Below are 288,358 nucleotides of genomic sequence, written 5' to 3'. Positions count from 1 at the left end.
CTTCTCTCCTGTGGCTCCAACTCCCCTTGCCAAATCCGCAGCCCAGACAGTGGGAGGAAATGATGGGCTCTGAATCTCAGAGTCAGAAAATGGATGCTGGAGCATCCAAGGAAGAAGGAGGCGGCTCCCGGAATCCTAGGCATGGGATCGTGGCCTTCAGCAGCTGGGGACGGACGCTGACCTTGGGTGGGTGACAGCGCTAGAAGTCTCCTACTTCTGAGTTGCTCTGATTTTTAGAACGAATGCATTAGTGGAATCTACGTGCTTGTAAAATCTCTGCCTCTTTCCTGAGGGTTTTCATCATTTCAGTTGACTATAGCTGCCATCCATTCTCACTGCAGAAGTTTTGCCTTTAACAGTTAAGGATTGGTTCTCACTGGATGACCAAGAATCACATGCCAGACCGTGACACTAGGAGACAGGTTACCAGCTCTTGCCTGGATCCGTGGTCTCAGGAAACCGGGGCACAGCAGTGAGACCACAGGGGGCGGAGGGATCCTCCACAGATGGGGCTTATGTGGGAGGGGATCGTGGAGAGTCAAGGAAGGTCACCCCACCCCTGAAAGGTATGGAAGCTGACAGCTTCTGAGGCTGCCATGATGCTGGTGGGCCAGTTCTGCTTTACTGAACTGTTTTCCAAACCTCATGTGGTGAGATAACGTGGTGTGTTGTGATAAATGTTCTAGAAAACACCAGAGTGCATCACAGACGGTTAAGAGCAGTGCGTACTATTTAATTATGTATTTCTATATAGGTTTGTGTGCTCTGAGTCATGATGTGAATGTTTTTTCTTATCGTGGGTCATGGTAAAAAAAAAGTCGGAAAGTTATGTTTCTAGTATGAGATGTACCACGTTATCACTGCAGAGCTTTTTTCCTGTGGTTTGTTTAACTTTTTTCCCTGATCCAGATAATACTATGAAGATGGGAAGGTAGGCATTTCTGGGTTTTGTCATCTGTATCTGCCTCTTTCACCAGATGGGTGGATATCACCAAAAAGGCTGGATAGCAGCATCAGCTGCATTCCACAGATAACTGTTGAGCATGAACTGCATACAGACTTTGTGCTCAGGGGTGGGGGTTAAGGTGGGGTGGGGGGGGATGGGGGGTGTGTAAAAAAACCCTTTGCTGCCCTCCAGAGACTCCTAGACTAGGGATGGCGACAATAGAGAATTCAACCCCAAGACCGATCAAAGTAGAAAATATAATTAATGTTGATCTAATTGTCATGAATTCACTTTCACATTTTGTGGAGATAATTAGAACTTTAATGTAGGTAACTAAAATATTCTTATTGCCAAGATATCAATTATTTGTAGGAGATACTCTTTCAATTGGAAAAGTTCTGAAATTTGGTGTGGGCAGAGGTTTGGTAAAGTGGGGACTAATGCATTTCTGATGGGAATGTAAGCTGGTATCATTTTTTTTTTGGAAAGCAGTCGATGGACAATCGTCCATTCTTTGTAGTAATTCCACTTCCAGTTATCTATCCGTTAAAAAATCAGAGATTTGGACAAAAATTAATATGTAAAGATGTTTATTGCAGCTTTATTTTTTTAGAGTAAAAAATTAAAAACAACTAATGCTTCATAGGTGAGATGTATGTAAGGGGTTACCATATACATTCAAGTCACATTTTCAAGAAATGTATAAAGATACTGGTGTTTATAACATAAATGGAAATATAATATAAATGGAGAAGAGTAGGATCAAATACTAAATGGACAGTATGGTCACAGTTCTGAAAACAAAAACAAGAACAACTCTATTTGTGCATAGGAAAAAACTAGGAAGAAACCCAGCAATATACTATGTGTTTAACCTCCACAAATTGTCAGATTTGGTGATTTCTGTTCTCTTCCTTCAAAATTTAATATATTTCTACAATATGTGATTTTTAAAATAATCATAAATAACAAATCCTATTTTATAAAAACTATAAAATCACATTAGTGCCGACATGCTAAGTTGAGTGTATTAATTTTACAAGAGCCTTCCAAATACGATAACTCCATTTTTTTTTTATTTTGTGGATGGGCCTAGTGCTTGCCTCCTCCCTTCACTTTGCCACTGGTGGAAGATGTTTATTATGGCAAGAGAAATTATTAGGACAGTCACTTATAAATTCGGTTTTTAAGAAGAACAGAATGTGAAATGTTTGCTAAGTAGTTGGCACCATCTGTATCTACTTACATTTCTTGGAGTCCACTGGACTTAAATGGCAAGACCAGGACTAACCAGAGACCTTCATGCTCGGTCATGGACAAAAACGAGCACTTGGACTGAATTATGGATTATTTAATTCATCCATATTATATATACATAAAACTTGGCAGGGGCAGGGGCAAACTCTCCAAAGACAAAATGGCAGCCACTAACAATGATTAAGCACTTCTTTGGTGTTGATATCCTAATGGTTCAACTAAATTCACTTGCATTATTTCATTTAATTCTCACAATAACCCCATTATGTAGTTCCTATTGTCATCCCTGTTTTGTATACAGGGCGCCTTATATCTAAAGAGGTTAACTAACCTGTCCAGAGTCTTGTCGATAGTAGGTTCCGGAGCTGGGCCCAAGCCCAAAGGAGGCCAGAGACCAAGTTTTCAGACTCTTTGCTGTTCAGCATTCCTGGGCGATCCCTCTCATGCCCACTGAGACCCACGGCAACATTTGCGTGTGGGCTAGGTAATCATTTTTAAGAATTCCAATGTCAGAAGAGACTTTCTATCGTGAGACTATTGCCATTATGACTAAATTATTCTGAATTGATTAGGAATGCCAGATGCCTTCAGGTTCATTCTATTAAAATTAGCTTTGCATATTTCTGCCCTACACTCAGTGAAACTCATGTTTTAATCTCCTTGCAATTCCAGAAAGAAAAAAAAAAGGCAAAATCATTTTATTGCCAGCAAAAATCTTCTAGGTTTAGTCAAAGCAAGTTATAATTTCTGGTGCTCCTGGGCTCATTAGTTCTTCCAGATGGTGCATGAAAACATGGCAGGAGCTGCAAATTGTGTGGAGGCCGAAATGTAAATCAAGAAATAAGTATTCATTATAATTTGTATGACAAATGGAAAGGCTATAAAGCGAAACAGTGCGTTGCTCGATGAATTTCATCCCATTACTTTTGGGATCCCCCAGAGACTATTTTTGGAAATGGACTTCCCTGATTTTGTCAAGGTCAATTGTCATTACAATTTAGAGGAGTCCCCAGCACAGTTCAGATATATTTAAGATATTGTGGCTGCTTTTTTTCTGCTCTTCATGCTCTATGGGCTGATCGTAGTTCTCCGAGAAGAGGGAAAGGGAGAGAGGAAAGTGTTACCTTAACGTTTTGAGGGTTATTTGAAAAGGAATAAGAGGCTAGTGGCAAGTGTCCCCAAGCCCACTGTGGAGGACGCGATGGTGCCCTGTCCAGAATCCCACCCCCCATCCCCCACCTTCTAGGACAGAGGTGCTCATTCTGCTGTCCTGCTGGAAGTATTGAAGGCTGGTAACTCTCCATGGAGGCCCTGAAAATGTCTCCCTGGCCCAAGGTCAAATGTCCTCTGGGCAGTCCATGTCTCTTGATAGGTGGATGTGGGAAGATGAGCGCTTGGGTTACCCATCTCCGCCTCCGCTCCTGCCTCAAGTCAGGACAACGCTGAGTGGCCACTCTGGTTCCTAAGTTGCTCACAGGGTTGGCGAAGGCCTTTGTTGCAGCTGAATCACAGTTCCGCTTTCTGCCCAGTTTTTTTTTTTTCAAAAAGATTTTATCTGTTTACCATGTCAGAGAGAGAGAGAGAGAGAGAGAGCATAAGCAGGGGAACAGTGGGCACAGGGACTATGCGGGACTCCACCCCAGGGCCCTGGGATCATGACCTGAGCTAAAGGCAGACGCTTAACCAACTGAGCTACCCAGGCGTCCCTTTTCTAACCAAATTTTTAGTCACAGTTTAGCCTCCAACATAAGCAACACCACCACGAGGAGGTAAAAAGGGACCCAGACCAGGAATCAGGAGACCCAAGGCATAATGCAAGTTTTGCTGCTACTAAACATTAAGATCTTACGACATGTAATTTGTCTTTTATGTTCCTTATTTTTCTTCTCTCTCAAGTGTAAAGCTTGGCCTGGATCAGCATTCGTCCCCATGGGATTTCCTCCAGTGGTTATCTTTGGACTCTGAAATTTTAATGCACGGTCTATGCATTTTTTTCTGGCAAGAGGGACTGTAACTTTCTTCTGCTTCTTGAAGGGCCCCACAGAAGTTTAAGAACCAAAGCATTAGGTGATTATCAAATCATCCCTGACTCCACCTAAGAACAGATGCCTCTATGAATTTACCATGTGAATTAAGATGGAAATTATTCAGCGTCAGTGTTTCTGGGTAGAATCTGTAGCAAAGAGGAACCTTTACCGACTTGGGCTCTGAGATAAAAGGACTGAGTAAATGGACCAGCAATTTCAGTCTAGGGGCACCTGGGTGGCTCAGTGGGTTAAGCATCTGCCTTCGGTTCAGGTCATCATCCCGGGGTCCTGGGATCGAGTCCTGCATTGTTGTCGGTGGAGAGCCTTCTTCTCCTTCTCCCTCCGCCGCCCCCTCCCCACCTCCAGCTCATGCTCTCTCTCTCTCTCAAATAAATAAATAAAATGTTGAAAAAAAATTTCAGTTTAGAGGAAGTGGGAGTGGTAGAAATGGGCAGTTTTTCCCCTTCGTTGGGCTGGGGAACTTGTAGAGAAAGCTGCAGAGAACTCCGGTTCACTTGATCCTCGCGAAGTGGGCATTTTGAGGGATCTGCTCGGCAACCTGAGTATATCTGACCGAGTGTATCAGCAGTGACACCCGTGAGGGGAGCAAGCTGGCGCGTGTGCCAGGGGAGATTTGAAGAGCGCCTCTTTGCCTGGTAGCCTATTGGAGAGAATGAATATTCATCAGAAAGTTGCATCTAAAGCAATAGAAGTTGTACCAAAGGGAAAATGTGAAAGTAAGCGAAGAGTGGAGCACAGGTGGGCTGATTCCCATCTGCAGAAGTGTGGAGCGGAGGCAGAGAAATCGCTGGACCGGCGTGTGGCCGGGGGTGGGCGCAGGAATTCCTGCCCTGGCAGAGGCGCTGGGCTAGGCTGTCTTACAGTTGTCTGGGTCTGTGTTTCTCTGAACCTGGTGAAGGAGTCTGATCCCTGCTGATTGCGTGGGGAACCTACCATCAGTAGAAGGGCTACAACATTTAAAAGCCACGCAATGACAGAAAAGAGATAATGAAGCCAGTGAGGAAATCCTACCCAGTCTCCCCAGGTGGAAACATCTGTCCATGTCTGCAGGACACAAACCTGATGGGTCCAGCTGCCAGAGTTTTCCCGTGTTCGTTCGTTTTTTGTTATGTGTCCATACGTTGTGAAGAAAAGCTTCAGATTCTGAGGGATTGCTGTTCACACCCAGAAGGTGGCTGACGGTATCTTACTGAAATAACAGAGGATGCGTGGGGCAAAATAGATGAGAAAAATAACTTTTGGGGGATTTTTCTACATAAAGCGCCTCTACGCCCATGGTCAAGCCCCAAGATGGATGTGTCTGGGTTTATATTAAAGAAACATTTCCTGCCAGTATGGACCATGAGCTGTGTTTGTGATTCCTGTCAGCCTCCGGGTGACTTCTTCACTTACTTTGAACAATGCAGTGAGCCTGTAGGAACTTATTCTTTCAAATTGGAGATTTGGGTCTTAAGGGTCTCCATACTGATGTTATCCCCTTGGTGTGCACTCTTGGATCTCCTGTGGTCTCCCTGAGTCATTGTATTAGGCTTTCTAATTATATCAAACATGCATAATTAGCTTGTGTTCCACTGAAATCAAACTGTCTTTTTATTTGTATGAATTTCCAGTACTGCTGTCCATTAATTTTCTCTTAGCAAATTCATCTAGGAGCAGGCATGAATGGTTTTCCTTTTCATCTTTTTGAGATGAGAGCTATAAGACTCTCTAGAAGCCCATTATTTATTTTTACCAAACTTGATTCTTTTATCCCTGGGTATTACTTTACTGTAGCTTAAGTTAATGAAATTATCTTAAAAACAAATGCTCATCAGTAGGATGCTTTCCCTCTAAATTAGGAAGTCATTACTAATATCACATGACCGTATATAACGAGATGATCATGCTGGCGGATTTGGAAAGAAGTTTCTTCCTGAAATATTCATCAGATCAATTCCTATTTTAGTAGCTCTTTTTGCAGGATACCTCAAAATGCATCAGGCAATGCTGGAATAGAAAGTGACTGGACGACCGCTTGCAGAACCAAAGGCACCAAAATAGAGTGGTTACAGCTCAAGTTATCTTTTACATGGACCCTGCTTACCGGTGGCTCTGGAGGCATGCTTTTTATGTGTCTCTGCTCATTGGATTCTCACAACTCCCTCCTGGAGTGGTATTTTCCCGATTTTAGGTACAGTAGGCATTACATGAATGCCTGCTTTCACCATGAATCATCTCCCAAACCCCACGACGATGAGGCCCTTCTCTCTCTCCCTCTCTCTCTCTCTCTCTCTCTCTCTCTCTGTCTTTCATCACCCCCGCCTCCTCTCTGTCTCTCCTCCCCATCCCCACTGCCTCCGTCTGGCCGTCCTTATTTCTTACCAGCATGACTGACGTGGGCTCTGAGACTGTCCCATTCTCCGCCTCGCAGCCAGCTTGGTTTTTCTAACTTACAAGAAGGCTCCTCTCTTAGGCTGTTTTGTTTGCAGGTGTGTGAAACTTCCCTCAAACGATAAAAAGCAAATCAGGAAACTTACTAGCCCACATCAGTGGGAAATCCAAAGAGATGAGCTTGATTTAAGGCCCAGCTTGACCTGGAGTTTCAGACATGGTCACTGCTGGCTACATCAGTCACTGGCTGGCCAGGACACCCATTCTCCCAGCGGCACAACCCAGCAGAAACAGAACGTCTTCCCACAGGGTTTTGGCAGAATGGTCCCAGGGAAGATCACAGGCCTACCCACGAATCAGTCGCTCATGCTGCCATCATGGTGGCCTCTCTTTGGGTTGACCTGGGGATCCATCTGTCCCCGTCCCCCGTGGCTTGGAGGATGGAGTCAGCCCCACCCAAACCCCATGAATGGGTGCAGCTGTTAGCTAAAGAGGGGTACGGAGCCTTGGGAGGCAAATGCAACAAATGCACTTGACTTGCCACGTTTAAAGTCTTGCAGTAGCTCCCAAAGGTCTTTGGATAATCACCAGACTCCTTGGCAGGCTATATACATGCCTTGTCTACGTGGACAGGTTTTTTTTTTTTTTAAATGTTTTTATTTATTATTTATTTGAGAGAAAGCAAGAGTGCACAAGCAGGGGGAGGGGCAGAAGCAGAGGGAGAAGCAGACTCCTGGCTGAGCAGGGAGCCCGATGTGGGACTCGATCCTAGGATCCCCGGTTTGTGACCTGAGCCAAAGCAGATGCTGAACTGACTGAGCCACCCAGATGCCCTGGGCAGTTTTATTTCTGCTTCACTTTTCTCGGACAACCTGCCTATGGGCCAATCTAAGCAGCGAATCACAACTTCCTTCCAGCCTGTCAAACTGGGTTAGACATTCCTTGTCCCCGATTCTATGGTATCCTAAACATCTGGTATCCTAGCCCTGAGCACCCCTTTTTTGCATAATCACTGTTTCTCTACCCTGAATTTACTAGAGTACGCTCTTCCCTGAGCTTTGACTGTCCCTATGCCCTAGCTCTCTCCTAGTTCAAGTCCACCAGATGCTTGGGGTGGGGAATGGGGGGGGACTGTCAGTCGGTCTACCTATATACTCACTCTCCTTAATCTCTTCAAATAAGTCTGAGATGTGACTAGGCTTGAGAACCACTGAGTTATACCATTAATGTTCCATTTAGATCGAACACTCTGTGATTCTAGCCCAAGATTTGGTAGGATTGGCTCCTCCTCCTTCTTCTGTTCTCCTTCCCCCTCTCTCTCTGTGGCCTTTAGGGAAGGCAAAATCATAGTTCGATTAAAAAATCAATACAAAACAATTTTATTTCAATTTTAATTTACCTGAGGGGCTTTGAAACGGTCACCGACTGGGATGCTGCAATGATCTGAGTTATTCAAGAAGGGGTTACTTTGTTGCCTCTTTGTAGCGGCTCAGCCCAGCCTCTGCTCGTCTGGGGCCCGGCTCTGGAGCGGTGCCTGTGGGCCCTTTATAATTATGTCTCAGCAGCCCGGCCAGTCGGGCCTCCGGTGAACAGAGTCATGCAAGACGCTTCCTGTAATGTTTCAAACTGTTGTGTTGTTGACATTCAGTGCATGTGTTTGTCATTGACACATAGGCTCCCATTCCAGCTGGAAAGCCTTGCCTTTCATGTAGAAACTGTTTAAAGGAAATGTTCCTACTTATCTCAGAGCCAGAGAGAGTGGATGGGAGGGAGGAGTTTTGTTTGCCCACATCTTCAAACACCCGGCATTTGGGGGATGGCAACAGGACTGTTTTAATTTGCTCCCCACAAAGGCAGACTTCTGCTGCTTTTCCTGAGATCCTGACAGAAGAGTGTTTGTCTTTCATGTACCCCAACGAGATAGTGCAGCTGTATTTATGGTGGGAGTTACCTGTAATTTATGTTCTAACTTGAACGTTTAAGAAGATTAGCTGTTTCCTTTCATTTAAAGACCCGAAATGGATTTCTCTATTCTTTTCTTCTCTTTTCTTTCTAAAGCTCAACGCTCCTGCAAATTTTTAACCACCGGAAGGTGGTTAGAAAATCAGGACTTCTGTTCTCTGGTGCCCAATTGAAATTGTTACAATGGTAGCATTTCAGAATGTAAACATATACTTAGTTTCAATCCAGGAAAGCATAAGAAAATGAGGCAAAGCTAGCCAAATTGGCTATCGAAATGAGGGCAGGACCTTTCTTAGGAGGTTTATGAGAACCAAGCTGAGATCATAGCATGTGCCTTTCTTCTCACAGTTTTGTTACAGTTCAGATCATAGTAAATTCTATTATCCTGAAAACTTGACTTCCAAGGACCTTAGAGAAAGTGAACTGGGTCAGCACCACTCAGGTTTTGGGACTGAGAACAGAGGGGCAGTGTGTAGTGATTGTGGGCTGATTGACTATAATGGAACCCCAAGTGTTTGTTTTATAAGCACCAATAGATTCCTTCCCTCATCTGACCCAGTGAAATATGTTTTTTTCTTACCTAGGAACTAGAGAGGAAAACTCTATTTCCCTCTCCAATGCTAAAGGAATTCAGACCCCTTTGTTCACGTTGATCGTTTAGGAACTTTTCTTTAAAAATAAACTTCCATCAAGAAATGGGCAGAGGACATGAACAGACATTTCTGCAAAGAAGACATCCAGATGGCCAACAGACACATGAAAAAGTGCTCCACATCACTCAGCATCAGGGAAATACAAATCAAAACCACAATGAGATACCACCTCACAGCAGTCAGAATGGCTAAAATTAACAAGTCAGGAAATGACAGATGCTGGCGAGGATTTGGAGAAAGGGGAACTGTCCTACACTGTTGGTGGGAATGCAAGCTGGTATAGCCACTCTGGAAAACAGCATGGAGGTTCCTCAAAAAGTTGAAAATAGAGCTACCTTACAACCCAGCAATCACATCAGTGGGTATTTACCTGAAGATACAAATGTAGTGATCCGAAGGGGCACGTGCACCTGAATGTTTATAGCAGCAATGTCGATAATAGCCAAACTATGGAAAGAACCTAGATGTCCATCAACAGATGAATGGATAAGGAAGATGTGGTATATATATACAATGGAATACTATGCAGCCATCAAAAGAAATGAAATCTTGCCATTTGTGACGATGTAGAAGGAACTAGAGGGTATTATGCTGAGCAAAATAAGTTAATTGGAGAAAGACAACTATCATATGGTCTCCCTGACATGAGGAAGTAGAGATGCAACGTGGGGGCTTGGGGGTAGGAAAAGAATAAATGAAACAAGATGGGATTGGGAGGGAGAAAAACCATAAGAGACTCTTAATGTCACAAGACACACTGAGGGTGGCCGGGGGTAGGGGGGTAGGGAGAGGGTGGTGGGGTTATGGACATTGGGGAGGGCATGTCCTATGTTGAGTGCTGTGAAGTGTGTAAACCTGGTCATTCACAGACCTGTACCCCTGGGGCTAATATGCATTATATGCTTATAAAAAATTTTTTAAAAATTAAAAAAAACCTAACCTTCCATTGAAGAGTTTACTAGAATCTCCAACTAAAATGAAAATGTAGCATCATTTTTACTCATCAGCAGCAAGCATTTATTGAGTCCTTGTTCTATGTGGGTGCTGTGTAAGGAATAAAAGATAAGAGTGGGCTACATTGACACAACTGTGTTTAATAAACTGTGATAAATGCTTTAATAAGGCAACTAGCTGCTGGTTAAATAGTGCATTGCTGCTGGTTACAGATCTCAAAAAAGACAAAATACTTTGATGAGATCTAGATTTAGTGGGTCTATGATAGTTTCCTGTTCTATGAGTCTTGAGGCCCTTTGACAAAAGTCAGAGGTTAATCTGGCCTGACTCATTTTTGTGAACCTATTCACAATAGTGATTTTCTTTTCCATTTTAAGATTTTATTTATTTATCTATTTATTTGAAAGAGAGAGAAAAAGCAAGTGTGGGGTGGCGGGGAGAGGGAGAGAGAGAATCTCAAGCACTCTTTGCTGAGCATGAAGCCCCACCAAGGGTTGGCGGGGAGCGGGGGGTCTGGGTCTCACCACCCTGAGATGATGACCTGAGCCGAAATCAAATCAGATGTTTCACTGACTGAGCCACCCAGGGGCCCCATGATGCTATTTTCTTTAATAAAAATTTCCAAATTCTCAATAGTCAATTCTAGAATTTTCCTGGACATTGTCCATTTCATTAGTTTGTATTTTCAAAAATTTTTATCTGAATATTGTTTGATCATTTATATTTCTCCAACTTTCCTCTACAGGCAGCACCATTCCCAGGGAATGGAGAGTCAGTGTTACTATTTTATAACTAAGCCATCAGCAGTATGAGGCTCACAGCCCTACATTAGTCTGATTGAAGTCAATATGACTGTTGGGTTTCTGAGCAGGTACAGAAGTGTGCTTTGTCCACACTTTCCACACACAAAAAATACCAGAATTGGTAGACAAGTTCCCCTTGGACACTTAGAAATCTCCAACCACAACGCCTTCCTAGGTTCTGGAAGTTTAGTCCGAATTTGTTTCAAAGATATTATTATAAACCTCTCTTTGAGCTGTTACACAACTTTTTGATAAGTTTTAAATTATTTCAAAATAAAAAGTTCAGAATAATTCAGTAACTCACTGATTGTTGGACATTTAGATTTTTTCTAAATTTTCTTTAAAAAAAAAAGATTATTTATTTATTTATTTGACAGAGATCAGAAGTAGGCAGAGAGGCAGGCAACGGGGGGGGGGGGCGCGGGGGGAGCGGGGAAGCAGGCTCCTGCCGAGCAGAGAGCCTGTGTGGGGCTCGATCCTGGGCCCCTGGGATCATGACCCAAGCCGAAGGCAGAGGCTTTTAACCCACTGAGCCACCCAGATGCCCCCTAAATTTTCTTTTAAAAATAACTTTAGTGAATATCTTTATCATGAATTTTTGTGTATATCCTTATTAATTTCCTCATAATGCATTCCTAGAAGTGAAAATGTTGGGTCAAAATGTATACATATTTTGATGCCTATTATCAAATTATTTTGTGAGGTTTCCCTTAATACTACCATTGACTATTGTAATTTTTAAAGTATTTTTCAGTTTGACAGAAAACAATGGTACTTCACTGTTGTTTTAATTTACATTTCTTCTAGTACTGAGGTGCTTATTACACATTTGTACTTTTTTGTGAGTGTAAATGACCTATTCATGACTTCTACATGTTTTACTTTTGGGAGCATTCCCATTTATCATAGTGATTTGTATCAAGTCACTGGTGTAGTTCCAACTCTTGCCCTTATGTGGAGAATCTCTTTCAGTTGACAACCTTGGAGATTTTATATTTGACATGTTAAGAGAGTGTGAGAGTTTTGTTTGTCTTTAAAAAAAAAAAACAACAAACATCTTCTCTTCAAGAATTGAAAACATAACAACACATGAACAACAGCATCCAAGTACCATCCAAAATCGACTTTCTCCACTGGTCATGACACTTTATGCTCACGTTTAGCTCAAGGACTTCAGCTCTTTCTGATCGGAGGGGGAGTTTCTGGTCCATACTTTCTCTCAGGGACGGCCAGGGCGTGAGAATGAAACATACAATCTATGATCTAGTAGCTCGTGTCCCCCTTAGTGCAAAATCCAACACAGTATGCTTCTCTCTTGCTAAGCTCCCCTTGCTCTCCCCTATGGTTTTCCGGGAATTCAAATAAGACCTGCTGTCTTACTTCCCATCAGTCCTCCTCATGCTTAGACGCCCTTTGTGGGCTAGGCCTCTTTTTAATCCCTGAATCTGTTCTTTTTTTCTTTTTTTCTTTCTTTTTTTGAGAGAGAGGGAGAGAGAGAATGCATGAGTGTGTGTGTGTTGGGGGAGTGGGGGAGGGGAGGGACAGAGGGAGAGTGAGAGAGAGAATCTTAAGCAGGCTCTACGCCCAGCATGGAGCCCAACTTGGGGGTTCGATCTCACAAACCCAAGATCATGACCTCAGCCAAAATCAACAGTCAGATGCTTAACTGACTGAGCCGGCCAGATGCCGTTCTCTGAATCTTTTCTTCAAGAATTCTGTGTTGTTTTCCCTGCCTTTGGTTAGTTTGTCCTGAAAAGTCTTCTCTGCTCCTGGCCTGACTTATCCTCTTAGAAAGTTCCTACACAGTCTTAGGACTTAAACTAAAGGCTCAACCGGAGGTGTGATGAGAGCTGATTTGATTGCTGGGGACACATAGAAATGGTACTCATAAGTCTGAAGTCCCTTATAAATAGAAGTGTGACTTACAGCCCATGGTCTATGCAGCTACTTTTGTTACTTTTGACATTCTATCATAGTATAGTTGTAATCTATTTTTTCCCATGAGAAGTTGGAGGACAGGTTTCCTGACTACCAGCCCCTTCCAGTGTGAATTCTTCTCTTGCTAGAAACTGGGCAGGTCCCCAGTCTCTCCTGGGCTTCTAGAATATTGTGTACGTGTCTCTCTCAAAATATTCCCTTCTTGCCTTGATGGTTCTCCCTTTATACTTCTTTTTCCCACCGATTTTTTCCCCATTTTTAAAAAAAGGTTTTATTTATTTATTTGACAGAGAGAGATCACAAGTAGGCAGAGAGGCAGGCGGAGAGAGAGGGGGAATCAGGCTCCCCACTCAGTAGAGACCCCAATGTGGGGCTTGATCCCAGGACCCTGAGATCATGACCTGAGCTGAAGGCAGAGGCTTAACCCCCTGAGCCACCCAGGCGCCCCTTTCCCACCTATTATAACATAAGCTCTCTTAGAGCTTCTTGTATGTCTTATTCATTTTTATATTTTCCCCAACCCAAATGGTGCATGATAAATGGAATGTCTTTGGTGAAAGTTTAGCATTGTTAGCAGTATGTCCATCTTTGTAGAAATTATTATATTTGTAGCATGCAGCACTTGAGAAGTGTGGATTTTATTTTATATCCAATAGTTAACCACACAATACATGTATATTATGAAGTAGGAAATGCTCTTAAACAAGGAGAAGAAAAGGAAAGTCTTCTGTAATTATACTTTGTAGAGATTACCACTGTTAATACTTGGGCATCTATTCTCCCAGAATTTGAAGAAGGCGGAGAAAGAAGAGGAAGGAAGAGGGAGAAGGTGAAGGAAGGGGGGGAAGGAGGAGAAGGAGATTTTTCAGTACTTATTTCAGTACTTATTGATTATTCAGTACTTAGTGCGTCTTACATAGATTTTCTCTCTCAACCCACGTGTTAATAATCTGTAATAGGTCAACTACTGTTTTCTGCATTTCAGGATGGAAGGTGGGAAGGCTTAGGGAGGTTAAAGAACTTGCTCGAGATCACATGACCGACAAGTTGCTTAGCCTGGATTTGAACTCAAACAGTGTGACCTTAGCACATGTGAATCCAAATAGCATGTTGACCAAAGTGTGCATGTCCAGAGCTGAACTTCCTGGGTTTAAAGATTTTATTTTTATTTATTTATTTGACAGAAAGAGACACAGAGAGAGAGGGAACACAAGCAGGAGGAGTGGGAGGAGAACAGTGCGGGGCTTGATCCCAGGACCTTGGGATCATGACCCGAGCCAAAGGTAGACGCTTAACGACTGAGCCACCCAGGCTGAACTTCCTGTATTTAAACTGTATTTAAATCTCGGTTCCTTCGCTAGCAAGCTGTATGATTTTAGGCAAGCTAATCAGTCTCTCACCAATCCCCATTCTCTGATTTTAAACATGGAGTTAAGATGATATTAACCCTGGCACAAAGTTGGAATGAGGATAAGAGAAAATAATTTATGTGAGGTATTTGGAACAATGCTACCTATAGTGGAATTTGAATAATTTTTTTTGTAACCAAAACTTTAAGCCCAAATATTCTCACAAATAATTAATTCTTATGTTACTATATATATTAAATAAAAATGATCATACTGTAATCCTCTTTATTATCTGTCTACTTCACTTTACTACACTATGAATGTCATTTTAGTTAATAAATATACTTGTACGACATCATTCAAAGGACCATATAGTATTCTACTCTTTGAATACATTGTAATTTATGTAATCAATTTCCTCTTCCTCTATGATGGGAACTTCATGAGATGGGGACTGTTCCAAGTACTGTCCTGTGGTTTTCCTGTGCCTAGAAAGGAGCTAGCACAACGTAGGTGCTCAAAAAATATTTATTGAATGAATGAATGAATGTTATTGAAGTTGCTTTCAGTTTTTCACTATTAATAATATTTTAAAAACTATTTACTTCCAGGAGGGGTTTTGACATTTTAACATTTTCTTGTGTATTAATATACAACCTTCCAGTCATTGTTTAAGCACCGAAATGTAATTCCTATGCTGATGTAAAAACATGCTGTGTCTAAGGGTACCCGTTTGGGTTAAGAGAAAAAACACTGCAGCAAAAGTAAGGATGCATGGTTATGTTTAAAATAATAACTTTAGAAAGTCTCTTTCATGAGATGGTTTTCAAAGAGTGTTTTACCATGTGGGTAAATTTTAACAAAAATTGCTCCAATTAGCTCCAAGTACAATGACATGCATAATGCTTTGATTACACATGTGAAATTCATTTAGTGAAAAGAGACTTTGAGTAGGAAAAATGCAACTTCGTAAGGAAAAAAAAAAATCCCCATTACTATAATGATAGAGCAGCCCCCCCCAACCCAGATCTAATCACGTGCACATTTAGAAGAAAGTGTTTTACATCCTCTATAACAGTAACATCTGGTGACTCTTGGACTGTTCCAAGGCAGTCCTTTTCTGCTTTCACAATTCCTTTTTGTTTTATACAAATCCGTAAAGTTGCCTGCAGAGATGTAGGGAACTTGGAAAATTTTCAACCTCACTTAAAAAATGGGCTACTATTCCTCAGTACCTTGAGCTTGTGTGTGGAACGCGGTAATGAACCAGAAACCAAGATGAATGAGGCAAGGAGAGCCTCCTCGAGTATTGTTATGATGTAGTTAACACCTTGGAGAATTTCTTCAAGGAGGTGATGAGCCTGGCCAACAGAACTTCCTGAGTAGAAAGAACATTAATAGACTATGACTAGCTTGAGGAACAGTTGCAGCAAAGGGAGGAAATCTAGAATCCAGCCCAGAGTATACTTTTTGGTGGATAATGCTTTGTAATGATATTATGTTTCTCGATGGCTTGAATTTAGTTTTATTTCTTGGCATTGGAAACCACATGCTTCCTCAGATAGTATTCGGGTTGCTTCAGACTTGGTCAGTTTGTCTTTCGTTTTGATTTTGTTCAGTGCAAAAGGGATTGTCCCCAGCTCCTTGCAAGTGGTGGGAATGATAGTTTGTCCAAATGGCTACTGTCATCATATCAGTTGGAGCCAAGTCTCTGAAAACCTCATAAGAGACATTGGAGAGCTGTGAACAATGGTTAAACTGTTTACTAGCACTGAACTGGAGGCTCAACTGGCTGAGCCACCCAGACACCCCTCACTTTTTCTGATCTTTGTTTTATTACCTAATTTAAAGCACTTGAATAAAGTCAAGCACAGCACTATCAGCACATTCAGTCTTAGCAATTAGTATTCTCTTGATTCCCCTTTTCACGTTGAATCAGTTGACCTTGAAAGAAAAAAGATTTCCTGTGTTTTCTCTAAACAACTTCAGATGGACAGTGGCTGTTGCCCTTGAAAGTGCTCTTGAAGATGGGGCATCCACCCATTTCCCAGCTCCCTGTTTCACTGGATTATGATCAACTTGTTTACCCCCATTTTTTTTTTCAATGCAGTTTACACTCCTATTGTTTTGTTTGAGCCTTAGCGGAAAGAACAAATGGACGATGTCCTCCATGAAGTAGTGGTTCAAGTTCTAAAAAATGGCTCTTAGGCCACCTTTGAAGGTGGACCAAAGATCCAAAAGTCGACCTTTTATAGCATAGTCCGTGGACAGAGCATGGGCTTTGGGATATTTCACTTGGGTCCCTGGGCAAGACGTTTACAACCTCTCACCATCTGACTCCTCCATTATTTTTTTTTTTATCTTCTTTCAATCTTTTTTTAAATTTTTTATTTAAATTACAGTTAGATAACATATAGTGAAATAACACCCAGTGCTCATCACAGCAAATGCACTCCTTAATCCCCCATCAATTTTTTTTTTCAGCATAACAGTATTCATTGTTTTTTCACCACACCCAGTGCTCCATGCAATCTGTGCCCTCCCTAATACCCACCACCTGGTTCCCCCAACCTCCCACCCCCCGCCCCTTCAAAACCCTCAGGTTGTTTTTCAGAGTCCGTAGTCTCTCATGGTTCACCTCCCCTTCCAATTTCCCTCAACTCCCTTCTCCTCTCCATCTCCCCTTGTCCTCTATATTATTTGTTATGCTCCACAAATAAGTGAAACCATATGATACTTGACTCTCTCTGTTTGACTTATTTCACTCAGCATAATCTCTTCCAGTCCTGTCCATGTTGCTACAAAAGTTGGGTATTCGTCCTTTCTGATGGAGGCATAATACTCCATAGTGTATATGGACCACATCTTCCTTATCCATTTATCCGTTGAAGGGCATCTTGGTTCTTTCCACAGTTTGGCGACCGTGGCCATTGCTGCTATAAACATTGGGGTACAGATGGCCCTTCTTTTCACTACATCTGTATCTTTGGGGTAAATACCCAGTAGTGCAATTGCAGGGTCATAGGGAAGCTCTATTTTTAATTTCCTGAGGAATCTCCACACTGTTCTCCAAAGTGGCTGCACCAGTTTGCATTCCCACCAACAGTGTAAGAGGGTTCCCCTTTCTCCACATACTCTCCAACACACGTTGTTTCCTGTCTTGCTAATTTTGGCCATTCTAACTGGTGTAAGGTGGTATCTCAATGTGGTTTTGATTTGAATCTCCCTGATGGCTAGTGATGATGAACATTTTTTCATGTGTCTGGTAGCCATTTGTATGTCTTCATTGGAGAAGTGTCTGTTCATATCTTCTGCCCATTTTTTAATATGATTGTCTGTTTTGTGTGTGTTGAGTTTGAGGAGTTCTTTATAGATCCTGGATATCAACCTTTTGTCTGTACTGTCATTTGCAAATATCTTCTCCCGTTCCGTGGGTTGTAGGATTCATCCCTGGGTTACAAGGATGGTTCAACATTCGCAAATCAATCAATGTGATAGAACAAATCAATAAGAGAAGAGAGAAGAACCACATGATCCTCTCAATTGATGCAGAAAAAGCTTTTGACAAAATCCAGCATCCGTTCCTGATTAAAACGCTTCAAAGTATAGGGATAGAGGGAACATTCCTGAACCTCATCAAATCTATCTATGAAAGACCCACAGCAAATATCATCCTCAATGGGAAAAAGCTTGCAGCCTTCCCGTTGAGATCAGGAACATGACAAGGATGCCCACTCTCACCACTCTTGTTCAACATTGTATTAGAAGTCCTAGCAACAGCAATCAGACAACAAAGAGAAATAAAAGGTATCCAAATTGGCAAGGAAGAAGTCAAACTCTCTCTCTTCGCAGATGACATGATTCTTTATATGGAAAACCCGAAAGGCTCCACCCCCAAACTACTAGAACTCATACAGCAATTCCGTAATGTGGCAGGATACAAAGTCAGTGTCCAGAAATCAGTGGCTTTCTTATACACTAATAATGAAAATACAGAAAGGCAAATTAGAGAATCGATTCCATTTAGTATAGCACCAAGAACCATAAGATACCTCGGAATAAACCTAACCAAAGAGGTTAAAGATCTGTACTCGAGGAACTACAGAACACTCCTAAAAGAAATTGAAGAAGACACAAAAAGATGGAAGACCATTCCATGCTCTTGGATCGGAAGAATAAACATTGTCAAAATGTCTATACTGCCCAGAGCAATCTATACTTTTAATGCCATCCCAATCAAAATTCCACCAGTATTTTTCAAAGAGCTGGAGCAAATAATCCTAAAATTTGTATGGAATCAGAAGAGACCCCGAATTGCTAAGGAAATGTTGAAAAACAAAAATAAAACTGGCGGCATCACGTTACCTGATTTCAAGCTTTACTACAAAGCTGTGATCACCAAGACAGCATGGTACTGGCATAAAAACAGACACATGGACCAGTGGAACAGAGTAGAGAGCCCAGATATGGACCCTCAACTCTATGGTCAAATAATCTTCGACAAAACAGGAAAAAATATCCAGTGGAAAAAAGACAGTCTCTTCAATAAATGATGCTGGGAAAACTGGACAACCATATGTAAAAGAATGAAATTCGACCATTCTCTTACACCGTACACAAAGATAAACTCGAAATGGATAAAAGACCTCAACGTGAGACAGGAATCCATCAGAATCCTCGAGGAGAACATAGGCAGTAACCTCTTTGATATCAGCCACAGCAACTTCTTTCAAGATATGTCTCCAAAGGCGAAGGAAACAAAAGCGAAAATGAACTTTTGGGACTTCATCAAGATCAAAAGCTTCTGCACAGCAAAAGAAACAGTCAACAAAACAAAGTGACTCCTCCATTATTAGAAAACATTGGGAAGACTGTTGCGAGAATTAAAAGAATTTAAACAGACAAAACCCAGCATAGCGCCCCCATGTGGAGAGCTTCTGATAAATGGCAGCATAAACCCTTAGGAACCCCTAGTGTAAAAGAATCTTCCCGTAGGAATGCTACTAATTCCCCTTCCTACCTCTCTCTGACCCATAAATAATGAGTATGATCTGGGAATATTAAGATTGGGGAGATCAAAGAGCATTAGATATTAGAGAAAGGGAGAAACAGAGACAGCCAATTGGCTTACTTACCTTGTGCCTCTTTGTTCCGTTGTTGTGATTAAACTTGGAGCTTCCTATTGTACAGGTAAGAGAACTAGTAAACCTATCATTTGCTGAATTAACTTTTTTCAAGCACATTGTAGAAGAGAGCCTGCCTCTGGGGTTGCCCCTCCTTTGCACCCCCAGTAGGCATCCCACAGCTCATCCCACAGCTGAGCAAATGCTATAAATTCTCTCGTTCAAGTGTAAGAGTTACACAAGACAATGTCTTGTGTGTTGATGTGTTTGTGCATGTGGACATGTCTTTGTCAGAAGCTAATAGAATCAGATCCTTTTTTTAGCCGAGCTTGAAATGCTTCTAAGACTTAAAAAAACAAACAAACACAAAACTCAGTTACAGGTTCTTGGGTACGTTCTCCAAATTGACCTTAAAATGCAGAGACCAAAACCAATCCAGTCAGGAAATGTTTTTATGAAAGTTTTTACTGGCCGTGCTCTGAAGATTTCAATAGCTCTTAATTGCAGGTCAGTGTTCACCGTGAGCTGGGTTGCCAACAAGTTTCATAGTAACATCATTAGTAGTTAAAGTGGTCAGGCTTGCAAGCAATTTACTTTCTAACCAAATAAATGAGAATGAATTCAAAAATTTCTCTGCAATGACGTCACTTTTACTTGCTTTTATTATGCTTCCTTGGGTAAAGAAAGGAGAATGGCATTATAGCCGGCGGGTAGAAATTTTCCCTGACCCAAGGTGTGAACATTATTGGTCACAGCTCTTGGAATAGTTTATATGAAGATAAAACCGGCAGAAAATGGGATGTGTTGGGCCAACATTGATGCTGAAGTAGAACCTTAATGCTTTACTAATTCAATGTTTTGTTTATTGAAATTCATCCTTCCCAGAAATGCTTAGGGATACAGGGTCTCGATGAGTGATAGAGTAAGAAAAGGGATCTTTCAGGGGATCTGTATATGGTGTAGTGTAAGATAGTTCTAGTGCTGTCAAGATAATAAGGAGAGATGGGAGTTAGACACCAAAGGGGTTGTAGGTTAAAAATCTAGTCTTTAAGGAAACCAAGAGAACAAAGAATAGGTACCTTGCCTCTTGGGTGGTCATGGAAGAGGATGACACTTATTTCTCAGAATCTGAAACGGTATAAAAAACTCTGAGTTTGAGGACTTTTCTTCAGGCCACAGACCTTAAAGATGTGATGAGTTAGGCTGGGGGAAGAGTCTGAGCCCATTCATTGAAGTGTCCTTTTCTTCACAGTTTCAGTTTTGTAGCTAGGTTAAAATCAAACCTCAGACCTAAAGGAAGGGGATACAATTATTTACAGAAATGTTTAGAAAGAACATGAGTCTTCACCAACACATTTTCTTTTCCTCTGTCCCTCATGAAGTTGTTCAACCATCTTTAAAAACCATTCATAAACTCTGAGGTTCTTGGCAATGCTCTAGATAGAATTCTTGGACTCCTTAATTTTGACCTCTAAAAGCAGTGAACTTCCTGAATTCTTCTGAGGCACATGAAAGACTTGATGAGAGCGCTAATGTGTTTGATACCAGACTGATGGGGTCTTGGAGGTGGTCCAGCCATTCTTGCCTTTAGGCTACAGTTAAATCAGGCTGCTTTTCAAATATCTCCACAGAATGAGTTTAGCTTCATTCTCTCAGGAGCCTATTTAATTTTTTTTTTTCCCTTTTAGGACATTTCTCTCTGCCTTATGTTTAAATAGAATAAAAAAGAGAATGAAATCATATCATTTAAAATTTTTCCTTTTGTGGGTTAAAAAATGGATCATACCCTGAGAGGAAAAAAAAAATCTTGAAGTTCGCTGTCATGGTCTTTCATCAACTCTGAGTGGTCCAGTTTTCTTTAAAATATTTCACTGTGAATCTCATTCCTATAACTGTTTTCTGCTGGTGTCCTTGGAGAAAGTTGGGAAAGAGCTTTACTTGTATGTTCTCAAGATCTTTTGACCTTGCTATACCTTACAAGCATTTTCTTTCTGCCAGAGACTTCTATGAGTACCATTTTCTAGGGCTTATATTAGGCCAATTCCTCAATTGGGTCATTTGGATGACAGAGTTCTAAGACTACTTCCAACATAAGTTTTTTGATTTTATATTATTTGGGGATCATATATCCCCGGTGTGTGTACACCTCTGTAGAATATCATCACCCTCTATCCATTCTACCCCAAATTGCTCCAGATCACATGACCAATTTGCCTTGATTTGTCTAAAAAAACCACGGGCCTCAAAGGATGCGCTTTGACAAGAGACACCGCCATTTTCCACAAGCTTCCTTTACAGATATGCCTCGTCTGTGCTTCAGTGTTTAGTCAACTCATTACCATTGATATTGTTATCTTACAGTTAAGAAAAATAGTTCTTTATTTTGAAGGTCACAACAGAGCACATAGGTATAGTGGTCCATGTATTAACATTGTCTGATAGAGAAATACTGTAACTGGTTTTCCTTTTGACTTTCTCAGCCATTTACTTATTAGTCAACAAATGTTTATTTGAGACTTAGCTGGTGCAAGCAGCTGAGATTTAATTATCTGATTGAGTACAGTAACTGATCGTGTAGCTGTTTGTCATCACTTTGTTCTTTTTTCCCTTTAATTCCTTTGTGACATTTCTGTGATACAGGATTTCTTGGGTTAGGGTGGAGTTAATGTGAATAATTGGGCAAGTGTGTCCTTTGAAACAGTCTTGAAAGAAGATCATTAAAATTCTGCTCAATTAGGTACTTAGCAGTGAAGTTTCTTTTTTTTTTTCTATGAATTTTATTTCTGCTCTTTGAAGCCTCACTTTGACTGTCACCGTAATCAACAGTTTTAAGTGTCCTGGCTATCAATCTGCCAACCATTAAGACTTATATTTTGCCTGTGAATCATATTTAGCCAAACTTTAAGAATTTAAGCAGAATCAGAAAAACGATGTTGTAGAATGACTTTTGTTTATGTGCAAAGATATTTACCAGTGACGGTTTTCATTCTCTTCCTCTGGCTCCTGTTCATTTTCTGATTGTTCTGTTGTTAATACCTATAAAACCGATGCAGGATCTGTTGCTTAGAGTTGAAAGGGCCAATGCATCGCAATAGGGTTTACTGTGACCTTGTGGTATTGCGAAAAACCCAGTGTCGTGGATGTTAATATTGGTGTATGTGGGGAAAAAAAAAGACCAACCCAAGTTCTTGTTGATATTTTGGCCACCATTGGAAAAGATGGCCAGATGTGGGGTACTTTAGCCAGACCCATGCAGATACAATCTGACTGCCCCTCACCTAGGCCCTTGGCCATGGGCCTTTTACTCCCCGACCCAGAGATTCTCTGACACTGCAGGCTGGGACAACTGTGGAAACCCCCTTGATGTTCACGGATATGTAAGGCGTTAGGGTGAGGGAGTCCTTGCTCCTAGGAATGGGACTCATGGTTGATCCAGCTGGGCATGCCAACCTAGGACTTTAACTCTTTCTTTTTTTCCCCAGTATTCATTTATTTGATTTTGGTGAAGTACAGTTGACATACAATATTGCATTGTTTTCAGAAGTACAGCATAATGATTCTGTATGTCTATATGTTATGCTATGCTCGTCACAGCTCTAGCTACCATCTGTTACCACATGATATTATAATAACATTGACCATAACAGAGGATACCTCTGTTGTACCTTTTACCCCCATGACTCACTCATTCCACAACCGGAAGCCTGTATCTCCCACTCCCTTTCACTCATTTTTCCCATCCCCCCACCCCCTCGCCTCTAATAACCATCAGTTTGTTCTCTGTATTTATAGGTCTGTTTTTGCTTTTTTATTTGTTTGTTTTTTAAATTTCCTCATATAACTGAAATCATATGGTATCTGTCCTTCTCTGACTTATGTCACTTAGCATTATACCCTCTAGGTCCACCCATGTTTGTCACAAAGGGCAAGATCTCATTCTTTTTTTATGGCTGAGTAATAACCCGGTGTGTGTATGTGTATATATATATATATATATATATATATATATACACACATACACACACACACACTCACACACATGTATATACAAAGTATATATATATACTTTATATATATATACATGTATATACATATATATTTATACTTTGCCTTGGTGATCATATATATACACACATATATGTATAGCATATATACATGTATATATGCTATATATACATATATAGCACATATATGCTATATATACATGTATATATGCTATACATATATGTGTGTGTATATATATATGCACACACATACCATATCTTCTTTATCCATTCACCTGTGAAGGGACACTTGAGTTGCTTCCATATATTGGCTATTGTAAACATTGCTGCAGTAAACATAGCAGTTATATATCTTTTTAAATTAGTGTTTTTGTTGTCTTTGAGCAAATATCCAGTAGTTAAATTACTGGTTCATATGCTATTTCTATTTTTAATTTTTTGAGGAACCTCCATACCGGTTTCCATAGCGGTTGCACCAGTTTACGTTCCTACCAACAGTGCCTTCGGGTTGCTTTTCCTCCATACCTTATGTTTTCTCCCAGGAGTTTTATGGCTTTGTGTCTGATTTTAGATCTTTAATCTATTTTGAGTTTATTTTTGTGTATGATGTAAGAGTTTGGTCCAGTTTTGTTCTTTTACATGAAGCTGTCCAGTTTTCCCAGCTCCATTTTTTGAAGAGACTTGTCTTTTTGCTGTTGCATCATCTTGCTTCTTTCCTCAGAGATTAATTAGCCATAGGGCTTTGACCCTTGATGGTGTGGTACTGAGATGCCAAGACAGCCAGTGATTATTTAAGTGGTGGTGGATGTAGGAGTCCAGTGGCATAATGGTGTGTGTCCCTTTTTGGCTCCCCCAATGGCAGAGTCCAAAACCATTCCCATGGAATGATCTTGACTGTCTCTCATTTGGCTACTCGCTTGGTTTCTGACCATTTTTTGGTTCGTTTTTTTAACCTTCATGTTGATTCTATGAGCTATCCAATAGCTTTCCAGTTCGTCACTTTTCTGCTTAGGTTGTTCCTGCTGTTTGCAACCATGAAATCTAACTTTGTAAAATGAGAGTTAGGCTGAAAATGGCCTCTATCTCCTCTTCTTTACCACCAATTATTATGTAACTTCTGTTTTATCAGTGTGTGTGTGTTGTTGTGAAGTTTTTACCTTTCTTAAGAAATAAAAAGCAATGTGTGAGATTAAGCTCAAGCTGCTGGTTTTCCTCGGGGTTATCTTTTGAGAAGATGAGTGTAAAAAGCAGAGAACTAAATATCAGTATGATTCTTACTAGCCATGGGGCTATTTTATGAGTGTTTTAATTTTATGAACTAAAACTCAACTGGGTGATTTATTATAAAGTTACTGGAATGTCCTTCTGTCCCTCCCTGTTCTGGGTATTAGTGATCACCCAGGCAAAATATAAAAATTTCCCCATGTGAACAGGGGAAAAAGGAAGGCTTGCTGCTGTCATTGTTGTTATATACTATTAACTCAGCTCAACACGTGGTGACTGAAGGATCCGATGTTTGTTGGTCTTTCTCATCTTGAAAATAGCAAGAAGGATCTGGGATGGATCTAAAATTGGTCCAGTTAAAACAGGAGAGAGATACAGGGAGGTCCAGAGGAAAGACCCACAGTCATGTGCAACGGCCCAAGGAAGCTTCAAGTCTGTATGGGGAAGGGTGGAGAGGCAGAGAGGATGTAGCTCAGGAGGAATTTTGGGGAAATGGAGATGTCTAATGGGGAGTTTTGGAGAGAGATACTTTGTGTGAGACAGAAACCATCTCCATCTCATCCGAGACATCACAAAATCCATATCGCTGACTGACGCCTGTGGGGTAGATAGTCTCTTCATTATGGAGGAGGTGACGTGTAGGGTGAAAATAGAGACAGTGTGTAAAGGTAGTTGACACTTGGGTTATAGAAATCATTTTTGTAAAATCCCGTAAATGTCATTTCTTACTGTCCTTAACTGGGGGCTCAGTTGGAGACATAGCGAGATTCATGACCAGTGGCTTTTGTCTTCTGCTAGATCTATTTTCACACAGATTTGGCCTAGCATTTCCTGAGAACCTCCTTGGCACTGGTCACTAAGCCAGTTGAGTACCGGGGACACAGTGGGGGTCACCTGCCCCCAGCAGGAGAAGTATTCAATGACTGGGTTCCTTTACATTCGTCTGTGGATTATAATAACAAGAAACAAGTCAAGTGTAAGTGGGTTTTATTATTGTTTTTAAATTCTCCGTGGCAATATATTGACTTTTTACCTGTACCTGGGTGAACAGCTCCTTTCCATAGCCAGCCTGGTATGCCACCTCTTTGAGCTTTTCATATATTATACGTTTCACCGCTTTGAATAACTCTATAAGGATTCTAGAGGACTCTTGAAGGACACTCACGACTCACCCAAGGATATTGCTGGACAAGAGCAGAGAGTCGGTATTCCAACCCAGCCCATTAGGTGTGCAGACCTCTGCTGTCCCCACTACATGTCCTTCTTCCTCAAGGCAGCCTGGGAAATCCATCAGAATGTGGGTGGTTTTTTTGTTTGTTTGTTTTTGTTTTTTGTTTTGTTTCTATTCTAGGATTTGACCAAAGCTCTGTCTTCAGCTTCTCCCCTCAGGGAGGGTAGAGTCCCACTTTGGGCAACGGGTAGTACTTCTTCTGTCCCTAGTAACACAAATACTTGGGTTGTCTCCGGTCTCTGAAGTTCTTAGGATGTTAGCTTTGACTGTGAAGAGAACCATATACAAGTATCGACTAAACTTAGACCTACAGGACAGTACAGCTGTCTTACTTCCCTGACATGATTGGCTCAGCCTCAAGAAATAAACATAAATAGCCTTGTGCTTTGTGATGAAAGGCAAGTTTCTTGCATGAAGAAGCTTCTCTCTTAAAAAGTAGCTTACAGTAATCTAACTATCATGATGAGGTATCAAAACTAACTTACTCTTAATTAAAACGTGCCCTTTTTATATGCCCATAGTCAAAGGATGCACGCGCAAGAGCAGTAAATTACAAGTTCAAAACAGTTGAGAATGTTTGCTTTGGAGCGAATGAAAGATTAAGCAGCTACAGAAGAATCCTCCTTGACAGCTTTCGAGTTGCAACTTTCTTGTTCCCTGTCTCCCGTTTTTAGCCCCCTGTCTTCAGTTCTGAATATCTGTTGTTAAAATATATTTACCAGAGGTAGATTCCTCCTTGCAGTTTTCATGGGAAAAGGTTTTTCCTGCTTGTAAATTAAAAACATTAAACATTAAAAACATTTTTGACACAAGTCTAAACAAGACCAACGTGTGGATTCTATTTGTTTTGAAATAAACACGGCTTTAAGGCTTTCAAGTGGTAGCCCAGGGAGAGGGAGAGAAAAAGGCATTTTGGCCTTTTGCAAGATCCAAACACTTAGAAATATTCTTAGGTCTGTCACCCCCAGCAATACAGATGTCCTCGTTCTTTGAACAGTACCCCCATTCCATCCGAATCCTACCACTGTTGTGAGTTTGGGGTCGGGGGAGCTGGTGAAAACCTTCCTGTTTGTTTTCCATCTCCCTCACACTCCCTGGGCCTCTGTATTTTAGGATGTAGGTTGACTATGGGCTGTTAGCCTCTTAATCTAAATTTTTTGCCAGTTCAGTTCTGCTGCCCTTAGTTTCATTTTTGTCCAAGTTTGGGTTCCAGACCACCTGCATCAGAACCACCCAAAGTTCTTGTTAGAAATGCAGAGTCCCAGGGGTGCCTGGGTTGTGCAGTGGGTTAAGTGTCTGACTCTTGGTTTTGGCTCAGGTCATGATCTCTGGATAGTGAGATCAAGCCCCGCATCAGGCTCTGGGCTCAGCACGGAATCTTCTTGAGGGTCTCTCTCCCTTTCCTTCTGTCCTTCCCACTGTGCCCTCTTTCTCTCTAAAAGACATCTTAAAAATGCAGAGTTCCAGGTTCCACACAGGCCTTTATGAATGAGTATCTTCATGGATAGAGCTCAGGGATCTGTACTTTAATGAGATTCCAAAGCACACCAAGGTTTGAGGTCTTTTGTAATCAGTACTAGCTAAAGGTTTAGCCATGTTAAACTGTCACCAGGCTATGACACTCCAGAACTAGATTTAGGTAATGGTGATTTTAGCACTGCTGGAAGTCTCAGTTCCACTGGGATTTATTGATACCCTACAATGATGCCAGCCTTTTTCATGTTCATTCTTCCACATCCCAATAACGTATCTGGTGAAGGAAGTGTTTTATCCCACAGGGAAGGTGAAGGAACGGAGACTTCCAGACAGTATGTGTCTTGTCCACCCAAGCTTATACAACTAGTTAACGGTGAAACTAGGATTTGAATCAGGTTTCTGACTCCAGAACCCAACCTCTTCCATTCCTACCATAGCTCTTCTTTTGCTGAATTCCGGGCCTTTCTGGAGCTTCTGCTATGGGCCAGGCCCTGTTCCGAGTGAAAGGAGGCAAGAATGTTGCTTCCCCAGACCCAATTTGAATGGGGAGAGATAGACAATCAATGGCTCAAATGCACCTGAGTGCATCCACTCTAGAGAAAAATGGAATAAATGAAGATTTCTAAACCAGAAAAATGGCTTTCTTATCATCCTATTGTCACATGGAACTAAATAAGACAGTATTAATCTGAAGGGCTAACAGAACCCTCAGTTATATCTAGCAGAATGTGAGAATTGCCCATACAACATTGATTAATAAGAATTGTCACAGGGAAATGCATCATCTGGAAATTCACTTCTGTCTCCTAAATCATCGTAGCTGTGATCCACCGGTCAGATTGGAAAGAATTGTCTAGCTACTTAAGCGCTTCCCCATGTGACACATTAGGCAAACATTCTTCACCCATCATCTTGAGCATCTCAGCCTCCAGAGAAATGAATGGATTCAAAAGGAAACAGAAGTAACCATCTCCCTTCTCTGCTTAGGTCACAGGAGCCCCATGCCCATTAGATTTCAAAAGAAGCTTGGACAGGGGCGCCTGGGTGGCTCAGTGGGTTAAAGCCTCTGCCTTCGGCTCAGGTCATGATCCCAGGGTCCTGGGATCGAGCCCTGCATGGGGCTCTCTGCTCAGCGGGGAGCCTGCTTCCTCCTCTCTCTCTGCTTGCCTCTCTGCCTGCTTGTGATCTCTGTCTGTCAAATAAATAAAATAAGAGATCTTTAAAAAAAAAAAAAAAGAAGCTTGGACAAATGTCTTTCTGGCATTCACCAGAGAGCACTTTTTATTTATTTATTTTACTTTAATAGTGGTTCTGCCCCTTCCTGAAATCAGAATTAAAATGAGTGGCTGGTGTGAGAGAGAGCCTCAGGCTTCCATGTGCCCCATGTCTTTCCTCAAATCCACCGAGCTTACCTGAAAACCACACGCTTCAGTTTCCTTCACCTACCTCCCCGCACAAGTGCCTCCTCGACCTTCACTTCTCAGGGCTCTTGAGGGAGTTGATGAAAGAATTAATCCCGTGAGGACTACATGGACATCCCTCAGCATGGCTTTGGAGACACTGTTCCTGGTTTCCTCTGCTGATCTGAGAGATCTTTGAACCTGGGGCTCCGAGTGGTCTTGCTGTCCTGACCAATTCTGCCTGGAGTGTCTTTCTTGCTGGGGATGCCCGGCTGACCCTCCGTGCGTGTGGTTCAGATGTTACTACTTCCAGATCGCCCCCTCTTATTCCTGCCCCTCTTCTGAGGAGCTAATCGTTCTGCCTTCCCTACCCGACCTCTGCATCTTGGACGAACCTTCCACACTGCATTTTTCCCTCTTCCTAGTCTGCAGCTTTGGAGTTTTTATGAGGATAATATTCACGACTTAGCCATCTCTAGGTCCTTGGCAGTGGTCACAGTGGGAGTCACGTATAACGTTTTTTGCATCCAGTCGAAACTGGCGTAAGTTTGAGATTAGTAACAGGAGTGTGGTGACTACAACTAAGCCTTTAAAAAAAAAAGGTTTTATTTATTCATTCGTCAGAAAGGGAGTGAGTCACATAGACAAGCAGGGGGATCCACAGGCAGAGGCAGAGGGAGAAGCAGGCTCCCCGCTGAGCAGGGAGCCCGATGCGGGACTTGATCCCAGGACCCTGGGATCACATGACCTGAACCAAAAGCCAGACACTTAACTGACTGAGCTACCCAGGTGTCCTAGAACTAAGCCTTTATTTTTTTTTTAAAGATTGTATTTATTTATTTGACAGAGAGAGAGATCACAAATAGAGAGGCCCGAAGAGAGAGATGGGGAAGCAGGATCCCTGCTGAGCAGAGGCCCGAAGCGGAGCCCAATCCCAGGACCCTGAGACCAAGACCTGAGCTGGAGGCAGAGGCTCAACCCACTGAGCTCCCCAGGTGCCCCCCCGAACTAGGCCTTTAATACTGAAAAGGAGTTGTCCTAATAACTGAAAGTGGCCAGGAAGGTATGGAGTCTCTCTGGATGTCACTAAGGGACCTACTCTTCAGTGGAAAAGGGGCTCAGCAAAATCAGGGACCATCTGCTGAAAGACATTAATCTCTTTCCCGCTATGCTGCTAGGGCATTAAAACCCTAGAGAAACTGGTGGTAGCTGGGACGGGTATGAAGAGTGTCTTTGCCATTGCAGCCTCCATTCTCCTTTCTCCTGGTAACAGGTCCCTGGATTTGCTTTGGAGAGCTACCTCTCCCTTGTCCTACATTCCTGTGGGACCGTCAGTGAAGGAACCAGCTCTCTAGCCAGTTAGCCAGGAAGGGCGCATGCGGTGTGAGTAAGGCTAGAAGGCCTGTCTGTCATGGGAAATTCAATCTTGAGAAGATAGACCCCCAACTTAAAAGCATGGAACTCCTTCATGTGTGGGTCCCACCCTGAAGAGACTGTCCCTTAGCTTCTGTTCCAGATCGCGAGTGGCATTTGTTCCTGTCTCTCCTGAAGCCTGATGCATTTAGTCATTGATCATCTATTCAGTCACTATTATTATTAGTGTATATTAGTGTGTATTAGTATATATTATTTGAGGTCCTGGGGATTTGGGGTTAAACAAGACTGGTAAGTCCCCACTGTCATTGGTGGGACTGGCATCGTCTGCCCTTCTTCAGCTCTTCCCCACTCTTGGAGCTAGCCCGTATCCTTCCAAGAAATTCCTTTCCTGCTGATCTTAGCCAAGCTGGTTTCTGTTGCTTGCCACCCCAGCCCTGGCTGACCCAATGTTCATGTCGGTCCTCCTTACCTTCCGGATCTGATCCAGCCCATGCTCATCTCACCACTTTGCCAGGCACACCCAAAAATCCACTAATACCCAATGGCAGCAGACCCTTGGCATTTGCTGGTTGTTTTCAGATTTGACTATTTGAGAAGGACACAGTAGAATCCAAGTCACAGTTATTTTCGTGGCTACAGCCCCGGGTACTTTCTCCTGCCTTTGTGCTCTTTCGTGGTCAAATGCTCTTCCCTTTCTATGACTGTCTGGCCAACAAAATTCTGTCCTTTAAGATTTAGTTCAAACATCAGTGGCATCTCCACAAACCATAAGAGACTCTTGATCACAGGGAACAAACTGAGGGTTGCTGGGGGGGGTGGGGAGATGGGGTAACTGGGTGATGGGCATTATGGAGGGCATGTGATGTGATGAGCACTGCGCATTATATAAGACTGATGAATCATTGACCTCTACCTCTGAAACCAGCGATACATTTTATGTTAATTAATTGAATTTAAATAAAGACAAAAAAACCCCTAAACAACAACAACAACAAAACACAATTCAGTGGCATCTCCAACTTCTGCCTTGCAAATTATTCTGTAACAGAAGCAAGAGCATGGGCTTCAGAACCAGTCTAATTCATTCACTAGTTCTGCATCCTTGGGCAAGTTACTTACACTCTTTGAGCCTCAGTTTTCTCATATGTAAAATGGGAATAATAATAGCTGCTTCATTGGGCTCTTATGAAGATGCAATGAGATGACATATGTGACATGCTTAGCTCAGTGCTTGATACAGAGGCGCTGCTCAAAATAGTTTAGTTCCAAGGGCTCTTGGGTGGGTCAGTCTGTGGAGGGTCTGGCTCTTGGTTTTGGCTCAGGTCATGATCTTGTGGTTGTGGGACTGAGCCCTTCATTGAGATCTGTGCTTAGTGCAGAGTCTGCTTCAGATTCTCAATCTCTCTCTTTCTCTCTCAAATAAATAAAATCTTAAAAAATATTTCAGTTCTCTTTTATATCAGTTAGGTCCTGGCAGAAGCAGATGACCCACTGAAATTAGGATACTATACAAAACCGGGCAGCATATAAGAGAAGTACAAGGAGCAGGTGCAGTGGTCTGGGGCCAAGAACAGTGGAGAGATAGCTGATACCAGGCTGAAGGGATGAGGGGAGGGAGGGGATTCAAAGCAGAGAGTCTTGGAGAGAATGTAGGAGGACCAGTAACCTATGGTGGAGGGGCAGAGCTACGTGACCTTGCAGAGAGGGAAATGGGAATAGATACCATCATTCCATTCTCCTCACTTCCCCTGTGTTCCCAACGGGAGGCTAGAGGGCCAGGAGCCTGTTGATAAAGCCCACAGAGGTCAGCTTTCCAGGGTATAGACCAGGGAGAAGAAAGGAAGGAGGATTGGGAGAAGAGGACCAACAATCTCTTCTACACCTGCCCTTTATGTAGCAAGGTTAATCATTTACTCTCACTATACTCATGTGCAGAGAACTGAAATGTTCTTTAACCGATCTGATCTTCCTTATGAACCCCTGCTCCAGGCTTTCAGGTAGAACCATACAAAATTGCTCTCTTGTCGGTCAAAACATGTTGAATATTGGTATTTTCTTGTGGTCGACCCAGGAGTAAATTTATCCAGGTGTAATAATTTAAACAGGCTCCTTATGCGTGGGTCTGTTTATAAGCTCCCACTGACACCGCAGCCCAGCTCCCCTTTTCTCATACCCTAAATTGAATATTATGCGTAGCTGAAGGCTAAGGTTCACCTCTGGACCATGACTTCCCCAATGTGATGCTGCATGAGATGGGCCACCAGTTCCCATGTTCTGGATGTTTCTGAGCTCACCTCATCTTTGAGGTAGCTGGTGGAGAAAGAAAAGGTATCTGGAGCTTAATTGTCTTGCTTTACCTCAGTTTCCCCTTCTGTTCTAGCCCTTCATCAAGGAAGGGCAGGTGTTTTCTGTGCCTCTCCTCTCTGACTGGCTGGGACTTGGCCTCTGTCATTTCCTCCTCCTTCCCCGCCTCATGGTTTAGTTACCTTTTGTGATAAAAAGGAATTAGGAAGGGAAAAACTGGCTTCTCCCTTAACGAACAAAACCAGAGGCAATTAAAAGTATTTGTTATATTTGTCCCTGCTTAGGAGGCAGGAACCCCTAGAATAGGAAGCATATTGGGTCACATCATTAATTTTCACCTTAGTGGGAACAAATGAACAAAATCCTTTTTTGGAGAGTGGTTTTTGGTGGAAGGAGGGGAAAAGAAACATTGAAGTGAAGAGTATCTCTGACCAAGAAGAAGAGTGGTGGTGAGACATTAGGGAGATAAACTTCACCCCACTTCCTGTTGAAGGTACTGAATGGGCCTGAGGGACTGGTAGAAGTCTCGTTTTCCGCTTTAGATTGGTGACCGTGCTCCATCCTGGTACTGGAGCTAATTCAGCAGTTTTTATTCATCCCCCTAACATGTCATTGATAAGAACACTCTGTTTCCCTGACACTGGTTTTTACAGATATTTCCATTCTGTTCCTTGCCTGGTCTGGCTTTTGTCAAGAAAAGACAACCCATTCCAGCTCTCTCCAAATGTCAGATAATGGTGGCTGACCTTCCTTATGTTCCTGCAGGGTAGCACTTTGAGGAGACTCATGGGGGAGGCATGACATGTGTGTGTGTGAGCATGTGCATGCACGCACACACACACACACACACACACACACGTGTGTGTGTGGTCGTACACATGAAGCCTTTGGTTTCTCCATTCTTTAAATCTCATTTTAATACTTTGGTTGGGGAACGAGGGTGGGAATTTCCTGGTCATCCACAGGAAGGTAAGGAGGCTAGGAAAGTAGTCTTCATGTGTTTGGGAATAAATGAAATCCTGACAGCTCTTCATGCACTTAGCGGTGGCTTACTTTTTCTGATCAGGAACACCCCTACAGGTGGAAAAAGCTATCTTTCATCTCACCAGTGGGTAAAAACCCATCTTTCTCTGGGAGTGAAAGGGAATAATGCATCGCTTAAAAAAAATGTGGGGTCATGGCTATTACTTGTCACTTGAGAAGAGCAGCGTCTTTGGGGTCAGACCTGGATTTCAATCTAGGCTCCATTCCACACTAGCTGAATGATTTGGGGCAAGTAACTCACCGCCTCTGGGCTTCAGTTTCTTCGTGAGTACAAAGGGGGAGAATATACGTACCTCACAGAGTCGTAAAAGAGAGCTAGTTACAGAGCCTGGGACCCAGAAGGGGTTCGGCCAGCTCCTGTTCTATGATCAGTGTTGCTTTTCTTTGCAAAGAAGGAAAACTAACATCCAGAAAATTAGTAAAGACAAACTCACAAGAGTTGATTTTTCTCTTACTCATCACACATAGTACATGACAGGTGACCATTTTCTCAAAGGAGGGAGCTTCATTTTAAGAGCTCCTCTCCTAATAATCTTCAAGCGGTCACTCCAAGAAATTTAATGAGACACTTCATATCTCATTGAAGCTAGTTTTAGCAAAATGCAAGTTGCAGCTGATGTTAAAAAAGAAGAAAATGAGAAAGAGCGAGTATATACATAAAAATGGTGTCTTGGTTCAGACTCCCAAAACAAGGCACCATAGACTGGGTGCATTCTGGGCGCGGAAATTATTTTTCACAGTTTCGGAAGCTAGAAATCTGCGATTAGGGTGCCAGCATGGTTGGGTGTGGTGAGACCCCCTTTCCCGGCTGCAGACCTCCCTATTCTGGTTGTATCTTTACATGGTAGGAACAGGAAAAGAGCTCTCCGGAGCACCTCTTCTGTGATGAGCTGAATCTCATTCGTTGAGGGTTCTGCCTCATGACCTCATTACCTCCCAAAGGCTCTACCTCTTTGTACCACAGCACTGGGTGATGGTTGGTTTGGGATTTCAGTATCTGAATGTGGGGGCAGGGCACAAACATTCAGTCCATAGCAAATGGTGATTTCATAACAAACGTGTCCATATAGAGTAGTTCTTCTTGGAAAGGAAACCACCAATAGCAGAACATCTACTCCATGCTATGCATTTTCATATACATACCCTCTTTCTAATCTATATAAAATATGTACAAGAATTGTTTTTAAACTTTGCCTGTGATCCTTAGCAAGAAATACATTTTAATTATGTCTATATACACACATATATGTAGTATATATATATATAACATAATTATACAGAGATAAAATGGAAGAAAAATGTCATGAAACAATACTTAGCTTATGAAACTCACACTATGATATATTCTCTTCTATGCTCTTTCATTTTGTGAAAATGTTGAGTGTACCTCAACATAATATTATGACCTGCTAATGTATAGCAACTGGCATTTTGAAACGTTCTGCCCTACATTCTAGGTACTAGGATCTATATTTTGTGTTTTACCTCAGAACTGGACATTCAAAGAGCATGTGGCCACAAGCAGGAAGTGTCGGGTTAGGGATTTGGATGTAGAGTCTTGATTCTGAAATCTGCATTGCTTCCATCACACTACATGGCCTTTCCTCTTACTTTTGGTGTGTGTGTGTATATCTATGTCCCAAACATTAGCTGTTCAGAGCCCATGAAACCATTTGTTAAGTCAGTCCAGGGAGCAATTAAAAGATTGCACTAGACATGAAAGGCATAGCTTCTAGAACTCTCTTCTTTGCTGTGTTCTCACTGAGTGCACTCTACCTGTGGAAACCTGGTCTCTATAATCAGACATTTTAAAATTATAGTTTTGTTTTTCTTTTCCAAAGGGAGGCACAAGCTGCTGGCTGAAACGGAGAAGAAAAATATCTATTTAGTGTTTGCCTTTCCATTTTGCACCCATTTGGCCTAGAGAGTGAACGGAAGGCTACGTAAAGAAGGCAACGTTGGGTGCCAGGATTCATTCTGATGATTTTTTTACTCACACTAAAGCAGACCAGAGAATGCAACATGACCACATGTTATGGTCTATCGTGTTTTTCCAATGACATGTTGCTTTCTGGAATTCTTAAAAATAATAAACTTTGTGAATCCAATGTAAAGAATAGCTAGTGTGTTTATTTTAAAGAAACCTTTATTTGAAGAGCCTGGAAAGACTGCTATGTGGCCTTGCCCCCACTTGTAGTTAAATGGGGGGACTTACCTTATCTGGGATATTTTTCACTGACGAGCTCCAAAAGCCTGACAAGGCAAAGCTTCAAGGCCTCACAGAGAGCAACTCCTTCGAAGCTCCGTTATGTCCAGCCCAGAGGTAAGCCTGCCTAAGCCAGGCATCTGTTTTGATGTTCTAATACTAAGCCCTCTTATTCAAATTGCCAGAATGTGTAAGTGATTACTGCAAAATTCTGTTGTTTGTTTTTTTTTTAAAGGAAACAAAACAAAAAGATTGCAGGCTTTGATATAACTCAACAACCACTAAGGACTGGACACTTGCCCAGAACACCAGAAAAATCTCCGTTTTTACAGGTCATGCATTCGACCAATCAGTAAATATCAGGTATGTACTGTGCACTGGATACACAGGCAAGCCATTGACCCTGCTCTCTAGAAGTGTGTTCATTGCAAAATTAATTTCTTTATATGTCTTCTGTTCCAGAAAGCATTTGGGTGACTGGGAGCACCCTCTGAGCCAAGTTTCTGGTTCTGATACACTAGGCAATGGCATTTCGGGGAAGGTCACTGGAGGCAGAGTTGTAGGGATGGCAGACATGGAGGTGAGCAGTCTCATGGTCTTTTGTTTAAGGGGTAGTTCTGGTGCTATGGAGAAATAGACCTACTTCCTTTCTTCATACAGCTGACAACAGTGACTGTTGAAATTTACTTGGTTCTGTAGAGTAAGAGTCCTTTTCTTAGGTTTTTAGAGCCCAGAGAGGGTTTGGCATTATGGTTATAAACTAACAGGGATTCTAATTAATTACAGTCTTTGGTGTGTGTGTGTGTTCATGTATGTGTTCATTCATTCATTTTTTTAAAAAAAGAGATAAAAACCTAAAACCAACCATCCCTGCCTTTAAGGAGCATCCATTCACGTTTGACACAGTAGTGCCTAATCCAGGAGCTATATTCCTTGAGAAAACTATTTTGCAGGCTCCTTCACAGACTTTTTTTTCTTTTAAGATTTTATTTATTTATTTGACACAGAGAGATCACAAGTAGGCAGAGAGGCAGGCAGAGAGAGAGGAGGAAGCAGGCTCCCTGCAGAGCAGAGAGCCCAATGCGGAGTTCGATCCCAGAACCCTGGGCAGAGGCTTTAAACCAGTGAGCCACCCAGGTGCCCTCGCAGGCTTGTTTTTCCTGGAATAAAGGATTCCAGAAAGTGTGGGCTATGTACAAGAGCCCAACAGGTCTTATAAATGTCTGCTGGACTAGCCATTGTGTTGCAACCAAGTTTTAGGGCCAGGATCGAAAGCTCTTCTTTTATTTATTTATTTATTTTTAAAATTAATTAATTTATTTCACAGACAGAGATCACAAGTAGGCAGAGAGGCAGGCAGAGAGAGAGAGGGGGAGGCAGGCTCCCCGCTGAGCAGAGAGCCCGATGCGGGGCTCGATCCCAGGACCCTGGGATCATGACCCAAGCCGAAGGTAGAGGCTTCAACCCACGGAGCCACCCAGGTGCCCCGAAAGCTCTTCTTTTAAATAAAAAAAATTTTTTGAGCACCTGCCTTGTCTGAAATAAGCCACTACAAGGGCTAGTAGCTGGATTTCCGTAGATGCCCGATGAACATCTTTTGAGAAAAATGCAATGAAACTTGAAATCTAGTGTTGGAAGCAGACTGACTTTCAACGAATCGGTTATTCAACAAATGTTTATTAAGTGTCTGTTACTGACAGGCACTTTCCTGAATTCTAGAAAAGAAGTTTATGGTAATGGTGAGAAACATATCACCAAGCTGAAGCCTCGTGTCACAGTAGCAATAGTCATAGATGACTACTGTTTGGCGCTCATTACAGACCAGCTACCATGCTGCTGCATAATGTAATACGTGATTATCTTGCCGAATCCTCAAGACACTCCTGGGTGGTATTGTTATACTATTTTACTTATTACTTTATTTGAGAAAACCGAGTCTTGGAGAGGTGAAGTCACTTGCCCAGAGTCATAGAGCAAAGAAACCGTATAGCCAGGATTTCAGTCTTTGTGGGACTCTCTCATTTTTTTTTTAAATAATTAACTTATAATGTATTATTTGCTTCAGAAGTACAGGTCTGTGAACCATCAGTCTTACACAGTTCGCAGCACTCACCACAGCACATACCCTCCCCAATACCTATAACCCAGCTACCCTATTCTTCCCCTCCCACCCCGTAACCTCAGTGTGTTTCCTGGGATTAAGAGTCTCTTATGGTTTTTCTCCCTCCCTGGTCCCATCTTCTTTCATTTTTTCCTTCCCTAGCTCCCATGACCCCTTGCCCTGCCTCTCAAATTCCTTATATCAGAGAGATCATATGATATTTGTCTTTCTCTGACTTATTTCACTTAGCATAATACCCTCCAGTTCCATCCATGTCATTGCAAATGGCAAGATTTCAGGTTTTTTGATGGCTGCATAGTATTCCATTGTATATATATACCACATCTTCTTTATCCATTCATCTGTTGATGGACATCTAGGTTCTTTCCATAGTTTGGCTATTGTGGACATTGCTGCTATAAATATTGGGGTGCAGGTGCCCCTTCAGATCACTACATTTGTATCTTTAGGGTAAATACCCGGTAGTGTGATTGCTGGGTCATAGGGTAGCTCTATTTTCAACTTTTTGAGGAATCTCCATGCTTTTTTCCAGAGTGGCTACACCAGCTTGCATTCCCACCAACAGTGTAGGAGGGTTCCCCTTTCTCCACATCCTCGCCAGCATCTGTCATTTCCTGACTTTTTAATTTTAGCCATTCTGACTGGTGTGAGGTGGTATCTCATTGTGCTTTTGGTTTGTATTTCCCTGATGCCTAGTGATGTTGAGCACTTTTTCATGTGTCTGTTGGTCGTCTGGATGTCTTCTTTGCAGAAATGTCTGTTCATGTCCTCTGCCCATTTCTTGATTGGATTATTTGTTCTTTGGGTGTTGAGTTGGCTCTTTATAGATTTTGGATACTAGCCCTTTATCTGATATGTCATTTGCAAATATCTTCTCCCATTCTGTGGGTTGTGACTCTCTCATTCCTAATTGTTTTTAACCTAAAAGTTCACAATATCCCTTTGTCATTAAAACGTCATGCAATATTCTTTCACTGAAATGATTTTGTAGGAGAAGTGAACAACGCCTCGGTTGATGGTTGATCTTGCTCAGGCTTACTCGTATGGGATTCCTGGTCAGGCCGGTGCCTAGGTCCGGAGACCATGGTAATCTGTGTGTTTTACTAATGACCGCTCTTCAGTTAAATCTTAAGCATCTATGAATCTCATCCTAAATGAGACTGAGACCTGTTTTGAAATAGTCCTTGTTTTTTCAAGTTCTTAAAGGCTTTTCCTGCTAAATCTAGAGCTCTTAAGTAAAAGTGCAGCTCCCTGGAAAGGATGAATGCTCTCCTAGGCCCTGCTCGAACCCACTGTTTACCCTTGGGGTGGAAGAGAGTGTGACTAGGCAGCTGTGACAGGAGCCAGTGGTGGTCAGAGAGAAGTGGCTTTTGTTTCCTTCACTTTATACTCCTGTAGTCCTCAAGCACAGGGTCCCACCACCATGGTGGCTACAAAGAGCCACTGGGGTCAAATTTACTGGATGGTGAGAGGCTGACACGGGAGGCTGGTCTGGAGACTGGGGACAGTATTTGGGACTCTGCCGTGGTCTTGCTTCTTGAGAAACAGAGGGAGTGGGTTACCAGGATTTATCATCCTCTCTGCTGGGCTGATAATTCCTTCCTTGGGTTAAACTCTCTGAAGCCATTTACTCTACCTCAATGCTTCTTTCCCTACTGAAGGTCAAAGAAAGAAAGTTCCAGCTGTGTTTTCATTTGGGATGGGTCAGCTGGGCTCAGCCACCTCTGCTTCTTGTCCCCATCTCCTGGCTTGCATCCTGTGCTGGTTATTCCGTTAACCCCTTTCCCCCATTCATTGAGAGCAAAGCCTTTCTTTGTTCACTGCTCAGATATCTCGTCTGTAGAAGTGTCTACCTCAGGCAGCTGCCATGAAAATGAAGTGAAATAAATGAAATGATCAAAGAACTTCGTAAGAGTTCTGCAGGTGTCAGTTGCGGGACTGAAGGGTGGGTGCACAACCCACACCTTTGAGCAGGGACCTGTGCTTAGAAGAGCTGACACATGACTGAATGCCCTGCTGTCACTCTCAGGAAATTCCTTATTTCTATTTTTATTTTTTCAAAAATTTCATTTATTTATTTATTTATTTATGAGAGAGAGAGAGAGAGAGAAAGAATGAGATAGGAAGGTCAGAGGGAGAAGCAGACTCCCTGCTGAGTGGGGAGCCCGATGAATGACTCAATCCCAGGACTCTGAGATCATGATCTGAGCCGAAGGCAGTCACTTAACCAACTGAGCCATCCAGGCAGCTTTATTTTTATTAAAAAAAAAAAAATGTATACATTTGATGACAGAGCGAGTGCACAAGCAGGGCGGAATGGCAGGCAGAGGGAGAAGTGGGGTCCTCGTGGGACCTGATCCCAGAACCCCGGGATCATGACATGAGGTGAAGGCAGATGCTTAACACACTGAGCCTCCCGGGTGTCCCACTCTCAGGAAATTCTTAATAATTCCTGAGCAGGGGGACCCTCACTTTCATTTTGCACTGGGTCCCGCATATCCTGCATTGGTTCCTGCTTAGCGGCGAGGAGGCCGGACCGTGCTCTTCCCTAGTACTGTCCTTCAGCGAGATCTTTGTTGCTGACAATAACACGACACTTAATATCCTGAACATTGACTTTGCGAATGTATGTTAGGACACCAGCCTTTCTTTCCAAAACTCTGTTGCTACTTTAAGAAGGCTAAAAATTAGTTGCCAGTTGGTGGGCTTAAGACCTGGTTGGGCTTTCACATACCACGAAGAAATTTGAGCTCCTTTAAAATCAAAGGATCAACGTTATTAGGGGATTTACCACATTTCCAGAAAGCACACCACCTGCTTTCATCTGCTTTTCTGATTCCTAGGACAAAGGAAATTCTGGAGAGAAGCAGGGAGACCCTGTTCTCATGTTACAAAAAGAACCGTTGTGGAGTGTCATCTTATTCATGAACCCATAAATTCTGTGAATATGTCCATGGTGTCTACGGGTATGAGATACTCCTTACTCACCATGCCCATGACAGGCATCCCACTCTGAGCTCCCAGCCTAGTGGGAGCTTTACACAAAGGCTTGTGTATCGAGTAAATGAGGAACCTCCAGCAAGCTGGGAATCGGGGAGTTCTGGAGGAGGGGACTGCTTAGCTGATACCTGAAGGATAAAAGGGCAAGAGGAATATGGTCCCTTTAGAGCTGACTTTAGTGACACATAGCCCAGGGACGTGAGAGACCTTGGGTAGAGCTACATGAGGGATGGCTTTCAGGTCAAGCTGACCAGAGTTTGAGTATTCTTTCTGTGACTAATTAGTTATGTCACCTCAGAAAAGTTACTTGGCTTCTCTGAGCCTCCATTTCTCATCTGTGAAATGGGGATAATTATGGTACCTACTTCACAGGCTGTGATGAAGACTAAGGAGTTGATTTGTCCCAAATCTAGCACAGGGCTTGGCAAGGCGAAGTCTCGATGAGAGGGTCGGTCAAGCCATGACATTTGCTGCGTTGGGGAAGAAATCCCAGAGAGAAAGCCCAGCCATTGTGTTCAGCGGAGCTACAAACAGGAAATGATGCGGTCAGTCTCGTAGGATTAAAAGCAGGGATCCTTATTAAGCTGAATATTCAGGAGGCTGAAGTCACAGCCCCGGGGAAGGAACTGGGAACCCTTGTCACCGGGGAGACGCGCTGTATTTGTGGTTACAGCAGATAGCATCAAGAGGACGCTGAACACGTCAACCTCCGCTCTCACCCCCCTTGCTCTGATTATTGCCATCTGTTCTCACCACTGAGATCCCCGTGACAGAGTCGCTCCCACTCCACGGTGGCCTGACCGGGTCAGCCTGAACAACAGCAAAAACCATGACTGTCGTTTGCAGCGCTCGGCCTAACAGTCCGCTCGTCAGAGAGTCGATTTCCTCTCAGAAACAGGACGCGGGACTGTTTGGTTTTTCTGGCATTTGGTTTAAAGACATCCCGAGCATGGGGCCAGAGGCCCTTGGCTCTGATTTGGATCATCTCCCTTGCAGCATTCATTCTGAGATAAAACCTGGTTTCCTAAAGCCCTTTGGATTTCCTGTCCACAGCTTTTTTTTTTTCTTTCTCTTATGCTTCTCATTTATACATTGATACATAATCAAAACCTCTGTCCAAAACACTCTAGAAAGAGGTGGCTCTAGTCTCTGCGATCGAAGAGTTACAGTCTGATGGTAGAGAAGGAGCAAGCTCTTAGGAAAGCTGAACGTGTGCATCTGGGCCTGGTAAGTGGGACATTAAACCTCTCCATTAATAAAATGGAGGATGGGGCATGCCTGGGTGGCAAATGGTGGCCAATGACTGTTGCCACCAATATATAATGGAAAATTTTGATGCGTGCTCTAGGAGGGAAAAACGTTATTATGAGAGAAAGCTAAGAGGGTAGGCATAATTAAAATGGGCCAGGAAGTAACTTTTTTTTTTTTTTTTTTTAAAGATTTTATTTATTTATTTGACAGACAGAGATCACAAGTAGGCAGAGAGGCAGGCAGAGAGAGAGGAGAAAGCAGGCTCTCCACGGAGCAGAGAGCCCGATGCGGGGCTCGATCCCAGGACCCTGGGATCATGACCCGAGCCGAAGGCAGAGGCTTTAACCCACTGAGCCACCCGGGCGCCCCCAGGAAGTAACTTTTGAGGAAATGATTTGTAGACTGGAGATGAGTGGTGGTGGAGGGGGGGTGGTTAATGGGGTGCAGAGCAGACAGAATGTTCCAGGCATAAGAAAGAGCAAATTTTAAGGCCCAGGGTAAGGAAATAATAATAATAATAATTACAGTACTTATAAAAGCTAATATTTAGTGAACTCGTATTATATGCCAACAACTATACCAAGTGTTTTATTGGTATTCTCCTATTTTATCCTCAGATGCCCTCTGGGGTGTAGACGCCATTTTTATTCCTAATCTATAAATGAGAACATCGAGGCTAGGGAGATTAAGTAACAGGTCATGTAGCATGGAAGGGCCAGAATGGGGGTTCACGTTCGGCCAGGATGATTAAACACTCACATTCTAAACTGCAAACTTTATTTAAAAATTTTTTTCTATTAACATATAATGTATTATTTGTTTCAGGGGTACAGGTCTATGATTCCTCAGTCTTACACAATTCACAGCACTTGGTTCAGCTAAATAACTAAACATTGGTCAGTTCATCTGATAGAGTTCAGTTGCTAACAACAAAAACCTCCTTAGCTAGTTTGAGGAAAAAGGGATTTATCAGGTATGCAGTGGTGTACAGAGCGCTGAAGGGACCAGAAGACAGGGTCCTGGGCATACAGTCCAGGCAGAGTTTCCAGAGACAATGTCTTGCTCCCAGAACCACTTGTTTTTTCTAGGGAGTGATAGGGAGGGGAGAGATGTAGTCAGGACCACAGCAGGAAGACCATGTTAAGGGATTTATATTCTATCTAGAAAACGATGGGAAGCAGGGGACTAGCATAGTCTGATGTTTTTAAAAGAAGGTCAGCCTGGCTGGTGTGTGGGAAGCAGGTTGGAGAAGACCATTTTTTTTTTTTAAAGATTTTTATTTATTTATTTGACAGAGAGAGATCACAAGTAGGCAGAGAGGCAGGCAGAGAGAGAGGAGGAAGCAGGCTCCCTGCTGAGCAGAGAGCCCGATGCGGGTCTCGATCCCAGGACCCTGGGATCATGACCCGAGCTGAAGGCAGAGGCTTTAACCCACTGAGCCACCCAGGCGCCCCTGGAGAAGACCATTTACAGCCTGTAAGATGTAAAGAATTTGACATTTTTTTCCCCTGAAAGACTTATTTATTTATTTGAGAGTGAGAGAGAGAGAGAGAGAGAGAAAGAACTAGTGGGGAGAGGGGCAGAGGGAGAGAATCCCCAAGCAGATTCCCTGCTCAGTGCTGAGCCGGCGGCGGGGCTAGATCTCACGACCCATGAGATCATGACCTGAGCTGAAACCAAGAGTCAGACACTTGACCCCCCGAGCCACCCAGGCGCCCCAAGAATCTGACAGAGTTTAAATATGTTTTGGGTCTTGTGTCGATATGATACGGTGCTGAGTTATGAGAATTTATGAAAGAAGGATGTCAAGGATGACTCTGGTTTCAGGCTTGAGAAACTGGGAAGATGGAGAAGCATTTACAGAGGCAAAAAAGACTGGGGAATGATTTGGTTACCTGGATATTGGGGGGAAAAATGGGAAATCAAGAGTTCTGTCTTGTGGATCTCAAGTTAGAGATGTGTCATGGATGTGCTAGTGGGCATGTTAGTGGGCCGCTGTAGATGACTCTGGAGCACGGAGAATCAGGACCAGAGACGGGAATGTAGGAATCACCAGCAGATATCTCTGAAGTCGAGAGATGGGTGGGATCACCTCTGCCCTTGGTGCAGTGGATGAAGAGAAGGCAGCATAGACTGAGCCCAGAGCCACTCCTACAAGTAGAGGTTGGGTAGAGCAGGTGGGACCAGCAAAGGAGACTGAGCAAGAACCAGAAAGGCAGGAGAGAAACACAAGGGAGTTCGAGGAAGCGAAAGAGAGTATTTTGTGAAGGAGAGTGTGGTCTTTTTAACGTAAAGGTTTACTGGACACGACAGGATGGATGCTTTGGTGACAGTGTTCTGGAGAGGGCTGAAGAGCAGAAAAGCTGTGTAAGGCAGCATTTCTGAGTCTTGGCTGAGAAGGAGCACAGCTGACGGCCACAGGGGACTGTGACGTCAAGGGGATTTGTTTTGTATGTTTTCAGCTGGATGATAGGAAAGCTTCTAGAATGCTCCTGGGCACGGTCCTGTGGAAAGGAGAGTGGAGGATTCTGCCAGATGAGGAGCGGCATTGTGAAGGACTGAAGTTCCTGAAAGGGGCAGAGGGGACGGGGCCCTGGCCCAGCATGCGAGCTCTCTTACCAAGGAGTTAACAAAAGGGATCTGCAGCCACAGGCAGCCTGGGGATCTGGTGGCAAAAGCACGTTGGAAGTCTTGTCTGTTGGTTTCTGTTTTCCCGCTGAAGCGTGGGGCAAGGCTGCGGTATCAGTGACTGGAGGAAAATATCACGGTCTGTTTGTCTAAAGAGTCATAGCCTGGGGCTGCTTCCATCCTTCCCGCCAGAAGAGTGGGTATCCTTTGGTTTAATGTTTAGGTAACTAATGGACCATTCTGGTGCCCAACTCCGATAAAAGGCTTTCTATATTGCCATGAGTTATCCTTTCCATCTCTCGAAACCAGAACCGCCCAGCAAAACCCAGACAGTTGTTTCCTTGCCATAATAAAAGAATAGAGGTTCTCTTCACCGGGCACACCAGTACACGCGTAACATGTATTTACAACACTCATCTAGGGCTCCCTTTGGGGTGGGGAGAAAGAGGAATTCACAGAACAGCACAATACAGTGAGATGGGAAGTCCTGGGGCGGGAGTGGGTGAATGTCGAGGCATCTAGAGAACAAGGGGGAAGCCCAGCGGGTTTATCCACGAGCATATTTTGGCTTCCCCCCCATTTCCGCGTTCTTTCTAAAATCTCCAGCTGCATTATTCACGGCGTCCTTCTCCTTTCTTGCTGGGTAGAGGTACTCGCTAATGAGAAATACTAGAATATTCAGAGCAGAAGGCACGTAACACAGAATCTCCCGGCAGTGGGTCCTAATACGATGGCGTGCCGTGTCTCCCATCACTGGAGGCATTGGAAAGGAGCATGTAACTAGACGATCTAGGGTGGGGGCATCCTATCCCGGCCCCAGACAAGAGGTCCAAATGACTGTTTCCAATTGGAGTTTTCCAAGAGACTGCGATTTAAGCGCTCGTTAAAAGGCCCCCGTCAGTTGTGATTGAATGTGAAACGGGACACATGGTTTGCCTTATCATCCATCTGAAGCCCTGACAAAGGCCGAATGTTTTGGAGGATGTTTAACGTTCTGGCGAAGGTCACAAAGCTCTAATGGGCAGGAAGCTCAGGCAAACTTTTTTTTTTTTTTTTTTAAGATTTTATTTATTTATTTGACAGACAGAGATCACAAGCAGGCAGAGAGTGCGGGGGTGGGGGGAGGAGAGGGAGGAGCAGGCTCCCCGCTGATCCGAGAGCCCTATGTGGAGCTCAATCCCAGGACCCTGGGATCATGACCTGAGCCAAAGGCAGAGGCTTTAACCCACTGAGCCACCCAGGCACCCCTCAAACTTTATTAAAATATCCCTTCTTATTTCGTTCCCTGATCTAAAAGAAACAATGGGAGCAAGAATGGGAGGAGCCCGGGTAACTGCTTTTCCTTGCTTTTACCGTTCTCTTTCTCTGACTGAGTGGTCAGTCCTCTGCAGAAACTGCTCCTGCTAGTGCAGTTGGCTTGTACACTTAGCAATTGGTGCTGGGCAGACATCGAATGCTGTCTCACTCTGGGTGGTTTCACGGGGTTTTTTCCTCCCTCCGTTCCCCACCTCCTCCCCACACACTGTGACATTTGGCATCAACTTCTTTGCCACTTTTCAGATTTGTCATTGTTTGGTATGTGAATTTGAAAAAAAATCCCTTTTTTTCTTCTTTTTTTCCTTTTTCTAGTGTTTCCTTCCTTTGGTGTCTGTAATTCTTGTTGTTGAACATCTCTCTGGGATTCCTATTTTTTGTATTTTCGCCCGTTGTAATGTACCTTGAGTAGGTTTCTGTTGAACAGAAATCCCCAGAAACTGGAGTAGAGGAAAATTACTTTTTTACTTCTTTTCAAGGCTACGACTTAGTCCTTCTTTCAACTTGTTCTAAAAGGTCCAACTTTATTTCAGATACTCTGAACATTTCTCTGAGGGTGTATCGGCCATCTTTTGCCATTGAATGAATTTGTTTTAGCAACAAGAACAAGGGACTTTGATTATCAAGGTTTTATCCATTGGTATAGATATTACCTTTCATGAGCCAAAGAGTTTTCTAGAATCTTCCTAGAAGGTTGATCAGGACTTTAACTTTGGATAATTCATCTTGTAGAGTCTCCATGGGGAGAAGATTCCCCTTTCCAAGGTACCTGCCTCAGCGGGGAGAATTCATGGTTGAGTTCAGAGTTGGCTTCATGACCTTGTTCCCAGACCTTGCCATGTCCATCACAGGGTCCGTCTCAACAATATCCCTCAAACCCCTTTCCCGCAAAAGCTCACCCAACTCTGTCCATTGGGAAATGGCTAGGTTTTGTAACTCCCAGAAAGGTTCTGTGGTGGGCAATGTTCTCTCCCGTAAGCCTTTCAGATAGGGGCCATCTTCTGGCAGATGGGAGGAAGGGCAAGGTGACTCAGGCCATGAGACACATTTCTGTCCCTATCTCTGTACCCAGTTCCCTTGTAGTGTCAGGAGAGTGGCCTGAGTGCTACTTGAAGGTCTGTGGAGACTTCCTTGCCAAGCTGTAAACAGCACGTGCCCCTTCTACTCCGGACTTGTTCTGCCTTACCTTGGGCTTCCTCCTCTCCCTGGTGTGAAACACAGAGGCAGGCATTTTTCATTCCCTGTTGCTCCAGAGCCTGTCACATGGAGAGAGGACAGTGAAGTGACAGTCAGCTCTACCTTTTCATTAAGGCCAAATGAGGAACTGGGGAGCCGTGCTCATTTCCCCAGCCATTCCCCAACTGGGAAGGGAAGGGGGTCTTGGGGCAGGTGGAAGCTTTCCCCCAACAGGCTCGGGGCCACTGGAGTTTCTTCTTACTCTTTGGAACTCAAGGCCTCATCATCTCCAAGCTTCCAGTTTCGTTTGTAGGGTATGTGAGGTTTTCTGGGGGCTAAGGGGGTCCTTCTTGGCCCTTTGATGTCTGTGCAACCCACCCACACTCAACCCACCCCACAGCTGTGTGGTGTTCCAGAAAAGGAGGAGTGGAGGAACGACTGAGTGACCTAGGTCCTGGGGCCTGGTCCTCATCGATTTTTTCCATTGCTTAAAACTGTGCATGTGTGTATGTTTTATCATAGGGGCATTATAATGACTTGTTTTGAAAATGAGATATCCTCACAGGTACGCATGAAGGAACGGGGCATGCACTGCTACCGTCAGACTTCCTCCCGGGCCCCGGTGGCCTTTGAGAAGCCAGAGCTGCCTCTCCGGAGGGGATGAAGCAGAACCCTTGGTTTCTCTTGGTCTGAGCTCCTGGAATTCCCTCAACCTCCCCCACAAACACACCACAGGCAGAAGAAACAAGAAGATAATCATAGAATGAGAGTCAGCATTGCTGGTTGGGGGAAACAGACCATCCTCTACAGAGGATGAGAAAGAATTTATTTTCTCTAATTGCATTTCTTGGAGAGAAATTTTGCTGGAGGTGGAGGGTAGAGGAGAATTTTCTGGCTGACCAGAGGCAACACCCCCACCCCCACCAGGGTCTGGGGCTCTGATGCACATGGCCTAATGGCTGGGGTCTCCTTGGCCTTGGGCTTTCAAGGTCTAGTTGGGGGCATGAGCTTCTGGGGAGCACAGAGGAGGTTGCCTCAAACGCGGTTGCTTATTTGGAATTGTGCCATTGTTTTGGGTTTTCTGACTTTCTCTGTGACCTGCACATCAAGGCTTAGAGCCTTCAGAGCCTTGGAATTTGTCTATTTGGCTTCGCAGGTTCCTGAGTTCCTCCCCAAGCGATGGACTCCCTGTCTTTACAGGTCCTCCACGCACGAACCCATTTCTTTTTGAGGATCTGGCCAGTGATGGACTTGTTCTTTGTGAGCTTCAGTATTTCCTCATATCTTGAGGTCTTGGGCTCTGCACAGAGATGGACACTCTTTAGGGTTTGCGCTGTAAATCTTTTCGTCCCTTCGCTCTTTTCCAAGGATGACGTCTCTGCTGCAGATGTCACTGCTCTTTTAAAATTTGCTCTTTGATGGAACATCTGGCGGGACCTGGGCCTCATGTTGGGCTTTCCTTGTTACGTGCCTCTCCCTGAGGACCTCTGCTTTCTGAGGACCAGCTCTAGGAACTGATGTCCTAGGGGACCTGGGACCTCATGGAGAGAGGAAAGATGAAAGTTAACCCTTTTGGAACTGGCAATTGAATAGCAGAACCTCCTTTTCCAGCTCCCCTTTGTTCTTCCTGCCTTTACACTGATGCTGAGAGACGAGAAGAATGAGAGTCTGGGACCCATTTTTCGCTTTCCTCTTTCTAAGCAAGTTGAAGGTCTTCATTATCGAATGAATTACATGACTGTCTACACTGATTTGATTGTGCTCTGTATTCTGTCTGTGTTACTCATTGTTAAGGTGGATACGTGTATTGTAAGGTGGATACGTGGACCTTTCTGGGAAACTCAGAGGAGCGTTTTCCGTATGTCGTCCTCAGAGAGTAGTCTTCTGCTGAAGAAGGATCCAGGATCTCAGATCTCCAGGAACATCTGTGCTCCATTCCACAGGCTTCTGCTTTCTTAGGAAAGATGGGCAGTATCTGATCAGAGGCTTTCAGGAGCTCAGCATGGCTCATAGATCCTTCCTAACAAAATGGGGACGCTGGGTCTCGTGAGCCCTGACATGGGAAGACAGCTGTTGAGCCGCGCTGAGGACCTGTTTGTCTCATGTGTTCTGAATTGTCCTAATGAACCACACTGAAGCGTGGTGTTTGGGGTTACTCTGGAGCCCTCTACCAGGTAGCCCTCTTCCAGGTGGATGGTCTGTGAGCTTTGGAAAGAAGCCCAGGTCTCCTTTTGCCTTACCCAAGCTGTTCTCTTAACCTAGATGTCCTCATCATTCGCTGGAGTTCCCATTCCTCGTGTATATCTGTTTCAATGATCAATTTAGAGAATCGGGAAGGCAAAGGAGAAACAAAAAAACAAGCGTCAATCTCTTCTGTGAGCAGCACCTAGAGCTCCCCTACCTGAGTAGTATCATGGCCTTTTCAAGTATTGGATTCCACCTGAGGCAGTAACAAGACAGAAGAGCCCAACCCCACTCACATTTCAGAAGATCGAACCAAAGCCCGAGGACCCACTAACAGGCGGAAGAAATCAGCCAATGTGCTCCATCATCTGCAGAACACCCTGTCTTGGGCAACGGGGCCACAGCGAGTGTACGCTCCACTCTAAGACGCCAGGCTCCCATCCGAGGGTTAGGGGACAGCCACTAAGGGCCCTCGAGTCCAGATGAGGGACAAAAAGAGGACGGTGAACCCATAACCTCTCTCCCACCATCCAGCCAAGCAGGATCCTCTCCCAGCTCATGGCCACCAGATCTCTCCCCTCCCCTGGTCTTTCATCCTTTCCTCAGTATATCATATATATGCATATAACTTAGTGTAATTCCCCCCTAATAACCCAATAACCCAGATATTAGCTGGTTCCCCTTTACTTCTTAGAGATACAGATGTGGACACCATCACTGCCACAGCCTTTGATGGTCTGAAGATCTTTCAGGCATTTTTTTTTTTTTTTTTTTTTTTTTTACCAATTCCCAGGGACTATTTAAAAAAAATTTTTTTTTCAAGTACGATATAGTTGCGATGTAATCATGTGTAGAAGCTGCAGTGTATTTACTTGGAAATTGATCCCTACCCATTAAATTTTAAAGGGTCTTGTATCCATCTTAATAATGGCCCTTTTCAATTTCCCCATTTCTTTGTAATGTTTTTCTTCTCCCATAGCCAGCCTCTCCAACGTCCCCCACCTCTCCAGACTTTTCCATTATAGGCATTTCTTTAATTAGAAAGACAAAAACATTTTCTTCCAAAACAGAGTAAATTTCCAGAAGATTTGGATATTATCGTTACATTTCCCTGGGTTGGGGAATAGAAGTAAATATTTGCAGGTTGTGGAAAAGAACTAGGAACGAATCGCTTTGTACAGATGGAGAAATGTCAAGGATGCATTCAGTTCTTTCTGGAAGAAGGTGGACGTGCATATGCACATACATAAATACATATTGAGTGAAGTGGGGATATCTGGCAAGTCGACGTTTTCCTTCCCATGTTTCCTAACTCTGTTATTTCACAGACTCTGTTTTGTAATGACAAGTATCCACCCAGATCCCATCAGAAATGAGCAGTTCCGAGTCGCTCCCCAAACTCCAGTTACTACATGAAATTATATGGGAGGGGCAAGACTGGCTAGAGAGCTCTCATTCAGGTGTTCAGCTGGTGGACGCTGGTTGAGTCTTTCTTCTTTTTTTAAGATGGTATCCTTTATCACTGAGTGACAAGACAATTAGGAGACTATAAGCCCCTAGAGGCAGTGAAACCTTGTATGTCATGAAGAAGACAGTGAGCCAAGATCACATCCGTCATCGTGGGTAGAAGGTCTTTGATACTGCCTGCGTACTCATGTATGTGACTCGAGTTTATGCTTTACAGCGATCGAATTACAGTCCTTGGCTACACGCTTAATAGAGTTTTTGTTGTTGTCTGCATCAGAAAGAAATGTTAAAGTTTGTGACTTGAATACTAGATTTTTTTTTTCCAATTTATTTGTGTGCAGAACCAGCTCTAGCGACCGAACAGCTTGTTTCTGCTTCTATTTCTTTGTATTTGCTGGAACAGGCAATTGTCCCTTGCTTAAATCCAAGAAGAAGAATTTTGTTTGTATTGCAGGAAAACTCTAGACCATTGTCTGGATTTATTATGGTGTGTTTTCTGGTGAAAATTATTAAGGCACGTAGCTAATGTTGGCCAATGGTAATCTGGAAAGTGAAGAGTCACTGTTAACAATTATGGTTGAGTGACGGATCTCTTGGTTTATTGAGTGCTTTTGGAGGCTGCAGCACTATTCCAGAAGCTCTCTAGCCAGTCGTGGCAGTCGTAATGGGCTGGAGATGTGGAAGAGAGTTTGTGCAAAATTGTGTGCAAGAATAACGTCAAGGGCAAGAGAAGCTCAGGAAGTCAGTAGGACGCAGGTGAGCGCACAGAAATCGGGCTGACTTTTTCAGGGATTCTTCTATTGATGACATTTAAAAAAAGAAAAAAAGAAACATGCAAACAAGATAGACAAACCACCAAAAATCCCCCCAAGGAAAAACAGAAGTAAGCAAAATAGGAACCTTCCCGGGCATCCTCACCGCCACGGGAGATGAGGCGCCCCTTGGCTTGGGGTCCCGTAATTCCAGCGTCCATCTAGTTACACTGCCTGCTCCTCTTCTCATCTAATCTCCCTTTGCCTGCTTTTTAGAAGAGCATTTGTGAGTGAATTTAGGACCCACCCGGACGATCCAGATAATCTCTCGATTTTCAGAATTTTTTTAAAAATTTTATTTATTTATTTGATAGACGGAGATCGCAAGTAGGCAGAGAAGCAGGCAGAGAGAGAGGAGGAAGCAGGCTCCCTGCTGAGCAGAGAGCCCGATGCGGGCCTTGAACCCAGGACCCTGAGATCATGACCTGAGCGGAAGGCAGAGACTTTAACCCACTGAGCCACCCAGGCGCCCCTCGATTTTCAGAATTCTTAACAACACTCGCAAAGTTCCTGTTCCCATATCAGGCCATGTTCACGGGTTCCAGGAATTAGGACCCGAATATATTTGTGTGTCAGTCCATCCCTCTATCTTTCTTTCTCAAATATAAGTTGGATCAACTCTCTATTTTCTTTTCTTTTTTAATTAAAAAAAAATTATTTGAGAGAGAGAGAGAGTGAGAGAGGGAGAAAGGGAGCATGAGCAGGGGGAGGGGTAGTAGGAGGGGGAAAAGGACAAGCAGACTGATGACTGAGGAGCTTGATGTGGGCTCCATCCCAGGACCCTGAGATCATGACCTGAGCTGAAGTCAGACACTTAATCGACTGAGCCACCCAGGAATCCCTCTACTTTTCTTCTCTCTCCTCTTTTCCTCATCTGTCTTTGTCTATTTTTTCTTCTCAATTATGTTTTCTTAAACTTCTTTTGAAAAAAATTTTTTAAAGATTTATTTACTAGAGAGAGAGAGAGAGAGGGAAAGAGAGCAAGCATGGGGCGAAGGGGCTGTTTTCCATTCTGGTGAGTCATTGTGGTGCTTGAATGGGAGTAGTTAAAACACATTTGGGGGGAACGACCCTATTTATAGAGCATAGGTTTTGTCTCTGACAAGCCTCAGATCTGTTGTGTTGGTTCAGCCACAAACTTGGTGGCCTTTAGTGATCTTCCTTTTATTTATTTATTTAATTATAATACTCGATTGCGGTCTCTTTTACATGTAATAAGATGTACTTTACATATCTCGGGCACCTGGGAGGCTCAGTCAGTTAAGCGTCTATCTTTACCTCAGGTCATGATCCCAGAGCTCCAGAACTGAGCCCCGCATTGGGCTCCCCACTGAGCGAGGAGTCTGTTTCTCCCTCTGCCCCTCCCACTGCTCATGCTAGCTTGCTGTCTCTCTCAAATAAATAAATACAAAATCTTAACGAAATAAATAAAATAACATGCCCAGATCTCAAATGCGTGATGCTGGATTTTACATATGTATACATCTGTGTGACAGTATATCTGCCCCTTCCCCTCAGGTAGAACCGCTATTCTGATTTCTAGTGTGACAGACTCATTTTGTCTTCCAAATTCATATAAATGGAATCATACAGTAGGGGCTCTTTTGTGTCTGTCTTATTTTGTTCAATGGAATGTCCTTGAAATTCATCCACACTGTTGTGAATATCAGTTGGGGAGTTTGTCCTCTTTAATAACTGAGTAGTATTGCATGGTGTGGCTATCTCACAATTTTTTATCCCTTGTGTTGTTTCTACTTCAGGGCTATTATGAATAGAATTGCTACAGTTGCTGTAAATATTTGTGTACGTATCTTTTCTTAGACACTGGCAATCAGTTCTCTTGGGAGTGTATCTAGGAGTAGAATTGCTGTGTTACGAAGTAGGGGTAATTGGTGAGGTTGATAAGTGTGAGCAATGTGGTGTATTCACAGTACTGACTGAGAGGGAAAGTATGTTAAGACCTGACTTGAGGGGCACCTGGGTGGCTCATTGGGTTAAGCCTCTGCCTTCCACTCAGGTCATGATCTCAGGGTCCTAAGTTCAAGGCCCACATCAGGCTCTCTGCTCAGTAGGGAGCCTGCTTCCCCTCTCTCTCTGCCTGCCTCTCTGCCTATTCATGATCTCTCTCTCTGTGTCAAATAAATAAATAAAATCTTTAAAAAAAAAAAAAAGTCCTGACTTGAGTAAATCTTTTGATTTTTCTGAACCTAGTTTAATGAATCTAAAGTAAATATAATAATAATACCAGATGCTTGGGTGGTTTGATTGGCTAAGCCTTCGGCTCAGGTCATGATCTCAGGGTCCTGGGATCAAGTTCCGCATTGGGCTCCTTGTGCAGTGGGGAGTCTGCTTCTCCCTCTCCCTCTCCCTCTCCCCCCTGCTTGTGCACTCTATTTCTTTCTCTGTCTTAAATAAGTAAAATCTTTTTTAAAAAGTAAAGTAAACAATAATACCCGCCCTGAAGAGTTGCTGTAAAGATTAGAATATGTAAAAAGCACACAGTGCCTGGCATAGATCTGGGGTCTTGTAGGGTATTCACCAAATCAGAACGATGGTGGTGGTGGGGTGATGAAGACAATGATGATGGTCATGTAATCTCTTTATACCCAACTGATGGGTTGACTTGTTGAGTTAAAGTATCAACCTAACCCCTTTCTTTTATCCTTGAAAGAATATTCGGAAACTTCCAACAAGGTCCCTCTTGTACAGTGAGTAGACCTCTGCTTCCCAACAGGATTCCAGCATCCCGTCCCTGAAATCCTGATTTAATTTCAGGTAGGGTGATGAAATGGGCATCGGGTGATGTTAACCTGTCAGGGCTGAGAGCCACTGCGTCCCAGAGGAATCCATTCACCTTTCCAAGTCTCTCCTGAGACTTGGCCGTTCTTCAGTTACCCGAAGTAGCAGATTGGTTGCATTCCTTCTACATCCTTCTCCGTGCTGAGAACTTCACCTTAGACCCTGAAACCCTCTCCAAGACTTCTGTCTTCCTGGGACGCGTCCTCTCTTCCCTTCCTCTTGTTTCTCCAACAAATTGCAAGCCACTGACCATGGAGGGCGTGCGTCCGCTCCCCCTTCGCTGCTGGATTTCTGTATGCAGTCTCAGCCTTCTCGAATGTCACCTTATCAATATTTTCTTCTTGTGTCTCCCTCTGTTGTTACTTTCTTATTTAAAATAAACACAAATATGGCAAACTCCTACAGCCTCTGACAGCTGGCAGCTGACACGCTTGGCTGCCTCCACCTTCGAGGTGCCGATCGCTCCGGCAGACTGTTGAAAGTTGTTGTGACTTAGGGAGCAGCTGGTTTTTCTTCTCGTTCTTTCTTCCTTTTTTTTTTTTTTTTAAACTTTAGAGCATTTTCTCTCAATTATCAAGGTAATCTATGTTTACAGTGGCAGAAGATTTGAAGAGCTAAATCTAAAGATCCAGACACAACAGCAAATATTTTTCATGCAATTTTCTCCTTATATGGTCGGTATCCAGATTCAGCTCCAGCACTTGCTACATTTGTAACCTTGGGGACACTCCTTTTCTCTGAGTCTGTTGCCTCATATGTTAAAGAGGGATGATAACAAAAACTTGAGAGGACAATGGGCAAAAGATGTGAAAGATAACTCACCAGGAAGAGATTTAAAATGTCCATGAAACATATAAAAAACGTTCAAGTTCCCTTGTAAGAGAAATGCAAATGAATGGCAAAAATTTTAAGGCTGGATAACACTCTTTGTTGGTGAGGCAGGAGAAACACTGGGCATTCTCACACACTGCTAGGGAAAGTGCAGAATGGCACTCCCTTCTAGAGGGGAACTTGGCAATTTCTAGACTACTTACAGGTTTGCATTTTGATCGGTAATCCCACTCCAAGGAATTCACTGTGAAGCTGTATCTCAACAATATGAAAATACATATGTATAAGATTACTTATTGAAAAATTTTTCATAATTGCAAAATACTGGAAATAACCTAAATCTCTAAATATAGGAAGGGTTTATTGAAGAAACTATGGAATAGTCATATCAAAGAGAATTACATAATTGTAAGACAAAAGGAAAAATAGCTCCATAAACCAAAATGGAGTAATTTTCTGTGAAAAAAGCAAAAGGCAGAGGAGTATATATAGTCCACTATCTTTTGTGTAAGAGGTAAAGTCAGTAAGAAAGTATTTATTGCAAACACATACACACAAAACAACAACAAAAAAAACAACCCAGAATTTTGGTTTTTAAATATCATACCACATTAAAAATAGTGCTGCTTGAATTTATGACAATGGCCGATTCCAGGGCCAGGCAGAGAAAAACCAAGATGAGCCTGGAACACCTAGGTTAAAAGGAAGAATGTACTTTAAAAATAATGGGAAGGGCAACTGGGTGGCTCATTTGGTTGGGTGTCCCACTCTTGATTTTGGCTCAGGTCATGATCTTGGGGTCATGGTATCAAGCCCCTCAGAATCTGCTTGAGGTTCCCTTTCTTCCTCTGCCCCTCCCCTACTCAGACACTCACTCTCTCTCTCGCTCTCTCTCTTTAAATAAATAAAATCCTAAAAAAAAAAAGGGGGGGGGAACTGTATTAGTCAGTGTTCTGTAGAGAAACAGAAACAATAGGGGAGAGAGAGAGAGACAGATATATAGGACAAAACATCACATATATAGTGTTCTTGCCAAAAATGAAAACAAACACAAATTGAGAAATCAAATATTTATATATTTGTACATAATATAAAAATTATGTATTGTAAGGAACTTAAGAATATACTTATTATACAGGGTTGATTCATGTGCTTATGATGAGTCCCAAGATTTGATTATGATAGTATTATTATGATAGTAAGTTCTAAGATTTGCAAGGTGAGTCAGGGAGCTGGATATCCAGAGAACCAGTGCTGTAGTTCTAGTCTGAGTCTGAAAGCTTAAGTGATTGTGTTCCAGTCCAAAGGCTGGCAGGCTTGAAACTCAAGATGTACCAATGTTTCAGTTCAAATCTAAACTCAGAAAAAAGCTGCTATCCTAGTTCGAAAACTATCATGCAAAAATAATTCTTACTGGGAAAGGGTCAGCATTTTTGTTCTATTCAGGTCTTCAACTGATTGGATATGACCCACCTATATGGAGAGCAATCTGCTTTACTCAATCTGCTGATTTAAATATTAACTTCATCCAAAACACTCTCACAGAAATATCCAGAATAATGTTTAACCAAATATGTGGGCATCCCATGGCCCAGTCAAGATGATATGTAAAGTTGACCATCATAGGGCCTATGAATAAAACAGGAATTGTGTGTCCATAGAAATAATAAATAAATGATAAATAAGGAAAAGAAAATCTCTTCCTTAAAGGTAAAAGTCAGGAATGATAGAGGTAGTTCACCATTTTATGACCTTTATTGTAATAGCTGATTCAGACAGCTATTTATAAATGGTACAAAAGTTGATGAAAGTTTGAGGAAGTGATGCATATGTACACACTTTTAAGGAATCCAAAAAATAAGTAAATAAGAAAGGTAACTTCACAGTAGAGAAACTTGACACTACCTAATGGCTTGGGCCACATTTAACCACCAATAATATGATAAACTGACATCATGTTCCTACTGATGTGTTGGGCTGAGAAGGATACACTATCACCCACACAGTGTTTTTGCCAAAAATGAAAACAAACACTAATTGAGGGTAAATCTGCAAAATGCATGGCTAATTCACTTAAAAATGTCAATGTCATGAGAAACAAAAGCTGAGGAACTGTTTCAGATTAAAGGAAACTAAAGAGACTAACATCTGAATGTAATGAATAATCCTGGATTGGATCCTGGATCTGAAAAAAAGTTGCTATGTAGGACATTATTGGGACAATATAGTCTATAAAATGTTAGCACAGAAGCATGAAATTTCCTGATTTGATCATTATATTGTGGTTACATAACAGAATGCCCTTGTTCTAAGGAAACACACAGTGAAGTACTTAGGAGTAAAGGGTCATGAGGTATGCAGTTTATTCAAATTATTGAGAAAATGTATGTGCATGTTTGAGAGAGAGAGACAAAATAGTAGAGAAAGAGAGAAAGATAAAGTAAATGTGGCAAAATGTTCATTGGTAAGTCCAAGTGATGGTAGAGAAGAATTCTTTGCAGTGTTCTTACAAGTTTTCCATAAGTGAAAAGTTACACCAAAATAGTTTTAAAAATTAAAATAAAAAGGGGCACCTGGGTGGCTCAGTTGATTAAGCATCTGTCTTTGGCTCAGGTCGTGATTCCAGGGTCCTGGGATTAAGCCTCACATCAGGCTCCCACTCAGGGGAGTGTCTGCTTCTCCCTCTGCCTCTTTCTCTGTCTCTCCTTTGGCTTGTGTGTGTGCTCTCTCTCTCTCTCTCAGCCTCTCTCTCAAATATTTAAAATCTTTAAAAAATTATAATTTTTGTCCCATTTCCTGTTTGCATAGGATAGGGTCCTCGAAGTAATATTGCAAAGTCAAAAGGACAGACTTCTAGGGGCGCCTGGGTGGCTCAGTGGGTTAAAGCCTCTGCCTTCGGCTCAGGTCATGATCTCAGGGTCCTGGGATCGAGCCCCACATCGGGCTCTCTGCTCAGCGGGGAGCCTGCTTCCCTTCCTCTCTCTCTGCCTGCCTTTCTGCCTACTTGTGATCGCTGTCTTTCAAATAAATAAATAAAATCTTTAAAAAAATGTTTTATTAAAAAAAAAAAAAAGGACAGACTTCTAAAAAACTCTTAGTTGCCTTTCCAGACTTTCCCCATTTTATTTTGCACTAGCAGGATATGAGTGTGTCTGCCTCATCTCTCCTCACCAAAACTGCATATTATCAATTATTTAACTGTTTGGAAGGAGCTGATTTTCAGGAACTAAACTGGGTGGTAGAATTTTGTTATATTTAAAACTTTCAACTTTACACTTTAATTGTTTGATGTTTTTCAAAGACGAGTTATAAAGAAAAACAATGAAGTACTTTTCTAAAAAAAGATGATTTAGTTGGCTAAAGTAATAAAGGAACCAACGTGGGTTGTATGGTTTCCATATATACAAAGAGAATCATGGTGTCACCCAGGAAAATTAGTTTCTTTGGATGACTAGACCTAAGATAGGTTTCCCATGAGGACAACTGGTTTTTGACATCAGACAGACGTGGGTTCAAGTCTTGATTCTTTCATCTCTTAGCTTCTGACCTTGGACAAGTTAAGTTATTGGACCTTTCTAAACCTTTCTTTTCTACTGGCAAAATGAGAACAAACGTACTCTCCTCTTGATGTTCTTGGGAGGCTTAAGTGAGGTAATTTTGGAAAGGTGCTTGGAAACTTATTAGGCACTTTATAAATATTTTAAAAATTCATTATGCAATTAACAATGCTGTGAACAATCTGATTATAAATAGAATAAAGGGTATTGTATACGGATACAGTGTCCTTTTATCTAAATCAAGAGGAAAATATGGCCAAAGAGCAACCCATAGAAAGTAAATTATCTGAGAGGTTCAAAGTTGTCCTGGGATTTGGATCTATGACTACTGTGACTGTAGCATAAGAATGAGCCGAACTAAGGGTCTGCAAGTTAAATGACCACATCCTAAATGCTTGATTATGTTCCCCCACTTGCCCAGAAGGCCACCACAGAACACAAAGTTTCCTGCTGATGAGATGGTAAGCTAAGCCTTTTTAGATAGGAGAGCCTGGTTTGATTCCGAAGGTTATGAAACCAAGTTTTGTTTGTATATAAAAATGCTATACAATGGAATTTAGGTTACTGAGGAATTAGACATGTTTGAAAAACTGTGGCCATTTTACATTTCTTTAAATGGAGGTAGATTAAAAAAAATATGCACTATATCCCATCACCAAAAGACCTCCTAATAGGGCGATCCTCTGCTTGGAAGTGGCTGTAAAGGAAATACATCTTGCCCAGCACTAGGTCATCATTGTAAAACTGGATTGTTAGTTGTAAAAGTTCTGTTAATTTAAGGTCTAATGGAATGGATATTGAAAAATTAAGTTTTTTGCCCCTATTTATCTGAAATAGCCATTGTAAAACACATCCCCGCGCCTCCTGATAGATAGCAGATGCTACGACATCCCCACAGAACAGAGCCCAGGATGTCTAAGCCTGTGGGACAGAATCTGCCATAAATCTCTGAAGTTATTTACTGGGCCAAGATTTATGTTACACATTGAAATTAAGCCTGATCTTAAAAGAAATAATCCATGTAATGAATACTTAAAGGCATACCAGTGGCTAATTTGAAAACATATGCTACAAATTTCTAATGTAGAGTGGTAAGTCGATGTGCTAAAATTATGCGTTGATGCATAGAGATAGAGCTCAGATGGAGGAAAGAAGAAATCCCAACCCTCTTTGGAGGGTGCCTTTTTTTCTAAATTCCATTTCAATCTGTGGAGTGGGGGCCATTAATTTACGTGGATGATGACTTTTTAATTCCGAGAGAAACTTGGGAATGCCCGAAAATAACCAGCATTGCAGGGCTCTGTGGAAAGGGATGGGGAATTTCCTCAGGTCCTCTGGTGACATTGCTTTCCCTCACTCCCCAGCTGTCCAGGACTGCTTTATCGTCGTGGCAGGAGCTTGGGGAGTGTGCGAAAACACTGTATGTCGCATTTTCAAAGCTTGCTTTCTCTTTGAATTCTTTGACGATCAGATGGCCCAATCTGTTCACTGTGATGGTTAGGGCCTTTTGAGAAAGGGGATGTCTGATTAGTTGTGCTAAAGCTGAATGGCTGCGGACATGTCCAGACTTGCTTAGGAGGAAGTCCAACGTGGTGTTGATTTGCCATTCCCTTGCCATCCAAGGACACTTCATTGAGAGACTGAAGGATTTCCCCCTTTCCATTCTCTTGTTTTGTTCCATCATTTGCTGATAAAAACAGCTCCAAAGCATCCACATTTGGCCAATTTGTGATCTTCTATTTTAATCATGATGGAGTGGCTTAGGATTCCCTAGTCAGATTTAAGAAAGTCATTTCAAAAGAAAAATTCTTCTTCTTCTTTTTTAATATTTTGTTTCTTTATTGGAGAGAGAGTGAGCGAGCACAAGCCGGGGAAGCAGCAGGCAGGGGGAGAGGGAGAAGCAGGCTCCCCACTGAGCATAGAGCCTGACATGGGGCTCAATCCCAGGACTCTGGGATCATGACCTGAGCCAAAGGCAGACGCTTAACCGACCGAACCATCCAGGGGCCCCCCAAAAGAAAAATTCTTACCTCACTCTCTATTCCAGCTCTCAAACCCTGTCTCTTCTCCCTAATGCCACATAGTTTTAATGATAATAACAAAATAACTAATGACCATCTGAATTTTTTCAAATGTAAAAGTTGAAAACTCATACTTCAAATGTCTGATACTTATTTGGAGAAATCAGAAAAGCTCCTTGTTAGTCCAAGGCATTGATGTATTTTAAAAGTGGTTGATTATTCATGAATAAATATTAAAATTCTTTCATATTTGTGAATACTTGCAGTCTTCCTAACAACCATGCTGTTTATCTATGTTAAAGATGCTTTTAATTACCTGTTTCAATCATTGCAATTCATTGGCACTCCTGTGAATATAGAAATAACGGAACTTGTCTTCATGATTTAAATTTCTCATTTAACTACCCACAAATTAAAACTAAGATCCTTCTCTGCTTAAAACCAGATCACTCTATTTGGCAAAGAGAATTAAAGTTTTACATTTAAATGCCATTTTTGATCTATTCCTTAAATTAAGAGTTAGCATGCCATTAGTCTATAGCAGAAATGGAGATGTCAGGCATCACTTAATCAATTTAAGAAATTAATCAACTCATGGGGAAAACCCATCATACTGTGGAGAGCTTTAAAGAAAAACATGAAATTATCAGTAAATCACAAAATAACCAGTCAGCGTTTGATCTTAGGAAACAATGACAAAATCTGTTTCTCTCTCTTTTTTTTAAGGAATTTATTTGCCAGAGAGAGAGAGAGATATGGAGAGAGCACAAGCTAGGGGAGTGGTAGAGGGAGAAGCAGGCTCTCCGCTGAGCAAGGAGCCCAATGTGGGGCTTGATCCCAGGACCCTGGGATCATGATCTGAGCTGAAAGCAGATACTTAACTGACTAAGCCACCCAGGCGCCCCTCTTTTTTTAGTTTAAAAACTCACTTGTTCCTTATAAGGCATTTAACTATGATCAGTTTGTTGTTTTAAAGCAGCTGCTAGTGCTTTCATGGGTTCCATAAACTTACCTCTTATTTCTGTCCCAGCAGATATATTTACTTCTAACCTGGATTAGAACATGCTTACTTTTAATAAATACAAGGACAAATGGATATCTGACATTTTTGTCCTTGAAAGATAAAGGTATTTCCAGAAAATTAGCCTCTCAAGTTACTCTCAGGTTTGGTAAAAGTAGGTTTTAGAGAAAAGATGATCTTGAATTTTTTGAAGGAAAAAATGTCAGGGAAATAATAAAAATCATGGGTTTAGGGGTGCCTGGGTTACTCAGTTGGTTACGCATCCAACTTGTGATTTCGGCTTAGGTCTTGATCTCTTGGGTTGTGAGATCAAGCCCTAAGTCGGGCTCTGCACTTAGTGGGGGGTCTGATTGAGAGTCTCTTCCTCTCCCTCTGCCCCCCTCCAATTCTGTCTCACTCTCAAATAAACAAATAAATCTTAAAAAAAAAAAAAAAAAGAATCATGGTGTTAGGGGCTCCTGGGTGGCTCAGTCAGTTGGATGTTGGATTCTTGGTGTCAGCTCGGGTCATCATCTCAGGGTCATGAGATCCAGCCCCAGATCTGCTTCAGATTCTTTCCCTCCCTTACCCCTGCTCTGTTCCTCCCCTGCTCCCACACCCTTTCACTCTCAAATAAATAAATACTAAAGAAAAAAAAGAAGAAGAATCATGGGGTTATAAAATATTCAGATTCGAAGTTTCTTTGGAGGATACTTAGATACAATGCTTTTATTCTGCTACATGGAAAGCATTCTAGATAGGAAGTTACAAACATCTGTTTCAATCCCAGTCCAGCCATTCGGACTTGTGGTCATGGATTGATCATGTAACTTCTTTAGGTCAGTTTCTTCATCTGTTAAATCTAAAGAATACTTCCTTTGGTATTTAAGGATTAAATAAAACCATGAATGTAAATATGGAATCATGAACTATGACACTGTTTGTGGGGACATAAAAAATATATGCCCAGTTATTCTTTGAGGAGAAAGTATTAGCCTTACATTCTTTAATTCAGTTTTTGGCTTTCATAAACCCTATTTTCTTTGATTCAGTCTTGGACTAATATTATTACGGCTAACACCAGACTGTTGATCTGGGATTTGTTACATAAGGAGATTGAGAATGTTTGCAAGATATTTGCTTAGATCAGTAGTTCTCAGGGTTTTTGGTTTCAGAGTTGTTTTACACTCTCAAAAAATTATTGAAGATCCTAAAAAGCTTTTGTGTATTTGAGTTACATTTATCTATATTTAGAGTACTAGAAGTTAAAATGGAGAAATACGAAAATATTTATTTTATTTCAACAATAAATTTATACATGTTAATGTAAATATGTTGGTGAAAAATACCATGATTTTGAAAACAAAAAAATAATTTTAAAAGTGGTGTTGTTTTCCATTTTTGTAAATCTCTTTAACGTCTGACTAAATGGAAAACAGCTGGATTTTCACATCTGCTTCTCCCTTCACTCTCTTGCAATACCACATGTCATGTAGTCTCTGAAAAACCATGTTCTATACTCAGGAGAGGATGTGAATGAATAAGAGAAAAAAATTTTCCTATTATTACAAAAATAATTTGACCTCCTGGAGCCCCTGAAATGGGCTTGGGGCCCCCAGGTATTCCTGGCCACTTTGAGGACTGTTGGCTTAGAAGATACTAAAGACATACATTACATCCTGTGTTGTAATGAGGGTACCTCCCATCAGAATGATACCTGAATCTCATTTAGGAATCGTAAAAATGTTTCTAGGTTGTTGTTAAAAGACCTGATGAGTTAATGATAATCTCCCATGAGCTCAACAATTATTCTGTTTAAAAAGTTGAGGTATAATTGGGATATAACATCGTGTAAGTTTAAGGTGTACAATGTGTTGCTCTATGTCGTGACATGATTGCCACCGTAGCGTTAGCTAACAATTATTCTTCTAACTAAACATGCTGATTTGTTTTCCGGGGAGCTGAGTTTTCTCTACTTCCCTTTTATAGGGAGGGATTAAAAATATCTTTTTATAGTCAATATCTTTTTATATAGACTCCTCTGATTTATTTCTCTATTGGCTTATTTGTATAATTGGTGACTAGATTACCAACTTCTTCAGACAACTTAAGAGGAATAATTTAGTTTGACACAAGTGAAAGATGTTACTAACCTGTAAGTGGGGGAGGGGCAGAGGAAGAGGGAGAGAATCTCAAGCAGACTCCCCACTGAGCACAGAGCCAGACTCAGGGCTCGATCTCATGACCCTGAGATCAAGACCGAGCCAAATCAAGAATCAGACACTTAACCAACTGAGCCAGGTGCCCCTCAGAATATGTTTTTAAAATAACCTAAAGCTAGTACTTTTTCTGGAAAACATTTTGTATCTGCATTGTGGAAGAAAATTTACCACACTCGATTTTTCCAAAGTGTCCTGTTTTCTACATAAATTGATAGTTTACATCCATGGGGGAATTTCTTAGGCTGGACTTACCATGTGAGTGCTTTGCACACATTAGCTAATCTAATGGCATTGGCTTGTCACTCCAGAGGTTATGAGAGGACTCTCTGAGCATATTGTTCCAAAAATGCATGTCAACTCCTGGAGGTGTCTAAAGGGTTAATCCTTGTTGTATACACTGGGTAATTATCTGAAAGATGAGGACACTTCTCCAAGGTCACACTTCTTGTAAATGCCAAAGCTTTCCTGTTGTCCCTGATTCCATGCATGCCTAAGCCACTCTGTTGTTCTTTTATAGATTTATTATATAACACTAACCCGGTGAATTCAAAATCTCTGCCTTCTTGGAGGTGCTTCAGTTGTGAACAAGTGATGTTTTATGCTGAAGATAGAGCTTTGAATGTGAGCGTCCACAGCAGGAGTAGTTAGAGCTGGGCTGTGCAGTGTACAGACCACTTTTCAGCAGGTTGGAGCAGCAGGGACCCTGACACACTGAGGACTACTCGAAACCACTCCACATGGAAATGCTGAGATCGATGAGCCACTCCTGCCTGTCTTACCATATGGGAATTAAAAGTCACGGAATATATTGCAGAAGCACAAGCTACATAATGTGGGACCCTGGCTTGGAGTCAAAGGACCTGGATTCGTGCTTCATTTCCATCATGAGTTCTGGGAACTTGGGCATATCTCTGGGTTTTGAGTTTCTCTTCTGTAAAATGAAGACCCCCCCACCAGTTCATCTCTGTCATCCCTTGAAACTCTGTGAGTAACATTCTGTGATTAGAAGCCACAGAGACAGCCTCTTGGTACAGAAGCAGAGCTAAAAGTCATTGATTTTTCTACCTGTGAGCTGGACAGAAGAATAGTGTCAAAATTACAGAGTTTATAATGATCAAATGTCTATGAATTAGCTTTGGAACTCGAAGAAACCTCCAAAACCTTGTATTATGGGTATTATGTGCAATGTTCAGTTAGAGTAATGGACACTTATCTGAAGTCAGCCACACTGGAGTAAGTTAGAACATTCACATCTTTTTTTCTCTTCATGTTTTAAAAGTGATGGACATTGGATGCTGCAGTTTATGCATTTAAAACCTTCAGTAATGGTCACTCTAAGAATTCAGGGTTATACACACTTGATAGAATACACTTTTTTTTTTTAAGGTTTTATATTTATTTGAGAGAGTGAACAAGCAGTGAAAATGAGCGGGGAAGGAACAGAGGGAGAAGCAGATTCCCTGCTGAGCAGGGATCCCAACCTGGGGCTCGATCCCAGGACTCTGGGATCATGACCTGAGCCAAAGGCAGACGCCCAACTGACTGAGCCATCCAGGTGCCCCTACAATATACTTTCTATTAAAGATGGTGAAGAATCAATTCTACAGATGTCACTATTTAAGAAGATGAAAACATTTAGCAAAATATCCCCTTGGTTCTATAGTGCCTTTGTAGAAATTGAGCAAGGTAACCCATCAATGGAAAAACATGGATCAGATAGGTAATAAATTCCCCCTCCACTCGCTGTGGCCACGAGCATTGGTTTTGCTGACGTATGGCTGGTCAGATATTTCATGAAAAGAGTGCGTTGAAGAATAAATTTAGGTTTTGAGTTTTTTTTTTCTGGGATGGAGTTTCTGGGATCCATTCAGGTCTTTTTGATCCCTGGTAATCGTATCTGTGACAGATTTAGGCATCGTTTGTAGCATTTGGAGATGATAAAGTATCTAGAGTATGTTTTAGGTTCAAATGATTGCTGGTGATGGGTAGCTAAATGTCCTACTAGATTAAAGTTCAACAATTCCAGAAAGACTTATATTCCCATTCCTCAGAAATAAACGATTAAAAATTTGAGCATGAAAATAAAGGATAAAAAGTTATTTTTCACCCATGATTAGAAGCTAGTGTTCGTACTTGTCCCAGGCATCCAGGGCCTCTGTCAACAATACTTACCCTAAAATACTCTGGAGGGACCACAGTAAGAGAAACAGAAGATGTCAGGAAATTCTCTGTTATTTTTCAGTGATAGCCTTCTTCCGAGGAGGAAATCAGATAATAGGAAGATAATGAACTGGATGCCTTTATCATTGAGTGTTACACCCCCAGGGAATAAGATAAAATTACTCTGAAGACAATGACATTGATAAGTACACTGCAGAAAACACCCAGGGTGCCTGCCGAAAGACTGGGGCTGAATGTGCGAGTGATTGCAATTGACCAGGGCCGAGAAGAGCAAGGAGCCATGTTGGATCACCCAGGACACATTGGTGAGGGCGGCTGATGGCGACCACACATGCTCAGTGTTGGCAGTATGTCGCCAGGAATTGGAGGGGACCACTGAGGACCTGCCATAGCCTACCCAAATCACAACAATAAGCCAGAGATGTGGGCCCCTTCCCATTTAGAGTGATCCAGCAAATGCAAATCCAAGATTTGTTTAAACCCTCCAGCAACTCTCCAGTGCCTGCAGCCCAAAGCCCACGCTCCTTGGCAAGGCATAAAAGGCTCTCCCAACTCTAGGTCTTGCCTGCCTATCTCACTTCAGCTCCCATTACCCTTGGCCTCATGCTTAAGCTGCCCTGATGTCCAACGTTTTTTACTTTTCTCTCTTTACTTTTTTTACTTTTCAGCGCACTGCTCTCATCTCCATGCCTTTGGTCTTGCAGAGAGTTCTTGTAGAAATGATCTCTACCTCTTTCTATATCTGCCCTGTCCTTTTCCTCATTTGAGAGTCAGCCCCGGCATTTATGTCCTCTCAGAAGGCTTCTCTGAATGTTCTTCTGCCACATCTTGGTTCAGAGCACGTCCTTGATTCTCCTGTAGTAGCTTCTATACATACTATCATTTTACCTGCCTTCTTCAATTATTATTATTATTATAATTTTAAGTTGTCCCTCTTTTAGATTCGAAGCTTCTTGAGAGCAGGGACTGTACTTTGGGGAGGTAATCCTCCATGAGTGTCTTGTGTTTCTGCATGTCTCATGAACAAAGGTACTGACTGCCTTTATTTTTGTACTCCCCTTTCAAGGTTGTTGGAGCAAATGGCCTTTCAAGGTAGACATAGTGTCTCCCTCTAGAGCAGAGTGCAGATTTGTTTATTGTCCAGTAAAATAAAGATACTGTCTTCTTCCAGAACAAATGGCAGGTAGGCTTGCAGCCCATAAGAAAATATTCAGGTTCCCTAAACTTGAGATTCCTCTTTTGTAGTGTACATCGCTGCAGATGCAAGTATCATATGACCCTCTTTACACTGTCTTGCGGGTGCAAATGTTCATACATGGGCGATAGCTATTGTTGTAAGTAATAGACTGTCCTTTGCCACAGACCCATGAGTCTTCTGTCTTCCACCAGCATCCATGAAATTGTAGTCGGCTAACTTGTTAGCTTTCAAGGAGGATAAAATCCCAGACTCTTCATAATTCTTAACATATATTCAGTGTTACACTTCCAACACTGGGATGGTGCCCAGCATATGGTGAGTACTTAGTGTTAGATGAATGCATGAACTGACCTCATGCTAGAGAGAAAAAGTAAGAAGGAGTAGCACAAAGTGATCCTCCCCCTCAGATCCTATCTCGTAACTACATCTCTGCTTTCTGCTTATCTGTCTCATCTCCATTATGTCTGCAGTGGACTCCAAGATGGCCCCCAGAATCTGTTGGTTTCCTACCTACATTTTTATTAATGCCAGGAGAGAGGGTGCAGACCCTTCTGTGACACTGTCTTGGAGCACATACCTAAGTTTATCATTGTCATCAATGCCATTTCTTTTTTTTCTTTAAAGATTTTATTTATTTATTTTTTGACAAAGAAAGACACAGCGAGAGAGGGAACACAGCAGGGAGAGTGGGAGAGGGAGAAGCAGGCTTCCCGCAGAGCAGGGAGCTCAATGCAGGGCTCCATCCCAGGACCCTGGGATTATGACCTGAGCTGAAGGCAGATGCTTAACCCACTGAGCCACCCAGGTGCCCCCATCAATGCCATTTCTTACATGCTTACCAGGGCAAGATACAGTGATAAGTTTTGTATAACTGAAGTTAAATAATTTATATAATTCCTTTGAATTATTGGTCCTAAAAATAGACAATATCAAAAATATTATCTATTAAGCATGCTCTGCAAACCACAGAATTGTATGGCGCGGGGATTCAACTGAGGAGAGGCCATAACCAAAAACTTGTAGCTTCTTGTGAACAGGGCTTGACATATGTCATTTGTGTTGGAGATGCTGGAATGGCTTTTTGAAATTGCGTCTTCTTACCTCATTCCCACGTAGTATGGCAAATTTTGTTATGAGTTTAGAAGGTGAAAGGACATGGGTAGGGGCAAGTGCTCATAGCTAAGGAATCAGAGAAAGCATCAGTAGTTTCCAGAAAGGCTAACTTGTAATTTTTTATCTCTTATTTGAAGCCAAGTTTATTCTGTGCACTTGAATATCATAATTGCTCTTAAATAGTACAGGCTATCAAGTTACCACCTTACGTACAGACATTTTGAGGAGTGTGTTTGTCTTACTTTAGGGAAGACCCCCAACGTGTTCTTAGACATGGGGAAATGTTTCCAATTTTTTAAAAAATTGATTTTTGAAGAACTTTAAATAAGTGCTATTAGTCCTAAGATTCAGAAGAGATAGTCTGAAATTCTGAACAAGGAAACTTTAGGAAAAACAACATTTCATTATATCCTTTCCCCCATCTCAAACAGATTTGGTTTGGTGGGTTGATTGTAAGCAGGTTGGGAACCTGTAATTGTACTTGTCAGTAAAGACATGAGGTTTTTTTCCCTAAACAATAACAAAGAATGCTCATTGCATGATTAACCAGTCTTCAAATTTTGCTAAATCCTTAGTGATTTTAGGCTTGTGGGTAAGAATTAAAAAAAACAAAAAACAAAAAACAGTGGATTAAAAAAAAAACAACCCACAAATACTGTTATTCTTTTTTTTTTTTTAAGATTTTATTTATTTATTTGACAGAGAGAGATCAGAAGTAGGCAGAGAGGCAGGCAGAGAGACAGGGGGAAGCAGGCTCCCCGCTGAGCAGAGAGCCCGATGCGGGGCTCGATCCCAGGACTTGGGATCATGACCCGAGCCGAAGGCAGAGGCTTTAACCCACTGAGCCACCCAGGTGCCCCTTGTTACTCTTTTTTAAAAAAACCAACTTGACCATTGTTGAGTAATACAGTTCAACAGTGTTAAGTATATTCACATTGTTGTGAAACAGATCTCCAGAACTTTTTCATCTTACGTGTGTGAATTTCTTTACCCGTTAAATAGCAACTCTTCTTTTTCCCCCTTCCCCCAGTTCCTGGCAACCACCATACTACTTTCTCCTTTTATGAATCTATTTTAGATAACCTCATACAAGTAGAATCATATAGTATTTGTCTTTTTGTGTCTGGCTTATTTCACTTAGCATCATGTCCTCAATTTCTATTTATATTTTCATATGTGGCAGGATTCCCTTCCTTTTTAAGGCTGAATAATATTATTCCATTGTATGTATATACCACATTTTATTTATCCATTTATCTGTTGATGAGCAGTTTGTTTCTACCTTCTGGCAACTGTGATATGAAATATATGTGTGCAGGTATATTTTTAAGACCCTGCTTTCAATTCTTTTGGTTATATACCTTGAGGTGGGATTCCTGGAGCATATGGTTTTTTTAATTAATTATTTTCATTAACATATAATGTAATATTTGCCCCAGGGGTACAGGTCTGTGAATCATCAGGCTTACACAATTCACAGCACTCACCATATCACTTACCCTACCTTCCCCAGTGTCCATAACCCAATCACCCTCTCCATAAATCCCATCTCACCAGCAACCCTCAGTTTGTTTTGTGAGATTAAGAGTCTCTTATGGTTTGTCTCTCTCCCGATCCCATCTTGTTTCATTTTTTCTTTTCCTAGCCCCCAAGGCCCCCACTCTGCCTCTCAAATTCCTCATATTAGGGAGATCATATGATATTTGTCTTCCTCTGATTGACTTATTTCACTCAGCATAATACCCTCTAGTTCCATCCACGTTGTTGCAAAAGGCAAGATTTCATTTCTTTTGATGGTTGCATAGGGTTCTATTGTATATATACACCACATCTTCTTTATCCATTCATCTGTTGATGGACATCTAGGTTCTTTCCATAGTTTGGCTATTGTCGACATTGCTGGTATAAACATTCAGGTACCTGTGCCCCTTCAGATCCCTACATTTCTATCTTTAGGGTAAATACCCAGTAGTGCAATTGCTGGGTCATAGGGTAGCTCTATTTTCAACTTTTTGAGGAACCTCCATGCTTTTTTCCAGAGTAGCCGCACCAGCTTGCATTCCCACCAACAGTGTAGGAGGGTTCCCCTTTCTCCACAGCCTCTCCGACATCTGTTGCTTCCTGACTTGTTAATTTTAGCCCTTCTGACTGGTGTGAGGTGGTATCTCATTGTGGTTTTGATTTGTATTTCCCTGATGCTGAGTGATGTGGAGCACTTTTTCATGTGTCTGTTGGCCATCTAGATGTCTTCTTTGCAGAAATGTCTGTTCATGTCCTCTGCCCATTTCTTGATTGGATTACTTCTTCTTTGGGTGTTGAGTTGGATAAGTTCTTTATAGATTTTGGATACTAGCCCTTTATCTGATATGTCGTTTGCAAATATCTTCTCCCATTCTGTCAGTTCTCTTTTGGTTTTGTTAACTGTTTCCTTTGCTGTGCAAAAGCTTTTGATCTTGATGAAGTCCTAATAGTTCATTTTTGCCCTTGCTTCTCTTGCCTTTGGCGATGTTTCTAGGAAGAAGTTGCTGCGGCTGAGGTAGAAGAGGTTGCTGCCTGTGTTCTCCTCGAGGATTTTGATAGATTCCTTTCTCACATTGAGATCTTTCATCCATTTTGAGTCTATTTTAGAGTATGGTATAACAAAATGGTCTGGTTTCAGTCTTCTGCATGTGGCTGTCCAATTTTCCCAACACCATTTGTTGAAGAGACTGTCTTTTTTCCATTGGACATTCTTTCCTGCTTTGTTGAAGATTAGTTGACCATAGAGTTGAGGGTCTATTTCTGGGCTCTCTATTCTGTTCCATTGATCTATGTGTCTGTTTTTATGCCAGTACCATACTGTCTTGATGATGACAGCTTTGTAATAGAGCTTGAAGTCTGGAATTGTGATGTCACCATCTTTGGCTTTCTTTTTCAACATTCCTCTGGCTATTTGGGGTCTTTTCTGGTTTCATATAAATTTTAGGATTATTTGTTCCATCTCTTAAAAAAATTGATGGTATTTTGATAGGAATTGCATTAAATGAGTAGATTGCTCTAGATAGCACAGACATTTTCACAATGTTTGTTCTTCCAATCCATGAGCATGGAACATTTTTCCACTTTTTTGTGTCTTCCTCAATTTCTTTCATGAGTACTTTTGGATCATATGTTAATTCTATATTTAAAAAAAATTTTTTTTAAGGAAACTTCAGGTTGTTTTCTACAGTGGTTGCACCATTTTCTGATCCCACCAACAGTACATAAGGGTCTCAGTTTCTCCATGTGGAATTCTTTTTTTTTTTTTTTAAGATTTTATTTATTTATTAGACAGAGAGAGAGAGAGATCACAAGTAGGCAGAGCAGCAGGCAAAGAGAGGGGGAAGCAGGCTCCCTGCTGAGCAGAGAGCCCGATGTGGGGCTCGATCTCAGGACCCTGAGATCATGACCTGAGTTGAAGGCAGAGGCTTAACCCACTGAGCCACCCAGGCAGCCCTCCATGTGAAATTCTTAAAGACTATCTTTCCTCCTTGAAAGATTCTCTGGGGATCATGACCAGAGTTACCATTGTTTTTTTGTTTTGTTTTTAGCTTTTGAATTTTAAAAAAAATATGTTCAACTTTATTTTTTAGAGGAGTTTTAGGTCCACAGCAAAACTGAGTAGGATGCTAAGTTTTCCCTTATACCCCCCCCCCCCACCTCCACACAACCGCAACTTCCCCATTATCAATATCCCCCATCGGAGTGGTACATTTATTAAAATTAATGAACCTATATTGACACATCATATGACCCAGAGTCTATAGCATACATTATTTTTAAAATATTTAATTTATTTATTAGAGAGAGAAAGTGAGTAGGGGGAGGAGCAGGGAGGAAGAGAGACAAGCAGACTCTGTGCTGAGCTTGGAGCCTGATGTGGGGTTCAGTCCCACCACCCTGAGATCATGACCTGAGCTGAAATCAAGAGTCAGATGCTTAACCGACTGAGCAACCCAGGCACCCCATCTACAGACCATTTCAAAGGTCATTGGGGTTGTACGTTCTGGGTATTTGAACAAACTTATAAAGACATGTATCTACCATTGAAGTATCACATAGAGTAATTTTATTGCTCTAAAAATTCTCTGTGCTCTGTCTATTTATCTCTCACTACCCCAGCTTCTGATATTTCATTGTCTCCATAGTTTTGCCTTTCCAGAATGTCTTACAGTTGTATTAGTATAGTATGTATCCTTTTCAGAATAGTTTCTGTAACTTATTAATATGTGCTTAAATTTCCTCCAGGTCTTTTCATTTCTTGATTGCTCTCTTCTTTTTTAAGCCCTAGAAGTCTAATGCACGATATAGGGAGTATAGACAATATTGCATTATAATCATTGAACCTGCTAAGACACTAGAACTTATTATTATTCTAAACACTAAAGAGAAAGGATAATTATGAAACATGATAGAGGTGCTAATTAACACTACAATGACAATCATACTGTAGTATATAAATGTATCGAATCAACAGGTCGTACACGTTAAATGTACGCAAAATCTTATGTCAAATATATTTCAGTTAAAACACAATCTCAGTGGCTCCTACTGCTTCAGAGACTGAACTAGACCTCTCTCCCGATGTCTGACTCTCCTGTTCAGCTGCTCTCCCATCTCTCATTTGGAAATGAGAGATGTTCTCCCATGTTCTCATTTGGAAAACGTTTCCCCATACCACATTGTCCTGATTTGTCAACCATCTAAAACTCCTACTTCTTCCTCAGTCATCCTCAGGTTTTTCTGCTAAAACCGATATGGAAGATTACATTCTTCCTTTGGATTGCAAGCCATAGAAATGTAGGTCTGGGCTGCTGGCTGTCTTCTCTCCCTTGAAAAAGCCTATACAAGAACACTGATCATGGTGAGCATTTCATAATATATCTATACACATTGAATTGCGTTTCACACACCTGAAGCTAATATAATATTATATGCCAACTCTACTTCAGTTAAAAAAACCCAAATAAATAAAAATTTAAAAAAGAAGAAGGAAAAGCTTGTACTTACCAGGAGAAAATAAGGGTAATAGACCGAGTGAAACAAAGCAGAGCTTGTCAGTGGAAAGAGAGACAACTGATGGTATGGTTTGAGCCCTTAGATCCACTCAAGGTGTTAGAGTTGTCAGGACTGGGGCGCCTGGGTGGCTCAGTGGGTTAAGCGGCTGCCTTCGGCTCAGGTCACGATTCCAGGGTCCTGGGATAGGGCCCTGCATCGGGATCCCAGCTCACTGGGGAGCCTGCTTCTCTCTCTCCCTCTGCCTGCCGCTCTGCTTACTTGTGCTCTCTATTTCTCTGTCAAATAAATAAAGTCTTAAAAAAAAAAAAGAGTTATCAGCACTACATGAGTTAATAAATACAGGTATGGTGAACATGTTCATAAAGGGGCATATATTCAATAGATATTAGCTATCCTTAATCACATCTCAATATACGGTATTTCTCCATATGTTCTTATCTCCCCCGATGGTATTGTAAGATTTCTGAGTGCAGGCACTTGGTCTTATTCATCTCTGTCCCTCCCAGGGTCTGTGCAGAGCCTACCTTATACTTGGTTCAGTACCCTTGTTGCAGAGAATTGAACAGATCAGCACATTCCGATTCCTGCAAGACATGTACAAGTGCGTGACTTCAGCCTCATATTTCTAAACAAGTCTGGGGTTTTGTTAATAGATTTGTGCCATTTACTTCTAAGATGTGTAAAGTATCTTTTGCCTGTGGGTTGGTTGTTACTTTCAGAGTACAGTATTCTGACTTGGCCTAAGTTGCCATGATCTCTTTTTAAAAATGTAACAGCTATTTTTATTTTGATTCTTTATGATATAAAATTCATCATCTTTTGAGGGAGCTGGAGTTAAGATATTTTTCCAGAGTCAATAAGTGAAAACTCCTTACTCCTTATGTTATGCTTGGAAAGATAAAATTGGTCCTGGTGATAAGCTTTGAAAGACAAAATCACTCCCAAATCTCAGACAGTTGAAATGCAAAACATCATAAAATTGTTTATGTTGCCTTTGGTGCATTTTGCCTTGTCCTATAAAAGATGGACATAAAAAGGATTCCTGATGATTTTTTCATGTTTTTAATGTGTGTACGGAAATCCTAATGTCTGATTACTTTAATACTAACATTTGAAGCTGTGTTCAAGTTAATTATAGAAAAATGCATTGCCTGTTTAATTTTCAATTGTGAGGGCACAGTGGAATGGAATGAGTCAGTTTATTCTGATTTCCTGCTGGAATTTAGTGGACAAATGTGGACATGATAATGTGATAAGTAGAATTTTTAGTTTGACGTTTCCATTTCCATAAGCAATAGCCTTGAGATGGAGGGTGGGAAACATTTACTCTAATAGAGTAATAGATTCAATGAAGGGCACTTGGGTGGCTCAGTAGTTTCAGCATCTGTGTTTGGCTCAGGTCATGATCCCAGGGTCCCCAGATTGAGTTCTTTGTTGGGCTCCGTGCTCTACAGGGAGTCTGCTTCTCCCTCTGCACCTCCTCCCACTCGTTCTCTCTCCCTCTCTCTCAAATAAATAAATAAAATCTTAAAAAAAAGTTAACAGACTCAGTGAAGCACATGATTTGAGTATCAGCCATCGTAAAATGAAAGGTCCCAAATCTTCTTTCAGATCTCTAGCTGGACCATTGGCTCCTAACATAAAGTGCTGGGAGGATCCCTTTGTTAACAGGTGTATTACTTAGTGTGTGTTTGGGAAAGTCTGTTCCTTCCCGCTGAGATTTTTAAAAGATATTTTATAGAGAGACTCATATCTTTTACAAATAATAGGGTTATTTTCTTCCTTTCCAATCCTCATGTCTTATTTTTTATTCTTGCCTTATTGTATTGGCTAGGATCTCCTATCCACTGTTGAACTGTGGGAAATGTAGCAGGCATTTTTGTCCTGTTCCTTCTTTAGTGGTTGCTAAAATTTTACCATTAAACATAAGATTTCTGATTGATGTCTCTGATCATGTAAAAAAGACTTCCGTTCTATTCCTAGTTGGCTAATAATGGTTTTTGTTGTGGTTCTTAGTGAATGAGTGTTGAATTTTATTGAGTAGTGCTCTTCTGCATTTATTAAGACAATCGTTTGGCTTCTTTCTCCTTTAAAATAAAAAACTGAAAAAAAAAACAACAAAAAACCTACGGGGCACTTGGGTGGCTCAGCTGGTTAAAGGGCTGCCTTCCGCTCAGGTCAGGTCATGATCTCAGGGTCTTGGGTTTGAGTTCCGCATCAGGCTCCCTGATCAACAGAGAGCCTGCTTCTCCCCTCGCTCTGTCTGCCGCACTGCCTACTGGTGCTCTTTCTCTATCTCTCTGTCAAGTAAATAAATAAAATCTTTAATTAAAAAAATACGAAACTGCTAGATGTGTTCAGTTTGAACCATCCTTGCCATCCTGAAATAAACCATATTGTCACAGCATCTTTCCAAATAGATTAGATTTGTAAATATGTTAGTTAGGATTTTGCACTTATGTTTAAAAGCGGTATCTGTCTACACTCTTCTGATTTTGAGCAGAGCACACCACTCTTCTTCCTGCCTTGCTATGGAGGTGGGGGTGGGGGAGGAGAGATGATAGGGGGAGTTGGAAGGGGGGTGGAGTGGGAGCTGGGGAGTTGTTTCATTCCCTATCCCCCCTGTGAATTCCAGACCCTGAGCTCAGCAAGCCTCTGCCTCCAGCATTCTTGCTAGGTTGTGTTTCTGTTCTTTTCTGTTGCACAGGGTATTTTATTTTGCTTTTATTTTACTTAATTTTTGTTTTGTTTTAAGTTGATCTATTTAGAGTATGACCCTCCTACTCTTTGTTGCAGCATTGCTCCCTGTAGTCCTCAGGTTTTATAGACTCAGGGGAAAACAATTTTCACAGGGCAATGTGCTGGTGCCCTCAGCAATGTTTAATAGGCACACTCCTAACCCGCTCATGGGAGTTGTTGGTGAGGATGGTGGCTGTGCTTCTCAGACTGCTACATTCTCTAACAGGTCAGCAAAAATTATACATGTTACAGTCCAAAAGAGAATGATAATCTCCAAAACATTTTATGTTTTTCACATCACTCCAACCCTGAGGTTAGAAATAGAATGATTTCTTTGAAATGCATTTTGTTCTGGCACAATAGCAGAGGCTTTTCCAGGAGGTATTCTTTGTTGTTCCTTTGCTTGTTCTTTTAAAACATTTGGCTTTGCATTTCAGCTTTTCAAGGAGTATTTTATTGAAGTTGATAATTGTGTAATTTTAATGGCCCCTATCCATTTGTGGGAGATTTAAGAGAGAGGGGGACTTCTTTGTATAAGCAGGTATTTCTGATTTCAAGATGTTTTGGCGAGCCTGACTCTATCTCTGTCTATTCTAGAATATGTTCAGCAAAACATTAGGCCAAGCATCATATGTACGCTAATTACCTTAAAGAAAATTACATCTCCTGCAGACATTCTGAAATATGTCTCAATCTAAGTTGTTTGTTTGTTTTTAAAGATTTTATTTATTTATTTGACAGGCGGAGATCACAAGTAGGCAGAGAAGCAGGCAGAGAGAGGAGGAAGAAGGCTCCCTGCTGAGCAGAGAGCCCAATGTGGGGCTCGATCCCAGGACCCTGGGATCATGACCTGAGCCGAAGGCAGAGGCTTTAACCCACTGAGCCACCCAGGTGCCCCTGTTTGTTATTTTTTGCTTAGAATGCTGAAGGTATTTTTTTTTCCCCACAGAAGTGATGTAAAACGTTTATTTCTGTTTCTCCAATAATCCATAAACTTTATTTAGCCCAGATGTTGGGAGAAGCATATTGATGCAACTGCCTATTGTCATTCCTTTATCAAATGGATTTCGGGTCTCAACTAATAAAATCATTTCTTTGCAGTTAAGATATTCACAAGCTGGTAAATTTTTAAGTTCAGTCTGAGAGCAAAATCATCTATCACACTGTGTTTCCTAACTGTTATTATTAAGGCTTTATTTCTTGCCCTTTCGAGATTAGTGCTCGAATCATACATTGTCACTATATTTTGTTTCCTAATGATTGTTTAGTGAACAAAGTTTGTTTATTTATGGAGAGCCTTGTGTTTCATCAAGAAGTTTCATCCATTTATTATCAGAGCAAATGGAGTGAAACAAGATATGCTTTTTTTTTTTTTTAAGATTTTATTTACTCATTTGTCAGAGAGAAAGAGAACACAAGTAGGGGGAGCTTTTTGTTATTGTTTTTGTTTTTTTAAAAGATTTATTTATTCATTTGTCAGAGAGAGAACACAAGCGGGGGAGCAGCAGGCAGAGGGAGAAGCAGGCTCCCTGCTGAACACAGAGCCCAACGTGGGACTCGATCCCAGGACACGGGGATCATAACTTGAGCTGAAGGCAGATGCTTAACTGACTAAGCCAACCAGGCATCCTGAGTTGAGAGATTCTTGAAGACTTTAAAGTTCTGGTGACTTTGAGTAAGTGTACATATACCCCTCCTTCCTAAAGTATCCATAAAGCATGTTGTAAAATAAAATAATTGTTCTTCTCTTTCCTCCCTTCCTCCCTCCCTCATACAATTTTCTTTCCTTTATTTTCACTTTCCTTCTTTCTTCTCATTGTTTCCAAGGAAGGGGATATGGCTTGTCACCTTGTGACAGGGAACCACAGCCTAGGGGGAACTGGGTTTACAGCGCCTTGTTCTTTTCGCTAAAGTTTAGAACAACCAGACATGTCTCAACAGAAACATTTCCCCCAAAGTGAGATAATACTTCGACTTCTCTATTTATGGTCAATTTGGAAGTTGGGACAGATGGCATGCTATTACTTTTTTTTTTTTTTTTTTTCCTGGTGGAGATGAAACGCAGGAAGATATTTAATTATGCAGTTGTTAGGGAGCAAGACTTTTACCTGCCCACTGAACCCTGGCAAGTTTAATGAAATGAATTTCTGCGGGGCTGTTTCTTGACCTGTGATGTGTCTCCGTCAACGAGGTCACGCACCCTATGTAAATGAGATGAGATGACTGGAACGTTTGTGACTTTTTTTTTTTTTTTAAAGGAGTCCAACACGTGGAAAGCCCTGTAGGCTGAACCCCGAAGGTGGGACTTACAAACAGAAGCTCCTCTTTTTCTTTAAAAGCTGTGACAAGAGTTAAAAGGGGCCAGTTCCTCTGCCTCCCCCTTTCGGGAGTGCCTGCCTGAGCATCTTGCCTGAATTTGAATAAAAACCTTTCCGGGGAGGGGAGGAATGTGTTTGAAGAAAAGAGGTTCAGGGGGGAAAAAAAGTGTTTGAGGAGTTTGAAGGTCCGTGAAAAAAAGCTTGTGCGTGTGCTTACGGCGGGTGTGTCTGTGAGAGGATGACTGTGGGTGGGTGTTAGTGCACGGGTGTGTACTATGTGTGTGGCATGTGTGAGTGTGCACACACACGCGTGGGGGGGCTGCGTGAATGTGTGCACGCCTGTGAGCGTGGGTCTGTGTGTGGGTAGCCTGCGGGCGCCGGTGCGGGGCGTGTTTGGGGGACTGTGTATATGCCGTGTGCGTCCGTGTGTCCGCGTGTGTGCGAGCGCGTGTGCGCGTGTGCCCGTGCGCCGCGGGCGGGAGAGGCAGCTTCGGCTCAGCCGGTGGCAGAGCAGTTAGTACAGAACTAATAGTGGAAGGGGGGGCTGGGGAGCAGCCAGGAAGACGAGCAAGGGACCTTTTTAACAAAAGCTCAGTTTGGTCCCTGCGGGGCCAGCCAGCAGAAGGGACTGGGGAACCCTGGCTCTGTGCCAGGGAGGTCGGGCTCCCGCCAGCTCTGCACGCACCCTTTATCATGCCCTCCGCAGGGGGAGTCCTGAGGCTTGGCCGCCGGGAAGTTTCCGCAGCCGCAGCTGCTGCCGCTGCCGCCGCCGCCTTGGAGAGGACCAGCAAGGACGGCGGAGTGAGTATGTGAACTTCGGGTCTGTCTTTCCCTGTTGGGTGGGTTAAGGGATTTCTAGTACAAAGAAAGCGAACACTCCGCTGACCTGAAAGACTGGAATTTCAGCTCTCTTTCCTTTCCTGGGATCTGGTTCCTCCCCCCTTCCTCTCCCAGCCCTTTAAACCAGAGATGACTGGGTCAGTGACTCTCCCCCGCCTTCGCGCCTGCCCTGGGCCCCGGGTTTCTAGCTTTTTAGCTTGGAAAGGAAAACCACTACCTGTAAGAATCTGCTTTACGTCCTTCCTCTCATCTTGCCCGCGAATGTTCTGTTAGCAGAAAGCTCCAGAGGTGGTTTGCGTGGTAGCGTTCACTTGCAGTCTCCTCGCAAGAAGTGTGCAGAGTCCGCTTGCCAAAGTTTAATTCTCATGTCAACTCAGGAAGGTGGCAGTTTGCCCTGTTAAAAACCCATATGCCCACCACGGGAGTCTCTTTATTATGGGCCACAGTTTATAAGGTTTCTGGACCCGTCCCCATGGCACTCACCAGTGAAATCACCATTTTAAATTTTGTAACCCACCCTCGCCACCCCGGATCAGAATGTTTCTTAGCTACATGAAATGGCAAAGGGAAATGATGAAAAAACTAACCCGACGGGTACTATCCTCACGATATACAGAGAGAGGGAAGTTTGCCTGAGATTGAGTTTTGGATACCTGACTTTGGTTTAGTTCTATTTGGAGATATATATTTTTTAAAAGCATGGTTTCTATTTTTATGGGGATGAGAGGGAGTGTTGGAGAGGCAAAGAAATCATTTTGTTCTGAAGTTTAAACTTCAGTTTAAACTGATGTTTAAGTTCTTTCTTATTACCCAGATTTGGTGCTGCAGTGAAGAGTTTCTTTTAGTTTTCATCTGGATCACAGAAGTAATTTTCAAGGCATTTAATTTTCCTTTCTGCCTTTTTTTTTTTTTTTTTTTTTTGGACTCTTGTGCTCAGTCTTGTTGCCTGGTGTGAATTACAAAGCTTAAAAAGAGCATTTCCGGGGGCTGGTTGGAGTTTATGGCCTGGGAATCTTGCTGGAGAGATTAACCTCTTCACGGCTGCTTTGCAGCCCAGACCTAGTGATCCAAACGGTCCTCAGGTTTCTGCTCTGGAAAACTGACAATAACCAACCCTGGCTCTCATTAAAGCTTGAAGAATTGCTCCCCACCCCCTGCTTATACTTGATAAAGTGCCTTTAGTATGATTCTAGGAAAATGTCGACAACTTTGCTCTTTCTCTCTGTCGCGGATTCTCAGAACTTGGTGTGTGTAGGAACCCCTTGGGTGCTTGCTGAAAGGCAGGTGCCTAGGCCACACCCTCGACGTTAGGCCTGCGGAGGGCCTGTGAGTTTATCCAGGTGATTCCGAAGCAGGCGAGATCCCATTTGGATAAGCACAGCTCCAGGTTGTTCTGGGCAATTACATGCTTGTCCTGTGGTTGGTTAATATTAAACTTCATATCTAAATGATCAACTTGAATTTCAGGTGATGTTGGACATAAGTTACATGCAACATGACTTTGCATGCTTGGCTGATAAACCAGGGCTTTCGACCAGCTTTCCCACCAACCTCATCACTGTTTCCTCGCTCTTCTTTCCATCCACGCCTTTCCATTCCCACAAGTAAGGAAGGGACTTGGGCAGAACCAAAGGTGCTCACACGCCATGCTCCCTCCTCCATGTGATGGCTTGTGTGGTCTGACCTGACCTAGCACACGACCAAGCAATGTTTGTCTTAGGATCTTTCAACCCAGGGCTGTTCTCAATTCTTTATCAGCCTCCTAGGGATACTCTGCTTCTGGGGATGGGCTAGGCTGAGTGGGGCTGAACTGAGCTGGATTATTTCTTGGGACACTTTGGGAGCAGTCTAATTCCTAGAAACTGAGTTTAGATTAGGCCATCCTGCAGAGATTGGGAAAACCAGGAGGGGATTCCTCCAGTATGCTGAGGTCCTTGTTTGACAGCATATGACGGTAAGAACTCAGCCTCCATCCCCATCCCCAGTGACATTTTATGCCGTTGTATATTTATAGGAAAAAGAAAATAAGATGTGGTCATCAGTGTCCCTTGCTTTTCCCCCCCTCTCCTCACTCCAAATGTTTGCAGGTGCCTGCTACAGGCCCGGTCTGGTGCTACTTTCCAAGGACTGTGGAAAGATCAGCATGTATAGTGTGGACAGAGCCCTTGTCCTCATGGTGTTTCAAGTCTTGAAACAATCTTGGATCCAATCTTGGATGAGCCAGCTAATCTCCCTAAACTTCACCTCCTCCATCGATAAAACAAAAGGGTTGACTTAAGTGAATTTGAGTATCTTTCCGGCTGTGATATTCTGACATTGGCGGACACGGTTCAGTCTTCTAAACACAGACAAGGGGGAATAGGAGCTTTTTAGCATTTGCTTTGAAAACAGGTCCAAAGATTTGGCTTCCTGCTTTTCTTAGGATTTTTCAAAAATATCTTTTAACTCTTCTTTCTCTCATCAGAAACCAAGACTGCCGGTAGAGTGAGTTAGACAAATTCTGCCTTTGCAGAGCACACAGTCATCCCCCACAATGGGATCCTGTAACTCTCTGGAAAGGCTGTTTCCCTGGGCCAGGTTACCTAGGACAGCAGCCTCTTATCTTGTCTGAATCTGGTGTTGCTCCCCCTGTGGAGTGCTGGGTGGTCTGAACCGGGCTGGCCAGCTCTGGCCCCTGACCCTTTCATTCAAGTGCTTTAATAGCTTTTGTGATACTAGGTGAGAGGCTCCAACAGAGACCTTTGAGGGTCTGGGAAAGAGAAAAAAACCAACTCCCTAATGAAATCCGCATTTTGTCTGTACTATAGTTTCTCTTACTGCTGTGTCTGCCGACTGCCACATTTCAAAGTGTTTTAAAACTTGGCCATCAAGATAAGAAAATATAGCTGTGATCTGGGTGCTTTTCTGACAAACTGCCTGCAGATACTATGTTTGGTGGGGGGAACTACTCACTGGAGGACAGTGTACAGGGATACTGCAAAGTTAGGGTATTTTTGACCAAAAGTTCTTGGCCTCTTGTTGGTAGGGTTAAAGGAGGTAACAAAATAGTCTTTGGTTTCACTCTTATCCCTCCCTATTTATGGGGTTGCTGGTATGATGTCAAAAATACTTCTTTTATGCATTATGCAAAGGCTTCTTAGATTATATGTTACTCTTCACTCTCAATTTTATCGTCGAAACTTTCATATCTGGCTTCTCTAGAGACTGGGACAGATAACACTCCAGGACCCACTGAGCTCCACCTCCTTCCGGTGGTTTTCCATGTCCCTAGGATCCTACCTCTGCCTTCTGTCAAGCGTTATCAGCTGCTCAGGACTTACAAATGCTCCCTAAATTCTTCTCACAAAAAATGACTTTATCTTGTGAAGTCGCTCTCAACGCCATGCCATTTTCATCCCAGGGTCTCCATTTCCTATTAGCACACAAATTCTTCATTTTGTCAATTATCAGCCAAAACCACTGTGAAGTTAGGAGAATTTCGAAAGGACTGACATTCCCAGATGAGAATTCATCCACATGTTTCAAAGTTGCTGGGTTGTTTCCTGTCCAATCCCTTTTGTAGCCCAGATTTGTTTTTCCCGTTAAAGTGATTCCCCTCCTGGGAAAGGCCAACACAGCAACACACAATAGCAGTATACTAATACTGTTTTATGTAAATCTTCCTCTTTGTTATAACATGGTGGGAAAATTCGGTTTCATCCAATAAGCATTAGTGATTGTTTTGAAACCAAAAGGAAGTATTAATAGGAGAGCTCAAATATTAAATTGAAGTGGTGTAATAGGAAAAAAAAAAAAAGATCTTTGAATAAATTTCAGCTGAGTTCCAGTCCTCGGCTACAATATTCTTTGGTTCTGTAGTGCTGGCCCAGTTACTTAGTTTCCTCTGCGTCAAGTGAGGGTACAGACACCAGATGTTCATGGGGCTAAAGGACATTTGGAAAGCACCTAGCATGATCCATGATGAATGACAAGGATCAATGAGTATTTCTTCTCCAGAAGAGAGCTAGCACAGGTGTGAAGGCTGGAAAGAACCGGGCCTGTGGCTAGCTGCTCAGTCCGTAGGTGAAAACAGAAATGGGAAATCAAGCTTTCTTCCAGATTTCATGGACGAGGAAGAATAGAGGTTATCCCACCACATCCCTGGCTTTGGTCCCACTTGATTCCTTCTCCCAGCTGGAACAGACCATGAGCTCCAGGACCATCTGAGCAATTAGTACAGAGAAAGCAAGGGCAGTGTGAAAATCAGCCTGCCCTCACTTCTTCCTGACCCTCCAGAATGGAAGACTTTTATAGCTGTTTCAGATATAAATACGTCAGGAAAGACATCATTTTAGGTTTTTGGCGGGGAGGATTTTGCTCCATTGTGGCCAGGGGTCCCACTTCTGGGGCAAATGTTTAAGAATTTGAAACTCAGGGATTGTATCATGGGCAGCTTGCGAACTATTCACAGAAAAGAAAATGCCAAGACATAGCCATTCAGACATGCACTGCTCACCCCGCACTCCCCCCTACCCCCAGCATCGGTATTTCTCTTCCACCAGTGTTTTTTTATAGGTCTGGTGTTTGCACTGTGATAAGCCAGTCACTCAGCTAATATTTACTAAGTTTCTCTGGGCCAGAGAAGATGACCAGGAGAGGAGAGACTTGAGTGAGCAGAACAATCATGGCTGTTATCTTCGAGAAGCTTACACACTAGGGTAAAAAGGTTGACTTTTTTTTTTTTTAAAGATTTTATTTATTTATTTGACAGGCATAGATCGCAAGTGGGCAGAGAGGCAGGCAGAGAGAGAGAGAGAGAGAGAGGAGGAAGCAGGCTTCCTGCTGAGCAGAGAGCCCAATGAGGGGCTCAATGCCAGGACCCTGAAATCATGACCTGAGCTGAAGGCAGAGGCTTTAACCCACTGAGCCACCGAGGCGCCCCAAAAAGTCGACTTTTAATCAAATGACTGCAAAGAAACAATGAAATGCCACATGCGTGAGGGTGTCCCAGGATTTTATGCAAGTGAATAAAACTGGTCTGGGAGGCCGAGACCTGAAGGATGGACAGAATTTAGCCAGGCAAGTGGGAGTTTCGTAGAAGTTGGGGAAGGGCATTCACGGCAGATGCAACAGCACGGATAAAGCATATTAAGACTCGGAGTGGACAGTGCAGTGAGTTTAAGAAGGGAAGAACTGTGTGACTAGCTTGCCAGGGGATGGAGGAGAGTTCTGTGAGAAGAGGCTGGAGAGATAGGTAGAGGACAATCATGCAGGGAAATTAAATTCTGTCTCACAGTTAAAAGGGACCCCAGAAAGCACCGAATCCACACTCCCTCTCTGGGACAAGAATCCCTTCCTCTGTCTTTATGTAAGCCCTTGCCACTATTGGAACTCGGAAGGAGAGTTCTGTCTGAAAATAGGGTGCAGGGAACCTGGGTGGCACAGTCGGTAGAAGTTCTGACTCCTGGTTTCGGCTCGGGTCGTGATCTCAGGGCCATGAGACAGGACCCTGTGTTGGGCTCTGTGCTCAGGGCAGAGTCTGCTGGAGATTCTCTCTCTCTTCCCCTGCCCCTCCTGCTCATGCTCTCTCTCTCTCAAATAAATAAATCTTTAAGAAAGATTTATCTATCTGTCTGTCTATCTGAACCCTGGACCCAGAGAGTAAAGTCACTCTTCTTTCGAATCATTCGAAGACAGACTGTTTTTTCATAAATTACTGTCCAAGCAGGTCTGCACTTTCCTGTTCACATGCAGTCGGTTTTTGGGAAAGCAGTTTTACATTTGTGCTGTGGAAAGTGAGCTTACTGGCTTCGGTCCATTATTCTAGCCTCTGATTGTTGAGACCGTGGATCTTGATTGTGTCCTCACTGATAAGAGTTAACTTTTTTGGATTTGTGCTGTTTGTGAATTGGATGAGCTTGTCTTCTGTAACTTTGCAGAGGAATTTGGGAAGTTATTTAAGCAGAGGAAGCCGAACATGGAGCAATGGTGCCCCTGAAGATGTTTCTCTTAAGAGAAAGGGTGCCCCTAACCTCTTTTTATTTTGTTTTTAGAGAGGAAACTAGACACAACATCTCTATAACCCAGACTCACAGATATGTTCAAGTTTAAATGAAAAGAATTCAAAGACGTCAGTGTGTGAAGGCACAGTTTGACTGTATTTGCTGATTTCATTTACCACTATGTTCTCAAGACTCACTGGTGTGGCCACTTTTCTGTTTTGGGCTTGGATTCGGGGAGAGCCACTGGCCTGCCCATTAAAACCCATTTATCAAATGGGTGTTGAATGCCTATCACATGCAGTAATAGTTCATCCTCCTGCCTTCAAAACACATAGATAAATACCTACACCATCAGGTAGGAGGTGATAAATGCCCCATGATAGGTTTACATAAAATGTGATTCTTCTGCCACAGCAGAAAGGAAATTTTGCAAAATGGAATGATCATGTCTTTGGACATCTTGAAGGAAGCATTTCCTGAGGCCTTAATACATAAAGGTTTTAATCAGGATGGAAGCAAAGACATTCCAGGCAGGGGGCATAGGTGGACAGGGATGTAGAGATGGGGAGATGTAGAGATGGGGAGGATCCAGCAGGTCCTTGTGACCGTGTCACTGGAGGCTACAGGACGGGGTTGGGCTATGGTCTGGGAACAGATAAGCCTAGAGGTGTTAGCCAGAGTGGATGCATAGTGAGAAGCTAGCTGAGGTGAAAATTTTAAGAGAACCAGCAATGTACAGAGGTATAGAACCCAGTAGAGAAGCAGTTATGCAGAAAGTGGGTGGAGGGCACCATTGGGTACTGTCAAGATCAGAGAGGATTGTTGGAGAAAAGTTCAAGTTGACGTATCCAACAGTGGGTCCCTGGCAGCCTTTGGGACAGCCATTTCCCTGGACTGGAGGCTATCAAAATCAAGTGGTCCTCTTGGGGAACACAAGGTGGTAAGAAGAGACCCATTTCAGAGGATGTAGGCTAGTTGGTCAAGGGGAGGCATATGGTGGGAAAGGAGAAAAGGAGATGTTTGACGAGTAGTAGGAGTAAGAGTCATAGTGGCGGCAGTGGAAGTAGCAGTGGTCAGAGCCAACATTTGCTGAGCTCTCACTGTGTTCTAGATGTCTACACACGTATCTCTGCATCCGATTCTCACAGCATGACTCCAGGCTGGTGTTTCAGCCCCTTTTCCCTGTTAAGACAACTGAGACTAAGAGAATTGTTCTTGGCCAAGATGATGTCACTGGTAGGCAGCAGGAACAGCATTCAAATCTAAGGTCTCTGTGTCCTCAGGACTCACCGGTGTGACCACTTTTCTGTTTTGGGCTTGGATTTGGGGAGGGCCACTGGCATGGCCATTAAAATCCATTTATCAAAGTAATAAAAATTTTAAAAATCACACAAGGATGGAAAGGCACTTGAAGAACTAATTTCTACCAAGTACGGGATAAATCTCTGCCTAATTTCTGAAAATGCAGTATAACCTTTTGTAGCACAAAGTCATTGCTGTGTAACGAGCAGAACGTGGTTGTGGTGTGGTGAACCCATCCTGCCGAGGTCCAGGTACCCGCAGCTCTTTGCAAATTCCAGATGCAAGGGCATTTTCTCTTCCTTTCCTCTCCTGTCACTCTCCTTACTTCCTTCTCCTTTTCTTTCAATAATTGCCTCATCTTAAGAAAACCAGACTCTAGGACACCTGGGTGGCTCAGTCGGTTCAGGGTCTGCCTTCGGCTCAGGTCATGATCCTGAGGTCCTGGGATCGAGCCCCGCATCAGGCTCCCTGCTCCACAGGAAGTCTGCATCTCCGTCTTTCCTCTGCCCCTTTAACTGCTCATGCTCTCTCTCTCTCTCTTAAATAAAATCTTTAAGAATAAAAAAAAATCAGGCTCCTCCTACCCATCTGCCACAGCTCGGTAACTTTGATCTCCTCCCTGACTGCAGCCTCCACTAAGATCCACTGCTTTCACACAGTAGGTCGGCGTGAAGCGCCATAGCATTTTATTTAAACAACTTTGCTCCAGTATTGGAGAACGGTTGGTGCCTTAAGTCCTTAGAATTCTGTAACAATTAAAAATAGCCACTGCTGGAGGTATTGATTGGTGATTAAGAGGTCACTGGAGGTAACTTTTCAGTATAGAAAAGGAGCAGGAGTTGAGTGGCCATTGGACTCTATTAAGTAGCTACCCAAGACTTTCACTCTCTTCATACCTTGTGTACCATATGTATGAATTTGCTATGGCTGCCATAACAATGTACTATAGGCTTGGTGGTTTAAACAATACAAATTTACTTTTCCACAATTCTCAAGTCTAGGAGTCCAAGATCAAGGTTTTAATAGGGCTGTTTCCTCATGAGGCCTCTCTCCTTGGCTTGTGGAACTGATTTCTTCTCCCTGTGTCCTTACATGGTCTTTCCTCAGTTACCCACCTGTGTCCTCATTTTTTCTTTTTATAAGGACACTAATGATATTGGATTAAGGGCCACCCTAATGACCTTATTTTGATTTAATTACCTCTTTAAAGACTCTGTCTCTACATATAGTCACATTCTGAGGTACTGGGGGTTAAGACTTCAATATATGTATTTGGGGGGAACAAAATTCAACCCATAAAGACCATGCTACCATATCAAGCCTCTGCTTGTTGTTACTTAACTGATCTTCTAAATTCTGAGGACATTACTGCAGCAGAAGGAAATAAAATAAAACCCGTGGACCTATAAATTCATGTTTAGAAATCCATTTGTAATACACTCTGGATTTAGAGCTTGACTTCAGGGTAGGGGGATGAGGAAACTTCCTTGGTCAGGACTAGCTTTGAACTTTTAAAAATTCTAGGTGAAACCCATTTTGCTTTTCTTATTTGGCTAAGAAGCCCGCACAATGCCAGTTTAACTGTTCAGGTTAGGAGGGAACAATGTGTTGTGTCCTAGTTTGCCTTGCAGATGCTGTGAAGCCTCCTATGTTGGTTGTTGCTGGATTGCTTTATTGGAAACCAGTGGCCTTTATATACCCCCGATACAGAGACATTTCCTTTTTTTTTTTTTTTTAAGATTTTATTTATTTATTTGAGAGAGAAAGAGAAAGAGGGAGCATGAGAGGGGGAAGATCAGAGGGAGAAGCAGACCCCTTACTGAGCAGGGAGCCCGATGCAGGACTCGATCCTGGGACTCCAGGATCATGAACTGAGCCAAAGGCAGTCGCTCAACCAGCTGAGCCACCTGGGCACCCGACATTTCCTGGTCTGTAACTTTGTAAGTTGCTCTGTTATGAAACTCCTTGTAGTGTGTGGAAATCACAGGCTATGAGATTCGATGTAGGAAAGCTCAAGTCTTCGTACATCCCTTCCCCCATGGAAGTGTTTGTCTGCATCAAGAATGGCAAACGATGGGATGCCTCTATGGCTCAGTCAGTTAAGTGTCCAACTCTTAATTTTGGCTCAGGTCGTGAGCCCTGCATTGGGTGTTGTGCTGAGTGTGGGGCCTGCTTTAGGCTTCTCTCTCTCTCCCCACCCCTCCCCTTCTCTCCTGCTCTCTTAAAAAAAAAAAAAAAAAAAATATATATATATATATATATATACACACACACACACACACATATAGATAGATATAGATATAGATATATATATGGCAAATGATGACCATCACTTGAGCTAAAAGAGACATAGTCAGAGATGATCTGTGGTGTTGCACAGCAGGCTTGCTATCACGGACAGCCCAGGGCTTGTAGGCATCACCTCTGAATCATTAGCTCTGTGGCCAGAGAGATCTGACATCAGAACTTCAAAATCTAAGACCTAGACTTTTCAGACTTCTTAAGACCAAGACTGAGGACTTCAAGGTGATGACTTGGTAAGGAGCACAGATGCCCAGGAAGTGAGAGCATTTGAATTTGTTAATTAAGAACAACAACAAACACAGTCTTTACAACAACCTTGTGAAATTAGTGTTACAGATCCTCACTGTACAGATAATGAAAGGAAGTCTGAGAAGGTTTAAGTAACATTTATTTTGTAGGTTGAGGCTCTTTTGAACCTCTAAAGTGTTCAGAAAGTGAATGGCTTAGTCAGAGTGCTTATCCTTAGTTCAAAGGCTTAATTGAGGTCTGGCTATGAAGAGACGTGTGAGCTAGAGGACATGACATAAACCTCGTGAGTTATTACCTGGCTTTCTACTAATATAAAAAGAAAAAAAAAGTTTTATTTCCTTCAAAGGATTGATTTTTTTTTTTTAATTGAGTAGAAAAAGCCAAATTGTGAATCCTAAGCAGAAGCCTGGAGGTAGTGAGATGGGCTCCAGCAGACAGGATTGAGATTCATGACCTTGGTAGCATGGTCATGACCTTGGAGGCATGAAATGGTGGCTCCTGTTTCATTGAAGAACTGATGAGAGGAAACTGGTACACTAGGAACACAAAAAGGAATTAGACTTTGGTCTACGGCCATACCACCCTGAACGCACCCGATCTCATCTGATCTTGGAAGCTAAGCGGGTTGGGCCTGGTTAGCACCTGAATGGGAGGAATTAGACTTTGTAGTCACGTGAGGGATTTTTAATTTATAGACCAGAAGGTCTGAATGTTTATGCTTTGCAGCAGATGATTAAGGAGAGAGCCTCAAATCCCCGTTTAACCTGATCAATAGTGACCACAACTAATGATCTCGGGGAGACTTCTGACTTCCTGCCTAAACCCAAATGATTATTTCTATCATAATACGAACTATCATACCATGGGAAAAAAAAAGCATGGAGAGATATTAGCCTTATGGGTAATAAAATTTGTTGTGGCAATACACGTATTTAACTGTGTCTTTAAAGATTCACAGCGAGGGAAAAGTTGGAATGCAATGGAAAGTAGTCCTCGCCCAAAATTTTGCTGGCTCAACTTGATGTTAATTTCTTTTATTTTAGACTGTTTCCTTTCTAACGAGTTTGCTACTTTGGGAAACCGCTGCCTCATGTCTGTACTTGTCACGCATGTGACTAGCTTCCTAGGAATGGCCTCCCAGCTAGGCTGTCTGGAAAGTTTCCCTCATTTCCTCTCTGTCTGGGGCCGTCCTGTCTCCCTCTCCTTTTCCCCATTGCTCCCCAAACTGGATCTTGGTTTTTGCCTCTTCCTGGTGCTGGTCTTCTGGGTGGGACCCCAGCCCCAGCCCCACCACTTCACTCCACCCTGATGGTTTTCAGATACGCCAAAAAACCTACTTTCTGTCTTTGGGCACTAAAGCCCCCTTTACCTCTTTTACTCCGAGGAGAAGAAAATAAAGTGCTGTTGTTTACAGCAGTGATTCTCAAACCTGGTGGCTCATTAGAATCACCAGAGAACTTCTGATTTCAGATGGCTGGACCCCACCCAGGCCAATTACATCTGAAAAAATTTGAGATGATGCATGAGTTGTCTTGAGATGAAGCCAGAGGTGGGACCCTGCTGGCTTAGGAGTGTCATTAGGGCAACACTTTCACCTTAGAGTGTTTCTAGAATGTTGTCAATGACAAAAACTGTCTTCAGCCCTCATGAAGGCTGTTTAATTACTTCCAGCAATCAAGTGGGGCTGAAGCCATGAGAGCGAAGTCTCGTTTGTAACCACTACTTTCCCTCAGGCCTCAGGAGACATTGGGGTCAACCATCACACTGCAGGAACTCTGCGGGCCCTGTTTACTATTTGGTATGTGAGAGCAGCACCCCAAGCACCGCACCCCCCCCCACCCCGAGCATGGTTATAAAACGAACAGTGCCCCTGGAATTTGATGTATCGAACTGAGAAGAACCCAATAACGGAGTCTCACCTCCTTTGGCTCTGAAGGACAGGTATGTTAGTTGGCTTCCCCAGAAATCCCTTCCACTGTGTTGAGTTTATGTTGTGCTCAGTGACATCACGGTGTGAACCGCCTTCCTCTGCTAGTTAGGTCGCTATGCCTATGGCTAAAATGTTCTGACTTCTAGAGGAATGATGTGCAAACCCACTTTTAAAAAATAGTCTATTCGTGTTTTGGAGACTTAAGAAAATGCTTATGCCAAGACCACTTGTGTGCACCCTATTTGTCTCTCTTTTTAAAGATTTTATTTCTTTCTTAGAGAGAGAGAGAGCAGAGGGAGAGAGAGAAGGAGAGAAAGGAACTCCGGGCTGACTGCGGAGCTGATTGCCTGGTTCGATCTCAGGAACCTGAGATCATGCCCTGAGCAGAAACCAAGAGTCGGCTGCTTAATTGACCGAGCCACCCAGGTGCCCCCTCTCTCTTTTAAAACACTTCTCTGACTTGGTTGTGCTTGTAATTGTCAAAGGAGGCCACTCTTACACGTTGCCATTGCCATATTCTTGTGCACACATGTATTCAACAAATAAGTCATCTCATCAGACATTCAGATACTTTTAATTTGCAGCCTGTGATGTTTACTGAGATTTTGTTTTTGAGCTAGGACTGAAGCATTTTTAATCTCATCGCCTGAGAGCGCTCTCCCACTCACTGCAGCCCACCCCCAATTCTGCCAAAGTAAGCAGATTATGTTTCCACTCTTCTCAATGCAATTAAGCTCAGCGGAGCACAGAGGGGTCGGGGACTCATGCATCTGCAGGAGACCTAATGGTGGCCGCTGGGTTCACCTGGGGGGGCCTCAGTGTGGGAGGGTCCTGTGGCCAGCAAGCCCTGCTGGTGCCTGAGTAGCTGGATGTCTGCAGATGGTGAGGAAGGACACAGCTCTACAGTGCGGATATAATCATGCTCGGTTCTGAATGCCAGAAGTCCCTGTGGCTTGCCTGGCTTCTTTTTTGTTGCCAGTAGCCCTGCACCGCTCTATAGAAAATTTTCTAGTTCTGTTGGGTGTTACTGGAGAGTCAGTTCAATCTAAATCACAGAACATGTCAAAGGATGGCTCAACTAATGATTTTTTTTTTTCTTGATAAACGTCAGTTTCTGAGCAGATTTCGGTTTATGGAAGAATTGAGCAGCATTCTCACATACACCCCATCTGCCCAGTTTCCCCGGTTACTAACACCTTGTATGAGTATCACGTACTACAGGGGATAAGCCAGTGATGATTACCTAAAGCCTGTAGTTTCATTAGGAGTCACTTGTGATGTACGTTCTGTGGGTTTTGATGAATGTTTAGTGACAAGTATCCATTACAGTGGTATATTTTCCAATAAGTTTTAGAAAAAACTCCGATTGGCCTGGGCCAGAAAGGGGACTGAGTTACCCGGAGCCTTGCTCTCCCCGTGGGTGCGCATGCGCCTGCGCGCTGGGGACTCCGAGCAGCAATACATTTACGCACATCATCACGTTTAACTATTTTAATGGCCCTGAAAGGTATCAATTTTTGTATGGTTGAGGAAACAGAGGCCAAGGAAAAATAAGGACCTTGTTCCAGGAAATAGTGGAACTGGGAGAAATCGGATTTAAATCCAGCCTCTGTTCTTATTACTGTGGCATTTCCTTTCACTTCAGCTGTAATCCTAGAGCAGAGCATTAAGCCCTCTCCACCCCCTCCCTCCTGTACTATATTTACAAAATTATTTCTAATGAACAAACATTCGTAAAACAACTATCATGGCTGAACCTAGAATTGTGCTAAGATCCTCAGCAGAGAAGGAAGGAAAGACTCTCATTAGAGTTCTGTTAAATTTAATAATTTGTTGGTGTTAAGAATTGTCATTTTTTTAAGGATTCAGTGTTTGTTTCCTTGTCTTGACCCCCATCTCCCTGAAGGGCAGTTAGGCGAAGGCAAGGGACATTCACTTGGCAGATCTTGCCCTGACTGGGGCTTTGCCCAGGTGCTGGAAGGCTGGCTTCCAGGAAAGGTACTCTCACACCAGTGTCTGCATCTCTATGTATAGGACTTGCAGTTTTTTTTTTTTACTTTACTATATCCCAGGATTTGTTACTGTGGTGTGCTTTCCATTCTCTGCCTGTATTAGTGAATAAGACAGCAGGCAAATCAGTTCTTTAATCTTTGGCAAATCACTTTGCCCCTTAGGGCAGTTGCTTCCTCACCTTGACTTCTGTGTGCATGCTGGAGTGTGCAGAGTATGGGCTTCAGGAACGTGGGCTTTGGAACCTGTCCGCTGGGCTTGGAATGTCAGCTCAGTCGTTCATTAGCATATGCCTTGGACAAATTACTTACCTTAGAATCAGAATCCTTAGAACAGAATCTGCTCCATAGGTGGTTGTGAAACAGGACCAGATGCAAAGTAAGTGCATAACACCCAAGAACGTTGGTTTAAGTAAAATTTGGAGGAGAAGCTCCTTCCAACCCTAGAATTCTGTGACTTTTGATGTACCGTGACTTAGTCTCAAACAACATTACATTTTTTATCATTATCACTTGGCTTCTTAGGTCATCAAAAGCATTGCAAATCAAAACTGCAATAAGATACCATCTCACACTAGTTAGAACGGTTAGAATTAATAAGTCAGGAAGTGACAGATGTTGGCAAGGCTGCAGAGAAAGGGGAACACTCTTACACTGTTGCTGGGAATGCAGGCTGGTGCAGCCACTCTGGAAAAGTACTCTCAAGAAGTTTCCTCAAAAGGTTAAAAATAGAGCTATCCTATGACCCAACAATTGCACTACTGGGTATTTACCTCAAAGATACAGATGTAGTGATCTGAAGGGGCACCTGGACCCCAGTATTTATAGCAGCAATGTCCACAATAGCCAAACTATGGAAAGAGCCTAGATGTCCATCAACAGATGAATGGATAAAGATGTGGTATATATATATATATATATATATATATATATACACACACACACACACATACACACACACACATACACACACACAATAGAATACTATGCAGCCATAAAAATGAAATCTTGCCATTTGCAATCATATGGATAGAATTAGAGGGTGCTATGCTAAGTGAAATAAGTCAAGCAGAGAAAGACAGTTATTGTATGATCTCACTCATATGTGATTTAAAAAATTTAAAATTTAAAAAATAAAATTTTTTTAAAAATTTAAAAAATAAAAATTTAAAAAATAAATTTTTAAAATTTAAAAAATTTAAAAAATAAATTTAAAAATTTAAAAAATAAAACGGAGGTGCACAGGGCAAAGAAGGAAAAAATAAAACAAGATGAGACCAGAGAGGGACACAAACCATTAGAGACTCTTAATCATAGGAAACAAACTAAGGGTTGCTGGAGGGAAGGAGGCAGTGGAGGGGATGGGGTGGCTGGTGATGGACATTGGGGAGGTGCTGTGGTGAGTGCTATGAATTGTGTAAGACTGATGAATCATAAGCATGTACCCCTGAGACAAATAATACATTATAGTGGAAGGAAGGAAGGAGAAAGAAAGGTTAAAGGGGGGTGTTTGAAGATGAAGAGAAAGAATATGGCAGAGTCAGACAATCAATGAGTAGATGTTACATCGGAATCACAGTTTCTGTGTAAATGAGTGGAGAGGCAGCTGACTTGTAACACTCCACTAAGGTAAAACCCCCGCCTTTGAGAAATTGAGGTCTGTGGGACAGATTTATAATCAAGTACTTCACAATACAAAATGGTATTGCTACGATAGCGTATGAGCATATGAACTCTAAGGAGTTCATCAAACTCAGCAATTTACCCTTAACTTGTACTGTTCGAAATGGAGTACTTCATGGTGGAAAGGACTGCTCAACATTCAGCAAACTACCCAGGGTGGTGCCTGGGTGGTGTAGTCGGTTAAGGATCTGACTCTTGATTTCTGTTTAGGTTGTGATCTCAGGGTTGGGGGATTGAGCCCTGTGTCAGACTCCACACTCAGTGGGGAGTCTATTTGAGATTCTCTCTCCCTCTCCCCCTGCGCCCTCACACTGCTCCCTCTCTCTCTCTAAATAAATAAATCTTAAAACAAAACAACTACCCATCATTGCTCCTTGAGCTATACTACAATAACCTTGACCATCTTACTTGCATGCCATAGCTAATGATAAAATCCAAACTCACAGAGGTCTGGTGCAGAAAAGAGGCCAACCATCACAAATAGTCCTGTTAAAAGATCTGCTGATATGGAAATCCTTTTTTTTTTTTTTAAAGAAATAAGTATGAATTTTGAAAATACTTTATGAACAAAGATTTTCATTGCCCCATACTGGAAAACCCAAATGTCTAACAATAAGGAAGTGACTAAATAAACCGATAGTACATCTGAAGTTTTTAAAAAATAACATTTTCCCAATTTTTATAATAGTATAAATAGTGTAAATAATAGTATAATAGTATAATAGTATAAATTCATTGTAGAAAATTAAAAAAAAACTAGAAGAAGAAAATAAAAACTATCCAAAATTCTAGCATGTGAAGATAATTATTGTTAATGTATGGTCTGCTTTCTTCTAGGAATAGTTACAGATTTCTTTTTTATTTAAATTTAGTTAATTTACATATTGTTTATTATTAGTTCCAGAGGTAGAGTTCGGTGATTCATCAGTTGTCTATAACACCCAGGGCTCATTACATCACATGCCCTTCTTAATGTCCATCACCCAATCACACCATCCCTTCCACCCCCCTCCCCTCCAGCAACCTTCAGTTTGTTTCCTATGATTAAGAGTCTCTTATGGTTTGTCTCCCTCTCTGGTTTCATCTTGTTTCATTTTTCCCTCCCTTCCCCTATGATCCTCTGTCTTGTTTCTCAAATTCCTCATATCAGTGAGATCATATGATAATTGTCTTTCTCCAATTGACTTACTTCACCTAGTAAAATACCCTCTAATTCCACCCACATCATTGCAAATGGCAAGTTTTTGATGGCTGCATAGTATTCCATTGTATATATATATCACATCTTCTTTATCCATTCATCTGTTGATGGTCATCTAGGTTCTTTCCATAGTTTGGCTATTGTGGACATTGTGCTATAAACATTCGGGTGCACGTGCCCATTCGGATCCCTACATTTGTATCTTTGGGTAAATACCCAGTAGTGCGATTGCTGGGTTGTAGGGTAGCTCTATTTTCAACTTTCTGAGGAACCTCCATGCTGTTTTCCAAAGTGGCTGCACCAGCTTGCATTCCCACCAACAATGTAGGAGGGTTCCCTTTTCTTTGTATTCTTGCCAATATCTGTAATCCTAACTGGTTAATTTTAGCCATTCCAACTCCCTTTCACCTTTCTAAATAAATCCTATTTGTCCTAATTTAGCTCTCTCCCCTTGTAGGAAAGCCCTCTCCCCTATGCCCAGTATGAGTCAAATGCTGCCCTCCTATTTATCCCTGTAGCATGCAATGCATTCCACCATTAGAACGCTTACCACTCTTTTTGAAGTCAGAGTTTATATGATGTCCTTCTCCATTACACTATAAATGCTGTATGAGCAAGAATTTTTTTTTTGTCTTTTTTTTTTTTTTTTTTTTTGTCTAGCACCTATTAGAGCCCTTGTCACAAAGTGGGTATTCTGTAATTTCTTGTATCTTAAGTGAACTAATGAATTTGTCCTATTCAAACAGAGAACCAGAATCTAATGTAGAAAGGGAATTGTTTCCAGATGATGAACTTCTGAACATGACCTCATGTGACTTTAAACAGAATCTCACTTCTGGACAACTTGGTGTTTGGTGAATTTAAAAGATACAGAATTCACTCAAGAAAAGAAAAGCCAATTTCAATAGTGTGACTGTGGTTGGGAAGGTCCTGAGTTGAAGTCTGGGTGTGTACACATGGTTCAGTCCCAGGTATAGTCAACCATAGTGAATGAGAATGTTTTTCATTCTGTTTAAGTTATTCAATTAAAACAAGCTGTTGTGAAAATTTGTTTGATACAACCCTCTGGCTAAAAGCAAAGTGAATGTAAATTATGGTCACTTCCTAATCTTCAAGGAAATGCCTTTGATGGTTTAAGAAACTTCAAAAGTCATTAAAAACAATTGTAAATCGAGGGGACAAAACCTTTTTCCACCCTGCCATCCATTTTCTCTACCTTTGAAGGTAGCTTTAGTGGAAGGTCTTTGTAGAGAAAGCCAGATGTCTGGTTTCCAAAGAGTGGCCTGGAATTTGGATTTCTGATGTAGATTCATTAAGTATGGATTTATCAGGGGTGGCCAGAAATTTGTGGCTATTTTATATTTCAGTCATTTTTAACTCTCTAACCTAGTGTTTCTTGAGTGATTTATCAAAGAACCTGGATTTTGTATTGGGACGGAGAGGGTTTTCTGTAAGTTTGCAAACTTCCGGCTGAAAGTTTTTCTTTCCTCAGAGCTTCTTAGAGCCTCTGATATGCTCATATTGCATTGTGAATCTTAAAAACAAAAACAAAAAACCCTTAGCATTCTGTGCTTCAGATATATTTGGATATAGAAGACTTTTTTGTGTGTGAAAAACTTATAACATCCCCAAAATGTGTATTTTAAGAAACATAGTTTGCAAAATGTGACCTTTATCAGTGGGATAAACACTGAACTATTGAAAAATCCGAGAATGGAAACCTTCTAATGAGTTTGTGTGGTGGTCAAAGATCCATGTTTGCAACTTGGGTCTTGACAGCATAGCCCGAGGGAAGGCTTTCTTCTCATAGTTCTGGGAGTCTGTCAGGACTTGCTGAATTGGGGTAAGAAAGTACTGTAACGACAGTCTCTGGACCAAGCATCAGTGATTTGAGTGAGCTGCAGGGATAGCGGACATTGCCATGGTCAGGAGGACGAAGTTTCCAAACCACGCTTCGTCTCCAGATACCTGTGTAATCTTGGTGCGGAGACACTGATTAAAGGACACAATTTGCGGGTGCCTGAGTGGCTCAGTGGGTTAAGCCTCTGCCTTCGGCTCAGGTCATGATCCGAGGGTCCTGGGATCGAGTCCCGCATTGGGCTCTGTGCTCAGCAGGGAGCCTGCTTCCTCCTCTTTCTCTCTGCCTGCCTCTCTGCCTACTTGTGATCTGTCTGTCAAGTAAATAAATAAAATCTTAAAAAAAAATAAAAAGAACATAAAGGAGACAATTTGGGTGAAGCAAACAAACTTTACTTAACACTTTATGAGATGGACAGTCTCAGGGAACTGCAAAATGGGGCAGAAGGCCAGAAACTTTTATAGGATAAAGAATAAAAAACAAGGGGCACCTGGGTGGCTCAGTGGGTTAAGCCTCTGCCTTCGACTCAGGTCATGATCTCAGGGTCCTGGGATCGAGCCCCACATCAGGCTCTCTGCTCAGCAGGGAGCCTGCTTCCCCCTCTCTCTCTGCCTGCCTCTCTGCCTACTTGTGATCTCTCTCTCTGTGTCAAATAAATAAATAAAATATTTTAAAAAGAAAAGAATAGAAAACAAGGAAGAACCAGCTAGAGAATATCTGACTGGTTGGGGCCACATGGTCAACCTTGTTGAGGGTGAGAAGGCGCAGAGCTGGCTTGGCGTTTGGGATTGGCTGATTGAATAGATGGCATTTCTGGTCAAGCAGAGCATTGACTGGGACATGAAAATTATCTAAGTTTCATTTTGTGATTGTGGTGTCCTGGGCAGAAGTGGCTCCATCTTGTGCCTGGAAAGTTCTTTCAACATTAGTAAGGTCACTAATTGCCATGGGACTTTCTTCTGTAAAATGAAGGGCTTTCTAAAGAGAAAGTACACATGATTAATGGACATTAAACATAAATAAAAAGCTATATCGCAAGTAAACAAAGGATGCAAGTTAAAATAGGGGCAGGATACAACATTTCACTTTGGAAGTGAGTAAAGGGTAAAGGGGTGATATGGAATGTGAGCAAGATTGGGAACGGTGTCAAATTAGCACCATCTTTCTAGAAAGCGTGCATATCAGGAGCCGCAAAATAAATTCATACCCTTTGATCTTATAATTCCACTGCTAGAAAACTATCAAAAGGAAAGACCTAGAACAATAAACTAATGTATAATTAAGGAGTTTTCATCACAGTCTGCTGGCATGGTAAGTACTTCAGCGTAACAAGACATGATGGTGGAAATCATAGTACATCCATATCTTGGATAGAGGGCATAACTGAAAAGTAAGATCACAAGGAATGTTTAATGATATGGAAAATGCTTAAACTAGAATGTTGCGTTAATAGGAAAAGATGGTCCATGCTCTTTTTATAGTATGATTTTAATTAAGTTTAAAAGTTGTAGGAGGCGCCTGGGTGGCTCAGTGGGTTAAAGCCACTGCCTTTGGCTCAGGTCATGATCCCAGGGTCCCGGGATCGAGCCCCACATCGGGCTCTCTGCTCAGCAGGGAGCCTGCTTCCCTTCCTTTCTCTCTGCCTGCTTCTCCACCTACTTGTGATCTCTCTCTGTCAAATAAATAAATAAAATCTTAAAAAAAAATTGTATATACATACACATACATTTGAAAAACCTAAGGATGTTTTCTTTGGGTGTTGGGAAAGGGTATTTATTCCTTTTCTTTGTGTTTTTGTATTTTTATCCATTAGTTAATGAGCATGTATTTTTTAATACACATAAAAGGGGCTTATTTTCAAAAGAGGCAAATACGCTGATGAAAAAATAATGAAGGATACGGACTACTTGATTTCTAAAGTCTCTCCTAAAGCATATATTCTGTGATTCAGATTGCATTGTAGAAAAAATTTGCAGAGTGGGGGAAGCACAATGCTGTAAACAGAATCAAGACATATTTTATTGATTTAATAGACTGGAATTTCGAGGAGGCCTGTTTGCCTTGAGGTCTTTAAATTGTGCTGCTAGTGTGAGGAGTTGGAACAGTAAGATGCAATGAGACAGGGCATCTGCCTTGATTATCTGCTCTTAAAGTAACAGCTACTTCTCTGAGAGAACATTGCCTGCAGTGAAACTAACTCAGGCAACAGTCATCAATTGCTGTCTGCAGTTGTCCCCTAAAATTGTTAGGGGTTCACGTGCTGTAAGAAAACAACCCCAAGGGGGTAGTGAAGTAATTGCAAGGATTATAAGATTTTGCTGTCATGTGGTGATGCCTGGGTGGCTCCTTTAAGCATCTGCCAGGGTCCTAGGATCGAGCCCCACATTGGGCTCCCTGCTCAGGGGGAAGCCTGCTTCTCCCTCTCCCACTCCCCCTGCCTGTGTTCCTTCTCTCACTGTGTCTCTCTCCGTCAAATAAATAAATAAATAAAATCTTAAAAAAAAAAAAAAAAGATTTTGCTGTGATGTGAAGCAGTGTAATGTCTTGTGGTTAAGTGTGTGGGTCCCGGAGTCAGGCAAAACTAGGACACAGACTCGAGTCAAGCTGATGACCTTGGGCAAGTTACTTAATCTCTTTGCACCTCATTTTCCAAACCTGTAAAATCGTTCTCTACGTCCTAAAACCATTGCAGGAATTAAACAAAGATAACATGTGTAAAGTACTTTGAACATCTCCTAGCCCTTAGTAAGCACTTAGTAAATGTTAGTTCTTGTTTATGTTTCTTCTGTCACTTCTTTAAGGCACTATTTACCTGTGAAATCAGAACAATAGTAGAAAATGCATTGTAAGGCTTGTTGTGAGAAAGAAATGAAAACATATAAAGAACAGAGCTCATTGCCTGTATATAGTAGGTAATCAAAATGTGGGGACAGGAAGACACGAACAATTCTTTGATAAAGAAAAAACAGTCTTCGAAGTCACAAGCTTTTTCTTCTGCAAGATTCTGTTCTCCCTATTTGAGAGAAATCTCTCTGGAAATCCTGTATTGGGCAAGACTGCCAAAGATTCTTCACTCTCATGGGGTCATTGAGCAATTAAAACTCCATAAAAGGTTATGTACTTCTCAAAAAGAAAAACTGTCTTTTATGACTGTGTCTTCCCAGCTCTTCTTTTGTGGTCTATATGGTTCAACTACTCTTTGTTGGAGAGGAAAGAGTGAGATCGGTAGCATACAGGAGGAAAAATCCCTACACCGAGACTCAAGACCTGCTTCCCCCAGGCTCTGCTGCATCAGGCTATGACCTCTTACAATGCTGACTCCCTGTTGCCTATAACAAGGAGCAATTAGACTTGTCTGTCTCCCCCAGGGGGTGCTGAAGTCAGAGGAGGCAGTGCATCTGAAGTCCTTGGTAAACTCTGCCTGAGTCTTAATTTCCTCAACCAAAACCCAGAGAAGAGAACCATTTTGCCTGAGTTTGGACAGCTAGCTGGTCTCTGGATACAGTTCCCCCTGATTGCCCGTTCCTTTGGAGCAGTTCATGTCATCTATGATTTGGTTTCAATTCAGTTGTCCTGTGGACAATTTTATTCAGCAACAAGTTTACGCTTTAAATTTTTACCTTTTTTTTTTTTTTTTTTAAATTTTTTTATTTTAATAAACATATAATGTATTTTTATCCCCAGGGGTACAGGTCTGTGAATCGTCTGGTTTACACATTTCACAGCACTCATCATAGCACATACCCTCCCCAATGTCCATTTCCCCACCACCCTCTCCCATCCCCCTTCCCCCCCGCAACCCTCAGTCTGTTTCTTGAGATTGAGTCTTTTATGGTTTGTCTCCCTCCCAATCCCATCTTTTCATTTTTTCTTTTCCTACCTCCCCCCAAACCCCCCCACCTTGCATCTCCACTTCCTCATATCAAAGAGATCATATGATAGTTATATTTCTCCGATTGACTTATTTCGCTAAGCATGATACCCTCTAGTTCCATCCACGTCGTCGCAAATGGCAAGATTTCATGTCTTTTGATGGCTGCATAGTATTCCATTGTGTATATATACCACATCTTCTTTATCCATTCATCTGTTGATGGACATCTAGGCGCTTTCCACAGTTTGGCTATTGTGGACATTGCTGCTATAAACATTCGGGTGCACGTGCCCCTTCGGAGCACCACGTTTGTATCTTTAGGATATATACCCAGGAGTGCAATTGCTGGGTCGTAGGGTAGCTCTATTTTCAGTTTTTTGAGGAACCTCCACACTGTTTTCCAGAGTGGTTGCACCAGCTTGCATTCCCACCAACAGTGTAGGAGGGTTCCCCTCTCTCCGCATCCTCGCCAGCATCTGTCATTTCTTGACTTGTTAATTTTAGCCATTCTGACTGGTGTGAGGTGGTATCTCATTGTGGTTTTGATTTGTATTTCCCTGATGCCGAGTGATGTGGAGCATTTTTTCATGTGTCTGTTGGCCATCTGGATGTCTTCCTTGCAGAAATGTCTGTTCATGTCCTCTGCCCATTTCTTGACTGGATTATTTGTTCTTTGGGTATTGAGTTTGATAAGCTCTTTATAGATTTTGGATACGAGCCCTTTATCTGATATGTCGTTTGCAAATATCTTCTCCCATTCTGTCAGTTGTCTTTTGGTTTTGTTAACTGTTTCCTTTGCTGTGCAAAAGCTTTTGATCTTGATGAAATCCCAATAGTTCATTTTTGCCCTTGCTTCTGTTGCCTTTGGCGATGTTCCTAGGAAGAAGTTGCTGCGGTGGAGGTCAAAGAGGTTGCTGCCTGCATTCTCCTCAAGGATTTTGATAGATTCCTTTCGCACATTGAGGTCCTTCATCCACTTTGAGTCTATTTTCGTGTGTGGTGTAAGGAAATAGTCCAATTTCATTTTTCTGCATGTGGCTGTCCAATTTTCCCAGCACCATTTGTTGAAGAGGCTGTCTTTTTTCCATTGGATATTCTTTCCTGCTTTGTCGAAGATTAGTTGACCATAGAGTTGAGGGTCTATTTCTGGGCTCTCTATTCTGTTCCATTGGTCTATATGTCTGTTTTTGTGCCAGTACCATACTGTCTTGATGATGACAGCTTTGTAATAGAGCTTGAAGTCTGGAATTGTGATACCACCGACTTTGGCTTTCTTTTTCAATATTCCTTTGGCTATTCGAGGTCTTTTCTGGTTCCATATAAATTTTAGGATTATTTGTTCTATTTCTTTAAAAAAAATGGATGGGATTTTGATAGGGATTGCATTAAATGTGTAGATTGCTTTAGGTAAAATAGACATTTTCACAATATTTGTTCTTCCAATCCATGAGCATGGAATATTTTTCCATTTCTTTGTGTCTTCCTCAATTTCTTTCATGAGTACTTTATAGTTTTCTGAGTATAGATTCTTTACCTCTTTGGTTAGATTTATTCCTAGGTATCTTATGGTTTTGGGTACGATTGTAAATGGGACTGACTCCTCAATTTCTCTTTCTTCTGTCTTGTTGTTAGTGTAAAGAAATGCGACTGCTTTCTGTGCATTGACTTTATATCCTGACACTTTACTGAATTCCTGTATAAGTTCTAGCAGTTTTGGAGTGGAGCCTTTTGGGTTTTCCACATATAGTATCATATCATCTGCAAAGAGTGATAGTTTGACTTCTTCTTTGCCGATTTGGATGCCTTTAATTTCTTTTTGTTGTCTGATTGCTGAGGCTAGGACTTCTAGTACTATGTTGAACAGCAGTGGTGATAACGGACATCCCTGCCGTGTTCCTGACCTTAGCGGAAAAGCTTTCAGTTTTTCTCCATTGAGAATGATATTTGCGGTGGGTTTTTCATAGATGGCTTTGATAATATTGAGGTATGTGCCTTCTATCCCTACACTTTGAAGAGTTTTAATCAGGAAGGGATGCTGCACTTTGTCAAATGCTTTTTCAGCATCTATTGAGAGTATCATATGGTTCTTACTCTTTCTTTTATTAATGTATTGTATCACATTGATGGATTTGCGGATGTTGAACCAACCTTGCAGCCCTGGAATAAATCCCACTTGGTCGTGGTGAATAATCCTTTTAATGTACTGTTGGATCCTATTGGCCAGTATTTTGGTGAGAATTTTCGCATCTGTGTTCATCAAGGATATTGGTCTGTAATTCTCTTTTTTGGTGGGATCCTTGTCTGGTTTTGGGATCAAGGTGATGCTGGCCTCATAGAATGAGTTTGGAAGTTTTCCTTCCATTTCTATTTTTTGGAACAGTTTCAGGAGAATAGGAATTAATTCTTCTTTAAATGTTTGGTAGAATTCCCCTGGGAAGCCGTCTGGTCCTGGACTTTTGTTTGTTTGGAGATTTTTGATGACTGTTTCAATCTCCTTACTGGTTATGGGTCTGTTCAGGTTATCTATTTCTTCCTGGTTCAGTTGTGGTAGTTTATACATCTCTAGAAATGTATCCATTTCTTCCAGGTTGTCAAATTTGTTGCCATAGAGTTGCTCGTAGTATGTTCTTATAATTGTTTGTATTTCTTTGGTGTTGGTTGTGATCTCTCCTCTTTCATTCATGATTTTATTTATTTGCGTCCTTTCTCTTTTCTTTTTGATAAGTCTGGCCAGGGGCTTATCAATCTTATTAATTCTTTCAAAGAACCAGCTCCTAGTTTTGTTGATTTGTTCTATTGTTTTTTTTAGTTTCTATTTCATTGATTTCTGCTCTGATCTTTATGATTTCTCTTCTCCTGCTGGGTTTAGGCTTTCTTTGTTGTTCTCTCTCCAGCTCCTTTAGGTGTAGGGTTAGGTTGTGTATTTGAGACCTTTCTTGTTTCTTGAGAAAGGCTTGCACTGCTATATATTTTCCTCTCAGGACTGCCTTTGTTGTGTCCCACAGATTTTGAACTGTTGTGTTTTCATTATCATTTGTTTCCATGAATTTTTTCAATTCTTCTTTAATTTCCTGGTTGACCCATTCATTTTTTAGAAGGATGCTGTTTAGTCTCCATGTATTTGCGTTCTTTCCAAATTTCCTCTTGGGATTGAGTTCGAGCTTCAGAGCATTGTGGTCTGAAAATATGCAGGGAATGATCTCGATCTTTTGGTACCGATTGAGACCTGATTTATGACCCAGGATGTGGTCTATTCTGGAGAATGTTCCATGTGCACTAGAGAAGAATGTATATTCTGTTGCTTTGGGATGGAATGTTCTGAATATATCTGTGATGTCCATCTGGTCCAGTGTGTCATTTAAGGCCTTTATTTCCTTGTTGATCTTTTGCTTAGATGATCTGTCCATTTCAGTGAGGGGAGTGTTAAAGTCCCATGCTATTATTGTATTACTGTTGATGTATTTCTTTGATTTTGTTATTAATTGGTTTATATAGTTGGCTGCTCCCATGTTAGGGGCATAGATATTTAAGATTGTTAGATCTTCTTGTTGGACAGACCCTTTGAGTATGATATAGTGTCCTTCCTCATCTCTTATTATAGTCTTTGGCTTAAAATCTAATTGATCTGATATAAGGATTGCCACCCCAGCTTTCTTCTGATGTCCATTAGCATGGTACATTGTTTTCCACCCCCTCACTTTAAATCTGGAGGTGTCTTCGGGTCTAAAATGAGTTTCTTGTAGGCAGCATATGGATGGGTTTTGTTTTTTTATCCATTCTGATACCCTGTGTCTTTTGATTGGGGCATTTAGCCCATTAACATTCAGGGTAACTATTGAGAGATATGAATTTAGTGCCATTGTATTGCCTGTAAGATGATTGTTACTGTATATTGTTTCTGTTTCTTTCTGATCTACTACTTTTAGGGTCTCTCTTTGCTTAGAGGACCCCTTTCAATATTTCCTGTAGAGCTGGTTTGGTGTTTGCAAATTCTTTCAGCTTTTGTTTGTCCTGGAAGCTCTTTATCTCTCCTTCTATTTTCAATGATAGCCTAGCCGGATATAGTATTCTTGGCTGCATGTTTTTCTCGTTTAGTGCTCTGAATATATCATGCCAGTTTTTTCTGGCCTGCCAGGTCTCTGTGGATAGGTCCGCTGCCAATCTAATGTTTTTACCCTTGTATGTTACAGACTTCTTTTCCCGGGCTGCTTTCAGGATTTTCTCTTTGTCGCTAAGACTTGTAAATTTTACTATCAGGTGACGAGGTGTGGACCTATTTTTATTGATTTTGAGGGGCGTTCTTAGCATCTCCTGGATTTTGATGTTTGTTCCCTTTGCCATATTAGGGAAATTCTCTCCAATAATTGTCTCCAATATACCTTCTGCTCCCCTCTCTCTTTCTTCTTCTTCTGGAATCCCAATTATTCTAATGTTGTGTCGTCTTATGGTGTCACTTATCTCTCGAATCCTCTCCTCGTGTTCCAGTAGTTGTTTGTCTCTCTTTTGCTCAGCTTCTTTATTCTCTGTCATTTGGTCTTCTATGTCACTAATTCTTTCTTCTGCCTCATTTATCCTGGCAGTGAGAGCTTCCATTTTTGATTGCACCTCATGAATAGCTTTTTTGATTTCAACTTGGTTAGATTTTAGTTCTTTTATTTCTCCAGAAAGGGCTTTTATCTCTCCAGAGAGGGTTTCTCTAATATCTTCTATGCCTTTTTCGAGCCCGGCTAGAACCTTGAGAATTGTCATTCTGAACTCTAGATCTGTCATGCTACCTATGTCTGTATTGATTAGGTCTCCAGCCTTCGGTACGGCCTCTTGTTCTTTTTTTTGAGGTGAGTTTTTCCGCCTTGTCATTTTGTCCAGGTAGGATTTGCTTTCTCCTGCTGTGGAATTCCGCTGTTCTTGGTGACTGAAGTTGGTTTTGGATGGTTTCTTGTTGATCTTCTGGGGGAGGGGCCTGTTGTAGTGATTCTCAAGTGTCTTTGCCGCTGGCGGAATTGCACCGCCCTTGCCAGGGGCAGGCTAAGTAATCCGCTCGGGTTCGCTTTCGGGAGCTTTTGTTCCCTGAGCGCTTTCCGTAGAGTTCCAGAGGACGGGAATGAAGATGGCGGCCTCCCAATCTCTCGGCCCGGAGGAGCCGAGAGCTTGGGGTTCCGCTCCTCAGTGCACTCTCAGAGCAAAGCGCCCAATAGCCCCGCCTCCCTGGCTTGCGGTCGCGCCTCGAGGAAAGCAGTCAATTGTTGGAGCTGGAGAAAAGCGCCGGGTCGCTTTTGTCTCCGTGGCCTCCGGCCGCGCTCCGAGCCCACCCAGCCTGCGACCGGCACAAGGTAACCCCGGGCTTAGAGCTCACTCCTCGGCTTTGTCGCTATAGCCGGCTTCCCCGCTCTAATACCTGCGAGCTCTGCGGCACTCAGACATCCCCAGTCCTTCTGTGACCCCGCGGGTCCTGGGGTTATGCTGACCCCGCCTGGGTTTCCCCCCAGTTTAGCCTCTGGAGCGATGTCTCCCAGTGGAGCCGACTTTTAAAAGTCCCGATTTTGTGCTCCGTCGCTCTGCCGCTTGCCGGGTGCCGGCCCCTCCCCCCGGGGTCTATCTTCCCGTCGCTTTGGATTCACTTCTCCGCAGGTCCTACCTTTCAGAAAGTGATCGATTTTCTGTTTCTGGGATTGTTGCTCTTCTTCTCTTCGATTTCCCGTTGGATTTATAGGTGTTCACAATGGTTAGATAAGCTATCTAGCTGATCTCCTGCTACCCGATGTCGTCTCAGCCTGCTACTTCTCCGCCATCTTGACTCCTCCTCCAAATTTTTACCTTTGATTTATGTGAGTTATTTTGGAAATTCGTTTGGGTGAAAATAATGATGATTTTAAAAATCCATCAGAAAAATTCCACGGTGGCTTCTCAGGTCATTCTGATTGGTATCTTAAAGATTTAACTGTGAAGTAGAGTTAGAAAAATCTCACTGGCTTTCTTCATCGTTCTAGGCAAGGATATCAAAATCTCTCTATGTTGGGGTGGGTGGGAATGGGTTGATCCTGAGTTGGCTATTTTTAACTTAAACCCACTTTATTAATTTTCATCCCCTTGTTTTGTTATTTATTTATTTAAAATTTAAATTGAAGTATAATTAATGTACAACATGATATTAGTTTTGGAGGTACAATATAGTGATTCAACATTTCTATACATTACTCAGTGCTCATCACAATGAGTATCCTCTTAACCCCCTTTCCCTCTTTTACCCATTCCTCCACTGATCTCCCCTCTGGTAACCACCAGTTTGTTCTCTGGATTTAAGAGTCTGTTTTATTGCTTATCTTTTTTTTTCTTTGTTCATTCGTTTTATTTCTTAAATTCCTCATATGAGCAATATCATATGGTATTTATCTTTCCCTGACTGACTGATTTCACTTAGCATGACACTCTCTAGCTCCATCCATGTTGTCACAAATGGCAAAATCTCATTCTTTTTTGTAGCTGAGTAATATTCCAACGTAGATATATACCACATCCTCATCCATTCACCTATCAATGACCCCTTGGGTTGCTTCCATATCTTGGCTATTGTAAATAATGCTGCAGTAAACATAGGGGTGCACGTATCTTTCTGAATTACTGTTTTCATTTTCTTTGGGCTTATTAGGTTCTGTTCTTTCAAGTTTATTTTCATTTTTATAAACTTGAGGGTACTTGTAAAACAGGGAAAACAAACAGTTCCATTGTTTAGGTCATCTTCCCTTGACTGGTAACAATTAACCTGGATCACTGAGAAGAGTATCAGGCTATCTATGAGAGTCCTGCACACAGCAAAGCAAACCAACAAGAAGATATAATGGATTATTGTGCTGGGCACAAGATGGGAAAGGGTATATCTTTGCATTGCATAGCTACCATTGCAAAATTTTAAAGAAGAATAGTAGTAAATATGATTCTTATCAGGGCACACATCATTTTCATTGACCACTGAAAATTTCCATTGCAGAAAGAGCCCGGGAGTACGGCTAGGATCCATTCTTTTCTTGATGTGTGCAGAATATTCTAGCTAAGTAATAAGAGTTTCATGTTTTTATTAACATAAAGATACATGCTCCTAAGGTTAAATCAAATGTATAATTATGAAGTAAATACTAGCTCACATTCCTTAACCCCCAACCACTAGGAAATGTTACTAAATTACTTTCTTCTGTTCAGTAAATTTACCAAGAAAGAAACGTTGATTGCAGAAACATTTTTTGAATATTTATGAGGAAGAACTCAAAGCAGAGTGGTCTACCACTTTTCAGAATATGTTTTCACTCATTTTTATTGGCGTATACAGATATTCCTTAGAATACCTGATTCCCATAAGAAGGAAGAAGGCCACGGTGAGAACATGGTCGATAGGAACAGAGCTGCTTTGGAGCTGCGACCTGAGGATTTTGAAATGCCGAGAAGCAGCCGAATCACCACATGGGCAAAGAGAGACAGGGTTTGTTTCTGTTGTAGAGTCAAATTAAGTCTGGAGTGGCTAAGAGTCAGGTGACAAGGTCCCTTGAAGAATTCAGCCGCCTTTTTGCCTCTGCATCTGAGTGCTCCCGCTGATTCTGCTCGCTTCGTGGGCGCCTCCACTGGCGTCCTGAGAGAGCCGTGGACGGATGGACTCTAAGCATCTGATGAGGCCCTGTGTTGGGACCAGAAAATGGGCTTCTCGCGATAGGCTTTATCAGGGTATTGTCAGGTAAATGTTGGTTCCCTCTGGACGTCATAATTTTGTATCAGAGTCAAGACAATTACTACCATTTAATTTGGGGGGCGGAGGTAAAAGGCCCATCATCGATTCGATCGTCTACAAAACTTTGTGCGATGCAGAGCCCAGATTTCCTTATCTGTTGTTCTGTTCATTTGTTTGCTCTTTTCTTCTCCCTTTGTTCATCCAAATCCTCTCTCTCCCCTCCCCTGCTGCCTTCTTCAAGTGAAAAATCAGAGCCATATTTTCCATGGAATGCCTACATTCTTTTTTTTTTTTTTTAAGATTTTATTTATTTATTTGACAGAGAGAGAGATCACAAGTAGGCGGAGAGGCAGGCAGAGAGAGGAGGAAGCAGGCTCCCCGCTGAGCAGAGAGCCCCATGCGGGGCTCGATCCCAGGACCCTGGGATCATGACCTGAGCCGAAGGCAGAGGCTTACCCCACTGAGCCACCCAGGTGCCCCGAATGCCCACATTCTTGGTGTTCCTCAACACCAAGAGAAAAATACCAGTGCAAAATCTGAATGTAAATAGAACATAAGTACAACATACTCTTTTTGATCTTCATGGAGCTTAATTTGGCACACTTCACTCAAGCCCACTGATTAAAGGATATTTGGTTTTGAGTTTGGAAATTGTTACTCTTGTACCCTTCTTTTCTCTCAGTTGTGTTGCTTCAGATTGTTTCCGTAATACTGGAATTCCGTTTTTATTGTTACAGCTTGTCTTATGATCATGAGGAAGAAAAGAGTAAATGAAAATGTAAAGAACGTACTCGGTTTGACTTGTCCGGAACCCGATTCTGCCACCTTCACCAAGGGCCAAGTCCTGCCATTCTACTTGTCTCAAGACAAGCTTTTCTCTTATTCCTTTGATGTATTTTATAATAGTAATGCTTCATTGGCATGGCACTTTATCATTAGAATATTTCCACATGGATTATTTCATTTGGTCTCACAGGGAAACTGGAAGTGGGAGGATGGATGGCTCTTCTTTTAGAAGAGGAAACCAGTGTTCAGAAGAATCAAGCCAAATCTGGATTTTCAGAATTCAGGTCCACTCTTTCCATATCGTTGCAGCTCAGGGAGCCACAGGAATAGATTTTCTCCTCTTTCTCTCTTATATCTTCCTTGTGGAAAAGCATTAGGATCTTGGTCTGTGTACTTCTAGGCTAATTAAGAACTTATTATGATATGGTTAGAGGATGACCTATTGCCCTGTATACTATTAGGCAAGAAGGTACACTATTTAGCTGATTAGTGACTAAATTAAATTAATAGAAAAACTTGAAGAATAAGGTGATGATTAAACCTATAGTTACAGTTCAGTCATGAGTACCAAAATAAACTCCAAATATCAGTGGGTTAAACAAGAAAAAAGTTTACATTCTCTGTCATGTAAAATTCTGGAAGAGTGGGCTGGTATGGTGACTTCACTTTGCAAATGTCCCTTCTAGGCTCCTTCTAGTTCACAGCTCTGCCAGCCTATGGTGTGGTCCTGGAAAACAAAATGGAGGGAATCATAGAGATAAATCCATGAATAAAAAAGATAAAAATTCTCACCTCTATGAGGGAGATGGTTACACACAATGTAAACAAGCAAATGTATTATTAGATGGTTATAAGGACTAAGGTTGAAAACAAAGCAGAAAAGAATGCTGGAGATGGAGAGATGTTTTAAGGGAGTTTTAAGGGAGTGGTTAGGTGTGGTACACAGCAGGTGTGACGTTTGATGGAAAACTAGGAGCCAGTGAGATAAGAAGAAGGATATCTGAGGGAAGAATGTGCCAGAGGCTAACAGCAAGTGGGAAGGTTCTGGATGGGAGCAAGAGAAGGCTAATCTTGACATGTTTGAGGAAAAGCAGAGATGCTAGTGGGCCTAGAGCAGGGGAAGTGAAGGAAAGACAAGAAGAAGAGGAGATGAGAGAAGTAAGAGAGAAACACGTTACATACATGGTTGCCTTATGGCTTTTAAACTAAGATGAAAGGCCATTGGGGGTTTGGGGCATGAAAGTGACCTAAGTAATATTTAATAGGACCTGTGGCTGCCATGCTGAAGCTTGGCTATCGGGGAGGCAAGAGGCGAAGCGGGGAAGTCAAATTGGATGCTATTTGTAGTCATCCAGCAAAGAGTTGATGATACGGCTTGGCTCCCATAACAGCAATGAAAGTGAGAAGTGGTTGGAGTCTAGATATGTTTTGAAGAAGAGTGCTTTCAATTTATATTGCCGAGTAAGCAAATTACTACAAACTTAGTGACCTAACACACAAATTTCTTATCTCACAGCTGACATTGGTTGGGAGTCTGGTCACAGCTTACCTGGGTTACTTGCTTCAGGCGGCAGTCAAGGCATCTTCTCTGGAGGCTGGATGCCAGTCTTATCTGGAGGCTTGACTGAGGCTGAATCTTCTTCTGAGCTCATTCAGGCTGTTGGCAGACTGGAACCCAGGGACGCTTGCTTCTTCAAGTTCAGCAGGAGAGCCTGGAGCCCCAGTCTGCTAAGACAGATTCTTTTCTTATATAGTGTGACCATGGGAATGACATCCCATCACCTGTGCCTTATTCTTTTGGTTGGAAGCCTCACAGATTCTGCTGTCACTCGAGGGGAGGGAACTCCGGGATGCTACAGGCCAAAATTCTTGGAGGTCACCCTAAGTTGTGTCCATTGCAACAAACAAACAGGATTTTGTTGCTGTTGTTTAGCGGTAGACTAAACATTGAGACAAAGGAGAGAACAACTGAAAAGTTGGTTGCCATTAACTGAGATCAGAGAGAGGGAGAGAGGGAGGACCAAGAGCACAAATTTGGCGACATGAAGAATGAGATGTCCATTAAACGCCCCTAGGAAGATGTCACATAGACAGTGCCATATGGAATCCTGAGTTAAGGGAGAAGGGATATAAAGATATATATCTATATCTTTATATAGATATATATCTATATATAGATATAGATAGATACAGATATATATAGATAGATATAGATATATATAGATAGATATAGATATATATATAGAGAGAGATATAAATTTGGCACTCATTAGCATATAAGTGGTATTTAAAACCAAGAAATGAGATCATTAGGGAGTAAGGGTAGACAAAAACCAGGTCCAAGGACCCTAGGCTCCCCATGTTAAAAAGTCAGGGGATCTTGGAAAAAGCAGGAAAGGAGAAGGGAGGTGATAGTGAGATAAGAGGGGTGCATGAGAGCCTGCTGTCCTTACGGCCTTTACAGGTTGATTTAATTCTTTAAAAATCTCAGAAAGCAAAGTTTTTCCCCTTACCTCTCCATTTTGAGAAACTCTTAGCCACCCTCTTCTTTCTGAATGTGCTGCCTTTTTTTTCCCCCTCAAGTGGTCTTAGATGTCAAACGTGAATGGAAACCAGGTTTGACTTTGTTGTGAAGGTTCAACAGCCAAGTTTACATTTCTGCCCAAATAAGCTAACCTCATTCAGCCGGATTGTGGACAACACTGTCAGTGGGAGTGTGGGAACTGTTTTAGTTTGAGATTGACACCATAAAAAAAAAAAAGACTGTTCTGTAAAATGTACACGCCCCTTAGATACCAGGTGACGTATGTCACGTACTACCTCAAAAGTGAATGGTTTCAAACAATAACAAGAGAATGAGTCCTCCCTTGTTGTATTGAACATGGGTGATTTTTTGATACTCAAACATTTACTTGAGTATCCTTTGGTTATGTACAGAAATTTGTTGAAATCATTAAAACATTAAGACTTCCGGGGCGCCTGGGTGGCTCAGTGGTTTAAAGCTTCTGCCTTCAGCTCAGGTCATGATCCCAGGGTCCTGGGATCAAGCCCCACATCGGGCTCTCTGCTCCACGGGGAGCCTGCTTCCTCCTCTCGCTGCCTGTCTCTCCGCCTACTTGTAATCTCTGTCTGTCAAATAAATAAATAAAAATCTTTAAAAAAAAAAAAAACATTAAGACTTCCTATGGGCATAGTAAACCATCATTGGTTCACCCAACCTTAGCCTGAACCTAAGGATTTATTGCAATATGTTTTACTTGGCAGAGTCATTTCTGTTATGGAACACAGAGAAATAATCTTGAAATTCTAAGTGGTGAAAGTAGAAACAAAGATCCCATTTGTGCAGATTCAGTGCATTATGTTACAATTAGTGTCATAGACAATACGAACATGTATGCCTACGCCGAGTCAGCTGTGTCTAGTCAAGCTATGTGACTCGATTGCTAGTCCCTTTGACGTGAAAACAACCCCCCCAAATGTTCACTTAGAAAAATATCTGTTCTTATAAAAATACATTATATGTTTATAAAAAAAATTTAAAAATTAATAAAAAAAAAGAAAAATATGTGTTCTCCAGTTTCCACTCAAGAGTTTCTCAGGGGTCTTCATTGCCCAGCAATGTCAGAGTTGTGCTCATGGGACAAATTACGAAGCTCATTTCTTATTTGGGTCGTGATGATTAAGAATTAGTCAGCGTTTGAAACAGCGTGCAAATAATTCTGTCAGCTCTCTTCTACAGATTAGGCTACGGTCCTCATTTAACAGATGAGGAAACAGAAGCAGAGCTCACCTCCCAGGCAACCAAACACTGCACTTGGGGAGTGAGGCTGGTCGGCTCCTGTGGGACCACACAAGGGACATCCCCATGGGACGGGGTGGTGGGGGCAGCATTGATTCCGGAAGCGGGAGTTACAAGCAGGGTAATGAAATGGCTTCACTGCCTTTTTACATGAGCCTGGAGGTCAAGTTAGTTTATTTGTTTTTAATTTAGCTGAAATTATAGGCTGGTTGAAAGATTCCTTTGCCAGCAGGGATCTTTTGAATAGTCACACAAACCTTTTGGTCTGTCTCTCTCTGTCTCTCACTTTCCTCCAACCTCTCCTCTCATTTGCAGGATTAGAAAAGCACTTGGGAGGCACATTCATCTTGCCGGCGTTGTCAGGAGTGATCAGCGAGTTTTATTAAAAGCCCTGGGATTGCCTGAAAAGCCTCCTTGTCTGGGTTTGAAATGAAAGGGACATGTTAAGATCTTGGGGCACATCGTCAGGACCCCTTGCCCTGCCCGTTGGACTATGAGCTAACATCTTTGGAGGAAGAACAGAAGCCCTCTTGTGTTGAAGGGATTTCACCGGTGGACAAACCGAGTTGGCCCCTGACAGCATGAGCTCTCTGAACTGGGGTGGGCCCAGTGCTTTGCTGCTGCTGCTCCTAGGCTGGGCCAGTCCCACCTTCATCAGCCTTAACCGTGGGGTCAGGGTGATGAAGGGCAGCTCTGCCTTCCTGTCGGGAGATGACCTGAAGTTTGCCATCCCCAAAGAGAAAGATGCTTGCAAAGTGGAAGTTGTGATGAACGAGCCAATGACCCAAAGAGTTGGGAAACTCACTCCACAGGTAGGTCATTCCTGAGATTTTTCTATTCAGTCATGTGTGTGAATGTGAGTGTGTGTGTGTGTGTGTGTGTGTGTGTGTGAGAGAGAGAGAGAGAGAGAGAAAGAGAGAGGGAGAGAATGAAACCAAACAGGGATAGGACAGCCTTTCAAAGGTTGGAGTAGGCCCTGTGTGGTGTGATATGATCAGTCTTTATGGGATTATTCTTGTCCCAAATGAGCTCATCCATTGCTAGTCAGGGTGCCTTTGGGTAAGATATCAGGATTTCAAGATATGTTTTAGGCTACACTTGTGATCGCAGAATAGCACAAGTAAAATGTGAATAGCACAAGTAAAATAGATTTTTATCTGTTTCCATCACTAGAACATTCCGGGGAGTGGGAGGAGAGACATGGAAAGGAGAGGTGAAAATACTTCATTTTAAATATTCATTGTTTCTTCAAAAATGTCTGTAGAAAAATGTGTTCCTTTAGTCAAAATCTTGGAGACCTTATCATTTAAGAGTATTATAGGCACAATCCTTTTGTAGGATTATCTTCTAAGAGTAGAATAGACTTACCTTCTAAGTCATTGGGTTGAAAAAAGTCTGTATTATCATATATTGTACTTGCTTGAAGTAGGAGTTTACCTCTATATAAAATGGGAAATTGGTTCTGGTTTTATGGCTCGTCCCTACTGTGGTTTAACTTCCTCCCAATGCAGACAGTTTTGAGAATGTTCTGCACTGCTGCTACTGCTGCTTCTGGAAACATGTATCATTATTTGTGAACCGTGAACATTAAGTTTCTTCTCCATTTGGCTAAAGACTTTTATTCCAGGAAGTTACTCCATGGTGGTACTAGATGATGTAGAGACAAATGGAAGGGGACTTAGATACTAACTCAAGTGGTTATTACAAGCTGTTTGATTTACCGCTCTCAGAGGATGGGCCAATTCTGAAATACATCACAACTCTGTGGTGGGTTTCTACTTAGGGAGCATTCCTGATGTGACAGCAACAAAATGTCTCTCTCCAGTTTCCCACGAGATTTTCTTTTGTCAGTCAGAGCTTCTGATGGGCACCTCCAAACTGAATACAGTAATGGTCCCAGCTCCTAAGGGGTTGTAGTCCCAAATGTTTGGGACTTGCAGCATCTTTATAGTTTCTCCCAACACCATTGGCACTGCAAAAGTGTGTGTGTGTGTGTGTGTGTGTGTGTGTGTGTGTTTTAAGATTTTGTTTATAAGAGAGAGAGAGTATGAGCAGGGGGAAGGGCAAGCAGACTCCCTGCTGGACTTGGGGTCCATTCCAGGACCCCAAGATCATGACCTGAGCCTAAGTCAGATGCTTAAGGGACTAAGCCACCCACGTGCCCAGTGGAAGTTTGGTTGGTTGGAACTTAAAGTCAGGGAAAGAAGAGAGACCTGGGGTAGCTCATACCTAGATCCCACATGACTAAGGGCAGTGAGTAGGTGACATGAATAAGCTCAACTACAGAACATGGAGTCCTAACTACAAGGACTCAGTTTGTTAAAAGCAAATCCTTGGAGTTTTAGAGAGCAATAGAGGACCCTAATCCTAGAACACCGGGGTCCGTGGCTGCACGGATGTATATGGGTGCCTTATCGAGAAATGAACTCATAATTTGGTACCCCTTCCAATCAATATATTTTAAAAAATTGTTCAATATTTATTTAGAAGTGAGGTTAAATATTTTGTGAGGGAAGAGAAAAAAAAAATTCTTCCTGGTTTATTATCTCTGGCCCTAAGCTTACAAAGCAAAAGCCCTGTTCTTCACCAGATTCTCCCTCCTTAGAAAGTAATTTGGGGAGAATATACTGTTCCTTAAGTCAGCCTCTGAGGAGTATCCTCTCCCTGTCCCAAATAGCCTATGACTCATAAACGTGTATATAGTACTTTCTCTGCAAGTAGTGGAATTGTCTCCATTTTTTATTTTTGGTGATTTTTTTCTAAAGATTTTATTTATTTATTTGACAGACAGAGATCACAAGTAGGCAGAAAGGCAGGCAGAGAGAGAGGAAGGTAAGCAGGCTCCCTGCTGAGCAGAGAGCCCCGATGCGGGGCTTGATCCCAGGACCCTGAAATCGTGACCTGAGCCGAAGGCAGAGGCTTTAACCCACTGAGCCACCCAGGCGTCCCTATTTTTGGTGATGTTTAATGGTCTTTGCCATCTGGCCGTCTCTGAGATACTAGAGAGTGAAAGAGCATCTAAGTGACTACAATCAGGTAAAACACTTATTTGGGGTCAAGGATTGTAAGAGATCTCCTAGTCATCTCCATTCCAAAATTTCACTGATTTTAAGACAAAAATCCAGTTGCTAGAAAGACTATGGAGCAGAAACAGCGTGCCTGTCTGATTTAGGGACGTCTGAACAGGCAGGCCAGGGATGGGGCTCCAAAAAAGTCCCAACTTGTCCCCTCAAGTGCTATGGCTTTAAAATGAGAAAATGTTCAGTGAGCGCATTTCCGGAGGTAAATGTGGTATCTCAACTGGATTTGTGTGGTCTAAAGTAAATATGTGACTTTTATCTTCTAAAATTTATTGTGTGGAAAAGGAACCCATTGAGCTGTGGAGTTCCATTACCTTTTTGTCAGATATTTGTACCAGAAGGAAATCTATGTATCCAGAAAACTTTGTTTCTCAAACTCCCGGATGATCTTCCTACTTTAGTATGATAATTTCAACAGAAACCGATTCCTACATAAAGTCTGTTGTTTTTTTCTTTTCTTTTTTGGGAGGGGTTGAGGGGGATTATGTGCCTATTTTTAATGCAACCCTCCCAAGGCTTGATTTCTTATGGTGTTTTTGAAATTAAGCATAGCCGAACGCGCGCACATACACACAAAGCCTAAGCATTATTCTTTAATAGCACTTACCAGTTAAGTTGAAAGCAAGGCTTATGTGAACCCGTTTCTAGTGAGATGACTGTATTAACAACACCCTGCTGTGTAATGAACAGTTTTATTTGATTTGCACAGAAAATGTTTTGTTTAACATCTGTTCAATTAGTGTTTTCATTTCATTACTGAAGTTTGTCTTAGGACCAACAGGTTCATTTTCCTATTGGATATTTGGAAAGGGATTTCCATTGGCGCACACCAGTACCTTCTGTTTAGATAACCCTCCTGATGTAGTCAATTAGACAAGGTCTGTGGCAATATGTTTTCCCCATGTTTTAGGACAAGATTTCCTCACACAGAGCACTTCTCACACCTGTTTCAAAGCAAGACATTTCCTGGGTGGAAAATCACCTCAGTTTAGAGCTGAGCTTGCTTTTTTGAATCAGAAGTACGGCCGTAAGAAAACATCTCTAGGTTGAACCAGTATACTGTCATTAAAGTGAGTAATGAATTAGGAATGTGTGACAATTTAATTATAAATTGTAATTGAAAAGCAGTTGAAGTGGAAAAAACCAAGGCTAGACAGTAATTAGAAAAGGATTTAGCTCTCCTTTGTTTTAGTTAGTAAATTTATGGACAATTATGGTTGTCGCCTTTTATAAAAGGAAAACATATTATGAAACATAAAACAGATGTTTCTTTTAGCAAACCAGATTGTCTCTTTATCACCAGGACTATTTGTCAATGATATGGGGAAGGTCTTTCCTTTATCTCCTTCTTTGTTGTCAATTAAAAAGAGGAACCAATGATGTCTGTGGGAAAAGAAGAGCATTTGTATTAGTGGTAAAGTCTTAGAGAGGATGATGTTGTCTGTAAATGTTTGAAACTGTTACAAAATGTAGGCTAAACACCATGAACTCAACAGTTATGGTATGCGAATACTTCAAGGGTATTTCTTAACACTCTGCCAAGTCAGGTTGGGCAGAATGAGAGTCATGGTGTGGTTGGGAGAGAAAATTCTTTTAAGAATTAGAGTCCCCTCACACCCCCCCCAAAAAGAGAGTTCCCGAAATACAATGGTATAATTTCCTTAATAGTTCTGAGTGAGGTGATTCAGTTAATTATAATTTTATTTGGGTGGAAGAAATTACCTTTAGCTTGCTATTGGTCTCATCAACCACTTTTTAAAAAGATTTTGTTTATTTATTTGAGAGAGGGAAAGTGCATGAGCAGAGAGGGGTCAGGGAGGGAGAGAGGTAGAGGGAGAATCAGGCTCCCCGCTGAGCAGGGAACCCCAGGTGGGACTTGATCCCAGGACCTGGGGATCACAACCCAGGCTGAAGGCAGGTGCTTAACCACCCACACCCCCTCATCAAACATTTCTGCTGTTAGTAACCAGTAAAGCAGTCTTTTGAAATTATATGAGAAGCAATTTCGGGGCCACGTTTGGCTCTGATCAACCACAACAGTGTCCATAGCCTGTGGCTTCATTTTTGAATATAAAAATGCTATTTGGAAAAGAAAGAAAGAAGGGAAAAGAAAAAGATATATAATTAATACAGTGTGTTTGTGTGTGGGGTAATGTGTACCTTTTCATGCATATGCACAGGTAGGTCTCTAACTCCATTGCTATGAACCCCTGAAGGGTGTGGGTGTATTATATTTTGATAAATGGAACCATAGTTTAAATATACTAGAGACTGTAAACAGAATCATTTTAAGAGATAATTACTCCTTAATATATCTGCTTGATCTGTTTGGATTATCATGGTTTAGATATTCTTTTTTTTTAAGATTTTATTTATTTATTTGACAGAGAGAGAGAGAGATCACAAGTAGGCAGAGAGGCAGGCAGAGAGAGAGAGCGGGAAGCAGGCTCCCCGCTGAGCAGAGAGCTCGATGTGGGGCTCGATCCCAGGACCCTGAGATCATGACCTGAGCTGAAGGCAGAGGCTTAACCCGCTGAGCCACCCAGGCACCCCATGGTTTAGATATTCTTAAAATAAGACACACCTATGGAAGCAGGCTGGGAGCAGGCACAGGGGTGGGCAGAGATGGTGGTGGTTACAACATGGACACGTGTACGTACACACATACACACACAGACACACCCCTCTAACAGACCATGGTTTCCCCAGGCAGTACTCTACTGCCAGAAACATCTAATCTTGTACCAATTTTTTTCACAAATGTTTATCCATTTCTTCATGTGAACTAGGTCTTTGACTGCCATTTCCTTCCCAATGAAGTAAAGTATATGCATAATGGTTGCCCGATTCTTGATGAAGACACAGTGAAGCTTAGACTTTACAGGTAAGCAGCACACATAACCATTCTGTGTACTTATTCAGGATTTTTCTATAGATTGATGTTATCATGAGGCTAGTTGCTAGATCCCAAACAAGCAAGTAATCAATAGAAATTGGGGACCTAAGTAGGTGAGCCAAGAATTGTTGTCGACTGTCAATCATCTTTATTTGTATCATCTTCCTGGGAGCTTTTCATCGAAAACTTCTGTCCTGTTCCCCTGCAGAGTTCTTGTACAGGTCACTCTGGTGCTCTACCTTCCTGCTTATGATGGGAAATTAAAATTACGAAATATAAATTCTTAAAAAGAACTCAGAAAATATATTCCAAAATTGATTATTTTGATTATCATCTGCTCAGTTAATAAGAAGTCAAGTATGTCTTCTAATCGTAAGCATATTAAATGATAAAAATGTTTAAATAATCAGCTATAAAGTTAAGTACAGAGTGACTGTGTGAGCCAGCAATTCTACTCTTAAATATATGTGTAAGAGAAATAAAAACCTTTATTTCCCCCAAAACTTGCACACAGATCTTCATTGCAGCATCATTCATAAGAGCTAAAGAGCTGAAATAACCCAACTGATGAATGTGTGAACAAAATGTGGTGCATCCATACAATGGAATATTACTCAGCGGATGAAGTACTGATGTAGGCTGTAACATGGGCAAACCTTGAGACCATCATGTGAAATGAAACACACCAGACACAAAAGGTCACATACCTTTTCTAGAAAAGGCAAATCCATAAAATGCAGAAAGCAGATTAGTGGTTGCCAGGGGCCAGGGGAAGGGCAAATGGGGAGTGATCACTAACGGGTATGGATTTATTTCTGTGGAAATAAAAACGTTCTGGAATTAGGTGGTTGTGATGGTTGCACCACCTTGTGAATATACTAAAAACCACTGAGTTGTATACTTTAAAAAGGTGAATTTCATCTCAGTAAAAATTAGCTTAAAAATTAAGTTCATGGTTATGGTATTTCTCACTTCATAGAGGTAACTGACAATGCAGTAGGTGGAGTAGGTTTTTTTTTTTTTTAAGATTTTATTTATTTATTTGATAGGGAGAGAGCACAACAGGAGGAGTGGCAGGCAGAGGGCGAGGGAGAAGCAGGCTCCCTGCTGAGGGGAGAGCCTGACTCGGGGCTTGATGCCAGGACCCTGGGAACATGATCTGAGCCAAAGGCAGATGCTTAACTGACTGAGCCACCCAGGCACCCTTGGAGTGGAGGCTTTTAGATAGATTTTTACTTGGTTTTATGGCTGTTATGAATATCTGGCTAAAATATCTTAGTGTGAATTTCCCTTAAGTACCACAGTATTATTACAAAGAGTTTTGTAGAAGATGCTAGCATGTTGAATCGTTCTACAGACACTTATAATCACCTACTATAACTCAAGGCCCGATGCTGGGCATAGGAAACACAAGGACAAAGATTCATGCATTTTTGGTGTTCATAATCTGTCCCAAAATACGGTAGATAACTGTAATGTGAACAAGGGCTGAAAGAGAGGCTTGAACACAATGCTGTGCTCGAAAAATGAAATAGTACGCAGAGATTCTGTATCACCAGCACACAGGGCTGTTTGATCTTTCTAAGGCTTTTGAGTTAAAAAACTAACTTTGGACAGCTTGCCTGCAGGGCTGGAAAAGCTGGTGGTTCTGGCTTCTCCCACTTCTTCCTTGAGTTTCCAAGGGACAGGATAGGGGAGAAGGCAAGAAGGGCTCAGTCAAAGCAGCTGCTGGAGGACATTCGAAAGAAAATATTTAGAGGAGTTGGAGGCAGAAGATCAGAGAACATGCTTATTCCCCTCTCACCTCCCCCTCAGCTCCTTTGGCGAGCTACTTGGCCTTTCTATGCCTCAGATACTCCCTCTGTAAAGTGGAATTAACAATGTCTCTCATAGGTTTCTGAAGCGCAGAAAGGTGATGATACTTCAGAAACTCCTCATCCTTTGACGCCTGAATTAAAACCCAATCCGTAATTACACAAGCTTGCTACTCAAATGACAGATGTGCTAGAAGTGAGACTCTGAGCTCCCAGCCATCATTACATATCAACGTGGATGATGGGTTTGAGAGAAGGTGTGGAAAGAAAGCTCACTGGGGAGGGAGATGGCAGATAAAGGAGTTGACATCAAGATAAGGAGAAGAAAGGAAGAGAACAGAGATTGGGAGTAGAGTATATAACAAAATCCAAACTCTACCCCATATGCACATTTTATAAAGTCAGTCTTTAGATACCGGACGTGTACCTGAGCACTGGTAAACATCACCTTTGCTCTGTTCTCTCCACAGATTTACTGAGACAGACACCTTCACAGAAACCTTTATCCTGCGGGTCTATCTCCTCGAACCAGACTGTAACATCATCCGTAGGAGTAACAATGTCCTGGAGGTGTCTGAATTCTATGGCCTTTCCCCAGCCATTGATAAGAACCTCCTCAGATTTGATTACGAGAGGACGGCTGGCCTGGAGTGTACGGTCAGGCTGGATCCTGTGGGAAGCCGGCTGCCAGCCCACGGTCAGATGGTCCTGCTGGAGCCTCGGCCAGAAAAACCTCGTGGAGATCAGCCACATAGTTTTTTCCCTGAGTCTCGTATGTACCGTGTTCTTTTTTTGTTTTTTTTTTTGTTTTTTTTTTGAAGATTTATTTATTTATAAGCAAGAGAGGGAGGGAGAGCGAGAAAGTGAGAATGGTGGAGGGAGAGAAGGAAAGAGGGAGAGAGAATCTCAAGCAGACTCCCTGCTGAGCTTGGAGCCTGATGTGGGGCTCGATCTCACAACACTTGAGACCATTACCTGAGTCGATGCTTAACCGACTGAACTACCCAGGCTCCCCTCATATGTATGTTTTAATATGTACCCGAATGTTAATAGAACTGACAAAAACATGTTAATTGTCATCTTCTACTTTGACAAAAAATATCTTATATCTTTGATATAATAACTGGTTGAAAAATGTAGGCTAGTGGTTAAGAGTATGGACTTTGGAATCCGAGAGACCTGGGTTTGAAACAGCTTCTGCTCTTTATTTCCTAAGTGATTTTAGGTAACATATTTAACCTGGTTAAGTCTCTGTAAAATGGACAAAGATAGTAGTTGCCCCCTAAGTTTGTGGCAGGATGGAGTAAATGAGATCACGTGCATGAAGTGGGCTTCACATGGTGTCGGGCCCGTAGCAGGTGCTCAGTGATAGTCAGCTGTTATTCACAGTGACAGTGGTAGTGGTAGTAAGAGTAGCTGGTGTAAATATTAAGTATTATCTGATTACAAATAAGTTTGACGTAGAGCAGGTGGCCAGTATCTGTGGTTTAAATCAGAAGGAGTTGATGGATGATGTTACTTCGGTTATTCATCTAATCAATATATTTTGGGTACCTCCTCTGTGCATAATAATGTTCTAGGCACTGTGGGAAGACCAGTAATCACAGTCATAGTGATACCTTGAATTTGGGCAACAATTTACAGCTAAAGGTATGCTTGCACAGGAACCCTCCCATTTAGTGTTCATGACCACCTGGCTAAAAATTAGAATACTCATTTTATACATCAGAGAAAGGCCACTTGAAAAATAAGTGGCCTATGGGTATCACCCTACACGACTGTAAAAAGAAGTTGGGCAGAGAAAGAGACACACTCTTGGAGAGATGATGGTGGTTTTTAGTGGGAGAGAGCAGGTTGGTTCAGGCTGTCAAAGATTACTTAAAGGAGGGTTTAGTAAAAGGACTAAGGGGACCTGGAAAGGTGTCAGGACTTGGGGGTGTGATGAACACAGTGGGGAGTAAATTTCAGCAAGTAGAACAGCCTTGGAGAGAGTGCATGATGGAGCCGTGGACGTGCATACTGTGAAGGAAGACCAGCACTAGACTGTGGAAAGCCAGTCTTGACCCAGTGGCCTATTTGTCAGGGATGTTCAGTCATCAGAACATGTATTTTATTATTTTTCTCTCAGTGTAACATTCGGTGGGCAGGGATCTCAGGAGAAAACGGGTCAACCATTCTTTTCAGGAAAAGAAGTTATAGGGTTATCAAATAATGCCATCCCCCTCTGTGAATGATTAGAGGGTATGCGTGGGTATTCCTGAGGCAGTCAGGATCCACGGGAGAGAGGATTTAAAAAAATTTCACATGCATGCTCAAGTAGCTGTCTTAACTCAGTGCTGTACGTTCTAGGCTTGGGAACAGAGCTGAGGTGTCCAGGTGGAAACTGTGCCCTGGGACTGAAGAAAATGGGAAGTGCCAATGTGAGCTGTGAGGAGTTCCTGCTGATGGGGCTTCGCTATCAACACACAGCTCCCCCTTCTCCCAACATCGACTACATCTCCATCCAGCTGGACCTCACAGATGGCAGGAGCAAAATCGTATACAAGGTAGAGTGGGGGGTTATGTGTCTGTGTCCCCGGCTGATCTGCAGCAGGAGAGCCACTTTTGTGGGGGTGCTCGTGCTGGCTGCCACGCCAGGGACAGCTCCTGTGCTACCATGGGTGGGACTGCCCAGTGACTCATTAGAGCTGCAGAATATAAGTGTATAATTTCCCTTCTCTGCCTCCCTTCTAGCTTTGCCCTGCTAAGGCAATGGAGGAAGGACTGGGCTGGTCACATGCTACCCTTCTTCTGCCTCTCCCTTCGGTTTTCTTTAGCTTGACATTTGGTCCTTTGGAGCACCCTCTCTTCCAGGCTTCGTTTCCCCCCTTCTTGGTTAGAACCTCTTTTTGCCTGTTAGAGGAAATGAGGGGTCCACAAATCAACTAGGCAAGGCTGTGGGAGACAAAGAGCAAGGGGAAACTCAGTCCGACTATTATGGGTATAGCGGTTTATGTCCTATTTACTCTTTTATAGACTGTAAGATGGAAGACCAGGCCATCAAGGAGACGGCCCAAGGCCCCCTCCATCTTTCAGTCTCTTTCAAATCCCCCTGCCCTTTTCTCCTATTGATCTCTTCACATCGAAATGAAGGTAGAAGAAGAAATCAATTTCTATGAAATATTTAACACCCTACTGAATTGATTCAAGTACTCTATAATTTGTTTTATTTAGATTAACTGTGTACCAGCTGAAACAGCTTGGATTCTGTGCTGACATAAGATGATCCAAGATCACAGTCATGAGAGACCTCCATCTTTCAAAATTTGACTTCTCACAGGATTTCTCCCAAGAAAGTCAGATATTGAACATTGTTACTCCCAAGGAATGGATAAAATACAAAATGATAAGAAAATGACAAGACAGGATCAGAGAATTATAGAATTGAGATAAAAAAAAAAAAAACCAGCAACTTTGAGATGGTCTGGTCAAATCACATGGTGAATTTTCAAAGATTTTTAAAAAGATTTCTGAGCCTAACATTAATAGCTAAGAGCATGAACCCTGGGCCCACTTTGCCTGGGTTCAGATGTATGTTTAACTAGCTATTTGACTTGGATTTTATGCCTCATTTTAATAAATCTTAAAATGGAAATAATGGAACCGACTTCTTAGAGTAATTGAGAGAAATAAACAAGATAAAAAGCAGTTGGTGTAAAGCCTAGCACATAGTAAGCACGGGATGTATTTTGCTAGTTAAAAAAGCCACCCAGGAAAAAAAATGGATCATCAGCTAGGTTTGGAAACAACTGGTGTAGCCCAAACATCTTGTTGTATAATGGTAATCAGAGAAATCACATACCTTGCGCATACATACACAGCCATTTTATGACTGAGTCAGAACTAAATTCTAGGTCTCCTAACTAGTAGTAGATGTCTTCTTGTCTTTTTGACACAAAAATATTTTTACTTTTATTTTATTTTATTTTGTTTTATTTTATTTAAAGAGAGAGAGAGAGAGAGCATGAGTGGGGACAGGGGGAGCACAGGGAGAAAGAGAGAGAGAATCTCAAGCAGGTTCCATGCTCAGTGCAGAGCCTGACACAGGGCTTGATCTCAGGACCCTGAGATCATGACCCAAGCCGAAATCAAGAATTGGATGCTTATGGGACGCCTGAGTGGCTCAGTGGGTTAAAGCCTCTGCCTTCGGCTCAGGTCATGATCCCGGGGTCCTGGGATTGAGCCCTGCATTGGGCTCTCTGCTCAGTGGGGAGCCTGCTTCCCTTCCTCTCTCTCCACCTGCCTCTATTTGTGATCTCTGCCTGTCAAATAAATAAATAAAGTCTTAAAAAAAAAAAAAAGAATTGGACGCTTAATTGACTGAGCCACCCAGGCACCCCAAAACTTTCACTTTGATTGACTTATCTCCATTAAAAAAATATATACTATTTTTCTTCCTGACTGATTTTTAAATTTTACTTCTCTATATTGAATTAGGGCTTTATTGTTTATATTTTTAGATCAGTTGATTGGGATTTTACCTTGTAAAATGACCTTCTTGTTTTATTAATTAACCTACTCCATAGTCAATTTGGCATCATAAAACACATTCTTTTATGAATATCAAAGTAATATGTTCACTGCAGAGAATTTTTTTTGAAAAACACACAGAAAGCAAAATGAGAAGAAAAATAAATGAGCTATGTTTCTCCCACTTTTTACACACACACATATGCACACTCATGGTAAGGAGACATGCACACCAGTGTTGGTTTTGTTTTATGCAACTGAATTTATACTATATTTGAAGATTTTGAATCTTGTTATTGTATTATTTTTCTATTTGTACAGTCCATCCTCATCAAGTGACTAAATGACTATTTCATCCATAATTTCTTCTAGATTCTTAAGGTTTTCTTGTTTACAGTTGCCTTTTTAATCCATCTGAAATGAATTTTATCATATTGTGAAACACAGGAACAGTTTTTTTTTCTCCAAGTAGTCAACATTTTCAACACTAAATGTTGAATAATGAGCCTTTTTCTCATTGATTTTTGATGCTTCTTCTATTGAATAGAAAGAAAGTCTAGCTCTTTTGTTTCTTAGATATACCTCCTTATTTTTGTGCCAGCATCAGTTATTCTAAATATAAAAGGTCAATAAAACACTTTAATATTTTACAGGCAAGTTCTTCCTTATCACCTGTCTTCAAAGTTTTCTTATCCATTCTCACCTAATCTTAGTTCTCAATAAAGAATTAAATCATTTATGTCCATTAAAGTAAAGGCCCTATGTATTTTTATCAGGATGGGATTAAAACTATAAATTATTTTGGAAATAATTGGAATATTAGAACATTTACCACACTGAGCCCTCTCATCCAGAAATGAGGGACCTCACTTCATCTAGGCAAATGTTCTTTGATGTGTTTCTGTAAAATTTGCAATTTTCTTCATGTAAGTTGAGCACACTTATTAAGTCCAGTCCTAGGCAGTTTGCTTTTGAGAAATTACTGTGAATAGACACTTTTCCCTCCATTATATCTTCTCATTGGTTACTGATGATAAATAGGAAAGCTATTTTTGGTATAATTTTCTTTTATCTGGCTTCTTTCTTGAATTCAATTATTCTAAGAATTTTCCAGTTCTTTGGGCTTTTGAAGACCATAATTATGTCTTTCACTAATGATGATAATTTTGTCTTTTCTTTTTCAGTAATTATTCCTCTTTTTTTTTTTTCTCTATTCCCCACTAGTTTGGCCAGAATAATATTAAATATAATGATGCTTATAAGAATACTTGCTTGTATATTTTATCAATCTTAACTGCCCACCCACACTGTCCTTTTTTGCAGGGAGGGGTTTAAAATTTAAATTCAATTAATTAACATATAATGTATTATTAGTTTCAGAGGTAGAGGTCTTATCTACCTCTGTGATTCATCAGTCTTATATAATACCCAGTGCTCATTACCTCACATGCCCTCCTTAATGTCTAACACCAAGTTACCCCATCCCTCCCCTCCAGCAATCTTCAGTTTGTTCCCTATGATTAAGAGTCTCTTATGGGGGACGCCTGGGTGGCTCAGTCATTAGGTGTCTGCCTTCAGCTGAGGTCATGATCCCAGGGTCCTGGGATTGAGCCCCACATTGGGCTCCCTACTCCATGGGAGCCTGCTACTCCCTCTCCCACTCCCCCTGTTTGTGTTCTTCTCTCTGTGTCTCTCTCTGTCAAATAAATAAAATCTTAAAAAAAAAGGGGGGGTCTCTTATGGTGTGTCTCCCTCTTGATTTCATCTTGTTTTATTTTTCCCTCTCTTTCTATATAGTGCTCTGTTTTGTTTCTTAAATTCCACATATGAGGGAGATCATATGATAATTGTCTTTCTCCGATTGACTTACTTCACCTAGCATAATACCCCCTAATTCCATCCATGTTGTTGCAAATGGCAAGATTTCATTGTTTTTGATGGCTGAGTTGTACTCCATTATATATATATATACCACATCTTCATTATCCATTGATCTGTCAATGGACATCTGGGCTCTTTCCATAATTTGGCTATTGTTGACATTGCTGCTATAAACATTCAGGTGCACATGCCCCTTTGGATCCTATATTTATATCTTTGGGGTAAATACCCAGTAGTACAGTTGCTGGGTCGTAGGGTATCTCTACTTTCAACTTTTTGAGGAATCTCCATATTGTTTTCCAGAGTGGCTGCACCAGCTTGCATTCCCACCAACAGTGTAGGAGGGTTCCCCTTTCTCTGCATCCTTGCCAACACCTGTTGTTTCCTGACTTGTTGATGTTAGCCATTCTGACTGGTGTGTGGTGGTATCTCATTGTGGGTTTGATTTGTATTTCCCTGAGGCCGAGTGATGTTGAACACTTTTTCATGTGTTTGTTGGCCATCTGGATGTCTTCTTTGCAAAAATGTCTGTTCATATCCTCTGACCATTTCTCGATTGGATTATTTGTTCTTTAGGTGTTGAGTTTGATAAGTTCTTGATAGATTTTGGATACTAGCCCTTTATCTGGTAAGACATTTGCAAATATCTTCTCTCATTCTGTTGGTTGTCTTTTTGTTGTTGACTATTTCCTTTGCTGTGTAAAAGCTTTTTATCTTGATGAAGTTCCAATAGTTCACTTTTGCTGTCATTTCCCTTGCCTTTGGCGATGTGTCTGGGAAGAAGTTGCTGCGGCTGAGGTTGAAGAGGTTGCTGCCTGTGTTCTCCTTCCGGATTTTCATGGATTCTTGTCTCACATTTAGGTCTTTCATCCATTTTGAGTCTATTTTAGAGTATGGTCTAACAAAATGGTCTGACTTCAGTCTTCTGCATGTGGCTGTCCAATTTTCCCAACACCATTTGTTGAAGAGACTGTCCTTTTTCCATCGGACATTCTTTCCTGCTTTGTTGAAGATTAGTTGACCATAGAGTTGAGGCTCTATTTCTGGGCTCTCTACTCTGTTCCACTGATCTATGTTTCTGTTTTTGTGCCAGTACCCGACTTTCTTGATGACTACAGCTTTGTAATAGAGCTTTAAGTCCAGAATTGTGATTTCATGAGCTTTGTTTTTCTTTTTCATCATTCCTTTGTCTATTTGGGGTCTTTTCTGGTTCCATACAAATTTTAGGATTGTTCCAGCTCTGTGGGAAAAAAAAAAATTGACAGTATTTTGATAAGGATTGCATGGAATGTATAGATTGCTCTAGGCAGCGTAGACATTTTCACAATATTTGTTCTTCTAGTCCATGAGCATGGAATGTTTTTCCATTTCATTGTGTCTTCCTCAATTTCTTTCATGAGTGTTCTATAGTTTTCTGAGTACAGATCCTTTGCGTCTTTCTTTAAGTTCATTACTATGTATCTTATGGGTTTTGGTGCAAATTGTAAAGGGATCAATTCCTTAATTAAAAAGAAATTTTTTTAATTTTTTAATTTTTAATTTCTGTCTCATTGTTAGTGTATAGAAATGCAACTGATTTCTGTGCACTACTTTTGTATCCTCCTGCTTTGATGAATTCCTGTATGCATTCTAGCAACTTGGGGGTGGAGTCTTTTGGGTTTTCCACATAGTGTATCATGTCATTTGCAAAGAGTGAGAGTTTGACTTCTTCTTTGCAGATTTGGATATCTTTTATTTCTTTTTGTTGTCAGATTGATGAGGCTAGGACTCCTAGTACTATGTTGAACAACAGTGGTGATAGTGGATTTCTCTGCCCTGTTCCAGCCCTCAAGGAAAAGCTCTGTTTTTCCTTATTGAGGATGATATTTGCTATGGGCTTTTTGTAAATGGCTTTTATGTTATTGAGTGATATTCCCTCTATACACTGTGAGGAGTTTTAATCAAGAAAGGATGCTAAACTTTGTCAAATACTTTTCCTGCATCTATTGAGAAGATCATATGGTTCTTATCCTTTTATTTTATTAATATAGTAGATCATATTGATCGATTTGCTGATGTTGAACCAGCCTTGCAGCCCAGGCATAAATTCCACTTCATCATGGTAAATAATTCTTTTAATGTACTGTTGGATCCTATTGGCTAAGATCTTGGTGAAAATTTTTGCATCCATGTTCCTCAGGGATATTGTCTGTAATTCTTTTTGGTGGGGTCTTTGACTGGTTTTGGGATCATGGCAATGCTGGCCTCACAGAATGAATTTGGAAGTTTTCCTTCTATTTCTATTTTGAAACAGCTTCAGAAGAAAAGGTAATAGTTCTTCCTTAAATGTTTGGTAGAATTCCCTGGGAAGCCATCTAGCCCTGGACTCTTGTTTTGGGGAGATTTTTAATTATTGCTTCAATTTCCTTGCTGGTTTTGGGTCTGTTCAGGTTTTCTATTTCTTCCTATTTTCTATTTTAGTTTAGTTTGGTAGTTTATATATTGCTAGGAATGCATCCATTTCCTCCAGATAGCCTAATTTGTTGGCATATAGGTGCTCATAATATGTTCTTATACTTGTTTGTATTTCTTTGGTGTTGGCTGTGATCCCTGCTCTTTCATTCATGATTTCATTTATTTGGGTCCTTTCTTTTTTCTTTTTGATAAGTCTGGCCAGGGATTTATCAATCTTAATAATTCTTTCAAAGAACCAGCTCCTAGTTTTGTTGATCTGTTTTACTGTTTTTTCCTGTGGTTTCTATTTCATTGATTTCTGCTCTAATCTTTGTTAGTTCTCTTTTCTTGCTAGGTTTAGGCTTTATTTGCTGTTATTTCTCTTGCTCCTTTAGTGTAAGGTTAGGTTGTGTATTTGAGACTTTTTTCTTTCTTGAGAAAGGCTTGTATTGCTATATATTTCCCTCTCATGACCACCTTTGCTGCATCCCAAAGGTCTTGAACAGCTGTGTTTTCATTTTCATTTGTTTCCATGAATTTTTAAAAGTCTTCTTTAATTTTCTGGTTAGCCCATTCTTTTTTAGTGGGATGCTCTTTAACCTCCATGTATTTTAGTTCTTCCCAATTTTCCTCTTGTGATTGAATTCTAGTTTCAAAGCATTGTGGTCTGAAAATATGCAGGGACTAATCCCAATCTTTTGGTACCAGTTGAGATCTGATTTGTGATCCAGTGTGTGATCTCTTCTGGAGAATCTTCCATGTGCACTCGAAGAATGTGTGTTCAGTTGCTTTAGGATAGAATGTTCTGAATATCTGTGAAGTCCATCTGATCTAATGTGTCATTCAAAGCTCTTATTTCCTTATTGATTTAAATGATCTGTCCATTCGTGAGTGGGGTATTAAAGTCCCCTACTATTATTGTATTATTACCAATTAATTTCTTTATGCTGTTATTGATTTATGTATTTGGGTGCTTCCAAGTTGGGGGCATAAATATTTACAGTTGTTTAGCTCTTTGTGTTGGATAGACCCTTTATGTATGATAGAGTGTCCTTCCTCATCTCTTATTACAGTCTTTGGTTTATATAAAATCTAATTTGTCTGATATAAGGATTGCCTCTCCCCCAGCTTTTTTTCTGAAGTCCATCAGCGTGGTAAATGGTTTTCCACCCCCTCACTTTCAATTTGGAGGAGATTCATCTGAAATGAATCTCTTGTGGACAACATATCAATGGGTCTTGCTTTTTAATCCAATCCAATACCCTGTGTCTTTTGACTGGGGCATTTAGCCCATTTACATTTAGAGTAACTATTTAAAGATATGAATTTAGTGCCATTATAATAACTGTAAAGTTACTGTTTCTCTATATTGTCTCTGTTCCTTTCTGGTCTAGGTTACTTTTGGGTTCTCGTTTCACTTAAAGGATCTCTTTTAATATCTCTTGCAAGGCTGGTTTCATGATCACAAATTCTTTCAGTTTCTGTTTGTCCTAGAAACATTTTATCTCTCCCATTTTGAATGACATCATAGCTGGATAAGGTATTCTTGGCTGCATATTTTTCTCATTTAGCATCTTGAATATATCATACTTGTCCTTTCTGGCCTGTCAGGTCTCTGTGGTTAGTTTTGTTCCCAACCTAATATTTCTACCCGTATAGTTTATGGACCTCTTGTCCTGAGCTGCTTTCAGGTTTTTCTCTTTGTCTCTGAGATTTGCAAGTTTCACTGTTATATGGCAGGATGTTGACCTATTTTTATTGATTTTGAGGGAGGTCTCTGTGTCTCCTGGGCTGGAGTGCCTGTTTCCTTTCCCAGATCAGGGAAGTTCTCTGCTATAATTTGCCCCAATATATCTCCTGCTCCTCTCTCTTCCTCTTCTTCTTGGATCCCAATTATTCTAATATTGTTTTGCTTTATGGTATCATTTATCTCTCAAATTCTTCCCTTTATCTTTCTTTTTCAGTGGTTATTCCTCTCTCTTTTTCTCAGCTTCTTTATTCTCCATTATTTGGTCTTCTATATGATGAATTCTCTCTTCTGCCTCATTTATCCTAGCAGTTAGAGCCTCCATTTTTTATTACATCTCATTAATAGCCTTTTGATTTCAACTTTATTTGATTTTAGTTCTTTTATTTCTCCAGAAAGGGATTCTCTAGTGTCCCCTGTGCTTTTTCCATACACCAGGTTTTGGGTGTATTTTGGTCTGTTTGTTAGAAGAAACTGTATCCCACAATTGTAAAGAAAGGAAAACTTATGTATACATAAAATAAAATTAAATACAATGAAAGTATAAAATGTAACTATACAAATGAAGATTTAAAAATATTTTTTAAAAAGGAGTTAATAAAATAAGAAATTGGTTGAAAAAGGAAAGAGAAAAAAATTAAAATGGAAAGACTAAAGGCTAGGGGGGAAAAGCCATGAATTCTATATACTGTTTGCCCCTAGTGCTGGAGTTGTGCAGTTCTCTATGATGGGTAAACTTGGTCTTAGTTGGATGTTCTTGTTGATCATCTTGGCGGTGGTGGGGGGGGGGGGGCTGTTGCACTGATTCTCAGGTGTCTTTGGCTTAGGCAGAATTGCAGCACCCTTGCCAGGGGCCAGGCTAGATCAGTGGCTCCAGGTTGCTCCATGTGGCTTTTGTTCCCTGAAGGTTTTCTGTGCAGCTTTAGAGGATGAGAATGAAAATTGCGGTCTCCCCATCTCCAGCCCTGGAGCCAAATGCTCAGGCCCCATTCCTCAGTGTGTCCTTAGGGAAAAGCAGTCAGTCACTCATGTCTCTCTGATCTCCAGCCACTCTTGTGCTCACCCGGCCTGTGACAGAATTTCTGTCTCAGGCTCACAACCCTGTTTCGAGTCTCCAGACCCTGCAGACTCCTGAGGCACACTCCTGAGCCACTCCTCTTGGTGGAGAGGGGGTGTCTTGCAGGTTCTGCTGCTTGCTGGGCCCCTGCTTGGACAGTAGTCGCTGGACCACTATTTGTGGTTTATGGTTTATGGCAACCCTGAGCTGAGATCCCACTCCTGGGCTTGCTAATTGCAGCTGGCTTCCCTGCTCTGATACCTGGGACCTCTGCCACACTCAGGCATCCCTGGTCATCCTGTGATCCTGGGGATCCTGGGGATCCTGTTCCACCTAGGATTTTGCCCTGCTTTGCCATCAGAGCACCTCTCAGGCAGGGACATCCCTCACTGGAACAACTTTTAAAAGTTCTGATTTTGGACTCTGTTGCTCTCTCTGCCTGCAGTTTATCTTCCTATATATTGCCTCAGAGAACCATCTCTGCACCTCCTACCTTGCAGAAAGTGGTTGTTTTTCTATTGGTGGAGTTGCAGCTCTTCTTTTCTTAGGTCTCTGGTTGAGTTTGCAGGTGTTCAGAATGATTTGATAGCTATCCAGCTGAATTCCTGGGACCATACAAAACTAAGGTCTCCTACTCCACCATCTTGGACTATGCACACTGTCCTTTTTTAATGCTTTTTGCCTTGATTCATCTTTCTTTGAAAGTAATATGGTCACTTCTGCTTTTTCCTTTACATGATAACTTTCGATCATCCTTTTCATTTTAATATTTGTATGTAATTTCATTTTAAATGTCTCCCCTATAAGCCATATGTGATTAGATATTTAATTTCAGAATATTTGTCTTAAATAGGGGAATATAAGGTATGGTTTTGTAATGGATGTGGTTTTTTTCTACCATTTTGTTTTATGCTTTCTGGCTAATTAAAAAATTGTCTTGCAATAGAGATTTTATTTTCTATGCCTGTTTCTTCACTTATTTGAAAGTCCTTTATCTCATTTTATGTTTTACTGGAATTTAATTCCAAACTTTAAAACATTGTTTAATTTATATTTTTAACATTTAAGACAAAGAAATGAGTTTCATTAGGTCTTTCCTATATATGATAAGGATTGGTCCTGTTTATCCTTTCTCCTGGGGATTGCCCATCTTCCAGGCTTTGTTTATACAATCTGCAATTTCAGTTTTAGGATTCAGTTGTTATACCTGTTACTTCTTAAATCATTTATCTCTTATTTGAAGTAAGCTCTTTTGACATTTATATCTATTTTGTTAGCATGTTTAAAATAACATATTTCTTTAGGCTTAATCCTAGGTTTAAATAGTCTTACTGTTCAGTCCTTTTATACTATGATTTTCCCATACTTGAATTTCAACATTATGACTTTTTAAATATATATATTTTTAAAGTAGTTTCCATATCCAGCATGGAGCCCAATGCAGGGCTTGAACTCACAGCCTTGAGATCAAGACTTGAGCTGAGATCAAGAGTCAGATGCTTAACTGACTGAGCCACCCAGGCACCCCTTTAAAAAATTTTTTTTAATGGCACGTGAAGACTAAATACTCTAAACCCTGAGATAGCTCAGCATATCTTTAATTTGTCTCCATTAAGCATGCAGTGGGAGGAGAGGGGTTGATTGTCTTCTTTTCTCTTTCTCTGTTGCATTCCTCTCTTTTGAGTTTGCTGACTAGTCTTGGAACTTCTGGTCTTAGAGGGCTTGGTTTGTGGGGAGCATTGGCGAGAGAGGTCTTACTTGATCAGACACTGACGGAATATAACTTCATGCTCCATAACTCTGGCAAGTGTTTCTAGCTTATGCTTTGTCTCCAGGGCAATTCTGTGGTTTCTCTGGGGATCTCCCATCCTTGAGATCTTCTTCAGGCGGAACTCCAGTGGAGTCATTTCTAGCCTGAGTATTCATTTGCAATTCCTCCCACAGCTCCTAGGATGATTTCCACCCCCAGCTTCCTGCTTCTGCCATTCTTTGGCTTCTCACAGATGCACCCAAAAGGTCAAAGCCCAGTATGACCCCAGACCAACACTCTGTCCCCTTTAGCCCATATGTGGTAGCCCCCATATGTTTATCCCTGCCATAAACAAGAACTAGACAGATCCCAGAAGAGACACCAGTATTCTGGGTCTGGCCCCCTTGCTTCCTCCTGTATGAACCCAGCATTAGTCCTCACCATCTCACATGTAAAAGATACATTTAAGGCTGGCCTCTAGGAAACTTCTCTTCTGACACCCAAGACAAATGTAGCATTGTCCACCTTTCCTCTTCATGGGTTTGGGTGGGGTTGGGGATTGAGGGAGTGACTCAGCACAGAAAAGCACTCTTATCTACAAATAAATCTTTCTCTTACCCCTCTCAACCCTTTTCTATTCTTGTAGTGGTTGAAAGGTTTCTAGACCAGTTCCAGACGATTTACTTTGTAAATGTGCCTATAGTATCGGTGTCACATTCACTTTGAAATATGGTATCTTTCTCATTGGAACCTCAGTTGAGACTGAGCTAAAAAGAATTCCGTTCTTAACATTTTGTTCCATACAGATTACAACTTCTAGTCCAATATCCAGTGTTCTGCATACTGAATGTGACTCCTATCATTAAGGGTCATTCTTAACAATGCAAAACACCAAATCCCATGATGACCAGCATCTCCTGCTTTGAGGACTCTCCCTCATAAAGCCTGATCCCAAGATGCAATTTCCTGGTTTCTCTGGCAATCCCCGTTATGGGGGCTGCTTGCTCATAGCTCTCTCATTTGAGGGTGCATTTCTAGCCTGATTGGTAACTTTCAGTTTTAATTACCTTCTTGTCTCCTGGGGACTCAGGGTCTCAACTAGACAGCCGAGCCACCACCCTTCAGTTGCATGGGTACTAAGTTACAGAGACATTTTCCTTCATCTTGCCTTTGCCCTCTTTAAAACCACATGGCAGGAAGTGGGCAGGGTGACCAGAGGAGGTAGGTGGGGCACGCCAGACACAGCTAAGTGCTTTACTTTGGCTATCTCATTTAATCCTCACTTAATATTTGGGGTTCCACTATTTGCATTTTACAAAGGGGGGAAAAGGCTTAGGAGTTAAACAGTGTGTTTAAAATCACAGAAATCCTAAGTGCTGGAAATAGACTCAAAAGGACAGTTCCTTCTGATGCCAAAATGAATGTCTCCTTTCAATCCTGGCTGCCTACTAGAGTCCACCAGAGAGTTTTAAAAATACCAGTTTTCTGGTCCCTTTTTGGGAACAATTAAATCAGAACCCACGAGAGATGGAGCTTGAGCATCAGTATGTGTTTAAAACTCTCCAATGATTCGGGCGCTTGGGTGGCTCAGATGATAAGTGTCTGCCTTTAGCTTAGACCATGATCCCAGGGTCCTGGGATCGAGCCCCACATCAGGCTCTCTACTCAGTGGGGAACCCGCTTCTCCAACTCCTACTCCCCCTGCTTGTGTTCTCTCTCTCTGTCAAATAAGTAAATAAAATAAAAAACAAAACAAAACCCAGCTGTCAACTGATTCTAACGTGCAGCCAGGTTTCAGGCCCCTGCTGGACATCCTGTCTCCAGACGATTAGCCATGTGTGCGATCCCTTCATTCATATTATTTCCCCTTCGTATTTTTTTCCCCTTCAAAAGTCAGAGAGTGCGTGGTTGCCCGTCTATATCAGAGCTGGCTTTCCTAATCAGATTCCAAGGGCCGCATTCATGGCCATGTTTACTCTGGAAGTGGATCAGTTCATCCTGACCTCCCTGACTCCAACCGTTCTGGACTGTGAAGAGGACGAGACCCCTAAGCCCTTGCTGGTGTTTAACATCACCAAAGCTCCGCTGGACGGCTATGTGACGCATCTGTGGGATCACACCAGACGGGTCTCCTCATTCACCTGGAAGGATCTAAGTGACCTGCAGATAGCCTATCAGCCGCCGAACAGCAGCCATTCTGTGCGGAGACATTATGAGGTAAGAAGGAAGGGAGATGAAGCGTCTAACCTGTCTGGTATCCACAGTCCGTGAAGATACAGGCACTTCCCGTCGCCTTCAGGTGAGTTTGTACCCTCAGTGCCTCAGAAGAGTGTCAGTCACTGTAAATCTGGAGCCAGACTCAAATGCCTAGAGGAGCTGGGCATGTGATGCAAGTGAGGAGACTGAGCAGGGGGAGGCAGCTGCCCCCACGCCAGTGATTGCTGCCTTGTGTGAATACAGACAAATCAGGCCACACCCAGGGTAGCCTTAGCTCTTGTTCTTCAGAGGAGCTGGAGATCTGTAAATTTTTCTTTTATTTTGTAAATATGTTTCAATTTTTAAATACAGGATACATATTAAAAATTCTAAAACGTATTGTGGCCACTATGAAATATTTCTGAGGGCCATATTTGGCCCAGAGGTCACTGGTTTGAGAACTCTGGTGTCCTTGACGGCCTTTCTGCATGCCATAGACCATGGGAGTTAGAGATGACTTTGTCTACAATCATTTCATTAACAAATTCTTTTTATTTTAGAGATTTATTTATTCATTTGAGAGAGAGAGAGAGAGAATAAGCACAAGTGGGAGGGTCGGGGGAGGGAGAGAGAATCTCAAGTAGACCTCACGCTGAGTGTGGAGCCCCACATGGGGCGTAATCCCGTGACCCTGAGATTATCATTTGAGCTGAAACCAAGAGTCAGACTCTCAAGCCACTGTGCCACCCAGGCATCCCTCATTAATAAATTCTATTATTCCTTCTTGTTTGTAGAAGTATTTTACTGGGATCCTTACTTTAATTTTTATTTTTTTAAAAAGGTTATTATTTATTTATTTGACTGAGAGAGAGACAGTGAGAGAGGGAACATAAGCAGGGGGAGTGGGAGCAGGAGAAGCAGGCTTCCCGCTGAGGAGGGAGCCTGATGCAGGGGCTCAAACCCAGGACCCTGGGATCATGACCTGAGCCAAAGGCAGATGCTTAACTACTGAGCCACCCAGATGTCCCAGGATCCTTAATTTTAATGAATAACCCTGACTCAGGATAGGAGATTCCATAATCTCATTAGATGACTAATTTCTCTATCAAACACTATCCTATTAGAAAACTCCCCTTCCTGTCTAATCTCAGTACCTTCTGCTGCTCTTCTAGCCTCTTCCCTCTAATTTTGTTTTGGTTGGGAGTGGAGAACAGCTGGTGACAGTCTTGCACATAATAACCCTCCACAAACTTGCAGACCTACCAGCAAGTTGATTCACACAGGATGGAATGTTTACATGAGCAGATTGACACAGACGTGACTTCAGGTTTATTAAGGAAAATGAGTGTGCCTGCCGTTCCAAATTGCCCTCCATCTAATTTAGGCATTTTCAGCATTTAGCCTCCAGGGAAGACAAAAGACTTGACTGTAAGTGCCATGTTTTTGCCCTTTGCTTTGCTTTTCTTCACTTCATCATAGTAAGTGGCAGCCGTTTTTTTTTTTTTTTTTTTTTTTTTCCTCTCACCTCCCATTCCTTTCGTATTACCAGGTCATTACTTATTAGATGCCCAGTTTTACCTCGAACTCTTAAATAAAGCACAGCTCCTCTGGTTGCTTTCTGTGTGTCTTTTCTGGCGTGGTATAATGTGATCCTAAAGCAGAACCTGGCCAACGTGTGATTTTGTCATTGCTGTTAGAAGATGACTCTCAGTTTTCTCAGTGATTAGGCGCTTTGCAGATTCCATAGGCTGGAAGCCCTGGGCTCCTTCAGCCACCTGAGGTAGGACTCCCGAGGCCAGCGAAATGACCCATGCTCCTGAAGTTAGCCAAGCATTCCCTGGACTGTAATGTCAAGGCGGTCCATTCTTTCGGCCATGCAAATTCAAACTCGTACAAATTCAAACTCAACAGGTACCCTGTTGGTTTGAGAACAGTGTTTCTTAGTGAGCACGTGACATACAATTTCAGACGGCTCAACCTAACAGATATTGACATTTCACCTCCAAAAGACATCCCCACCTGGGTGTGGTTCCATTTTTAGTCTGTTACTTTGGCCCCCTTGAACCTGTTTCTTTGGTGGGGTAGTATCTACTGATATGCTGCCGTTTGAGAATTTATCATCTCTGGTGGACCAAATGGCGACTCAGTGTCAAATGGACATTCTTCAAAAGTAGGCATGTGCCTTGCATTTCTGTCTTATGTGCTATCCTTCCCTGTCAGCACCTGGTACAATATGTACATAATACATAAGAAGGTTCAAAACTTAATGGGGCACCTGGGCAGCTCAGTTGGTTAGGAAAGAGTCTACCTTTGGCTCAGGTCATGATCCCAGGGTCCAGGGATGGAGGCCTGTATCGGGAAATCCCTGCTCAGCAGGGGGTCTGATTCTCCCTCTCCCTCTCTCTGTCTCTCTGTCTCTCAAATAAAGAAATAAAATCTTTTACAAAAAGATTTTTTCAGAGAGAGAGATTGCAAGTAGACAGAGAGAGAGGGGGAAGCAGGCTCCCCGCTGAGCAGAGAGTCCGATGTGGGGCTCGATCCCAGGACCCTGAGATCATGACCTGAGCCGAAGGCAGAGGCTTAACCCACTGAGCCACCCAGACACCCCAAGAAATAAAATCTTTATGAAAAACCTTCTCATATAGCCCCATTTATTAGCTATGGATTTCATGGAAGCAAATAAAATCTGGATATTTAAAAATATGTTTGGAAATATAGATGCCTCTAGAGCAGGATCTCTTAAAAGCAGCACCAGTGGCATTTTACGCTGGCTGATTCTTTATTGTGCAGGCTGTCCTGTGCGTGGTAGCTTGTTGGAGCATCCCTGGCCTTTGTCTACTATTTAGTGGCCTGTAGGACCACCCACTGTGCATACCTATTTGTGAGACCAAAAATGTCTTCAGACATTCCCAAGTGTCCTGTGGGGGAATAAAGCCTCCCGCAGGTAAGATCCACTGCTCTGGTCCTTGTACCTTTGAGACAGGCTCCAGTGGCCTGAGGCTGGTTTTCTTGAGCAATTACAGGGTCCCTTCTTCAGTGTATTCACCTATTTGAGGCTAAAAGCTTCTTTTGAGAGGAAAATTTAACAATACTGCTAACTAATGAACAAAATCTAGAACATGAAAACATGAGATCGGGTTGCCGAAAATGACATCAGGTGGGGCGCCTGGGTGGTTCAGTTGGTTAAGCATCTGACTCTTGATTTCTGTGCAGGTCATGATCTCAGGGTCCTGAGTCTGAGCCCCATGTCAGGCTCCTCGCTCAGCGAGAAGTGTGCTTCTCTCCCTCTGCTCCTCTCCCTGTGCTCGCTCGCACACGCGCGCACACACACACTCTCTCTCTGTGTCTCTAAAATAAATAAACCAGTCTTTCTTTTTTTTTAAATAAATAAACCAATCTTTAAAAAAATGAGTTATGGCTTCAGCAGAAACCTAACCTTTTGCCTCCCACTGTGATGTCTGCCCCAGGAATAGTGGTATTTTATGCTCTAAACTGTCAGTGTGTGATCCATAGGCAACTGTTTTGTTTGCAGCTGGAGGTGGAGGTTTATGATTTCTTCTTCGAGAGGAGTGCGCCCATTACAGTCCACATCTCCATCAGAACAGCGGATACCAACGCCCCGCGGGTGTCCTGGAACACAGGTGAAGCTCCGTGGAGGGTGTCAAGCCACAGAGCCCTAAAGGGAAGATGGAAAAGTATATGGGTCAGGAAAGAAAGGTCGTTTTCTTCCCATTTTGCACAAGAGGCAGCTGAAACCCAGCCCGGTGAAGGCAATCAGATAGTTGGTTTTGTTTTGTTTTTCCTACTATCAGGGTGAGAAATTAAAATCCAGGATTCCTGTGTGGGGAAGCCAAGTTTCTCCTCTGGAAGAAATAAGCCAGAAGGGCACCTCTCAACTGAATGAGGCAAAAATTGACTACTTGGGAGATTGAGCTATAGTTGGACAGAGAGTGAAAAGGTGTCCAACCACACTGTTCAGAAGGAGGGAAGGAAGCTGTAGACTAATTCATTGTCCTGTTTTTAAGACAGGCAGGGAAGCCACAATACAGGAATAAAGAGCTTAAAGTGCTTCATTTTAAAAGAAGGTCACTTCTGAGTGGTCTTTAATGCAATGTATATATTTAGATCACATGTAAATGTGGAATGTAAATGAGGATTTTTCTCCTTTCCCACTGATCTCATTGACAGCATTTACAATATACTTGTAAGTAGTGGCCGTAGGTTCTGTTAAGGGAAAACATCTCTGTCTGATTTAAATCCCCACGTGGTGGCTTAAACTTGTTGCGGTGTGTGTGTGTGTGTGTGTGTGTGTGTGTATGCCCTTGCCTGTGGGTACACACACACACGTGTTTGCATGTATGTGAGTTTCAGTCATGAGAACATTGGTTGAGCAGTCTTGTGTTTCTATGTCCCACTCTACCTGTTAGAGGGTTAATGAAAGAAAAGAAGGAATTGATAACCCGAAGTTTAGTAATAATCATATATTAAGCGAATTATTGCTTCAGATAGAGACTTAATAGTCTGTGTGATCTGTGAAACCCAAGCTTGTTAAGAGCGCTCCAAATCTGGTTTTGACTACTTGGGACATGACAATTTTTTTTAAAATCAATTTTTAGTTATGATGAACTTAATGTATGTTCATCACTGAAAACTTGGCAAGTACATTAAGCAATAAATTGAATGAATGGATGGATAATAATAATGATACTAATAACGAATGAATAGTAATGAATAAATGATTGAAATGGTAATAAATGAATAAAATCATTTATTACTCCACCATGAAGACAGAACCACTTTTTTTTTTTTTAAGATTTTATTTATTTATTTGACAGACAGAGATCACAAGTAGGCAGAGAGGCAGGCAGAGAGAGAGAGGGAAGCAGGCTCCCCGCTGAGCAGAGGGCCCGATGTGGGGCTCGATCCCAGGACCCTGAGATCTTGACCCGAGCCGAAGGCAGTGCCTTAACCCACTGAGCCACCCAGGCGCCCTGACAGAACCACTCTTAATATTTTGTTGTCTATACTTCTAGTCTTGCTTATTCTTCTGCTGTGTCCCATGGTGCCTTGGATTATGCTGTACCATACACTCATGGCTTCAAAACCCTTATTACCAATCACAGAGATTCTTTTTTTTTTTTTTAAATAGGCTCCACACCCAGCATGGAGCCTAGCATGGGTCTTGAACTCACGACCCTGAGGTCAAGAACTGAGCAAAGACCAAGAGTTGGACACTTAACTGACTGGGCCCCTCAGGCACCCCTCATAGAGATTCTTTATATGTGCTTGTTCTCCCTCCCTTCTTTCTTTCCTTTCTTCCTCCCTCCCATCTTTCTCTCTCTCTCTCTCTTCAGACTGTATGGCTTACCCCAGGTTCCCCAGCCAACAGCCCTTGAGGCAGGTCATATACTAACCCTATACCCAAACAAGAATGAGGGGGAATGGAGGTTGTGAGGAACAAATAAAAAGTTGACATGACTAAGTTGGTGAGAAAGTGAAGTTGACTGCTCCCTCATGCTGGTGTCTCCAGGAGGAGCTGGAGCTGCTGTGTGTGGGAAGAGTCAGAGTTGGGCTGGGGAAAGGGTGAATAGTCTCTCTCTTAACTCCTTCCCATCTCCTGTCTCACTGTGGTCAGTTTGCCCCACTGGATGTCAGCTCCCCACAGGTCCATGATGAGCTACCTGGCCCCTCTTTGCTGCTGCAACAGAAACTCCCTGGGTCCCCTGGTGTAGGTAGGACCTGGCTGTGGTCACAAGGGTGGGTCATGCCACAACCTGGCCCTTGACCAAGAGGACAGCTGAGGTAACCAGCCACATCAGAAGATGAGGCAGTGGTAGCAGCCAGGACTTTACAATTGTGGGAACTGTGGGGTCCCCAATGGGGCTGTTGCTTTGAGAAAGCTCATGCATGGTCACAGCTCGCAAGGGGGGATGGGGAGAAGCTGGCCAGGTTTGAAAGGGAGTGTCATCAGGTCCACCAGTACACTACTTTTAAGTTTTATCAATTTGTTTCCTTAAAAAGCATTGCTCCCTTTTATTTTTTTAATTTTAATTTTTTAAAAAGATTTTATTTATTTATTTGAGAGACAGAGATCACAAGCAGGCAGAGAGAGAAGAAGAAGCAGGCTCCCCGCTGAGCAGAGAGCCTGATGCGGGGCTCAATCCCAGGACCCTGAGATCATGACCTGAGCCGAAGGCAGAGGCTTAAACCACTGAGCCACCCAGGCACCCCTAATTTTAATTTTTTAAAAATATTTTATTTATTTATTGTGAGAGAGAAAGAGAGCACATGTAAGCCATGGGGAGGGGCAGAGGGAGAGAGACAATATTTTTTTTAATGGTATTCATTTATTTATTTATTTAGAGAGAGCATGAGCAGAGGGGGGGGCAAAGGGAGAAGCAGACTCCCACTGAGCAGGGAGCTTGATGCGGGACTCGAGCCCAGGACCTTGGGATTGTGACCTGAGCCAAAGACAGAGACTTAACCGACTGAGCCACCCAGGTGCCTGCTTTGCTCCCTTTTTGTATTCTTTGCAATAGGTCAGTTCCTGGATCTCCTGGATAATGGCATTGGCAGTGATGCTCAGCTCCCCATTTTTCACTGGAGTGTTCCATCCAGGATCTGTATTCTGGCTGCTCTGAGCAGCACTTACCCTCTCCCCAGATTTCTTCCAGCATGCTGGTTCCAAGGAGAAGATTTTATTTCATTTCCTTTAGTAACAAAAGTCCCTTCTTTGTTCGAGTCCAGAATAAAATTCAGCCATCATTGCAGAGTGTCAGACTCTTCATGTCTAATATCGTTAAACGCTCCGCTAGTGTAGTAGCTCTGTATTCGCATGGTTACCCACTTTACATTCTCTGTCCTATGGGCTACTCTTGCACTCATAACTTATATGGAAAAGCTCTTCTGATTCTTTTGCCTGCTTAAAATATCTGGATTCATCTTTGAAAAATTCCTTGTAGACATTTTTGAACTAGAGACCACAGTGAACATAACATCTATTCTTTTCTTTAATATTTATTTTCTGGACCACCATGTCTCTAATGGATATATAAGGAACAAGTTGTGAGTTTGGGGTTAATAGTATTAAAAGAAGAAATATTATGGGGTACCTGGGGGGTTCAGTTGGTTAGCTCTCTGCCTTCATCTCAGGTCATGGTCCCAGGGCCTGGGGTCGAGCCCTGAGTCAGGCTTGCTGCTGGGTGGGGAACTTGTTTCTTCCTCTCCCACTCCCCTTGTTTGTGCTCTCTCTCTCTCTCTGTCAAATAAATACAATCTTTTAAAAAAGTAGAAATATTACTAAAAATATGGGATACCTGGGTGGTACAGTTGGTTAAGCATCTGGCTCCTGGTTTCAGCTCAGGTTATGATCTCAGGATCGTGAGATCAAGCCCCACATGGGACTCCACACTGAACATGGAGTCTGCTTGAGATTCCTGCTTCCTCTTCCTCTGCCCCTCCCCTCTGCACACTCGCTCTCTCTCTCTCAAATAAATAAATAAATCTTAAAAAAAGAAATATTACTAAAAATAAAAGCTAAATTCCAATTTCTTATAAAGCTTTCAAAGATACAATTTTCAGCTAGTTTCGTGACTGAAAATTCATTAATCTTGTCTTAAAGTAGACACGTTGGCATGCCATAGAACTTTCCAGGACTCTTGTCTGTTTTCTCTTATAGGTCTGAGTCTTCTAGAGGGCCAGTCTCGGGCCATCACTTGGGAACAGTTTCAGATTGTCGACAACGATGACATCCATGCTGTCCGGCTGGTCACCGTGGGCGGCTTGCAGCATGGACGGCTTACACTAAGAGGTGAAAGATCAGTCTTTTTGACCTAGAAGAGAATCTGAGAAGTATTTTCTCCAAAGGCAGATCATATTCGACAGGATGTACATAGCATCTCTCAGGCCACATTTCTTTCTCTCTTTTTTCCCCAAGTTTTTATTTAAATTCTAGTTGATTAACATATAATGTAATACTAGTTTCAGAAGTAGAATTTAATGATTCATCACTTACATATAACACCCAGTGCTCATCACAACAAGTGCCTTCCTTAATACCCATCAGCCATTTAGCCCATCCCCCACCCACCTCCCCTCTGTTAATCCTGTTTGTTCTCTATAGTTGAGTCTCTTATTGTTTGCTTCCCTCTCTCCTTTTTTCCCCTCTTCTCCTATGTTCATCTGTTTTGTTTCTTAAATTCCACACATCAGTGAAATCATATGATACTTGTCTTTCTCTGAATGACTTATTTTGCTTAGTGTAATACCCTCTAGCTCCATCCATGTCATTGCAAATGGCAAGATCTCATCCTTTTTTGATGGCTGAGTATTATTTTGTTATATATATGTATATACCACAATTTCTTTATCCATTCATCAGTTGATAGACATTTGTGCTCTTTCCACAACTTGGCTATTGTTGATAATGCTGCTGTAAACATTGGGGTGCATGTATCCTTTCAAATCAGTATTTTTGTATCCACTGGGTAAATACCTAGTAGTGCAATTGCCGGGTTATGGGGTAGTTCTATTTTTAACTTTTTGAGGAACCTCCATGTTGTTTTCCAATGGGGCTGCCCCAGTTTGCATTCCCACCAGTAGTGTAAGAGAGTACCCCTTCCTCTGTATCCTTGCCAACATCTCTTGTTCCCTGTGTTGTTAATTTTAGCCATTATGACAGATGTGAGGTGATATCTCACAGAGGTTTTGATTTGCATTTCCCTAGTGATGAGTGCTGTTGAGTATCTTTTCATGTCTGTTGGCCATCTGTATGTCTTTGGAAAAAATGTCTGCTCATGTCTTCTGCCTATTGGAATATTTGTTTCTTGGGTGTCAAGTTTGCTAAGTTCTTCGTAGATATTAGATACTAATCCCTTATCTGATATAACATTTGCAAATATTTCTCCCATTCTGTAGGTTGCCTTTTAGTTTTGTTGATTATTTCCTTCTCTATGCAGAAGCTTTTTATCTGAAGTCTCAGTAGTTCATTTTTCCTTTTGTTTCCCTTGCCTGTGGTGACATATCTACTAAGAAGTTGCTGTGGCTGAAGTTGAAGAGGTTGTTGCCGCTGTTCTCTTCTAGGATTTTGATTATTTCCTGTCTCACATTTAGGTTTTTCATCCATTTTGAATTCATTTTGGTGTATGGTGTAAGAAAGCGATCCAGTTTCATTCTTTCTCATGTTGCTGTCCAGCAACCATTTGTTGAAGACACTGTCTTTTTTTCCACTGGACATTCTTTCCTGCTTTGCTGAAGATTAGTTGACCATAGGGTTGAGAATCTATTTCTGGCTTCTCTATTCTGTTCTATTGATCTATATGTTTCTTTTTGTGCCAGTGCCATACTGTCTTGATAATTACAGCTTTGTAATAGAGCTTGAAGTCTGGAATTGTGATGCCTCCAGATTTGCTTCTCCTTTTCAAAATTGCTTTGGCTATTCGGGGTCTTTTGTGACTCCATACAAATTTTAGGTTTGTTTGTTCTAGTTCTGTGAAAAATGCTGGTGGTATTTTGATGAGGATTGCATTAAATCTGTTGATTGCTCTGGGTAGCATAAACATTTTAACAACATTTGTTCTTCCAATCCATGAGCATGGAATGCTTTTCCATTTCTTTGTGTTATCTTCAATTTCTTTCATCAGTGTTCTATAGTTTTCAGAGTACAGATCTCTTACCTCTTTCATTAGGTTTATTCTTTGGTATCTTATGGTTTTTGTTGCAATTGTAAATGGGATTGATTCCTTGATTTCTCTTTCTGGTACTTCATTATTGTCATATAGAAATGCAACAGATTTCTGTATATTGACTTTGTATCTTGCTACTTTGTTGAATTCATTTATCAGTACTAGCAATTTTTTGGTGGAATCTTTCAGGTTTTCTACATAGAGTATCATGTCATCTGCAAATGTTTGACTTCTTCCTTGCTGATTTGGAAGCATTTTATTTCCTTTTGTTGTCTGATGGCTGAGGCTAGGACTTCTAGTACTGTATTAAGTAACAGTGGTGAGAGCGGACATCCTTGTCCACTCTCAGTTTTTCCTCATTGAGGATGATATTAGCTCAGAGTTTTTCATATATGATCTTTATTATGTTGAGGTATGTTCCCTCTATCCCTACTTTGTTGAAGATTTTAATAAAAAATGGATGCTATATTTTGTCAAATGCTTTTTCTGCATCAAGTGAGGGGATCATATGGTTCTTACCTTTTCTTTTATTAATGTGGTGTATCACATTGATTGATTTGCAAATGTTGAACCACCATTGCAGCCCATGAATAAATCCCACTTAATCATGGTGAATAATTCTTTTAGTGTACTGTTGGATCCAATTAGCTAGTATCTTGTTGAGAGTTTTTACATCCATTTTTACTAGGGCTATTGGCCTGGAATTCTCTTTTTCAGTGGGGTCTTTGTCCGATTTTGGAATCAAGGTAATGCTAGCCTTGTAGAAGGAGTTTGGAAGTTTTCCTTCCATTTCTATTTTTTGAAACAGTTTGAGAAGAATAGGTATTAACTCTTCTTTAAAAAGCTGGTAGAATTCCCCTGGGAAGCCATCTGTCCCTAGACTTTTGTTTATTGGGAGATTTTTGATTACTTATTCATTTCTTTGCAGATTATGAGTCTGTTCAAATTTTCTATGTCTTTCTGTTTCTGTTTTGGCAGTTTGTAGGAATGTTTCTAGGAATTCATTTCTAGGAATTTGTCCATTTCTTCCAGATTGCTCAGTTTTTGGCATATAATTTTTCATAATATTCTCTTATGATTACTTGTGTTTCTATGGCATTGGTTGTGATATCTCCTCTTTAATTTGTGATTTTAAAAAAATCTTATTTATTTATTTGACAGAAAGAGAGAATGAGCTGGGAGAGGGGCAGAGGGAGAGGGAGAAGCAGACTCCTCACTGTGCAGGGAGTCTGACATGGGGCTCAATCCCAAGACTCCTGGATCCTGACTTGAGCCCAAGGCAGAGCTTAACTGACTGAGCCACCCAGGTACCCCTAATTTGTGATTTTATTTACTTGTGTCCTTTCTCTTTTCTTTTTTGATAATTCTGGCTAGGTTTTTATCAATTTTATTAATTCTTAAAAAGAACCATCTCCTAGTTTCATTGATCTGTTTTACTGTGTTTTTGTTGTTGTTGTAGCTGGTTTGTTTGTGTCTATATCATTTATTTCCCTTCTTCTTTTGGCTTTAGTTGCTGTTCCTTTTCTAGCTCCTTTAGGTTATGTATTTGAGACTTTCTTGCTTCTTGAGGTAAGCCTCAATTATTGCTATATACTTCCCTCTTTTGACTACTTTTGCTGCATCCCAAAAGTTTTGGACTGTCACATTTTCATTTTCATTTGCTTCCATATATTTCTTTATTTCTTCTTCAATTTCCTTGTTACCCATTAATTCTTTAGTAGTATGTTCTTTAGCCCCCATGTATTTGTGGTTTTTCCAAGTTTTTTCTTGTGGTTGACTTTAAATTTCATAACCTTGTCATCGGAAAATATACATGGTATGATCTCAGTATTTTTTGTAATTGTTGAGGGCTGATTTGTGACTCAATATGTGGTCTATTCTGGAGAATGTTCCTTGAGCACTTGAAAAGAATGTGTATTCTGTGTGCTTAAAAAGAATGTGTCATTCAAAGTCATTATTTTCTTGTTGATTTTCTGCTTAGATGATCTGTCCATTGCTGTTAGTAGGGTGTTAGAAGTCCCCTGCTATTATTGTATTATTATCAATGAGTTTCTTTATGTTTGTTATTAATTGATTTTATATTTGGGTGCTACCAAGTTGTGGGCATAAATATTTACAATTATTAGATCTTCTTGGATAGAGCCCTTACTCATGATATAGTGCCCTTCTTCATCACTTTTTAGAGTCTTTGGTTTAAACTATAGTTTGTCTGATTTAAGTGTGGCTACTCTGGCTTTCTTTTGACATCCATTAGCGTAATAGGTGGTTCTCCAAGCCCTCACTTTCAATCTGCAGATGTCTTTAGGTCTAAAATTAGTTTCTTGTAGGCAGTATATGTGGATCTTTTTTTTTTAGTCCATTCTGATATCCTATGTCTTTTGATTGGAGTACTTATTCTATTTACATTCAGAGATATGAATTTATTCATATTTGTATTGTATTACAAATCAATTGTATTACCTGTAAAGTTCGTGTTTCTGGAGATTTTCTCTATCCCTTTCTAGTCTTTGTTGCTTTTGGTCTTTCTTTCCTACTCAAAGCGTCTCCTTTGGTATTTCTTGCAGTTTAGTGGTCATGAATGCTTTAGTTTTTGTTTGGGAAATTCTTTATCTCTCCTTCTATTCTCAATGACAGCCTTGCTGGATAAAGTATTCTTGGTTGCATATTTTTCCCATTTCGCCTGTTCAGTATATCATGCCACTTTCTTCTGGCCTGCCAGGTTTCTGTGGAGATATCTGATGTGAACCTGATTTGTCTTTCTTTGTAGGTTAGGGATTTTTTTCCCCTTCCTGCTTCCAGAATTCTTTCCTTATCTCTGTATTTTGCAAATTTTACTGCAGTAAGTCTTGGTGTTGGCTTGCTTTTGTTGGTTTTGATGGGAGTTCTCTGTGCCTCCTGGATTTGGATGTCTGTTTCCTTCCCCAGATAAGGGAAGTTTTCAGCTATAATTTGTTCAAAGAAACCTTCTGTCTTAGACCTCATTTCTATTTTTCTATTTTTATTTTTTTTAAAGATTTTAATTATTTATTTAAGAGAGAGAGAGACAGAGAGAGTATGAGCTGGGGGAGAGGGACAGACTCCCTGCTGAGCAGGGAACCCGACTCTGGGCTCAATCCCAGGACCCTGAGATCATGACCTGAGCCGAAGTCAGATGATTAAGTGACTGAGCCACACAGGTGCCCCTTAGACCTCATTTTTAAATAAATTGTTATATCCAGAAAATCTGGAGATCTTGAAACCATTAGCTTTTGCATTAGGGTGCTCACATCAATGGATGGCCATTTATTTACTTATTTATTTATTGAAGAGGGAGGAGCAGAGAGAGAGGGAGAGAGAGAATCTTAAGCAGACTTCATGTCCAGCACATAGCCTGATGTGGAGCTTGATCAATATCACAACCCTGAGATCATGACCTGAGCCCAAATCAAGAGTTAGAATGGACTGAGCCACCCAGGTACCCCTGGATGACCATTTATGAATAGCCTCCTCTACTTAGCTCATATTTAAATCTCAGATGCCAGGTAGTACTCCTTCGAAATATATTCTTTAACTTATGATCTTACTCCCACTGAAAGACAAAATATTTCCCTCTCATTTCTCTGATTCAGAAAAGTGCATTGAAAAACAGAGAAGCTTAGTTTTTTTAATACTTGGTAATTATTATGTTATTATATTAATAGCATTATGTTATGTTAATTATGTTATAAAGATAGTAGTTAACAAGGCAGTAAGCCCTAATAAAAATAATATTCATATCATATGATAGTGTAGTCCATTCCTTATAATGAGCTCGGAGGATTTAATTTAGTTATCCTCTTGGCATATTCCCAACTATACAGCAGAAAGGGGGTTCTTATTTATTATCATTTGTGATTAGGATTTCTGAAATCAAAAATGAAATGATAAATTCTCTTGCCTAATCCCAGGAGAGTAGGAGATTGGTTTAAGCCTGGGTGTATTAATTAGGGTGGATGTTCAGCTACATGTAAAGGAAACCCGGTTCCAGTTATTTAAAAATTCAATATTTATTTTCCTCGTGTGATAAGTTGCCCAGAGGTAGGTATTCCAGATCCATGATGTCAGGAGCTCTTTCTGCTCTGTCAATGGTCACAAGCTAGTGCATACACCTCTAGACTTTGGGTCTGCATTCCAGGAAGGAAGAAAGAGAGGGACAATGAAACAGTTATGTCAATTAATTTTCTCTCTTTAATAGCTTTTCACAGAAATCTGATACAACAGGTTCCTCTTAAATCTACCAAGCACATATTACCTCCCAGATGCAGTGGAGTCTGGAAACCTGAGTATTTTTTAATGGTCATATTGCCATTCCAAATAAAAGTAGGATTCTGCTACTGGTGAAGAAGCAGAAAGAGGCTACTGGACAAGTAACCTGTAGTGTCTATTACACAAATGTTTAATCATTTATTCCAGTCAGGGTTTTAAAACAACCATACAGTGTGGGGAGAGCAACTGGGGCACTTGTCATCAAGAATTGTAATCACTTATACAGAGTGAATCAATGTTTATTAACACTGTAGAAATGAAGAGTAGAGTGGTAGCCCATGATGATGTGGCTCAGAGGAGGTAGAAAATAGTACTAATATTTATTAAGTATTTTCTTTGTGCCCGATACTATACAAAGCATTCTATATACTTATATCAGCTTTATGAAATGAAGTAGTTTCATTATTCCCACTTTACAAGTGGGGAACCTGAGATTTAGAGAAGTTGACTTGTCTAAGGTCATCTACCTAGAAAATGGCTGAACTGGGCTTTGAACTGAGGCCATTAGATACCAGAGCTCTAGCTTTTGGGCAATAAGTCAGTGATTCTCAAACTTTAGCATGTGTTAGACTCTCCTGGAAGTTTAGTGAAACACAGATTGTTGGGGCTTACCTCCAGAACTTGCATTTGTAACAACTTCCTAGCTGGTACCAATGCTCCTGGTTGAAGACTGCCCCTCTAAGAGGTACTGCCATGTAGGATGACGACAATGAGTTTAATAATCAACATATTTTGAAAGCTTACTGTTTTTTAAGTTCTCTCATCCTTAATAGGTAATATGAGGTAGGTAGTATTACCCTTGTTTCATAGATGAGTCTCAAATGAATTAAGTACCTTGCCCAAATCCACACAACTCATTAGTGTTACAGCCAGTATTCAAAACCAGGTTTTTGGAGGTCCAGAGCTGACTAAACAAGACTGTTTAAGTGAGGCACGAATTGGCTGGTCCACTTTCCTTAACACCCTTTGCTCTAGGGCTGCTTTCACTATAGCTGTTCCCTTGGCACCCCCCATTCAGTCAGCTCCATCTCTGCTGTCTCCATCAGGCGGGAAAGGATTTCTCTTCACCGTGGCTGACCTTCAGGCTGGAGTTGTTCGCTATCATCATGACGACAGTGATTCCACCAAAGACTTTGTGATCTTCAGGATATTCGATGGCCAACACAGCATCCACCATAAGTTTCCCATCAACATTTTGCCTAAAGATGACAGTCCCCCATTCCTTATAAGCAATGTTGTGATTGAACTGGAGGAGGGGCAGATCATACCGATCCAGGGTTCCATGCTGAAAGCATCAGACATGGACTCCAGTGATGACTACATCTTCTTTAATATCACGAAACCTCCTCAAGCTGGAGAAATCATGAAGAAACCAGGGCCAGGGCTGATAGGTAAGTTCTGAACAGTGAAGATTGTTGGCGCCAGTATTTGTACAAGGGTGGACATCAAGCTTATGAGGTATGATACGATGATCATTCTCATTTTATGGATGGGAAACTTCACACCTAGAAAAGTTAAATTGATCTATTCAAGTTTGTGCATCTGGAAAGTTCCGGCCCTCAAGCTGACTATTACACTATGAAAAATTATGTCTGCCAAGCAAGATGATAGAACGAATAAGTTTGAAGAGAAGTGTTTGGCCTAAATATTGATAAAGTAATTTTCTGAATAACATTTGTTTATGCTTTATCAGAATAATTTCATAAATACTTCTTAAAGTAGTCAAGAGTAACAAAATAATAGTGATCAAGTAGTTAGTGTTAGTTAAGACTGTGTTCCTAAAAAATATTTTTTGTAATGCTAATTTTCCTACATATTTTAAGATAGGTATAGCAACTTTAATTTTTCTGCTTATTATTTCTAAGCTTTGATAAAATATGTAATGAAAATTCCTTGGGTGCATACACCATACTAGGCAGAAAGTACTTTGAAGGTAAGTCCAAAGTTTATACTCCAACATCTGGAAGATTGTTACAAAAGTATGTGGTGTTTTGTGGACCCAATAGGCTATCCTGTCCCTGGCTTCCTTCAGAGGGATCTATTTAATGGCATCATTTACTATCGTCACTTTGGCGGAGAGATCTTTGAAGACTCTTTTGAATTTGTCCTGTGGGACAGCCATGAACCTCCAAATCTCTCAGTGCCACAGGTAAGAGGCTATCTCTGAATACTGTCCTCAAGTCTTGTCCACAGATATCCATTCTGGGAGGTGTCATTAGAAACTACATAAAAGCAGGTTTTAAGGTTCAAAGTTTGAGAAACAATGGATTCAGCAAGATTAAGTCAATTTCTTTGCATGTCTTCTCTACCTTTTACTTTCCTAATACGTTTTGTAAATTATTGTGTTTGTAAGTTATTGTATTTGTAAATATTGTATTTGTAAATTACTTGTAAAAACTCCGTGTTATGTTATGCTGTGTTTTCAAGATTATTTAACCATGGGGCCCTTACAGAACACCTACCAAATATATTGGCCTCATAACACTCAAGAAAACACTGGCATTTTATGTGTAAGTGGTGAAGTATAGTCTCTGAAGTTACACTCCCCGTGTTTCTCTCCTGTTCTTGACCCGACCTGTGCCTCAGTTTCCTCATCTGTAAAATAGATAAATACTACAACTTCCTTATAGGGCAATTGGGAGAGTAAGGGAGATAATTATGTATAAAGTACTGAGCTTTCTGGCACATGATAAGCACTCAATAGATAAATTAGTTATTATTTATTGTTGCTTTTGAAGAACTATGTGTTTCACCATCACTCAAGTATATCATTTAAGTATACAGGATACAGAAATAAGTTTAAGGAGGCATTCTCATATAGAAATTATGGAAAAGGAAGTTAGTGTAGGATCTGGACAGCTATAAACTATTAAAAGGTAGACTCCATATAAAGAGAGGATGGCTGGTGGTAGGGGTGGAAAAACAGCTGAAAATAGTGATCACTTACTATACATAGTTCTTTTTGCTAGGCATTTTATACCTATGATCTTGAAAGGTAGCATGTGCAGAAATCTAAGCAAATCTAGAACCAGCTCTAGAATGATTAAAAAAAAAAAAGAATTATTTTAGAGGGGGTAGGAACAGAGGGAGAAGGAGGAGGAAATAGACTCCCTGCTGAGCATGGAGCCCAGATGCAGAGCTTGGTCTCATGACCCTGAGATCATGACCTGAGCTGAAATCAAGAGTCAGGCACTTATCAGACAGAGCCACCAAGGTGCCCCTCTAGAATGATTTCTTAAAGCATGTGTCCCTATTGGCTATATAATGCTTCTCATAATGTCACTGTCATTTACATTAGCCACTGTATAGGGGACTGAGCTATTCATTTCTTTGCTAAGACAAAAGTAACAAAAAGGGATGATCAGGAAGAATGACGTCAGAGAGCCCAGAAACTGAAGGAACAAGGTGATCCCTGTTAAGAGGGAATAGAGAATGAATGAGAAAATTCTTAATTCATCTGCATATTGAATAACAAATCAATTCCTTTCCAAATAACAACTCCCGTTTTTGGTCAGTGTATTCTATGCCATTTCTAGGTTGCATTTTTGCTTGAGATCTTGGTTGACTTGATGATGCAAAATGGCGACGATGAATAGGATTTATTTTTAAATCTTCTATTGTAGCTATTCAAACCGACCTGCTTCTGACTAGAATATCATATCACTTTTAGCAGATTATGTATTTTTTTTAATTGAAAGATCAGGACTTCTTTTTCCTCTTCTGCTATTACATATTTTATGCATCATAGGTATAGAATTATTTATATTTATCTCATATTTATAGATCAAATGGGGATGTGAGATCTCCCTATAATAAGGAAAACTTCATTGAAACAGAATTATTTCTAAATCTTGGCAAATAGGTCAGACCAAACTCTGTAGATCCAGTTATAAGTTTATTCCCTATGGTGAATGGAAAACAAGAATCTCCTCAGGTTAGGCACAATGTGCATAAAGCAGGAAAGAACTTACGTAAGCAGGGATGCCCCTTCCCTCCTCTAGTCCTTCTCTATTGAATGCTCCTCTGAGAGGTTGGCTGACACACCGATCAACAGTATATCTACACATCAGCAAGAAACCCCCTCTCTCTTTCTATCTTTCTATCTTGGTTGTCATTACTGTCATCAAATTAAGCCTCACCTGCTCAGTTTGTTTTTGAAAAGTATTTCCTTTCTTATCCTTCTCAGTAGAGGGCTTTATGGGTCTTAAGCTGTAAGAGATCTTAAACCTAGGAGAAAGTGATATTAGAAGTAAAATGGGATGGGGGGGATGGGTGTAATAGGTGAGGGGGATTAAGGCATGCCCTTGTCGTGATGAGCACTAGGTGATTAAAGTAAGAACTTGAAGAAAAAAAAGAAGTAAAATGGAGAATGAAAAATAAGGATAGATGAGAGAAACAGGAAGAGGACTAAGAGATAGAGGAGGAAAGGAAGCAGGTGACACAAAGGCCTGTAGGTCAAGTGAAAGGAGGCAACTGGACATGACTGGATGAGAATGGGCACCCAGGGCATGGACATTTGTCAGAAGTCAGAATGGAAAGTGGGGTTGGCAAAGCTAACATGGGTATTAGTTTCTGGGGCTGAGAAATAGCACTGGATAATCTCACAAGAAAATGCAAGATAAAGAATCAGGCAAAAATCAGAGCTGAGGCAGAGAAAGGATCAAGAACCCAGGCTTGATGGCTTCTGGCTAAGAAAGTCAGATACTAACTGTCGGAGTATCATATGTGGACCCTGATCCTGAGGGTCAAGGTCAGGCTTTGTCATTTTGTGTACTGATTTATCACTTTATATTCAGATTTTCTTCAAGTGTGTGTGCAGGTGCCTATGGCTATAAGTAGACTGGAGGGGTGTAGGGAGAGCCAGCAGCGAGAGCCCAGTGATTGGGCACTAGTTTCTCACTGTCTGGGAATGGGTGTTCAATAATGTCTTTTTTACAACCAAATTTCAGTACAATGAGAATTCTTTATTTCTCTATGGAGTTTTTTTTAAATAGGATTTTTCCTACCCACAGACACACATACAATAATTGTTTAAACATACATAAATATGTAAAGATTCATCAATTTAAGTGAATATAAAGCATGTTGAAAAATGTGCCCACCAAGAATTACTACAGGGGTATAAAAAAGCATGCTTGTACATTCTTTTTACACAAAGAACACATTGGAGAATAAATTAGCATGGAAAATGGTCTCTTTGAAGGCACAATAACTATTGTTTCCATATTAAATCCAGTTTTTCAATTAAGTGGAGCCTCGCTGATGCACACTACGGCTGGGAGGTCCCGTAGAGAATTTCTGAACTTTGTAGATTAGCAAAAAACTATAATTGGAAAAAAAATTGTGACACAGACTCCAGGAGACTGGAGAAATGACTGTCGTTGTGTTCTTTTATTTTGATAACTGGCTTTAGTTTTTAGTTATTGAAATGCTTCATAACGGAGTAGTAAATATGTTGTATGCTTTTGTAAAAGTAATGAAGGATGGAGACAGGGGATTAATTAATTGAGCACCTACTACCAGATACTCGCTGTGCTACTAGAGAGAAAAACTGAGCCCCAGAGGGGTAAAATTATCTGCCCCAGGGAGCATAGCTTGTAGGTGACCGAGCCGGTGTCCCAGGCTTTATCACAGAAAAGCTTAACTATGCTTTAGTTTTTGCTCTGTGCATCAATTTTTTTTAAAGATTTTATTTATTTATTTGACAGACAGAGATCACAGGTAGTCAGAGAGGCAGACAGAGAGAGAAAGGGAAGCAGGCTCCCTGCTGAGCAGAGAGCCCGATGCAGGGCTCGATTCCAAGACCCTGGGATCATGACCTGAGCCGAAGGCAGAGGCTTTAACTCACTGAGCCACCCAGGTGCCCCTCTGTGCATCAATTTTAAAAGGAATTTTCTTCATTTTCAAATTAAATATTGTGAACACCATTATTGTAGACAAAATTGGCATTGCTGATCTGCTTTGGTAACAATATTAAAATAACTAGAACCAGGGTAAGAATACCTCATGCATCAAGCTGTGCAAAGATCCATGATGCCAAACAGATGTCCCATTTTGGGAGAGAGTTCGTAATTGCTTTCTCGCCAACAGTCATGGATTATTGGGGAAAAAAATAAATGTGATTATAAAAGTTGTTTGGCAAAGCTGCCTTGCCCTCTTACGTGATCCCAAACCCTGAGAGTATGATTTTAAGAGTGTTTAAAATCACAGATAGGACATATTGACTGAGTTAGCAAACACTGATGAAGTATCACCTACCTACAAAATACCATGCTAATTGCGGAGCAGCCAAAATGAACACAGTATTTATTGAGCACCTACTATGTGCCAGACACCCATCTACATGGTGATATTTGATCCTCATAGCAACTCTATGAGATATTTGTTGTTACACTTAACTAACCAATAAAACTGACACCCCAAGAAGTTGAGTGACTTGTTCAAGATTAATAGTTACTGAGTGGTATATTCTGCATTTTAACTGTCTGTCCACTGACAAATTTCACAGGGTTTGAAGTATGCCATGGTTCTCCCCTTGTGGACCTTTCAGTCTAGGAGAGACTGACATGTGAACTACTAATAGTATAAGGCAGTAAAATATTTGTTGAGGGATAAGCAAAATTCAGAAACAATTCCAACTGAGAGATTGGACAAAGTTGTTTTTTTTTTTTTTTTTTTTTACAGATTGATTTATTTCTTTTAGAGAGAGAGAGCATGTGTGTGAGGGGGAGGGGCAGAGGGAGCAAGGGAAGGGAAGAATCTCAAGCAGACTCCCCACTGAGCGGACAGTCCAATGCGGGGCTCAATTTCATGACTCTGATACCATGACCTGAGCCAAAGTCAAGAGTTGAACACTTAACTGACTGAGCCATCCAGGAGCCCCAAGAAACTGGGCAAAGTTTTAAGAAGAGTCCTCAAGGGTCAGAAAGCCTGAGGTTGCTGGAGAAAGCAGGAGAAAAGCACTGTAGATTGAAGGAGCAGCATGATCCAGAGCATAGAGGCCTGCTTGAGAACTACAACTGGGTATCTTATTGTGCTCATCAGGAGTCCTGGGTTAATGTTGAAAGGTGGCACAAGATAAAGTTGAAAGATAGAGTGTGTCTAAACTATGGAGGTCTTGGGTGCTATGCTGAGGAGCGTGAATAATTTAATCCCTCCTGAGTGGTTGTTTAGTTTTTTGGGGAGACGAATAACTGAGTTGGCCTGCATTTTTTTTTTTTTTTAAAGAGAGCACTAGAGATATGTAAAGTCAAGATTAGGTACAGGAATTAGGAATAGGAAGCTATTGCAATAATGTAGGGAAGAAAGGATGAGAGCGGGAGCTAGAGCAGTAAGAGTGGGAATGACAGTTGGGGTGGGGGCGGGATATGGTCATGGCATAGGAAATTTGGTAAGCAAAAACTCTGGGACCTGGAGATGTGTTACATGTCACAGGAGAAGGAGGAACCAAAGTGATAACAAGGTTTCTAGGATCAATGACTGAGTGGAGGGTGGTAGCAAAAGAAAGCATAGGTTGTTGGTGGAAGGGAGAAATAGAAATAAAATCAGGAACATATTTTGTGTATCATGTGCCTGTTCTGTAGCTTTCATGATGGCATTAACTATATTTGTGATAATTCTATTCTTAAAATATAACATTAAATGGGCATGAATGTTCCATTTTCGGCCCATGTTCTTAATAGCTCATGAATCATTTCAGTGGAAGGAAATTACAAATGGGAGTTTTGAATAGCGTCTTCGCCCTGACTGGGGGACTGTGGGGACATTTCCTTTGGTGTCCTTTGGTATTTCAAATTAATGGCACAGATAATTTCTTTCCAGGTGGTGACCATCCATATCACTCCAGTGGATGATCAGCTTCCAAAAGAGGCTCCTGGAGTTTCTCGGCATTTGGTTGTCAAGGAAACTGAGGTGGCCTACATAACTAAGAAACATCTACATTTTATAGATACAGAATATGACAGTGAGCTTCTCTACACGATAACGACACCTCCGTTTTTCTCTTTCGGCCACAGGTATCTCTTGAGAAGTCATCACCTGGGCTATTTGTTGAGGGTTGTGTCCAAGGACTGAGTCGCAAGTGTCCCTATACAATACTATGGTTCAGTTGTTCTGTTGGTCAGACATGAACTTGTACTCAAGTCCACATTTACTGTAATCTCAAACTTATACCTTCCTTCAAAAGCTGTATTAATTGGTAAGTGACTTGCTACTGGTAGTGTCTTCAGCTTAGGTAAGCTTCAAAGAGTCTTGAATCTTTTTTTCATACAACATTTCTTTTTTTCTAAAGAGAATGTTATTTTTGACTTTTTAATAAAAGGTATTGAATCTTCATAACACTATTTTCAGACATCGCAGGCCACAGAATGGTCATACTATATGATCCCAATCAGAAAAGCGACATGAATATACCTGAGGCTTGTGTCATGTACATGATAGCAAGGAAACATTTTTTAGGATGAAAGAATGATCCCCTTTCATGAGATCAAAGCAGAAAATTCTGTACATAGTTTCTGCAGTCATAAGAATGGCATTGATGACTCTGGACTGAAGGCTAGAACCCCCACAACAGCAGGAGAGAATATAAAGATGGAACATTTGATTTCTTCTTACAATGAACATTTGTAGCTTCAGAAAAGTTGGATGCAGGTTCTTTGACTAGATGTTTCTTGCCTGGAAAATTAGCTGATGTATTCTCCTGTGTTTCTCTTTAGACATCTGGATGCTGGGAAATTATTCATGGTGGATAGTGTCCCAAAGCTCACCAAAAATCCTGCAGCCCTGGGGCTGGGGTCATTCACTCAGGTATGATGCTATACTAAAATGTTGACAAACATGATGGAGATGTGTTCTGAGAGAAGGGATGACACTCCTAGTGTTGGACTCAAGAATGTTGGCCTTTGACATCTGTCAAAAGCACCAAATGCTTGATGTCTACATTCTTTCTGCTTGTACACTTTTAACTAGGATGTGCTATCTATTTGACAATGCTCTATTGAGCTGGATATGATTTCAAAATCTTGCTATGATTCAACACAGCCTTTTGTATTGTTTTACCAGTAGCAGGGCTCTGATTTACAGACTTGGTGTCTATGGTTTTATTCCAACGCATTCAAGTCACTCAAGATCCTACCATATTAGTTTCTTACAGCTGCTGTAGGTACCACAACTGGGTGGCTAAAAATAACAGAGACTCATTGTCTTGAAGTTCTGAAGGTTGGAAGTCTGAAATCAAAGTGTTGGCAGGGTCACGATTCTCTCAAACCCTGTAGGAGAAGCTTTTCTTGCTCTTCTTTGGACTCTCTGATGCTCTCTGGCTTGTGGATCATCACTCCATTCTGCCTCCGTCATCCTATGTGTCTTCTCTCTATGTGTCTCTCTCTTCTTATGAGGACACAAGTTACAGTCCACCCTTCCCTGTGACCACACCTTAACTTAACTGATAACAGCTGCAACAACCCAATCCCCAAATAAGGTCATATTCTGAGGTACTAGAAGTTAGAACTTCAGCATACCTTTTTTGGGGGACACATATTCAAACTATAATACTTACTGCCTTCCCAAATCTTTCACCAACCTTCTCCCCCTTCCTGTGGACTCTACCCTGAAAACTTCCCCGAGTCACAGTGATAATGATGAATACTTAGGCAGTAGCTACCCCTGTCTGTAGGGCTATTTCTGCCTAATCTCACAGTAGTTAGATGTTGCAAATGAGTATGTAAACCCCATGTGCTCAGTACTATTACTTTATTATTTCACTTATTATAGTGATGAAACAGAGGCCTTGAAAGTTTAGGTAACTTGACCAATATCACACAGCTAATTTATGGCAGAGCTGGGTCAAAATTCACATCTCCTGTCTTTTAGAGAGTTGGCTGACTTCAAGCACTTGGCATATTTATTTAATTTCTTTGTTCTTTTACCTCCTGGTTTTAGAAAAAGTGATCTATAAAACAGAGATTTTGGACTCTTCAAAGTGAGGTTGGCGTTTCTAGTGTTCGATGTCAACATAATGGTTCTTGGAGACCTAGTTCTCTGAAAATCTCTGATCCTTGCAGATGGGCACCCACGTGTCCATCTCGATTTGCTTTGCAGCATGCTGTGAACCACATGAAAGTGGCCTACATGCCACCCATGCAAGATATAGGCCTCCATCCGGGACGTGTCCAGTTTGCCTTTTCCATCAGTAACCAACACGGTGGCACTTTGCACGGGATCTGCTTTAACATCACAGTTCTTCCAGTGGACAATCAAGTTCCCGAGGTATGTATGACGTTTGATACGAAAGATGACAAGGCTGGAAAATCTCAGGAAAGGAAGGGAAGACTCGAAGACTTACTAAAAATGCTAACTTTCCTTTAGGCTATTTTCCAGAACTTTTTAATTTTTCAGCTACAGTGTAGGAAAAAAACCTTGGGGAAGGGAGTCTTTCACCTCCCATGGGACTTTCTGTCTGAAAGGTGAGATTTTCCAGTTGCTGAATTTGGCATTATTTTCAAAGCTTTATCATAACCTCTTTCATTTCCTTTCCTTTCTGCTCAGTCTCACATGCTGATCAGGGGAAGGGGATTAAGTTATGGGTCTCTTAGCAACCGGAAGGACTTATTTGATCTCATTGCAGGCCAACTCTAAGCTTGCTAATCTAAATAAGGTTTTTAATTTTTCAAATGAGTGAAGATGGATTCTTCTATCCTCTCCCACCCCAGCCCTAGTGTTGACATAAGCGGTCAAGCAGCTGGGCCTCATTAAAACTGAAATGCAAAGGCGATGCTACCTTGTTTATATCTTATCTGTGAGGCTGGACTTCATAGTGAAAGTTTGATCCAGACCCCATCAGGGGGTTAGACTTAACTCGTGTGGCTATTCCTGGGCTCATTTTCCCCTCAGAAGTAGAAAGACAAGGTAGGATTACCTATTCATCAGAACCCAGAGGGATGAGAACCCATACTTCTCTCACCTCCAAGGAAAGAGATCACCTTCCAGGCACCTGCTTGGAAGACAGTCAGGAGCCCTGAGTTTCCCTTTCCTGCTTCCTCCTCCACATTGCTACATCTGCCCGAAGTTGGAGGGCAGAGGTCTCACTGTGAGGGACCAAGGGGCTTACCCAACCCACAGAGCTATTCTGATAGAGCCAAACAAGACTTTTTTTATTTTTTTTTCCCAAACAAGACTTTTAATTAGTGAGTTGTCAACATTCACACATTTCGTATCAAGTCTGGCTTTCTGACTTCTCCTGAAAATTTGGGAGCTCTAAGAAGACTAAACTCACTTACTTACCCTGAGCAGCAGTTGCCTGGGCTTGCTCTCCAGTCTCCAGAGGCCCCACCACGCTCAGCACACTCATTTACATTGCTGGCCTGCCCCCTCAGGCCTCTGAACTTGTCATTTTCGGCAGAAGATGTGCCAAAGAGCTCACGAAAAAAACCAAAGAATCCAAACTATATTCTTTGATTCCTTCCCTGTCAGGGACCAGATCACATTCCCCGTGGAAGAAATAGTTTAGAATGTCTGTTAATTTGATTAGATCTTATTCATACCATCCTTTTCCGTGTAGGAGATACACGCCCTGAACTAGGCCAGCATCTTAAGAAGTCAAAGCATTTTCTAAAACAGTCACGGAGATAAGTACTGTTTTAAGCAAAGCAATCCAAACCTCTTGCTAGAGAAGAATGATCTGTGGAGAAAACTGGAAACAGTCAAGGGAATAGTTACCTCCCTCGTTTGAAGGTAGACCGAGCAGCTATGAGGACTCGGCTAACGTGGCATAGCGCCTTCTTTTTCCTATAGTGCATGGGACAAAAGAAATCATGCCTTAGAAAACTGAGACCATTAGAAATAAAATCAAATGAGTAGCTTCAGTGAAACCAGACACAAGAGTGGTTTCCTGGCATAAAATACCCACAGATGGCTGAGTTGAGTGATAACCACTAGGTGATTTTAATATCATGCTAACGGGAAGGCCCAAAACCTAAGCACTAGGTTTGGGCAGAGACTGAAAAGTTAGTGGTGAATGAGTTGGGGAAAATTAGCCTTATGCTTTTGTTTTTTGAAAGTTGCCCTAAAATACATATATATTTTGAAAACCGTAGAGTACAGCGGAGTATATCTCTTGAAACATTAGCATCTTGGGGTATTAATTGATGCAACTTTGGAATCAATGAGGTTGGCAGATGTGGACCTTGTATCAAAAATAATGCTCCTCTTTTAATAATAGGAGTATTCTTTCCTTCTCCTACAAACAGTGAAAGTGAAGGAGTAAGCCATGTGGGAAGGATGGGGGCGAGAGTCATTGTAGGGAGAGAAGTCCCTTGTATTGTGTTTTCCTTTCTAGTAGAGGTAACTTATTAAAGAATAGAAGGCAACTGGCTCAGGGTGGTTGGTCTCATAATTTCCATGACCCAGGAGGCTGCCTTGGGGCAGCTGTGCCCTTGTGGGCAGGAGGTTAGAGGAGGGCTCTGAGTGAAGGCTGTGACTTGTCCTTGCTCACTTCTTTTTCCTCTGCCCATCTCCACGCCCCCCAAACCCCCATCCCCACCCCCTCCAGCCACTCCCTTTACCAACTTTTTCCTCAGGAACGTTCTCCCTTCTGGGAGCGGCAGCAGGTCTGAAGAGAGCAGCTTCCTTCTTGAAGAATGCTGTATCCTCACATGGGTGGGGCACTCACCTCAGACCTTCAGGAGGGGACTTTCAGAGCCCATGAGTGGTACCCCAACTCTATCTGCTTGCTTTTACTTCTGTGTAGTAATATAAATTTAGGAGAATAGGCTAAACAAAGTTCACCAATGTTCCTACTGCAGGATCTCAGAATGTTGGATATGCTTACACGCCTTATAAATCTCCAAGGTGAAGATACTGTACATGACTCTTCTCAAGCCTTATTTGACCATATTACACTTCTTGCCAAGTCACAATGTAATAATAAAATATCCCAAGCCCTTCTGACTTGCTTTTTACTTTCACATGAATTGTTGGTTGAGTAGTGGATTTTTCTGTCATCAGAAGTTATCTTTATGGTTTAATTATTTGTCTGATGTTTGAATAAATGTATTTCTTATGGAATCTTCAATCTCCAATCTTCACTTTCCCAGGTCTACTTCTATCTCGAAAATACTCATTACAACTGACACTTAAAAGCTCCAACCAATTTCCCAAATCTTTAAGAATTTTTAGGGTAAAAGGAAAAGATGGATTCTGTCCTCTAAGGGAATTTGATAGAAGTGTTGTTTGTTGTCTAGATGAAGGTGTATATATATATATATATATATATATATATATATATCCAGCAATGGGGGGTGTGGACATGGTGATGGACATTACTATTTCCTCTATTTAGTACCACTGCTAGTAACCAGTTTGGTTGCCGCTTCCATTATAACGGGGTCTGAGGTAAATGAAATGTAGATACTTTCAAGGTTACAAATCCACCTTGCTTCTTTGTATACCTCAGTGCTTAGAATTGGAAATGTTTAGTAAAAATTTTTTTCAGCCAAGATGTTCAGCTATGAACTTGTCCCCTTTACCACATCCTTGAAAAATTAATTGACATGTGAAGGTGGTACCAGAAGTTTTCCATTTATTTAATGAGCTCAGTCTTCAGGGAAAGCTCATGGAATATTTTCTTCCTTCTTTTTAGGTGTTTACCAACCCCCTGAGAGTGACTGAGGGAGGTCAGTGTATCATCAGCCCAGAGAATGTTCTGGTTTCTGATGTGGACACCGAACTGGACAACATCTACCTCTCCCTGCAAAGACCGCCTCAGCATGGAAGTGTGGAGCTGGATGGCTTTCCTCTAAACACAGGAGGCACATTTTCTTGGGGAGATCTCCATGCCTTAAAAGTTAGGTTAGAACAATTCCTGGATCTCTTTTTTGATATGCTTTGGCCTTCATATGGATGAGTTGTGAGGCAGAGTAAAAGAAAGAAGTTTGTTCGATTTTTTTCAGGGTTACCAGCAAGCCAGTTAATACTTCAACAGTCAGTTGAAAATTAGAAATGATAAACTTTCAATTTCCCTCCAGACATTTTCTTTCCATCTGTCTAGCTTGTACCAGTGGAAATGACTTTTTGGATATTTGAACAACAGAAATTAATTACCATGAATGTTAAATTTGCTTCAACTGTACATATCACAAGAGGTAGTAGCCAAACTAGATGAATATAGACTGAAATAATCTATATGGCTAATCTATATAGTTGAACTTGGCTTTAAGGACAGTCAGTTTCACTACTGTGGAAACTGGGAATAAATTCTGTTGATCAGTATCTTTAGGGTTAATTTCTATTCCATTGTACTGGGAAGGGACTTGCAGGCAAACATGAAGTGTAGGCTGGGGAGGTAGAGGAACAGTACTTGGGTTTCTGACAGAGAGAGAGAGCAATTTATTTGTCAAGGTCCTACAGCAGTTCCCCTCACCTTGAGGTCTTTGACTTTTCTTGCTACTGTAGTTCTCTAAGAAACTTTCCTACAGAATTTAGTAACATGCCTTTTCTGTAAAACAATGCAAGATACTCAAAAGCAAGGATCAAGTAGACAGATATACTAGTTGACTTATCATTTATAGGTTCAAATTGTAGATGGGAATTTTGACCTCTCAGAAGGTATTAAGCATCAAATGCTTAATTCCACACTTGGAAGTTGACTAGGAGCTCAAATTTGTGCATAAGAACATCAATTTCATCTGAAATTTAGTTTGGTTACATTATTTATTCATGATCTCTAATATATTGACCTCTTTTCACTACTCATCCTATCCTCATTAAAATTTCCTTTTTTTAGAGATCTCAGCTCTTAGCTACATGTTAGAACAAGAGCTCTGTTTAGGTAATTCTTACTAGGGAGCAAGTGATGGATAGAAAAGTACTATTATCTGCCAGCACATATAATTCAAGGACTCTTCTATAGACTTGCAGTTGTGGGGTTTTTTTCCCCATTTGATCTTTACAGTAATCAAGGCTGACAAGGTTGATGGTTGTATTCTCATATTATGTGTTATATATTATATTATAGTTGAAGAAACTAGGAGGTTGAGGTCACTCAGTTAGTATATGGAAGAGTCTGGTTTTGGAAATTCTGTTTGATTCCTTAGCCATGCATTTGGATGTGTACTCCTAGATCCGCTTGGCTCTTTTAGGGGTATTAGTATGGTAAGATAGGATTAGTACATTATCACATATCTATTTTTGATGAAAATATCAAGGAGTATAAGAGGCAGTGTGTGGGAGGGATACTGGGGTGGGAGTGGACTTTCTTCACCATTGGAATGGAATCCCAAACCTGAGTCCCTACCCAGTGTATGGGTAAGACCAGTTCTGAGTAAAATATCTTTTAACCCTGGGATTTTTTCATATCTAAGTGTTTTATATGATTGATATATGATTTTTTAACAATTTATTTATTTGAAAGAGAGAGAGAGAGAGGGCATGTGCATGTGAAAGGGGGGAGGGATCGAGGGAGAGGGAGAGAGAGAATCTCAAGCAGACCCCCTGCTGAGTGGAGGGGAGCCCCAAATCAGGGCTCCAAATCAGGGAGCCCCAAATCAGGGCTCCATCCCAGGACCCTGAGATCATGACCAGAGCCAAAACCAAGAGTTAGTTGCTCAACCAACTGAGCCACCCAGGTACTCCTCAGTATTATTTTTATGTAACTTTTTAATTTTATTTCCTAGGGCTTATTTCCTATTTTGAACAAATCATTGATGAGCTAAAAATTTGGCTCAATTCAACCACTCTTTAGAACTTACCATGTATCACTACAGTGGTTGGAGAGTAGATGGAAAGTCTTGAATTAGACAATTCTGTTATAAAACTTGACTGGAAATTAAAGAAAAGTAGGGCCAAAGCTAACTCAAGGAAAAATATTTTTAAGTCTGGAGGGATTCAAAAATCTTTATAGGTCGAGTGGAAGAGAGCTAGTAAATAGAAAAGAGAAAATGGCAGAAGAGAGGCAATAAATAATTCATAGATCAGAGTTTTGTAGAAGAACTGAATAGATCGAAAGTACAGGCAGAAAAGTCAGGCTTAAAAATGGGGGAGGAGGGGCCTCATCAAGATTCAGTGTCCCTCTTTCACCTATTATCTGTCTCAGTAACTCCCCAGCCCCAGTCTTATTTTATATAAGTAAGCAAAACTACACCAACTTGTTCCCATTGCCATGGTAGCAAATTTTGGTTTGGGGGACATATCATGAATCCATATAACACATTTTTCCAGGGTGGAGCAAATTTTTACATTTAGGGACACTTGAGTAGTTCAGTATATGACTTCATGATTATGTTATGTTTTTTGTTATTCGTTTATTGGCCATGTGGCCAAAGCCATGGAAGAGCTTTTGTGTCAGACATCTCCTGCTGTCAACAGTGGCCTTGAGGGGCTAGTGGCAAATATCATCCCCACAGGTATCAGCATGATGGCTCTGAGAGACTTCAGGATGACATATTCTTGGAGGTCACAGATGGCACGAATTCAGCAGAATTTGTTCTACATGTTGAGGTGGGTAGAAAGTTTCCTTCCTCATTCATATAGAAATAAAGCATCTGGTTTGGAAGCCTTTTTTTTTTTTTTTTTTTTTTTTTTTAAGAATGAGAGAGAATGGGAGAGAGAGCATGTAAGATGTAAGTTGTGTGGGGACGGGCAGAGGGACAGAGAGAGATTCCACTCTCAGTCCAGAGCCTCATGCAGGCCTTGATCCCACGACCCTGAGATCATGACCAGAACCAAAATCAAGAGTCAGATGCCCAACCAACTGAGCCAGCCAAGCCCCTGCTTTGGAAGCCTCATTAGAATTCCTGATAGAACTTGAAAGTTGTGGACTCCAAACAAGAGCATACCTGCTTATGTCTGAACGTCTCAGGACAGGCAATAGACAGCAAAGTTATATTGGTGAAATGGGCATGCTGCCTTCTCCTTCTAATCCATTTAAAGATTAAGCCACTTGGACCTCAAACCCAGATACTTAACTTAAAAACCAGTTTGTTCTGTGTATAAATGGATTCTGATATTTTTGAGCTATAACGCTCCAAAATATTTATTTATCATAAGCTACCATCCGTGGGCTTTTCCCTCTTGTGCAGAAGAAGCCATGTCTTCATGTGTGTGGTGCCCCTTTATGAATTCCCGTTCTATATACTCCTTTCTGAGATCTATTCGAAATGATGATTTTCCCCCTTTGGACAAATGATGAAAAAATCTGCACATCAAGGTTGATGGGAACCCCCGAATTTCTCTGTTGTGTGAACACTTAAGTCCGTAAGCAAAACTCATAGGATTTGCAGGTATTTATACTTAGTGACAAAAGAAGGTCTTCAGAAAGAATTATCATGTCCCTCTTACTGTTATTTACCAAATTCTATTTCTGTTTGATTTTTGTCAGATCTCTGTGATGCGAAATTTTAATTAGTGGTGATAATGTGTTTGAATGGTATTTTTATGGTTAATAATTAATTAAGAATGATCATATCCATCAGGTATTTTTAAGAAGCAGAAGGAATTATTTCCAGCACAGGGCAGTAGAAGGGGAAGGAATTATTTCCATTTTATAGGCAAGAAAACTTAGGTTCAAGAAGTTTCCATGACTTGCCCCAAATCATTCATTTGTCTGTACACAGTCTGTTTATTGTTACTTTTTAGGCAAAAGGGCATTGGCTTTGGAAGCCAATCAGAAGTACAGATTATTTTTGGACAATTATGTGTGATTGTTTTCTCCCCTGGAAGAATGTTTTAAATATTGTTGCCTTTGAGCTTCATTAGCTATTTGAAACCTGAGGCTATTTTGTATTTTGTAAGGTGGTCATCATGGTTATATTGGTGCCATTCATCAGATAGAGTCAAGAACAGTAACAAAGAGTGTCTTTAATGAATCCACTCAGAGGACATGAACAAAGATATTGTTTCCTAATAAGCCAATAGAAAATAGAATAGAGTATTGCATATTTTTTCTTACCTTTGATTAAATAAGTAAATATGAGTTTCTACTACCCCATTCCACTACCCTTTAAAGGAAGATATGAAAATAATCTCATGTATATTTGTTGTAGAGTTGTTCGCCTGTTTAAATAGCAGGGTGTGCAGATCATACATACGTATTTACCTTTCTTCATTTACTTACTCCATAAATATTTAAAAAGTGACTTCTGTAGGCCAGCTCCTATGCTAGATGCTTGGGTACGATGATGAACATGACAAAGAAAGTCTCTGTTCTGTTAGAGATGATGGTCAGGGGATGATGGCAGACATTAAACAGATTATCGCTGAAATGATTGATTAGTTAAAATGCAGCTGTGTTCTACAAATAAATGGGGTGCTAAAAAAGAGTAAATGGTAGAAGTCCCTAAGTGAGTCTGAGTCGTCAAAGAAGTTTTCCCTGAAGAATCCACATGTAATCTGAAGGAGAGGGTAGCTGAGCCAAGAGCTGAGGCTGAGCCTACTGAGCCACGGGGCAGAGTGTGCAGAGATGGTGCAAAGACCGGAGATGGGGGGAGCTCAGGGTCTTCTGGTGAAAAGGCAGTGGGGTGGCAGAGGCACCCTATTGTGTGAAATGAGGCCTAAAACATCCTTGGAGTAGTGTTGGGTAGCCACTGAAGGTCCCCATAAGGCCGGGGCTTGAAGAAAGGCACATTTTCTTTATTTATTTAATTTTTATTTTTAAAGATTTTATTGATTTATTTGACAGAGAGAGACAGTGAGAGAGGGAACACAAGCAGGGGGAATGGGAGAGGGAGAAGCAGCAGTTTTCCCACAGAGCAGGGAGCCTGATGCAGGGCTTGATCCCAGAACCTTGGGATCATGACCTGAGCTGAAGGCAGCCACCCAACCGACTGAGCCACCCGGGCACCCTGAAAGCCACATTTTAAAAGGTGAAAAATGTACATGATCTGAAGAGAAACCAGAGTTATAAAAGCCGCATTTAAGAATGATCCCCGTGGTTGAAGCAAAGGGGGCAGGGAATGTGGGGTTGAGAGTATCCGCAGGCAGACTTGATAACAAAGTGAGCAGCACACGTGCCAAGTTGAGACTGTGAACTCAGAGGCAGGAAGGCCTTTATACTGATTTAAAAGACTTGCCTTTTTGAGGTGCCTGGGTGGCTCAATTGGTTCAGCCGCCCACTCTTGATTTCATCTCAGGTCATGATCTCAGGGTTGTGAGATCGAGCCCTGGGTGGGGCTGCGTGCTCAGTGCAGAGTCTGCTTGTGATTCCCTCTCCCTCTGTCCTATTCCCCTGCTTGCATACGCTTGCTCGCACTGTCTCTCTCTCTCTCTGTCTCTCTCTCTCTTAAATAAATAAATAAATAAATAAATGTATGTATGTTTTTTAAAAATTAAAAAACAGTAACAGACTTGCCTTTTCAAGTGTCTGCATCATCCTGTTGGATTCAGAGAGCCAGAGTGGACCCATATTGCTCTTCTTTTCCTTTCTACTTCAGAGCTTTATTTTCAGGACAATGAGAGAGAAACGTTTTGTTGAGTTGAAGCCTGGGATTGATTTAATGGTTATGGAGTTCCAGAGTTAACTCAAAATGTTTGAAATAAGCTGCTGCTTATTGTCAGTTTGGAGAAACTTCCTGGGTGGCAAGAAGTTGAGGGTAGACAAAAACTTTGTAATCACCAAATAATTTGAAATATAAATAACTCTGATGTGGTGAATGTAAATGCATCAGACCACAAGGACCAGATTTCCTCTGGAATACGTGTGAATTTAATGAAGGAGGATAGGGACGTTCGCAAAGATGCTTTGTATTACATTTATATTTTGTCTCTCTAGAAACGAACGAGAGCTCTGAGTCCCAAACCATAACCATACCCTTCCATTCCTACCTCAAATGTGTCTCACGTTGGCCATTTCTTACAAGATGGTTCATATGGGGAAAAGATATAGCCTGCTTGGCCAGATTCCATGACTATTGTTTCTTGTGTCTGGAAGATCGAAAAGGCCTGTCATTCCGGCTGAGCTATGGTTTACCAGCTGGGCAATTTGTCATTGTTCTCTTTTATCTCAAAAACATGCGTTTTTTCCCCTAGGTATTCCCTGTAAATGATGAGCCACCAATCCTAAAGGCTGACCTCAATCCCATGATGCATTGCTCAGAGGGTGAAGAGGTGGTCATCACCTCAGAATACATTTTTGCTACTGATGTGGACAGTGATGACTTGAAGCTGATGTTTGTGATTGCTCGAGAGCCTCAGCATGGGGTGGTGAGGAAAGCTGGAGTCACAGTGGATCAGTTCTCTCAGGAAGATGTCATCTCAGGGGCCGTGACATACAAACACACGGGTGAGTGACCACATGGCAACAGGTGTGGGTGAACGGACACAAGCCCCAGCACAGAGTCATAACTCATAACCCCACTTCTTGCTGTGGGTTCGATAATCTAACAGTCTTAATGCTTGCTTCCATTAAAAAAGAAGCAGTATAATCTTTTTGTAAGTATAATCACCGTATTTGTAAGTATAATCACCATATTTAGTATTTGTAAGTATAATCACCATATTTAGAAAGATTTCTGATCTCCATAATATGAATTTCAGAGTGGAGAAGGAGCACGTATTCTTGCTGCTTTGTTCCCGAAGATTCCACTTAGACCTTTAATTCACCTCGGGTTGTCTGCATTCCTTTTTTGGTCAATTTGAGGAAGACTTTATTTGACCATCACAGTTTGGGATCCCTAAGTCATAGCAGAAATGCCTGAGCTAAGCACCCTAAGATAATTATAATTATAATTTTAAGGGGTATCTGGCTGGCTCAGTGGGTAGAGCATGCAACTCTTGATCTTGGGGTCGTGAGTTGGAGCCCCATGTTGGGCACAGGGATGACTTAATAAAAATTTTAAAAAGAAGTCGACTCTAGATCACCAGCTAGTTCCTAAGAAGTAACTTGTCTGCCTTTTGAGTTCCTGAAAAGCAAAGGTGGTATCTTACGTTTTGTGTAATGCCCATGCCAATAGACGCCAGGGGACGACAGATAATGATACAGTAAAGGCTTATTAGCATCGTTCTTTCATTTCTGGCATCCTGTTATATTGTTACCCAGAAGGCATTTGCTCCCCATGTAAAATGTTCAAATAAAGAAAATATTAATTCAACATCTGTTATCTGCAAGAGAGAGTACTGGGCATTAATGGGCTGCAAAGGTGTATACTCCAGAGTCAGCTGTGAAGGACTTTTAGTTTAAATGGGTAGACGGACCCACTCATGTGCAAAGGAAACCGTGTCCCATAATCAGTACCTCATCAATCATTGCCCCTGCACTTTTTCTGATCTCTAGTTTGAGTGCCTTTCCTCGGTAATACTACTATATACTTCCCGTCACTCCCTTTTATTGCCGCTTGATTACAACCTCAGGTGTCCACCTGCTGCTCTCATGTGTAGATTCCACAGGGAGCGGGGTGGGCTCTAGAAGGTCAGATGAGGGGGAAGGGAGTAAGAGGTATCAGAATTCCAATCCCTTTCTTATTTGAAAACACGTGGAGAATACAAGCAGTGAGTGGGAGAGGAAACCCAGGATGGGCTGGGGGGTAGAGATAGAAAAGGAGGAATTTGGAAATGGGGGGGGGGAGATATTGTAAAATAGTATTTTTATAGGTACTTTGAAAAATAATTTATTAGGATGCCCATTGTTTAATGGTTAATTAGTTAGTAGGGCAGATTTTAATCATTCTGCCAGACATTTTTTTTTTTCTTTATGGTATCTCCTTATCTTCTTAAGTGTATTTAGTCTTAGGAAGGGTTTCACTGCTTATTTTCCTGGCTTGGGGAGCAGAGTCTACCTGCTCGATGTCTCTTGAGGGTCCACAGCAAATCGCTTCATTTTGATTTCCCCGGTAGATCTCAGATAGACTAGCAGAAAAGGGACCAAAGACCAACCACTGTTGGTCTGTGGGTTTTTACATAATTTTAACATCTGTGGCAGACTAAAGCAACATAGAAACATTAGGGGTGAGATGAATCTGTCTTCTCTGCCAGTGCCTTGTTCCAAGTGCTAACCAACAGGTGTATGTCTTTATCAATCCCTTTGGTGTGATGGCCATGTAAGGACGGATGAACTCTTTTTTTTTTTTTTTTTCCATAAGACCTAATAGGATGCGAGGCAAATCATTTCAGACAGATGGGTATTTTATTGTTGCTGTGTTACTAAATTAGCAGAAATACTGCCAATTTGAAAGGTGGTTTGTTATTTGAATGATATGTTTCCTTATAACATTCTCCCAATGACTCAATTGGTAGTACTTTAGTGTTATGCTGGAGAGAGTATGAAGAACCACAGATCTACGGGCCTGAAGTTTCAATGGCTCTGCTCTTGCCTCTGTATGTGGATTATGAAGGCCACCTGGGGGGTAATTTTTTCACCATTATTTTAGTTGCTTTCCATGATGATAAAAATAATACCACATGCCCATTTCAAAAAAGACTTGCAAAGTGTAGAAAAGCATAATGAAGTTTCGAAAAATCACTTATTTACCTCTCAAAATGGTCACTGTTAACATTTCAATATTACAGTACTTTTTCTTCCTTCTTTAAAAAAATATTTATTTATTTATTTATTTATTTATTTATTTGAGAGAGAGAGAGGGTGATGGGGAGAGAGAGGGAGAACACATGCAGGGTGGGGTTGGAGAGAAAAGGGAAAGGGACAAGCAGACTCCCTGCTGAGCAGGGAGCCCGACATGGGGCTCGATCCCAGCATGGGACTTGATCCTAGGACTCTGGGATCACGACCTGAGCCAAAGGCAGATGCTTAACTGACTGAGCCACCCAGGCATCACTGTCTTCTTTCTTCTAGTTGTAATTTTTTACATGGTTGCTGATCATGTTGTATGTGCAGTTTTGTTGGTTACTTTTTACATTGAGATTATCAGCTAAAACGTTGATTAAATAGTTATTCAATGTTACAAAGTTATCATAAATGTAAGTTTTAATAGTCAAATAATATTTTATGATGCAAAATGACATTACCCACGTACTCTTCTCCAAACATTAAGCACGAAGTCGTTCAAAAAAACTTTGTAAAATAACGCTGTGTTTACCAGTGTGAAGTGTAAATCGTGTCCTTAGACCATGCTCCATTCAAGGTAGAGAATTCTCCACCCATGGTGTAGCCTTTTTTGTGACTAGATGCTCAGCCTGGCTTGCCAGCTTTTCTGTAAATGTATCCTATGCTTTCATTATATTAAAATCACAGTTATGGAAGGTACTGTTTGCTTTTTTTTTTTTTCTTTAAAAATGCTCCTTACTCTTCCTAGAATGATTTTTCCACTTGTCTTCTTGGCTCTCTGTCCCTGCACGTCCTCCTTCCTCTATCCCAATTCTCTGCTTCATGTGCCTGGTAAACTACTCATCATTTAATGCTCACTATAAAGCCAGCAGAGCCTTCTGGGAAGACTTCTCTTTCTCTGTCATTTTCTCTGTCCCCATGCCCCTTTCTGCCAAAACTTTCATCTTTCTTCACCCTCAGCCCTTTGTACATATTCAGGCTGAGATATATGAGTTTTCCATTTAACTGGTTAAAAAAAGTGACTTAATGTTGGCAGTTTCATATGGTTCCTTTTAATACACACGCCTGTGATAATCTAACTAAACTGTGTTTCTTTCTCGACCATCAGATTGTGTCAGTGCCTGACATGTAATAGGTCTTTTGGCATTTGACATTCTTTTGAACTGTCTTTTGGTGCTTTCAAATGTCTGCCTGATTCTCTGCTGGAATACCCAGAAGACGAATTATCACATAGGAGGCTTTAAATAATATATATTTACCAAGTGAATGAGAAATAAGTTAGTTTTATGCCAATTTATTTTTTTTATAAATATGAATAAATGAGAGGCATCTTATTTGTTACTGCTTCTAACGTTAAAGGCTTGTTATTTAATTCTAATTCTCTCCATGCCAACTTTATTTTTTCTTATGAGCCCAGTTTTCTCGTTCTCCAATCCTGTGGTTGCTCAGTGATACCATCTCTTGATTTTCCTTGTCATTAAGTAGGGTAGAATAATGCCAAGCACAGTACTGTGTAGATTTGACCAATGCGTCTTGTGAAAAGACATGACATCCCTGATCTTTTGTGCTCTTATCTCATCAAAACTCAAACAAAATTGCTTCTCTCATGGCACTTTCAATGTGATGCATGAGAATTACCAAAAGCACATCTGCAGAATTTTTGTGTCCTGTGGGTAGTGAACACTTCTACCTCTGTGCTGTTAGTGACCCAAGAGCAGATCGGCCAGTTTGCTGATAAACTCTCTCTAATCCTGACGTTTGTTTTTTTTCCATCTTCCTCTCACTGCTTCATTTGGGGTCCTATGAAATCCCTACGCATAGCCCTAAAGAATAAGAGAAAAAATAAATAAATACTACTTTCCCCCCATGTCCTGTTGCTATTTTGCTAACATCTTGGCTGTTATATAACGAGGAAAATATTGAAACGAGTGACAAAAATGTGGCTCATCTTCCTAGTCTTTCTACTCTACCTTCCCAGCTTCTTCTGTTTCTCCTAACTGCAGCGGTGTAGTTGATGGGTGTCCATTTAAGGTAGTTAATGTAAATGGGAAGACAATGCAGTTTGGAAGGACAAGGGTGCCTCTGCTCTCCCTGAGGTTGGTCCTAACACTAAACAATTAGGAAGAATGAAACCATCACTAGTCGAGCTTTGTGCCTCTCCCTTGTTCATTTGTGAATGGTTAGACCCTTTTTAGCCCCTTTTGCCACTCCATATGCTGCGAGATGGCTGTCAAGGATTTCACCAGAGGAAAGAGATAGGCAAACATTTTTGTTTGTTATTTTCATGACGATTTCCTTTCCCAGTGATAAAACTGAGTTTTGTGTGTTAGCCGCCTAATGCTCTTTCTTCGCCACTCTTGCTTGTAGAAGAGGTGTGGGTAGATTTCATCTTAGTAGTCTATATTTTTAAAGAAAGGTTTCAGCTGTAGTTGTGTCTTGCAGGTGGTGAGATTGGCCTGGTGCCCTGTTTGGATACCATTACATTGGTGGTTTCGGATGGAGAAGCTGGCCCTTTTGTGAATGGCTGTTGCTACAATGGGCCTCATCCACCTGTTCCTCTTCATGCGTCCTTCCCGGTGTATGACCTCAATATCACGGTACAGCCAGTGGACAACCAATCGCCTTCAATTGCAATAGGTGACAATGTTTTTTTCTATCAAAGTTCCATCATCTCATCTCATATCATGCCTGTGGTTTAGTGAAATAGTGCACTTGACTTATAGTTAAAATGGAAAACTATCACGCAGAATTGCCTGCGAGAATTGCCTCCGCACAATTTCTAGAAAACTCCATATTTATAAAAGATAACAAGGCAAAAGAATTTATTTGTTTAAATATGTGTGTAATTCTGTGTGGAGAGAGAATGTGAGTGTGTTTGCATGTGAGTGAGTGTGTGTTGGGATGAGGACAACATTTGGAATCCTCAAATATTCTGGTTTTATTTCACGTGGGAAAATATCATTTGCCTGCTGGAGAGAGAGTAATTTATTTTAGCCATAATAATTTCTATTAGAGCAGAATGAAAATACCAGAGAGGACATTTATATACATTTAACCTTATTTGCTTTTTAGAAAGTCATCGCTTCTTAGGCATTATGTATATGTTCTGTCTCTTAGAAAAAAAAAATACAAGCATATGTATGGATGTTATTGTAATTTGCAAGCTATCTCCCAAACAATGTTCTGGAAAGGAAGCATTATCCCTGCAGAATAATTAAGCACCAAGGCATGAAAAAATGTTCGTTATGAGCAATTCATAATAGCTCGCAGGCAATTAACGCTCTGACAAACAGAGGTAGCAACTGATCTTGAAGAGTACATAAACTACATTTAGTGGCTTATCATTAAAATGGTTTGGCAATTCTTATTTTCATTTGTCACTTCTGTGGAGGCACAAGGGAAATCAGAGTTCCTTGAGAATGACTAAAGGGCTGTCCTAGAGCGCTTAGTATTTCTGCTGTCTTTCCATTATTGTCTGGCTTGCTTGTACAAGAAAAAAAAATATAATTCCACAAGTCAAATTAAATTCCACCCATTACCCCTGAATATTTTCACTGTAAGGAAAAATTATGCCAAAGGAAATGAACATCTCCCATGGAAGTATATTTGCATATGGGAGGCTTCTCTGAATTGGAATTGCAATCACTCCCTTTTGTTTTCACTGTTCTGATTAGAGGATTTCATGCTAAATTGTAATTGCGTTGTTATTTGCATGCAGGTACCATATTCGTGGTAGATGAGGGTTTCTCTGCAGCCCTTACCATTAACCATTTGTCCGCCACTGACCCTGACACTGCAGGAGATGACTTGGAATTTGTCTTGGTTTCTCCTCCCCAGTTTGGCTACCTTGAGAACACACTTCCCTCTGCAGGTTTTGAAAAAAGCAACATGGGTGTAAGCATAGGTAAGTCATGGCTTCGTGACCGGTAATAACTCGCCTATGTCTACGTTTCTGACTGGCTAGGTCATACTTAATGACTCTGTAGGAACTTCAAAAATGTTCAAAGCCCTACATACACTCAAGGAATTGTTATTATAGTGGGTACTTTTTTTTTTTTTTTTTTTTTTTTTTAAATTTATTTATTTGTTAGAGAGAGAGAGAGAGAGAGCAAGCACAGGCAGACAGAGTGGTAGGCACAGGCAGAGGGAGAAGCAGGCTCCCTGCCGAGCAAGGAGCCCGATGTGGGACTTGATCCCAGGACGCTGGGATCATGACCTGAGCTGAAGGCAGCTGCTTAACCAACTGAGCCACCCAGGCGTCCCTATAGTGGGTACTTTTGAGTCTTGTTGTTTTTCATTTTAATTTTCTATTTTGAAGTGCCCCACATATGGGAGTTTACTTCAAATAAAATGGAATTTCACTTATGAAAACTATAAGAATAAGTAGGGAAGAAAGAACATTTTAAAAGACCTTCAGAGCAACACAGAATACTGTGTAAGAATTAAACTGGTGGGAGCTTGTAGGTCTCCTCTCAATCTTTTAGCACTTTTACTAGACATTGGCAGAAAAGATTAGGATATGTATCATGGGTATAACAGAGAGCGAGCCTGAAATGTTGAAGGTGATGACTTTAATTTTGGAACCAAATTGTATCTCAGATGTTTAAATAGCTCTTGTATTTCAGGCAAAAACATCTAAAACAAAAACAGACACCAAAATAAAAATTATTCAAATACACTTTATTTATTTATTCAAAGATAACGCTTTAGAAATAAATGAACTAAATGATTCTTTAAGCACTTTTTGGGGCATATCTAGTTTAACTATGAGAAAGACTGGGTTTAAGATTAGTTGCATTAATAGAGTGACTGACTGGATATTAAAAAAAAATCAAGACTCAACTATATGGTGCCTACGAGAGACTAACTTCAGCTTCAGGGACACACATAGGCTCAAAAATGAAGGAATGGAAAAAAATATATTCCATATAAATTGAAATCAAAGGAGAGAAAGCATCCTTATAACAGATAAAATGGACTTTAAGTCAAAACTGTAACAAGAGACAAAGAGGATCACTGTAAAATGACAAGGGAGTCAATTCCTCAAAAGAATATGACAATTGTAAACTTACATGCATACAACATTGGAACGCCTTAAAATATTAAGCATATGCTAACAGATCTGAAGGAAGTAATGACAACAATGCAATAATAGTAGGGGACTTCAGTACTCCACTTTCAACAGTGGGTAGATCATCTGGCAGAAAATCAACAAGGAAACAGTGGACTTAAACTGTATATTAAACCAAAGGAACCCAGTAGACATATACATTACATTCCATCTAACAAAAGCAGAATCCAAACATATGTTTCTCAAACATATGTGGGACATTCTCCAGGATAGATCATATGATCTGTCACAAAACAAGTCTTAGCAAATTTTAAAAGAACAAAGTCATACCAAGTATTTTTTCTGACCACAATGGTATGAAATTAAAATCAATAATGGAGGAAAAGTAGAAAATTCACAAGTATGTGTAAATGAAGATACTCCTGAACAACCAATGAGTCAAAGATGAAATTAAAAAAAAATCCTGAGTTCTTGTCACAAGGGAAAAATTTGTTTCTTTTTTTCCTTTCTTTTTTAATCACATCTATAAGAGAAGATGGATATTAGCTAAACTTGTTGTAATCATTTCACCATAGATGTAAATCAGACCCTCATGCTCGACACTTTAAATTTACAGTGATGTATGTCAATTATGTCTTAATAAAACTGGAAAAAAGAAAGAAGATCTTGAAACATAAATGGAAACACAACATACCAAAATATCTCAGATGCAGCAAAAGCAGTGCTAAGAGGGAAGGTTATAGTAATAATTGCTTCCATTAAAAAACAAACAAACAAACAAACAAACAAAAAACAAACAAAAAAAAGCCCTCAAATAAACAGCCTAAATTTATAACTCAAGGAACTAGAAAAATAAGAACAAAATAAACCTAAAGTTAGCAGAAAGGAGACAAGATCACAGTAAAAATAAGTCAAGTAGAGATTAGAAGAACAATAAGAACACAGTAAAAATAAGTCAAGTAGAGATTAGAAGAACAATAGAAAAGATTAATGAAACTAGGACATGATCTTTCAAAAGGATAAACAAAATTGGCAAACCTTCACCTATCCTTACCATGTAAAAGAGAGGACTTAAATAAATAAAACTTGAAATGAAAGAAGAGATATTACAACTGATATCACAGATATACAGAGGATCATAAGAGACTATTATGAACAATTATGCATCAACAAATTAGACAATCTAAAAGAAATTGATAAATTCTTGGAAGCATACAATCTACAACTACCAAGTCTGAATTATGAACTAAAAACCCTGACTAGACCAATAACAAGAAAGGAGATTTAATCAGTAACCAAAAACCTCTAAGAGATCAAGTCCCAGGACTAGATGTCTTTACTGGTTCTATTGAATTTTTAAAGAAGAGTTAACACCATTTTTAAGCTCTTGCAAAAAAATACCGAATAGGAGGAAAAACTCCCAAACTCATTTTTAAGACCAGAATTACCCTGATACCAAAGCCAGGTAAGGATACTATGAAAAGAAACCACAGACCAATATCCCTGAAGACTATAGATACAAAAATTCCCCACAAAATATTAACAAACTGAATTCAGTAGCACGTTAAAAAAAATCATACACATGATTAAAAGGAAATTATACCTGGGATACTAGGGTGGTCAACATGAACAAATCAATAAATGTGATTCACTACATTGATAGAAAGGACAAAAATTCTATGATCATCTCTATCAATACTAAAAAAGCATTTGTAAAATTCAACAGTGTTTTATAATAAAAACTGTCAACAAATTTGGTATAGAAGGAATATACTGCAACATAATAAAAGGCATAAAGGACAAAATCACAGCTAGCATCATACTCAACAGTGAATGGTTAAAAACTTACTCTCCAAGATGAGGACCAAAACAAGTATGCCCACTCTTACCATTTCTATTCAACATAATACTGAAAGTCCCAGCCAGGGTAATTAGGCAAGAAAAAGAAATAAAAGGCGTCAAAATAAAAGGAAGAAGTAAAATTGGCTCTGTTTGTAGATGATATTATATGTAAAAATTTTTTAAAGAAGTAAAAAATTTTTAAAGATTTCACCAAAAATCTGTAGAACATGTCAGCAAATTAAGTAGTTTTAGGATACAAAATCAACATAAAAAGATCAGTTGTATTTCTATACACCAATGATGAACTATCTGAAAAAGAAATAAAACAATTTCAATTACAATAACATAAAAAACAATAGAATACTTAGGAGTAAGTTTAACCAAGGAAGTGAAAGATTTATACACCAAAAACTGTAAGACATAGAATTGATGTCTTGATGGAAAAAATTGAAAAAGACAGAAACAAATGGAAAGATATATCCATGAATTGAAAGTGTTAATGTTGTTAAAATGTACATACTACCCAAAGCCGTTTATTGATTCAAAGCAATCACTATCAAAATTCAAATGACATTTTTCACAGGAATAGAAATATCAATGCTAAAATTTCTATGGGGCCACAGAAGGCCCTGAATTGCCAAAGCAATCCTGAGAAAGAACAAAGCTGGAGTCATCATGTTATCTGATTTCAAACTATATTACAAAGCTATACTAATCAAAACAGTATGGTGTTGGCTTAAAAATAGGCATGTAGATCCATAGAACAGTACAGAGAGCTCAGAAGTAAATGCACTCATATATGGTCATTTAATTTATGACAGAAGAGCCAACAATATACAAATGGAAAAAAGACAATAAATGGTGTTGGGAAAACTGGACAGCAGTATGCAAAAGAATGAAAATGGACCACTGCCTTCCACCATGCTAAAAAAAAATGAACTCAAAGTAAAGAAAGACTTGAATGTAAAACCCGAGATCATGAAACTCCTAGAAGAAAATGTAGGTGGTAAGCTCCTTGACATTGGTCTTGGCAATGGTTTTTTGGATTTCACACCAAAAGCAACAAGTGCAAAAATCAACAAAGTAGGACTATATCAAGCTAAAAAAATTCTGCAGAGCAAAAGAAACAACAAAATGGAAAGGCAGTCTGCGGCATGGAAGAAAATATTTGTAAACCATATATCTGATAAGGGATTAATACCTAAGATATATAAGGTACTCTTACAGTTCAGTAGCAAAGGAATCTAAATAATCTGATTTAAAAATGGGCAGAAGACTTGGCTAGACATTTCTCCAAAGAAGATGAACAAATGGCAAACAGGTACAAGAAAAGGTGCTCAACATCACTCATCATCAGAGGAATGTCGATCTAAACCGTAAGAGGTATCAGCTCCCACCCGTTAGAATAGCTCTTATCAAAAAGACAAGAGATAACAAATGCTGGCGAGGATGTGAAGAAAATGCAACCCTTGTGAACTGTTGGTGAGAATGTGAATTGGCACAGCCACTATGGAGATTCCTCAAAAAATTAAAAATAGAACTACCACGTGCTCTAGCAATTCCACTTCTGGGTGTATAGGAAATGAAAACAGGCTGTCAAAGAAATATCTATACTCCCATGTTTATTGCAACATTATTCACAATAGCCAACACATGGAAACAACTTAAATGTCCACTGATAGATGAATGGATAAGGAAAATGTTATATGAATATATAATAGAATATTATGCAGCCATGACAAGAAGGAAATCCTGCCATTTGCAGAACATATATGGACCTTGAGGGCATTAAGCTAAGTGAAATTCATTAGGGAAGGACAAGTACTGTATGATCTCACTTACATGTGGAATCTAAGACCATTGAATTTGTAGAAACTCATAGGACAGTGGTTACCAGGGGCTGACGGGTGGGGGGAAACAGAGAGAGGTTGGTTGAAGGATACAAACTTTCAGTTGTAAAATGAATAATTTCCAGGAAGCTAAGGTACAGCATGGTGACTATAATTAATACTATATTGTATACTTTAAAGTTGATTTGAGAGTAGAATTTTAATGTTCCCACTCTAACAACAACAAAACGGTAATCACGTGAGGTGGATAATGTGTTAACTAAATCTTAAACTTACAAAGTAACATGGCAGTTATATCTCAATAAAGCTGGGGAGAAAAGATTTATTGCATTAAAGGTACGCAGTGTGGTCTGTGACTTAATGCTCAACGTAGAGCATTTTTCTCTTTTTGATTTAAGGCGATGTCAAAACAGCAAGTCAGCTAATTCCACTCAATCCAACCTGTCGCTCGATGTGTATGTCAAGCAGGCAGATGATTGACTGGCTCTTGTTTCGCCTTCATATGAAAGAGATGGTCTCTTTTTTATTCAAGTAGGACAAGAACTATTTATATGGGAGCAGTGATTTTAATCGAGGGAAGGTCTTGCTTACATTCATCGCAACTATATAAAGAACAGTCACGAAGTCCCTACATATCCCGGTTAGCGGTTACCACCTTTCTGTTCTCCATGCAAATTTTAATCCTTCCCTATGATTTATGGATATCTGTATTTATGCTGATGGCAGACAGACACTATAGCAGCCCCTGATAGCTGATTCTTAGATCAATTGCCCCGATCTCTTATTTGCTTTTCGGAGAAGTAAACTTGGGTTAAGGGTTAAGAACCAGTAGCTTGGGAAAAAAAATAATATATATGTATATTTTTTTCATATTGACCTGCTCCATGTTGGTGTGTTCTAGCTTCGTTCCGGTGGAAAGACATGAAGGCTTTGCACATTAACTATGTGCAGGCCAGGCATCTGAGGATGGAACCAACAGCCGACCAGTTCATGGTGTATGTCACAGATGGGAAGCGACGCTCCTTGGAGATACCATTTCACATTATCATCAACCCCACGAATGACGAAGCTCCTGACTTTGTAGTGCAGAATATTACTGTAAGAAACATAATGGGATTTTTAGTTTCTTCTTTTTTTAATCATTTTCTGATTTTATTTTTGCCTAGTTCATTTACATTGGTCCAGGTGCACTTAATACATTAAGTTGAAAAAGAATGGGGAGAACACTCACCTATATTCTAGAATACTGTTACTTGAAGAATATTATTCTAGTAGTAATGATGGTAATTGCAAGCATATAGAATTGCACGAACGCACTTACAGCTGCATAGATACAGGATGGAGTACTTACTAGGTTGTAGGTGGTATTTCGAGTCCTTTACATGTACTCATGGAAAGGCTTACAAGGTTTTTAGGGTGATGGTATTATTATGATTGCCTTTTAGTAACTGCGAAAATGAGGCACAGAGAGGTTAAATCTGTGGCCCAAGATCACAGAGCTTGGAAATAATTGTCATATAGAGAATAGTACATAGGATATTTGTCCCCGGGCAGTTTGATTCCATAGCATGCCCTCTAAACCAATGCTATCATGACAAGGGCTCTTAATTCACATATATTAAGGCATCTTTTCATATAGCTATTTTTATTTTTTTAATTTTTATTTATTTTTTAAAAGATTTTATTTATTTATTTGACAGAGAGAGACACAGCAAGAGAGGGAACACAAGCAGGGGGACTGGGAGAGGGAGAAGCAGGCTTCCTGCTGAGCAGGGAGCCCAGTGTGGGACTCGATCCCAGGACCCTGGAATCATGACCCAAGTTGAAGGCAGATGCTTAATGATTGAGCCACCCAGGTGTCCCATATAACTATTTTTAAAGATTTATTTATTTTGAGAGAGAAAGAGAACGAGAGAGAGAGAGAGATTGAGCAGGAGGGGCAGAGGGAGAGGCAGAGAGAGAATCCTCAAGTAGACTTCGAGATGAGTGCAGAGCCTGACAGGGGGCCTCGATCTCACTATCCCAAGATCATGACCCGAGGCAAAACCAAGAGCCAGACGCGTAATCAACTGAGGCACCCGGGCGCTCCTTTATGTAGCTATTTCTAAAGATAGATGAAATGAAAAAAATACAATTTGAATCATTCTTTTTCTGTAGTTTTATTTTTATTTATTTATTTTTTTAAAAGATTTTATTTATTTAATTGACAGACAGAGATCACAAGTAGGCAGAGAGTCAGGCAGAGAGAGAGAGAGGAAGGGAAGCAGGCTCCCTGCTGAGCAGAGAGCCCGATATGGGGCTCGATCCCAGGACCCCGGGATCATGACCTGAGCAGAAGGCAGAGGCTTTAACCCACTGAGCCACCCAGGTACCCTTTTCTGTAGTTTTAAAACTATTTCTACATGATAATGTTTTTTAGTTTTATTTAAAAATTCATATAGATAGTTAAAATGGCCATAATATCACTCCTCAGATAACATCTGTTGTCTTTAAAAACATAATAATAAAATATGCAGTTATACAAGTTAAAATATTGAGAAACATATGCAATGAAATATGACAGTCTCCCTCTTCCACAGCCTCTGCCCATATCCACTCTCCATTGACTTTTTAGTAATTCCTCAGAAATAGTTTGTGCAAATGCCAATAATATGTGTGTTTGTATGTATGTGTGTGTGTGTGTGTATATATATATATATGTTATATATATGAAATTTTTCTGTATTTACTTATAAATCAGGGGTCCTATTATACCTACTACTCTCCACTTTTTAGAAAAACCTAATTATGTATATTGGAAACCTTTCCATATCAGCATGTAGTCTTTTAAAACAATTCTATTTTTTACATATAATTATTTAATTCAGAAATATGTAGAGCAAATCTTGATTAAATGGAGGAACACAGGCTTTGGAATAAGAGGGATTTGGGTATTGCCGTTTACTGGCTGTAGGGCCCTGGATAAGCTATTTCTCTCTGTACTTCTGATTCCTTATCTGCAAAATGTGTATCAAATCCTTAAGGGGTAACCATGATGAACAAGATGGTCAGGCACATACTAGTCCCTTAGTAAATAGGTCTCATTTGTATTATTGTTAGGTTTACCATCTTTTTTCTGACATTTACCAAAGCAAAGATGATCTATTTTGAAGCCATTGTCTAGCCTTATTTGCCACTGAAAATTATCAAATTCTAAATGCAAAAGTCTTTATTTGATTTGAATTGTCTACTGACTCTTAATGGTATCTGAGAATCACCTCACCAAGAGACTTAAGACCCAGATCCTGCCCTTCCCTTTCTCTTGGCACGTGGGTTCCTCGGGAGAGCATTTCAGTAATTACGAGAGGAGAAACTCTACAAATGATTCCTTCTATACCTACCTCTGTTGTCTTGTATCTATGCAGAGCTAGAGTTTCTGAAATAATTAGGCCACTGGGAAATTGTCCCTTGCCCTTCGCTGAAAGTAATCATGCTTTTTACTTGGGCACTCCTTAGAGAAGCTGTTGAAGGGTATCAGATAGGGAGCCCTATGTGTTACTGCCAGAGCTGGCTTTAAGCTTTAAGTGTTTTTTTTTTTTTAAATAGCCCCATTTATTTTGCTTTCTTGTGGAAAGTCTGTTTATCTTGTAGACAGTCAGGCTTCCATCAAGTTGAGCTGCATCTTGCCAAAAAGTATGAGGTTTTAAGATATCCTAATTCGTTTCAAATGGCTCTACTAGTGAGTTTCTGCATTTTGTGCATATTGATCTAAACCTTTTATTTAGGATCTCAATAAATGAAATGTGCAAAAAAGAATCCCAATTTTTCCGTGAAATTTCCCGGTCATGTTGTGAAGTAATTTACCATCTGATAAATGAGAAAGGAACGAGCCATACAGTGAGTCCAGGAGTCCTAAGCTTTAGGAAGACGGGTAATGAGAACATATTTTCAGTGGCTTTATGAAGATTTTTGGAGAAAAAGGCAAGCTACCATCAAAGATGATTTCATAGTTATATCATTGCATGTTAAATTATGATGCCATCTTTGTCTTTAATAGGGAAGGCCAGCTACAAGAAAACCGACATCATTTTAGCCCAGGAGTCAGCATGGCAAGTGATTCTTCTTCACGCAAGCGCAGTAGACGCTAGTCATGGGAAGCCTGCCAGTAAGGGGGGCTCGAGAGAACCGGCATTTTCACAAACCTAAACTTTATGTATCCTTCAAGGCTAACATGCCCACTCTGCCATGAAGACACTCCTGGTCTCCTCCACCCTTTTGCACTTCCTGTTTATCCATAGTTAGTGTCGCTAGATAATTTTCTTGTTGTATTATAATCACTGATGGACAGGCCTTCATGGTCTCATCCGACTTTGACTCGTTAGAGTATTTCATTCCCCACAGCACGAGGCCCAGTGCCTTGCAGATTACCAGTCAGCATCTGTTCGAAGCGTACAGTCTGATTATTTAGGTCTTGCTTTGTTTCAAAAGACGAAACAGATATTTCTTTGTTCTCTTCATTCTTGCTATGAGAAAAAGATCAAGACAGCTAAGTACCATGTCAAGTTCTAAATGGCTGGAGGCTACCTGAGATGAAAAACAGTCCGTTCTCTTTGTATTTAAAGGATTATGAAACCTGGAGTGGGGGCTGGGGGTGGGAGGAGGTGGTTCAGGAAAGTTTGAGGCATGAGGGCTGGGGAGAGCTGAGGGACCCGGAATTAAAATAAGCTCTGTTAGGCATCCAGAAGGCTCCTTCTCGATTGTTGTTCATTGCAACTGAAATACAGAAGGTTTTCCTGCGATGACAAAGATGAGAAACATAAAATACCCCCAGTGCACATAGCAGACATCCACACCATTTCTGAAGCAGAAAAAAGAATTGTGAAAGCAGCAAGGTTCAGGAGGTTAAAATAACAGATTAGGATCTGAAGGTGAAAGGTCCACACTTAGTTTTACAGTTGAACTCTGTGACTTCCAGAAAGCAAGCATTCTTTTGATTGCTTTTCCCCCGAGCTTTGAATTATGGGGGGGAAAATTGTGTGTGTGTGTGTGTGTGTGTATCTTTTGTTCTTTAGGAAAATGAATAAACTGCTTTGAAATCTTCAGAGAAAACCTGAGAGAGATTAATAGATTTATTCTTTTCTTCTAAGCTCATGTTAAACCAGCCATTTCTTTTTAGGACTCGTTACACACACATTTCATAGAAAATTTGTAATAGGACATCTTAAAATCATTTCTTTGAAGCAACTTGCTAAAAGAAAGACAAATTTTGTTTTGACACAGCTGACATGCTGACTTGTTTTTGCTTAGGTGTGTGAGGGTCAGATGAAAGAACTGGACACCTCCGTCATCGATGCTGCTGATCTGGACGTTCCCAAGGACCCCTTGTTTTTCAGTGTCACTCGTAAACCACGCCATGGCCTCCTCATCAACAGGGTGCTTGGCAAAGACTTTCCGCAAAATAGGCAGCCTGTCAACCCCGGCCGGAAGCATGAACTCGTTCAGAACTTTTCCTTGGAACTTCTCAAGAATGGTAGATCATGTTCCACTTCAATTCACTTATTGTTGTTGATTTAGTAATTTAGCCCAGAAAAGCTAATAGTAAACCTCAGATACAGGAAGTGAGGAAATGGCATTCAACTACTTTATTCATTTATCTCTCAAGAGTTTTCCCTGGGCTCTGGATTCATGTAGGGCATGAAAGCCTCGGTTACAGATAGTGCACAGTTGAAAAGGAAATAATGTTTTCTTTCACTTTGGGAGCATCACTAAAAATGACATTTGTGGGGTGCCTGGGTGCCTCAGTCGGTTAAGTGTCTGACTCTTGATTTTGGCTCAGGTCATGATCTCATGGTTGTGGGATCAAGCCCTACATCAGGCTCTGCACTCAGCTGGAAGTCTGCTTGAGATTCTCTCTCTCTTCTCCCTCTACCTGTCCCCCTGCTCGTGCTCTCTCTCTCTCTTTCTCTCTCTCCAATAAATAAATAAATCTTTAAAGAAAATGATATTTGTGATTTGGGGTATTTGGGCTCCAACTTTTTCATATCATAATAAAAAATTCCTTTTAAAACTACTGAGATCATGGACCTAAATTTGAAGAGATTTGTCAGCCAAAACTTCTATGTTCGAAACAAATATAGAACCACATATAATAACTCATTATTCTCAGTGGATATAATTTGTTCTTTAAGGAAATGACACATGGGAATAGCAGCCTGAATTATTTTTTAATTACTCTTTTTTAAAAAATCATTTTTACGCTATTTTCCAAATATAAACATACTTTTAAATATCAGAGAAAAGGGTGGGTCTAGAATCACTGCGTACTCTCACTCTCCTTCCTGCCTTCACATGTTTCCCCAACCTGAATCCCCTTTGCTGGGTTAGCCAACACAGGGCCTTCAGAACAGGGTAACCTCTGACCTCCCCGTGGAGCCTCCCTAATCCCCACCCACCCACCCACCAGGCACTCCAGACCATCCCTTTCCTGGGCTGGCTCCTTTCAGCACTGGTTTAGCACTTTTTCTACTTTCTGCATTTCTCCATTCCCCAACAAGGTTAAGCTCTCTGTCCCCAAGTTTATTTTGCAATGGCTGTGCCACATCGTGTCATGTTTGAATTTGAAAAGTTAGTTCATATGTTACTCGGTTTTTGTCAGTTGCAAAGGAAGAAACTCTGGGGCTGAAGTGATGATATTACCAAATCAATAACTGTGTGTATCAAATAATACAATAGGTTGTTACAGTGTTTTTCTTTTCAAATTTAGGACAAAGGAAAAGCAATAATCATTCAAAGTCTGTTTTGTAATTCAGTTAAATATTATTACTTATTATATTACTAGGCTAAATACGCATGCGTATTGGATAAAGTTTGCACCATACGATGATTTTGAAGAAAAAAATTAATGGTTTACATAAATTAATGCTTTGGTCAATAACATAGTAACATTCTCAGAGATTAGATTTTTGTCTTTATTTTATTTTTGATTCATTTATGGCTACATTTAAAAAAATTTTCAGTATATTCTCACATATATCCTCCAACCCCAAATATACAGAATTTATAAAACTACCGCCACATTATGTAATGTGGATTTTTTTCTTAGCAACTATAAGAAACTTCTTAGTTTTTAAATGTTAATTGAAAACATGGTTTGTGATAACTCCAGCTTTTCATTGTATGGGGGTATTGCACTGTAATTTTTTTTACAACTATCTTCTATTTTTAAATATCCAGAGAGCTTTTCATTTCTTGATATTACAGGTTATATATAAATATGCTTTATGTATATTTTTGTAACATAAATCCTAGTCCACATCTCTTAAAATATTTTTGCCATAAATTTTTATAATGAAATTACTTGGCAAAACAGGAGAGCATTTATAATACTTTTGGGGAAAAAATTGCCATTGCTTGATATGCATGAACATGCTTAGTTTCCTAATCAAGAATGGATATTTTTTAAAAACTTTTGTGAATTTTGTAGTCAATAACAGTCCCTCGTTTTAGTCTTAATTTGAAATTCTTAGAGTATGAGTAAGATTTACCATACTTTCATATTTATTGACTATATATGTTTCATCTTTTTTGTAAATTACTTGATAATGTCCTTTGCTCATTTTTGTATTCATTTATACTAACTTATGAAAGATCATTAACTATTGATGTCTCATATTTTTGTTACATATGTTACAGGTAAGTTTTTCCTCTTATTATTTGCCTTTTAATTCATGTTCTTAAGTACAGAAATCACAAATTGTAAGTGGTGAAATTTATCATTATTTTTCTTTATGTGGTTTTCTTTTGTTTCTGTTTTAGGAAGATGCTCTACATTCAGACATAAGATATTTACTTGTATTTTCTTCCAAATAATTTAAAACAGCTTTAATGAGATATAATTCACATGCCATAATATCCACCCCTTTAAAGCCTACCATTCAGAGGTTTTTAGTATATTCATCATCACAATTAATGATTTTTTAGATCATAGAACACTTCCATTATCCCCCAAAAGAAATACCATACTCATTAGCAGACATTCTTATCCCTTTCTTCTTCAACCCTTGGCAACCAGTAACCTATTTTTTGTCTCCATAGGTTTGTTTATTCTGACGTTGCAGAATCATATAAATAGAATATATGACCTTTTATAACTTCTATTTAACATAATGTTTTTATTTAGCAATGTTTTCAAGATTCATCTATATTGTAACATGAGTCAGTACTATGCCATTCCTTGTTATCGCCAAATATTCTATTGTATACCACATTTATTTAATCTGTTCATCAGTTGATGGCTATTTGGGTCACTTCCACTATTTTTTTTTAAAGATTTATTTATTTATCTATTTGTCAGAGAAAGAGCACAAGCAGGGGGAGCAGCAGGCAGGGGGAGAAGCAGCCTCCCTACTGAGCAGGGAACCCCATGCAGGACTTGATCCCAGGACTCTGGGATCATGACCTGAGCTGAAGGCAGATGTTTAACTGACTGAGCCACCCAGGCATCCTGTCCTTTCACTTTTGACTGTGAACATTCATGTATATGTTTTTGTATGGATATGTACTTTCATTTGTCTCGGGTCTGTATCTAGGAGTAGAATTTCTGGGTCATATGATAACCCTATGTTTAACATTTTGAGGAACTGCTAAACTGTTTTCCAAAGTAGTAGCATCAGTTTACATTCCAACCAGTAACATATGAGAGTTCCAGTTTCTTTGCATCCTCACCAGAGTTTGTTACTGTCTATCTTTTTATGATAGCCATCCTAGTAGGTGTAAGATAGTATCTCATTGTGATTTTTGTTTCATTTCCCTAATAGCTAATAGTGTTGAGCATCTTTTCGTGAGTTCATTGACTATTTGTCTATATCCTGACATCCATCTTCTTTGGAAAAATGTCTACTCAAATCTTTTGCCAATTTTGTAATTGGGAGTTATTTTATCATTGAGTTGTAAGAGTTCTTAATGTGTTTGGGATACTAGACCCTCCCTTATCAGGTATCTGATTTGTAAATATTTGTATTTATTTGATATTTGAATCAAATATTTATAAATATTTGATTTGTAAATATAGATATTTGTAAATATTTTCTCCAGTTCTGTGGGCTGTTGTATACTTCCTCAATAGTATCATTTGCAGCCCCAAATTTTTAATTTTCATGAGATCTAAATTACCTACCTTTTGTTTTGTTTTGTTTTGGTCACTTGTGCTTTTGGTGTCTTGCCTAGAAACCATTGCCCAACTCAAAGTCGTAGAGATTTACTCGTGTTTTCTTCTAACAGTTTTTCTAGTTTAGCTCTCACATTTAGGTCTATTATCAATTCTGACTTAATTTTTGTATGTAGTGTGAGGTAGGGATTGAACTTCTTTTTATTGTCTGTGGCTTTTGAGTTGTCTCAGCACTATTTATTGAAAAGACCACTCTTTCCTCATTGAAAGGTTTCTGTGCTTTTGATGAGAATCAGTTGCTTCTAAATGGAAGAGTTCATTTCTGGACTCTTATATATTAGATTAATCTACGTGTCTGTTCTATGCCAGTTCCATACTGTCTTGATTACTATAGTTTTATAGTAAGTTTTGAAAATGGAAAATGTGAATCTCCAACTTTGTTCTTTTCAAGATTGTTTTGGCTATTCTGAGTCTCTTGCATTTTCACGTGAATGTTGTGTAGGTTTTTGAAAAGTAGTTTTATATATAAGTTTTGCTTCATCTAGAATTTATTTTGGTTCTTGTCTTGAGGTAGACATCTAACTATAATTTTCCCCAAGTAATGAACTGTGTTCTCATACAGTGTATTAAATAATATATGCTATCCTCACTGATGTCTAAATAAGATCCTTAATAAATCCTTAAGTATTTAAATATGAATTTTTACCAAATTAAGAGGGCAGTCTTCCTTCATAAAACAGTTTAATTTCACCCAATTGCACTGACTAATGAACTCTTGGTGATATCAATACCTTGGAAATTAAAAAAGATTATGTGTGTTTTGAAACGGCTTAATCATAAGAAAGATTTACTTTCTCTCTCTCTTTTTTTCCCTGCTTCTTCCAGGAATGAAGTTGGTATATGTGCATGATGACTCAGAGAGCCTTGCTGATGACTTTACAGTCCAGTTGTCAGATGGGAAACATAAGATATTAAAAACCATTTCAGTGGAGATCGCCCCAGTTAATGATGAGAAACCAACGCTGAACAAGTAAGCTCCCCGAAAAGAGTGCCTTTCAGATGTTCTAGAAAATTTTGTGGTCTGGAAGACTAGGTGGAAATGTCATGTGTGTCTTTCAGGGAGAAACAAGACCTTGACGGCTCCTGTCTCTCAGAACTCGTTCCATCTACTCCTAGAACTTTTAGTTCAAATGTTAATGTAACATCTCCCTAGTTATTTGATTTTCCTCTGAACGTTCTAGTTAGTGGTAAATAATTAAGAATGACTGAGCCTATTGTATGGAATGAAGAGTATCCTAGGTATTTAAAGACCTGTACACACACACACACACACACACCAAAGTGCAATAGATTATGTATAGACTTAACTAACATGTGATAATATTAACAGTAGACAGTCCTTCCCGTGGATTTGACCAAACTTTTAACTAGGAGCGGCTGAGTTTAACATATAAATGCCATCGCTTTCGTCATCTAGGTATTTCATGATCCACCGGTCCTCTGTGTTCCATCAGGGTCAATACTCTTTTCCCACCTGCTATCAAAATGATCACTTAAATGATCGTTTAAAAATTCTGAGCTGATTAATTGCAGACCCTCTCGGTAACTTCCTCTGTAATTGATCAGTGTGATCATAGGGTAAAGCGTCTTTGTCAGATACATTTCTGCAGCTCCAGCCATGGCTCGTATTACTGGCCACCATGCACAGCTGTACCAGGGCAAAACTTGAGGAGGCCCAGCTGTCTGGTGCTGGGTGCGGAGAAGTGTCTGCTTCTCCTGATGATCGTTTTTTGGAGGGTTGTGTCTCAGACATCAGTTCCACTAAAAGTCTGCAGCAGAACTTTCTGTTTTCTGGGATCTAGCTGGACTGTTGGACTGGGATGACCCTGATTTATAAAAATGAAAATAGGAAGAGTATTGTGATAATTAGGAAACCCCTTTCTTTTTTTTTTTTTTAATTTTAAAGATTTTGTTTATTTATTTGACAGAGAAAGACATCACAAGTAGGCAGAGAGGCAGGCAGAGAGAGAGGGAAGCAGGCTTCCTGCTGAGCAGAGAGCCTGATGCGGGTCTCAATCCCAGGACCCGGGGATCATGACCTGAGCCGAAGGCAGAAGTTTAACCCACTGAGCCACCCAGGCGCCCGGGAACCCCCTTTCTAATGACCTCACTGTATCTAAGAGAATGGGAGGGAGGGGCAAACGGGTGTTTATTAACAGACACTGTATTGGATCTTTTAATGGACATTTCCTTCAATCCTCACCACAGCTATGGGAAGTAGGTATTATTGTCCTTGCTCACAAAACTGAGACCAGACAGGTAAAATAGCAGGGCTGTCACTCAACTCTGATTTCCTGTTTCATGCTGCATTCTTTTTTTTTTTTTTTTTAATTAACATATACTGTATTACACGCTTCAGGAGTACACGTCTATGAATCATCAGTCTTACACAATTCACAGCACTCACCATAGCACATACCTTCCCTGATGTACATCACCCAGCCACCCCATCCCTCCCAACCCCCTCTACTCCAGCGACCCTCAGTTTGTTTCCTGAGATTAAGAGTGTCTTATGGTTTGTCTCCCTCTCTGGTTTCATCAGGTTTCATTTTTCCCTCCCTTCCCCTATGATCCTCTGTCTTGTTTCTCAACTTCCTCGTATCAGCGAGATTGTATGATAATTGTCTTTCTCTGATTGACTTATTTCGCTCAGCATAATATCTTTGAGTTCTATCCACGTCATCACAAACGGCAAGATAGCTTTTTTGATGGCTGCATAATATTCCATTGTATGTATTTACCACATCTTCTTTATCCATTCATTTATCGATGGACATCTAGGCTCTTTGTATAATTTGGCTCTTGTGGACATTTCTCCTATAAATATTGGGGTGCACATGTCCCTTTGGATCACTATATTTGTAACTTTAAGGTAAATACCCAGTGGTGCAATTGTTGGGTTGTAGGGTAGCTCTATTTTCAACTTTTTGAGGAATCTCCATTCTGTTTTCCAGAGTGGCCGCAGCAGCTTGCATTCCCACCAACAGTGTAGGAGGGTTCCCCTTTCTCCACGTCCTTACCAACACCTATCATTTCCTGAAAAACGTGGACCGGTTCATGAATTTGCATGTCCTCCTTGTGCAGGGGCCGTGCTAGTCTTCTCTGCATCATTTTAGCATAAGTGCTGCTGAAGTGAGCACTGTCAACCTCTTTGTAAGTGGGGATAGTAACAGTATCCTTTTCAAAGGGTGGTTGCAAGGATTAAATGAATTAAAATATGTAAAAGTATTTGAAAGATTGGCAAGTACAGAGGAAGTGCTCCTAGGTGGTAGTTATTATCATTATTAGAAGCTATTCTCACCCTAAAACCACAAAGATGACCCAGTTCCTCATTTATTTCAGTGCCAATCTATTTGGAAGAATAGTTTGTGCTTTGTCCATTTCTGCCCAACCTCTCCCACTTTATTAAAGCTGCTCACTTAAAAGTTACCCTTGGCCTTCCTACTGAATCGAATGGCTCGTCTTTCCTTGCTGGACCTTATTAGAGCATTTGCCTCCATTTCTTTGGAATGCCTTCTAGATGCTATAGTAGATGCTTCCAGAGTTCTGGGTCATGCTCCCTCAGCCCCCTGCTCCGTGATTGTAGTTGCTCTTGTGGTGGAACACACCAGGCTCACTGTCAGGGTCACATTACCAGTGCCTTGGTTCATCACTCCATTTGCCATGTAGCTCAGGGCTTTCTGTGAAGCAGCATTGGCTCATTTGGCCCATTTGGTCCAGACACAGCAGAAAACACTCTGACAGTAGCTCTCAACTTATGGGAGCTAGTGCATAAATAAATGTCCCACACTCCCATCCTTCAGAAGCACAATTTTTTAAAAAAGATTTTACTTATTTGAGAGAGAGAGAGAGAGAGAGAGAAATAGGGAGATAGAGAATGGGCAGAGAGGAGAGGGAGAAGCAGACTCCCCAGGAGCCTGATGCGGGGCTCGACCCTGGGATCATGACTGGAGCTGAAGGCAGATGCTTAACCAACTGAGCCACCCAGGTGCTCCAGAAGCACAATTTGAAGCATATTCTATATGGTTCTTCAAAGGATCCCCAGAAGCCCTGAGTCCATAGCCCTAAAAACACCTTTCGTTGCCTTACTCCTCCTGCTCTGTCTCGCTCCTCATTCCTCTCTCTTGCTTCCTGGAATCACTTCCCAAATAAATCACCTGCACCACGGTCCTTGTCTCATGGTCCCTTTTGGGGTAACTCAGACTGTGACATACTGCCCTCTCCTTTGGCCCCTCTGATATCTAATTCTGGTACCTTTCTCCAACGAGCTTGTTATCTTCTTCATCACATGGGCTTCCTTCCTGTTTTGATTAATCTGTTTCTATTAATGGCACCACTCACCTCCGGAATCAACCAGTCAGCTGATTCATTAGCCTTTGAGAGGAATGGGATTCATATCTTCTAGGAAAGAGGTGGGCAAAAATCACCTCCTTCTGCGAGGGAAGATGTCAGCTCTGGAGATGCAAAAGTGTCACCAAGTACAAGAGGTTAGAAGTGAGGTGTCTGGGCTCTGGCTTGTCAGCAGGGAGCCTGGAAGCTACTAGAATACCAGTTGATGCTACTGAAATGTCCTTTATCTGCATCCCAAGGAAACTTCATTGGTTTTTATGGGAAACCGAGCAGTCAGGTTGGACAGCTTTTGGCCTTATGTGGTGACCCAAACTGAAAGCTAGAAACAAAGGTGGAAAGAAATCCCTTCCTCACTTTGGTGAGACAAAGGAAAATGGCCGTATTAGCTTGGAGAGGAGTAGAGGACAGTAGCAGTATTTATAGCAAAAGCAGCAGCTGTTCATCCCAGCCCCGTCTTCAGGAAGCCAGGGGCTAACCTGGCAGGTGTACCACTTGGAAAAAACAATCGCTGTGAAGGGAATGCTGTCTACCCGGAATGTTATCAGGGAAAGGGAGCGTAATGTAGGGGGCCATGGATGGCCTAAGTGTCACCAGACTCATAAGAGGGCTCATAACAGTGCTTCAAAAAGGTACCAGAACCTGGGTGACTAAGCCAGTCAGTCTCTTTAAGTAAGTTTTTATCTGTAAAATTTGAATGATACTGTCTTGCTCACTTATGTCATGGAGCTGTTGTTGCAGCAAGTGAAATATTGGAAATAAAACCGTTCTATAAAATAAATTACAACAGAAAATGGTGAAGTTCAATGCATGGAAACAAGCAGAAGTCTTTAATTACTTCACACCATGTTCGCTGTGGCTGCCTAGTTGCCTTTTAGGGCTTTGACGTGTAAAGTGAAATGAGAGCCTGTTTCATGAGCCCGACTCATCATTTTCGGTACCTTGGATAGGGAACAGCCTTCCCTAGCTGTTGAACATTGCGAACTGTGATAGTCCTTGTGAATGAGCCCTGCAAAAGCGATGCCTTCTATTTTCCTATCAACCTAGACATCTTCGTTTCTACAGGAAGGCTGAAATTACCATGAAAATGGGTGAAACACGTATTATTTCTAGTGCCGTGCTTTCAGCCATAGATGAAGACTCACCCAGGGAGAAGATTTACTATTTGTTCGAAAGGCTTCCCCAAAATGGGCAGCTTCAACTTAAGGTTGGTGGTCTTTTTACTGTTCTTTTTCAAAACTGATGTAGCAGGTATACATTTTCTTAGTACACAGATTTCTATAACTGAAGTTATTCTCTAATAACCACATTTTGCCCAGAGGTAGAAAATTTAATTTTCATAGTTTGGGGTGAACTTACACCATGCTAAATTTTCTTACTCGACTCAGGGTAAATTCAAACACTGTCAAGGTTCTTCATTATTTCGCTTCCCCTGGGATCACACCTAGATTTTGGGAGAGGGGGGTGACTGGGGTAAAGAAAGTTGTCTAATTGCTGATGAGAACCATGCATCCTTTGAGATATCTTCATTCTTCCCAGATTTTAAAAAAAATGTTTAAATAGAGTTTATAGAGCACTTATTGTGGATATTAACCACCTGATTCTGAAGCTTGTATGGAGAGGCAAAATGCACAACATAGTGAACAAAAAGGAAAACAGAGTTAGAGGAATGGGACTCTCTGGCTTTAGGACTCACTATAAAGCTGCATTAATTCAGGTAGTCTGGATCTGATGAAGGAACAGATGAATAGATCAATGAGATAGAATAGAGAACCCAGAAGTAGACCCTCACGAAAATACAGTCCACAGATCTTTGGCAAAGGAGCAAAGGCAATACAATGGAGAAAAGATAGTCTTTTAACAAATGGTGCTCACCGGTCTGATTCAGACTGTGTGCTCGATGCCCAAGGAGGAGCCCAACTCACATGATAGATCAGTCGCTTGAAAAGGTCTCATGAGCAATCCATCAAAATGTTTGTTTGAATGATGGATGAAGTCTAGCAACAACCACTGCCAACCATCCCCAATGTGATTATTTGACTGAATGCTTAACTTTTAATATAATGTCAGCACAGTCCTAGAAGAGCAGTGAGGATTCATTCTGCGTGGAACAGCTTGATTATCTTAGATCGTAGGCACCATAGAGAATCAGAGTGAAGAGCAATCACTGATTTAAATTGAGGTACAGCTGTGTCCTTATTTCATTTCAAAGAGTAATGAAGCAGAAATGCAGCGAGAGCTCACACATTTGGGTAGCATGGGAAGTGAAGGGTTTGGGGTATGTGAAAATCCAGATGGGTCCCGCTTCCCGGTATGGCACCACATCATTCTTTCCCAGCTCCTCTGGGCTTTGCCAAGTCTCTCCGAGACCAGGGACTGGGACTGTAGGGCTCCTGGACTTTCCCAAGGGTTCTTGTGTTCTTGTTGATTTTCTGTAGTTTGAACCACCTTGAGTCTGACTCTTATTTTCTTCCTCTTTGGAGGTTGCAAATGATTTTGTCAAGCCAGAGCCGGCATTTGGGAGTGCAAATGGGGAATTGCATGGAGATGGGAGACAGGAAAAGCTATCTTCTGTGTTTACTTTCTCAGAAAGATGACAAACGAAGAAAGTTAAATAGAATGCAGGCCGTCCGGTTTGAAGCCTGAAAGAGTCTGTTTTAAAAACTAAATCTGGAAATAGGTTTAGGATGGAAACACATAATGACCTTAAATATTACAACATAACTAACTTTTAACCAGTGAGCCCTGGGGCAGAACATACCTCTGTATAAACATCAGATGAGCAGATATATTAAAGAAGAGGAAACTTTATCAAAGAGGGTGTAAAGAGAAGTGGTAACACAGTGGTGGGGGGGGCGGTGAGGCATTTTTGCCAGGAACTGGGGGTCTGTGGGATAATGTGTCAAAGGAAAGAAAAAAAAATCCAAGGATTTACATTTCTATTTTAGTCTCTTAAACCAGACAAGGAAAAGTACAGGATTATGTTATACAATAAGTTTGTAAGATGATATTTTTCTTGAATTATGTCAAATGACTTTCATGAGCTATTCTTGGGGAAAGTTATGTATCGTCAGAGAATAACAAGAAAATTATTATACATCAGATACAGATTTATTAATATTGTGTTTTGAATACTCTCAGTTGTCAGTTCCCCGTAATATAAGAACCTCTTTTAATTGAGAATACCACAATTTCTGCACTGAGTTTGGTACAGAATATATGCTTGACTGATGTTATCTTGTTTTTTAGAAGATACTGATAAAAAATAATATATGATTCTTGCAGTTATGTTTTTTTGCTGACTCAATATAAACGGAATGATCAGGAACTTGATAATTTTCTCTGGGCCTCAATAAAGCCGGGAAATGTACTGGGAGTAAATACATCCATTTTACTTTTGTTTTATCTAATTCAGATAAGTCCAGTGATAAACCAGTTTGAAAAAATAGGTTTGATTAATTGTATAATGATAGGAACTAAAAAAAAAAAAGGAACCCTCAAATGAAACATATTTAATTTTTAAAGAATCAATTTCAGGAGCTCGATTACCCACCTGCTCTCATTAATTGGAATATCTAATCAGCTATGATTGCTCATGATAAATACCTTGGAAGTAGCACCACTGTTGAATTGCCACAAGACTGTCAAAAATCCTTGGTTGAAGGTAGTTTTCTCCCAAGGTCTTACTTTGTTTTAATGTATTTCTTTGAAAGGAAAAAAAATAAGGTAAAATGGCGAAAAAATAAATTGCATCTGGAGTTTCCCTGAAATATCATTTCTATTGGAGGCTTCCGGGGAGCATGGAAAATATCCATTAACATAACTTGGAAAGAAAAAAACACGGGTGGCTGACTAACTCTGACACTTCTCAGATAGGGAGGGACTGGGTTCCTGTCTACCCCGGCATGAAGTGCACTCAGGAGGACGTGGACCTTAACTTGCTGAGGTACACGCACACCGGAGCGATGGATTCCCAGGACCGAGACAGCTTTACCTTCTACCTCTGGGATGGTGACAACAGATCACCAGCACTGGACTGTCTCATCACCATCAAGGATATAGGAAAAGGTAAAGACATCTCTCTCAACATGTATTGGGACCAAGTTTTAGAACCAGAAGTGAGCTGGTGTAAACACTCGAAGATTTTCAACTAAATCCTCCCTCCCTCCCTTCCTTCCTTCCTTCCTCCCTTCCTTCCCCCTCTCCTCTCTCTACCTCCCTCTCTTTTTGACTTACTTTCTTCTATCCCTTGTACCTGAAATTCCATCTCTTATGATTTGCTTCCCTGACTCCTCCCCTGCTCTGCCTGGGAGCTATGAGACTCATGATAGTAGCCCATCAATTTGTCATCTTTAGAATTTCGAGAGCCTACTGGAAATCCAGCCTTGCCCACGACATGGCAGCCCAGGCTGCGTTAAGAGTCAGGGTTTTCTCTTATAAGTAACATTTTACCAAATCAATATGGTAACTCTAATTTTCTCTTCAGGAAGAGAGTTGTTACTTGAAAAATGAAGTCTCAGAGGAAAAACATTTCCAGTATAATAAAAAAAAAAGGAATAAAAACATGTTTTGAAATTTAGAGCTCAAAAAAAGGAACTTTGTCATTGAAAAGGTTAGACTGTTGCTCGTTTTCACTGCGAAAGTGCTAATACCCACTCTCTTAAGGACAGGGGAGAACACGAGGAGATACTAAGCTGCTCTTGAATGAAGCAGACCCATTTGTGTAATAGGACTCAGCAGCATCTAAGCGGGAGAAGGAGGAGGGTGAAAAAATACTGGGAAGAAAACTCAACAAGGCAAAGTGTAAGCCCTAATGTTACACGACTCTCGCTACCCCAAAGCGTTGCTTAGAGTTTATGTGAGGAAGGCACAATTCATTTCTTGTTCATCTGCATCGTCCCAGAGTCTCTGTATTCTTAGGACCAAGCATATTCTTGCATCTTCAATACATTTTTGATTGACAGAATGCTTCCTTTTTTGCCTTGCTGCCAGGAAGCTCAGAGGGCGGCGATCTTACATCACCCTTATGACCGAGTTCCAATAGTCCTGACTCTTTCTCTATTCAGTTGCTGTCAGCTTGATTGATTTTGAGATGTTCATTTGGGGTTCTAAAATAACATATTTTATTAGCTTGTTTCCCGATTGTAAGATATGTTCTTTGAAGATGGCCAACAAGAGACCCTCAGAGAAGCTAGATACGACTGTATACATTTCTTTCTTTCCGCAAAGTAAAGGCTACTATGTTCATCATCAGTGTATGTCCAGGCGAAATGTAATGCAAGTCCTGTGTTGTGGAGATGGCTAATGTATTAGGACAGACTGCCCTTGGCTAAGCACAGTGCATTCACGGGGGGTGGGGGGAGAGTTCTGCTCTACACAACCATCTGGGGATTTTTTCCAACTAGAGGATCCTTCCTGTCTGAAGGCCTTGGAGACTCTCCGGAAGTGAAACATGGAGGAAAATGAGAGGATGTCTGGCTCGGGCTTGGAGGCACCTGTCTTCTGCACCTTCCAGTGGCCGAATCATAGTCCCATGCCACATTAGGGGAGTCTGAGCAGTGGAAACTCTAGTGGTGTGCCCAGGAAATGAGGGTGGTGAGCGCCTGGCTAGTCTCTGCTGGAACTGACCTGTGATCCTTCTCCGAAAGGATGCGTGAACACTTACATTAAACAGATACCTTAACCTACTAGCATTTTCAGAAGTTCCAGATTGCTTTTCTTTGCTCCTTTTTACATCATGGTGTGTTTTACCTCTCTAGAGTGTTGTAATTTTTTTTTTTAACTTAGTGTGAATTTTCTCAGGTTGTAGCATAACTTGAGAACTGTCATTATTCATCTCTGAATAAAACTACACTGAATATTTAGACTAAACCCTAACCCTAACATCGAGCATCTGGATTGCCTCCGTTTGAGAGTGATTATAAATCACATCAGGCTCTCCAGTCGTTCTGCGGCTTGTGACTCACACGTGGCAAAAATGATATGAGTTATCTTTGAGAGAAGCTTAAAGGGACTTCATCTACAGTTGACCTTGAACAGTACTCTGCTGTCACTGCGCTGAAAAACTGCGTTGAGGGAAAGCCCAGATGCTCTTCCTCCCCTCAGATCCATCTTCTGCTGCTGGTGAAACATTCTGTAGGTGATTTTTATGTCCTGGGCTTTGTTCATTCTTTTTACTCCCTTGATTCATCTTGACTCCCAGGAGGCAAGCCCCATCTGGGGCTCAGGTTTTGATTTAAAGTTAAGATGCTCTCTGATTCTCCATTGCACCTAAGTTGGATAGCATTTTGAGTTAAAAGCACCAATAATCTACCAAAAAGACCAATTTAATCATCTGAAACAGAGTTTCTCAGTCTTAAGATTACTGACATTTTGGGACAGATAATTCTTTGTTGTAATGGACTTTTTTTTTTTTTAAAGATTTTATTTATTTGACACAGAGAAACACAGCGAGAGAGGGAACACAGGTAGAGGGGATGGGAGAGGGAGAAGCAGGCTTCCCACCGAGCAGGGAGCCTGATGTGGGGCTCCATCCCAGGACCCTGGGATGATGACCCGAGCTGAAGGCAGATGCTTAACGACTGAGCCACCCAGGCATCCTGTAATGGACTTTCTTATGCATTATAGGACATTTGGAAGCATCTCTGGCCTCTACCTATTAGAAGACTGTAGGAACCCCCAGTTATGACCACCAAAAATGTCTACAGACATTACCAAATGTCCCCTGAGGGCCAAAGTTGCCACTCATTGAGAACCACTGGTCTTTTTGTACTTCCTTGATATTTTATTTTTTTTGTTCCTCATCAGACCTAACGTCTTTTTAAATTTTATTGACAATTTGTATTTTTAAATTTAGAAATGGCATTTACTTCACACATATTTCTAGTGTTCGAGTTTGTGCTCTGAAGTCAGATGGCTAGATTACAAATTCTAACTCCATCCTGTATTTTATTATTTTTTAAAGATTATTTGCTTGCTTATTTATTTATTTATTTATTTGACAGAGAGAGAGGGAGAGAGGGCAAGCGCAAGTAGGGGAAGGGGCAGGAGGAGAGGGAGAAGCAAACGCCCCTCTGAGCAGGGAGCCCGATGTGGGGCTCGATCCCAGGACTCCAGGACCATGACCTGAGCTGAAGACAGATGCTTAACCAACTGAGCCACCCCTAGCTCCACCTTTGATTAATTGAATCATCATTAGCAAGTTAGTTAGCATTTTCCTGTATCTTAGTTTCCTCATTTATAACCTGGGAGATTATATATAGCCTACCTCATAGTGTGAAGTTTAAAGAGCCTTACCCCTGTGCCTGACATAAATTAGAAGCTCAATATTGGAGTTATGATTTTTTAAGTGAATAATGTGAACACAATTGGATTATCATCCTTAGTTTGTAAAACTGCACCATTCATCCACATGTGGCCCACGTCTCCTCCTTTATGCATTTCATACACGCATTCATTTATTCTCTTTTAAAGATGTAATACACACCTGTGCAACCACCATACAATTCAAGGACTGGAATGCTGACAGTAATGCACATCTACCCATGGGCTTCTCCCATCCTGCCGTGAGAACCATCATCCTGAATTCAGTGTTCATATTCTTACTGTGGTTTATGGTCTTTGGGACTTGCTCATGCAAGGGACAAATGGTAACAAGCTACGTCTGTGTTCCATGTGCCTCTAGTTCACTCATTTCTCTACTGTTTACAATTCAGTTGTGCCATTAGATCAGAGTGTGCTTACGTATTTACTTTTTGAAAAGGCATTTGGGTTAGCATTTTCCAATGAGGACAGGGCTGCAGTGGCCATTCTGGTCCCATCTCCTGGGGGCCAGTGTGTGCTTCTCTCCAGCACACAGCTGGAGTGAAGTTGCTGGGTCACGACCAATGTGAATATCCTACTCCTTATAGCATGTCGCCAATTGTGTACCCATTTACATTCCTACCAGCGGTATCCTCTTCAACACTGGGTGTCATCAGAATTTTAAATTTTTGCAAATCAGAGAGTCACGACCTGGTTATAACTTCTTGTGATCTTGATTGGTATTTCCACGGTGATCGATGAGCTTGAGCATTTTTTTGTATCTCTGTTGGCCATATGTGTTTCTCCTGCTGTGTCTTATCTGCTCCAGTCTTTTGCCTGATTCTTTTATTGACCATAATTCTATCAACCTTTCTAAACCATAGTAGTTTTGATTTCTACAGTTTGGCCTTTGGCTTTTTACCTTTACCTTGGACATCTTTTTTTTTTTTTTTTTTTTTTTGGAATTTGGGTCTTGACTGCAAGCTTTTCTGCTGTGCAGGTGATATTGTCATGCTTGTGAAACCGCTGGTGGTGTCTAAAGGTGACCGGGGTTTCTTGACGACCACCAGTCTCCTTGCTGTGGACGGAACAGACAAACCTGAGGAACTGCTCTATGTCATCACCTCCCCTCCACGGTTTGGCCAGGTCGAGTATGTCCGCTATCCTGGAGTCCCCATCACAAGCTTCAGCCAGATGGACATAGCAGGACAGACAGTCTGCTATGTGCATAAGAGCAAGGCAGCTGTCTCCCGTGACACCTTCAGGTGAGCCCCAAAGAAACTTTTCAGAACCCCTTCCCTGGATTAATGCTTAGACAGACCAAAGGTGGCAGAAAATGAATTCTTTTCCAACTCCGATACAGTGTTGGTCTTCTGCTGCCTAGATATATGAAAGGTGAAGGGTACGATTAATTGGACAATAGCAAAGCAAGAAATTAGAGCCTGTTGTTTAAAAAAAAAAGCACATCTAAATGCCAGCTGTTCTAGGGAGAAGAACTAAACACCTTTGAGCCCCACCTAAGGAGAAACTAAGTGAATTTTCTGCTTTTATGGGGTATCTTTTTCTATCTGAGGAAAGGTATTTAGTGGAAAACATTAGGCAGAAGCAGACATGGCCTTTTGACATGATGTGTTCCAGGATCTACATCATAAATCATATTGTTATCAAGTTTCCCCATAGAAACAATGTTATAATTGGGGGCTGTATACCTATTTAAGAATTCTGTAAGAAATAAATCATTGGGATGAATAACAATCTGGTGAAAAGACAAAGACATGACACTAATGAAAGTCCACGTTCATTTAAAATATTGAAATCTATTTCTAGTCACAAGACTAGAAGGAAGACAAACTCTAGAGGAGCAATCACTTAGCAGTCCCCAGAGCTGCCTGCTCTCAAGGTCCTTGATAGAAATTCAGATCTCCAGGGCTGGGATGAGAATCTAGAAATCTTGAGGTGCCTGAGAGGCTAAATTGGTTGACCATCCAACTCTGATTTTGGCTCAGGTCATGATCTTAGCTTCCCAAGATCTAGCCTCGAATTGGGCTCCGCACTGGGCATGGAGCCTGCTTAAGATTCTCTCTCTCCTTCTGCCCCTCCCTGTCACCCACACCTGCCTCTCCTCCCAATACCCCACCCTGGCATTCTCTCTCTCTCTCTGTCTTTAAAAAAGGAACCTAGAAATCTTGGTTAGACTAGCCTTTGGGGGAATCATTGTACCTATGCAGTCCTGAGTTTTACCAATTAACATGGAGGCCCTGAGACCATTGGTTAATTTGCCATACTTGAAGAGCTTCTTACCCCCAGTACAGTTTTCACCATGTCAGAATACAGCTTCCAATATGGTGCCTGGCTTACTCAGTCAGTGGAACATGTAACTCTTGATCTCGGGGTTGTGAGTTTGAGCCCCACAATGGCTGTAGAGTTTCCTTAAAAATAAAATCTTAAAAAAATGTCAAAATCTTAAAAAAAATCTCAAAAGAGCACTATAAATTAATGTAAATGTAGCACTTATTACCATCATATATTTTCTCTCTCTAAATTCTATATGTTTGCTATGAGAGACATTGTTTAAATGTCAGTAAAGATGATTTTGCATGCCTTCTTGGAATTACGATTTGGAAAGATGATTAAGATAATTAATTGTTAAAAAATTTGGGGAAGTTTGAACTTATATTTTCTTTTTTTTTTCTCTTGACAAAATGTCCTTAATAAGTAGATAATCATTTGGTTGATCAATATCCAAATAACAATTTAATGTTTGAGTGTTGCTAAGCATTAACTAAAATGTCAGATGTGGGGATTCCTTTTCATGCTGGTTCTTTCACTCCAGAAGTGGTAGAGTTGTAGACACTACACTCTCTACCACTGTGTGTAGACTGTGTAGACATAGTCTTGGGGTCAGTTACCACCTTCATTACTTACCACTCTGTGGTCAAATCACACTTCCTCCTGTGCTCTTGTGTCCTCTTTGTGAAAGGAAATGATGCTCATAGTACTTGTTTTGCCGGGGTGATGGGAGGTATAAATGGGTTTATGCATGTAAAGTACTTAGAAAAATATGTGGCACATAAGAAGAACGAAATAAGTATTAGCTGCTCTTATTACTACTATTATTATTGATACTATTGTTCTTATCATTGTTTATTATGTTCTTTCCTTGGCCCCCTTTTTCTGCCAATGTTTATAGTACCAAGATTAATCCTGGAGGAAAGAAATTACACAGAAGAGTGACGACTGTTCTTTCTTCCCCAGTTACTTATGGAGGTTGGGTGCTTCTTGGCTTAATCAATGTATATCAGATTTAGGGCTTTTAATTTTACACCCATTTCTGGAACTGCTTACTCCTGTCCATTCCCACCTTCCCCGGTCAGTGCCCATGGGAGAGTCTGTGGAAGACGTTAATAACTGTTTGGAGAAAACAGTGACCCCGCCAATGAATACATATAGATGTTTGGAAATCAAGCTTAGATATTAATCAGATGGTGTTGAGGAGTAGAGAATGAAATACAAAATTTCTGTATTTGAGGATTGAAGATACTCTAAAAATTTCCTAATTCACACCCATAGAAAGTCATACAAGGTGACATTTTAGAAATCATTTATCCTAGGAATTTTTAATTTTATTTATTTATTATTTTTTTAGAGGGGGAGGGGCAGAGGGACAGGGAGAGAGAGAATCTTAACAAGGCTCCACGCCCAGTGTGGAGCCCGATGCTGGACTTGACCCCACGACCCTGAGATCATGACGCGAGCCGAAACCAACAGTTGGATGCTTAACTGACTGAGCCACCCAGGTGCCCCAAGAATTTTTTAAATATTTAGATCTTCAAGAGATTTACTGGGAAGATTGATAAAAATACATCCTTGACTCTCACTCCAGAGAGATGACTCTGCTAAATCCAGTCTTGGGCCAGAAATCTGTATTTTTCAAAGCTCTCCAGAAGATTCTGAGGGCAGTCATCAGGACTAGCAATCACTGGTCTGGTCCAGTCCATTGTTCCAAGCACATTCTATGGAGCTTTGAGGATTTACAAAAGCCCTCTTGGGGCCTCCCGGAGACGGAACATGAAGGAATTGAATTGGTGAGGCTCTGGGACCCTCACCCCAGTTTACTTATAAAGCTTTCGGGGTTTTTTTTATTGTTTAATTGTTGTTTTTATGTTTTGTTTTTTTTTTTTAATTGTTTTTAGTTTGTTTTGTACGCTGGGCTCCTGGGCAGGATTTTCTTTTAGCAAAAAGCCTGTGGCTCTGTTTCTCAGAGTGAGTAATTTGGGCTGATAGTTACACAAAGATGCAAAATGACCTGGGTTGGTATAGGGAGAAAGCGATAAATGACAGGGAATCCAGAGTAAGCAACTACTCCCTTGTAGTCCTGTCAATCCTCCTTATTGTTTCAAGAAAGAAATCTTAGGCTGGGGCTCATATGGTTTTAACAGCTCTTCAATATTAACTGCTTTCCTTTTTAGCAGACAATACTGGCCTTGGGTTCTAAGCCGTTGGACCACAATACCTAGCTAGAATTAAAAACATCGTTTTCTTGCATTTATTTTTGCAGTATTTATGGGATTAAGTTTTTAGTAGTAAACATTTTCAGCTTTTCCAGTTAAAAGATTTTCTTAAATACATGTTTTAAGTACAAGAGTGAGTTGATCTAAAGCAAAATAGTAATAAGAGTATAGGTGGTAGAAGAATATGGCAAAAATTATGAAGATGTTGTTTGAACCTAGGAAACAGGAGTCAAAAGACACTGATTTAGTCCAATCCCTTCATTTACACGGAGAAAAGCTAGTATTGCTTGAATACCTGTGATGCATCAGGCAGTGTACTAGACTTTTTTGTCGATCATTTTCCTTAAGCCCTATGCCACTACCTTGAGAGACATGATTTGGTCCCATTTTATGCATGAGAAAACCAAGATTCCAAGAGGCATAGAAAGTCATCTACATTGATGTCACTGAGTATCAGCCAAACTGTGGAGAAGATCTCATTTTTAAGAGACTTTTCTCTATTGTACCAAAAATTCATGGAGAAAATGCACCTGTGGGAAGAAACCTCCTCAATGTGTCATTCTGATGTTTGGCCAGCAGTCTGACATATTTATAATGGAGGAGCCTAACATCTGCCCCAGACCCATGTTTTAATCTTGTCATTTCAGTCCCCCAGTCGTGGGCTGCTGTGTTGTTTGTCAGGTGGAGCTAACCCAAAGCTGAGAGTCGGTCTTAATGAAAGTGTGTGATCGTGGTGCTTTTAAAAATTAAATAGATGCAACCAATCTAATCACCTAAATTTATGTCGCTTGCTGTTAAATCTGGCAAGGAATTTGGCTGGGTAGGAGAGATAAATTCTGTGGCACAGAATTTTTTCCCCCTTCTCTTTTTAATGTAAGATATGGCAGCATTAATTAAACGGGGGAGCTTAATGGTCAGATTTTACCTTCTGCAAAAATATTTTGTGAATCATAAATTTCTCCTGCATTGTTTGGTGCTGCTGGCCTGGAAGAAGGATTTGGCAGCACATTCGAGGACAGATGACACCAAGTGATTAGCAAGCTGACTTCAGCGGCTGGCAGCCGGGGACTAAAAGAACATGCTAATGTCCTCCATTTTGACATGCTGGCTGGACTTTTTTTTTTTTTTTTTTCCCGAGGAACTGGCTCTATTTATGATTCCATTTTTATCTTTTAAATGCCATGACAGATGGCAGATTCTTCAGCCAACTCTCTTGCCAGGAAATGCAGAAAGCCTGAATGCACCACCGTAATGGTGAAATCAGACCAGGCAGGCACCCCAGACGAATCTGAGAGCCATTCCCCAAATTTCATGAGGACAGTGGTCAATCCTATGGTGTCTCTTTTCAGGGAGGCTTAATGAGGGAAATGAAACAAAAATGGAGCCCCAGAAGAAGCTGCTCCCTTGATACCACCAGCTTCTTAACCTTGGAATGGACACCATCGTCGCAATGGCACTGTTGTTTCCAAACTTGAAAATAGATCTGGAAGGTTTCTTCAGGGGCGGTGGGGGAGAGCATTTGGAGGATCATCTGGTCAACCTTGGCGGACGCGAACAGCACTGACCTTGGTACCCTTGTTCTGCTAGGCTTGTTTTGACTGGGAAGCCAACCATGACCGTTCACCCTGTCTCCCTCTGATAATATGCCTATGAGTAGTTTGCATTGTTACTCATGAAAGTAGAAGGAAGTGTTTGATCTGGTCACGTTTAGAAATTTCATCCTTTTCGCCACTGGCTTATTAGCTCTCGGTCAGCACAGACAGCTGCCTCGGTGTCCCAGCTGGGAACACTGGCCTCAGTAAACATATTTCTTACTCTTATATGGTCCCTGGCTTCCCTTGCCCTCAGTCCCATCTGTCTGATGGCAGGCTGCCGATTTCCGACGTGGTCAGATCCCCATCATCAGGCAGGGAGGAGTCTGAGACGGACAGCCTGAATCCGAAGACAGCTTCAGTGTCCTCACGCAGGTCATGCATTGGTAGATAATTACGGCCGTCCTGAGGCTGAGCTTCGAGGTGTTTTCAGAACTCAGTCTCCATTGGGGAAAGTCAGAATGCACCCCCGTGACTCACTCAAGCACCCTCGACGCTCCTTACTCCTGAACCCCATCTCGCCCCTCCTTTCCCCTTTCTTCTCTACCCATATTTGACATGCTTTTAATGGAGTACACATTCTTTAATTTCTCTGATTAATACTAATGCTAAAAATGCAGTCCTTTGGCTTAAATTTGTGCTAAACTATAAACAGCTGATTTAAAACTTTCCACAATAGCACTTTGTGAGATAGGGATCTGATGGGGAGTAGAGAGCCACTTTATTTGAAATGGGAGGCGTGAAGCATGTTTCTGGAGGGGTGAAGTGGAAGAAAGAGAAATTGGAGACACTGAGGGAATGCCTCGTCTCCTTTTTTCTTTTTTCTTTTTTTTTTTTTTTTACTTCGGGTTAGATGATAGGCTCCAGCAAAGGAGACCTGAAAAAGTAACAGGAAAATGACGGAATAAAAGCATAATTCCACGAAAAGCTCTCCCTAAGAAATCATTATTTTCTTTTTTCTTTTTTTTTTTTTTTAGATCATGATTTTCATCTTAAAAATACATACCACTTGACATTTGAAACTGCCAAAGGGACTAATAAGTACAAAGATGAAGAGCACACAGATATTTTTCTGGGTGTGTTTCCTTTTGCTTTTTCAAAAATAACTAATTTTGTAAACCCTCATGATCCAGCAGTGAATTTGTCCTATTTGCTTAGAACAGACTTAGTAAACGTTTAGTTTTACAAAAGAACAACTGATTGTTTTGTTTTAAGGAAACTGTGATTTTGCTCAGTGTACAATTCTAAAGCTAGAATCTTTATCCAGACTGTAAAAATAATGCTGTGGAGAGAAAAAAGGAAAAACAGGTTAAATTCCTTACAAGTCAAGGTGTGTGAAATGTCGAAAATTTGCTTTATTTGTAAAATTTCACTTAGTTCACTTAGCAAAAAGGGATAGATTGGTTTTTCTTTGCATCACATTGTATTTTCCTTGTAGGCAGTCTTATCAACTAGATAATTAGAAAGCTCAAAAATTTTAGCTTAGCCTTCAAAGTAAAATCTGTGCTCGGCCAAACTCCTGTTCCTTTCCTGTCTGTCCAGCTGCTCTTTTCTCTGAGCCCTCTGCCTCAGGCAGGCTGGTCGACTGTTTGTGCTCCTACAACCTGGTTTCAGGTTGTCTCCTGTTCAAAAGCAAAGCAATCAACCCTTTAACCCTGAAGGACAAGACACATTTTACAAAGAATAAAGAACTTGTTAGTCAAATTTGTCAGATTAGCAAAATAAATATAAACCTCATACCTTCTCTAGTTAAAAAAAAAAAAAAAAAAAAAAAAAAGAACATCCAAAGAAAATTCTTAAGTAATTCCAGGTTATATTCTACTAAAACTTTTTTTTTTTTTTTTTTTTTTACATCTGTGGAATATAAGAGTATCTTCTCCATGAGTATTTCTAGCAACCATAGTACATGGAGAAAACTAACAGATAGAACTCCAGGATTATTTCGAAGTACACCTCTTTGGTCTACGGTGAATTCGTCAACTCCACTGAGAGCAGGGATTGGCTAACTTCTTGGAGTTTCCATACTCTCAGTTGCCCTTCAAGTCAAATATACACATGGACACGTTCTAAAGATAATTTCAATTGGTTTTCGTGTTGACCTTGGCAGTGGTGGGTGGCCTCTGATTTAGTGATCAATGAAATAAAAAACACATTATGGTATCATAAATCCAGGGGCGTGTGAGAGATTTTGTGTACCTTGAGTTGAAATCATTTGAGCTTTCTCTCTAGCATTCTGCGGTGGTGCTCAGGTACCACAAGTCTGTCTTTGTGGTTTGTTAAACTGGCCTGTATTAAAAACCCTTTAAGAGCAGGAGGTGTGGGATCCGGAATCCTGGTTCCATTCCCAGCTTTGTCTCCTACCTGCCTTATGATCTCCCACTACATCTGTACCTTTCTTTTCTTTCTTTCTTTCTTTTTTTTTTTTTAAGATTTTATTTATTTATTTGACAGACAGAGATCACAAGTAGGCAGAGAGGCAGGCAGAGATAGAGGAGGAAGCAGGCTCCCCGCTGAGCAGAGAGTCCCATGCGGGGCTTGATCCCCGGACCCCGGGATCATGACCTGAGAAATACCACTGGCAGAATGAGGCTGTTCTATCACATGAGTATGCTGCGTTGTTGAGAAAACACTTTCGGGTGCAGAATGTCGTAGGTAATTTGTGTGTTACCTCATGACTGGTTTAAAGGATAGAACGATGTCCTTCTGCAGGATCTGCCCTTGGGCTCTCATTGGAGCCCCAGCACAACATGTCTTTTAGTAAAAGGTGTGTATTATTATCATTTCATTCCAGTAGATTCCACAAGATTCCATGCTGAAGGCTGCCCTTGCCTCTCTTTGCCAGATTCATCATCAGCAACGGCCTGCAGACCAAGCACGAGGTGTTTGAGATCATACTGGAGACTGTGGATAGAGCCTTACCTGTGGTGACCAGGAACAGGGGGCTGAGACTGGCTCAAGGGGCCACGGGCCTGCTCTCCCCTGACCTCCTCCAGCTGACCGACCCTGACACTCCAGCAGAGAACCTCACCTTCGTGTTGGCCCGGCTCCCGCAACATGGCCAACTTTACCTGCGGGGGACAGTGCTGCTTCAACATAACTTCACTCAGCGGGATGTGGACAGCAGGGATGTGGCCTACAGGCACCTGGGAGGGGACTCCCGGGCAGACTGCTTTACCTTTGTGGCCACAGATAGGACGAACCAAGGCTTTGTGGTGGAGGGAAGAGTGGGCCAAGAACCTGTTTCATTCACCATCCAGGCAAGTATGATGAGCCCATTGATCATTGCCACAGATGTAGAGAAAACAACTTTCCTCCATTCCTTCCTTCTTCCTTTTTTTTTTTTTTTAAAGATTTTATTATTTATTTGTCAGAGAGAGAGAGCACAAGCAGGAGTGGCAGGCAGAGAGAGAAGCAGACTCCCCGCTGAGCAGAGAGCCCAATGCGGGACTCAATCCGAGGACTTTGAGATCATGACCTGAGCCGAAGGCAGTCGCTTAACCAACTGAGCCACCCAGGCACCCCAACCTTCCTTCTCTTGTTCAAATATGTGCTGCGGGGTGGGTCTGCAGCATGCCAGGCATATTAATATGGACATATGAATGCAAAGCTTATTCATATGGACAAGACAGTTGCAAGAGTCCATGACAGGACGGAAAAAAACAGAAAACATGGGCTTTGGACTCAGACTTGACTAGGCTGGACTTTATTGACTAGGTTTGTCATTTATTAGCTGTATGACCTTAAGGGAGTCCTTTAACTCTTCTGATTCAACCTTTCCTCCTTTGAAAACCATGCCTTACAGCATTGTGGTGAGAATAAAATCAAATTAGATATGGCAGGCACTAGTATATTGCCCGAAATATAGTAGATATTCGATATCTTGTAACTACTGTTGTAATATCTAAGTGTTCTATTATGACGATACCTATTGGTTCACATCATCTGGTGGCTTTTTAATGGTTTTTGATTGAATATGTGAAAACGTACAAGGCAGCATCAATATTACACATGAAATAATGATGGTAAAACAATTGTAGCAGCTACAAGTGTTGGAGCGTTAGCTGTGGATCAGACCCACTTCACGTAAAGCTCATTTCCTTCTCAGGAAGAGGGGAGTTTTATTATCTGCATTTAATAGGTGTTCAGGAGTTCACAAGCTCAATAATGTGATCAAAACCATATAAAGACCCATGGTCTTTCTGATCCCCAGTTCTGTGCCCTTCCTCTGGCACTGCTCTGCCACAGTTATGTTGACTATTAGGATGATTTGGGGAGGGCATAATGTGTTTTTCCTTTTTTAATCAAAACCCGTCACCCTTGACTCCACTTTCCTTGGATGTAGTCTATCCTGTTCTACACACTTCTACCAACTGTAGAAGAGATAAATCTACATGTTACAGTACCTTCTGATTATGTGAAATAATCATAATTTTCCCTTGCTCTTTAGTCTCTGTATTGGTCAGCGGTTTTCAGGGGGACAGCACAAATGGGATGTATATATGGAATGAGAAAGGAAAAAAAAAAGAGAGAGATTTATTTTCAGGAATCGGCTCACCATTGTAGATTCTGACATGTCCAAAATCTGCAAGGCAGGCCAGCAGGGTGGAAATTCCAGCAGGAATTGATGTTGCAAGTCTCGATCTCAGGCAGTTGGGAGACAAAATTTTTTCCTATCTAGGGGACCTCAGTCTTTGCTCTTAATCAGTGTTCAACTGATTGGACTGATACCCACACTATGGAGGGTAATCTACATTACTCAAAGTCAACTGACTGAAATGTTAAGCCCAACTGAAAAATATCTTCACAGCAACATCTATCCTGCTGTTTGACTAAACAATGAGCATTCTAGCCAGCAAAGTTGACACATAAAGTGAACTATCACAGTCTCTGTCTAAAGTGGGATCTGAGTAGAAAGGTGGAGAGTCATGGTAGCATAGAGTGGATGCAGGATGAGTCTTTGGCTCTAGGAAGGTCCAGAAAAATGTCATAAGATTATGATGCACTGGGAGAAGAGACAAGGTACTGATGTCATCAGTATGAAAGAAGTACTTTGTATGTTGTAAAAAAATTTTTTTAATTATATGTCTTAATTGTTATTTGCCTCATCCCACTCTTCAACCTATTAATATATTTTTTCCTGACTCCTGACTGCCCACTCTTGGTAGAGAAATGTAACTGTACTGTCCAACCAATAATACTTTTCTTGGTCTACTATGCTGCAAATTTGTAGGAGTTACACATTCTAAGTACAGGCAGGAAAGTTCCTTCCTACCCTGCAGAGTAGAGAAGGAAAAGGGAGTAGAATTTAGAAGAAGTATCAGAACTTAAATCAGGCCTGTTCCAACACCAACACTCATCTTACAGAGCATAGTTATTGTAAGAGAATGATCTCTTGGTAGTTGCAGAATTTACTGATTGGAGAAGGTTGAATATATGTTATGAAAGTTCTTTTTAATCCAAAGCACAAGGTATTTTTTGTCATAAAATAAAATTATTTTTTTAAAGATTTTATTTATTTATTTGACAGAGAGAGAGAGAGAGATCACAAGTAGGCAGAGAGGCCGGCAGAGAAGGTGGGGGAAGCAGGCTCCCCGCTGAGCAGAGAGCCCGATGTGGGGCTCGATCCCAGGACCCCGAGACCATGACCTGAGCCAAAGGCAGAGGCTTAACTCACTGAGCCACCCAGGTGCCCCATAAAATAAAATTATTGTAGACAGGGACAGCCTCAAACTTTCTTCCATAATTCCCCTGAATTTTCTGGTCTTTCAGAGCAGAGAGGTCAGGCAGTTTAGGAATTAAGTGACGGATGCCCCTCAATACCTTGCTTTCAAGAGCTTCTTTGGTGAGACAATATAATGTCCACCACTGAGTCACGAGTTGGTCCAAATAAATCTCTCAAGTGTGGGGGTACTACTCTTTTGGTCCCATCCTGAGTGGAATCAAAGACAAAGCCACCGGACTTCACAAGTGTAAAACACAGCTGCATTTCGCTGAAACATGCCCAACCGGACATCCATGTTGTAGGAAATCCTGGCTGTGTGACCAGGACACCGAAGTCTTGCTTCAGTGAGTCCTGTACTCCTCTAAATGGGGATGGGGCTGGGGGTAAGGGAGGAAGGACCAGTGTCGCTGCCCTCTATGGTTTACCTGTGTCTGAGATCATTGTCGGTGAATCCAGCACAAGTTCTCAAAGGATGTAGCCTTCTTTTCTTAAAAAAAAAAATGGCTTGGACTCTGATATTTTGAAATGCTTCTGACTTACTAAGCCAGAAGAGCTGTTTTTGAAGAAGTTTAATGGGATTAGGGGCAAGTGTGACCGAAGACACAACAGGAGACCATGTAACCAGAGTTTTTATTTTTTTAAATATTTTTAAAAATATATTTTACATATGTTAAGTATTTTAATATATAATATATTAAATATATAATAAAACTTAAATATAAAATACATTTATATAGCATTTATGTATTTATATAAAAATTTAAATATAAAGAAATTTAAATATATATAATAATATATATTTTAAAAATATTTTTAAAACAAATCACAACAGGCATTTATTCCTTTCTCTCTCTTTTTTTTTTTTTTAAGATTTTATTTGGGGCGCCAGTTTGGCTTAGTCGTTTAAGTGTCTGCCTTCGGCTCAGGTCATGATCCCAGCGTCCTGTAATTGAGCCCCTCGTCAGGCTCCCTGCTCAGCGGGAAGCCTGCTTCTCCCTCTCCAGCTCTCGGGCTGTGTTGCCTCTCTCGCTGTCTCTCTCTGTCATAAATAAAATCTTTTAAAAAAGATTTTAAAAAATAAATAAATAAAATCTTTTAAAAAAAGATTTTATTTATTTGAAAGAGAATGAGAGAGAGAGCAAGAGAGGGGCAAGGGGCAGAGGGAGAAGCAGATTCCCAGCAGAGCAGGGAGCTGGATGCTGAGCTCGATCCTGGGACTCCGGCATCATGACCTGAGCTCAGTTGCTCAACCAACTGAGCCATCCAGGGGCTCCACATTTATTCCTTTTGTAACACTTTTATTTTTAAGGAAAATACAACATAAACCCACTCCTGCACTCAGCTGGTTATAACATTGAGGCTTTCTTTCCTGGCTCCGAGTATTTTTATTTTTCTCACCTGCCATCCACCATCCCTCCTACTGGCCTCCTGGCCATCATGAGTAAAGCGGCTTCTCCCCCAAAAGGCCATGATAACTACGTGACTCCCCGCCTCCCAGCCAACTGCGCAGCTCTGAGGTTGTCATGCACAATTTTTAGGAGGGGAGAATGACTGTAACTTTCGAAAATTGTTGTTGCTTTCTTTGTAAAATAATTGTTTATTGTAAACAATTCATAAGCTACAGAAAGGGACAAGAAAAACATCCTTCTCAGTCATACCACTCAAAGATAACTACTTTTGGGGCACCTGGGTGGCTCAGTCGGTTAAACATGTGCTTTTGGCTCAGGTCACGATCCCCAGGGACCTGGGATGGAGCCCCGAGTCAGGCTCCCTGCTCAGCAGAGTCTGCTTCTCTCTCTCCCTCTGCCCCTCCCCCTGCTCACGCTCTCTCTCCCTGTCTCTCTCTCAAATAAACAAAATTTGAAAAAGCAAAAAACAAAACAAAAATAACTACTTTGGGTGGCTTCCTTTCATTCTTTTATTCTGTGCAATTAAAAAAGTAGGAGGATATGATATGTACTATCAAGCATATTGCCTGTTTCTCCCCTTCATTGTGTTAATGAAAATTTCCTAATGTCATTAGATCTTTTTTGAAAACATAATTTTTAAAAGCTGAATAAGACTCAGTGTCAGGTAGAGATGGTTTGTAAATCCTCCGTTGGACTTGTAGTTTTATGGATTTGTTTTGTTAATTGCTATTATAAATTATATTTAGTGAACATATATATGTATCGATGTGTATGTGTGCGTATGTGTGGAGATTTTATATATATATATGTGCATATATATATATGCACATATATATATATAAATGCACATATATATATATAAAATCTCCACACACAGTTTGTGTACACATCTAATTATTTCTGCAGGACATACTCAAAAAGTGAAAGTTTTGATCAGAGTATATATACTTTTGTTATATATATATATATACACACACATATATATATGTATATATACATATGTACATATATATATATATGCCAAATTTCTCTCCAGAAAATTTTCACTTATTTGCACCCCTACCAGCAAAAGATAAAAATGCCTGCTCTTCCAAACAGTTACCAACACGATGTATGATTATTCTTGTGAGTGAAAAAAGAACCTTGCCAACCTGAGAGGGAAAAAAATATTTGATTGTTAGAAAATTCCATATGGAAATACATAATGAAACCTCATATTTCCCCCACCCAATGCCACTGAACAGAACAGGTTTATGTCAGTGCTCCCAGAATTTTATCTATGTCTGTATGAACATACAGATGAACAAAAACGGTACTGTAGTCATCTCCTCTGCCACAGCTTATTGTTTTGTTTTGTTTTTATTTTCATTTTTTTACCAGTTCACATTCAGTTGTGGAAATTATTTATTTTCAGTTCCTCCTACCTCGGTTTTTAAAATAGCTGAATAATAGTTTATTATATCATCCTCTACCAGACTGTATGAGTCTTATCATGGCACTTACTCTTTACTTAGCTAGGGTGAACCAAGATTTGCAACAGTATCATTTGGGGATAAATGGAGTCAAGACCTGAATGGTTGGGAGTAAGAGGAATAGGGACCATGGTCCTGTACCAGTTGTCCAGTATGAGTGGCCAACTGTGCTTATCATTCAAACCTCCTCCTTCCCTAACTTCCGACAGTCATTTGCAAGATGGACCGAGATTCCTACCACTCCCGAATGAGCCCCTTTGCGGGGTCTGAGCCTTTGTGCCTCTCGCGCTCATGAGTGATTGCCATCCACTCAGTATCTTCGCAAACTGAGCCTACTCGCTTAGTTACGTGGTTCTCATCCTCAGTGAAATAAATACACAAATGCCTGTAAATAATCCCCTTTCATTATTTTTCTTACCAAAGCATTTCTGGGTATTTTTTGTTTGTTTTGTTTTTAAGAGAGAGAGAGAGAGTGCTTGCGTGGGAAGGGAGGGACAGAGAGGGGAGAGGAAGAATCTTAAGCAGGCTCCATGCTCGGCATGGAGCCAATCCAGACCTCGATCTCACAACTCTGAGATCAAGAGTTGGACGCTTAACTGACTGAGCCACCCAGGTGGCCCAGTGTTTCTGTTTTTTATTCAATATTTATGACATTTGAGCAAAGTTGTGCCCCCCAAATATTCAATTCATTCGTGATGCATATCCTTATGTAAATGTTCATAATCTTATTTCTTATCACCAAATACCGGGAAAATGGAAGAATCCTCCTCGGGAGCTAACGTTAAGTTTTCAATACAGTTCTTGGGTCCATTTTAATGTACTCATTCAACAAATACTCCCTGAGCTGTTCTTATGGTTCAGGTTCTGTGCCAGGTACAGGGAATAAAGGGAGGGGTAGGGGTGAAGATGTGATGTGTGCCATCAGAGAGCTTGTGTCCCAATAGGAGAGTTAGACAACGGACAATTAACAAGCTGGGTCAAAGTTTACAATGGAAAGTTATGATTATGATATGGCATTATGATATTTACTGAGGATACTATGAATGAGCCAGCCTGTAACAGAAATGAATAAGTGAGGAAGATAAGGAATCCGAAATTTGGGCTAGATTATCACTGTTAACCATTTAGACCCTATGTTGCTTGGAGATGAGAAACCTTTGTATAAGACTGTACATCATTATTGACTATCCAGGTTGACCAGCTGGACAAAACAGCCCCCTACATCACACACTTGCATTCCCCTTCTCAAGTGGGGCTCCTGAAAAGTGGATGTTATGGGATTTACCTCACTTCCCATGTGTTGAAGGCATCAGACCCTGACACCGATGACGATCTGATCATCTTTAAGATTTTACGAGGCCCCCAACATGGACATCTGGAGAACACAACAACAGGTACTTGCCTTCCTTAATCCTTGTAATTGCTCATCTTAAAATACCCCATAGCTGGCAAGGCTAGAGAGTAATTTAATTAAGTGTAGGCCCATTTGGTAAACACTCCCCAGGGCTTACTGATAGAGGCAGTTTATAAATCAATATTGGTGCTAAAGAGAGTTTGAGGCTGAGCAATCCCAAATTCATCTCGAGTGGGAGAATCAAGTACTGATGCGCAGCTGTTTATTATTTTTTTTAAGATTTTATTTATTTATTTGACAGAGGGAGAAATTGCAAGTAGGCAGAGGGGCAGACAGAGAGAGTGGGGGGAAGCAGACTCCCTGCTGAGCAGAGAGCCCAATGCCGGGTTCTATCCCAGGACCCTGAGATCATGACCTGAGCTGAAGGCAGAGGCTTAACTCAGAGACACCCAGCCACCCCTGGTAGTCTTTTTTTTTAAGATTTTATATATTTGTCGGAGAGCACAAGCATGGGGAGCAGCAGGCACAGAGAGAAGCAGGCTCCCTGCTGAGCAAGGAGCCAGATGTGGGACTTGATCCCAGGACCCCAGGATCATGACCTGAGCTGAAGGCAGACACTTAACTGCTTGAGCCACCCAGGCATCACGCAGCTGTTTATTATTTACAATTCTTTTTAACAGCCAGACTGTAATATAGTCAGAGGAACACACAGTGTCAGGACCAATTTCATATTTGTGACTAATTTTTTTTTTCTAGCAGGAATTCTAAATGATGTCAGTTCATTAAACAAACAAAAAAAATTGGGAGGGGTATAGTGGTTTCTCTGGATTGCATTTTATTTCTGCTTTATGAAGACAATGATCAAAATATGTCACTAAAAAGGATGGCACAGAATTAGATTTTATTACTGGATCTTCCTACTCTCCCTCTATTTTTATATTTTCTTTAAGGCACAATATTTCTGAGCCAAAGTAAATTTTAAAGCCTAATTTAAGCTTATTGCATATGACTTTTGAGATACTTGCAATAATGTTAATTTCTTTAAAAATATCTACTTTGGCTGTTTTTAAAGCTCTGCTTAAAATAAAATTGCCATATAATTTATCAGCTTTTATTTAATATTTTGCTTGATTTCCCGTGAAATTCATTCATTTCTTTCTTATAGGTGAATTTATCCATGAGAAATTTATCCAAAAGGACTTAAACAGTAAGACCATTCTTTACATCATAAGCCCATCTTTGGAAGTGCATTCAGATATCATGGAATTTCAAATCATGGACCCCACAGGGAATTCTGCCACTCCTCAAATGTAAATTATTTCACTTCTTCAGTGGTCCTATACATAGTAATGTCCAGAATATACCTGATTATAAATGTGAAATATTCATTTTAAAACAAAATCCAAGGATAAATTGGTAGGCCATTTTAGAAGCTCGTCGAATTCATTTTGGAGAAAGAATTTTCTTTCTACTGGGAGATAATGGGAAAGCCAGTAGCCTTGTATGCTATGGGAATATTAAAAAGTTAAGGTATAGAGTGTTGGATCATTCATATTACTCATGTAAATACATGCACTTTGGCACAGAGAACAGTTTCTGTCTTGATAGTTCACTCACACCCACGACTGAGCTTTTAGGCTCATGGACAAATCATGCAGCAAGAGGTCACTCTAGGACTGCGTTAGTAACCCGTCTTTGAAAATACCTACAGCAGGAAGAATGGGGTAATCAGGAGAGGCCCGCAATACATCTCTTGCCTCCAAAGAAACCAAAAAACCTTCCCAAATGATGACTTGTGACTGCTTCTGTAAGTTAAACTGATCACAGAAGATGAAGGCAGCGTAAAGGGAAATACTGGGTAACAGAAATTGTATGAAATGTGCAAGGGTATTAAATCCTCACAATGAACAAGATGAACAGACCATCCTAATGTTTTGGACTGGGCCCCTGTTCTAAATTCTCTTGAATGCAGGGCTTGAATAATTTACCAGTTATCAGATAATCACAGAAAGTTTCATCAGAGTCCAATTCTCCTTATGCTGTGTTTTTCTTTCGAAATTTGACACACTTTCCAGTGCCCTCATAGAAAAGTTGCTCATTTCTCCTAAATTCAGTGTTTGCCGTAACCTCGTCAATCTACACATTGTAAGAAAGCACAGCCTCTTTATGGGCCTTTTATGACAGAATATGGACGAAGGAAGACAACAAATTCACCGCTGGTCCCCCCATTTTTACTTTTTCTGACTGAATTGTAGTTCCAACAATTGCCAGCAGAGGTCTCTATAGTCATTGTTAGAAAAATGTATCCTCTGCAAAATTCATTCCCAGAGTCCCACCTCCACTTGCCCTGATAAAGAGTAGCGCCTGGCCCAGATTCATAACCTTCACAGATTTTTATTGAGTGGCTGTTATATGCCACGTTTGCAGTACTAGATGCTGGGGAAATAGGCATGAATAGGGAAGACCTGGGCTTTGACATTAAAATATAATCATGAGGTTATAAAACTAAAATGGAGGACCACCACCCATTAAACTGATCTTATGCAAGAGAAATGATTCCTTGGCATTAAAATCTTTATTGAAAATATATTACCTAATTGCACCTTCAGATGGGTGTCCTCCAGTTCTCAAGAAAATGAAAAAAAAAATCCCGCTCCAAAATCATTAATAAATTGATTATATTTGTTTTTTTAATAATTCAACTAAAGAATGGGACTATTGACCAGACTTGTCCGTGACCTAATGCTGACCGCTGCTCCTTCACGTGGTGAACATAGCATGGCTAACAGGATTTTTTTCTCCAGCAGTGATGCTAGATTGATATTGCTTCAACTGCAAACCCTTTTCGTTCCTCATGGTTACAAAGGACATTGCTTTTGAAGACAATTTGTGTTGTTAAATAATTCTCAGATTCACAGGAGAATCCCAGAGGAATTTATAACCTTAACTGAGGCAATTTTAAATAAACTCCTGCTTCTGTGATATCAATTTTCACGTACGTCGCTAAAGAGATTTCTAAATCAGCTGGAAAGGATTGGAACGAGCAAAACAAGAGGATGAAAAATATGCCTACCAGGGGTTAACCCAGAAGCCATTTTGATTTGATTCTGACATACATTGTTTTCTTTAGGGTGGAAGGGGGAGATAGAAATTACTCAGCACTTATCTTCATGATTTGTGAACGGTATAGCTGTCCCTAACCTCATTTGTAAATAGATTTTTTTGGAACAAGAAGCCCGTTATTCGAGTAAGAAACAATGTTGTGAATAGTTGTCTTTCCAAAACAGCCCACAAGGACCGAGTTACGTGTATAATATATGTTACAGGTATTTACAGGACAATTGTGTTCTATTCCTTTTTCTTTTATTTAAGATCTTGTTTTTTTGAGTGAGCAAGAGAGAGAGCGAGTGCACAAGCAGGGGGAGGGGCAAGAGAGAGGCAGAAGCAGGCCCCCCACTGAGCAGGGAGCCTGGTGCAGGACTTGATCCCAGGACCCTGGGATCATGACCTGAGCTGAAGGAAAACGATTAAGCAAGGGAGCCACCCAGGCACCCTCTACTCTGCTTCACTGATCTTCTTTAATCATCCAATTGGGTCGATCTTCAATCAACCCAACCAGCAATCAGCTACCATCATAATCTAGAGTTTATACATGAGAAAACTGAAACACGGAGATAGGAGGTGACTCTTCTTGGCTCACGCAGCTAATTAGTGAAGGAGCTGGGATTCAGGTCCAGGAAGGGCGGCTCTCGAGTCCACGGTTCTCCTTATCACACGGAAGAACTTCTTGGCCACTCTTAACAAGTCAGCTAGACTGGCCTACCAGGAAAGGAGCAGCAGACTTACCTCCCTGCTTTTTCTCCAGTCATTGGCCACACAGGCTGCAGAAAGGAGGGATACATACTCTTCAAGGACTTATGTTTTAGGGTTTTTTTAAAAGTATATTTCAGCTATTAATATTAATGTGCGCTCCATGTCCGACACACTGGTATAGAATTATGGTATAGATAACAAAGGAAAAGCCACTGGGCTTAGAGTCAAGGAACAGGGCTCGCGCTTTGGGTCTGCCATTGACGTAGGTGATTGCGTAAACCTTAGTTAACTCTTCGGTCGGATGAGGGTGGTACCACGATTTGCTTAGAGAAACAGAGGAGATAAAACATGTGAGAGCATCTTGCAGTGTAAGTCCTTGACGAACGTGGCTTGCCGCAGTGATTGCTGGTGCTCATTCACATGAGTACAAGACTGACTGTTTGAAGAAGTATCCCGGAGACGTCTGGGGGCCCATCTCTAATTAGAAATCAATTCTGGGATGATTCACGAAGTAAAGAGTCAATAGGCTTATTAATCAACAAGCTAAATCTTGTGTAATTTTATGTTCTTGGTTGGGTTCGACAGGATTAATAGATTAATAGTCCATTTATTTGGAGGGGTGGAAACTTCCTGTAATAAAGCTAAAGGGACCGTTGGGTACAATCTGGGGCAGAAGGAAGCTCTTTTAAAAACCAAGAGGGACCCATGTTCAGAATTTTGATTGCTAGTAAGTTTTTGCTATGGCAGCATTTCTACAGAATATCAGTTCTGAAGGGTAAATAGATACTCCATTAGGCAAGGTGTTAGGAAAATATAGATTTAGTCAAGTTGTTGCAGGTGCCTGGGTGGCTAAGTCCTTAAGCATCTCCCTTCAGCTCAGGTCACGATCCCAGGGTCCTAGGATCCAGCCCTGCATCAGGCTCCCTGCTCAGTAGAGATTCCTCCTTTCAATTTCCCTCTGTGTGCACACGAGCTCTCTGTCTCTCTTTCTCTCTCTCAAATAAATAAATAAATCTTTTTTTTAAGATTTTATTTATTTATTTGACAGACAGAAATCACAAGTAGGCAGAGAGGCAGGCAGAGAGAGAGGAAGGGAAGCAGGCTCCCTGCTGAGCAGAGAGCCCCATGCGGGGCTCGATCCCAGGACCCTGAGATCATGACCTGAGCCGAAGGCAGAGGCTTTAACCCACTGAGCCACCCAGGCGCCCCTAAATAAATAAATCTTAAAAAAAATAATCAGGTTGTTGCTAGCTAGCTAGCTTCCATGCTATTTAACCGCATCTCTTCCCAGAGTCACGGAGATGCTTGTAGGGAGTGGGAATCTACAACAGGGATATGGTATGCAGCGTATCTCAACTCGATTTGACATTAGAACCCCCACCACCCCGCCCCAGACTAGCTCATGGAACAAATTTTTCATGGAATACATTTGGGAGACGTTTTATCGTAAATAGAAATTATTCTAGAACACTGAGATGCATGGAAATTTGCATAAAGACTTAGATTTGGCCGAGTGCCTAAATTTCAGGCACTGTGCTAGGTACTTTCACATATGTTGTCTAATTTAATCTGCAAAATGCAATCCTCTGAGGGTGATAAGGAATTCGGGCTTAAAGCATTTAAGTAATTGGCCAGAAGTCACGAAATGAAAGAAAGGCAGAGCCGAGCGTGAACCCTGAGCTCGCCACCTCCAAGTGAGCACTCATCTGGGTGGCTCGGGCCTTGGCGTGACTCAGTCCCCGCCGTACCAGTCCTCTAGCCCCGCTCCCATCTCAAGACCATCCTCAGAGCTCCCAAGCCCAGCTACGCAGGACTCACGCTTTTCAACAACGCCTCTGCAGACCACAGATGCAGACAACTTCTGACCAAGGCAGTTTCTTCTCACGTCTCCTGCATTGACCTCTTTCACGTGGCCACCGGGGGAAAAAGTAAACTTCAAAAAGAAAAGTTGACCCATGCTGAAGTTCATCATCTCCCTGGGTCGCTTTTCCAGCTGCTGCCCCATTCCAAGGACTGATTCTTCTCCTCCCTCTGGCTACCCTTATTCATTCCTGGCTCTGAAAGGGAAGGGACAAAAAGACATCAAACCGTGAAGGAATTCCTAACAGGCGCACCCTGCGACGTTTGATTGACTTTTATGAAACACCTTGCAGGGAAAGAGGTTGAAACTCTGGGCTAGCTGAAGTTTTCACGTTACCTGCAAGCCAGAAGTTGGAGCATTTGCCTCCGGATAGATTGAAGAAAGCGCAGAGGAAGGGAAGGGAAATGACACTTATTAAGCGCCCACTGTGTACAGGTGCTCTATACATATTAATGAATTTTAATTTTCATCTGAGTATAATTCTCATTTTAAAGCTAATGAAAACTGAGACCTCGAGAGACTGGGTAACTGACCAGAATCACACACTAATAAGTGGTTGCAAGATGTGTCTGACTCCAAAGCACTTGGGTACTCAGTGTTTTGGGTACTCAGTGTGCTGCCTCTTGGCTAAACACTGTTTTCCCATTACCACCAGAGAAAGACAAAAACGGAAAACACAGGTGTTCATAGCATGAGATTATGGAGATTAATAACATCCTTTTTGAATTGATAAGTTGTAGAATACTCAGAAAAATATTTTTTAGCCTTTCAATTTTTCTTAAGTCATATGCTACTCGATTATACATGAAGATCTAGTTGGAAGAATAATTTAATCACCATTTTAGCTTCTATAAAACCTTTCACTGAGAAACTCAAAATACTTAATGAGTATTCATTAAGGCTCATTTAAGCCCTTTGAAGTACAGACTCATCATTATTTATACTTTGGGAAGTGAGGAAACTGAGGCACAGAGCAGCTAAGTGCCTTTTTCACACACTCTTACTAACCTAGATTAGTGTCCCAAATCCCAAACTGGGGTTTTATTCCCAAGTCTTTCAGTTAATTGTTTTTTCGTAGAAATGACTCAAGTAGCCACAAAATGAAATTGCAGAAAGTATCTATCTATCTGTATGTGTGTATTTTGTTGTTGTTTTGGTGTTTGTTTGTCTGTTTGTTTGTTTTTACAGCAACACTATTGACAGTTTGGGCCAGGTGACTCTTTGTCATGGGCTGGGGGTGAGCTGGGGGCAGGCTGGGTGACCTGTGCTTTGCACAATGTTTACAGCCTTCCTGGTCTCTACCCACAAAATGCCACTATCACCCTCCTCCCCGCTGTGACAATCAGGGCTGTCCCTAGACATTGCCAAGTGTTGAGAATCATGCACATACCTTAGAAAATATAATAGTGTGTGCTAAGACATCATGCTTTATGGTCCACTGCTCTCTTGTCAACGCCATCCTTTCTCGATAGTCTAATAAAGTGCAGTCATAGCTAAAGAATCCAGAGTAAGGGCTGGAAAGAACATGTGAGGGTCATCTATTCCAGCATTTTTCAATTTTGTGAAATATGATGTTAACAGGGCCAGGGAGATGAAAGGTTTCAGTGGTCAGCTTCGCTTGGGAAACAGTGGGTAAACAAGATCCCTTCATTCATTAAACAAGTATCAATTGAGCACCTACTGTTTTCTAACCACTCTCAGGGGACTCAGGAGTGTATCAGTGAACCAAAGATCCCTGTTTTCTTGGGAGCATACTCCATATCTAAATAAATTGAATAGTATGTTCTACATGATACTACCTTGGAAAATGAAAAAGTTGGTCAGGATAAGGGTATCACAGATGCTGGGCTTTAGGGATGGATTGCAATTTTATTTTTTACTTTTTGTTTTAAAGCTCTTATTTATTTATTGGACAGAGAGAGAGCACGAGCTCTCAGAGAGAAAGGGAGGAGAGGGAGAGGCAGACTTGCTGAGCGGAGAGCCCGATGTGGGGCTCAATGCCAGGACCCTGGGATCATGACCTGAGCTGAAGGCAGATGCATAACTGACTGAGCCACTCAGGGGCACCTGGATTGCAATTTTAAATTGGGTATTTAGATGACTTTCCTTATATTTGTAGCAAAAGTTAGAGAAATGTCAACAAAAATGTTATCCTGAGAATCAACTGACTGTGAAATCTACAGTAAAAGTGTAGTATATCTTATATTATTACTTGTAAATTATATCCTATACATCCTTAAATCAGTATTGAACACACACACCTATACACACACACACACGCATCTCTTCCCTCTAGAGAGTACATTGTTAAAATATTTATAATCATAACACTGCTTATATGAATATATAAAATAGAACAAGGCAATATGTAAATTTAAAGTATGTGCTAAAGTTAAACAAAAGATGAGACATTCCATGGAGACTGGAAACAAACAAAGCAAGACAGTTTCCTTGTGCTGCACTTTGAGATCTTTTTTTGTGCGGCAGGGGGACCAGAAACCGCATGACTTCTAATCCAATTTAATCTCCACTGATCCGTCCTATGTCTTCCGTTCACAGTAGTGGATGTTGGGAGTTCAAATTCAGTTTCCTCATTAAATCAAATTTCCTGTTGTGATAAGTACCCCACAGTCACTGAGGGAAGTGTTTCTCAACTGAGGATGACCTACCCCTCAGGGACATTTGGAAATTTCTGGAAGCAGTTTTGATTGGAGGAGCTGATGTGACTGCGTCTAGTGGGCAGAGGCCAGGGATGACGCTAACCATCTTACAGTGCACAGGACAGCTCAGCAACAAAGAACCATCTGGTCCCAATGTCGACAGTGTCCGGGTTGAGAAACCATTCCTAAATGACTTGAAATGATCACCATATGTGTGTCACATAAAGTATGTCCATAAACTTCATTTCTGACCCGAGACTGAGCTTTGCCCAACGGCAATAGGACAAGGGAGGGATGATTAAAATGTGAAGATTCGACCCGAGCCCTGTCTGCATGACCTGTACATATCCACAGCTTTCCAGATTTCTTTCGTGGGCTCCTGCACCTGGTTGTCTACGTGACACCCAGCACACAGCTGTGTGACTTCTTGCAAGTGGAATTTCTTCTTTCTTTTAGGTGTTTGCGTAGAATGTAAGCAACAAGCATCAGCAATAGATCTCAAATTCAGTACTGCAGAAACCAAACACACTCAAAACATGTGTTGCACCTATCCTAGGGGTGTGCCTGTGCTTTGGGATTGAAATATTTTTCCAGAAAGTATACAGGATGGCTTAATCTTGTGGCTTTGCAGTAGATCTTTATTATTTATAGTGTGGATTTTTAAGAAAAGAAACTAGAACATTGTGTGATGACAACCTTATCCTGTAGTCACTTTGCAGCCTTCTAATCATGCATCAGGGAAATGCACGCATTTCTCCCAACACCAAAGCCCTTTATCCTTTGAGGCTGAACCCCACCCTGCGTGGTCCCTTTATGGATCTAGATCAGCAATCAAACTGCATTTAGCTTTTAGGCCTTGAGGACGCCTGGATCTTCAGAGTGACATTGATGAATTTTTGCTTGTCATGGTTTCCATTAACAGCTGAGAATGAATTCTCAGAAGATTGGACATTGAAACCCATTTCAACCTTATGGAGACTTAGCTGAAATCCACCCATTTTTGTCTATTTCACTCATTCCCACTGCTCTTCTGTCCTGTTTCATCTTTCTGTCCTTTGCCCCAGTCCATCTTGTTGATTTTTTCCCCGTTCTCACTGAACGGGGTCCTTTAAGAATTCTTTGCCACACATTATTTTTATTGGCATTTATAATAGCCTCATTGCCTGTTATCTTGTGATTCTTGAAGCATAGTCATGTATTTCTTTATTTCTTAACTGTTCCATGCCAGATTTAAACTTGGTCGCATCAAAGACCAATGAGGATCCCAATATTTCTGATGAGAGGAATTCTGCTTTCATGTCAAAATTTTACAAACGCCCAGAATGCCAGTAATAATAAATTTCATATGTATCAGTTGAATTAAACATGTATGTTTATATAGATTCATGAACCTCTGCCATAATTCTGGGCTCCCACATTACCTTGCCACCCTGGTCTGTGGTCCTTGGAGAAACAGACAGTGTTATTGAGTTTATCTTGCTGGTGAACTTAGAGTATGTGACTGCAACATGTGACTGGTGCAAAGACATGAAGTGGATATTACAGGATAAACTACTATTTAATTTGAGTGGTCCCCAGGAAAGCCTGGAGAACCCCGTGAAACCCATACTCTACATGGCGGCATGCAGAATTTCTAGTTGTGGGAGAAAAAAATTATAAAAATATATGCATTAAGAAATACAGAAGAAAAGCCTACATCCAATTGGAAGATGGGGAATACAATAAGGCAACCACTGAACGTTTTGCAAATGTTGAATGAAAGGAAAATGAGAGAAACAAAAGTGACGGAAGTGTGTTAAATGATCATTGTGAAGATTGCTTGTGTCCCATATACTTGTGTCTCTGATTTTCTCCAGTTTTCTGGCTGGGGGTGGGTACTTCCTTTTCTGGGGAGGGTTGGTGTGGAAAACTTCCCTCTATATTATGAGGAGTAAAATAGAGAGTTTCCATCCAATGTTGGGCTCACTAAATCTACTGTGGGAAAAAGACCACCCCCTATATTTCAGGTTTATTCAGTTGCATTGCTGTATCCAAACCACGTGTCAGTTGGCCTGTTTCATATGCACAGAAGGAGGAAGAGATAATGGTTATAAAACCCATGCACATTGTAATTCCAAGACACAGCCTGGAAGAAACTAGTTATTTAACTGAACTCGGGTTCAGAGAAGGTCTGTGTCTAGAACACTTCTTGATGTACCAGTGAAGGCCAAAGATAAGAAAGAAGATTCCCTATCAATGTCCTTTTCATAAGTAAATGTCTCCTTGAACTTCACCACTCCTGGTTCCTTCCCCTTCAAAAGACTCATGGTTGAATCCCCCTGACAGCCTTTTAACCTTAGTTTCTGCTTTTGTAAAACAAAACTCTACTACTTACACTTCCTAACTCAAGGCATTGTAGGCATTGGATGAAATTGTTGGTAAAAGTTCTTTTTGAGCTAAAACGGACCAAATAAGCATGAGAAATTTTTAGCACTGGTGCAGGTAGATGAACCACATCTGTCACAAGCAGAGGATCTCTACAGGCATTTACTGTGCATTTTTTAAAAATTGATTTTCCCTTTTCTTTTCCTTTCATGCCCAGTTTGGAACTGAAGTGGTCTCACATCGAATGGTCACAGACTGAATACGAGGTCTGTGAGAATGTGGGCATGTTGTCTTTGGAAATTACCAGAAGGGGATATTCTATGGACTCCGCCTTCGTGAGTGTGAAGGTAACAACTCTAAAATGTGAAGTATCGGGCTAAAACTTGGGCTGCTGGTTGGTGCCTTTCAATTATTTTCTTAAGAAGAAACCAGAATAACCACGGAAATTTCAAATTGCGGGATTACCCCATTATTTTAGAGATTCTACACCTAACATTTTCTTGTCCATCCACCCTTTATTTAGCTTCATTAGCTCCTGGGATAAGGTATTTCAAACCCATTTTTCGTTTTTAAATCTGGTCATTAAGTCTTGAAGTTTGACTTTACAGCAAGATATATTCAACCTAGTGAACTCAGGCCAAAGTCTGCTTTGGAAAAGAAAGTTTGTATGCAAGACCTTCTATGAGGTCTCCAGAGCAAATTTCAGCCCCCAGATGGCTTTCTCTTAGTATGCCACCAGGATCACTTTTTGTGGTGTTAGTGGATGAGGAAAATCAAGGACAAACTTATCTCAAGAGTCACCCAAGTTAAAATTAAGAGCGCACATATCAATCTAGGCCTCCGAGGGGCGCCTGGGTGGCTCAGTGGGTTAAGCCTCTGCCTTCAGCTCAGGTCATGATCTCAGGGTACTGGGTTCGAGCCCCACATCGGGCTCTCTGCTCAGCGGGGAGCCTGCTTCCCCCATCTCACTGCCTATTTGTGATCTCTGTCTGTCAAATAGATAGATAAAATCTTAAAAAAAAAAAAAAATCCAGGGCTCCGAAATATAAAGAATATACAGTAATCACTTTTAGATTAGTTGGATTTTTTTTCCTTGCCATTGGCTTGGATCACGGAGCACAACTTAATGGCTTCTAGAACTGAAGGATCTTTTTAGGAGTCGCTATCACAGTAACACTTCAAGAGAATGACAGCTTGAAAAGCTTTCCACCAACTAACAATGGTGAATGAGCCTTGGAGACTCCACTCCTCAATCTCATGAAAGAGGCAGTGATACCAGCTTCTGGAAAAAATGGCCATCTAGGTTCAGTCTCACTGAGTGTGCAGGCCTTCGTCAAACACGGCCCTGAGCCTTCAGAAACAGCTCTGCCCAGAGCACAGATGCCACTGGATACCAGAGCATATTGGCTGCTTGACCAGAAGCAGGGGAAGCACTTTCCCCCGCATTGTTAGCCCTGGGGCTAACTTCACGGGGCTGATTGCTCCCACCAGCCTGCCTCAGACCATTCCTTTTCCTGCATCGGATTCTGTCAGCTCAGTGGTGGTAAAATGCTAAGTAATTGCACGTGCAAGAGCCCTGCAGGGAATGTAACTTTCGGCATATGGTGGCTACAGGTGTACAATGGGCTGCCTTTTCACAATGCAAGGTTGTGCAGGAGGAGCCTTGGCATTGTGGGCAAAGCGTAAACGGAAGCTTAGCAGGAAGTTCCCTCTCCGGCACGTTTCCACGGCAGACCCATTCGCAGGTCTTAGGGCCTTTGATGAGCAACGGAGGGAATGTCTAAAGCCATAAAAATGGGAACTTTGAAGTTTTCCATGGTGTGCTTCATTTCTTTGCATGAAGGTGAAGAAACACAGCAACCCACGTTCTTGGCCATCTTAAATGTCTAAGAAAGGGCAAAGTAACAGCTGTCTCTTATGCTTACACCGGGTTCTCAACTGATGACTTCTTTTTCACACTAGCCAAGGACACTTTTCTTAACACGGATTTAGGCTCCCTCTGGGGAAGATAAGGCCGGGACTTGAGAGCCCTAAATCGCCTCTGGTTTTCAGCCCTGGGAGTGGGGAACAAGAGATCAGCAAACAGTCTCCACAGACGAGCACCGCTTTTGTTGTTGTTGTTAATGACTTATTTCATGGAGACTCGAAATCCTCCACTGTGTGTGTGGATTGATTTTGTGTGGCCGTTCATCAGGTCGGCCATCCCCATGGGGCGCTCATCTATTTCTGTGCAGAGCGGTGGTTTCATCCTCACGGGAAAATTGACCAGAGTTGTTTCAGGTCAACTTGTCTAAGGCATCCGGTGCCCTGAAACTCGTAAGACACCCCAAAGCTGCTTGTGGGGAGCCCCTGCTGTTGCTTCTCCTCCTCCTCCCTTCCCCTCTGAGGCACCATTCAAAGCCAGTTTGGGGTAGATGGAAGTGGGTGAAAGAAATGGATCTTCATAAGGAAGAGAAAAGTGGTGCTTAAAACTGATGCTACTTTCTCCAATGACTGAATCATTTATAAAGAAGCGAAAAGAAGAAGAGAAAAAAAAAAGCTTTACTTTGACTTCCATTGATATTCGTCTAAGAAAAAGTTAAATTTAAAGAAGATCCATGTAGCTTAGATCTAAAATGGTTTATTATAATTGAAAAAAAACCCTTTATGTTAAAAACAGACTAAAGAGCATGAATTTGGGGTGTCTAGCTGGCTCAGCCAGTAGAGCATGCAACTCTTGATCTTGGGGTCATGAGTTCAAGCCCCATGTTAGGTTGTTGGGTGTAGAGCCTTCTTAAACAAACAAACAAACAAATCAAGAATTTAATGTATTATGACACTAGACTAGATGTTTCTGTCTTAAAAATAATTATTTTTGTTTAAAAAGGACATTTTGTTCTTCTTAAGGTCAACCAAGTGTCAGCTACAGTTGGAAAAGACTTCACTCTGACTCCGTCTAAACTGATTCAGTTTGACCCAGGTACGATTCATGTCTACAGTTTGTTTCCTGTTTGTGGAAGAATGTGTGGCGATCATGGGGACTTACTTCAGCTACTCTACGAGAGATCAGTTTGGACTTGAGTTTTTGTCCCTCATGTTTCACTTCATCACAAGTGAATATTTATTTAAAATGAGAAGAAAGCTCATAACAAATAAATATAAAATATCAAAGCAAACATCCAAAACATCCAGAAAAGGGTGTCATCTAAAAAAACTATTTGGGGACACCTAAGTAGCTCAGTTGATTAAGTGTTTGACTTTCATTTTTGGCTCACGTCATGGTCTCAGGGTTGTGAGATTGATCCCCACGTTGGGCTCCACACTGGGATTGGAGCCGGTTTAAGATTCTCTCTCTCCCTTTCCCTCCTCCTTTCTTCTAACTCCCCCCCCCCCAAAATAAAATAAAAAATTACTTGGAGTCCTAACATAAAGCTGAGCTAATTTAATTGCCTCATACTTTGATGGAAATTTTCGGAAAGTCATATTCACATGAGACTCTTTCTAAATGATTTCTCTTGGAATAGGTTGAAATGAGGGGATTCCAGGGCAGATTAATTAGATAGCACATATTCTGTTTTAAATCTGTAGAAAATATTTTGCCAGGTGCAAAAGGGAATATAAAAGTATGGTGCCTACTCTCAAAGGTGTTCTATCATGTGGGAAATAGAGACATGAAAACAACTCACTAAGAGTACAGTGGACCCAAAAGATGAGCCATTGTTCTAAGTGGAATCCTGGAAGACTTCCCAGAGGAGAGGTATTCTGAGCAAGTAGAAGGAGGAGGAGGAGGGGACATCGGGTAAAGGACCAACAAACTTTTGGGAGACTGTGCCTGATGAACCGTTCCTGGAGCCACACCTTCCTTCCCTGGCTTCTGTTGAAGGTGCAGGTCGCTCTCCTTCATGGCACACATGGTTCTCTCTTTCCCTGTGGTCTGGGATGGACCTGGATCCCTTGTCTGTGGACAAATAGAAAAGGACTTACAAAGCAGCCGGGGCCTGTGGCTTTGTGCTTTCCCATAGGGGAGGTGTTCTGCACTCTGGGAACATTCCACCAAGTCACAACTCTTGCCGTTATCGGTCACTGACACATGATGATTCAAAACAAAGTGGCCCAAGTATTATCACCATTCCAAAACTGACAACCTTCATAGCAAACATAGAAAGGAAATGCCTTTCTGCCCTTCACCACAAGTAGCATGATGCTTTGTGACTAGTTTAGTTTGTGAAGGCTGCCCTCACAAAATATCACAAACCCGGTAGCTTACAAAGAGAACTGTATTTTCTCACAGTTCTGGAGGCCACAAGCTCAAGATCCAGGGGTCAGCAGCACGATTCCTTCCCGGGGGAGGTGAGAGAGAATCTGTTCCATGCCCGTCTTCCAGGCTTTGGTGATTTGCAGGAATCTCTGGCATTCCTTGGCTTCTGCTGTATCTACAGCAGTCTTGCCCTTGTCCCCACATGGCTTTCTTGTGTGTGGGTTTGTGTCCAAATTTCCCCCTTTTATAAGGACACCAATCATAATGGATTAGAGGCCCACTCTATTATGACTTCATCTTAACCAGTTACTTCTGTAGTGACCTTGTTTATAAGGTCACGTTCTGAAGTATGAAGAAACAGGATTTCGATGTAAAGATTTTGAGTACCCAACTCAACCTGTAACAATGAACCTTAAATTTGACACGAAACCACCCAAATATTATGACTGGCCTCCTTCCTGTGATATTTCCATTTTTGACTCGTGTTAAGTTTCTTCCTCAAGTGACCTGCTTTGTAGGAGAGCTGTTCCCATGATGTATTCAATGTTTACCCACAGACTGCTGCAGGCAACACAAGAGTGTTCAGGTCAACCTGAAGATGAAAGATGTTGGTGCTTTTGCATTGTGTGAGCCCCCTTTGTACTTCATGTTAAGGCAGTTCAAACCTTTCCACTTTGGAGAGAGCCAAGAGTCTTTGCAATATGTCCTCTATTATTGGAGGACTGTCTGTCCCAAGGTCTGGAGTGATTTGGGCTTTCAGTAGATTTCAAGCAGCCTGCCAGGTGCTCCATTTGGATTGATAGCAACTAGAAAGTATCACAGTCAGAGGAGGCTCTGAAATTCACTTCCAGGAGGTCCCACTGGATAAGATAAAGACCGATCTGTCTACAAGAGTTTACATGCTGTTTTGAGTAGATCCTGATGATTTCTGGAGGCTCTCACCGGTCATCTTAAGACATCTTAAGAAAAAAAATCTTATAAGTTAAAAAGAAACGATACCTCCTTGCTCATTGTTTTGGAATGAACTAGCCAGAATGGTTTCATAAACTGAAGTCTTAATTTCGGGTATTTTAAAGTTCCCTATGTTCACAGGTTCTGTCAATGTTTATTTACTCCCATGTTGTTAAGCCTCACCTCTTCTGGGTCTGGTGTCCCCACCCCCACTGCTTTTGCCCAAAGCAATCTATTTCTTCAAAAGCATAACCTCCGCAATGGGCGAAGAAACAGAGTGAGAAATTAAAGATGGCGGGATATTGTAAGATTTAGAACTTTGAGGAGGGTACTGGAGAGAAACACATGACTTCTCAGTCTAGTGAGTTATGCGTTGCTGCCATTGTACCAAACCCCAAACTGAATCTGCCTACTTTGCATTCAGCTATTGTGACTGATTGATTCGAAATGTAAATATTCTTAAGAAAATGATTGTTTTCCTTTTCAATATGTGTTCTTGAAAGGTTGCTGCTTTCTTAATTGAGACTAAATCATTCCTAAGAGTCAAAATGTTTTCCAAAGGAACAGATCTCTGACACGGCATTTACTTAAAAGCACTGAGGAAACAGCTTTCAGTAGTGAAGTCTGCTTTGCAGGAAAATATCCAGGAATTGACCTACTCTAAAGTGGGCTGTGTCTGCATAAGGTGACACCTTTTCTTCAGCACCTTTTGTTTTATGGGAACAGGAGGCCAGTTCAAGGCTTCTGAAATTGTTTATAATCTCAGTGATTTAACAACTACTTTGCACCTTGAAAATGGGAGAGGAAGGAGAAAGAAAAACCCAGAAAGTTCTTACTGTCAATCTCATTAACCTAGAAAAGTGGGTTTTCTATGCTCACCTGGTAAGCATGGAAACAAAAGTGGAATGCAAGCAAACCAATCAGAAAGTACTTAAATGAAATTTGGAAGAGATTTGCTCTAACCATCTGGTTCTACTCCATAAGATCTTAGAAAAACTTTATTTTGGGGGGGGTGGTTGGGAAGGAGAAGGTTTACTGTAATTTTTTTTTTTTAAATGACCCTTAATAATAAAAGGGCAATTGGTTGGGACTTGGATTTTTTTTTTTTTTTTTTTTTTTTGTATTGGAGTTTTATTTGAATAATGCTTAACTTTTGGGGGCTTTGAGAGTCAAAACAGTTCTCTGAACATTAAACTTCTTCAGTCTGGTCTCTTATGCCTTCCTGCCTGGTTTATTACAACAGCTGTTTATGTGGTCTCCCCACTTCTAGCCTCTTTGCCCATCTTCCTGGGCCCCTAAGTCTTCCTGCGTAGCACTGAGATTGATTTTTCTAAAACTGTCATTTTCAAGAGTCTTCCTTGTTGCCTATGGTTTAAGGTCTGCATCCAGCCACCTGGTGCCCAGGGCTCTCTGCAGCCTGGCCACAAACTGCCTTTGCTTTTTTCCATCTCCTGTTCCCTGGTGTGAGCTCTGTTCCAGCCTGTGCACCAGCTCAGCCTTCCCTGTTCAAGGCCTTTGCTCCTCTACCTTCCTGCCTTTATATGTGCTGTCTTCCCAGTCCCTCCCTCCAAACTCTGAGGCTCACATATTCACCGTCTAGTCTGCACCTTTTGGCAGCTGATCATGCACAGCCTTGCATAGTGGCCTTTTCTGGTATTTACATCTTGTCTCTTCAAAGAGGTTTTAAATTCCTTTATGTCAGGGCATGGCATTCTCCATAGCATCTAAAGCAAAGGTAAGTATGAAATAGATACAAAATGTATGTTTTGATGGGTGGATCCATCCACCCAGGAGGTAGGAATTATATGGCATTTTATGTTAGGTGTTTCAACTTCTGTTTTTGCAAAGACTAGGAAGGTAATTGATTTATGGATTCAGTTGATACTGAAAGCTTAACAAACCAGTTGTCAGCCTGTTGTTGCTGTTTTTTTTTTTTTTTTTAAATAAAATTATTTCAGCTACACTTTATTTTTTTTTCCCCTCTAACTGCAGCCAGGAGTAGGGTAAGGGAACAGTTTCATCCTTCCAATGGATTCTGCAGGGGATTGAGGAAATGTTGATTAGATCATGAAATCTGTATGTGACACATCTTCAAAAAGGAGACTGTCATATAGATGGCGTGATCGAGAGTCATAAATCTGCAGCAAACAATGTGCAGAGAGAAAGGAATCCAGATTTTCAGAAGAGAGGGCTAGGAAAAAAAAAATGTATGACCGCTTCTATAGATGGGCTTCTGGGAATAAAAGCCCTCTAAGAGCCAGTGAGTAAATGCCAGGGAGTAAATTTTTCAAAAACAGTCCTAGAAAGCTAAACCATACATTTGTTATCTTTTTCCACCCCCTTGAACTTGAACCTTCTCTACTAAATTGTACTTTTTTTTTCTTCCATCAGTTCCCTTCTAAATACACTAAGGGAGATATCCTGTAATCCACGTCACAGAAACGGGTCAGGATCAGACAATCTCACAAGTTTCTTCCGGTTTTAATATTTTGTGTTTCTGGGGTTGCTTTGTGCCCCATCTTTGCGGTGACGGAAAGGCTGGGGCTATGTTTGTAACATCAAAACCAAGCTTGACTATAACTCCATGAGCAGAGGCAGACAAAAAGAGGGGGAAAAAATGGGCCCAGTCTATTTCTAAAAGCCCCCAACCCATAAATTCTCTTGAGAAAGGTATCAAATACTGAGTATGACATCATTAGAAAAAGCATTTGTGGGCTAGAAGGATCTCAGGAAGTGGAGCCGCCGATGGAGGCAGCTGTCTTTGGAAATCAATCACTTCAAGGGTTCCATGAATAGCATGAAGTACCCTCCGATAATCAGTTTTAACTGTCGGTACTAACCTCTTAAGATTTTTGGAACTATTAAGATTTTAAGATTGTGGTACTTGTTTATTCTTAAGGAGAGAAGGGGACAGGTTGGGGGGTGGGTAGGGCAGGGGGGCAGGATAAGTCTTGGATCTCATCTCCTAACCTTTTTCTTTTCTTTCTTTCTTTCTTTCTTTTTTCTTTTTTTTTTTTGTTCATCCCTTGCATAATGCAGCTTACTTTTTTGTTACAGTGTTTGCATTGAAACGGAATCATCATTGTCCAGGAACAAATGTGGTCTTTTAATATTATTTGGGAGAACAGCGGGACCCGAGCGAGTTTCTAACAGTACAATGGCTCGCTCGGGCTCCTGCCGCCTAGCTGTAGACATGTTAATTAATATATTTCTCTGACACCTAGGTGATTGAAATAGCAATTAAAGAGTAATTAAAATGTTTACTTCTTGTAGGAATGTCAACGAAGATGTGGAATATAGCAATTACCTATGACGGATTAGAGGAAGACGATGAGGCCTTTGAAGTGATTCTGAACTCCCCCGTGAATGCGGTTCTTGGCACAAAGACAAAAGCTGCAGTGAAAATTTTGGACTCAAAAGGAGGTATTCTTTGATCCTCATCTTGAAATCAGGAGCTGTCCTGGCGCTCTAGCTGCTTGCTTTCAACAGCCAATGTGCTTGATAACGCCTTCAAATCAAAATGCTTAATTTCTTGTCAAGAAAGCAACCTCGGTCATGCTGGAGGCCCTTTATTCTGCTTTCTGCTTCATGTGGTTTTTCTCCTGCTAAGAACTAGCGTTTGAGAAAAGCAACAAGTCAGTGGCATGGTTGTTTTTTTTTTTTTCCCCCTACCCATTTGTTGTTCTCACCGAGGGGGAGACAATGTTGGTGAGAATCTATCGACAATTATATTCCCCCAGAATTTGTAGGGCTGTAATTATCTTCCTCTGTTAAAGAGAGCTCTTAATGCCTCAAATCTGAATCCCCACTGTAGTATAACCAGGAAAATTCTAAGAGAGGAAGGAGTTGGAGAGAAATTGATGTGAAAGATACAGCTGGCCGGGGGATTCAGGAGCAGCTGGGGAATATTAATGAATAACCTTGGGTTGCAGAGCCAAGTAGGTCCTGGACAGTGTAAGTAAAAGAACAACCTGTGAACTAAACAAAATAAAAACCGAGCACAGGCCTTGGTGCTCTGATTTTTTTTTTTTTTTTCTCTGCTAAATACTTTCTACTTAGGTGTCTGGTTAGTATTTGACAAGCGTCCAGTTACCACGCATGGACTCAGACCTCTGCTTTTACACCTGTCATGCCCCGCGGTATGTTTCCCTGCCTGAAATCCACTCTCCCCTCTTCTTTTTCCTATAATGAAAATAAACGCCTTTATGAAGCTCCTATTTCCACAACATCTTTCCCCATCTCCTTTATGGCCAAATTGATTTCTTTTTCAGTAAAACTTTCTGGTCACAGTAAGTACATAAAATACGTGAAATACTTACATTACACATGAAGTACACAAGAGCCATGTGAGGGTGAGGGTCGTGGGTTTAGATTTTTGTCCTACGAATTGGAAATGTTTCCAATAGAAGTAGTTGCATTAAGATTTTCTGGCTCTTTGTTCTGTAACTGTCGAATTCTAATTTTTTGAAACTGTTACTTGATTTCGCTTCTTCAGACAATCCCGGTGCCTACCTCTAGGAGACCCGGGAAAGGCTGAGCCTTTGCAGTGTTTACGAACTGACTGACAATTGATCAGTGAATAAGCCTGAGGAATGCTATAACATGAAGGGACGTGAGCAGTACATGGTCTGATTATAAAACTATGACAGCAGTTTCCATTTGTCGTTTGTGAAATCAATTTCATGACTTTATAACCACCCGGCAGCGGTGCAGAAGGGCGCAGCTCTCCTGCATGACAGCGAAGGAAGAGCAAAGGAGTTTCTGGCAAATGGCAAAGAGGCAACACCTGGGGAGAAACCATCCATCTCAGTTTAAGGCCCTAGCTGCTGCAGGGGCTGTGTTGAAGCGATCACTTGCCTGTTGGTGTACAATGAACTGACCTGCCATCATTCATGCCCCCAGGACAGTGCCAGCCTTCATATTCCTTCAGCCCCAACAAGCACAGCGCTCGGGAGCAGAGCATTTGGCACCCGCTGTCCCCAGGGTCTTCCTCACCCACCACTTCTGGTTCCTTTCGTCTGGAAAGAAGACCCCTTCCAACCTCCAAGCGGCCGGCAGTCACTAGGGGAGACATCCGACGGGGTTTTCAGTCTCCAGATCTTTCTCGTATGAAGCTTAGGACCCGGGGGAATGGCAAAACGGTAAGGATGGGGAATTTCTGGGATCGGGGGTATGAAGGACATTGTAAAAGAATAAAAAAATATATTAATAAGTGTTCTAAGACACTGATGAAGCTGATTCACATAGTGAATGGGAACCATGGTTCTTTGCACAAGCACGCGATATCCGCCCCCCCCCCTTTTATTAAAGATTTCATTTTTGAGTAATCTCTACATCCATCATGGGGCTCGAACTCAGGACCCCGAGATCAAGAGTCTGAGGCTCCACCGACTCAGCCAGCCAGGTGCCCCCATGCAGTGCCTTTTTGGATACAGATATCATAATGCTGCCCACTTCCTTAACTTATACTAATTGAAGTGATGAATGTACTGACTCATCCATCTGATTTCTGCTTTAGTGCCTTTGTGGTCAAAACAGACAGGGGATAACCAGTGACCCTGGAACAGAATGAGATTAAGTGCTCTGCTTGGGTGTGGAAACCATGGCTTTGACCTTATTGGCACAGGATTCTAATTAGGCACATTCTCATGAGTGGATGTTTGTGTGAGTGTTTGTGTGTGTGTGTGTGTGTGTGTAGGTTTTCTTGGACCTCTGTGTACTATAGATATGCCAAGAAAATAAGGATGTCTTTTCTTCATAACAAACTATGAGTGTATGAATTAACACTGGTAAGTTGTGATTAAGTCTAATGATTTTAAAAATTCTAATGATTTTGGCATGGAAAGTCTTAAGCAACACATGTTCTAACATTTTTTTCGACACTAACAAGGTCTCGCTGAAAGGGTTTCACCCTGTTGCTGGTTATTATCTCAGCCAATTTTGTTCCTGTTTTGTACTTTCTTGATTTCAGGTCCTTCCATCCTCTGTTTATAGAAATGGAACCGACATCATCTATAATGTAAGCAGAGTCTGAAAGAATTGCTAAATTTCTTGTATTTATGAATGCAAAATATTTAGTGAAACTATTTTTAAAAAATTTCTTCTGTATTTATGCGTTTCTCTTAAGAGCCTGTTTTGACATTTGTTTTCAAGGCTTGGGTGGTGAGGAAAAACAAAACAAAACAAAACAAAACAAAACCTTTTATCTTTCCCCATTAACCCAATTTTTTAAATGCTTATTTTTCCAACAGACATTTTTATTTGTTCTCTGGGTGTTTGCTTTCTCTTTATTGTTGTTTTCTGGTTTCCTCCAGTATCACGGAATGGTTTCCCTGTTGCTGGAGGAAGACGGTTCCCCATCCCACAAAAGGAAGGCCAAAGTCTCCATTATGAGCCAGACACAAAAGACGAGCAAATTGGCAGATAAGGTGGAATCCACAACCGACTCACACTTCCCCAGACAGGTAGGAAAATCTTCTTACTTCCTATTCATCCTACAACAGTCTGTTTGCTGGGCCATGAACCAGGCTTCAGCCTTGGGGATCACTCACTGAACACAAATGCTACCTAACAAATGAAGACCTGAATGGGGTGAGTGTACGATCAGCTCACGTGAAGTCCAACCTACATTACCTTGCCTTCCTATAGGACCTGCTGCCCTCATTTCCAAAGAACTGCACGCTGGAATTAAGGGGACTTTTTCACTTTCAAGAAAACCTCCAAGAGCTGTACAAGTGCGATGGAGTTGCCTGGAAAGCTTGGAGCCCCCAAACCGAGGTGGGACACGGGACGAGCCACGAAGGCAGTCTGCTTGCATTATGCTCTGTGATAAGCTGGTAGACAGGAAAGGATCTCAGAGGTCAGGCTACATCTTCCTGCCCTTGTTCTGCTTTGAAGGTGAAGAGGAAAATACGGCCCAAGGGGTGTTTCACAAATCACAAAACACGTTCATTAATTGATACAATTAAAGCAGGTGTTTACTCATTTTCTTTAATCATCAGAATGTCAAAAGTGTAAAATCAAAACAGTGCTGACTTCAGTAGTGTTTTCTGTAAAACGCTATGGCATCCCTCAAGGTGGAGAATTGGGATACAGGCTGACATCCTTTCTGGTGATAGAACTACTCTAGTCAAGTTAGGGGACTGTGGGACTCTTTGTGCACGGAGCAGACTCTAGAGGATAAAGACCATGATGTGAACACGGACAATGTTTTTCAGATGGTGGAAGGTAAATCCTGCCCAGCTGGGTGGTACCGTCACTCGGGGTACTGCCACTCCCTGGTCACAGAGCGGAAAGGCACCTGGGACTCAGCTGCCCGAGCTTGCAAGGAACAGTAAGAAACCCTCTTTCACATTAAGTAATGTTTTCTTTCATACTCTTTCTATTTTCTCATGCAGTTGCAGGGTTGCTGCTTCTTTGCAGCGTTGAGTGTCCAATAACTAACTATTTGGTTTTGTTTTAGGAACCCCAGGAGAGCTCTGTAGTTCAGAATGGATTCGAGATAGACCTTGATAATGTGTAGTGATGTATCTCTCTACGTGAAAACCGTGATTGCGGAAATTCTATGTTTTAGCCTCTTTTGGTCTTTTGGAGAAAGTCAGAGGAACTTTTCTGGGTCAGCAGCCTTGCAAGTTCTATCTTTTTTTAAAAAAACTAAGTATGGATTTCTGTCCACTGATTTGGAAAATACACAGCAATGAAAGGTCTTATAGTATCAGACTTACGACAATGCCAGAGACAGTGATGATTATGAAACCAGACAAGTCGGACAAAGTGTCGGTGGGTAATGGAACACTTAGTGAAGGATGACTTGTGGTCAGATCATGACAACAAAATTTATCTAACCCAGTAGGACTTTAAAAATGCATACATACCTACCCCCCCCTTTTTTGCCCACCTGGATATTATCCAGAACAGTGCAATTAGACTAATACTCCCCATGGCTAGAAATGGAGACCAGAGAGAAGTCCCTGGTGAAGGGCAGTCAGACCTTGCATTTCATCAAATTCCAGCAGTTCTGCTTATCTAAAAACACTGTTAAGAAATCGAAAGGGTGAATCACATTTGGCAAAGCTCATCTCCAATCGTCCAGCTGATCTTGGTCTCAAACGCAGAAAATACCAACAATTCCTATCAACCAGTAACAAAAAGACAACCTGATGAAAAAAAAATAACAAATGACTTGGAGACTTCATAAGGAAAGATATATAATTGATTTTAAGTGCGTGAAAAGATGCATCCGCATTAGACATCAGGGAAGTGCAAATGAAAACCACAGTGAAATACCTCTTCCCACCCAGGATAAAATCACAAAGACTGACAATACCTAAAGAGTTCTCATATATGCTGGTGGCAGTATAAAATGGTACAACCGCCTTGTAGAGCTGTCTGGGAGTTTTTAAAAGAAGGTTACGTACATTTATCCTGCGACTTAACATCCCTACTCCTAGGTATTTACCTGCAAGAGATAAATATTTGTGCTAAAGGGGTAGCTCAGTTGGAGGAGCATGTGACTCTCGATCTTGGGGCCATGAGTTCAAGCCCCCAGATGGGTGTAGAGATTACTTAAATAAATAAAAGTTAAAAAAATATGCTAGAAAAAGACATTCACAAGAATTTAATAACAATGTTTTAAAAAAAAAAGAATAATAATAGTTTGGGTATGGGGTACCAGAGTGGCTCAGTCGATTAAGCATCTCCCTTCAGCTCAGGTGCATCCCAGGGTCCTGGGATGGCACCCTGCATCGGGCTCCCTGTTCAGCGAGGAGTCTACTTCTCTCTCTGCCTCCCCTTGCTCATCTCATGCTCTCTCTCTCTCACTCACTGTCACATAAATAAATAAAATCTCAAAAAAATAATAATAGTTTAGGTCGTTTGTCTTTTTGTTGTTGATTTATAAGGGTTCTTTATATTTTCTCTATCAACAAGGAAATAGACAAATATTCTTCTGATAAATAATTTTATGAATGATAAAATGGAATGAACTACTAAAACCTCCAACAATGTGAATAAATCTCAAAAACCTGTAGAGAAGAAGCAACCCAACATAAAAAAAAATGCATATTGTATGATTTTGTTTACATGAATAGGAATAACTAATTTACTAGTTGGTGGTAGAAATAAAAACAAAAACAAAAACAGTTATCCCTGGTAAGGATTGTAGGGTGACTAAAAAGTAGCATCAGGTAATATTCTAGAGTGATGGAGAGGTTCCATGTCTTGCTCTGGGTGGTTGTTACATAGAAATATACAACTATAAAAATTCATTGAATTGAATACTTAAAATGGATGCATTTTACTGTATCTAAATTATAACTAGATTTTTATTTCTTTTTAAGATTGATTGATTGCTTTTAGAGAGAGAGAGGGTGGGCTGGGGAGGAGCAGAGAGAGAGGGAGAGAGAATCTTAAGCAGACTGTGCGGAGTCCCACTCTGGGCTTGATCCCACAATCCCAAGATCACCAGCTGAGCCACAACCAAGAGTTAGACACTCAACCGACCATGCCACCCATGCACCCCATAACCAGATTTTTAAAGAGCTAATAAAATATTTTAAGAGTCTATGCCGTTTTGGTGGCTCAGTCAGTTAAGCATCTGCCTTCAGCTCAGGTCATGATCCCAGGTTCATGGGATTGAGCCCCATGCTCCTTGGGGAGCTTTCTTCTCCCTCTCCCTTTGCCTCTCCCCCTGGCATGTGCCCATTTGCTCTATCTCTCAAAGAAATAAAAAAAAAATCTTCAAAAAAATATTTTAAGTCTTTTAAAAAACTGGTCAAATCAACCCCCCTTTTTTCACTGATGTATTTCATGTCTTAAGTAAGAGTGCTATAGAGTTTAATCAGTGACTTTCAGGTTTTTGTTGATGAGTGGGTGGTATAAAGTAAGGTAAACTATTTTTTGATTTTATAAATAATTATTGGTTAAATACATACCTTCCCATTTTGCTGTATATTTAGGGACAATGGAGACATTCTTCCACCCAAATAACTGGGTGTCCTACTTTTATTTAAAATTTGTCTTAATGCATTGATAGCTCAGGTAGGAAGAGTGGTAGAGATCTTTTTTCCTTCTTGAGGAAAGGGCTCTGTGTGGAATGAAAAGCTCTCTGATTCAGCACAGAGAAGACTGCAACATGTTCGGAGGAGGAGGAGGGTGTGGTGTGTATACTGACCAAAATAAGGAGGAGTGCCGGAGAGCAGTTATACTCTATCCAAGGTTACCCCGATCAAATTGCTGTGGGATTCGTTGATGAAATACAGATGAGCAGAGCAACAGAACCCCAAACCTCAAGCTTAAAGGCAGCCTTAGTGTTCCTCTTCCAGGGGTCCTCAGAGGACAATGCAGCTAACTCTGCCGGCCTATAAAGAAGCTCTAACTGGTTCTTCCTGTTATGAGAAGAGTAAAGTCCATGTGTACTGAGCGATACCTTTCCATCCCTACATCACTGTTGGCCTCAGGGCACCGAGTATCTTTTCTTAGAAGGACTGTCCTTTACTCTGATACTATGATCTTCTTGCTTTTTGGTGTCAAAATTCATTTCTTTTGAAATCATGGCAATTTGTAATAATACTGGTATCTTCCTGGTGACCAACCTACATTAACCCCCAATATATATTTTATTTTATTGATCCACCTAATTGCAGCTGGGTTTTAATGGTGAGTACAAAGAGTACAAAGACTAGTTATGCATCTATTAATTTTCTCATAAATCTAATAATATTATGCAATTCCCTCATCCCAGTAATAAACTTGAGGCTCGAATTAATTTAAAAGTCTAGCTACTTCCTCCTGCATTTGACCTAAGATCTCGTCTGTGACTTGGGTTTCAGCACATTTACACCCTGACCCTTTAACTGTAGCCTGACCTAGTTCTACGCGCCTCCTTGCCAATAACGCCTTCCTTTTGTATTACACAGTACAGTTTACAGAATTCCTTCACATGTACTAGCTTATTTGACCCTCCCATCATTTCTGTGAGGGAAGCATGTATAATTATCTACATTCTACAGATAAAACAAGAGATTTGGGGAAGCAAAAGTCACTCGCTTGCAGACTTCATTTCTATTATACTTTCCAAAAGAGTTCCTTAAGGACCGGGGCTATCTCGTCTCAGGTGAATCGAGAAGCACACCTATCTTAATTTTGTGTTGAACTAATCTAAAGTAGGTCTCAAAACTATGTATGAGTATTTTATATCTTTCATAGCAAAGATACACTGCAATTTTTATTAAATTATGGACCCTAAGTTTCTTTTGGGTTGGAATCAAAGTAATCTTTCAGAGCAAACCTAAGATACAATCAGATTCTCAGTTTATAAATTCATTCATTCAACAAATATTTGTTTGGGCACTTACTGTACTGGAAATGTCTAAGCCAGACTGCATCTCAAAGTATTATCCCCCACTATTGGCCCCACAGCCCAATAACTAAATCATTCTTCATTCATTCAGTGAGCTTCAGAGAAATTGACACTGTCTCCGTCCAGATACAATTGTCCTATATGGCAAGTCTTTATTAAAGATTTTTAAAATTTATTTGAGACAGAGAGAGTGAAAGCAAGAGAGAGCATGAACAGGGGGCGAGGGAGAAGCAGGCTCCCCACTGAGCAGGGAGCCCCATATGGGGCTCGATCCTAGGACCCCAGGTTCATGACCCAAGCTGAATGAAGGCAGATGCTTAACCTACTGAGCCACCCAGGCACCTGTACAGCAAGTCTTTAAACCCTGCAATTTTACATCAGTGAGGTGTCATACAATCCTGACAATTCCTTCCCGCATCTCCTTCTCACAAAGCTCTATTAAGGAGGTGAAAGTCAGCTTCTTAAGTGCCTGGGTGGCACTTAAGGGTCCTGGGATCGAGCCCCACATCAGGTTCCCTGCTCGGCAGGAAGCAGGAAGGCTGCTTCTCCCTCTCCCACTCCCCCTGCTTGTGTTCCCTCTCTCACTATGTCTCTCTCTGTCAAATAAATAAATAAATCATAAAAAAAAAATAGGTGAAAGTCAATGGGGCATCTGGGTGGCTCAGTGGGTTGAGTGTTAGACTCTTGGTTTCAGCTCAAATCGTGATTTCAGGGTCATGATCTCAGGATCATGAGATGAGGCCCTGCGTCAGGCTCCTGCTCAATGGGGAGGCTCCTTGAGATTCTCCTTCTCCCTCTGCCCTTCCCCTGCTCTCTCTCTCTCTCTCTCCCTCTCTAAAAGTAAATAAATGAAACTTTTAAAAAATGTGAAAGTCCCTAAATTTAAATGGCAGCGTTTAGCTCTCATTGAGTTGATGTCTCTGGACCTAAATCTAAACAATGTGAGTTCCACACTGTGTTTGTTGATTGCATATATGAACACACAAATGGTATTTAGAAATAGTACAAATAGAAGGATATTTTGTGTTAGAATAACTATTATAAAATCTATTACAGTAGTGATAGAAAATTTCCATCTCCCATATTAACTCAAGGGTATTAAAGATCATAATCTAGTAGATCAAACATGGTCTTATAAGCAGGTTCAGAAGTAATTTGTTCATATTACTTTGAAGTTATTTTGGTAAACTCTAGTCCCAGGGAATTATTTTAAGCTCTAGAACTGTGATTTCTTTTGAGATATAAAACTGAGAAAAATTTCAGAACAAAAAAAAGTTTTTAAGGACAATTAGAGTTTTTCCATCATATTTTAGAAAGAGACTCTGTATCTATCAGTAATAAAAACTCTTTCAAATTACACTTTATCTGTTTACCAGATTGGTCCAGAACTTAAAACATCTCTCAAATACCATTTCCGATGGCATTCCAGATGTGTAAGAGAGGTAAAAATGAATATGTATTGTATTTTGATAGGATGAGAATGATTACCCCAAGAACAGTTAATACTAGTTATAGACATTTCAAAAAATACCTAGCACTAAGTTAAAAGCAAACTGAAAGGAAAAAGAAAAGATCTCCATATCCCTTTGGTTCAGTCATTCTAAAAGAAATATTTTTGGACAACAGGGTTACCTCTTCAGTATAATTTTTCTCTGAACCCCAAGACCTCCTCTACCATTAAGTGTTTATATTTACCCAATGGGCCTCCCTGCCTCCCCGGACCCATTACTTCTCAGGTTCGTTGTGTTTTCTTCTCCACCTTTTTGTCTTAAAAACAGAGATTCTTCACTATATCATACACCTGAATCTATGATAGCCCTGTATGTTGACAATACTGGAATTAAAATAAAAATCTTAATTAAAAAACATATATCAAAGGAAGAAAAATAGGTATTCTGGGAATTATCCATTCCTTCTATGATATAAAATTTATAGTTTCAACATTCCACAACTTGGGTATTTACCTTCTCGTGAATTAATTTTAGGAGATGGTTTTAGATTTTCTAATTGGAATTAATATTAATATTAGTATGTTTTTGATTTGGTATCAGGGATATTGTTCAATTCTGGGCTGTGTTTCCTGGAGCTCTCTTTCCTGACGATCCTTTACAGAGGGTCATTTGCAACACCCATGTTTTGAGAACAGCAAATTTTGCTTTCCTCCTTGCCCCTAATCAGATTGCTAACTCAACTCAATCTTTATCTCCAATCTCCTTTCCTCTCCACTGGTGTTTTATTATTTTTCCAACCCAGAGGAGCTAGACTCCTAGATTAGGTATTTCTTGAATTTACATATTGTAATCTCATCTGCTCATTTCCTTAGGCAGTCATTGTACATTTGGTAATTCTATTATTATAAATCATTATCTATAAAACCATTTTGTTTTCCCAAAGCAGTGTCTGGAACCCCTGCTGGCCTGGCCTTAAAGAGTTACCCTGAAATACATCTATACTTAATCAGAACATTTCAAAGAAGTAGATGTTTATTTCTTTAACTAGAAAAATGAAAGTTTCTGTTTTTGTTACTACACTTTGAATGCCTTCAAATTTCAGAGCCGTCCAAAGATTTTTATTTATGTGTTTCTATATTTTATTTTTATATATCTCTCTATACACATCTACACAGAAAATGTTCACACTATTTTGTATGTATATGGGCTTGAAGGAAAAGGAACATTTTTGTAAAGTAATCAACATACCAGTACCTAAATGTTTCTTTTATAAATAACTATGGTGTAACGTTTTACCTGTCCTAAACACAGCTATCTTCCCATCTTGCTCTTTGGGGACTTTTGCTTCTTGCAGAGACAAAAAAGAACTCAACTTGTGCTTGACCAGCACAAATGGATTTTACAAAGTCTGTTTGCACAGTAGTTTCAAGAATCTTAAAGCAGGAGATGTTAAATATCCTTGAATAAGACCTGTTACTTCCTAATGATGAAGGTGAGGTTGTAGTTACAGCCGTAAAAGAATTAGGGGCAGAGCAGGACGAGAACTCAGATCTCCTGTGCTCTCTTCGTGCTCCATTTTGACTGGGGCAGCCCCTTGAGCCTTCCCTTGACCTGCATACTACACACCTTTGGCATTTTGAGATCTAAACCCTCAGCCTGTTAGAATTACCATATTGGATGTGAGAGGAAGGGAAGAAGTTGTGCTCTCGGATCTGCTGTCACTGTCAGACAGGAGGTGACAGTAAATAATGAGGTCAGAGCCAAGTCACAAAACCCAAATCCCGCAGCCTGAGGACATTCAGAGAAAGGGTGAAGAGACTTACGTGTCTCAGAAGTCCTAGAAGTCACCACTGCAGGACAGAACAATAAAGTACTGGTTTGAGTGGGAAAAAAAATCATTAAGAAATGGATAAATTATGCTCACCATATGTGATCTGGAAAAACAGAGAAATGAACCAGAAGTTTGGAAAGACATTGGCAAAATGAATAAAATATCAATGGATATTAAGCAGGCAAGATCATGGTGACTTTGTTTCTTGTTTGAAACTTTCTATAGTAGAAAAAAAAAAAGGGAGAAGATATGGGGTGGGGTAATTGGATGAAAGTGGTCAAAGGTACAAACTTTATGAGATAATTATGTCCTGGGAAGTAACGTCCAGCATGATGAATATAGTTAACACTGCTCTAAGGAATGCTTGGAAGTTCTTGAGAGAGTAAATCCCAAGGGTTGTCATCACAAGGAGAACAATTGTTTTTCTTTTATATATATATATGTGTGTGTGTGTGTGTGTGTGTGTGTGCATATACATATGTATATACATATAAATGTATATATACATATGTGTATATATATTCATATAAATGTGTATATATACATATATGCATATACATATATACACATATATATTCATTTAAATATGTATGTATATTTAAATGAAATGATGGATGCTAACTAAACATATTGTGGTAATCACTTCACAATATAGGTAAGTCATGTCATTATGCTATACTCCTTAAACTTAAAAGGAACTCTGTTTGGAGGGGGAATGTTTATAGATGTTTACAGGAACATGTGCTTTAACTTCTATACCATTTATGAAGTTTTGACAGTGAGACCATGCTCATTTCATTGAGTATAAGCAAAGGGTCACAACTACGGGGGTATTTGAGTAAATACACCAAGCACAAAATGTAGACCTCAAGTAATTTTATTGAATATTTGGATTACCTTACTGATCAAGTTAACTGGATATTTGTCAAAATTATGTCCATTTAGAGATAGACTCCCCATGAAAGGAGTAATATTTTGGCATTAATTTTTATAAGTGGGTAGCTGCTGAGTTTTCTAAAAAAGATGTTTAAAACCTATTGAATTTGTGCTTTAAATCTCAGATAGTATTTAAAAAAAAATCTCACTTTCTTTGATGTCACCAATCCCACCTTACAGATAGTCATTAAAGTAAAAAAAAAAAAAAAAGTAAAAAAATATAGAGTATTCAAATCCTGGAAAGTCCTTTCTATATATACACTTTTTTTTCTATTTTAAACCGGTTTGATTTCTGTTACAAATTTCGTATCAACAGGAAAGTTGGGCTACTTGTCACTGATGCTGCCCTTTTTGTTTGTTTCCTTATAGTCACCTGGGCAGCCTTGTAACTGTTCTCTCCAGGCAGCATATGCGATGGCTCTGGGATGTCAGTGGAAGAAAGCCCTTTTGGATAGGTAAGTGTTTGTGCTGTAATAAGGAGAGAGGCGAGAACCTCAAGAGGGCATCGCCCTCCCATGGGCCAAATAATTGTGGCTTACAGTAACAATCAAGTGTTAGATGGTTGGACTACCCATTTTTTTTTCTTTTTTGGAGAGGTGGAGGGTCTGTCTTTCAAAACTCATCTCGGGGGGCCTGGGTGGCTCAGTCGGTTAAGGGTCTGCCTTTGGCTCAGGTCATGATCCCAGAGTCCTGGGATCAAGTCCCACATCTGGCTCCCTGCTCAGTGGGGAGTCTGCTTCTCCCTCTCCTCCTCCCTTGCTCGTTCTCTCTCTCTCTCTCTCTAATAAATAAATAACATCTTTAAAAAAAATTTAAAAACCTCATCTTAATTGCATACTACCATGATTGGTAGACATCTATCTCAAAGAAATAAGCAATATGGTTTGATTTATAGGTAAAAGAATTCAACAAATGCTATATCTAAAAGTAAAAAATTAGAAATAGCTATAAATAGGGGATACTTAAATAAATTATGATATAGTCATATGAAGGACTATTTAATATTTAATGTTTTGTAAGGCATTGAGTATTAAAGACATGACAAAGTGCTTTATGTTTATTATTTCATCCAGGACATATATGTTGGAGCATGTTATATATTAAATATATGATATATTTGTGACAGGATGCTAAGTAAAAAAGAGCCCAGAGCCATACGAAGCATAAAATAATTTAGAATATATTTAGATATTTTATGCATATATGCATATGATATATAGACACATACATGCCCATGATATATACATATATAAAGAAGGATGTCAAAGAACTAGAAATGTTTATCCCTATTGACAATTATTGGTGGATCTTAATTTTATCCCTTGTTTTCTGAAGTTTTCGTATCTTCTTCAATTTTAACAACAATACAAATCTCTCAGATTCTATTTTTAGGAGTAGAATTCTGGGGGCACATCCAAGTCAGACTTTTCACCATCTGTCCTAGAAGGTATTGGATTTCAGGGAACAATAGTAAACCCAGTCTTGGCTTCTCAAAATCTCTGTCATACTTAGTACATCTCTAAATTCTGAAATTTTCTGAGAGTATTACGATAAAGCTGGAGGAGCGGTTTCCTCTGCTTCCATAATGACTGATTTCAAGGCTCTATTCCCGCAGAATGCTTAAGCATAACATCTCCTCCTGATCACTAACACAAGGAAAAAATCCAGAAGGAGATAGTAGTTCATTTTATTCTACCCCAAAATTACTGAGGGAGAATCACAGGAGAAGGTTATTTGCTACGCAACTTAAGACTGTTTTCATGGTTAAACTTGGTTGGGAGGTGTCAGATCATGCTCTTACAGGGGACTCTTCTCTCATTGTATTCTCTTTGTTTCTGCAATGAAGGAAGGTGAGGTGGAGGAATGTTTCTTTAAGAAAAATTACAAAAGCTTTGCAACACTAAAGTACAATTTGTAGAGTAGCGAGTGAGAGTAGAGGCAAGTGGAGAAAAGCTGCTTTTTGTTGGAATTACAGCAGACCAAAAAAAACTACGTTCCAGACTAAAAATAGCACCTAGTTAAGCTACTTTCAAATATGAAAACCAAGACATTTACATAGTGAGAAAGAACAACAGTAGACAAGAGTATACCTGTTTCCCCGGGGGAGTTCTGTGTGTAGAGTGATGTGAGTAATAATTACTGTTTACCAAACATGTATGTATGTCAGGAACTTGACATGCATTATCTTATTTAATACTTAAAACAGCCCTCGATATACTATTTTTATTGCCATTTCTTAGATGAGGAAGCTAAAATTTAGAGTGGTTAAGTAATCTGCCCAAAGATGCTCAACTAGTAAGTGGGGGAACAAGGATTTGGATTTGGATCTGTCTGATTCCAAAGACATATGTTGGGTTTTTTTTTTTTAATTTTTAAATTTTAATTTTTTAAAAGATTTTATTTATTTGAGAGAGAGAGTAAGAGAGAGAGAATGAGTGGAGAGGAACAGCAGAGGGAGAGAGAGAAGCAAGCTCCCCACTGAGCAGGACTCTGGGACCATGACCTGAGCCGAAGGCAGACACCCAACTGACTAAGCCACCCAGGCACCCCTCAAAGCTGTATGTTCTTACCTGTGTTTTAGGATTCCCAGGTCCTATTCTGTGTTTTAGAACATAGGCCCATGTTTATATATGATTACTGAACTTATAACAATAGACTGATAGGATATTCAAGCATAAATGTAATATTGGCTCATTTTTTGGTTCACATTAGGTTTGAATGACCAAGTGCGTGCTGGCCACTGGGAGTGGATTGGTGGGGAAGCTGTCACCTTCACCAACTGGAGGAAAGGACCCCCTCGACGTGTGAAGCCCGGCAAGAACTGTGTTTTGGCTCAAAGACAAGGGAAATGGCAAACGCAAGACTGTAGGAAGGGCAAACCTCACAATTACGTGTGCTCCAGGAAAATCTAAATGTAACTGACCTTACAGGTGCCCACTTGGGATTTCTCACCTATTTATTTACAGAATTTGTACATATTTTTCAATACAAAACAAGGTGTCATGACTGACTTAGTACATTTTTTTTTAATCATAGTATATGAGTGATCTAGTAAAAAAAGGAACATTGAAGAATTGTTCCAGGAGGATTGATCAATGAGCATTTCTTTCAGGAAGAGATACAAGAATTGTATCTCAGTACCTTTCAAAATAAATACCTAAAGTATTATATGGTACAAGATTTGCTTATTCCAGAATACTCCCACCCTGTCCCCACTCCATATCTATGTCCGCACCAAGCTCATGGTCCTTGGATTTTTTTTTTTTGTCCCAAGACCTCAGTTTTTTGTCCCGTTCTGAAATCTGTCCTGGCGGGGGCCTGTACCACTCCAGTCTGAGGAAAGCTAACTTTACCAGCTCATTAAATCATAGTCGGACGGCAAAGGGTCACTTTGTCCCTTCGGAATGTGAAACCTAAGATGAGAGGCTTGTGGATAAAAAAGGACAATTCTTGGGCACCTGGGTGGCTCTTTTGGGTGGGCAGATGCCTTTGGCTCAGGTCATGATCCCGGAGTCCCGGAATCAAGTCCCTCATCGGGCTCCCAGCTCTGCAGGGAGTCTGCTTCTCCCTCTGACCTTCTCCGCTCTCATGCTCTCTCTCATTGTCTCTCTCTCTCAAATAAATAAAATCATTTAAAAAAGAGAGAGAGAGAATTCTCTATAGTGGAAAAGGAAGACTTTAGATGGGAGAATCTTGCAGATGGAAGCTCATTTGCAAAGCTCTAGTTCAGGCAAGAATTCAGAGGCTACATTCACGTCAGGGTCTACCCATCCCTACTCATGAGACAGAGCTCTTTTTCCAATAAAAATGTTGGCCTTGTACCTTCCCAGAGCCAATCATGACGTTTCCCCCGGCCTCACAGATTCATGAGAAATTTGAAGTAATGTGAACCTCTCTTTTCATTTGGGTATGTGGTATGGACTAACATTTCTCAAGGACATTTGGAATAGAGTTTATGCAAGTGATGTTTAACACATGGAAGAAAAACACTGCTTCCTCAGAAGTGTCCCAGTGAACAATGCTGATGAACAAAGAAAAATAGTACTGAAAACAGAGCCCTTGAAAACCCATATTCTCAGAATGGATTTTGATATAACTTTGAGCCCTTACATCTCTACTATTTCTAGAAATGGCATACTAACCCGATTCAGTAACATAAAGTCCCTTATGAATTTATAATATCAGCTGAATGAAACATTTTCGTACCAGTGAAGTGTGTTGCAGCCTTACAGGAACTCCCTTCTGAAACCAAGTTTTAATTACAGGAAATTAGAAATTTATTTCTGAAGCATGTGCTCAAAATTTTCCTCTTTTCTTAATCACTGAAAAATGCGGTTGTACCAAATGTAACTAACTTGCTCTGTGAGTAGTTCAGAGTAATTTCAGAGTCAAGATGAGGTTACCAAGTAGACTAAAGCTTTGGAACGGGTTTTATTAGACTAACACATTTGGTAAAATGAAAATAAACGGAAGAAATTCCGTCCAGTTTCTGGATATAAAACATGACAAGCTTGTTTTATTTCTGCTCATTTATCAAGATTTTTGGTATTAGAAATATTTACAAAGAGAAGTGGGGATCACGTTTTGGCATTTCTACCTCTCACTTAAATTTAAAAGCATGGCGGCCTCGTGAGGCTCCTCGCTTTAGGTATCCCACATAGGCTCTGAACTGATTACAACATACAGGTCTCTTGTGCAACACAGACACTCTCTGGTATTTAACCAAAAGATGCAAAACCCACCCTCCGTACCAGCTCCAATCCTCTCTGATCCACTGGCCTCTGCCATTTGGAAAGGCAAGATGCCAGATAATGTAGCAAAGAGTTGTTTACCTGAAGAATGATATCCTAAAGGGAAAGTAAAAGCTCAAGAAATAAAGAGTTCAGAGGCCACTCCCTTCTAGAACAACAGAGCTATAGTAACTATTTAAAACTGGGAATCCAGAACCAGGGCTGTTATGGAGAAACTGATCAGCATGGTAGATTTTATTATACTTCTCTCCAATGACAATGATGTTTAAGTGTAATTGCAAATGCTAGTACAAAGAGAGAATGTTTTATGATTTTTGTAGCAACTAGGAATACTAGGATAATATTTTTGAATGTTCCTGATATCATGAAAGCATCAATCAGTTTGTAAAACGCGAGTAATTGAATGGGGATACAAACAAAAATTCTGGCAAGTTGGGGTGTTGGGCAGTATTTATCATAACCTTTATTTCTTCCTCGTGATTGAGCTTTGACTCGGGGGAAAAAAAAAAAAAGCAAATAATTGTTATCTAAAAAAAAAGAAAAGAGACGGGGGCTCCTGGCTGGCTCAGTCGGTGGAGTGTGAGACTCTTGATCTCAAGGGTTGTGAGTTCAAGAACCACGGTGGGTGTAGAGATTACCTAAAAATAAAATCTTAAAAAAAAAAAAAAAAAGGAAGTGATGGTCATGGTTCTCACCACCTAGATTGGTCACTGTCACTTGTCAAGTTCTGGTGGGAGCCGGAAGGAAGGAAAAGGAACAATGGTAGAATGGGGAATGGATAATTATATGAGAGAGTAGAGGGGAGAGAGGAAAGACGGGTTGATCAGGGAGAGGTGGGACTGGTGGTAGCTAAGGAGGGCATCAGAAAGAAGGACTTAAATGTCCCCAGCTCTTCTCCCCAGGTTTGAATACCGGGTCAGGAAAAGCCCCCTCTATCCAAGGGCATCAACCCAGCTAAGTAGCATGTAGCTTTTCAGAATCCTGCAATTTTTGCTCTTTAACTAAAACATACATATGTATATAGCATATATTTTGCTAAACATAAACTTAAAAACATATGATAAGTATTTCATCTTCTTCCGAGGAGCAGTAAAAATGAACCAGGTGACATTTTTTTTTTACGTTTCTGTTTTTGTTCATTTTTACTACAGCCAAAAAGAACATGCACATAATTTTCATTAACACTATGGTTTGTATAATTCAAACCAGGAGCTGGTGCTGATTAATTTTTGCAACAAAGCAGCCTATGAAATGTACTGTGTCTAGCATTGTATCAAAATGAATAAAATAAACTTATTTCTACTTCTGAACTACTGTTGCTTGAGTTTTTCACAGTTTGTATTTATTCTAGCTATTATAAGAAGGGATTGAAAGGGAAACGCAACATGTCTTTTTTATCCTTGCTGTTTAAATCAACCTTTAGTTCCACGGCTTCCATCCATCTACCCAGCCACCCAGCCACCCAGCCATCTACTATTTATTCCACGAATATTATCGGAGTATTGAGTGCCAGCCCCTCACCTATTCTAGATACTGGAGATATTACTGTAAACAGGATAGGAAAGTAAAAGTAGAAAAGCATAGTGTATACATGCAAATTTCTAATAGTCTTTTTTTTTTTAAGCGTCAAACTTTTTATCAGGGCGGAAGTCACAGTGGAAATCACAAGGGATAAGTACGCTATTCCTTTTCAGAGTGGAAGGGAAACACACCCCAATACAAAGAGCTCAGGCTTTCTTTTGTTATATTTCTCTCCCGATTAGGAAACTGGCATTACTTCCTGTGTTTACGATCAGGTCAAGGTGTTATGGGTAGCAACTCTCCCAAATTTCCTGTGTCCAGATCAGGTGAGGAACTTAAATTTTCCAATCCAGTTTTCTGATTTTTGCAACAAGACAAGCAGTAGGTGTCTCTGCATCTCTCAGATCCCTGGAGCATCAGGAATTTAAAAAAAGAGAACAATGATATCATCTCACCTGATATCCTTATTGTAAAGAAGAGGACGCTGAAGTCTTCAGAAGATACAGGGGGAAGAGATTAGCACGAGAACCAGAGACCTCCAAATCACAGGCTGACTCTCTTCAGATTACTTTACGTATTCTCGTTCTTACCGCTCTGAGCACTCTTACCACTCTGCTTATATTCCGGGAAAATATCTTTGACTGAAGAGTATGATAAAACTGACGGACGCTTGACAACATTATTGTAAGTAAAAGAAGATGGACACGGAAGGCCATGTATTGCTGTATTGCACGGTCCATTCATATGAAATGTCCCAAACAGGCAAATCTATGAAGACAGAAAGTAGATTCATGGTTGCCCCGGGGGTGGGGTAAGGGGAAATGGAAACTAATTGCCAGTGGGTACCAGGTTCTTCTTGGGGTGTGGAAATGGTCTGGAATTAGATAGTGGGGACAGTTGTACAACATAATGAATACACTAAAAATGAACTGAAGTGTGCTCTTTTAAATGGTGAATATGATGTCATAGGAAGCATATCTCAGTAAAAATGCTATTAAAGATCGCCATATAAAAATTTATTTTAGAAAGCTGTAAATGGGTTGATATATTTGCTGCGTGTTTATCTGACTCATCCAAGATACTTTTTCCAGTCTTTGCCTCATGTCTCACCCAGGTTTTTGTTTGTTTATTTATAGAGTTGGTTAAGAGGAAGAGAAAGTTGATTGGATGTACTGTTTAACTTACAGCATGGCTTTATTGATCTTCCTCCTTTCTCCCCATTAATCATGAGAGGGCTGTTACGGATGGCAGAGTGTGTCTGGATATGTGTAATGTCCAGAATGCCATGATTTTCTAAAATTAATTCTACAAGTCTTTAGAACAGGATCATGCAGGAAATGAATATACCCTCCTCGTAACTTACACATAACTGTTCATTTTGAACAGTTTTTATAGGTCTTATATTCTGCTAGGTAATAAAGTCTAGTTTATCTTAAGACAGAAAGGAACAAAAATCAACCAACACTTCCATTAAGGGCCTTATGGTAACCCGCAATACTTTTTCCAAGCAATGAAGTATGAGTTCACCTTTTGCTTCTATCCCCATCTGTATTTTTGCTTCCCAAGGGCAATCAATCCCAACTTACTCTACAGAAGAAAAATGGAAAAATATATGCTATCCTAAAACAGGTCAAAAGCAAGCTGAAGCAGCTATATTAATATCAGAGTAGGTTTTAGAGCAAAGAATACAACCAAGGTTAAAGGAGCTTATTTTATAATTTAAACAGATCAATACATCATAATAGATGTATTGAGGACATAATAATTCCAACATTTAGGCACCTAATAACAATGTTTGGAAATACATGAAGCAAAAACTGATAGAGATAAACAAATCTATGATTATTTTCAGAAATGCTAATACCTTCTCAATGACTGATAGAAGAAGTAGGCAGAAAATCAGTAAGGATTTAGAAGCATGGACAATGTTAACCAAATTAACCCGCCATTGGTAGAACACTCCACCCAACAACAGGAGAGACATTCTTTTCATGTGCACAGAGAGCATTTGCTGGGGCAAGCCATTTTCTGGGACATACAGTGAGTCTCAATACATTTAAACGGATTTAAGTTATACAAAATTTGTTCTCTGGCCATAATGGAGTTAAATCAGAAATCGATAGCAGAAGTATCTTTGGAAAACCCCTAAGTGTTTGGAAACCGAATTATAAACTTATTCAACTCATAGCTTAAAGAAGAAATCAGTGGGCAAATTAGTTAAGTATGGTGAATTGCCTAAAAAATGAAAACAACAGGGGCACCTGGGTGGTTCAGTCAGTTAAGCATCCAACTCTTGATTTCCGCTCAAGTTGTGATCTCTGGATTGTGGGATGGAGTCCAGCGCGTAGGGCGGAGTCAGCTGGAAATTCTCTCTCGCTCCCTCTGCCTCTCCCCTTGCTCATGCACTTTATTTATTTAAGTAAATAAATAAATAAAATCTTTTTAGAAAATGAAAGCAATATATCAAAGTCTGTGAGGTGCCATTAAGGCATTATGCCGGGGAAATTTATAGCACTAAAAGTCTATATTTAAAAGAAGAAAGGTTTTAACTTCTGCTTCCACTTTAAGAAACTAGAAAAAGAAGACGGCAGAAATAAGGACATAGAAAATATCAGAGCAGAAATCAATGAGTCTCACTAAAATTGGTAAATCTTTAACGGGACCAATCAGGAAAAAAATGAGAAGACACAGATTGCTAAGTTCCAGATAGCTTCAGTATTGAATTTTATAAATATTTAACGAAGAAATAGTACCTGTTCTACAAAACTCACCCAGAAAATCTCAAAAGAATATTTTCTGACTTATTCCATGAGGCCAGTATTACTCTGAAACCAAACTATACAAAAATATAAGAATATTACAGACCAACATCCCTCATGAATATAGATACAAAAATTCTAAACAAAACTTTACCAATTCAAAGCCAACAATATATACAAAAGGATAATGCATCTTGATCAAGCCACTATTAAGGAAATGATAGGCCATAGTCTGGGAGAAAATATTTACTATGCATTTCTTTGGTATCCCAACTATATCAAAGAAAACCTCTACAATTAATAATAAGAAATTTTTTAAGTGGACAGAAGATTTGAATGAATATATCACTAAATAAGATATACAGGTGACATATAAATAAATGAAAATATGTCAACATATTAGTCATTAGGAATTGTAAATTAAAGGCACAATGAGATAGTATTACACACCTATTAGAATGGCTCAAATTATAAAGACTAACTGACCATACCAAGTGTTGGTGAGGATATGAAGGAACTGGGACCCTTACGCACTGCTGGTGAAATATAAGATAGTCCAACGACTCTGGGAAACAATTTGGTGGCTCCTTAAAAAGCTAAACAGACACCTACCATGTGATCCAGCCATTTCGCTCCTAGTTATTCACACAAGAGAAAAGAATGCCTATTTCCATTCAAAGACTTACATATGAATGTTCATAGCAGCTTTATTTGTGACAGTCAAAAGTATAAACAGCCAAATGTCCATTATCATGTGAGTGGATATGCAAATTACAGTACATTACAGTACATTACAGTACATCCTTGCAATGAAGTCTATTCAGAAATATAAACAAGTGGGAGATTGCTACAACAACATGGATGATTCTCAACAGAATTACGCTGAGTCTTGTCTTGAGCCTGACAAGAAAGAACACACAGGGGCACCTGGGTGGCTCAGTGGGTTGGGCCTCTGCCTTCGGCTTGGGTCATGATCTCAGGGTCCTGGGATCGAGCCCCGCATCGGGGTCTCTGCTCAGCAGGGAGCCTGCTTCTCCCTTTCTATCTGCCTGCCTCTCTGCCTACTTGTGATTTCTCTCTCTGTCAAATAAAAATATAAATAATCTTAAAAAAAAAAAAAGAAAGAACACACAGTGTAGAGGTACTCTATTTATAGAAAGTTCTAGAAAGTGCAAACTTTATGTATAGTAACAGAAAGCAAGTCTGGTGCTACCTGGGAATGGGAGAGAAGAACAGGAAAAGGCAGAGGAAAAGGATTGAAAAAGGATGCAAGGAAATTTTAGGGGTGATGGATATATTCACTATCTTGATTGTGGTAATAGTTTCACAGGTATACATATATGTGTCTATTTTTTAAAAATTTATTTGACAGAGCACAAGTATGGGGAGCGGCAGGCAGAGGGCAAGGGAGAAGCAGACTCCCTGCTGTGCAGAGAACCTGCCAAGGGGCTCAATCCCAGGACCCTGAGATCATGACCTGAGCTGAACAAAAGCAGACGCTTAGCTGACTGAGCCACCCAGTCACCCCTATATGACTAAATCTATCAAATTATACATTAAACACAAGTTTATTGTATGTCAATTGTATTTCAATAAAGCTGTTCGAAGAAAGAAACTAATTTCTACAACATGGAAGATTTTCAAAAGAAAAGAGAGCTCTAAGTCTAACAATATCCTTATTTCAGGGCAGTAAAATATTGGCGTAAAATTGTATGATTTAAATATCCAATGACAGAAGAACACTTAATGGAAAATTATATTGTCTCCATTAAAGTGATAATTCTATCACATAATGTTATTTTAAAATAGCAGAATACAAAATATGGATGCATTATTTTATTTATTTATTTATTTCTTAAATTAACATATAATGTATTTGTTTCAGGGGTGCAGGTCTGTGATTCATCAGTCTTACACAACTCACAGCACTCACCATAGCACATACCCTCCCCAATGTCCATCACCCAGCCACCCCATCCCTCTCTGACTGCCCACCCTGGCCTCCAGCCACCCTCAGTTTGTTTCCTGAGATTAAGAGTCTCTATGGTTTGTCTCCCTCCCTGGTCCCATCTTGTTTCATTTTTTTCCCTCCCTTCCCCCCATGACCCCCCGCCCCGCCTCTCAAATTCCTTATATCAGAGAGATCGTATGATAATTGTCTTTCTCTGATTGACTTATTTCACTAAACATAATACCCTCTAGTTCCATCCATGTCATTGCAAATGGCAAGATTTCGGGGTTTTTTCTTGATGGCTGGATGCACCTTTTTAAAATCTACATTGCAAAAAAGGAAACTGATGGGGGAGACAAACATGAGCTGGGTTTATAGCACGATTCCACCATGTACTTGCTCTGTATCTTGAATTCTTTAAGCTTAGGTTTCTCATGTATAACATGGGGATAACAATAACTTTCTGGAAAAACTGCTGTGAAGATTAAATGTGAAACTACAAAGAACATGCCTGGAACATAATAGGTACTCCATAAAAGCTACCTTATTAAAAGCTGTTGTGTGTGTGCGGGGGGTGGGGGGGACAAAGTACCCGGAAGAGAGTGACAAGTTCTTTAAAGATTTTATTTATTTGAGAGAGAGCACAAGGAGGGCTGGGGGGAGGGAGGGAGACTGAGGCAGAGTAGAGGAATAAGCAAACTCCACACTGAATGTGGTGCTGGATTCGGGGCTTGATCCCACCTCCCTGAGATTGAGACCAGAACCGAAGTCAGGTGCCTGACCAACTGAGCCACCCGGGCCCCCCAAGAAAGTGACAATTTTAAACAGTGCTTGTGTTCACCAGTAAACAGGGAAGGAGGATCGGGGGGGGGGGGAGAGTAGGGGTTTTAAAGTTCCGTATGACAAGTGAGAACACTCCCACATGTTAGGACATTTGTGTTGAACGTGGAAGTGGTTCCAGCTTTTGGAGAAATACAGATGACCAAGGAAGCCCTTTTTAAAACCCCAATATGCCTTGTTTTCAGACGTGATCTATGATACACAAATCTCATGATAAAGAGAGCCACGCTAGCAGATGGTTTTCCACGAGATAGAGAGAATTGTTTGTTGCTAAGGACTTGAAGGACAGTTCTTTTTCTAAGAATGGCTCCTCCAGGGAGCCATATTTTCACAATCTCCCTTTGCATTCAGTATTTAAGGAACATGCTTGTTCCGTGTCTTGAGGGTCCATCCTGCCCCCGGATGAACAAGTCAAGAATTAAATGGTGCTAAATGGAGAGAAAGGTGGTTTGGCTTGTATGGCCATCAGGTCGGATTCAGGCAGGAAGTGAAAGGACGGGAAATACCAGCAGAATCTGGCTCCCAGGAAATCTCCTTGCCTGTGGGTTTCTTACCCACCAGAATTCTTGGGTCATTTTAGGGACCAGCCTCAAATAACAAGCTTCCAAAGAGTTTCAGATTTGAACTAAGAATGGAACTTTTGCAAATATGACAAAGGCCTCCCCAGCTTTATGGCTACCTTGGGCCTCGGGTCAGGTAGGCAACAGAAGGCAAGCCTTCCTGGAAAGTTCTGCTTTGCTTTTGCATTTTATTGTCATAATTTTTCACAGTTTGTCTCATGTCACCTTGTTACTTAATTCCCACACCTCCAAGGGAAAAGGAAAAATGTGTAATATTTTAATATTTATGTTACAGATACTTAACATTATGTTTCTACATAGGTGTTGCCAAGATAGTCAAGCCAACCTTTATTTATGGAGGGTAGAAAATATAAATCTGTCTGAAATCTTTCACGAAAGGAAGGTCTTAATATTTCCAGAGTTGATTTTGGTGCCTACTCTTGGAGAGTTAGGAAAGGGTTGTCAATACAAGGTGTCATTGTTTTAGGTTTCCTATCCATGAGCTGCTTTTTTTCCCCCAACTTCCCTCTCTTTTGGCAACTTCTCCTCGCATTCTGTCCCACATTTGGCCCCGAGTCAGTTGAAAGCTTTGCAAGTTGATTTTCCATTCCCATCTGAATTTTAGCTTAGCTGTGGAACTGTTTTCCATGTGTTTTTAATCATTTGTCCATGTGTTATGAGCTTATAGGGACAATATGGTTCCCCCAAGCTGCCTGCATTGTATAAGCAGAAACTGGCAAGGTAGCCAGTAGGGAAATGGTTTTCAGACAGATGCCCCCTACACTCATTTCTGTTGGTGATACACCACCCTCTTCTTCCAACTGGAGGAAAACAATTTACAAGCTGCGTAAGTCACCTAACACAGATAGTGTCCTCTGGCAGGAGCTACCTTTCCTAGGAGTGCAATTTATCCTCAAAGAGCAACCTGCCTAGGAACTGTGGCTGGTAAGACAAAGTTCAAAGACCTACTCTGAGGCTGTGGCCAGGCTGGGTTATAAAGAAAGGTTTATTCTGAGTCTTCCCAGATTCCATGGAAATTTGGTTTTAAAATAGAGTCTGAATGCAGAGAATTAAGGGTAAGTTCTCCAGGACAAAGAGATAGCTCTTAGAAAGTAGAGCCCAGCAAGGCCGCGGGTCAGAAGTTTCCATCCACATTTTTATTGGATTTGGCATGTTAAAATGAACACTCATTAACCTCCTAGGTGTCGAGCAAGGGACCAGGCACTGAAAAAAAAAAGAAAACTGCATTTAACAAAATCCCTGTTCTCAGCTGCTGACAATGCCATCTCCAACAAACGCAGACCTTGCTCCCAGGAGCCTCCTCTCCCTAGTTAGGAAGACACACATGCACCCAAATTAAGCCAAGTCTGAGGAATCACCAAATGGCCGAGTAAAGAAGGGACCTGGCTTCTAGAATCTCAAAGAAACTCTGGTGTTCTGAGTGAGACACCCCTTGTAAATCCCCCGCTACCCAGGGAGCTGGCCAGATGGCTGTTCTGCTCTTATAGCTTAAATCTTCAGGATTTTCATAGCTGTTTTGCCCACTCTGACCTCCTTTTCTCCATTTTCTTTAGGACCAGATTTATGAGAAATGAGTTAAATATTGCAGAGAATTGCAACAGCTACGAGGAGGGATGGGTGATCCTGGGAAGGAGGATTTAAGGAAGTGCTGAAGCCAAACTCTGCGTGGGTCGATGTATCAGGGGATGTGAGAACACGGAGGTTGTTTGAACAATTCTTTTCAAAACTTGCCCATGAATGCAGAAGATAACACCAAAGTGTAGAACCTGAAAACTTGTAAGAAAGAAAGAGACATTTTTTAAAGATTCAAAGTAAGGAAAGGTTGTATAAATGCTAGTGGGAGGCAGCCAGTGGAGAAGAAGAAGGTTGATAGGGGAGAATATTCTCTACGGTAGATTGGAAAGAGTGGCATCCAAGGGCAGAGTGGAAAGGAGAAATGAATCAGGATGCTGGGATGGTCGGATGGGAGAGAACTCTCCCATCTGCTGGCTTCCATCTTTGTCGGTGGAAGAAGGGATGAGATCATTTGCTGGAGACCATAGAGGAGTTGAATGGTCAAAGGCTGGAGACAGTTAGAGACATTTTTTAAATAATCCGTAGAGAAAATAAAGACCGAGTTGGCTAGAGTAATAGGAAAATTGCTGGGCAGAACAGAGGGTTCTGTTAAGAAGGAGGGTAGTTACTGTAGAAGGAACCCTTATCTGCCACTTTGACATTGACCCTGCCAGCATTCCACAACCCAGGTGTGGCCCACGGATGGTGAGAGCTGGGTGACTCAAGACCTGGAACTCCACTAGATGGGGGCAAGAGAAGGGCAAAGGGGCAAGAGAATTGGGAATATTGCAAATGTTTGAAGTGATGGGCCCCGAATCCAACCTGGATAGGGAAGGAAGTGAAGACCAGAGAGCTTAGAGATCGTCATCCATTCATTGTTACAACCAGTATTTTGAGAGCCTATCATGTGGCAGGAACTGTTCTAAGGCCTGAGATGGTGCTTCCAGGAGACACAGTCCTACTTTCATGGGCTTTAAAATCTGAAGTGGAGACAGATGTTCAACCAATGTTCAGACAAATCACCATGTAGCTACAGCTGTGGTAGGACGATTACAAGGATAACGAGGAGCACAGGGAAGGACTCTACAGAACTGAAACAACAGGAAGTGATTGAGAGAGAGAGAGAGAAAGATCGTGAAACCCACCATGTAGAGGTGGAGTCTTTCCTGATAAGAACGGAGTCCAAATGGAGAGGGAGGGAGAGGCCAGGGGAATGCAGGTCATCAGACTTCAAAAGGGTCTTGAATGGGGCAGCATGTCATGCTGATGGCCTGTTGTTGGGCAGACCCATCTGTGCAGACACAGACGTCATGCAGGGTGACAGCAGGATTTGGGGTGAAAAGAAAGGCAATGAGCCCAATGAGGAAGGCAGGGCAGGTGGTATTGTCCCTGACAAGGTTTAAGGACCTAGAGTGCTTGCAGTCCTATAGCTCCCAAGCTGGAAGGCAGAGTTGGGAATCAGATAAAGGTTTTCTGGCTTCCAGTCCAAAGTTACTTGCCGTTACGTTACTCTCTCTGAGAGCAAACTCATGCAGAGGGAGAAGCGATCAAGGTGAATTTTAAGGATGGAGAAGAGGCGCATGGCAGAGGCTTAGCATCAGTGACTGTAAGTCGAGGCTGTGGGCAGTGGGGACGGGTGGGTGGCAGGATGGTGGGGCACACCATGACGTTTCCTCAGCTGTCTTGGCCTTCTTTTAGATTTGCAGGAGCCCTCGCTACCATCTGGGTAAGTAGCTGATTAGTCACATTTCACAGTGATAGATACATTCCCAGTTGCAAAAGAAATGGAACGTTTCTCCAAGGTAAGGGAGTGTTTGGGACAGAGAGCTGTAGATCACTGAAACAGCCAACGGAATAATCTGACCCTAAAAAGTAACCTGGGGATCAGTGCCTAAAAGTGAAAAAGAGGGATTTTTGTGACATGCTGCACCATTTGATATATATCCTTTTTATTGGCTCCCCATTCGGTTCTCTTTGAGTGATGTATTAGTTTTCTGGGGGTGGGGGGCGTAACAAGGGGTCCCAGACTGGGGGACTTAAACAACGGAAGTTTATTTTCTCATAGTTCTGAAGGCTGGAAGTTTGATATCTGAGTGCTGGTAAGCCTGGGCCCTTCTGGAAGTTCTCTCCTTGGCATGCAGACTGCCATCCCGCCTGATGTCTCCGCGTGGTCTCCCCTTTGTGTCTTTGTCTTCATCTCTTTTCCTCATGAGGACACCCGTCTTGTTGGGTTAGAGCCTATGCTAATGACTTCATGTTAACTTCATTACCTCTTTAAAAGCCTTCTCTTCAAATACGGTCATATTCTGAAGGATGAGGAGGTTGAATCTGCAACACGTAAATCTTAGGGGGATACGATGCAGCCCATAACAGGTGATAAATTTAAAAGATCAAATATAAAGAAGTTGATAACAGTGATTTTCTCCATGGCAGGACAGGAAGCCTGGGAGGTTACAGGAAGATTTTCCACTAATTGTACACTTTTTTGTACTATTTGAGTTTTGTTACTGCAAGTATTCACCATGTAATCAAAAATAAGAGAAAATTATTGCATTGGTTGCACATCTTTGCACTCAACACCTTTATCTATCTACCTGTCAGAGCAAGGAAGAAAGAGAGCAGGGGTGGGGTGGGGAGGGGCAGAGGAAGAGAGAAAGAGAGAGAATCTCAAGCAGGCTCCATGATCAGCTTAGAACCCACCCTGACTCGGGGCTCGATCTCATGACACTGAGCTCATAAACTGAGCTGAAATCAAGAGTCGATGCCTCACCGACTGAGCCACCCAGGGACCCCCAATACCTATTTATTGAATAAAATTAACATAAACACAGTGTGACCGTCCACCGTGCCTTTGGAAGTTGGACCTACTTGAAGTCTTTGATTAGTACAGGAATGGTACCTGCCAAGGTTTTTTCCTCATGTAACTTATTCTGAAGAAACAGTTCTCCCACTATAGACGGCAAACTCCAGGGGGCCTCGGCAAGGACAGCCTCACCATTTTATCCCCAGGACCACGCACAGTTGGCTCTCATATGTGCGGTATGAATGAATGCATCAGTGAGAGAACAGCTTCGGGGAATGAGTTCTTCCTAACGTGTCAGTTCCATAGAAAGCAGCAGGGAGGGGAGTGCAGAGGGGAGAGTTCCATTTTTTTTTTTTTTAAGATTTTTATTTATTTATTTGACAGAGACACAGCTAGAGAGGGTACACAAGCAGGGGGATTGGGAGAGGAAGAAGCAGTCTTCCCACTGAGCAGGGAGCCCAATGCAGGGCTGGATCCCAGGACCATGGGATCATGACCCGAGCCAGGAAGGCAGACACTCAATGACTGAGCCATCCAGGTGCCCGAGTATCATATATTGAATAATTTACTAAACTAAATCAAGATAACAGGTTTAAGGGGGAAACCACTCACCCTAATATGCTCTAGTCCTTGTTCTTTGGGAAAAAATAGAAAGATTCTGCCTACTTTGGGCCTCCTCTACAACAATCCAACCCTCCACAATCCTACCGTGTTTCCATATTTTGTAAAGAGAGGTAGCTAGGAAACAGTGGCATGCACCCTAAGCAGATTTCTTTCACAAATCCATTCACCCAAATTCCTTTTTCTGCCTCTCAATTCACCTCTGATGCTCACCTCTGACCCTAACACGGCCTCTCGCCTTCTGTTGTTGTAGGTCTGGGGTTTCCAGGAAAGAACTTAGCCTCTTTGTTTCTCTTTAAAGAGCACTAGACATTTTATAAACCCCTTCCGAGCGTCTGCAAGAGAGAGACAGAAAAACACAGCAGCCGTGTCCTCTCAGGGACACTGGGAGATCCACCTGGTCCTCAAGACAGTATAGTGCCTGGGAAAACCAGGTCAAGTTGAAAACGGTGTTCAGGTGATGCTGAACTTGAGTTGTCAATGCGGAAAGAAGGAATGAGGAGTTTAGTCCTTCTGGTCTCATGCAGGTCTGAGGTTAGCCCAGGAAGTGGACTTAGCTTATGTAAGCCCGGGCGGGCCTGCCTCTCACCCTGGCATTTGTACTACGTCCACCAACCGTCCTGCGGTGCTTTCTCCACGCAGCCACCTGCCGAGTCTGGAGGCCCCTCCTCACCTTCCTCCATTTGGCTTCATCTAAACGGGGAGGTAACTAGATGCGTATGTCTCTGACAACCCACAAAGGAATCCTAGTTTTGTTAAAAGATACAAACGGCTTATGTTCTTAAGAGTAAGCTACAATGTATCACATACATAGTTTTAGATTTACTGAAAAGACATGGGGTGAAAGGTGAACGCCATCTACCCTTAACCATAAAAGACAGGGGTTGAAGACAGACTTAAGTTCTCATCACAGAAGGCTTTGCTAGCTTTTTCCTTCAGGATGTTGGTACATCTTCCCAACGGGAATGATGGGACAGCAAAAGTAAATTCTGCATGAGTAATTTTTATTTATTTATTTATTTATTTGAGCGAGAGAGCATGAGCAGGGGGGAGGGGCAGAGGCAGAGGGAGAACCAGGCTCTCCCCTGAGCAGGGAACCTGCCTCCAGGCTCGATCCCAGAAATGGGGAAACAAAGCTGGTGTCCAGATTATATTTATAATCAGGACAGAGTGGCCGCCAGCTCTTGAAAGGCTATGTCACTGGATAGTTGAGGGGAATCAAGAAATTCAAATAGAAGGCAACTTAAGAAACTACATTTAAAAAATGGCAAATACTAATGCGCATTTAATATAGATCAAGTGTATCTTAATTCATACTAGCCTGGGTCCTGTGGGTATTTAGTACAGGCAAAAGATGTCTCTTCTGAGAGAATTCTGGAAAACTACGGTCCATTTAAAAATAGCTCATTATTGTAAATAAAGGAACTCACTTCAGGCTTTATGTCACAGCAATCAGGCATGACTATTAAAAGGAACACAAATGTCTGGAAAAAAGATTCCAGTGGGTCAATTCTTGGAAAGAAAGCTTAATCAGTATGAAAATGGGGACAATGTTCCAGGATTATGTGCTACTAAAAGCAAAGAATATGGTAATTAAATTAAAAGGGAAGAAATATAAGCCAGTGTGGGATTAATTTCCAGTGGAAATACTATTTGAATGGTGTGGGGGGACAACTCAATTCAATTCTGGGATTTCGGTTTTGTGGATCTGTTTCTTTCACATGCCCTTGGGTGATTTATAACCTTTTTGAATGAGAGTCTTGTCAGCTAACAAATTTTCCTTTGGTTCCTGAAGATGGGTGCTTGTCTCCCTCTTTAATTAACCTGGTCATCAATTACTGTGGAATAAGGAAGATGATGTGGATTCTGTCAGGTAAAGAACTGACCAGCCAGTTTCAGGCCCTGAGCTATCAAACCTGGTTCTTAGAATCCACGTTTTCAAGTCTGGCTCTTTGTTTAGAGAAAGAGAAAAAAATCAATAGGGTGGCTTGAAGGAGACATTTCCCCCCCATCTTCCCTGAAGGCTGCTGAGCAATCCATTAGGGAGGATCCTGTTGAGAAATTTGTGAACAATTGAAAGGGTTTATCTGATGGCCGGCTAGTTGTGAAATTTAGCATCAAGTGTTTGGTTCTTCAAGTGAGGGGGTTAATTTGGGAGCTGGGAGTTTCCTTGAGTGAAAAGGGAGAATGTATTCCCTTTATCCTGCCCGCAAACAAAAATCAACAACCCCAACTACCTGTAAGTGAGAGGGAGAGTCCTCCGCTCAACAAAGTTAACATTCTTCTGTTTCTTCCTTTTCCTTCCTTATAATTTTGATATACTTATTTGGCTGAGTCTGTGTGTGTGTGTGTGTAAAGCCTGAAGACTTGGGCATTTGCTAAATGCATGCCTTTCATTTTTATCTGATATACTTCTGTCATAAAAACATGTCTCGTCTTTCCGATCCCAATACAAAGCAGATGCACCACAAATGTTTGTTGACTCTGGTCCTTCTTCTAATAACAGTGATGGGAAATCCGGGAAAAGAATGTGTTGTTTTCTCAGAGACGGCTCTGTAAATCTCAGACGATAGATAAAGTGCCAGCTAATTACCCCCTGGGTCTCAGGCTTTCACTGGTGCCTTCTTAAATACACAAAATTCAAGTGAAGGCATGACACCATTAGCACTACATAATTCAAGCAAACAATAAATGTGTTTACTGTGCCTGGCTACTGACCACCTGCCTTTCCGTCCCACAAGGCAGGTATCTATATATAGGATCTCCTTGTTTGCATTCCCGCAGAGAGCGAGCCTTTCTCTCCTTTAGGCCTCACCATCTGTGAAAGCGCAAGAAGCTTGGGCCCCCGACAGCATGTGTCTTCTCTTACTTCAGCTGCTGGTGCTCCTGCCTCTAGGGAGGGTTGCACAGCGAGATGGCCGCCCAAGTCCTAGTTCTGTCTCCCCCGTGCTCCCAGAAAGGGATCGCAGAGAGCTCGCCCTTGACAATCACGAGGATGCCGAGGAGAAGCCAGACCTTTTTGTCGCGGTGCCCCACCTCATAGGGGTAGGAGAAGGCCACAGGCAGAGAGGGAAGATGCTATCCAAGTTTGGCAGGTTCTGGAAGAAGCCCGAGAGAGACCTGCATCCACCCCAGGACTTGGTCCCTGAGCGCATCCCACCTGGGACCCACGCCGTCACCCAGCCCAGAGATGGGACGCAGATGGAGAAATCTCCTCTTCGGGAAGAGGCCAAGAAATTCTGGCACCACTTCATGTTCAGAATGAGCCCAGCCTCTCAGGGGATCATCCTGCCTATCAAAAGCCATGAAGTACATCAGGAGACCTGTAGGACAGTGCCCTTCGGCCAGGTATCTGCTCTGGATGGGGGAGGGGATCAGAGTTGGCAAGAAAGGGGAGGACAGCTGGGGCAGGTGGAGAGTTGGGGAGGAGGCTGCTGGGAGCCTGATTCTTACCTAACTTCCTGATTGGATCCTTGGGTATTCGTCATAACATGTGGCAAACTATCATTACACTCTCCAAATTTCCTTCTAACTCTCCATTGTCTCTTGGTATTCCGGAAATGCTGTGAGAATGGTATGACCCTACTGTTCAGATGAGCAATCATTCATATTGATGGCACAGACATTTGTCTTAGGGGGTTTAACTTATTTATATGCTGGAGGTGTTCTATCTGGAAAGATAAGTAAGACCGTCCCCTCAGTTAGGAGAAGTGGGAACTTGGGAGTGCCAACCAGAACTTCTCTCTAGCTATACCTCTATGCTCTCTTGGGATGTGGACAAGCAGGTCGACTCTGCCTGTAGATAAGGTGGGAAACACTGGACTCCTAGCCAAACACTCACGTACACAAGTATCTCAGTCTTAATCCCCTGTTTTTCCCACCCAACTATTTCATAGGCTGTCAGATGGAAGTCGTGACATTGTTTCTATGGTTACGGCAGCAAAAATGATTTAATTTAACTTATTTTCTCATAAGCTTTCAAGAAATAATATCAGTGTGAGATCACATTTTCTCTCCTCAGAAACACCTCCTACTTCCTGTCACGTTGGCTGACTTATGGTTATTGTGATCGATTCTGCACTATTAAGACAAAGGGACATTTTCTACTAGCCGCTTCCTCCAGTCAGTCCTGGCAAGCCCTGCGCTCCAAATGTTAAATTAAATTGAGACACTGCATCAGGTCCTTAAACACGAAGATACTGAACTCAAAGCAATGCAGGGGAGAGTAAAATTTTACAGTCCAATAATGCTACATAATTAAACAGGCAGTATTATAAGGTAATTGACTGTGTAAGGCAGTTAAGTATTCTGCCTGAAAAGGCAAGGATATGTAGCAATAAGTCCATTATCAAATAATAATGACTGCTTTGTTGGCCATGAGCAATTAGAAAATTGCTCCCAAGAAATCATGCAATTGAATTTCCTTTGAAACTCTTATTTTTAATTCTGTTGCTGATTAAATTAAAATTAAGGTGTTTGACTCATATGTCTTGAAGGGCACATAAAGCTAGGTGAAGGGGGATGGGAGGGCAAAGGTGATGTAATGTATGGTGATTTGCAGACGTATCACTTTGTCCCATGCAACTTCTTAGATTTGAACATACTATAGGCCCTGCGAAATACAATAGAATTCATCTTGATGTTCTGATCTACTCTATGAGCAGTTGAACAAACACGTATGGAGAATCTATTATGTGTAATGCACTGTGGGGCGTAGAAAGATAAGATAAATTATTCGTGTAGGAAGTTAGCCATTAGAATTTTTCAACTGATAACATCTAATTAGACAAAATTTCTTCAAGTTTGGATGTAAGATGTAAAGCATTTTCTCATTAACTTAGGGATTTCCTAAAGGCTCATTTAGTAATCTGTCCAATAAAAGAAATTTTAGTTGAGATGGCTTTATGCCCTAGGAGATTAACCATGGCTCAGATATTGTAATATATGCCAAATTGGGAAGTTTTTGATGTTTTAGTCTGAATTATCTTCAGACTTAGAGTCTTTTGCTTCTGCATCACACATGTTAATGAAATGACTCAAGATAACTGAATGGAGATGTGTTTGCCTTGTAGACAATCACCCACGAAGACTGTGAGAAAGTTGTTGTACAGAACAACCTTTGCTTTGGAAAATGTGGGTCCATTCATTTACCTGGAGCTTCACAACACCCCCACACGTTCTGCTCCCACTGCTCGCCTGCCAAGTTCACCACGATGCACTTGCAGCTGAACTGCACCAGCCTTGTCCCCGTGGTAAAGGTGGTGATGCTGGTGGAGGAGTGCCAGTGCAAGATGAAGACCGAACATGAGCATGGACACCTCCTCCAGGCAGGCTCCCAGGCAGAATTTCATGCCCAAGATCCCTTCATCCCAGGATTTTCTACTTAAAAAGAAATCCCATTATTATCTTTGAAAAGCAAAACTGTAGAAGCAAAGGTGCTGGATTATTCAGCTTGGAAGTGTTAGCGAGTGCACACTATTTTAAGGGAAAGGTGGTTCAAAAGTAGCGAGATAGAACAATTTAGAGGCAATGGTGTTCATCTAGTTGTGGGTCTGTTGGGTTCTACTCTTGGATCTGCCCCCCTGGCAGGAGAATGTGAAGGAGTTGTGGAAGCTTTCTCCATCTTGAGGGCTTCATCTCTACGTAAGGGACTTGAACCGGATGATTGCTTAAGTCCTTTCTGCTACGATATTCCATGACCTAGGGTCTCCACATTCTGGTAAAAGTCCTCCATCTGAAGTTGGAAAAGAAAGAAAGTGGGCCCTAAAAATTGGCTTCTTTAGTCAAAGCACCACCAAAAATATGTTTCTAGTATTTGTAGGGCAGATTCTTTGCATTTTAGGCTGTGTTTTATTTGCTTCCATCAGATGATTATTTAACTTCCATGGATGTAAGGAGTAGCTTGCTTGGTTGCCTCATAGTTCTTTGGATACACCCCATATAAGGTTGTTAATGTCAGGTCCTTGGCTTTGAAGAAGGAGTGGTAATGGTACTTTCAGTGGTTCACATAGGGATGGGGAGCAATCACTGGTGGCCACACAAGTATCTCCATGATGGGGGAATAAAAATATATGACCAGCACCACCAGGCTTAAAGGTCAATCCAGAGATGCCAATGAAAGTAACCAAAGAATTCCAGTGGACGTCAAATTACGTAAACTGCTTAAAAATGGAAACAATTTACCGGTGAAATTCTTTATCCTTTTTGGAGTAGGTAGTAAGTTAGAGTTCTATGTTGGGATGATTTTTTTTTTTTTTTTTTTTTTGCTGCATTCTAAAAACTTCATATTACAGATTTTTATTCTGTAAATGTCATACTTGCAAGGTCTGAAAATATTCTGAATATTTTAATGTATTAAATTTTAGTGTATGAAGCATTCTGGGAAATGTCATGGCATTCAATTGTCTTAAATTTTGTCTTAATGGTGCTTTTTCTGTCCCATAACTTAAAGGTGCTATCTGGAGACGACATACCTGGGGTATTTCTCAAATGTCTTCTGAGGCTAATGATAATGCCCCAAGTGTTTCTTCTCATGCTTCCAGCAGTCCTCTGTTAACAGAAAAATCACTGTCCTTAGTGGTTCCCTTTCTCCTTCTGTATTTATTTGTATTCATACATTGTATAGACCTGGCTTTCCCTCACCCTATTTCTTTTTCTGTAATCATCCTTTAAAAATTTCATCTTAAAATTATTTCGATTATTTGAACCTTATTACTCACAGTATACACAAAAAGGTATTTCCCAGAATATTGATTTTTTTTTAAAGGAAGCAATGTATACTTTAATTCTATTTCTCTTTAATCACACCATCTAACCCGGCATTCCAAAGAAGCGGATGCACTTATATTTAGTGTATATTCCACATCGAAGTAATAGAATACGTGATATACAGACACGCATGTGGCATTTACATCAGAATATATTATACCCTTCGGTGGTCAAAGACAACCTAATTGGCCAAGATACGGCCATAAGGATGAAACTGTTAAGCATTAATGATATCCCAGCTGGTCAATATATTTTGGTGCCAAGAGCTATTGAGCAACTGTCTTGTTTGCAATTGCCTAACCCTGATTATGTAAACCTATCCCTGCCAATTGGACTGTCCTTCTTACATGCTTGCAAATCCCTTTTATTTATCCTTGCAAATAGACTCTCAACCCAAGCCCCAAACAATCATCCGTCTTATTCAAACTCTGCTCGGCTCTTCCCTCATGTGAATTCAAGATGAGACAGTGGAGAGTTGTATCAGAACTGACCTTCATAGTGCAAACCTCATGAAACTGCCCACGTTCATCCATTTTTACTAGTAAGGATAAAAAGGGCAGTTCTCAATGGTTCCACATAATGCACAGGAGCGTGCGCACCTGAGAGGAAACGTACAAATACTGAGCATCTATTAAGGGCCAGATATTATGCTGAGTCTCTTACATAAGTTATAGATTAGAAAATTTATATAATACATCAATACATATATAATCTTCATAAAAATCTTTTTTACAATTTTACTTAAATTCAATTAATTAACACATAGTGTATTATTGGCTTCAGATGTAGAGTTCAGTGATGCATCAGTTAGATACAACACCCAGTGCTCATTACATCACACACCCTCCTCAATGGCCATCACCCAGTTACCCCACCCCCCTGCTCCCCTCCAGCAGCCCTCAGTTTGTTTCCTAGAGTTAAGAATGTCGTATGGTTTGTCTCCCTCTCTGATATGATCTAATCTTATTTTTCCCTCCCATCCCCTATGATCCTCTGTTTTGTTTCTTAAATTCCACATATGAGTACAATCCTCATAAAAGTCTTATGAGGTGGGTAAATACCCTATTTTTATTTTTATTTTTAAAGATTTTATTTATTTACCTGAGAAAGAGAGAGAGTGAGAGAGAAAGCATGACAGGGGAGAGGGTCAGAGGGAGAAGCAGATTCCCTGCTGAGCAGGGAGCCTGATGTAGGATTCGATCCTGGGACTCCAGGATGATGACCTGAGCTGAAGGCAGTCGTTTAACCAACTGAGCCACCCAGGTGCCCAGTAAATACCCTATTTTACAGGTAAGGAAAATAGGCCTTAAAAAGTTTAAGCAACCGGGGCGCCTGGGTGGCTCAGTGGGTTAAAGCCTCTGCCTTCGGCTCGGGTCATGATCCCAGGGTCCTGGGATCGAGCCCCACATCGGGCTCTCTGCTCAGCAGGGAGACTGCTTCCCTTCCTCTCTCTCTCTGCCCACCTCTCTGCCTACTTGTGATCTCTGCCTGTCAAATAAAATAAAAATAAAATCTTTAAAAAAAAAAAAAAAAAAAAAAAAAAAAAAAAAAAAAAAAAAAGTTTAAGCAACCAGCCCAAGGTCATTGAGAGCATATTTTCTATTTGTATTAAAATATTTGCTCATTCATTGCCCATCAGTTTAGATCGATCTCTTTGAGATCTCTTGCCTCTAGGCCTCAGAGCTAATTTCTTTGATTTCTTGCTCAGCAATCTTATTTGAAGGACATCAATGTTGCCTCTTGAAAGAGAAATCATCCCTTGGTCAGGTTCTCAGCCAAGCATTACCCTAACTTGAGAGGGGGACATGGGGTAATTCCCTCATCAGTCTTGGTCTCATTTTCTGCCCAGATAGGAGGAGGGTGATAAATAATTACTTCAAAATTATTGTGGGAACACCTGAGTGGCTCAGTCAGTTAGGCATCTGACTCTGGATTTTGGCTCAGGTCATGATCTCAGGGTGGCAAGACCGAGCCTCCGGTCGGGCTCCACCTCAGTGGGGAGTCTGCTTGAGAGTCTCTCCTTCTCCCTCTTCCCTTGCCCCTTCCCCTGCTCGTGCTCTCTCTCACTCTCTAAACTAAATAAATAAATCTTTAAAAAAGTTATTGTGATGATCAAGTGTAGAGAGCAGCACATCAGAGAGCTTTATATTCTAAAAAACCACAAGGGGTGAGTTCACTCTTTTCCATTCAGATGTTCTTTCTTTGAAAAAAGTTTTGTTTTGAGAAATTCAAAATACATAGAAAAAAGTGCAAAGGATATTATAGCAAACACTCCAGTTCTTACCACCAGAATATTTGACATTTTGTCATCTCATGCTCTTTGTCCCTTTTTGTTAAAAAAAAAAAAAAAAAACCATTTCACATATAAGTAAAGTCCCCTGCAACCACCATGGGCAGTCCCATCCCCCAAACCCCTGACCTCTCAAGAACGCTCCCAGGATTCCGATTTATATTATCAATACCCTTTTATATATATTTTTAATATTTATATGACAGAGAGAGAGATCACAAGTAGGCAGAGAGGCAGGCAGAGAGATGGGGAAGCAGGCTCCCTGCTGAGCAGGGACCCCCCGATGTAGGGCTCCACCCAGGGACTTCAGGATCATGGGTTGAGCCAAAGGCAGATACTTAACCAGCTGAGCCACCCAGGCACCCCTTGTAACAGTTTTTGAAGGTTTAAAAAAAAATATATATATATATATATATACTTAAATCTCAATGCTAGAATCTTGGCATTAAGTATTCTCCACAGAGAGTGGTTAGCTTAGCTTTGATAATTTATCTTTTCAATATACATAGTCTCTTTAAACTGTCAATTTGATTCCTAATTAAGAATGTCATGTACCTTCTTAATTTTTATAAAGGATCTATTGTACGCAAGACACTGTGCTGAGAACCCAGAGATAAGCAACAATAAATAAGACACATTTCCCTCTGCCCTGGAACTTACAACATTGTAGCAGAGGTAATTTGTGCAAATTATAAAGCAATAATGGTAGTCATAATAATAGGAGCTACCAGTTATTGAGGCCTTACTATAGTCCTCATCTCCTAGAAATAGACATTTCATACCCCCCCCTTTTTTTTTTTGACAAGGGGAGTGGGTGTCAGAAAGCTTTATTCATTCAGTCCACAAATATTTATGGTGGTGATGAGTCTGGTCACTGTGCTCGGTACCAAGAATGTAAATAAAGGAATGCACGATTATGAATATAATTCCTGACCTTGAATAGTTTACACTCTGGGAACAAATATATAAGTATATTTGTTTCTGTAAAGCTAGAATGATGATCTTCCTACTGTACCCTACTTCCACTTCCTCAGTGAAGCTCCCCTTAAGCCCTACACAAGGTCAGTTTAGCCCCTTGCCTGATTTCATGGTGCTCTATACCTTCACTTCTCACACTTGTTTCAGTTTCTCATTATACTATTATTTGTGTCATCAGTACTCAAATCATAAGCTCCATGAGAGCAGCGATCATACTGGTTTTCGTTCACCACTGTCACCAATGCATAGGAAAGCGTTCAGCAATAGTAGGTACCAATGCAGAATTTTTGTCCGCACAAAAGAAACAATAGTAACATATCATATGTTGAAGGTGTATCATGCATCAGGCACTGTGCCAACCACTTCATATACATCATTTCATGTAAGCCTCAGGAAACTTTACAAGGTAGGGAGTACTGTATTATTTTATAGGTGAAAATGCTCATATAAGTTAAATAATTCTCAGGGTGCCTGGGTGGCTCAGTGGGTTAAGCCTTTGCCTTCGGCTCAGGTCATGATCTCAGGGTCCTGGGATCGAGCCCCACATCGGGCTCTCTGCTCGACAGGGAGCCTGTTTCCCCACCCCGATCTCTGCCTGCCTCTCTGCCTACTTGTGATCTCTGTCTGTCAAATAAATGATAAATAAAATCTTAAAAGAAAAATAAGTTAAATAATCCTCCCAAAGCAGAACTGCTCAAGGGCCTCAGAAGCGGAATGACTCCAAAGTCCCAGATCTTTCCTACCAGGCTACTTGCTTCAAGATAAAAATTTATAAAAAAAAAAAAAGTGTAAATCAATATGTGTATTTCATAAACATAATTACATAAACATACATTATATAAACATAATTACATAAACATATTACATAGACATAACACATACATACACATACAGGGTTAAACTCCTGATTTATCCACTACTCTATCCCTTCTCTGATTCCCACAGCCCATTATCCATGCCTCTCTTAAAATGCTTAATCAATGAGGATGCCTTCAACTCAAGTACCAGAAAACACGACTCAGAATAAATTAAATTATAAAGGGATTTAGTATTTCACTAACCAGAAGCATGGACGGCAGCTAGTTTCCTGGTTGGTCAAGTCAGCAGCTCTACCATTCTTTCAAGAACTCAAATTCCTTCCATCTTTCTGCTCTGTCACTCTCAGTGTATCTTCCACAAGCTAAAGCTCCCCTCAGTCACAAGATGGCTGCCACACTTCCAGACATCGTAGGTCACCATTCCCACACCAATGTCTACAGTAGAAAAGAGGGATTCGCTCCCACTTTGCATCCCTTTTATTTATTTATTTTTGCATCCCTTTTAAAGAGCTGAATAAAATCAGTTACATTGACGATAATAAAACAATGGAACAAAACCTTTGCTCTGACAGCAAGGAATAAAAAAGAAATGAAGGTTGAGTAGGCAAACAACAGTGGCCCTTGGCCACTTTTTAACTTATGTCATCATTATTTATTTACTTATCTTTACTTCTAAATTGTAAACTCCTGAATAACAAGTTCCGTATATTTTAGATCTTTTTCACCCCTCTGGTTCTAATACAAGGTTCTATGTTTTATATAGTATAGTATTTTAATACATTTCAAATACATTAGTGATACTGCTTTAGATATCATATTATGTGCTTATATTTTAATATTTGTATCTTGGCCTATATATAGAAACATAAGCCTATACATACATAAAATGTATGCTCCTCACACATTAGCTTAATGAATGAGTTTTGGGAGCTTCTCTTGGAAGACTAGGTAGTATAGATAGTGTGGGGAGTTTTGAATGACAGCCAACAGGTTTTAAGGACGTATTTGGTAGGCAATAGGGAGTTTTTGAAGGTCTGCGAGCAGACTCGGATGGCATGGGTTTATAAGAGTCACACCAGAGGGGCTCATGAACCCCCCGAAATGTGCACATATGTTGCAGATATGGGCATCCTTCAGGGGAGAGGGTCCAGAATCCTAATGAGCTTCCCAAAGATATCCACGAGCCAAAAATCTCAACAGTGGGTATGATAAATTGGAGTAGAAAGAAAGCACGAGGGCCAGAAGAGCTGGAAGAAACCGTGGAAATCATATGCACCAACCCCCTCTGACTGGAACTCAGGAAAGTCAAGTTTCCACTTTCGGAACAGACGATGAATCTCAAGTACACATTGGTGGGTCCTCTTCACCGTTTCATCCAGTGCGCACATCCAGGAGCTTTGCAGTGGTGAAACATGTGAGTAATAATTCCCTGAGCAATGGAATGGACTTTCCTGTAATACGAGTTCTCCAAAGCCGGCCCCAATTAATCCACCCACATCTCTGGAAGGCAGCTCAGATTTTTGCGTAGTGCCTGCCTCCATCTTACTCTGTTTTGTTCCTCTTCCTTTCCTCCAAAAGAAACAATCACCAGTGATCCACCTGTGGGTGGGGACCCGGGTTAATATTTTACAAAGAACTTATCACAGGCTCCTCTCGTCTACCAGCTAAAGGAAACACACCTCTTTATGTCCAATATTTAAAGAACCAGAATTTCCAGTAAGTGCTTTTTCCTAGTCACAATTCTGTGACTAAAAGGAAACCTGCATCCTGCCCAAATCTCAGGCAAGAAATAGGTGAAAACTTAAGTGGATAGACAGATTTCACATTTTGCAAATATGCAAATGATATCTTGGGGCTTTTCAGGACCAGGGAACACAGTGTGGACCTATACATGAAGTGGTTCCCAAATGTGCAGATGTCACGAAAAGAGACTTTCTGCCCCCATTCTCCAGCTTGCTTGCAGAAGAGATTACGAGCCCTGGAACGGCTCTGAGGAAAATTACAAAACAGGTGGAATTTTCTTTGATGTCTACTTTTACTCCATTCTGCCTGGGACCTCACTCTTGAGCTTTCCTTTCTCTCTTGCCTTCTCTTCCGGATATTCAAATTATCCACAATGGCCCAGAGCTCCTAATTCCTGTCCATTTATCTATCTAGTCTGTCAATGTATTCAGCCAATTAACATCTGCTTAGAACCTATTAAGTGTGGGACACTGTGCTGATTCACTGGGGTATCAAGATGGTTATGACGGATTCCTGCCCTTGGGACTGAATTTACCTGGCTTAAGAGTTTGGGTTTCAGTTTCTTAGATTTGGTTGCGTGTTAGAATTACCTAATTGCTTGAAAAATACAGAAATTGTGTTCCAGGGGGCATGGGTGGCTCAGTTGGTTAAGCGACTGCCTTTGGCTTAGGTCAGTCCCAGGATCCAGTCCCCCATCCGGCTCCCAGCTCCGAGGGGAGTCTGTTTCTCCTTCCCCCCTCTCATGCTCTCTCTCACTCTCTCTCTCAAATAAATAAATAAATAAATAATATTTTAAAAAGAAAGAAAGAATCTGTTCCAGTGGGTGGTGGTGGGAGGTTGGGGGTTGCAGACAATTGTTGATATATTTTTAAAGTTCCACAGATGATTTTTGCCCTCAGGCCAGATCACGAAGAGGCAGAAGTCAGTGAAGAATTCTGGTCACGGGAATTCTGAACACCTGCTCAGAACTCAAGACCCAGAACGTTCTGCTGTTCTCCCAGCCCTTCTGGGTCCTCCTGCTGTTCTCCATAGAAACCGTCTTCTGCATTCTTCGAATTTCATCTCTGTGCAATTCATGAGTAACATGACTCTTGCCCAATTAACAAAAGTGGATTTTTGGCTAAGAGGAGATAGAGGTGTTTAATTGAATTTATTTTTCTCCCCCCAAATCCTCTTTTTTATCACATACCTATTGCACTTATTCCTTCGTCGGCATTTAGTACTATAATTCAGTAACTCCCAAATACCAGTGTGCCAAAAACTTGCTTGGAAGGCTCACAAGCAATGCTTCTTTGGTTCCACACCTAGGGAGTATGAGTCACTGAATTCAAGATATTCTTTGGAATCTGCATTTTTCTAGCTTTTCGTTATAAAAATTTTCAAAAATACTAATAACTAAAAAAAAAATAGCACCAAGAATACCTCCATAACCTCCACTTTAACTCAACAATTGTTGACATTTTGCTACATTTGTTATCTTTCAGTTTGTGTAGATGTGTGTGGGGAGGGATTCACTCCATGGTTTTAGACCCTTGAACCATTTGAAAGCAAATTGCAGATCTCATGACATTTCATCTTTACTCCTAGAATGAGGATATTCTTTTTTTTTTTTTAGTTTATTTTTTCTTTAAGATTTTATTTATTTATTTGACAGAGACACAGTGAGAGAAGGAACACAAACAGGGGGAGTGGGAGACGGAGAAGCAGGCTTCCTGCCGAGCAGGGAGCCTGATGCGGGGCTTGATTCCAGGACTTTAGGATCATGACCTGAGCTGAAGGCAGATGCTTAATGACTGAGCCACCCAGGCACCTCTAGAATGAGGATATTCTTACTTAGTAAGGATAACATCATCATCACTGTTAAGAAAATTAAAAGTATTTTCAAAATCTCATCTAGTCCCTTGTATTTTAATAGATGCCTTCTGGATCTCAGTTTCTCCATCAAAATTACAGACGTGGAAGTCCCAGACGTTACGGTGGGTCAATAGGAGAGGTCTTTGGGGAGCAAGCAGGACTTACGGGACACCCCAAATAAATCTTGAGTTAGCTCTGAGATTTTGTAAATCAGGGCAGACAAGGGGCCCATCTTGCCAGAATGTTTATTCTGCTTGGCACAGAGTCTCAGAGAAGCCGGACAGGTCACGGAGCTGCTAGGATGCACTCCCATACCCTAGTTTTAACTATAAGAAAGCTGAAATATTCATTCCTCACCTGGGAAACCTCAAAAATAATTCTCTTGCCCTCATCTTACAGTAGAAAGTTGAGTGATGAGTGCACCAAAGGGCACCGGAGGCATTCAGGACACACCTACTTTATTTTTATTTTTTTAATTTTTTTCAGTGTTCCAAGATTCATTGTTTATGCATCACACCCAGTGCTCTATGCAATCTATGCCCTCCTTAATACCCACCACCAGGTTCACCCATCCCCTCAACCCCTTCCCCTCCAAAACCCTTAGTTTGTTTCTTAGAGTCCATAGTCTCTCATGCTTCCTTTCCCCCTCCGATTTCCCCCAATTCACTTTTCCTTTCCTTCTCCTAATGTTCTCTGTGTTACTCCTTATGCTCCACAAGTAAGTGAAACCGTATGATAATTGACTTTCTCTGCTTGACTTATTTCACTCCAAATAATCTCCTCCAGTCCCATCCATGTTGATACACAAGTTGGGTATTCATCCTTTCTGATGGAGGCATAATATTCCATTGTGTATATGGACCACATCTTCCTTATCCATTGGTCCATTGAAGGGCATCTTGGCTCTTTCCACAGTTTGACAACTGTGGCCATTGCTACTATGAACACTGGGGAACATATGGCCCTTCTTTTCACTACATCTGTATCTTTGGGGTAAATAACCAGTAGTGAAATTGCAGGGTCATAGGGTAGCTCTATTTTTAATTTTTAAAGGAATCTCCACACTGTTTTCCAAAAAGGCTGCACCAGGTTGCATTCCCACCAACAGTGTAAGAAGGTTCCCCTTTCTCCACATCCTCCCCAACATTTGTTGTTTCCTGTCCCGATAATTTTGGCCATTCTAACTGGTGTAAGGTGGTATCTCAATGAGGTTTTGATTTGAATTTCCCTGATGACTAATGATGATGAATATTTTTTCATGAGGACACACCTACTTTAAAGGATAAGATTTGCCTCAGCGGAAATGATCAGCGGAGTGATTCCCTGCTGTGACTAAAGAGTTAAAATTGTGGCTCAGGGTCCTGCTTGGGGGAGCTGTAAGAAATAGGGATCATGGGAGTTGTAGTGTGCTCTGTTTCCATGCTCTCTAATTTTGTCTCCATAAAACAGCATCAGCTGCTGCTGCACACGGTGCATGATCTTTTAATATTTACAGGGTGCTTGTAAAAGACTTCCAATGACAGCTGGTGATTCCCGTGGCAGTTAAGGAATGACAGCACAACCGTGATCAGATTGCTTTAGGAAAGAGTCTCTCGGATTGCTGGCTTTCACAGATCCAGGCCTGGGATGATTCTTGGGTGCAAGATTCTAAACCCCAGGTTGACCCCTTTTGATTATTGCCTGTGTGGCTCTGTAGGGTCGTATCTCCAGGTTCTTCCCAGATAGCAAAAGTGGGATAGGAGAAGGTGCAATGAACAAGGAGTTTGCTTGCTAGAACAGGTATGAGCTTGGGGATGACTTTTCTTGTCTTTTTTGTTGTTGTTGTTGTTGTTTTTTTGGTAATGCAGTTACAGTGAAAGTTACTCTTTGACTAAGAGAGCAAATGAGAAGGTTATCAATAGAAATTAAGTGTGTGTGTGTGTGTGTGTGTGTGTGTGTGTCTTTGAGTTTGGCAGGTATGATTATCCAAAGCAACACAGGTATTTAATTAACCCAAGATGTGGTTAGCGCAGTCTAAGTCATTGGTCAATTTTTCATCCTTGCTTCTATGGAATTCCTCCATTATGTGTTCGCTGCCCCCATGCTGTTCATTGTGGCGCTCTGAGCCTGAACAGCCTATGGGATTTTCTCAGCCATCTTTATATATTGTTGTCAGCTAAGCCTGAGACTTCCTGCTGTGGCACCATAGGGTGTCAACGGATGAAATGTTAGGGGCCTCATTTCTTTCATCTGTTACATGTAGATACCATGAACCCAAAGCAGATCTGTGAATTAGCATATTTGGAAACCCACAGAAGTTAATTCTCCGGAGTGTTTTAGAGTCACAACGTATAGCAGAAAGCACTATTTTTTATTACCTCTGGCACCGAGGTTTTTCTAGAAGGACTCAGATTATTTTTTTCCACTGGTGTCAGTATTATCTCCACAGGAGCCACGTGGGCTGTCTCTTTTAGAGTCTTCGTCTCCGTTCCTAGAGCTGAACATGCCCCTCTTTCCTTTTCCTTTCTGAGAGCTCAGCATGTCTTGCTTTGGTGTCTACATGAAGATGGAAGCCATTGAATTTTCCCTTTTTTCCCCTTCAAAATATCCCACCTGCTCATCCTCTGGCTCTTCTTTTGTTCCTGACTTTGAGAATTAACTCACTCTTTCCTCTCCTACCAAAGATAACTCTCCTATTTGGATTCTTGATTCGACTGGTGTCCCTGCTCCTCACTTTGTTTAAGCTCTGATTTTGTTTTTTTAAGTTTATTTATTTAAGTCATCTCTCTACTCAACGTGGGGCTCAAACTCATGACCCCAGGATCAAGAGTCACATGTTCTTCTGACTGAGCCAACCAGGCAGCCCTAAGTTCTGCATTCTAACTTGTCTTCCTCTTCTATTTTTTTTTTTTAAGATTTATTTATTTGAGAGAGAGAGAGGGAATGCAAGTGAAGGGAGGGGTGGGGGAAGGGGCAGAGAGAGAATCCCGAGCAGACTCCCTGCTGAACATGGAGCCCCACACCAGGCTCGATCTCACCCTCCCGAGATCGTGACCTGAGCCGAAACCAAGAGTCAGATATTTAACCAGCTGAGCCACCCAGACACCCCTTCCTCATCTCTATTTTTATGTCTTGGAGATAAACCCAGGCCTCCTGCGCCCCGCCCCCATCCCCACCATCTCTTTGGCTATTGTTTTTATAATAAAATCTCTCAGTGAAAATTTCAGTCTCTTTGCTTTATGCAATGAGGTCTCAGCATCATCAAAATGACCCTATTTTTAGTATGTCCTTTACACTGAACCAGGGAAGAACTTACCATCTTTCCAGACCCACTTTACTTCTGCCTTGGATCTCTGTGAACCCCATTTACTTAAGCTATTTTCTAAAAACACGACTCACAAAAATTGTTCTTAGAAGCACATTTTCCAAAAAAAAAAAAAAAATTAAAACTAAAGCCCGTTTTCCTTCTGCTTTCTACCTCAATCCACATTTCTCCAGAAGATGAGGGAGCAGAATGACCTACGCAGAGCATTGCATCCTCCTGTGCTGGAAGAGTCCATGTGTGAAACGGCTGAGTTTCATTGCTGAGAATGGCAGCTACTTTATCGTGCCATTGACAGAGAAAAGGAGACCTCTTTTCTGAAGAGCCCTGACTTTTGAGTCCTGACAACGGGTGGCTTTCATTATCGAATGGGTTGCTAAAACTTAATCAGCTAAAGACTACCAGAGACAAGCCTGCAGCCTGACAAAAAACAGATTTCTTGCCCTTCAAGGAGAAAGGGCTCTTCAGAGAAGTACCACTAGACCAGTAGGAGGGGCGAGCCCAATGTACATTGGGCTTTCACTAAAAGATTTCAAAGATGGTCTAAGGGAAACAGGGATCGGTTTTGGATCATTTGTTGTTTTGAGGTGGGATTAGAAAAAGAGGGAATTAAGAGTTGGGTGCTGTCGTGAAATGATGTTGACCAAGCACTTGGGTATCCCCAGTAATAAATGAAAATAGCAAGTGGTCTGAGGTGTCACTGGTCAGTGACCACCCAAAGAGTGGGGGTCACTATAGTAATTTACATCTGCCACATGACCTTTGGCAGAAACAGTGCTTGCTATTAAGTTAGCAGCCGGCTTGATCTGTGTCTCTCTTCCCAGCCTGGTTAGTGACAGGGCTTTTTTTCACTTTTTGGTCCCAGTTGATTTTCATGCTTTCAATTCCAAATAAATTTTAACTCTTTCACTGTCCTGGATTCGAAATTCACCTGAACATTTCACCAGGATATGTTTTCTCACAAGCACTTAACGAACTGTAAGGATTTCAAATTCATCTTGATTTAGCTTAATAGAACTTCTAGAGCAAACACCAAGCAACCCTAAAAAGTTGAAATGAAACCATTTGGCTTCACTAATAGGTTCTGATTTAGGATATGGCAAATTTTTTCTTTTCTTTCTTTTTTTTTTTTTTTATTTAGGATTTTACCCATCCATTTGAGAGAGAGGAAGAGAGAGAGAGAGAGAGAGCATGCACGCACACAAGCAGGGGGAGGGGCAGAAGGTGAGGGAGAAGCAGACCTCTTGCTGAGCAGGGAGCCCGACACAGGCCTCAATCCCAGGACCTCAGAACCACAACCCGAGCTGGAGGCAGGCACTCAAACAACTGAGCCACCCAGGTGCCCCTATGGAGAACTTTTTGAAATGTCCTACTGCTCTGCATTTTGATGATACTATGGCACTCGCTAATAAAGTCTTTCCAGGTTACCGTACTCCAAAAGTTTACATTGGTTGCTTATTGGAAATTGTGTTGAATTTGAGGCTCAACGTGATTTGACTCTGTTTTACCTTCTGATTCTCTTCTCTCCATGAATTTTACTTTTGAGCCAGACCGGATGGACCACTGTACTTTCATGTTTCCATGTCTTTGCATAGCCTGTCCCTTATGCTGGAGGGATCCTTTGTTCCAAAGTTCTGTTCTTATTTGCAAGAACATTTCTCCAGGAAGCCACTCCTGAACCACTCTGTTGACACGACTGGCTGCTTCTTTAGCACTCCCAAATGTAACTTCACTTAGCATTGCTTTTGTTCTATCTCCTAAGCACAGAGTGGTTTTTAGAGTTATCTTTGATATTTGAAAAAAAGAAGTTTATTTCACCCACTCTCCATATCCTAAAGCAGATTTTTAGCCTGATGTTTGTGACTTCACTGTGGTCCTTGGGAGGCATGGGAAGGTGGGGCAGCTTCTGAAATTTTATTTTTAAATATATATGTACGTGTTTATATAATTGCATGTATACACACATGGTTCGTTGGGAAAGAGGGTCCCTAACTTTCATTAGATGCTCAAAGAGATGTGTAACCCAAAAGAGGTTAAGAACAACTATTAGAATATTAGACTGTTCTGGAATGGGCACTCTGCCACTCAAACAGATGGGGGAGA

At 41.0% G+C, this 288,358-nt stretch overlaps 2 protein-coding genes across 3 annotated transcripts; both read left to right on the top strand.

The window, feature by feature from the left end:
* Window positions 1–114,750: 114,750 nt before the first annotated feature.
* FREM1 (FRAS1 related extracellular matrix 1) lies at window positions 114,751–256,527 on the top strand (the record flags this gene model as incomplete). Of its 2 annotated transcripts, none has more annotated exons than XM_080819605.1 (36): window positions 114,751–114,981; window positions 120,039–120,133; window positions 122,430–122,731; window positions 124,309–124,505; window positions 137,230–137,553; window positions 141,065–141,173; window positions 145,211–145,342; window positions 152,546–152,890; window positions 153,506–153,648; window positions 159,321–159,514; window positions 160,214–160,304; window positions 161,595–161,762; window positions 165,133–165,341; window positions 167,894–167,987; window positions 171,513–171,765; window positions 176,425–176,619; window positions 177,701–177,886; window positions 183,647–183,843; window positions 188,032–188,254; window positions 192,776–192,920; window positions 197,363–197,508; window positions 200,174–200,365; window positions 204,600–204,864; window positions 212,545–212,959; window positions 219,498–219,699; window positions 220,825–220,969; window positions 230,575–230,704; window positions 233,244–233,316; window positions 238,819–238,968; window positions 240,448–240,686; window positions 241,517–241,564; window positions 241,860–242,009; window positions 242,194–242,322; window positions 242,763–242,878; window positions 251,492–251,577; window positions 253,835–256,527. In XM_080819605.1, 36 exons carry the CDS (start codon window positions 114,751–114,753, stop codon window positions 254,032–254,034), a joined length of 6,519 nt encoding a protein of 2,172 aa, XP_080675731.1. In that variant the 3' UTR covers window positions 254,035–256,527. The 2 variants fall into 2 exon arrangements, with proteins under 2 accessions (XP_080675731.1, XP_080675730.1); XM_080819604.1 differs by having other exon boundaries at window positions 242,194–242,361; window positions 253,835–256,521.
* A 14,667-nt stretch (window positions 256,528–271,194) lies between these two features.
* Window positions 271,195–273,890, top strand: CER1 (cerberus 1, DAN family BMP antagonist; the record flags this gene model as incomplete). The annotated part of the gene is made up of 2 exons (XM_080819606.1): window positions 271,195–271,851; window positions 273,576–273,890. The coding sequence occupies exons 1-2, from the start codon at window positions 271,357–271,359 to the stop codon at window positions 273,888–273,890; spliced, it is 810 nt and encodes a 269-aa protein (XP_080675732.1). The 5' UTR covers window positions 271,195–271,356.
* Window positions 273,891–288,358: the final 14,468 nt, after the last annotated feature.

The sequence above is a fragment of the Martes martes genome, assembly GCF_963455335.1.
Source record: "Martes martes genome assembly, chromosome: 12".
Lineage (NCBI taxonomy): Eukaryota > Metazoa > Chordata > Mammalia > Carnivora > Mustelidae > Martes > Martes martes.
The sequence above is the reverse complement of the archived record's forward strand: the minus strand, read 5'-3'. Positions and strand labels throughout refer to the sequence as shown.